Raw genomic sequence first — 247,447 nt, 5'->3', positions numbered from 1 at the left:
ATCCATCCATCCATTTTCTGTACCGCTTCTCCTCATTAGGGTCACGGGGGTATGCTGGAGCCTATCCCAGCTAACTTCGGGTGACAGGCGGGGTACACCCTGGACTGGTCGCCAGCCAATCGGCACATAGAGACAAACAACCATTCACACTCACATTCATACCTATGGACAATTTAGAGTCACCAATTAACCTCACCTGCATGTTTTTGGGAGGAAGCCGGAGTACCCGGAGAAAACCCACGCGCACACGGGGAGAACATGCAAACTACACACAGAAATGCCCAAGGGAGAATCGAACCCAGGTCTTCCCGATCTCCAGGCTGTTACTGTGTTGGCCAACGTGCTAACCACTAGACCACCGTCATCATCATTCTTAATATTATTACTACTACTACTATTATGAATACTGTTACTCTCACTATCATTATTTCTCTTTGTCGTAGTTGCTTAAAGTTGCACTAGCACTAGCAAGTGAAGATGCTATTGCAACAGTTGCTGCTAGGGCTGTCCGCCCTCATCTCTCTCCATGTCCATCCCCAGGTTAAACAGCCAGGTTCTCCAATCAGACTCCATGACTAGATCCCTGCTTTTCCTTCACCCGTTGCTTATCAATGCTTATGTGGCCCGTCCAGTACCAAACAAAGGTCCTGTCCACACGTCAACGCTCCTGGAATTTTTTTTTTTTCGGTGGGTTTAAAAAAGAAACAACGGTGTCCACATGTTGGATTCGTAAATAGTCTCATCCAGACAGGAACGCCTCACTGGGTGATAAGGATGAAAGAACATAAGGCACACCTATGTGTGATGCTGTTAACATACACACAGACTGAACCACGTGACACCAAAACTATTGAAGAAGAAAGGACGCATGTGCATAAAGTCCATTGTCTTGCACTTGGCCGTCTTGCTATCCTTATGAAGATGTAGCATTTCTTCTGTGAGGCATTTTGGAGAAGAAGACAACAAAACGTCAGGAGAATGATGATTGGGGTGAGTCATGCCAGTCCACATATTCAAATATGATGTTGGCTTGTCGGGGGCAGTCACTTCTGGTTACGTGACGGCAACGGGGTGGGGTGGGGATGACGTCATTGTTTTCAGAAAGTAGTGCTTGACTTATCGACACGGCAACGACACAACCAGGTTCTTTTTTGCTCTGGAAGCCGTTTAAACAAAATACTGCTTCACCGGCACGCAGAACGCCGTTTCTGTGTGGACAAAAGGATGAAACTATAAAATACTTTGCTGTTGCAACCTGAAAACTGAAAACTTGTGTGGATGGCCCCAACGAGGCAATGAAATGGACGCTCTCACCGTTCTCCCCCTCCGATACCCAACCCGCTGCTATTGTCTGTCCCGTCTTAAAGCACACACTGTTTGGTAGCTTTAAAATGAAACGGCAACACAACTTGAACAGGAAGAGTTATACCAGACTCACCATCAGCAACATCAGAACAAACATGCAGTCCATTCCAAAAAGAACTCCTAAATCAAATTGAGTTGAATAGAATTATCTCAAGGATTTCATGCAAACAAGACACAATGTTCAGCTCAATCCATCCAAGTCCTTTATGATGTCGCCACCTGTGTTGGAGGTGCTGGAACAGGAACATTTGTTGAGGGGAGAAATGTTCAATCTAGATCATCACCCTGTTTTTCCTGAAGCGTCACCCCAACAAACACTTTGCGGACATAGCAAATGTCGCACCTCCCCCTTTCTGGTGGAGGCAAAAGGCAGCAAAAAGACCATCTTCTCTTACCTTCTGGACGATGGAGATGTTGTCAGCTGGCGCTGGTGTGGAGAAATGATGCTCATCATAGCTGATATGGAGAGAGATTTTGAAAGAAGGCATGCCACCAAACTGGTCTGGCTGACCTGCAACATTCCAGCACTGCCAAACATCTCATTTCATCTTGTGAAGGAGCCCACGCATTTTGGAGATGCTTGATGAACGCTCTTCGGATGGCTCCCATCACTTACAGACTTGAAGCCTCCATGAAGTCAAAGGGGAGAAGACAAGTGTAACCTTTTGACGTGGAATGTATTGTATGTGGGAAGACGTGAGACTGGGCGGCCCATGGAGATGGATTTCACTATTATTATATATTTGTGATAAATAAATATGAATTATAGGCTATCAGTGATACAATTAAGCATTGGAATGACACATTGTTGGCTACATGAGCAATGGCTGACATCAGCATGGAGATGAGTGAAGGCTTTATGAGACAAAAGAGACAAGACGGCTGGAGGACATGTCAAAGAAACATCATCTCATTAAAAAAGTCTTTTGGAATGTGGTTCAACAGAAAAGTCTTCTGTGCGTTTAAAGTGTTTTTGCCTTCAAACAACCTCCTGTCACGCCACTGTCAGGGGGCGTGGCTTCCGTGGAGACAAGATGTACCCACCGCAGGCGGGGACACCTAACCCCAAATCTGACTAGGCCCTAAAACGGAGGAGTAAGAGCATATCTTCATCCTTCCTGGTGACTAATTGGTTCCCGCAAGGTGGAATATTGTCACCTGTTCTTTTCACTTTGTATATGCATGATCTTTCCAAAAAATGGAAATGGATGCATGGTGGGGGAGGGTCTCGCTAACCACCTGTTATATGCTGATGACGTAGTCACGGCCCTTGCAGCAACTGCTCAAGTTATGCTATGCAGTACGACATTCAATCGAAGACAAAAAAAGAATGATTGCTAAAACCAAGGGTGATCATAAGCTACGTTTTCCTTCATTTTTCATGGCTAACCAAGTGCTAAATGTGGTGAAGAAAGTCAATTATGGTCTGATTCATGCGATTCAAGCCAATATGCAAATTTCCCATGTGTTCAGATGATGTTAAAATAGCCCTTTTTTCGAGCTCACTGTGCTCCACACTATACAGACCACTCGTGGTGCCGTTACAGTGGAGCCAAAATTAGTTAGTAAGTAATAGTAAGTAATACATAGTAATATTTGCTCATCCCTCCTTGTTGAAACAAATCCTCATTCTCTGCTTCAACTTATTCACTAACGTAGGAATGTTCAACCCCCCCAAGCTAATTGCTGGGTTGCAAGCACGTGAGCTGGAGGCAGTCCGCATCACTTCTGGTATAAGACGTGAATGTGGCCACGTACACATTCAGTATCTTTGTGCAATGTACGGCGTTGCTTGAACACTGCACACTACCCATGCATAAAGCAAAGTAACACAACTCCTTACCATCAACACAAAGTAACACTTTATGTATGTGCTTGTGTCCCTTTTTTTCAGGAGCACTTCAAATATCAAACCATATCAAATAACAAATTTACATTTTACAGGTTTTTTTTACTGAATAAGACACCCGGAATGTTCATGAACAGAGGATTTGATATACAATATGAACTACGAATGCTAAAACATGGACGATTAAAGAGTATGTGAATGTCCCTCGTTTTTACTTCCCAGACGGAGCAGTGGATAGGTTACAGTAAGTTGTGTTTGAGACCGTGGGTGAGGTACAGTAGTTGTCTGGATTGCTACTTAAACCATCAGAAGGTTGTCTCAGATTAACTCTGACTACTTGCAAGTCATGTTGCCAGCTTGTATGTTAAAGGTTTAATTACTTTGGAAGCAACTGGCGGGCCGGATTCAAATGCTTGGCGGCCCGCATGTGGCCCCCGGGCCGTAGTTTGCCCACCCCTGGTCTAAGCTGTACTTATGTGTCTTGTGTGTTTGCAAGAAGCATCATTCCACATGACATGAGAGCAACTTTGGTGGACCGTGACACAAAACTATGAGGGAAGACGGGCAGAGAGTCCATTATCCTCCATAATAAGGACATTCTGACTGGAAAACAACTCGGAACTTTCAACTCAAACTGTATGTACAGTATTTACAGTGCTGCACCACATGGCATTACTGTGTCACATGTGCTCTGTTGCGTGAGTGGTAGTTTTGTGATAACGTGTTGAGCGTAGGGTTTCTCCCATTAGGGTTTGTGCTGCCGATTCCGATACCGATCATCCACGAGTGAAATCGGCCGATACTAATACTGATCATATGGATTAGCTGTAAATTTTTCAATGTATTTGTTTGTGATGAGTGCTATAGGCCAGGGGTGCCGTGTGAGGGGGAAAACTTAAGACGATCCCAACGGCTCCTGACTGCCAGGCCCCAAAAATAGGTAATTATTACAAAAATGAGGGGGCCCCAGTGTGATTTGTTTCTCATGGGACCCAGAATTCCTGGCTGCACCCTTGCTGTTGGCTGATGGTCTGAAAAAGGGAACCATAAACTCGCCTATGTAGTTTTTCAAGAGAACATGTATCATTTGTGAGGATTAGATACCTTCTTTAAGGAGACTTTGGATGTGAGAGCACATCGGTGGCGTTCTAGCAGGACTTCCAGGTAGCACATAGGTGGGTTCCAAGTGAGAGAGCAGTTGATGACCCCGGTGTTTTCCCTGCAGCAACAGATGAGCTTGCCTTCCTAAGCGGCCTGGATGCCACAGACGTGGCATGGACCATCCCATTCTCTGCTCCCTGGTTCATGTTCGTGCTGCAGCCAGCGAGGATTACATTCTTCGAGGGGCATTACTGAATGCTTGATCGTGACAATTGTGTTGAATGACTTTTTAAAATCTCGGCGACTGGATTTCTTGGCCTTGGAAGCGGTGAGTTTGTTCCGTTCTCTGAGCTTCTTCCTCCGGATTGCTCCTTTTTAAACTCTCCTCGATCGTCAGGTAGATTTGGAGGATTAGCCACGACGTTCAAAAGTCGTTTTTGTTGTCAACAATCACTGCACTTTTGTTCTTTTACTAGTTTTGAACCCCAGATGTTTGAGCTGCACCTGAGCATTCCTGTTTACGCATAAATGACACACTTGGCACGCAATTCGTGATCACAAATGGTGTGCGATGGTTCGAAATGACCACGCTCCCGCATGACTTGTTTACACTTTGTCAAGTAGGGGTTGAGTCTAGTGCGCGTCAGGACTACACGTCACGGGCTTGTTCCCTCATAGGTACACTGCAAATACAGCCAGACTTGAAAGAAGCCCAGATGATATTAAAATGAGACAACTTTTCTTATTTCAAGCTAAATATTCTGCCAAAGGGGAAAGCGAAATTTGCTTGGCTAGAATTCTTATAACTAAAATATTTATCTCGTGACTTTTAAGAATATCATGAGTCCTGAAATAAGCAAGTTGTTCTTAATCACACAGCTAGATGTGATTCAAATGTTCTTATTACGAGGTAAGAAGTTAGCCAAATGCTCTTATAAGATTCCTAAATTGAGATGAAAAATGCTTTATGAGGCTAGATTTAAGCAAAATGTTTTGCCATATTCCAGATGTATGAGTATTATTCTATTTTCCTACAGTTTCTGTAGTCTCCAATGAAGCTATCATGCGTACGGAAGGAAGCCAGTACACTGCGGGCAGCGTGTCAGCTCCACACATTGTGTTCCAATGGGGATTTCAACCCGGGTTGCCTGATTGTGGGGCTAACATACTCACCACTCGGCCACCGTGCAGCTAACATCTTTGCTTGTCGGCATGTTAGCTACTATATGTTGGTTACTTCATTTCAACAAACAGGAAGCAAATGATACGGACGGAACTTTTTTATTTCAAAAGAGTGTGATTGTATGGAAAATTCACTTCATTTAGGAAAACCTATTGTCATAAACACAATTCTTTTTTGCCATGATTTGCATGTAAATTCACTAGTTTTTACATTTAGGAACTAGAGAAAATGAGAGTCATATTTTCTTGAATCAAGATGAATCATTTTACACATTTACACAGATTTTATGACTAGATTTAATTAATAAATGTCGGTACGCCCTATTAAAATTTGCAGTGCAGCTTTCACATTGGTCCCAAATCAGCAAATCTTAACATTTATTTTATGTGTGTGAGTCCGTTCTTAAATTTAGAAACTTTACAAACCAGTTTTATTCTTCATTTAAGACAAATATTCGTAATCTGCTGTGGATCCAAATAAGGTTTTTAGCTTGTTATTTGAAAAAAGAACTAATTTCTGTCATAAAATCCTTTCATAAGAATTGGCTAGGTATACTTTTTTAATATAAGATTATTTTTCTTCAATAAAAATTGCAGTGAAATCAGCAAATTTGAGATTTTCATCTGATATTCATCTGTTGCTGAAGAGTAATGACACACATGCATGATTGATGGGCTACAACTATCAACTTGTTGGCAATACAATAGTAATAGTAATCGCAGTATAGTAACAGTGTGCCAAAAACAAATATAGAGTATAAAGTTGAATCAAGTTTGATAATGTGGTGGCCATAATGTTTACATTTTTTATTTATCTGACTTTCTGACCATCCAGACTGAATGCTGAATACAGTAAACATATCTCACCATGACAGTCGTTGGTGACTAGGGTGGCTATAATTCACAGCAAACAGACGTCACCATGTGCTGCGTTACATGAATGATTAGATTAGACAACGCCAACGTTGCTGACACTCTGGAGCGGGGCTAGCCTAGCCACCTGCCATGACCGGGCGAGGTGCGTTGTAGGTGGACATACAGTATGTCCAGGCAGCCTCTGTGCTTCGGCGGTGCTCGGGGGAACCAGAGCATAGAGCGGGGGATAGCCACCCGCCGTGGCTGAAAAGGGGGCGCTTTAGTCAGACACAAACATGGCAGTCTCTGGGCCAGTTCAGTTACGTACATTCTCCTAGCTCACGAGCGATTTTAAAATACAACTTACAATTAACAGGCTATCTGTAACTAATCATCGAATCATTTATGGAATGCAGTAGATTGCAGTGAAGGTGAAGTTAGATATCGGTGTGAGGTGGCTCGTGACAACTAGCCAAAACAAACAATTCAAAACATGGCGACTATTTACATGGAGTAGCAAATGATTGAATTTATAATAAAACATGAGTGACGTTACTGTGAAACTCAATAGTTATGTGTAAATACTTACATGTACAGACCCTTTCCAAAAAATTAGAATATCATGGAAAAGTTGTTTAATTTCCATAATTCCATTCAAAAAGTTAAACTTTCATAGATTTTAGATTCAGGGCCCACAATTTAAAGGATTTCAAGTATTTACAGGTATTTTTTTATTTTTACATAATTTGGGCTTCCAGCTCATTAAACCCACGAAAACAGGAATTCAATAAATTAGAATACTGTCAAGAAATCAGCCCAAATTTTGCAGGGCATGAATGTTTTAAACTGAGTGTCACACACTAATCATCTACTAAACTCAAATCACCTGCACAGGCTTCCCCAGGTGTCATTAAATTGTCTCAGTTGGGTTCAATATGGGGAAGACTACAGACATGCCAACTGGCCAGAAGACCATCATTGATACCCTCCATAGGATGGGTAAGCCACAAAAGTTCATAGCTAAGGAGGCTGGTTGTTCACAGAGTGCTGTGTCCAAGCATATCAATGGAAAGTCTAGAGGAAGGGCAAAATGTGGCAGGAGAAGATGCACCAGCAAAGGAGATGACCGTGGGCTTCAACGGATTATCAAACAGGGAAGATTCAAGAATCTGGCAGAGATCCAGAAAGAGTGGAATGAGGCGGGAGTCACAGCTTCAAAAACCACCACATTCAGACGCCTCCGGGAGATGGGCTACAACTGTCGGGTTCCTCGGGTCAAGCCACTTGTGAACCTGAGCCAACGTAGGAAGCGTCTCCACTGGGCCAAGGAGAAGAAGGACTGGACTGTTGGCCAGTGGTCCAAGGTCCTCTTTTCCGATGAAAGTAAAGTGTGCCTTTCATTTGGGAACCAAGGTCCAAGGGTTTGGAGGAAGACGGGTGAGGAACAGAACCCAAGCTGCCTGAGGTCCAGTGTGAAATATCCACAGTCCGTCATGATTTGGGGTGCAATGTCCGGTGCAGGTGTTGGTAAACTCTGCTTTCTTAAATCCAAGGTCACCGCAACAGTCTACCAGAATGTTTAGAGGACTTCATGATTCCTTCTGCTGAGGATCTGTATGGAGATGCAGATTTCATCTTCCAGCAGGACCTGGCCCCTGCCCATACCGCCAGAAGCACCAAAACCTGGTTTGATGCCCATGCCATCACAGTGCCTGACTGGCCAGCCAACTCACCGGACCTAAACCCCATTGAGAATCTATGGGGTATTCTCAAGAGGAACCTGAGGGGCACCAGACCCAACAACAAAGAAGAGCTGACAGCAAGCATCAAGGAAATCTGGGCTTCCATAACTCGCAGGCAATGCCACAGGCTGATTGCTTCAATGCCACGTGGCATCGAGGCAGTGATTAAGGCAAAGGGATTCCCAACCAAGGATTGAAGATTGACATATCGTTTTGAAAGTACCATATTTTGATTGATTTGATGTGATCCTAATTTCTTTCTTTTTTTTTCCTGCAAAAACTGAGAAGTAAATGGTGATTTCTTCACAGTATTCAAATTTTTTGAATTCCTGTTTTCGTGGGTTTTATGAGCTGGAAGCCCAAATTACGTAAAAATAAACAAACACTTGAAATCGTTTAAATTGTGGGCCCTGAATCTATAATCTATGAAAGTTTAACTTTTTGAATGGATTCTAGTTTTTTGCAAAGGGTCTGTATGTGTTTATTTCTGTCTCCGTGCTTCCGTCTTCTCAGCTGGTGTCGTAGCTCCACCTTCCCCTTCGTTTCAAGTGTGGTAGCCGACCGCACTCGTTTTCAAGGGGTGTGTACCCCCTTACTTACTTACACTTACCCCTTTCCCCCCGGTTTAAGAAGAATAGGGACACCGCTTGATTCTCCTGAATGCGCAAAACCTAGGGGTAAGGGGTAGAATTGTGATTCAGGGTGGGGTAATGAATGATTGACACGAGCTCAGTGAGGAAGAGGAAGATGAAGCTGGTTGTTGTGTAAACAGTGTGTTATAACAAGGGGAGGGGCTACATGTGGGGTGTGATTGACAGTCACAGCCTCTGCCTCCTTTTGGTCAGTTGTGGTTTAGCCACGCCTCCGTTTTCCTCCCCACTTCCTGTTTGTCTCACAGTGTGATCAAGTCCATCCATTGGTCAATTGAGTGGTGATTGTGTTTGTGTGCAGGGGGGTTGCTTGTAGGTTGGTTGGCATGGCCTGGGGATGGAGGGGGGGTGTCCCATGATGCCTTGTGCCTGTCCAAGCAGCCAATGAGGTGTCTCTAGGGGAGTGATAGTGTAGCCCCCCCCCCAGTATAAGAAGGTGGCACCCCGTGTGGCCCCCCCTGAGCTGTTGGAGCATTCCCAGCCTCACCTTGGCTGGAGGGACTGCGAGGAGGGAAGACAGAACTACACTGGGTGTAGTTTTGTTTGTTTGGGGGGCCTTCCTTGGGGGTCTTTGTGGACAAACTTAGAGGATAAGGAAGTGCCTTTGCTTCATCGGGGGCTCCGTCCCAACGCCGCCAGGCAGCCTCTCACGTGAGTACCAACCCCCTCCCAACTTGTTGACAAATAGGGGAAGGTTTTTGGGATTTTGTGCTCAGTCTGCATGCACCAACGTGCACTTTGACAAAAACCCAAAATAGCCCAGCAGGTGGGGCTGGGGGGCTCAGCTGGGTCTGATGGCTTTTTAAGGGAATGGTCACTTGACCGTCGCTATGTGCCACATGGGGCTGTCAGTCAAGCTGCAGGGGGTGGGGGATATTTTTAGCAGCAATGTGCACGAGTCAGCTGAGTGACGCAAACTTTTATTCAAGATGGACGACTTTTATTTTTTTAACTTCTGGGCTCAGGAAGGTCCTACTGAACCCGGAGCAAGGAACCTTCCACAAGTGCTCAAGTAGAAGCGAGGGGGCGGAGCTTATAATAACCATTATCACTGATGAATGAGTGAATGATTGTTTAATGGTGTTGACGCTGCAAACTCCAAACCTTTGCAGGAAATGAAAATGTCCAAAACTACAAAAACATCATTTCAAAAGCAATCAGAGCATCTATTGATTCATTCCAACTTGAAATGTAAAAACATTTCATGGATGTTTTTCTATCACGTGGTCCACTTTCCCAAATCTTCTTCTCTCTCGGCTCCAGCTGTCCCGTCCATCACAGCCCCAACAGGCCCCCACCCCCTGCTATTTATAGCAGCCTCCTTTCGCCTGTCCTCTCCTTCTGCCTCCACTCTTCTATATGCAACATCAACCTGGAGGAAAGAAACCATCCTAACAGTAGACTTTCACCTCGTTCTTTACTGAAAAACATTAATTCCTAACAAGTCCAACAATAATCCTACTCACAACTAATAAGTCATGTAGTTAAGTATTTACGACTAACATATTCATTATTAATAGTTTCTAAGAATAGCAGTCAAACGATAAGCCAAGTAATTCCTAACAATAACAACAATAGTCCAACAATAATGAGCGGAACTATTAACCACATATTCATTGCTTATAATGGTACATCAATCAGATAAGAGTAATTACCAATGACTAATGGTCAAAATAGTAGGTAGTGACCATAGTAGCAGCAAGGCCTCGTGCGTGTGTTGGAGAGTGGAGCCACCTGCTGGTCAGCCACAGTAAAAGGCTGAAAAAAAGAAAGCCCAAATCAATCCAACTACAACATGCACGTGTACATAACTGACCATTTTTTGTGCAATTATTTTTGGACATTTGCTGTTCAGTTTGTTTTGTACATTTTACTGCTGAACTGCTTTCAGTTTTCCTTGCTTTGATGAGCTTTTATCTGCCATTGGTCAAATTGGTTGTACGCATACACGTACTGTAGCAATATGACATTTTTGTAAAGTTTTGAAGAGTTTTTCAGTTGATTGCAAGATGTCAGTTATAATCAGGGATGTCATAAATGTGAAATATAAAACAAAGCTTTCAGGGTCTATCAGTAGGCTTACTGTACTGTACGTGCGGGGCCCAGAATTTGGTGCAGTGCCCCAGGCCCTTGGCACCGGGGTACTTCAGGGCCAAGAGTTACTAATAATTATTATTGTTAAAAAAATGACATGCCACTTATTGTGTTGGGTTTCCCACAAACTAAAGACAAATCAATGTGAAAAGTGCAACATTAGCACCAAGCTCATTAGCAAGAACAATATTAAAGCTGAAAGTCGTCATTGAACAATGCTAATGCTAATGCTTTGCATTGATTTGGAACGTGGGGAGAAGGTTACTTTGGAGTTGTTGGCATTTTTACCAAATTCCATTTGATTTTTTCCCCCAAATTCCCTCTTTTCTGGTTTTAATTTTTTAGAATTGCATTTTTTACCTTTTATACTTCTTTTACCAACATAGAGTGTGTGCTCTGCTAAATGAAGCTAACCTCGCTAGCTTCCAGTCTGTACGAGAAGAGTTTCCAAGGTTTTTTGGCAACTTTCGCTGGTGTTTTAGGTCGTCGTTTTGACATGTTTAATTCGGGAGGGCGCGGGTTTGAGTTTGGGATGAGATTCCGCCACAATTGAGCAGTCCGCCAGGGAAATACTTCCCCACACAAACGTTCCTTCTCCTCACGATGACATCATTTCGTTCACATTATGTTACTTTCCGCAAAATTCCGCAGTTAATAGTATTTTAACAAAATGATAAGGACGTGCAGTAATGTGTAACAGTAATTAACGCTTTGTAGATCACCATTACAGCAACATAAATAAATTGCCATGTTCCACTTTTGGGGTTGGTTTTCCTTTGATCGGCTTCATTTTCTGTTGTGTGCTTTTATTTTGTACTTGTTTCCTGTTTTGCCACACGGGAAGCTGTGCCTTTACTTTCCTTGTGAGTGCTATTAGTGCAGCTAGGTGTGAAGTGGAATCAGCATTAGTATTTTGCAGGTTGACTGTGCTTCCAGTGCTTTGGTTGCTCTTTATACGCCTGGACCCCAACTATAACCTTATGGTGAATCTTCACTCACTCCCTGTGACGACCTGTCACTCTATGACTTGCATGTCTTCCTGAACACAGGTCTGGTTATGTAGTCGTAGTCGCTATTCTTCTAGCTCTTTTGTGTGTTGGTGCTACTTAGCATCACTACCTGAGCACTTTTCTATTTTTCCTTGGTGCCTTACTTCATTAGTCCTTTGTTTATTTTTGTACATTGCTGCTCTTTGTGAGTAGACTCATTGCCATTAAAGCCGACAACCAACACATAATAGCAAAGCATGACATAAATGACGTTTATAAATAGACATCTCATAAATATGTATGCAGTGTTCCCTCGTTCATTGCGGGGGATATGTTCCCAAAATAGCCCGCAATAAGTGAAATTGGAGAAATAGGCAACTTTATTAATTAATAATGATTGTATATGTTTTAAGGCTGTAAAAGCCCTCACCATACACTTTTCTCAGACAGGCATTAACATGTTATCACATTTTAAATACTCTCAAAGTTAAAATTTTGTTTGAATTTTAATGATCAGTCTAGGTTGGACACAAGAAATGAGGAAGTGACTCACGAGTATTTCACTCCCTGGACCGCGCCTCTTCGTCCTGGTGCTGTTGGGCTGTAGCGTTTTTGTATCCTTGTTAAAACATATTGATCCTGCCATCGTCCTCCTCCTCGTCCTACTCCTTGAACCGAAGATTCATTTAGCCGGTTAGCTTCTTCTATTGTTTATTGGCGGTTAGCAAGCAGCTCACGCAGTTAGCTAGCGACGGCACAAAGGAGATCGATTGACAATGTTCTACGGCCAATCAGGACGCAGAAGACAATGGGCGGGTTCCCCCTTAGCCAATAAGGACTGTTGTGGCTCTATAGTTAGCCGGCTATTATCTACTACGGGTTCCTAATATGCTGATATAGGAACGTAAACACATACTGAGACATGAGTATACAGCACCCTCTACTGCTAGCAGAAGTAAATGCAATAACAGACTCATACAACACAGCACCCATAGATGGCTCTAATACACCACAAGGACGCACAACACAATGCACGTTCATATGCTGTTGAAAAAAATATGCAAAATTTCACTTTAAAAAATCAGCGAAAGGTGAACCGTGATGTAACGAGGGAACGCTGCAACAAATAAGTGATTAAAAAGTTGTAATTTGAGGGAAGTGTATATATATATATAGTATGGAAGTAAAGTACAGAATGTATCATACTTTGAGAAGGAAGAATCTGGCCTAGCGTGCTTCAGGATCCCTATTGCATGTACTTTGTAGCGTTACTTGAAATGGGATATTTCTCTTCTTTTCTTGTGTAGCAGCTTGTTATTGATGTGATATCGTTTGATATCATATAATTTCTCCACACAATCATGCAAATATGATAACACCAGGATGATCAGAAGGTTTTGCTTGGTTTAGTATTGAAGGATGTTGTTATGTAACATTTCCACATCATTTTGTCGTCTACTATAAACATCTTGTCAACATTCTCTTATTGTCTTTGCTAGCCAATGACATTATTTTAGTTCAATTATAGCGTTTTTGTCCAATCGGTGCTTGGAATCAATAGTAAGGGCCAGTGGCGGTTCTGGCTCTGGCACTGTGGCAACCCCCAACACCCACACCCCAACGCCATTTTATTTTTAGCTATAAAAACTGTAACACTTATACATTGCCACAAAAGATACAAAATATAATACGTTAGCCCAAAAATAGGAAATACAACACAAATACAATGAAATTCTATTTTTTGCAGGGCACAAATACTTAAAGTATTTGTTTTACCTGGTAATTAACCTGAAGGCTGGAACCCAGTGGCACGACTCTCTTGGCTTTGATCCACAGCACGTTGATGACAAGCAGCATGGGGGCACGAGTATTTTACCTGTAGAGGGCGCCCATCAGCCACATATCCTGACTTGATGAGCAAATGAGTGCTAAATAGTAATGAATGGGATAGTAAGTGGGATGAGTGCTGAATAGTAATGAATGAGAATGCCCATGTGGCCCCTCGCTAGAACCGCCACTGGTACCAGCTTTCATAGTCATACTTTTATGATCATCCAAAAGCTGATTATGAAGTTTCTGAAAGTCACTGAAGGTTTGTATGCTACTAAAAGAAAGGAAATGAAAAAGTAGAGGTGACCCTAAATAGTCCCGTCTCTCTGAGGCTAAGGGACATGGCAAGTGTGTGGAGAACCCGATGCAAGTTGACAAGTGTGCGTTTCCCTGCAGGCTGCCAAGTAACATGTCGACACAGGCGCCAACATTCACGCAGCCGCTGCAGAGCGTCGTGGCACTGGAGGGTAGTGCCGCCACGTTCCAGGCTCAAGTTAATGGTAAGAAACTGGTACCAATCCATTCTTTCAAAAGGTCTGGGTCTTGTTCTCTGGTGGAGCAGAACAGCAGTTGCAATCCCGTCTCCCCTGCAGGTTGCCCAGTTCCTGAGGTGAGCTGGTTCCGTGATGGCCAGGTTCTTTCCGCTGCTGCTTTGCCCGGCGTTCAGATCTCGTTCAGCGACGGCCACGCTGTTCTGAAGATCCCTGCCGTGACCGCCGCACACAGTGGAAGATTTTCTGTCCGAGCCACCAATGGAGCCGGACAAGCCACCAGCACCGCCGAACTTCTCGTGACAGGTGAGACCCCAGCTGGACATAACCTCTTTGGACTTTGCTCCTCAGGCCTATTTGACGTCTCCTCAGGTAGACAAACTTGTGAAACACCATACAGACACAGTGATTCTCTCCAGCATTGAAGCAAAGCCTCTTTATCCTCTGTGGGACTTGAACTTTGAATTTTCTTCATCATGTCCAGCGGAGACAGCGCCTCCTAGTTTCCTTCAGAGACTTCAGAGCTCCACAGTGAGACAAGGGAGTCAGGTGAGACTTAATGTCCGAGTCACTGGCATCCCGGCACCGACGGTCAAGTTCTATCGGGAAGGAGCTGAGATCCAGAGCTCGGTCGACTTCAAGATCCTTCAGGAAGGAGACCAGTACAGTCTGTTGATTGCTGAGGTTTTTCCAGAGGACTCCGGGACCTATTCTGTGACCGCTAGCAACAGCAGTGGTCGAGCCACTTCCACTGCTGAGCTGCTGGTTCAGGGTGAGTGTTTGCAATGTGCTGGCTGTTTTCAAGTAAAAGTATGCTAATGCTAGTGTTTGAGTGTATTTGGAACATGCAATGTACAGAGTAGTCCATCACGTTTCGTAGATAGAAGAAAAAGTAGATGAATAGTAAATAAATCATAGAACATATAAACAGAATAAAACAATCAAATGAGGGAGAGGGAACAAAAGTCAACTCTTCTCGAGTGGCCTCTACAATGTTCTCCTCAAACTCAAACCCCATCCCGACTCGCTTGCTCAAGAATGCTCTTCCATTGGTTAGCACAGCTCTTCTCAAGTTAATCAATATGTGACAGGCTATCACTTAAAGTGGCTTTCATCAATGTTGATTCTTGAAAAACCTACCCCCCGTCACATCCTATCCTTCTGTATACATTCAAGGCCACACCCCCATCTCTGTGATCTCCTCAACATTGCCACCTCCTCCCATTCCCTCAGATCCTCCTCCTCCATTCACGTCACCGTCCCACCTGCTCACCTCAGCACCATGGGCTGCAGAGCTTTCAGCCACTCTGCTCCCAAACTTCGGAAGTCTCTCCCACCAGACATCCATATAATAGATTCTCTTCCTCTTTTCAAATCCACACTCCAAACCCACTTACTCAGGATCTTACTCTCTATAGCTTACCATGCCATTTTTATTTTATATTATTTTATCCTAATTTATGTGTGTGTCGGTGTCCTTGTGTTCCTTACAAATAAAATGCATTATTATTATTATTCAAGAATGTCAGTCATGGCAGCCCACAGGGTTCCGTGCTAGAACCTTCTACTGTTCAGCCATAATATGTCCCCTGAAGGCAATATCATTAGAAAACACTTCCACTGCTATGCAGATGACACACAACTGTACTTATCAATGAAACCTAACCAAACTAGTCAGCTGTCCAAACTCCAGGCGTGTCTTAACCACATAAAGAGCTGGATGACCTCAAACTTTTTACTAGGAAACTCAGATAAGACTGAAATCATAGCCCTTGGTTCCCAGCACCTCAGAGACAAGATTGCAGATGATATTACTGCCCTAGATGGTCTTGCACCCCCCCCCAGAGTACAGTCAGAAACCTTGGTGGAATCTTCCGTCAGGACCTTTCCTTTAGTCCCCAAGTACGACAAGTGTCAACAACAGCATTTTTCCATTTACCAAACACAAAGAAAATCAGAAAATTTCTGCCACTACGAGGCGCAGAAAAACTTGTTCATGCTTTTGTGAACTCCAGGTTGGATTATTATAACTCCCTGTTAATAGGTTATCCTAAGAAATCTTAAAAGCCCCTTTAGTTAGTCCAAAATATTGCCGCATGAATCTTAACCGGAACCAGAAGAAGAGATCATATCTCTATTAGCCTCACTACACTGGCTACCTGTACTATTTAGAACTGAGTTTAAAATTCTCCTTCTTGCATATAAAGCACTACACGGTCTGGCACCAGTATATCTTAAAGAGCTCCTAGAACCCTATAAACCCAGGAGAACACCAAGCTCCCACAATCTACAATTACTTGCCACTCCTAGAATTTTTAGAAGTAGAATGGGAGGTAGAGCATTCAGTTAACAGGATCTTCTGTTATGGAACCATCTTCCCTTCTCAATCCAGGGGGCAGACACCCTCTCTCTACTTCAAAGTAAACTCAAAACCCACCTTTTTGCTTATTGCTAGTTAGAACTCCTCTATGTTCCTTGGACTATGATAAAGACTCTCCCATTTTCTGGAAAATATCCCCACTAACTCGAGGACATTTTGTGGAGATTTAGGTGAGGAGGCTGTGCCAGCCAAGAAGACCAAGACGGTGGTTTCCAGCTCACAGACTCATCAGACCCGAGTGGAAAAGGTGCAAAAACTAATGGAATGCTCCATCTGAGTGCTTCTGTGCTTTTAAAAACTATTAGCAACTTTATCCCCCATGTGCTTCCTCATCAGAGGATGGAGGCCAGTTTTCAGACCACCGCCATGATGGAGATGCAGGTGGAAGGCGCCGAGCTGACAGACTTGCTGGTCCACAAAACCCCACCCAGAGTCGCTCCCAAACCTGCATCCTTGTCGCCAACACAGCTGTCATTGGTCACCAAGGTGACTGGAGGACGGCAGCAATCGCCATCTCCTGTGAGACACGTGAAGGCGCCGACATCCACGCCTGTCAGGTAGGTCGATATTCATCAGGTCATCAGAGGCTGACTCTCACTTCACATCCCCACTTCAGGCCCGTCATTTCCCCAATCAGCACACACAAGCAGGTCGGCTCTGGTTCTGATGTCCTGCCCCCCTGGAAGCAAACAGGCTACATGACCGAGACCGGCTACAGCAGCAGCGTTACGCAGCTGGACGAGGAGCGGCAGGTCACCTGCATCACACAGGTGAGGGCATGTCCTTGAACCGCTTCTTGAGTAACAGACCTTGACAAAGATTCCTTGAGGTCTGACTGTTTGTGCCGGTGACAAAACACCAACACATGTTGTTGGCTTTTGGGAGACTACCAAAAGATGTTGTAACCCTGACAACTGTTATGTCTTTCTCCTGCCAGTAAAAGAAGTGTGGGCTTTCCGTTGTTGCTTTATGTCACCTTTATCCTTCATCCTCTTTTAAGTCGTCATTTCAATCTGAACTTTCCCATTGCCATGCTATTTTGTTGTTGGTGTAAAAATGTCACAGTGATGTTCATGAAACACTCACATGTTCTTCAGCATTTGGGTGTTGACAGAAGCAGGCAGGTGTGAGTGTACAACTTTACCAAATAAATCTAAAAAGTCTTTCTAAGTCTACTCGAGACTGTGATAAATGCGGGTGGATTAGTGCACGTTTGCCATGATTGGACTCCTGGAAACAAAGCAACACCTGCCTGATTCAGTCCTGAGATTCTGAGCTGTGCTGCTGGTTTGTCTCCAGGCTGGGGGAGGGAAAAGGTCTGGGGCGGTGGCCACGGTGGTGGCTGCTGTAGATCTGGCACGTGTCTGTCAGCCTGTGCATGATGAGGGCGGTCCAGGGCAGGGCAACAGTTGGGCTTTCGAGGCAAAGTTGAGGTCACAGGTCGAGGCTGGCTGGACAACTTCTCAGGAGGTTCTGCCTGACTCCACAACGTCTCAGGTCAGACCACCATTCCGGCACAAAGACGTTTGCAATAGTTCTCGGTCCAGACCAGCGCTAAAAAAAATAATCATTTTATTGGTTCCTATATGTTAGCAGTAATGGTCTAGAGAGGACCAATCTCGGTAACCACATGAAGGTTTCTCTGTGTTACTTGTCAATAGTCCAGTTGTGGTAATCAAAAAGGTTTAACCAAAGTATGAAGTTCTTCTTGGGGTGAACTTTATTCCACATCTTTCTCCACGTCCACAATCCGTTCAAATTCTTTGCAGGTCTTCACCTCTTGAGACTCCCCCCCATCACCTCACATGACCGTAATCGTTCATCTAAGTTGTTGTTGTTGGATTTGTTATCTGTATTGCAGGACTTACGTTAACATAAAGTTTGTACGTTTTATGTATTTGTGCTCACAATCCTATGCCTGTCTAGGTGGTGGAGGAAGCTGCTGCAACTCCTGCCGGTGACAGCGTAGTCCCGCCCACTTTGCTTTCTGTGAGTCATACAGTTGTGTGCCAACCACAGTCAGTGAATGCAGACTGATCAAAGATTTGGTTTACAGGATTTGAAGAACACAAATGTGACTGAAGGCGAATCAGTGACCCTGCAGTGCCAGATCAGTGGTCAGCCCGTCCCTGTCATCTTGTGGTTCAGAGAGGACTACAAGATCGAGAGCTCCATTGATTTCCAAATTACCTATGATGATGGATTTGCCCGCTTGATGATCCGTGAGGCCTTTGCTGAGGACAGTGGACGCTTCACTTGCACCGCCACTAATGAGGCTGGAATTATCAGCACTTCCTGCTACCTTCTCGTCCAGGGTCAGTTTAGCCAAGGTCTAGTCATGTCCAGCTGAATGTGTGACCTGCAGAAAAACATTGACATCAGCATATACATGCATCCCTATTGAATGTACATGATCCCAGTAATTCAGTTATGCCTGCTTCAAAAGGCATTTTTCACATGGAAAACATAATGAACTATACAGTATATAGTATATACACTATATGTAATATAGTAAAAGATGGTGTGTGCATGCATGATCCATTGAAGTTCCTGTCAGTTCTCACAGAGACTTTGGCTTTCAGTGTCTGAGGACATCGAGAGCCGAGAGGAGGTCGCTGAGGAACTTGAAGAGAATCTGTGAGTTGATTATCAGAACGTTTCTGTATATTTTTCTGAGTTACAGCTGAGGGTGTTCTACCCTGCTGACCTGTTATGAAATCTTTTTGCAGAGTAACTGAAGAAGAAACCATGTCCCAAGTGAGCGCAGTTGAGTCAAAGTCGTCCACTATCACCGCCCCTTTCTTTGTCAGTACTCCCAGCTCACAGAAGCTGGTGGAAGGAGGAAGTGTTATCTTTGAATGCCAAGTCGGAGGAAGCCCCAAACCACACATTATATGGAAGAAGAACGGCATCCCGCTCACGACTGGTTACAGGTTTGCCATGTCTTTATCCAGCACAGCGTAAAATTATGGCGATGAGAGTATCATTTATTAGAGAACAGCAAGGTGAGGGCTATGACCAGTCTCTGAAGTGTCCTTTCTCATCCATCAGATACAAAGTTGCTTACAATAAGGAGACCGGAGAATGCCGACTGGAGATCTCCATGACTTTTGCTGATGATGCTGGAGAATATTCCATATTTGCCAGGAACCAGCTAGGAGAGGTGTCTGCCGCCACCAGCCTGCTGGAGGAAGGCATGTCGAACACAGACAAATATTGAATGTGTTTATTAAAATAAACCAAGATTAGAATTGAAGGTGTTGTAATGTTTCACCATCAGATGAATACGAAGCCTACTTGAAGAAACAGGAGGTGACGTTGAAGACAGAAGTAGAAGCCGTAGTGCAGGAGCCCAAGGTTGGAGACATTCCTCCTACCATGATGATATCAGACAAGATGACCACCACTATTATCTCTGGACAGGTAGCAGTATCCTTTTCCCAGTTTCCCAGTCACAATTAACACAGAGTTGTTTTTGAAAGAGTCACAGTGATGTTGATTATCTGTCAAAGTCTAAATGATTTCAACCCTGTCTCGGCTCATTTGCAGGACTTTCACCTCTCAGTCATGGAGCAACGAATCATCCAGGAAATTGAACTTCCCATCATGCGGATTAGCTACAGAGAACTGGTGACAGAAGATAGGGAACTGATGGTGACCGCCACTGACGACGAAGCGATGCAGCCAACCTTTGACACGCCGGTTAAAAACTACCGGATCATGGAGGGAATGAGTGTCACTTTCCACTGCAGGATGGCTGGAATGCCACTGCCAAAGGTTTTTTTCTTGGTGTATAAATTCTGAAACCATACACGGTGATGCATGACAAAATGTTTTTTTAATAGATTGCTTGGTACAAAGATGGTCAACGTATCCAGCCTGGTGGACGATACCAGGTGGAGGTTCTTCAGGACGGACGTTCCAGCCTGCGTCTGCCAGTGGTTCTCCCAGAGGACGAGGGTGTGTACACAGCCTTGGGTGCCAATATGAAGGGGAATGCTGTCAGCTCTGGGAAGCTCTACGTTGAGCCCTCTGGAGCAGTGTCGCCTCAGAGATACACGCCACAGCCAGCCATGCAGAGGATCCGGTATGTTAGATGACCCTTCATAAGTCCAATGATACGGCAATTTGTCATTTTAATGAGCATTGTGGTAAATCTGTCTTAGGTCCACGTCTCCACGCTCTCTGAGCCGCTCACCAGGCCGTTCTCCCAGTCGTTCTCCTGCTCGACGGCTTGACGATACAGATGAGGCTCAACTGGAGAGACTCTACAAGCCCGTCTTCGTTGTGAAGCCAAGCTCATGTAAATGCTCCGAGGGGCAAACTGCCAGATTTGACCTGAAGGTTGTAGGCAGACCCATGCCTGACACATACTGGTTCCACAATGGTATGGAGAAAATACTGATTGTTTGTAAAATGAAAGCTCTCAAGAAGCACATGACACTTTTTACCCTGTTCTAATGAGGTCATCTGCCTGATGGCTTTTTCAATTCCTCAGGACAACAAGTGGTCAGTGACTACACTCACAAGATTGTCATTAAGGAGGATGGTACTCAGTCTTTGATCATCGTCCCAGCCATGCCACATGACTCTGGCGAGTGGACGGTCGTGGCTCAGAACAGAGCTGGACGCTCATCAATCTCTGTCACTCTCACTGTTGATGGTAATGTTGGCAACTACCTCGATGACACCTACCACAACTCATCTGTCGTTAGTTGTTGAATTATCTTGGATGTTTTCTTCCAGCCAAAGAAACCTTGGTGCGTCCGCAGTTCACGGATAAGCTGAGGAACATCAGTGTAAAGCAGGGGACGCTGGTTGAACTGGCAGTCAAAGCCATTGGGAACCCGTTGCCTGACATCGTCTGGCTTAAAAACAGTGACATCATCACCCCTCACAAGCACCCACATATCAAGTACGTTATATACAGTATTAACTGTTTACCCTTAAAAATGTACATGTAAATGAAAAAAGATGCTTGGATACAAGCATCCCACTGCTACCTTGTATCTGAATTTGGGTTTTACTACTGAAAAAAACCCAACAGTGAATTTAGGTAACATGTCAAAACTGTGTTTCAGGATTGAAGGAACCAGAGGAGAAGCAACATTCCAGATCCCGTCTGCGTCAGGTTCAGACAGCGCTTGGTACACAGCTACAGCCATCAACAAGGCTGGCAGAGACACCACCCGCTGCCGAGTCAACGTGGAGGTGGACTATGCTGAACCAGAACCAGAGAGGAAGCTCATTATTCCCAAAGGAACCTACAAGGCCAAAGAGATTGCTGCTCCTGAGCTGGAGCCTCTTCATCTCCGCTATGGCCAAGAGCAGTGGGAGGAAGGAGACCTTTATGATAAAGAGATGCAACAGAAACCACAATTTAAGAAGAAACTGACCTCCATTCGAATGAAGAAGTTTGGCCCTGCCCATTTTGAGTGCAGATTAACGCCTATTGGTGACCCCACTATGGTGGTGGAGTGGCTTCATGACGGCAAACCCCTGGCAGCTGCTAACAGACTACGCATGGTAAATGAATTTGGCTACTGCAGTCTTGACTATGACGTAGCTTACGCCAGAGACAGCGGCGTCATCACGTGTAGAGCCACTAACAAGTTTGGAGTGGACCAGACCTCAGCCACCCTGATTGTCAAGGATGAAAAAGGACTTGTCGAGGAAAGCCAGCTTCCTGAAGGAAGGAAGGGAGCTCACAGAATCGATGAGATGGAGCGTATGGCTCACGAGGGAGGACCTGCTGGAGTCACTGCAGACGACGAGACTGACAAAATGAAACCTGAGATTGTCCTTTTGCCCGAACCTGTCAGGGTTTTGGAGGGTGACACAGCCAGATTTCGCTGCAGAGTGACTGGCTACCCTTCTCCCAAAGTTAACTGGTACCTCAATGGACAACTTATCCGCAAGAGCAAGCGATACAGACTTCGTTATGATGGTATTTACTACTTGGAAATTGTTGATATCAAGTCTTACGATTCAGGGGAGGTCAGGGTCGTTGCGGACAACAACCTGGGCTCTGCTGAGCACACTGTTAAGCTGGAGATTCAGCAGAAGGAGGACTTCAGGATGCATCTTCGAAGGGTTCCTGAGGCCAAAGCAGCTGAGACTGCACCTGAACCTGGAAGAACTCCCTTTGAGGTGGTGAAGGTGGAGAAACCCTCAGAAGACAGTCAGCTGAAGGAGGTGATCAAGCTCAAGAAAGCTCAGAGGATAGTTCATGAAAAATCCACTGAGGAATCGGAGGAGTTGAGGAGCAAATTCAAGCGCAGAACAGAGGAGGGCTATTATGAGTCTATTACTGCTGTGGAACTCAAGTCTCGGAAGAGGGATGAGTCTTATGAGGATCTGCTGAGAAAGACAAAGGAAGAGCTCCTTCATCGTGCCAAGGAGAAGGAGGAGGCGGAGAGGAAAAAAGAGGAAGAGCGACGAGCAACTGCCAAAACACTCAAACCAGAGAGGGTGAAGCTATCAGCTAGCATGGAAGCTCCTAAAATCCTGGATCGTATCTCAAGTCAGACGGTGGCACAAGGGGATGAAGTAAAGTTCAGAGTTCAAGTTGTTGGCAGACCAGAACCCGAGTGCCAGTGGTTCAAGAATGGTGTTCAAATGGAAAAGACTGAGCGGGTTTACTGGTTCTGGCCAGAGGACCATGTTTGTGAGTTGGTTATCAGAGAGGTCAGAGCTGAGGATTCCGCTAGCATCATGGTCAAAGCCGTCAACTCTGCCGGAGAGACCTCAAGTCACGCTTTCCTTCTGGTGCAAGGTAAGGTCATCTTTGGGAGTCTTTGAGAGATGGCCCCCTGTTTGAATTTTGCAGCAGCTTAGCTAGCATCGAAAAGAAAAATGCTACATCACCAGGACTTATCACAATGATAGAATGTACAGTAGATCTTTAATGGAACACACACCCTGCTTTACCCCGACACATTAATTGCTTGTTTACTGAAGTAAATGAATTGGACCACCTTTTGAAGGCTATATCATGTCTACAGCCACCCATTATGTACTGTATGTGTGTGAGCCCTGGGTACCAACTGTCCTGTGAAAGGCAGAATCATCTTTCGCGTTGCGTATTTAGCTGTTAAGGGACGCGCTTAGTTCCGTATATTTATTGCTGTGGGAATCAAAAATGGTCGTTAAAATGTCAGAGGATTCAATTGACAACAGCTTTGCAGCAGATGCCACAGGCTAAGCCAATCCACGCCAATGTGTCTGATCACCGATCAAAGTCATTGCTGTTCGACTTTGGTGTACACACTTTGCTGTCACACTACCTAAGCTTGGGGGCAGCTTGCTGGCTAGCATTATATTTCTTTGGACTCCAAATGTGATTTATGTCTTTATAAAAAAAGTTCTATGTTTAGGACAGTTATTTGGTTCCAGACTGAACGCAATAAATGAATTTCCATTATGTAGGAATGAATGTTAATAAATGGAATATTTTCAGATTTAGAGCATAGAAAACCTGCTTATGGCTTTCTAAATACAATTTTTAACATCATTAGAGCCCCATAGACAAGCTAGAGAGCTAACAAGCTAATGAGCTAACAAGCTAGCGAGCTAACCAGTTAGCCTCAAATTTATTTCTTCGAAACTTAAGAAGCCAAAAATGTACCACGTCACCACGGAATGGGAGGATAACTTTTTTTCAGTCTATCATGTGGGACATGCCATGGCTGACTTCTTGACTTCATGCAGTCTTAAGGTAATGACATGTAAACTAATGTCTCAATGTTTTGTGTCATTACTGCCACCTAGTGGCCACAATACTACACATCAGTTGTATTTCCATATGTTTGGACTAACAATAGACCATAGTCTACCACCAAACAGCCGTCATTTAATCATTCATTCATGAATTTCTGAAAAACCACAATATAGCGAGGGAGCAACAATCGAACTGCGATATTGCTAAGGACGACTGCAATGGAATTTGGAGGTCAGAGCTCGTTTTTATCAGACAGGGAAGCTACAAGCAGCTATCACGTCCACAGGTTACGTGCTCACATAGCAGTGTTGGTATTTTGTTTGATGGTTTTAGGTACTTTGCCTTTGCACACCCAGAATGTTTTTTAAATAAATCAATGAATACATGTATAACAATAATTGTAGACTTTCAGCTTGCATTTCAGAGTTTTGACAAAAATATGGCATTTTAGCATTTTAGGAATGAAAATTACAGGTACAGTTAAGCACTGCATTTGTGTAAACACACACAGTGAATATAAACATAATTTTAATAGTTACAACTATGTCGGTTAAGACACTACGTAATTGTAGCTTCAGCTTTAATTCCTAAATGTTAAATGCCATATTTTCACTTCAATAACATGCTGGTTTATTTATTGAATGATTTATTTGTAAGCCACTGTGGTGGTGTATACTGTAAAAACATCACCATGAAAAACTCTCACTGTCCAAGTACTTTTCGTCCTTACAAACAGGTTTACAACAGCAACATTGATTGCTGATTTGTGAAAATTGTGTCTAAATCTACAGTAGCAGTCAAATTGGACGTACTTACTCACTGCTCAAAGTGAACTGTGTCCAAACCTTTGACTGGTAATGTCTGGTCTGTCTCCTGAACACCAGCTGAGTTTTTATGTAACATAAAAAGGCAGTGTGTCCAGCTTTAAGATTGTGCCATCGACTATCATAAAGCTACACAATGAATTCATGCTGTTTTCAGTCAAGCAGGATAGATTTGTTAAAGAGATATTAACTTTTATTCTGTTAAGTTAACAAGGAAACCTTTCTATTTAAATAAGATTTAATTTTGTTTTGTTGTTATTTCATATTAAGGTATTTTTCAGGGAGTTGGCAACTTTAGCCGTGAGTAGATGTTAAGCTAAGCTTTTGTGCAGACATTAGACGTGTTGACACATTTGTTTTGACTGCTGCAGCAAAGCAAGTCATCACCTTCACACAGACGCTGGAAGACATTAGCGCTAAGGAGAAGGACACCATGGCCACCTTTGAGTGTGAAACCAACGAACCCTTTGTCAAGGTCAAATGGTTGAAGAACAACATGGACATCTTCTCTGGTGACAAGTTCAGGATGCACTCGGACAGGAAAGTTCACTTCCTGTCTGTACTGATGCTTGAAATGAGGGATGATGCTGAATATTCCTGCGTGGTCGTAGAGGACGACCGCATCAGGACGAGCGCCAAGCTGAACGTTGAAGGTGGGTAAATGTATTCCTAAATAAACAGAACACATCGTGATGTGCTGTCTACCATGTGGGACCAACAGGAGCACCACTGGAGATCCTGACACCTCTGGAGAGCACTGAGGTGCCAGAGACCTACTCTGGAGAGTTTGAGGTTGAGTTGTCTCGTGAAGATGCTGAGGGCGTGTGGTTCTTTGGAGACAAGCAGCTGTCCCCCAGTAGCAAGCATGTCATCTCTTCACGGCGTGGACGCCATAGCCTGTCCATCAAGGACGTCAAGAAGGAAGACCAGGGCCAGTACTCCTTCACAGTGGGCGAAATGAAGACAAGTGCTTCCCTCAAGATGAAATGTGAGTCCCAAAAATGCTTGGTCAGTGCAGAGCACATTTTCTTCAGATGGTTTTATCCAGAGCATGTCGTCCCAATATGGATCTCAATCTGATCATCGTTTTGCAATCACATTTATGTCCACTTGAGGTGGATTCAGTTATGATGACCACATACGGCATGAAGGAAAGCTAAACACAGTAAACTCTACTCTCAAATGTGCGTACTTATCAGCGTACGGGATAAGGAAACGGTAAACTCTACTCTCAAAAGTATGCTACTGCTACTGCTACTGCTCCCACGACGGTAATACGCTGTGAAATAATTCCTTCCAGAAGAGACTTCATGACTCCCAGGTCCCCTCAAATCTGCGGGGCCGCGTCATGGGGAGAAAAAAAAATTCCGCTCACTCCTCTGGTTGCTGTCAGTCAAAATCAAGGACCGCTCTGCTCCACAGACCCCCTGTGAAGCTCAGCTTCCCTAGGACGTGACGTTCTTTGCCGTTTATCCAATCAGGGTGTTGCTTTCTTGCTGTGAGCTTCCATGTCCTGAAGCTGGAGCTTCAATGGAGATTTACGGTAGCTTCTGCGCTGTTGCCCAGCTTCGTGAGATGGCGTCAGAGAGCAAACGCACTCAACAGCGGATTAATGCTCAACATACTCAACAAATGAAGCGCATTCTAGCGCACCTTTGATGCAGTTTTAAGTCTACACATTCACATGCATTCTTTTCATTGAGTGCGACCAACTCGAAATAAGCCTCAGTGAGTCCAAAGGTTGCGATTGATATCAATGTAACAAAGGGGGTGAAGATGGCGTTCACGTGGCCGATCTCACCAGGATGTACCCTCATCAACAATACCATCATCAACAAGACATCAACAAGTACCATCCTGAAGAATATGATGAAAATGATCAAGTGAGCTAATGTTGCCAAAGGAGTAATGGTGTTAAAGTAAATTTAAATACAGTTAAATGTAAATGTAATGTAATGCAACTGAATCTAAATGTGATGTCGTCTAAATGTAAAAAAAACATTTCGATGTAACTGACATAACTGTTAAAAAAATAATATATAAAAAAAATTATTGTTATTGGTTTCAGTCTTGAGAAGCAAGAAGTTATCAGCTAGAAAAAAATATATCGTTCATCCCTTTTAGAACTGCTATTTTGGTGGGGGTGGGGGAGGGCGCACGGTTTTGGCCACACAGTCAGGAGATCGGGAAGATCTGGTTTGAAATCTCTGTTTGGGCATCTCTGTGTAGCTGATGTTCTCCCCGTATGTGTGTGGTTTTCATCCGGGTACTCCGGTTTCCTCCCACGTTCCAAAAACATGCATGTTAGCTTCACTGGAGACTCTAAATTGTCCATAGGTATGAATGTGAGTGTGAATGGTTATTTGTCTATATGTGCCCTGCCATTGGCTGGCCACCAGTCCAGGGTGTACCAAAGTCAGCTGGGATAGGCTCCAGCATACTCACACAACCCTAGTGAGGATAAGCGGCATAGAAGATGAATGATCTAGATGGAGACTATTTTGTTTATTTATGTTTTGTTGTTTCGAAATAAGAAGAAAAAAGAGCGTGACTCATAACGTGTTTCCTGTTTCAGTCCGCCCAGTGACGCTGATGCAGCCTTTAGCTGACCTCACCCTCTGTGAGGGTGACATTGCTCAGATGGAGGTCAAGTTCTCTCAGGAGAACATTGAAGGAACCTGGATGAAAAATGGACAAGGGGTAACGTCCTCGGACCGGGTGCACATTGTAATCGACAAACAGATCCACAAACTTCTAATTGAGGACACCAGAAAGGATGACGTTGGCGTTTATTCATTTGTGGTTCCTGATCAAGAGATCTCCACTGCTGCAAAGCTGAATATTCGAAGTAAGTCAGCACGTGTAGAAATGTCCCTTCAGATTCCAACATGAACCTCATCAAGCCGTTTCTCACGTTCTTCGTGTGTTTTGACAAATGAACCCATTTTGTCTTGCTTTGTAGCTATCGGCATCGTGAGCCCATTGAAGGACACAAGCACGATTGAAGGCACCAAGACTGTTCTGGAGGCTAAGATTTCTGCTCAAGACATCAGTTCAGTCAAGTGGTACCACAATGACAAACTAATGACCCCCAGTGACAGGGTCCAAATGGTGGCAAAGGGAGCCAAGCAGCGCCTCGTCTTCAGCAGGACCTTCGCCTCAGATGAAGGACGCTACAAACTGGTGGTTGGACGAGCCGACACAGGGTGCACGTTGTCTGTGCAGAGTAAGTTGGACATCAGAGTGTCTAAAACATCCCCATCATTTTAGGAACAAATATTGCGGAGGAGAGAAAATGCTACCTGATTTTGCTTGTTGTTGCTGCTAAGGTGCATCCCTTTCATGTGATGGTTTATTCATTCATGAATTAAGTGTCTATCTACTCTTTGGTCTCTCCAGCCATCCAAATCATGGTTCCAATGATGGACAAAGAGTGTGCTGAGTCAGAGAACGTCATTTTTGAAGTGGAAGTTTCTCACCCAGGCATTGATGCCTTTTGGACTTTTAAGAGGCAGTCACTCAAAGCCGGAAGCAAATACAAGATGGAATCCAAAAACAAGAGGCACAGTCTGACGATTTTCAACGCCATGAAGGACGAAGAGGGCGAATACATGTTTGCTGCTGGCGAAAAGACATCCAGCGCTTCGCTCACCGTCTCAGGTATGCAGGCCTAGACATGTTTGAAGTTCATGTAGTAGAGCTGACTTAATCTCCTGTCACCAGGCGGCGCTATCAAGAAGCCGCTTCAGGACTTGGTGGTGGCGGACTCGCAGACCGCCGAGCTGGTGTGTGAGGTTGCCAACCCATCCGTGGAAGGAAAGTGGCTGAAAGACGGCGAGCCCGTGGACTTCAATGACAACGTGCTGAGCGAGGTGAATGGCGCCATCAGGCGCCTCGTTATTCTCATCACTAAAGCCGCTGACATTGGAGAGTACACCTATCAGATTGCCAGCTCCAAGACTACGGCCAGTCTAAAAGTCGAAGGTAGGTCCAAGTTCATGTGTCTTTCTGGGGAATTGTTGGCCTGCATGTCACTGTGAAAGAAATGTTATAAATTAATATCGGCAAGTGTTAGAAAACCCACTCATGGACAGTTACATTACACGGAGGTATATTATGTAACACGCTTTCATGGTGCAGAGCTTTGACCTGTGAAGCACTGGAAGAAAAGAAACAAGTCTGGTCCGCATGTGCTGGTCAAAGCACAAGTAGCTCACAAGCAACCTCCATGTTTTCTTCCCCAGCCGTGAAGGTGAGGAAGACAATGAAGAATGCCAACGTGGTCCAGACACAAGACGCTGTGTTCAGTCTGGAGCTGACTCACGAGAATGTGAGGGGCGCACAGTGGATCAAGAATGGGATCGAGATCAAGCAAAGTGACAAATACGAAGTCACTGTCAGCGGCACTGTGCATACCTTGAAGATCAGGAACTGTAGCACACAAGACGAATCGGTCTATTCTTTCAAGCTGGGGAAACTGTCGGCCAACGCCCGCTTGAACGTTGAAAGTAAGCACTTTTGGATGTAAGCCTATGTTTAAGAAGCAACTGCTGCATATTGCATCACATCCACCTGTTCCTCACAGCCATCAAGATCCTGAAGAAACCCAAGGATGTAACCTCACTGCTGGGAGCGACTGCCGCGTTCGAGTTGGGCATCTCGGAGGACAACATACCCGTAAAGTGGCTGTTCAATAACACGGAGCTGAAGGCCAGCGAGCACTACAGGATGACCTCAGAGAAGAAGATGCACAAACTGGTAGTGCAGGATGTGAACGCCAGCAAAGAGGGGGAGTACACGGCCGTAGTGGGTCATCTACGCTGCAGCGCTCGTCTTACTGTCGAGTGTAAGCGAACATGTGGTGACACCTTGTCAGCCTTCTGACTAGTTTGGCAGTCAATGTGTCAAAATTGCAATGAATAGCATTTTGCCCATAGTTAACTCATAATTAATCACAATTAATTGCAGACGGAAGTTTTTATCTGTAATAAGTAGGGATGCAAATCTCTTTGTGGTAAACAATTCGATACACGGGTTAAGATACGATTAAAAAAACAGAACAATTCGATACAGTGTACAAATGAACGACTCAATTCAATACCCTTCAACGGTTCCATTTGTCCATGCAGACATCAATCTTACATGATAAAATAAAGAAGCCAATTGAATAAAAGTGGCAGTCTTACAGTATTTCAAATGTGTAGAAGAGCACATCATGTCCCCAGTAAGGCAGGGGTCCACAACCACCGGGCCGCAGGAAACGTTCAGGCACAATGATAACAAAAAAAAAACACTTAAAAATAATAATTAGTAAATAACTACATGAAATTTTATGTAAAGGATATGAATTTTGGAAATATGGGACATTATTTTATTTAAAAATAATTAACAGTTTTTGCGTGTTTAATGCGAGCACCGACTTGTCCCATAATGCTGGATGGTCCTTGAACGCACCATGTAACTACTATACTGTATTTTTAGCCTTTTTCTTTCACCTCATATTTGCTCCCAAATGCCGATACTATGTGGGAATGCATAAAGGTAAGATTTGATGACCTTATTGGGTGCTAATGTGCTAATGTGAAAAACAAAGTCCAGGCTGGTACTGGTGGATGGTGGCTCTGTATTCATTTAGTGCTTTTAATATGATGTTGTTCCTGTCTTACTTTTACTCAATACCTCATAAATAAGATCAATTAACTGGCTATAGTGTACATACAATATGTTTTGCTAATGCTACAGTATTTACAAATTATTCTGATCTTCCGTCATGGTCACATTGACACAAGCCCCCAAAAAGCTGTCCTCAGCTATGCCTGCCAGTAACTAGCAGCTCGTAATCCAAATTTGATCTCGCAGTTCAGAGCAAAAAATTAGCAGGGAGATGGTAAAAAAACACATCTTGTATAAATGACACAAAAAAAATACCGGCAGTGCCTTCTCACTTGTCTCTGGCGGTGGACGTAGTCCGTGACAAAACAACTCACAGTGACAGCTGTGCGAAATTTGAAGCTAAATTTGCCATTTTCTTTCTCCGTCTGTCATCAATGTTTGTTCCTGCTTGTGGCTCCACAGTTACCATTGCGTTTCCTCACACTACGGTCATTTTGTGCCTTTAATTTCATGTTATTCATGTCTTAGTTTTACACAATACATCATAAATAAGATAAATTAGATTCTAGATTTAAATGTGCGCATGTCAAACAGGACATGCGCACATTAATCACGCGTCAAAAAAATATTGCCGTTAAAGTTTGACAGCCCTTGTCAAAAGAACAGTGAGATATGTTCTGTTTGGATACAACACCTCCATTAGTTCTGCCAGTAAAGTACCAACACACACATTTATTCCTCAGCTCTTCGTGTGACCAGACCCTTGAAGAGTGTGGAGGTGGCTGAGACACAGGTGGCCACCTTCGAGTGTGAAGTGTCGCACTTCAGTGTCCCCTGCTCCTGGTTGAAGGATGGCGTGGAGATCGAGATGAGCGAGAAGTTTAGGATGGTGGTCCAGGGAAAAGTCCACCAACTGAAGATCATAAACACCAGTAGGGAGGACTCTGCCGAGTACACCTTTGTGTGCGGGAATGACCGAGTGTCTGCCACACTCACCGTCAACCGTAAGTTCTCATTCATCTGTAGGTTTGTAGCTCCATTGTTTGGGAATCCTGAATGCTGGAAGTGAAAAAAAGTGTTGTGATATATGCAAATGAATGTGTTTTCTTTTTCAGCCGTCCTCATCACGGCCATCCTGCAAGACATAAACGCTCAGGAGAAGGACACGGTCACATTGGAGGTCAACGTAAACTACGAAGGAATCTGCTACAAATGGTTGAAGAATGGCGTCGTGATCCGCTCGACAGACAGATGCCAAGCGCGCTGCAAACAGCTGACTCACACGCTGAGCATCAGGAATGTTCATTTTGGAGACAGCGCCGAATACGCCTTCACAGCTGGGTCTTCTGTAACCAGCGCCAAGCTTTACGTGGAGGGTAAGAAGCATTGTGCAAACTTTTTGCACAATGACATTCTAATTAAAGACAACCACAGTAAATCAAGTGAATCTCTTTGGTTTTAACACACAACCTCTAAACAGGATTGGTAAATCATTTTTATGTTGCTGATGTGTTTTCTTATGTGTCTTAAGTAAGGTCTATTGGACTCGTTGCAATGTTAATTTTTAAGGATTAGAAATACTGAGTAACTTTTATCTATTCTTGAGCACATTCAATCGATATAGACTATTTACATTTTACTTATTTGAGCTGTAAAACCAGTAACAAAGATTTTTGATTGCAACTTCAAGTGATAGTACACTATTGTACCAGTCCACCATACCCCACCTCTCACCCAAGGACAGCTGGGATGGGCTCCAGCATACCTAGTGAGAACAAGTGGTACAGAAAATGGAGTATTCCATTCTTCATAAGGAACATGACCGTCAGAACAGAAGGAAGATAACTGCACACAACACAAACCATAGTCATGGTGTCAGATGAATAAACAGAAAAAGGAACTTACCAATACTACATGATATTAAGCACGTAATATTAACAACTATTTACAGAGCAGTGCAGCAAAGCATGATGGGAAGCAGCATGCACCGATTCAAACTTCATCTTTGACTTTTTGGAATAAAATGTACTCGCATTTTTAGAATTGGGTACAATCAATATGGAAAAAAACACATTCATAGTCAAATTCGAATACTTGCTGCACTTGTTATACAATTCTTTATGTTATGATTAAATTGCGTATTAATACAGAAACTTAGATAACAAAAGTTAGTAAACACCGAATCTTGATTTTACAATGTAGAAGTGATGTAGTTTTAGAAAAATAAAATTCACTGCACTCAAAAGTCACTTTTTTCCGTATCTGATCTTTTCTTTTTTTTTTTGTAAGCACGGGTGGTCTCTGAATCCAAAATCCCTTCAGACAATGGATGCTGATCCCTTACGAGGCTCTAGCGCAGGGGTGGGGAACTTATGGCTCGGGAGTGTCTCGAGCCAGATGTGGTCATCAAAAGAGACACATATCTGGCTGGCAGACATTTCTTAACACCATAACATTTATTTATGCATTCCAGTGACATTTAAAGTAAAACATTACAGAAATCACAATGTTCAAAATATCGTCAAAATGTAAAACTTTCTCATGCATTTGAATCCATCCATCCATTTTATGCTGTCGTGCGGGTGCCAGCTGTCCACTCCATATTTTCTGGGTCAGACACCAAAACTTGATTATTATTGGATAATGCGGTAGCCTACCCGGGTCGTTGAGAGGTCAAGAAGTAAACACCTCTCTTTTTATCAAACATTCAGCTAGCTAACTCTGCAGAGCAAACCCTTTTGATGAAGAAGATTGCGAAAAGAAAGAAAGATATGAAATATGTGGTAGGAACCAAGCAGCATCAGAATTCACATTAATGGTAAGAAGTATGTGGGGTCGTACGTTATAGCGATCTAATTTATCTTATTTATGATGTATTGTGTAAAACTAAGACATAAATAACATCAAATTAAAAGAACAAAATGAATGCCGACCCACCATCCACCAGTTCAAGCCAGGAGTTTTTCCAGAGAGATTATTACATTGCTGTTTGACGTGTGTGGTAAAAGGCAGTGTGCTAGCGTGAATTAACTTGAGACAAATATGCACATTAGCACTCAATAAGTCATCAACACTTAGCTTTATGCATTCCCACATAGTATCAGCATTTGACACCAAATATGAGGTGAAAGAAAAATGGTAAAAATACAGTATAGTAGTCTATCTGTGCAGCATGAGATAAAGTTAGCACACGCACAATGGGCATGCATCAAGTGAGACAGATGTAACAGAGAGAATCCGGCCACTTTAAAAAAAAAAAAAAGGAAATTATTTTTTCTTTCTGTGCGACCCGGTACCAAATAACCCGCAGCCCGGTACCGGGGGTTGGGGATCACTGTTGTACGGCATCGATGAGTTCCAGCTGCAGTAACAATCCCCTTTTCTCTTCATTACTACCATTCACTGGTGACGATGGACGCTAACAAGCTAAATAGTCAATGAGAGCTGTAGTTGCTCACAGTTGAGCAGGGGTGTCCAAAGTGATGCCATGGGCCATTTGTGGCCCTTGGATCAATTTTTTTGGCCCGCGGCAAATTAAACAAAACAAAACAAAAAAACTATCAAAAATGGGAAAAATTTTGTAAAAGGAATAATGGTGAGAAAGTTGATACATTTTGGTAAATAGCACAAATCTTTGTGTTGAAATATTGTATATACAAAGGTTTGCAGGTCTGTAAGAAGTCTCTTCTTGGTACTTAGGATGTTGTGACTTGTCGCAGGACAAGCTTTACAAACATGTAGGGCAGCTTAAGAAGGTCGATATGTGATGTGCATTTGACTCTTGATTGTAGGGGTTTTGATGTAACATAGAACCGGGGCATGAGAGAGCTGTCGACCGAACAGAAAATGAATCATTAAGAGCTCAGGAGGGAGCCTAACACTCCTTTTTAAGACAACTTTTTATTTTCTTCTTTTTAGCTCGTGTTGTTGAATTCACCAAACATTTGAAGGACTTAAAGATCACAGAAAAGAAGAGAGCAACTTTTGAGTGTGAAGTTTCAGAACCAAACATCCAGGTGATGTGGATGAAGGACGGTCAGGAGCTGGAGACGTCTGACAGGTGGCTTATTTAGCTTCTTCCAGTCAAACACCCGTCAAAGAACAAAGCAGAATTGAGAATTGAACTAAACTGTCCATGAATTTTCCTGCAGATACAAGATGACCGCAGAGAAGTTTGTGCACCGCCTAATTTTGCCCTCTGTCCGACTCTCGGACGTTGGAGAATACACCGCTGTGGCCGGGTCCAGCATGTCCAAGGGCAACCTTGCAGTGGAGGGACGGGACATCAAGATCTCAGAGCCCACCGACAGGAACATTGCTGTGAGTGCTTCAGAACTGATGTCGTCTCTGTCGCGTTCCTGGTCTGTTTCCACCACAATAAGCAACGTTCCACCTGTCATGTGGAAGCCCTACAAACATTTTGTCATTTCCATCAATCAACGCTCGTCTGAAACGGATTACATTTTTGATTTTCATTTTTTAGGTTGTTGAGAGACAAAGAGCGACTTTTGAATTTGAAGTGAGTGAGGACGATGTGGAAGGCCGGTGGATGAGGAACGACGTGGAGATCCAATTCTCTGTAGAGGAGCGTTTCAGCTACATCACCATCAGGAAACTCCACCGTCTTACCATCGCTGAGACCTACAGAAGCGACGCCGGAGAGTACACGTTTGTTGCCGGAAAGAACAAAAACTCCATGAACCTTCATGTGAGACGTAAGTGCTTCAAAGTTTCTGACCTCAGTCCACAGTCGTGTCAAATATGACCTGCTTTTTGCCATTACTTCATCCAGTTCCATGCTCCATGTTCCATGGTTTTTTAAGTTTGCTTTTACACAAATTCTCTTTAACGCCACTATTTTTTAACACTTGCATGGAAACATTAAAGACAGCTCTGTTTAAAGCCATCCTGACGTATGTCAATATGTGTGACACAGATGTGTGACACAGATGTCGGTTAATGCTAAATGTGCCAAAGGTTGTGACAACAGAAGAATGCAAGGCCAGAAACGAGCTGATACAAATACAGCAATCAGACAGTCTGCTCTAGTCACGCTATCTAACATGTGCCAAAAGAAGCCTATATGTAACTATAGTACATCGAACAAGTTTCTGAAACCAGAGGATGTTTATTTGGACATTATTTGATGTCAGAATTACTCCGGTCAACATCTGTTGTTTCAGGATATCTTTTAATGCGCTAGCTTACCGTTTTAAGTATTGTGGAGAACATTCTGGAGAACGTTTGTTATTCCCCTGGACAACTTTGTATTTAAAGCAAGCGTGACTGTCTGATCCTGCACTATGATAAACGTGAAAAATATCTCTTAATGCAGGGGTCACCAACGTGGTGCCCGCGGGCACCAGGTAGCCCCCTACGACCACATGAGGTGCCCGCAAGCCTGCTTTTCATTCAGGTTTTCAGTTAATAATGAAGGAACAGTAGAAAGAAATGCATTCTGAAATACAAAATGTGAGTTGTGGACACCAGCATTTTGTTCATGTTCTGGTAAAACAAGCATATTCGCTTTGTTTGGGTTTAAAATAAGCTCTGAAAATAAATGTTACAAAAATGAGTAGCTCTTGGCCATTTTCATTTTGTAAAAGTAGCTCTCACAAGGAAGAACGTTGGTGACCCCTGTCTTAATGTATTAAAAAAGTGATTAATCACCAGCTTTGTGACATCCATCCATCCATTTTCTATACCGCTTCTTCCTCATTAGGGTTGCGGGGGCATGCTGGAGCCTATCCCAGCTGACTTCGGGCGACAGGCGGGGTACACCCTGGACTGGTCGCCAGCCAATGGCAGGGCACATATAGACAAACAACCATTCACACTCACATTCATACCTATGGACAATTTAGAGTCGTCAATTAACCTAACATGCATGTTTTTGGAATGTGGGAGGAAGCCGGAGTACCTGGAGAAAACCCACACACGCACGGGGAGAACACGCAAACTCCACACAGAAATGCCCAGGGGAGAATCGAACCCAGGTCTTCCCGATCTCCAAGCTGTTACTGTGTTGGCCAACGTGCTAACCACTAGACCACCGTGCGGCCTAATCACCAGCTAAATATGAAAAATAGTGATTAATCGTCAGCCTGACGTCTTTTCTATTTTCTGTCCCCAGTCCCCGAACCTCCCCAGGTGGTCCGCCCCATGCAGCCCCAGACCGTGATGTCAGGCAAATCGGTTCGCTTCTCAGTGCAAGTGAGCGGCCTCCCGCAGCCTCAAGTGACCTGGTTCAGAGACTCGCAGGCTCTATGCACCAGCTACATGTGCAAGTTCCTTCACGACGATGACGAGCACACGTTGCTGCTGCTGGAAGTCTTTCCCGAGGATGCCGCTGTCTATAGCTGTGAGGTCAAGAATGACTATGGAGAGGCAACAAGCTCCGCCCCTCTCACTGTGGAAGGTTGGTAGATGTGATGGATGATGCTCCTGACTCTGAACATAATCTGTATGTGGATTATAATCACAGAGAGCTGAATTTGTTTTCTGTTTTTTTTCCCGTCTTCTAGTTGCTGAAGAAGTTACGGCCCAAGTCTCTGCTCCAGTCCTCGTTTCTCCCATGAGAGACATCCTGGTGACATCAGGCCATTCCGCCCAGTTAGAGTGCACTGTTTCTGGGGAAGGTAATGTTGTCCGCATACGCTTTCAGTGCCCATCTCATCTCATTTATTCATATAATCTTGACTGTGAACCACCACTCCTGGTCCAGATCTGCAGATATGCTGGTTCTGGAACGACAGAGAGATCAGGCAGTCGGACATCTTTAAGATGTCTCGTATTGGCAACATCTGCCGGTTGAACATTTCCAGAGTGATCTTTGACCATGAAGGAGAATACTCATGTGTTGCCAGGAACGCGGCAGGAATGGTCACATGTGCCGCCAGTCTGAATATTGATGGTGAGTTCTTTGCATTCGTATGGGTCAGGGACATGAAGACAAAGCTGTCTCTGTTCCGCTGGTGGCTGGTCAGATCAGACGCTCATCCAATGAGTGAAACAATATTGTCTTGTCATGTGCATGCTGTTTTGGTACCTAGTTAAAGGTGCACTTTGTAGCCTGTATGAGCAGGGTAGCATGCTATTCAAAGTATTGCCTCTATTAGTCAAGCAGAAATGTTAAATCACTGACGTCCCTGACACAAGTCACCTGAGGCCAAAAGTACATGTTGGCATAGCTCATAGAGGCCAGATTAGCCTCACACAGGGGCTATGTACATCATGAAAAGGTAATATTATTTCTACAGCAGCCGCTCCTTCAGCTAATGTTGAACTAAACACACACGATTTGAAGCACCATGTCAGTTTTCTGTGTTCAGAGTTCTACTAGAAATTGCAAGATCAACACATCCTTCAAAAAATGTCAGATAAATGCACCATGATTGGAAAGACCAGTCTGACATGGTCTGTTAGGCACCTATGTTTCTTTTTTTTCCGTATTATTTGCCACCAGTCAAGTCTGCATGATTGAAAGTGCAACCAAAGGTGTTACTTACATTCATTCACTGATCCAGACTGCTCCTCAGTGCTGCACTAAAGACGTCTTCAGAATCATGTGTTGACCTAATGCTTCTACTCTTTCTTACTGCCCAGATGATAAAACCTTAGCTAGCATGGCAAGCACTGGGGCTGAGGCTAAGCTAAGTCAGACACTCGAGGCTCAGGCACTTACTGAGTTTACCGAGTGCTTCTCTGAGAGCTCCTCCACGTCTTGGCGGACAGTAGACGTTGAAATGGAGAGCGCAGAAAACAACATTCAAATAGAATTGTACCCAAGGCCCAAACTGCTGATGGAACTGCGGGATGTCCGGGTCAAAAGCGGTGAAATGGCTGAGTTCAGCTGCTCCTTTGACGGGCAGCCATTCATCGGGGTGGTATGGGATCATGATGGCCAGAAACTGGTCACGGAGCGGGTGAGGAGCTCTCAGAGTGGCGGACTCTTATCCCTGGTCATCCAGGGTGTTGGTCTGGCCGACCAGGGCATGTACCGCTGTACCGCCACCAACCAACACGGCCAGAACAGCTCCTCTGCTCGGCTCACTGTGGAAGGTGGTTTACCTTTCTTGTTTGTCAATGTCTCTCTAGCTAGTCCATCCTAGTCCTCCACTTGCTTTCTCGCAGCCTCTGTGAAGTATTCCAAATTGATCTCCATCCCACCGCTGTACCTCGCTAACCTCATTCATCCACCTTACTGACCCCTTTAGTGTTCTAGAGGCTGTTCACACCTGATATTGACAGGTTGACATTTGCTATTTAACAGGACAGCATGTCATGTCTTTACGTGTTAATAGGGTTAAAAACAGCATTCAGTCGTCTGGACTTGTTAATAGCAGGTGTGAATGTGTCGTAAAAAAGTCTGTGTTGCTATCTGGTGTGAACATGTCACCAACATGAGTATACAAGTTATTTGCAGGTGTGAAAGTGTCACTGTCATGTCTTATAATGTTATTAGCAGGAATGAATGTGTCACTAACATGTGGATATATGTTAATAGCAGTTGGTAGCAGGTGTGAGCAGCCTACTATGACCCCTAATGACTCTTCCTAACTATTATTCTCACCCAGCTAAAGAGGCAAATGTCAAATCCGAGTGCGCCATCGCGACTGATTCAGTGCATGCGGCATCACAGGCGGACATGGAGAACACACAAGATTCTCCTGAGATTCCAGACCAGGAAAAGATGGGGGAGAAGCCGGGATCGGTGCCTCCCTGCTCCCAGAGACCTTATGGCCTTGTCAGCCAACTTTATTTCCTGGACACGTTTCCCAATGCTGATCTCTGCGCCCGCCCCGACTTCCTGATCCAGCTCCCCCGAGAGCTGTTGGTCCAGAACTGCAGCCCCGGGCTGTGTTGTGTTATGAAGGGACTTCCCACTCTGTCTGCCATTTGGCTTTATGGCTGCTTGAATGTTGTGGACTCTGTATCATACTCTCTCAAACGTGATGGCCCCCTGTGCTGTATGGGTGTTAAGAAAGGGGGACCTGGACAAGGGGGCGCTTTCTCTTGCAAAACCTCAGCCGAGGATGCTGAGTGCAGCTTGGTGACCAAAGGTTGGCATCTGCATGCTTTTGTTGGCACTCTTCCACACTCTTTTCCACCTACACAGAACTTCTTCTTCAAGGTTTAGGAGAGGTCACTGGTCTTTGTGTCCAACATTTAGTGCCACTCACACCATTGGTCTCTAGCCAGTCAAAAGAGAACTGAACTGATATGGATGCACGACTTTTCACTTTTGCTTAGTCTTGCACCATATGAGAGCATTTGGCATTCCGAGGGCGTTTTTAATTTCGTATATTTGTGTTACAGTCACTGGAGACCAGAGGACACCTGGGTTCCACGTCCAGGAGGAAGTGTCAGGTAAAACTGTCCCATGTGAAGTACTTTTTGAATGCATAAGACCATGAATGTGAAGTTTTATACACAATTATACTAAAAATCAGATATTTAATATATAGATAAATAGTATTTAGTCTGCTAAAGGAGTATACTTGGAATAAAACAATTTACAGCTAAACAATTCATTTCTTGCTCATTTGCATACAAATAGACAAACATTAAACTTTTGTGAAACACAGTTTTTATTTACGGTTTATTCTATCTTGTGTTCAGTTGCTTCTTTGTTGTCTGTGGTTTAATTGTCATTATTCCACGCAGCTTTCTCTAGCTCGACCATCACAGTGGAAGAGGAAACCCAGCAATCCTACTACTCTGATGTTAAATTACCACACCAAACACAAACATCTGAACTCCAGCCAGAGTCCAGATTGTACTCCAGCACTTTGGAGAAGACAAAACAAAAGCCAGTTTTCCTCAACAAACTTTCTCCATCAGTTGTCACTGTGGGAGAAAATGCTTTTCTTACCGTCACAGTATCTGGTTTTCCTGAACCCGCTGTTCAGTGGGCCCACAATGGGCAGACCATAAGCACGTCGTCAATCTACACCTTTGTTCGTAAGCAAAACGAGTACAGCCTGATCATTAACAGAGTTGCAGCGGAATTAGAAGGAGAGTACTCTTGCACTGTCAGCAATCGATTTGGAGAGGAAACGTGCACTTCTTATCTGCACATTCAGGTAAAGGAACCACAGAAGGCAGAGAGCCTTGAGAGGATTTTTGTGCCAATGGGCAACCCTCCAGTATTTTCTAAAACTATCGAGTCTGTTCAGCTGCGTGAGGGAGGTCATGCGTACTTCCAGTACATTGTGATTGGGGATCCGAGGCCCGAGGTGCAGTGGCTAAAAGGCAGCCTTCAGATTCAGCCTAGCAGCTTATGCATCATTGTGAACAGCCCAGATGGCTCAGGCTTCCTCACACTTAAGAGCGTCAAACAGGAGGACGTAGCCGTCTACACCTGTAAGGCTTCCAACCAGTTTGGAGAAGCCACTTGCACCGCTGAGCTGTTGGTGTTTACTGAGAATGTTGAAGAGGAATTGCTTAGGAAAACAAATGCTTTGACCCTGTCCATAACGGAAGAAAGTACAGAATCCAGTTTCAACCAGAAAAGTAGTCGGTCTGATCAGATGATTTACACCATTAGTACTGAAAACCGGAAGGTTATTCCGAGCGAGGAAGTGGGAACCCTTGGAGAACCAGACATCTCTGTGGCCACCCGCCATTGTGAGCAGGTCACCCACAAGGCAGCAGTACTACAGTCTCACGAGATTCAAGAGAGCCTTTGTATGGTCCCCAGACAGCCACCTCATGCTTCAACTGTTCCTGTGAAAACACTCCACACGGCAGCATTCTTATCGTCAGTTCAGGAGAGACAAAAGATCACCGAGCAGCATTCTGAACGCATTCTCAGCCCTCAGATGGTTGAACTTGACTTTGCCAGAGAGCACAGCTTGAATCTCCAGTCAGCCACAACTGATGAACCCCTCTCACTTAGCACAGTGAGAGCCCAGACTATGGCAGACCACATAAAAGAGCATGTTGAGACTCTGGCTGAGCCCAGGCAGCTTGTTAGCAGCCATACAGTCGAGCCTTCTCTATTGGCCATTGATGGAACATTATCTGTGACTCACAGACCAGAGGAAGAGAAAGGTTTTAATGTCACCGAGGGGCTTAAAATTGTATACAGTGCTCAGTCAACAAAGCAGCTGCCAGTAACTGAAAGACATTGTTTGCCTCTGCCAGTTGTAGACGCAGAGACCAAACCATTGATAGAGAAAGAGCCACATAAGGCATTGGTTGCACCAATGAATGAGTCAATGCTGTCTTTGAGCAAAGAACATTCATTTAAAAATAATGTACCAGCACAGGAGACAGTCAGTCCAAGCAATGGCCGGGTCTACAGGTCAGCTGTTACCACTGAAGATAAATATTTACTCCATAGTGATCAGTTAGGACATATATCAGGAATAGTGTCTTCTCAGAGTCTGCAGCCTCTGCAACAGGGAGAAGTACTCTTGAACCTTCAGCTTATCAACAATCAGGACATTTTGCAGTCAGAAAGTAGATTCAGCAGTGGAAAGCCTTCAACAGAGCAGGCATGTGTGAGGATGAGTCCCATTTTGCTCCACACTGTAACTCAGGAAGAGCAGAGGCCTGTTGTGTGTGACCTCATTTCAGAGGTCTCAACCAAGGTTGACGCTGAGTCTCTGAAGCCCAATATAGAGCTTCCACCAACACAGTACCTACAATCAATCGATTCTTTGTCAATTCTACCTAAAGAAGGTACACTTACCATTAGCAAACCGACCCAGCAGATGGCGTCACAAAAACGGGAAAAGGCTCGAAGGTATGCGGCACTCTCGCAGGAAAGTCAGGAGCTTACAGCTGACTTCCACAAAGATTTGGAGGTGTCTTTTTCAGGGATTGAGTCCCAATCTGGTACTGAGTCAAGGATTTCAAGCATCCTGGCAGTCACATCCCAGTCTGTACAGCTGCCAAAAGAGATGCCTTTCCCAGCAGATTTGAAGCAGAAAAGAGCATTGGTCCAAAAAGAGGGTTGCTGGAATATTGTACATTCTGTAAATGTTACAGACATTCACGCTCTGGAGGAGGGTCATATCACTTACTTTAAAATTGAAAAAAAAATCCACAATAAGATAAAATCGGAGCCCAAGATTCCTAGAAAATCGGTTTGCATAGAAGAGAAGGCAGCTGCAACTGAAAGCTGTGCTGTCTTAAAATGTGCTGACCAGGAGTTTGCAGTCCCAATCCAGGAAGGCCAATCGGTGCGACACTCATTGTTGCTCCAGGAAAAACAGATTCTTACTAGAGAGGAGTCAAGTGAGATTCAAACATGTAAGGGCTTAACCGCAAGCCTCTCAACCCAACCTAAAAAAGTTCTGTTTGTCTCTGACAGTCAAGAATCCCAAACTCTACCTAAAGAACTTAACTTTATTATTCAGATGCCCAAAGAGTCGCATTTGACTATTCAGCATCAGCTCAGAGATGCGCTTCAGTCTGCTGTATCCAGTCAGCATCCAGTGTTGCTTGCTGATGTTGTTAGCCACTTTAAGTCACTAGACATTCAAGAGATAAAAGTGAAAAAGGAGCCCAAAGGCATAGTGCATACATACATGATTACACCCCCTGGTACTCTCATTGAGCTCACACTGCTTTTTGAGGGTGAATACCCCCACAGAGCTGACCTGAGGTCAGAACTCGAGCTCGCTCTTCATGCGCTGGTTTTGCAGGAGCAGCAAAGTCTGGTGTCGGAGCAACCGGGTTTCATGCAGATCAACAAGCCTCAGAAGGCGCTGATCTGCTCCCAACTTTCCAAAGAGCATTTCTCATCAGTGGTTGACACAGTAGTGGTGGCAGAGAGTGCTAGTGGGGTTCCTCCAGTTGTTCCTCAATCTGCTGCCCTAAACACAGAAACACTATTTCAGAAGGCAACAGTTAAGAGTCTGAGGGAAGCCCACAAATCAAACCAGGAGACTGATTGTGTCTCTGTCCATCGGACTACCGACATTCCAGTCAGTCAGACTTCTCATTCACAGAATGTAGACTTGTTTGTCAACCGAGAGGCCGAGGAAGAATTTATTTCAGAGGCCATCATCAGAGCACAGTCCTCAGATAGCTTGACTGGTTTTCCACTTGTCATTGCGTCTTTGGACGAAGTTTGTGCTGAGGAAAACAACAAGGTTGTCATTGCTTCCACCATCAAGTATGCCACGATTATTAATTGGTTTGTCAATGGACACTTGGTCAAATCTGGCAAAGAGTTCGAATGTTCTAGAGATCAGGACACATACACACTGACCATCAACAGAGTTGGGAAGGAGAAACATGAAGGTGAATATGCCTGTGTAGCGGAGAATCAAGCTGGGAAGACCACAACACGGACAAGACTCAAAGTTGTCTCACGAGGTTTGATGATGGCCAATTTTTTGAAATCATCATCAACTAACCTCAAACATTTTGCTGCTTGCAAACCTCAAGCAGAACCTGTGAAGGTTTTTTGCTTTTCATATGCTGAACTAAAGCTGTTTGAGGTTTTCAACAGATGTCCTCACTTTCCTCTCATTCATGTCATTCACCTCTCCAACAAGTCACCCTTCACCACTCCTGGTCCGTTCTTCTACTGCATGTGTTCTCTATACCATCATCTATATCATCTATAGATCCATTTTCTTCCTCGTGTGTAATACCTCAGGTTTACCACATTCCCCACCAACTCATCCACATTCCTCTTGCCTGAAGAATTGTTGAATTACATATTGTTGAATTTGTGTCTTTCTTTCCTTCTCTCCAAACAGTGAAGCCTGTGTTTAAGCACACAATAGTCCCTCTGGAGATCAACGCTGGCAACACAGCCAGGTTTGAGTGCGAAACTGAGGATGCTCCTGAGGTCAACTTCAAGTGGTTCAAAGATGGACAGCGCATCAAAGAAGGTGATAGGTTCAGGATTATCAGCCGTGTTACCACTTCCTTTCTGGAGCTCCTGAGTGCCACCAGGGATGATGCCGGTGAATACAACTGCAAGGCGTCCAACAAGCACGGCAGTGACGAATGCTCCGCCACACTCAGCGTGACAGGTATGCAACCAGTAGCCATCATTGGTGTGGACTGAATATTCTCTTTTGTCCTCTGCTGTCAGACAGACAGATAATTGCTTGATTTTTATCTGCTCAGTTAGTATAAAAGTTGTGTTCATATATTTCTGTTTTTTTATTTTTTTAGACAAACAATTCCCTCCCACCTTTATAACTACACCCAGCTCTTGCACTGTTTATGTTGGGAAGAGCATAATGACTGAGTGTTTAATATCAGGATCAGCTCCTCTGAATGTCATGTGGTTTAAGGACCAGCAGGCCATACTCCACATGCCCAGACACTACAGAACCTTCAGTGACAAGAATAAGATTGGGCTTGAGATCCCCACAATTCAGCCAGGTGACCAGGGCCTTTACCTGTGCCAGGTGTCTAATAATGTTGGCACGACTGAGTGCAGCTTTAAGCTGCAGGTTGTTGATAAGCCCAGCTTTGTGAAGCTCCTGAGCCAAGTGGCTGCTGTGGTTGGCACTCCTCTGCACCTGGAGTGCCAGGTGGATGAAGATACAGGCGTAAGTGTGAACTGGACCAGAGATGGTAGAAAGGTCCACCAGTCCCCTGACTGCAAACTGTCATTTGAGGACAAAATACTTGCTCTTGACATCCCAAAGACCATGCTGAAAGATTGTGGCTCTTATGTGTGCACGGTGACAAATGAAGCTGGGAGTGCAACTTGCACCACCTTAGTGAAGGTTCAAGGTAGGACATAGTTTACTGACAATAAGCATCACTTCTGTATGCTGTGTACTTTTCTCTTTCTACACTCCTGGTTTGGTTTTGTCATTGGCTCATCCTCAGAGCCGCCAGCCTTTGAAAAGAGACTGGAAATAGCCGCACTTTGGAGGAAAGGTGTCACTGCCCGCCTGCAGTGCACCATCAAAGGATCTTCTGAACTTCACACCACATGGTTTTTTAATAACAGCGAGCTGCTTCCTAGCAGCAGGTACGACATCAGTTTGAAGGACAACGTGGCCTCTCTTGAGATTCAGGACGTCACGTTGAATGACAGTGGCAGCTACACCTGTGAAGTTCTCAATGAGTGTGGCTGCGAAAGCTGCAGCACAAAAGTAAAAGTTAAAGGTTTGTACAGTTCGACAGTTTGGTATAGCATACTTAATAAGAAAACCTCTTCTGAAGAAACTCTGATCTACTTTAGAGCCACCATCTTTCAGAAGGGCACTACCATCTGTAGAGGTGGTAAGAGGTGCAGTTGCCGTACTGGACTGTGACATTGAGGGATCGGCACCGTTTGAGGTGTCCTGGAAAAAGAATAAGAAACATGTGAGCACAGATAAGAAGTACAGAATTATGTCACAGGGTTCCTTGACCTGTCTGGAGATTCTCTCTTTTGAGAGTGCCGACGCCGGAGAATATGAATGTGTTGTATCCAATGAAGTTGGCTCTGTTACTTCAAAGTCTGTGGCTAAATTAAAAGGTTAGTGCTGCATAAATGACATTTGGGGCTCCAAATTGACAACATTTATCTTCACATCATCTAAATGTATTTTTGTTGTTTCTCTGCTTTTGATCCAGTTCAGAATTGTCCAGGTTTTTAAGAACGCTTAAAATGTGTTGAGATGTTGAGATGTCTTGCCTCACACAATATTGACATAATGCGTTAAATTTGACGTCTGGACAATGTTGTGATGACTGTATCTGGGTTGGGTCTACCATTACAGAGTCTCCGATGTTCACAAAGAGGATTGAGAGTGCTGCAGCAGTCCTGGGCAGCAGCGTTAAAATGCAGGGAATGATAAAAGGCTCATCTCCCATCACTGTCAAATGGATGAAAGACTCTGAGTTGCTCAGAGATGAAGATCCAAATGTGAATTTTTTGTTTGAGAACAACATTGCCAGTATTTCATTCTCTTCCGTTCAAATAAAGCATGGTGGCAAGTATACTTGCCTGGTGGAGAACGAGGCAGGCCTGCAAAAATGTGAAGCCAACCTAACTGTTCAAGGTTAAAACGTGATTGTGTTGATCAGAAGCATTTCACTTGTTAGGTGATCCCACAATCTAAAACAAGTGTTGTGTTTTAGAACCTGCGAGGATCTTAGAGAAAACCGAGTCCATCAGTGTGACTGCAGGGGATACAGCCACACTGGAGAATACCATCTCTGGAAGCCCAGAACTGAAAGTCAAGTGGTTTCGGGATGGCAAGGAGATGATCAGTGGACGTAAATATCGGATGAGTGTGAAGGAAAACACTGCCGTCCTAAAGATTCTGACAGCAGAAAAGGGCGACACCTCAGAGTACAAGATGGAGGTGTCCAATAAAGTTGGAAATGACCAATGCACGTGCTCAGTGACCGTTATCGGTTGGTTTCACCCATAAATATGTCTTATAAGCATAAGCATGTGCACGTGGAAGCAGTGATGATACTTATATGTGTGGCAAATGTATTCATGTTACAGACCGGACAGTTCCCCCCTCCTTCACCAAACCTCTAAAGAAAGTGAATGCAAACACAGGCAGTACCGTTACCCTAGAGTGCAGACTTGCTGGTTCACAGCCAATGGGGGTTTCTTGGTACAAAGACAATAGAGAACTCCACAATGATGATAATTATAAGATTGATTGGAGTGACAACAAAGCCTCTGTGATGATCAGCAATGTTCGGCTAACACATTCTGGGGTTTATACTTGCCGGGCCTCAAATGATGCTGGTGAGCGAGAGACCAGTGGTACTTTGTCCATCAAAGGTTAGACTTGTTTTCTTTGCTTTCCCCGAAACTGGCTGACTTGTCATTGGTGGTTGATTCATCGCATGTGCTGTTTTTTGTTTTTTTTGTATAACACCAGAACCTCCAGCATTCACAGAGGAACCGGAGGCTCAAGACTCCTTACCAGGATCCAACATTGTCTTCAAAGCAGCCTTCACGGGATCAACACCTCTGGTTGTTAAATGGTTCAGAGAGGAGAAAGAAATGTTCACCGGGGGGAGATGTTTCATTAAGAGAGGAAATTCTTCAAGCTCCTTGGAGCTTCACTCAGTCAATCCCAGTGATTCCGCTCACTACACGTGCCAAGTATGCAACAATGCCGGGAAAGTGGATTGCACTGCAGTCCTCTTTGTTAAAGGTGCTTCTTCTTTCTATCTTGTGCAAAAGTCTCAAATATGTTTTTCCTTCTTTACTTACCATCTTGTCCTCACTACAGAACCTCCAACATTTGCAATTAAGCTTGAGCCTTCACGGCTGCTGAAAACTATGCAGCCTCTCAAGTTATCCTGCAAAGTGCATGGCACGCCTGTTATCACAGTCACATGGCTTAAGGATGGCAAGGACATATGTTGTGACGACAGATGCAAAGCATCCTTCGATGGCTCCATAGCAGACTTGCAGGTGGACAGGTGCTCTGTAGATGATAGCGGTGAATATGTCTGTGTAGCATCCAGTGAGGCTGGCAAAGACGAGTGCAGCAGCTCAGTTAAAGTCAAAGGTTTGTGCTCTTGGTTTGAGTTCACCAAGTCTCTGTCTGGTCCACATTGTTCCTCCTGCAAATTCAATTTCTCAGTATCCTGCCTTCATTGAACATTGAGAATAATGACTGACAAGGACCATGTGGACTAGATGGACAGTGTCCTCAAATATGATTGTGAATTTACAATGGAATATCATTTTGTTGTGTCTAGACCTCCCCTCGTTTGTGAGACCTTTTGAATCGGTCGAGCTTGTAAAAGGATCTGACATAGTCATGGAAGGAACCATTTCAGGCTCTCCTCCATTTGAAATGTCTTTCTTCCACAATGATAAGTTGATTAGGAACACTAAAAGACATAAGATCAGAATTGAGAATGAGACTGTCTCACTTCAAATCTCAAACTGTGAGGACGGAGAGTCTGGCACGTACCAGTGCACTGTGGCTAACGATGTTGGAGAGACGTCCTGCTCCTTCAACATTTCCCTGACAGGTCAGTGACTGTCAATGCTTCAGCATTTCGGAATTAGACTGCAAGCTCTGCTACAAGTATAAACATGGTGGCAATAATCTGGTTGAAATGTTGGGAGACATTTGTCTCACATTTGGCGTTTTCTCACCAGAACCGCCATCATTTGTTCAGAAACTCAAAGACATTTTGTGCGTGGTACACTCAGACGTGTCTATGAGATGCACCGTCTCTGGATCGTTTCCCATGGCACTGTCCTGGTTCAAGGATGATCAGGAGCTCACAGAAAACGAGCATGTCAGGATGTTTTTTGAAGCCAAATGTGCAGTGCTGACTCTGGAAAACACACAAGTATTTCATGGTGGGAAGTACACGTGTCAGGCTCAGAATGCAGCCGGTCATAAAAGATGCACCGCCATCCTCACAGTGTCAGGTTTGTCTTTGTGTCCTCTACACGCCTGATGCTTGGTCTTTTGTTGTGTTTTAACTTGTGTTGGCAGCTAATTTAGTCTCTCCTGGTATCGCAGAGCCGCCAAGTATTCTAGAACATTCAAAGTCCATCAGTGTGACACAGGGTGATCCGGCTACGCTTGAATGCCGATTCTCAGGCACAAAGCCACTCAAGTCAAGATGGATGAAGGCCGGGAAAGAACTGAAGTCCAGTCTGAGATACAAAGTGCTCAGTGCAGACTTGGCATCTGTGCTCACAATCTTAAAAACAGAGCAAAGCGATGGCGGCGACTACACATGCCAAGTTGAAAACAATGCTGGCACAACTTTTTGTGAGGCTGCGGTCACAGTTTTAGGTCAGGTCAACCGTACAGTCCTTTGTTTTTCTTTTACTCTGACAGGGAGTTTAACACGCTTTCATACTCTGCAACAGATGAGATTATTAAACCAACTTTTACAAGGAAACTGAAGGAGACAGAGGCCATCAAAGGATCACCTGCTCATCTGGAAGCTCTTGTATCAGGTTCACTGCCGATGACCATCCAGTGGTTGAAAGACAACAACAACATCCAGACGGATGAGAAATACAAGTGCTCCTTCTCTGAAAATGTTGCATTGCTGGAAGTCAGTCTTCTCGATACTCAAGACAGTGGCTGCTACACCTGCGTGGCCCAAAACAAAGCAGGATCGTCTAAATGTTCGGCCGTCTTGCATGTCCAAGGTTAGAACATCTCCTCTTGCATTTTATTGCATAGTTCTAGTGATTTATAACATATGGGCTTTGTCTTTCAACAGAACCGCCGACTATTACTGAAAGGCCCGAATCAATGAATGTTTTACCAGGGTCAAAAGTGAAGTTTTTTGTTAACGTGTCTGGCACACTGCCGCTGACCATGAGATGGTATAAAAACATGACAGAGATCCACTCAAGTGCCGACTGTTCTGTAATCACACACAACGGCTCAAGTTCTCTGCAGTTCTTTTCTGTGACAACTTCTGATTCTGGAATTTACATCTGCAAAATACATAACAACATTGGCGCCACCTTCTGCAAAGCCACACTCTTTGTTCAAGGTCATTATTGGGCCACATCACTTTACTTCTCTTGTCCAGGCACATTTCGTAAGTCATCTGTGTTCTTTACAGAACCCCCTGTTTTTGTGGAGAAACCAGACAGCTTTTCGGTGGTAAAAGCAGGGGCTAAACTTGTCTTGGAGTGCAAGGTTTCTGGAACTCCAGAGATCTCTGTGCGATGGTTCAGAGGCGGAGTGCCCATTGAACCAAGTACAAAACACAAGATGTCCTTCCTCAACTCTGTGGCAACGTTAGAGATTCAGCAGGCCGCTGAAAGTGACATTGGGAAATACATCTGTGAAGCGCACAATGATGCAGGCACAGAGAGTTGCAGTGTCCAAGTGGAAGTGAAAGGTTGGTTTGGACAACCTCTCCCCTTCCTTCCAACTTAAAATTTGTCCAGAAAAATCTGATCAACAACACATGTTCTTCGACATAACTGCGACAATTTTAATCTTTCTTTGTATGTTATTTCAGAACCCCCTGCATTTGTTGATAAGCTGCCATCTCTTGAAGTCATTAAAGGTTGCACTGCAATGTTTGCCTGCAAAGTGACAGGAAGTGCTCCCTTTAGACTCACATGGCTCAAAGATAAAAAGCCGATCGAATCCAGCCACAAGTATTTAATTGTTGACGATGAGAACATGGCCTTGAAAGTCTTTGACTGTCAAGTACGAGATGTTGGTTCTTATGAGTGTGTGGTTGCTAATGAGGTGGGAAGCTGTTCTTGCATCGCATCTCTTTCCATGAAAGGTTAGTTTGTTGGATTGTTGATTATTTGTAGGGGTGTCCCGATCCGGTATTGATATTGGATATCGGGCCGTTTGGATTATAACGGCCGGCCTGCATCTAAAATCTCGTGCCCAGCATGATTATCCAGCAGTATCCCTCGTGATCACAACAACAGCGTGTGCTAACATATTTAGCATGGAGTAGGAGTGAAGTTGGCTGTGTGTATTTTTTGATAAAGTCCCAAAAAGATCTTACAGCTGAGTTTAAAACTTGTCATGCACAAGTTTCCCCTGATGGCACAGAACCGGGGAAGTTTAATACGACCAAACTCATCGCACATTTGAAGCAGTGTTATTTTATGCCTACCTGCCACTACATTGTGGATAAACCTATAGCCCACATGCTTAAAGAAGCAAATGAGTCTTATACCTCATACCTACTGTTGTGGATTATTGTTCTCTGAGTAATATCATTTGATCAAGCCTTTTCTAACAGTCCACACTACAAAATGATATTCAAGGCTGCAATATTGGTATCGGATCAGAAGTGAAAAAGTAGCATCGGGACACCCTTATTATTTTTCACCCTGAGGGCAGAAATGTGTTTAGTTTTACAAACATGACATTTCTCTTTATTAGTTCCACCAAGATTTGTTGAAAGGATTCAAAATATCTCAACAATTTTGGGAGATGCTGCCATCTTTTGTTGCACCGTTGAAGGTTCTCCACCTCTTTGCATAAATTGGCAAAAAGACGACAAATGGATCCCAGAAGATCCCAAAGTCAAGAGAACATTTGAAAACTTGGTTGCCACTCTCCAGATTCCTTTTTGTGAGACAAGTCACGGTGGGAAATACACCTGCCAAGTTGTAAACGAGGCTGGACAGGAAACCTGCTTTGCAGCCCTCATTGTGGAAGGTATCTTTACTTCATGCACCATACTTGCCATCTTGACCTAACAGGAAAAAAAGACCAGTGACCTTTTTGCTTGGTGTTGTAGAGCCTCCTTCCATCCAAGACAAGCCAGGAACAGTCAAAGTCACTTGTGGAGATCCAGTTAAACTTGAGTGCAGAGTAGTTGGAAGTCCAGAAATCATTGTAAGTTGGAGCAAAGATGGCAAAGAACTCCACTCCAGTAGGAAATATCATTTGTTCCACGAAAAGGACCTCAGCAGTTTAAATATTCAGTCTTGCGAGCTGCAAGATGGTGGAGATTATCTTGTGGAGGCCACAAATTCTGTCGGAAAGTGTCGCTGTAAAGTCACACTGCTCGTTTTAGGTTTGTCACACAGATATTGCTCTCAACTCTCTGTGCTCTTTGTTTTTTCTGCTCTAATCATCTTTCAAATGTTACACAGAGGAAGAAATCACACCCGCTTTCACAAAGAAGTTAACAAACATTCAAGCAGTTCTGGGTTCAGTGGTCACGATGGAGTGCAAAGTGGTCGGTTCTCTTCCAATATCTGTTGGCTGGAGCAAAGGGAAAGAACACATCAGTGAGGTCTCCAAGTATAAAATGTGGCAGGATGACAACACAGTCAGGCTGCAGTTTAGGCTCAGTGACAGCTTGGACACAGGAGAGTACTCATGTCACGTTAGCAACAAGGCGGGCCACTGCACGTGCAGCGCTGTTGTCACTGCTAAAGGTTTGCATAAGCATGTCCAAATTTGCTCTTTTCAAGGCAAGTTGAAAACCTATTCTTATTTTAAACATTTTTTCTGTGTGGGTTTTAGTGCCACCGCGGTTCACAGTGGAACTTGAGTCCCAGGCTGTTGTTCCAAAGACCACAGTGGTTTTCCGAAGCGTCTTTGAAGGAACGCCACCTTTCACAGTGAAATGGGTCAAAGACGATGTGGAACTGGTGGCTGGTCCATCATGTCGGATCAGACAGGATGAATACTCTTCTTCCCTGCAACTGGACTCCGTTGGGAACCTACAGAGTGGAAATTATTCTTGCCAAGTTAGCAATGAAGCGGGTGCAATAAGAAGTGCAGTTCCATTGTTGGTGAAAGGTTGGACTTTTTTTCATCACAATGTCCACCACTTAATCACAGCAAGCATTTGTGCTTTCAGATCTACTCTTTCTTCACCCTCCTCTTCCTCACCAGACTACTGCACCATCACAACGTTGCATGCGGAAACTCAACTGACTGTCTCTTGCTTTTTTTTTTTAACTTTGCAGAACCACCACAGTTTGCCCAGAAACTTCTTCCCAAAACCTTTGTGAAGCTGTGTGACGCACTCCATTTGGAATGTAAACTGTCCACTGCACAGCCAGTCAATGTGTGCTGGTTCAAAAACGACGAACAGATCACAGACGGAGACAACTTTAAAACCACGTTTGTGGACTCGACAGCGCGTCTCCAGCTATGCTCTGCGAGGCTAGATGACAACGGTGTATACACATGTGAGGCTCAAAATGATGCTGGCAGTGTGAGCTGCAGCACCGTGCTCACTGTACAAGGTCAGCTATCCAATTACTTATTTATGTTGCTGTAAATTTGTGTCGCATGAACAGGAGGAATGCAGAATTTCAGCATTTTTGTTTTTTGCTCCAAGACTGAATCTTTGTTGGACTCACAATCGTCTGATTCTTCCTCAAGCAATGATGGAGACAGAATTGACTAGTAGTAAAAAAAAATAAATAAATAAAAAAACTCAACCATGACTGCATGGCGATATAGCATCGAGAAGTTTCCAATACCAATAAGTCGTATCATGGAATCCCGCATGAATCAGGAATCCCACAGCATGAGTCCTATTTTGAGGAGTGGAATGGTCGGCCCTCTTTCTGACAGAATAAGCCGCAGTTTTCCTTCCTGTTGTCATGTGAAATGTTCCCATTCTCATAGTGTGCTCTGAGCCGTCTTTGAATAGGAACACAGATTTGCTTGTTGATTCATTCCAATGGTTTTTTTCAGAGGCACCCTCCTTTACCAAAGTTCCTTCCCCAGTGGAGGCCATTAAAGGGAAAGACGCAAGTCTGCACTGTGAGATGTACGGCACGCCACATTTGCAGGTCTGCTGGTACAAAGACAAAAGGCCGCTGAAAGAGAGCAGGAAGTACAAGATGATCAGTGAGGGCAGCTCTGCCACACTTCACATCATGAGACTGGAGCAAGCTGACATTGGTCTCTATGAGTGCAGGGTTTCAAACAGTGTGGGAAGTGAATCCTGCCGTACTACCATTAGCTTAAAAGGTTGGTTCACAATAACTGTCCATTTCATTCAAGCCCGCTGCTCATCTTCTAACTGTCCGTCACAATTTAGAACCCCCAGCATTCACCAACAAGCTGGTCAACCAGTCTGTGAAAACAGGCGAGCAGCTGACTCTGACGGCGGCAGTCAAAGGCTCAGAGCCCATGACTGTGTCTTGGATTCAGGACGAAGATCACATTCTGAGAGATGGCGACAACAGGAAGATTACCTTTGAGCACAGTGTGGTCACACTTGTGGTTCCCAAAGTAGATTCCACCACAGCGGGCAAGTACACCTGCCAGCTAAGGAATGACTCTGGAGTTGTGGAGTGCATTTCCCATGTGACAGTTTTAGGTTAGTTGAATTCTAAACTATGACATCACAACCAGCAATTGTCTACATTTGTGTTGCTCAGCACGTCCCTCTCCAACCCCTAGAACCAGCTGCCATTGTGGAAAGCCCAGAGTCTTTGAACATGCAGGCAGGAGAAAATGCAGCTCTTGAGATCACTGTGTCAGGGTCACCTGAGTTGAAAATCAAGTGGTTTAAGGACAACAAAGAACTTTTTTCTGGTGCCAAATACCAGATGTCCTTCTCAAAGAAGGTTGCACACCTGAAATTCCGGTCTGCTGATAAAGCTGATGCTGGAGAGTACAAGCTTGAGGTTGCAAACCACGTTGGTTCAGCCTCATGCAAAATTAAACTCTCTGTCTCAGGTTGGTGGTCGCTCAAGCAGTCTTATGAATCTGTCTGAGCAAATCAGAGAAAAACTTTTCTAACCCATCTTGTTTTTTTGGTAATAGAAAAGATGATTCCTCCTAGCTTCATTAGAAAGCTGAGAGATACCCACCTTGTTGTGGGAAAACCCGGTGAGATGGAGTGTAAAGTCACTGGTTCAGCTCCTTTAACAACGTCCTGGTTCCACAATGGCCAGGAAATCACAAGTGGGTTCGACTACGATATTAGCAGCTCTAATAACAACTGTAAACTGAGAGTTCCAACGATCAAGGTGTCGGATTCCGGAAAATATACTTGCAAAGCTGTGAATGCTGTGGGAACCAGTGAGACCAGTGCTTCCATGCACGTGACAGGTCAGTTGGTCCTTGGCGCCGCTTCAGAATGCATATGAAAAGATTATCTTACAAACCATCTATGTGATTTGAACCTAGAACCCCCATCTTTTGTGGAAATGCCTGAAACTCAAGAGACACTGCTTGGAAAGAGTGTCTCTTTCTCTGCTAAGGTGAAAGGCAGCTCCCCGCTCAAAGTCAAATGGTTCCGGGGCACAAAGGAAATGCAGCACGGGAGAGGGTGTGAGATCTTCCTCAAGGAAGATATTGCTAGATTGATTCTTCACAGAGTGGAACTGTCCCATGCGGGAGAGTACACCTGTCAGGTCATTAACGATGCAGGGAAGGAAAGTTGCACAGTTTACCTCTGTGTGAAAGGTAGGACATGTTTGCTGTTTGCTGAGCTACCTTTTAGACGCACATGACTCATGATGGAATTGCTTCTTGCAGAGCCAGTTCACTTTGTGAAAAAGCTGAAGGATGTTTTAACAGAGAAGGGTAAGCCTCTGAGGCTTGAGGTCACATTTGCTGGAACCCCCAGAGTGAATGTGACATGGAAGAAGGATGGCATCTTCATCTGGGCCTCATATCAGTACAACGTCATCACTACGTCCACCTCTTGCATTCTTGAGGTTCTTAACTCTGACAAGGTGGAAGCAGCAGGACGATACTCTTGCGAAATCGACAACGGAGTCGGAAGTGACAGATGCGATGCACAAGTGTCCATTCTAGGTATAAATATGCATGTGATAGAATGTATTAGCGTCTCTCGGTATTTTGTTTGCTCTTGTCACACTAAACCATTCTTATTGTCACCTTAGAGCAACCATATTTTATTGAAAAGATGGAACCGGTTGAGGTTGCTCTGGGTGATCCTGTCACCCTGCGGTGCCAGATTGCCGGAACTCCTGATATCTCTGTAGCTTGGTTCAAAGCGGACGGGAAGCTGCGCCGGTCCGACAAGTGTTTGATGGACTTCGCCAATGGTTTTGCCACTTTGAAACTGCTTGAAACCACCAAGTTTGATCACAGCGAGTTCATCTGCAAGGCTGAGAACCGGGTGGGCTCAGCCTCCACCAGCTGTAATGTGAGAGTGAAAGGTGATGCTTCAGACTTTCCTTCTCTGTGTTGTTTCATTTGGTATAAGAAAGCTCATTGACCTCCGAGGTATCATGTCCGTGGATCATTCTGAGCTTTGGACTCGAGCTGGTGAAATGTAAAGCTCTCTTAAATGCTTTTTTTAAGCTATGCTAATAACATTAGCGCTGACATAGAAGTAGCTGTAGAAGTTGTAGAAGTGCATGAACACATAACACTTGTCTAACATCCGCATTGCTTCTCTCAGAACCTGTGCGCTTCATCAGAAAGTTGGAAGACACAACATTTACAGTTGGTCAACCACTCAAGCTAGCCTGCAAGTACGTTGGAAGCCAGAGGGTCTTTGTCACGTGGAAAAAGGATAGCAAACTCATTTGGGCATCCTATCAGTACAACGTAAAAACTACTGACTCAACCTGCATCCTGGAGGTCCTCAACAGCGACAGGCCAGAAGCAGCTGGACTGTACTCTTGCGAAATTTCTAATGGAGCTGGAAGTGATGTCTGCCAAGCTTGTGTCAGTTTAGGTAAAGGAACTCCTTCACCTTGTTCGATCAACCAACTGCAAAAACAACAACCTTGCACTTTCTGCTGTATTGCCATCAGTGGCCGAGGTTTTTTTCAGCTAAAACTCCTGAATCATTCCTCTAATAACTGCATGGCCTGCTAGCATAACATGACTGACACTAACTCCAGCATTAATTCTCTGGTGCATGCTTTGTGAAACACCGGCAAAATGATTATTTCTGACTCCGGGAGTCTTGAATGTGCCTAAACCGATTCTTTGTGAGTCTAGAAGAAGACCGGAAAACCCATTTAGGCATCTTGTCAGCATTATGTCAAGACTGTGGACGGCAGCCACTGCCTGGACGTTCTCAAGAGTAACATAGAATAAGCCGAAACCCAGCAGGGCCTGTGCTAATGTCAAGCTCGGTAATGATAGCAAAGACATCGGGGCAAGCGAGTCCTCAAGTGTTGTAGAATTCGTGAGTAATGACAGACAAGAGACTGCTGGCAAATATATCCAACAGTTACGTAGTAGTAGTTACGTAGTTGTAGTTAGGTAGAAGTAGTTACGCAGTAGTGCTTACATAGTCGTACTTATGTAGTAAATGTTACGTAGTAGCAGCTACATAATTATAGTTACGCAGTAATGCTTACATAGTATTATTTACGTAGTAGTAATTGTTACATAGTATTAGCTACATAGTTGTAGTTACTTATGTGCTTATGTAGTAGTGCGTATGTACTAATTGTTATGTAGTAGTAGTTGAGTTATAGTTACTCAAGAATTGTTGTATTTACTATGTAGTAGTAAATGCATAGTATAACTTAGTAGTAGTAAGTAGTAGTAATGAAGTAGTACTTATGTAGTAGTAATTACTGTATGTAGTAGTCGCTACATAGTAGTTGTTATGTAGTCGTTACCATCGTTTCCACTCCAGCTTCTGCTGATTGGCTGTCAGTCACTAACAGCTTCTGTCAGAACCAGTATGCTTTGTGAAAAGGCTCGAAGACACCTTGTGCAGCATTGCAGATCCACCGAGGCTGACGTGCACTCACACACTGCTAGCCAGAGCACCGTGAGCTGAATGAAAACATGCAAGAAATGTGGGTTCCAAATACAACATCAAGACAAGCGCCCAAAGAGGATCTTGTTCAGATCTGCTCACCTTTCTAACAATGTAATGTTCGACCTTACGTCCTTGGTAGAAGAAAAGAAAAGAAAAGTAGCTCCCATGTTCTGAGCCCACATGCCTCCCAGAAACTTTTATTGGAATCCAGTCCAGCTTCTCTTTGGGCTTTGGATTTAGATTTTTTTGTTGGTGTCAGTCATTTTAGGGGTGACTGTACTTGTTTCTTGAGAGTTAAATTCTGAATTCAGTTAAGACTAATCAATGACCTATTTCACGTCAGTAAACTTTAATGTGAGATTTATGTTGAAGTTGTAATGACACCACCTGGCTTGTTAGCAGCCATCAGTGTATCTCATAGTACTCTACACCAGGAAGCTGCAAAACACCATGCTCAAAGTTGACCAAAAGCTGTTACAGAATGCACGTGAGCTAGGTAACACGGAAGGCTGATTTTTGCCTTTTACAGTAGTATGTTATTGAGGCCACCACCTGCAGTTGCAGGCAGGAAGCTCTCAACAGTGACCGAAAAGAAGCCTGTGGAAAATACACACCCTGAAGGCCGTGAAGGCCTCATTATTCATTCATCCAAACTACTCCACAGTGCACAACCAGAAGCCTTCACTCTCTCAACCCGTCTCAACTGCAGATTCGTCAGGATACCTGATCAGCTTGTCGAGGTTTCTCGCTTCCGTACTGTTCACAGAAGCATTTGCGATTTGCCGAGAAAATGGAGGATGTCTCTTACGAACTGAGTCAAACCTTGAGGCTTGATTGCAGCCAGAGGCTCTACGTGACTGGGAGGAAGGACAACAAGCTGATCTGGTCTTCTTTATCATGATATTGTGAAAACCGCAGACTCGTTTTGCATTGTCCAGGTCCTCATCAGCAAAAACACAGTGAAGTGTCAGAAATGTGCACTGCTGAAGGCACAGACAGATGTTATGCTTTTGTTTAAATAGGTTACACACTAACAAGCATTTCATCCCTGCCTTGGATTGTAGATACTAAACCTCCTGGGACTGTTTTTGCTGCTTGATGGTGATACTTTGGATGGACTTTGGCTCTCCTGAAAAGCTTTGTATTATGTTGCCAGGATGGGGTCATTAAGTTTATTTCATGTTTGAATGTAAAACCATCACTTTATGACTTCGTCTTCACCTTCTTCCTCCATGACAGAGCGTACACTTCCGCCAAGCTTCAGCAAGCGCCTGCCAGAGTCCATGATGGATTCAGTGGGTAAGACGGTCACCATGGAGACTCGGCTTTCTGGCTCCCAACCGCTGCACGTCACCTGGCACAAGGACAACACAACACTCAGTGCGTCAGACAAATATGATGTCACCTTTAAGAACAACATGGCCGTGTTGTGTGTGCGAGACTCCAACACCTCTGACTGCGGAACCTATACCTGTGAAGCCTCCAATGAGGCCGGTAAAGCTTCCTGTCAGGTTTCTCTCACCATCTCAGGTACGAGTTACCGTTCATTATGTTTACATGTTATGTCACCAAATGTGTGTTAGGACGCCTAACCCTAGCTGCCACAGTCCTACATGTTTCTTCACTTCTACATGTAACAGCCACCATATGCTATTTTAGAAACTTGACTTTTCTTGAACAGGCACTCATTTTAAGGTCAGATGAGTAGAACACCCACCTGACAGAAGAAGAGGAATCTGAGCTAGAAAGTTTTTAGCTGGTGTTTTTTTAGCTAAGGTTCCTGGTTGGTCCTTCTCCGTGAAGCCAAACCACTTGATGTTCAGTTTTGTTCATCTGTCTGAACGTCTATACTACTTTTTTCAGAAAGCAGCAAGCCTCCTAATTTTGATGTTCCTCTGCAACCGGTGACACTGCGCGAAGGTGAAAATCTCAGCCTGAAATGTCATGTTGCCGGCTCTTCTCCACTCACCATCCACTGGATGAAGGACAGGAGGGAGATCAAGTCTAGTTCAAGCACAGAGATCACATTTGTGAGTGGTACAGCTTGTTTGGAAATCAGCCAGGTGACTAAACCCGCCGCAGGCGATTATCTGTGTAAGGCCAGCAATGCTGCAGGGACCGACTTCTGCAAGGCCAGAGTTACCATCAAAGGTACTTTCATGGATGGATGGATGGAAGGATGGACTGTTTCGGCACTCATCTCAATTAATTGTTCTAGAAAAAGAAGCCAAGTCGGCTACCACCACCACGGCTCCTGTCCCCGCTGTCACTGCTCCTGCCCCCGTGAAAGTCCTTGACAACCTTTTCTTCATTGAGGAACCAAAGAATGTTTCTGTCACAGAGAGTAAGTAAGCATGGGTTCCCACGCTAAAAATATATATATATATATATATATATATATATATATATATATATACTGCTCAAAAGAATTTGAGGAACACTTCAAAAACACATCAGATCTAAACTGGGGGAAAAATGATCTTGAATATCTGTCCTGGTAACAAAATGATGCCATTTGATAGAAATGAAAATGATCACCCTATAGAGGGGGGAAATCAAAGACACCCCAAAATGAAAGTGAAAAAATGATGCAGCACACTGGTCCATTTAGCTAAAATGTCATTGTAGCAACTCAAAATGACTCTCAGTAGTTTGTGTGGCCCCCACGTGCTTGTACGCATGCCTGACAACGTGGGGGCATGCTCCTAATGACACTACGGATGGTGTCTTGGGGGATCTCCTCCCAGATCTGGACCAGGGCATCAATGAGCTCCTGGACAGTCTGAGGAGCAGAGATGACCAAACAAGCCACCAAGGAGAATTTGATGAAGGCATAACATAATAATGCCACCCTCAGGAGTGAGTTCAATGCAAAGATGATGTTTGGCTGTATAGTACAGTACAGGCCAAAGGTTTGGACACACCTTCTCGTTCAATGCGTTTTTTTATTTCTTTATTTTCATGACTAATTTACTTCCTTACTTAACAAAACCATGAATGAACACGTGGAATTATGTACAAAAAAAAAGTGAAATAACTCTAAGTACTGTATGTGTTCTATTTTAGACATATATTTTATGTTCAATGTAGATTATTTTGATAGCGCTGCAAGCCCTTAGTGTTCTCTCATTGAGCTTCATGAGGTAGTCACCTGAAATGGTTTTCACTTCACAGGCGTGCCTTGTCAGAGGGGGTTGGGACCATGGCGTTGTATTGTGTGTGTTCAAACTCTTGCCCAGTGCTGTATGCATTTGATCTTGTAAAAACATGAATACATTTTCAGAGGTTAAAGAGTCCATGATAAAATGTCTAAACAAAAGACAGTTCTAAACATCTCATAATATGTAGCACGTTTCATTGCTTCATCTTGTAGAGGGCACGGCCACCTTCATTGCTAAGATTGGAGGTGAGCCCATCCCCAGCGTGAAGTGGATGAAGGGCAAGTGGAGGCAGATCACACCTGGTGGTCGCATCTCGATGGAGCACAAAGGCCAGGATGCCAAACTGGAGATCCGAGACGTGACCAAGTCAGATTCAGGTCATTACAGATGCGTGGCCACCAACAAACATGGCGAGATTGAGTGCAGTGCTGAGATGGCGGTCACCAAAAAAGAGGAAGCAGCAGGACTTGAGGACATAAGGATTAGGCTGAAGAAGTAAGTTGTGGCCCACAGGGACCAGAGAATTGTCGGATCAGAAATTGCATAGTTCTTCCAGCTGCCCACTAGATCTTTCCGCTTGTTTGTGCATTTATCAGCTTCTGTGTCTCTGCAAACATGTCTCCTTGAAAGAACTTGCTCTGGAAATATTAAGACAAATTGGGGATGAAATGTATGTTTCCTCCTGTGCAAGGACCCCCTCGAAGCAGAAGAGTCCCAAAAAAGAAGAAGAGACCAACATAGTAGAGTTGCTCCGAGGTCAAGAGCCAAAAGACTACGAGAGGGTTCTGAGGGAGCACCAGATCCATGACTACCGTGCCATCCTCCAGGCAGTGGAACTCCTGAAGAGAGAAAAAGAGATGGAGGCTGTAACAGCGGTGAGCAATTTTGTGTCAGATCCTATGAGTATTGCTGTTAAGTTATTATCACACATAGAGTCCATTTTATGCATGACTTGACCAGACTGATTCATTTATTCTTGGCTTTCATGTGTAATCAACCGAGGGAAGGCTTGTTCAAATCACGTATTATGCTTGGCTGTTGAATGAAGGCTTCTATGTGAACTGTAGTGTATACATGCTCTTCTATGTTTTCTACTATGTCGTGTGTATTTAGTCTATTTAGCTGTATTGATGTCATGTCATGGATGTGTTCCGCTGCAGGAGGCGCAGCATGGCGGTCGGGTTGATGAAGAAGACATGGCCCGACTCATCCAGCAGCTCGAGGGACGAGTGGACACAGAGGTAAAACGACAAGCATTTTAGTCTGATGATATGATGTACTTTTAAATCATTGATGGCGTCATTTTTCCGTTGGACAATTGACAACACAAAGTCTAAATAGAGTGCTGTGCTGATCTCCTGCTCCATGAATTGATTCAAAGTGATTTTGAACCCACAGCCTGTCACTGTCATGGAGGACATCAGTGATCAGGCAGTGTCTGAAAACAAGAGCGCCACCTTTCAGTGCCAAATCAGGATCAACTACCCAGAGATCACACTGACCTGGTACAAAGGAACCCAGAGACTGGAGAACGGGGACAAATATGCAATCAGCAGTGATGGTGAACGCCACTGCTTGAACATCCACAACTGCCAGTCCAAAGACCAGGGAAACTACCGGGTGGTCTGCGGTCCTCACATCTCCAATGCCAAGCTGACTGTCTCAGGTAAGAGCGGGACCACCTGACCATCACACTAGGCCAGTTGGACTGTGCTTGACCCCACTTCACAATCAAACTCCGACACGTTTGGCTAGAGTGCTCTGATCCATGCTCCGGTTTGGTTCCCCTCCCCTGGAATGACCGGAAGTCACGCTCACTCAACGGCAAGTACAAGATGTGTAATTTAATAAGTCGGAGGAACACACACAAGTAGTGTAGAAGTAGTAGCAGTTGTAGTGAATGGGTTGTAACATGAATGCTCAGTATGAGTGCAGGCCAGGGAGGGGAAATCAGCCCAAGTCCAGCACGGCACGAATGGCCTAGTGTGATAACATCCTTCAGCATGTCTGCCTCCTTCCTTATCGTTCAGAGGTCAGCTTGACCTGCTTCTTCTTGGTCTTTTGTTCAGGTCTTCTTTTTCGCTTGTTCTTTGACATTCTTGAGGCCTGAGGAAGATAAATTAAGCTGCTTTGAAATGTACACGTAGTTATTCAAAAGTTCCTTTCTTGCCGCAGCTTTGACCAATTTTGACTCAGTTGATGTTGAAGATCTAATCTAATGGCTAGCTATGACTCTACACTAAGCTCTTATAGGACTTTGGAGCAGGAAGTAGATTAGAAAACTACACTTGGCCATTGTAGCTTTAACATGAACATTCTTGATCTTTCAAGTTCCTGAGGTTTACAGGACATCAGAGGAGAAACCCTCTGCACCTGAAGCTCCGTCCCCTGCTTCACCTACAGGTATTTGTAAATACCTGCTTCCATTTGTCTTTGTTTGCCTTCAGCATGTTTTTGTTCCTTATCTTAATAAGTTGTGGTCAGACAAGTCAAAAGAGTGAATATTTTTAAGAAGCTGACACCAAGAAGCCGGAGATGATGGTTGCTGTGCTGCCTGGACAAGAGGAACAGGTGCTCCCTGAAGGTAACAATATAATGTCAACTTCAGAGCCTCCACTTGTCTGTGTGTGAAGGTGTGGCGTGTCTGCAGTCTTCTTAACATTCGTGTCCAATTGCTGTCTGGGTTTTCTTGGTCTGTCATTATGACCCCATATATTTGCTTTGCCATGATTTGGGACAAATCATTGTCTCTGTCTCTGTTAACCTTGAAGCATTGAAAACATACACCAGAGCAGAACCAAGACCTGAACCAGAACCAGAACCAGAACCTGAACCTGAACCAGAACTACAACCAGAAGCTGAACCAGAACCACAACCACAACCAGAAGCTGAACCAGAACTACAACCAGAAGATGAACCAGAAGGTGAACCAGAACCAAAACCGGAAGCTGAACCAGAAGTAGAACCAGAAGCCAAACCAGAACTAGAACCAGGAGCTGAACCAGAACAACAAGCTAAAGTTGAACTAGAACCAGAAGCTGAACCAGAACTAAAACCAGAAGCTGACCCAGAACCAGTAGCTGAACCTCAACCAGAACCAGAATCCGAAAGTGAACTTGAAGAGGTAGTGACCACAAATGCCATTCAACAGCCTCAAGCGGCTCCAGTAAAGATGGCGGAGTCCAAGGTAGCTCCAGTGTTAAAGAAGGTGGAAACAGAAGCAAACAAGCTTGAGGCTTCCAAAAAACAAAAAGACTCTTCCAAAGTGCGAGGTAACATCAGTCACTCTTAATGTCTTGGCTACCATCTTCATTCTTGGTTGTTTTACGTACAAACTAGAACATCTCAGATGATGTGGTAAAGACTTCTTTAATTGCGCTTTTACAACACTTCAACGAACCTGACCTTCAACTTTTCACTTGAAAAGTTATCTTGAATTAAGTGATCAACTGTTGTTTAAACCACATGTAATTCTTCTCTTAAGTGGAAGAAACCCCTCCACCAGAAGAACCATGTCTCTTAAAGGTTAAAACCCCTCCAGCTGAAGCTGCTCCTGCACAAGGTACTGCCTAAAAAAAGCTTACTCTTCATGAGCAGAGGGGTGGGGATCTACTTGAAATGTGTCTGCATGTTGTGCACTCGATAGAGTATGATTTGTCAGATGTTTGTCAAATTAATCACTTAAAAAATCTTTTTGAAGTTGTACCAGAAATAAGACAATCTAGGGCCACAAAAACAAAAGCCTCCCTATGAGCCCCAAGAACCAAAGCTTCTACCAGAAAAAACAAAAAACATTCCTTGAGAAGCCACAAAGGTTCCAGAAGCACCTGCAGAAAAAGAACCACCGACAAAACAAGCTATGCCAGCATGTCATCATGAATCCTCACTCTTACCTTACTGTCTTTTGTGACTAAACAGCTTTTCCAAGTTCTGTGGTCCTCAGTGTCGTTGTTGCCTTTGTCTCCTGTCACCATGAACATTGGGAAGCTCTACACAGTGCAAGTTGTTTAGCTAACAGCAATTAGCTAAACAAAGTTTTCAAAAGATAGTTTTTGTGTGTGTGTGTTTTGTGTCCGTACTGTTCGACGTGACGTGTCATCCGAGTACATTTTTGGCCAAAGTTGCCAAAGCTTTTGGCCATGGCTGTATAAATTAGGCTGATTTGGTTGTAGTCTATACAGGCATGGCCAACAACATTGGCAGCCTTAGCCAAAAACACTGGCATCTTTGAGTGCCAATATTTTTGGGCCACGGCTGTATGTGACCACACTAAAATGTTATACTTTTCCTGTCTGTGTCACTTTCCACTTGGCCGCTGCTCTATGGTGCAAATCTTCCATCTTGATGATTCAAACTTGTTTTGAGGCTGAGCAGAGACATGGCTGAAGAAGTCATTACACTGAAGGTGACTCAAGAAGAAAGAATTTCTTAGCTACTTGCCACAAAAGAGAAAGGCAGAACATTTGAAAAAGCAACAGGACGGACAGACAAAGACAAAAAACACAACACTCTTGCAAAGGAAGTGGGGTATGCTTCTGAATGGTCTCTTTAAGACCTAAATGTACAGCCATGAGCCCCTGTAGCGAAAACTGAGTTGACTTGCAAGGACAATGGTGATGAAAAACTGGTGGAATCTTTTGACTGTAAACACACAAACAGACAGAAACGTTAGATATTTCAAAGCGGGAGACAAAAGACCTCCAACAGCAGAGGCAAAGACACAAAAAAACAAACTCAGACTGACAAACATCATTTGCAAAGAGGATAGCTGAAGGAGGCTGAAACACAAATGACAGTATGTACGTCTAAATACTTTACTACACCAAGTTGGCAAGCCATCCTCCCTCAGGCGAGGCGATGGCATCTCCATGCAACGAAGTCAAAGACGTGTCTTTTGAGGCTCTTGCACAAAAATCATCTCTTCTTTTGGCCAAATTTTTCACTCATGGAGAATTGCCGGTCTAAAAGAGCATTTGCTGAGACTTCATACATGGTCTTAACCTATTACCACAATGAAACACTTTTAATATTCCCTTTGCTGACTTGACTGCCACTCACCTTCACTCCTGACTTTGTGTTTGTTGAGTGTAGACCTCAGTACATGTTTTGTATTGACATAATTGTGTTTGGTGTGGTGTTTGGACTGAGCTTGTTCTTTCCTGGCCATGATCCTGGCATCTCTTGTTCCTCAAGCGTCTCCTTCAGAGGAGCAAACATCTATGGCAGCATCTTCACCTCCCGTAGAAAAAGTCACTCCACCTTCAGGTAATGACTTCTGGTCCGTTAACAGTTCTTCTGGTTTGAGGTGTCCTGGGCCATGTTCATTCTGAGTGTGTCGTCTTTTCTTCATGGCTGACTTGTCTTGGTATCCTTTATGTCAAAGTGTCTCCTTCAGAGAAGAAAACAAGGAAAGCCTCGGCTCCCTTCACGCTAGACCACAAAGTACCTCTTCCTACAGGTAGTTCTTTTATATCGTCCCCTTTGAGGATATTTGCCTCAGTGGCCAGTTTTCTTCTTCCTGTCTGTGTGTCTGCCTGCTGATTTTCTGGTATTTGTTCTTGTGTTGTTTCCTGGATGTGACCTCGGTTTTCTTCTACCTTTAAGTGTCTCCTCCAGAGGAAAAGAAAATATCTCCACCCACACCAAAGCCTCCAGCTAAAGTCATTCCTTCTCCAGGTAGTGGTATCTGCTAACCATACGCTTTCACTTCCTCGTTGTCCTGCCATGAAAATACCTTGTTTGCGTTGAGTCTTAACATGTGTTTCATGTCATCGCCATTCTTTTGATCATCTTGCTTTGGCAGAGGAAAAACCTTCTGAGCCATCTTCTGTCATGGAGGACATCTCTCCACCTGGAGGTAACATTTGTCACCCGTGTGGTGACCAAACATATGCAATATGCAGTTTTATGCACTCAACCTTTCCCAGTCTTCCCGGGTAAAACTCCCATTTCAACGCCTTGAAAATCTGTTTTATTGCAATGAGTATACTAATTTTGATTGTATTCAACCTCTTGCAGACAAGGAACCAGTTACAGCTCCTGGACCAACTAAAGGTATACTGATACTTGCTTTGTTTTAATAAGAAAGAAACAAAGATATTTGTTGTAATTCTTGCACTTCTTAGATTTGTGTTGTCTTGTGTACTATTGTACATCTATTATCTGTTGTACATGTGACCAATCAAACAATCCATGTGTTTGCTGCTGCAAACACAGCATCAGCTGTATGGAAAGTTAAGATTCCGCTGCAAGAGACAACAACAACATCAACACAGAAGATGAAGCGCGCAGCTACCCCAAAAACCAAGGAAAAGGACGTAGAAGTGGAGGTCGTCAGGTTGAAAAAAGTTCCAGAAAAACCTGCAGCAGCTGAGAAACAAGTAGAAAGTCATCAGGCAGAAGTGACCAAGCATCTTGACCAAGAACTCAGCGTTCATGCTTTCCACTACAGAGAAGATCGTGAGGTAATAACACTCAGAAGATCTGAACGACTCTTCACTGCAGAAGAGCAAACAAGTCGACTTGAACATTGTGAAGAACATCAAGAACATGACGAGGTTGTTCAGAAAACGGAGGAAGAAAAACAGAAACAAATTGCAGGAAAAAAAGAGGCAAAAGTGCCTAGCACTGATCAAAAATACACTCAAGTGCGAAATGCAGATGAGCACAATGAATCAGTTCAATCAAAATTATTTGAAAAAATCCAAAAGGGAGATGGAGAAACACGTATCAAACAGAAAGGAGGTGAAGAGACACGTCTCAAACCAAAAGGAGGTGAAGAAACACGTATCAAACCAAAAGGAGGTGAAGAGACACGTCTCAAATCAAAAGGAGGTGAAGAAACACGTATCAAACAGAAAGGAGGTGAAGAGACACATCTCAAACAAAAAGGAGGTGAAGAAACACGTATCAAACAGAAAGGAGGTGAAGAGACACATCTCAAACCAAAAGGAGGTGAAGAAACACGTATCAAACAGAAAGGAGGTGAAGAGACACATCTCAAACCAAAAGGAGGTGAAGAAACACGTATCAAACAGAAAGGAGGTGAAGAGACACATCTCAAACCAAAAGGAGGTGAAGAAACACGTATCAAACAAAAAGGAGGTGAAGAGACACATCTCAAACCAAAAGGAGGTGAGGAAACACGTATCAAACAGAAAGGAGGTGAAGAAACACGTATCAAACCAAAAGGAGGTGAAGAAACACATCTCAAAACAAAAGGAGGTGAAGAAACACGTATCAAACCAAAAGGAGGTGAAGAAACACATCTCAAAACAAAAGGAGGTGAAGAAACACGTATCAAACCAAAAGGAGGTGAAGAAACACATCCCAAAACAAAAGGAGGTGAAGAAACACGTATCAAACCAAAAGGAGGTGAAGAAACACATCTCAAACAAAAAGGAGGTGAAAAGATACATGTTATACAAAAAGGAGGTGAAGAAATACGTATCAAGCAAAAAGGAGGTCCCACCTATCCACAAGATCAACAGACACAAAAAGAGGAAGATAAGAGTGAAATGACAGTCGGACTTCCTGATGGTGAGCACAGTGATGAACAAATCTTCATGTCGAATAAGGAGGCGCCTGAGCCAAATGCGTCTAAAAAGACAAAAGAGGCAGATGACCATGAAAAAGTACGAGTTAAAGATTCTGAAAAGGAAGCGGAACCTGAAAGTGGACACAGTCCAGACAAGAGAGATCAACTCACCGTGGACACGAAAGCCACAAAGCCCAAACACGCTACTTCCATGCGTCCAGATTCATCTCCTGGTGTTTATAAAAAGTTGACAAAGAAGGCTCAACGTGAGCTTCACGAGGAGGAACATGTAAAAACCCAACTAATGACTCCATCAGATGAAGACAAGGTGCAAGTGAAACTGAAGTCTGAAGTTGAAATGGAAGCAAACGTGTCAGGGCAAGAGAACAAGCTTGTGGATGCAAAGGCACTCAGTCACACAAGAGATGAAAGATCTAAAGAGCTGAAGCAAGACCAGCAAAGACAAGACCAGTATCAGGATCCAGCTATTGTGCCCAAGAAAGCCAATGTGAAAATAACGGCAGGTGTTATTCCACAAACAGAAGATGAACGCACTGAAATAGATACCTTCAAGAAGCTCAAGAGGACCTATTCACCTGGAGCAGGTATAAAAGATGCTGAATGCGAGCAGGCCTTCAAGGCCATGGAAAAATATGAAAGAAGAAGGGAGAAGGTTCAACTCAAAAACACTTTGTCACCAACGGTTTATGAGCCAAAACCGAGGGAACAAGTCCTCATTGAAAAAACTGATGCTGAGAAAGTAAAAAGGTTTTCAAAAAACACTTCACCAAACATTGCAGAAGTTTTGGAGAAACCTTCCCTGGAGGAGGCATCTCACTCAGAAAAATCTGATAACATGAGGCATCCCCTCGTGAAGATGGTCTCCCCAAGAGCTGTGCAGGTGAAGAAAGTTCCCACCCAGCCAGAGGAGGAGGTATTCAGAGATGAACCAGAAGAAGGCGAGGACCTGGCGGATGAGGAAGCCTGGGGCTGGGAGCTGGTCCCCCCTGAGAGCTGGCAAGGTGAAGGGATGGATGGGTCGCTGGAGACTCCAGGCATGCCTGACAGCAAACGAGGTGAGGCCATGTCCAGACAATTCCCACCCAATGACATTGGAGACACAACCAGCACCGCCCCATGCTGTCCACCACGACTCGTCTCATCCTCATTGCACACTTTCAAGTCATTTCTTTTGTCATCTTCATCTGAGTCACTGCCATCAGCATCATCGTTACCGTTTGTTTTCAGAGGTCATCAAACATTTTGTTGTCCTCATCTATGTCTTCTTTCCGTCTTCAGTGTGTTGTTTTTGTTGCGTGTCACGTGTTGAAAAAGATGAAATTGTAACAGTAAATCTTTCCATGACTTATCCAGATGGCAAACCAGCAGAGGAACCTCCCAAAGGACGAGGACGAGGATTTGGGGGTGAGAACTATTGTCTTCATGCTGGTAGTTAGACATCATTTGATTTTACTGTTGTTCTTCTACCTTTTGTGGTTATTGCTTTCATGTTTTACAAACATTTCTGTCTTTTTTATGAAACATTTAAACATGGCTCGTGATGCTTTTTGAGCTGCAGGGTATTTTTGTCTTTCACATTAACTTTCTTCTTCCACAAGACTTTCTTTCTTCTAAATTCTTGATGTTTACCAGTCGGCATGAATTGAAATATTACTTTTTGTTGCCTCACGTCCTACTTCCTCTACTTGAAAGTAACCCACTACGTTTTTATTTCGGTTATTGCAGCGAGACAAACGCCGTCTCCTGGTGATGGTGGCCGGGGGCGGGGCCTGAGGCCAGGTGGGAAAGGCCCATCGCCTCCGGAGGAACCTTTTGGAGGATTCAAGCTCAAAGCTGTCCCACTGAAGTTCATCAAGAAACTTGAGGACATCGTGCTGCTGGAAGCGGAGTCTATCGGCTCGTCAGCTGTGTTCGAGTGCGTGGTGTCGCCGTCCACCGCTGTCACGTCGTGGATGAAAGATGGCAGCAACCTGCGTGAGGGCCCCAAGTACAAGTTTACATCTGATGGCAAAGATCGCAAGTTGAACATCAAAGATGTCCAGCTGTCAGACACTGGCGAATACACCTGTGTTGCCAAGAACGCTGGCAAGGAAGTCTCCTGCACAGCTAAGCTGATTGTTGAAGGTTAGCTCACTGATCTTCTTACTAAATCAGTTGTGGAGTCCATGTATTCCAAGATTTACCTCATGAACATTGTGCTTGTGTGCAGAGCTGCCGGTGAGGTGGATCAAAGAGTTGGACGCAGAGACGTCATGTACAAAGGGTCAACCCATGTACCTCACCTGTGAGCTCAACAAGGAGAGAGACACCATCTGGAAGCGTGACGGAGTTGTACTGAAGACAAAGGCAGGAAAGTTGGCCATCAATGTGATTGGCATGCAGCACGCTGTGACCATTCAGAATGCCACGGAGGAAGACGGCGGCCTCTACTCATGTGAGGTGGCTGCACAGGAGAGTATCAAGACAAGCACCAACGTCAAAGTGACTGGTAAGGAACACACACGGCTTGAGACCACTCGGGCTTCCTGTCTCAGAAGAAACGCCAACACTGATGACTTTTACCGTTTTAAAAGGTGTCCAAGTTATTTGGATGAGAAGAACTTAGACTATGTCAGCACCTACCCCCATGAAATCTCTGGAGTTCATCTCCAAGAGAAAGTCTCATTGCTTTTGCTTTCTTTAATTGCGATTAGCCGCATGTTGTCCATAGTTAACTCATAATTAATTGTAAATCATCGCTGATGGAAATACGTTTTTATGTACAATAAGTGTACCTTTCAAAGATACTTTTAAAGTTTCTAAGACACCTAGCAACATGAGGCTGGATAGTAGGTTGTTTTCTTTCAAATTTTTGTTTATTAAAAATTCTGTTTTTTAAACGGCTCAGCAAAATGGAGCTGTGTTTCTAAAAAACAAACAGAATGTACAACACGTAGAGAATAGTAAGGTAAACTGTCCATCACTCAAATATCATTCTCTTCAAGCAAATCATCCCACTAGATATCATTGGGACTAACATTAAAAATAAAGCTTGGCAAAAACACCCAACAACTAAGTGAAATGAAAACAGGGTATTAGAAAAATAAATATTGACAACTTGCAAAAACTAAAATGCAGAAGAAGAGTTAGCATACAGAAGTAGGACTGTACCCATATAGGCTGTAGCTTATACTTCACTTCCATACACATACATACACACACACACACACACACTCTTTTACACACACTTTATCACTGTCATCTTTCACAAACATTGCAGTTCAAGTCCCAATGCTAATAAATAATAATAGTAATGCTAATAAATTGCCTCACCAGCCTTTAGTGCCATCTCATTGAGCGCTGTGTAACTAGCAGCTCCTTGACCAAATTTTAGCTTGCAGTTCAAAGCATTAAGTCACCCCAGAGATGGCTCGCATCTAAAAAACACTCATATGCCAAGGTACCACTTTATAAATGACAATAAAAAACATCTGCAGTGCCCCACGTCAACACATACTGTATTGTGATTTTTTTCAGAGGTCATCAAAGACTGGTTGGTGAAGCCTCTGAGGGACCAGCACGTGAAACCCAAGGCCAAGGCTACCTTCAAATGTCAACTCTTCAAGGACACGCCCAACTGGAAGTGGCTCAAAGGTGACAGTGCGCTGGAACCTTCTGACAAGGTGGAGATCAACAAAGATGGAGTCAACATGACGCTCAGCATCAATAACTGCCAGCCTGACGATGTGGCAGAATATACCTTTGAGGTGGAGGACCGTAAATACATGGCCAAGCTGACTCTTGGAGGTGCGTGTAGCATGGTAGACCGGTCGCTTTTCAACCTGGGTGTGGGTGCCAATCCCATTTGCTTCTTTATGCATGTGAATAAGTGCTGTGGCAGTGACAAGCATAAAAAAAAGACATTTCATTGATGCTGTTTTCGCTCTTGTGCGATCAGAGCGTGAGGCAGAGATCCTGAAGCCGCTCACCAGCTTGGAAGTGGTTGAAAAGGAAGAAGCCAACTTTAACACAGAAATTTCAGAGGAGGATGTTGTCGGGGAATGGAAACTTCAGGGACAAGTGCTGACAAGGTCTCCGGTAAGTTCTGCAGCTTCATGTGGCAGAAGATGGCAAGACCTTAATCTACGAGGCCAAGTGGGCATGTGCACAGATATTTCGGGGGGCCAAATGTTCCTGAAATTATGACTACGATTATTAAATAAATATTTGTATATAAATACATAAATCAAATAATAACAGATAAACTCCTGATCAAAATGTTAAGAGCAGGTGACAAATGTAAAGAATGTATATTTTTTGCACTGTTGGATTTAAGGAGCTTCTAAATAGAACTTCAAAATGCAAAAGAAATGGGAGCGAGACAAAAAAACAGCATTCAGGTGACATAGGCTGTTAATCGGCTGATGAAAAGTTTAAGACCATAGCTCAAACCCCCTAAAATAGAAATAAAATGTATTTAAAAAAAGGAGTGAGTAATGAGTAGCTGTGCCATTCTTGTTCATGAGGTGAAAAATGGCTTGGCATGCTTGATGCCAGTCTTTCCAGGAGGCTAGTGGGAATGTTGCTCCATATGACTTCACTGTCTGGGACTCATGTCCATTTTTGTAAATCCATCCCCAAATGTTCTCCATTGGATTTAGATGAGGGGAACAAAAGGATGGTCCAAAAGAGGGACCTTATTCCTCTTTGTGAAGTGCAGCATTGTCCTGTTGAAAAAGCCAGCCATTACCACACAGACCAGGGCCAAGAGGGATGCCCCCTGCGACATCTCCACATACCCGCCTGCCATTTGACGCCCCTGCACACCCTGAAGCTCCATTGGTCCATTGAAGGACCACTGTGCCATGTGGAAAGCATCTCAGGTGGGATCTCCTTGTCATGCCAGTAACATTGGAAGCCATCAGGACCGTCAAGGGAAAATAAAACTTTGTTTGGGGCCTCTCCTGCAAATTCTCCTTGAAGGAGACTAGGCCTTCAAAGATGTTGTTTCTTCTTCCCGTGTCTTGACTGACAGCCAATGGGATCATCCGGCTTATTTTTTTTTGAGTGTACCACTTTACTGTTTTGCTCCATGAGCCTCAGGATGTTTTTTCAGAAGTTTCAAATGACTGTCTTACTGCGTCCAACCTCAGCAGCGATGGCACGCTATGTGAGAGAGGTGTTGCTTCTGCAGCTCAACAATCCCACCGCCTTCAAAGAGTGAAAGCTTTTTTGCTTTTGCCATCAAGAGATCATGCCAGTGAATACCTGACACTAAATCACATTAAATCCACATTTTTGCCAACATTTTGCCTTTTAAAGGCCGTGCTCTGATCAACAGCTTATTTCACTTTAAGAAATTGCTCACTCCCATGTCTTCTTTTGCATTTTGAAGCTCTACATAGACCTGCCTAAGATCCAACCTTACAAAATGTATGTTCTTGCCTTTTTTCAACTGCTCTTAACATTTTGATCAGGAGTGTGTGATATACTGTAGTTTTCTGACAGTTAAAGGCTTAGGCAGCATCACACTAATACACAATATACCTCACCACACTGCCATGTAGCGCAGCTTGACACCACCTTGTATCTCAATCATTACCATTTGAAATTAAACAAAACTAGTGAACTTGTCTAATTTGTAAAACAGTCTTGAAATTCTCTGCCAGCCTGCCTCCCTCTCTCCCTTTGTTAAACATCAGTGGCACTAATGCTGTGGTTAATTTAACAGTAAACCACATAAGGGGATTGCACAAGCACCATTGTCATTGTACTGTCGGTCTGATGCTGCAAGTCAGAGGAGACGTATAGGCTGCAGCCCGTCAGCAATCAGCACTGCATGAGGAGGGGCGGGGCTTGTGAGCGCCACCAAGCAGGTCGGGGAAGAAGTACCACAAATATCTCAAATAAATGCAAATCAAAATATATTTTGGGGAAATTGATGACATAAAAAGTATCTTTTATTGTTAATTGAGTGAAAATGCTCCAGCACAAAGGGCACTTTTCTCATGTAGGGCAATAAGGGCCCGTGCATGAGCACCACTAGTGGTCTGTCTGTGCATGTGCCTGAAGCCAAGGGTGTTTAATGACATTATTGGTGAACAGTTCCAGCTTTAAAATGTTGTTGGTTGCTACCAGGTTCTGATTCAGCATTTGAAAGCTCCTTGATTCAAATTGCATAAAATTATGTTTTGAAAGCGGCACGTCTTTTTCAGACTTGTGACATTAAAGTCGACGGGACAAAACGTTTCCTGGCCATAAAGAACGTCCAGCTGGACCAGGCGGGCGAAGTGTCTTATCAGGCTTTAAATGCCATCACCAGCGCCATGCTGACCGTTAAAGGTAAGACCACAAAGAATGCCCCTCTGTGTGTGTGTGTGTGGGTGGGTGTGGGTGTGTGCATGTGTGTGTTCAATCAATAACCCACCAAATGATTTGGCAGAGATCGAAATGGGCTTTGTCGAGCCTTTGAAGGACATTTCTGTGCCTGAAAAGAAACAAGCTAAGTTTGAATGCACCATCACCAAGGAAGTGTCAAAAGTCATGTGGTTCAGGGGGTCAGACATTGTCGCCTCGAGCCCCAAATATGAAATTATTGATGATGGAAAGAAACACATGCTGATCATTAACAGCTGTGAGTTTGACGATGAGTCTGAATACACGATAGAAGTGTTGGATCACAAGTCAACTGCTCGGCTGTCTGTGGAAGGTAAGTGCTGTGTGCTCACCTTTGTGGTTTCTCCCGCTCAAAGAGCTCGCTCAGGCGAGGCTCCTCTTTAACGAGCGTGGCGACTCCTGCTGTATTCCAGGCATGAGGCTTAAAGTCGTGAGGCCGCTTGAGGACCAGACAGTCAAAGAAGGTAAAACGGCTCACTTTGAGCTGGAGGTGACTCACGACAATGTACCAGTGGTTTGGTATCGCAATGAAGTCAAACTACATGTGAGTCGAACGGTGCTCACACATGTGGAAGGAAAGAAACATGTTCTAGAAATGAAGATGTTGACGCTCGATGATACCTGCCAGATTAAGGCAGAGGCTAAAGGAATATGCTCAATGGCAAAGCTGACGGTCATAGGTAATGCTACTCTTTATTGTTCTCTCTGCATGCCAACTTTTATCAGTTATCTTACAAGATCCACCAGACCAGACCAATCAGTGGGAGGGAGGATCCTTCACAACGACCCAATTTGACTCTCCTATTCAACTGATAGTTGACTGGACTGTGTCGTTCCAGAGGGTGATGCCGTGTTTGTGGTGAAACTCCAAGACTACACGGCCACTGAAAAAGACCAGGTCTCTCTGGACTGTGAGCTCAGCAAAGACGTGCCAGTTGTTTGGTATCATGAAGAGAAGGAGATGATTGCCTCCAAGATGGTGGTCATGAGGTCAGAGGGCACTCGAAGGTCTTTGGTCTTGAAGAAAGTGGAGCAAAGCAGTAAAGGAAAGTACACCTGCGACTGCGGAACCGACAAGACGGTGGCTAACATCATCATTGAAGGTAAAACTTGCGTTGTCACGTTTAAGTTTGTCTTTCCACAGCATTCTCACATTTGCTTTTTTTGGTAGCTCGCGATATCAAGTTGGTTCGACCAATTTATGGCGTGGAGCTTTTTGATGGAGAAACGGCCCGTTTCGAGGTGGAGATCTCCGAAGATGATGTGCACGGCCAGTGGAAACTGAACGGAGAAGTTCTGAGTCCTTCCTCTGTGAGTCCCTCCTGGCTGAATGCGCTTGTTTCTTCTTTCAAGTATCGTCCAGTCAGTGATGCTTTTTTGAAATGAGCAGGATGTGGACATCATCGAAGAGGGAGGCAAACACACGCTGATCCTGTACAACTGTAAAGTGCCCATGACAGGGGAGTTGGTCTACACGGCTGCCAATGCCAAGTGTGCTGCCAACCTAAAGGTCAAAGGTGAATCACCTATTGTCAGAAGAGTCTGTTTTGAGTAAATCGGCTTACAATGTTTCGCATTCATTTTTAAGAACATAGTCCAATCAGTCTTCTGACCCTGGTTCATGTTACCCAGCTGTCCCAGGACAACAACTTCAGTCCAATAACTTTCTTTTTTTTGTCCATCAGAACTTCCTCTCAACTTCCTGTCGCCACTGAGTGACGTGCAGGTGTACGAGAAGGATGTCGCAAGGTTTGAGGTGGAAGTGTCGAGAGCCCCAAAGAGTTTCCGTTGGCTGAAGGGTTCGGAGGAGCTGCAGAGTGACGGCAAGTACGAGATGATCCAGGACGGGAACACGTACGTGCTGCTGATCCAATCGGCTGCCTACGAAGATGAGGCCAAGTACATGTTTGAGGCTGAAGACAAGAGGACGACCGGCAAGCTGGTCATCCAAGGTAACGTGTTGCTTCACTCGCATGCTTTTCATCCATGAGAAAGCAAAACTGTGAAATGTAGAAACACATTTGCTGCTGCACTGTACTTGGTTCCACACAGTCTCACTTTTCACTACAGAACCGTGTCTGATACTGGCAGTGTGAAACACAGCAGACTTTAATACGTTTACAAGCAGTAAGGAGGAGAGTACAAGCTTTATTTGAGTGTTCTAGTGTTCTCAACAATTTCAATGCTTAAGGCATATACAATATCACAATCGCGTCGTCATTCACGGCACGACACCAACTGTTAACTTTACACTCTTCGGAGACGATGACCACGCTGGCATGTAAAGCCGGGTTTGAAGGGATAGTTGGGGTGTTTTGACATGAAGTTCTATGGCATCCCCATCAGCAATGTAGTGTATCAACAGCGATTCACCCCCCACTTGGTCCCCAAAGTCCAGTTCTGGTGATGACGATTGTAGTTCCAGGTAGTCGCTGGGTTTCACAAGTAAGGAGTTTGGCTTCTCAAAACTATATGCGTTCAAAAGAGTAATACATTTTCATCATAAAAATGCCTACCTGTAAAATCAGACCTCACAAATGGCTTGGCATTATATTTGTCACCCGCCGTATCCCTGCCCACTGTCGCCCCTCCATTCTTGTGTATGTGATGAAGACGCTCGCATCTGCTTCCGCGACGGAGCGCTGCGGCCATCTTGTTCACGTGTGTGTTCCACAGCGGAAGACGCCGTCTTCGTCACATACACAAGAATGGAGAGGCGACACTGCGCAGGGATGCGGCGTGAGACAAATATAGCGCAGAGACATTTGTCAGGTCTGATTTATGTAGAGTAGGCATTTTTGTGATGCAAATGTGTTACTCTTTTGAACGCATATTGTTTTGAGAAGCCAAAATCCTCACTTGTGCAACCCCAGCGACTACCTGGAACTACGCTCCTCATCACCAAACTCAGACCACAACTGGACTCATGGGACCAATCGGGGGGTATGTTGCTGTTGATGCACTACACTGCTGATGGGGATGTCATACAACTTCATGTCAAAACATCCCAACTATCCCTTTAAAATGGCGCAGTATGATGACGCAGTCAAGCGGATGCTCAGCTCACGTACAAAGTGCAGACATCAAACTGCACGTGAATCTTTAATTTGTGCAAATGGGTCAAGTCAAACCAGACTCAATAATATTTGCCATGATTTTGGTGTTTTTGTCGTGATGTTTGTGGCACATTTGGTGTGCTTTTGGGCGAAAGGAGAGGGAGCTGCTGTCAAATATGAAGTATCTGCAAGCAATGAAACATGACACACTACCTTCCTGTTGGTGGAAAAGCTCCACACCAACCAACTGAAGCTTTATTTTGGTTGCTGAGGGGCAGGGAAGGGTAAGTAAACACTGCCGCCATGTGGACAACAGATGTGGAGACTCTTTCCCTTGGCTGCCCTTGATGTTTCTACATGTTATATATACGGATGTCCGATATTGGCTCATTCTGCTGATATGCCGATATTGTCCAACTGTCAATTTCCGATCCCAATATCAACCTATACCGATATGTGTAACATCACATATCTCCTGTCGTGGAGTTAACGCAGTGTGGTGACCCACAATATTGTTTTAGACATTCACCAAGCGTGCTTGCGTTTCCGGGTCATGAGGTTGTTTTTAGCCACACAGCCAACTGTTGCTTGTTGTTGAGTTGAGTGGAGAGTAAATTGATTGGTGCCACCTGGTCTCGTTGCGAATTGCATCTCCACATTTGGTGACCCGCGACGTGGGTGAAAATGTCCACTGACGAGGCTGCACCGGCTAACAAGTTGGCTAACATCGGTGCTATCTGCACCACAACGTTTAATTTGCCCGACTTTTGGCAACACAACCTAAGCCCGTTGTTTCAACACATCAAAGCCCACTTCCGACTGCGAGGAACAACACAGGACGTGACAAAGTATTTCCACTTGTTGGCGCCGCCGGATGCCTCGATGAGGGCCAGTAGGGGAGCCCATAGGCCTATATACACAGCGTTTTTGTTTTTTTTTAAATTATCATGATAGGGAAAAACCTGTTACCGATATTTGGCGATATTACATTTTTATGCCAAGATTGGGCTGATAATATTGGTGGGCTGACATTATCAGACATCCCTAGTTATATATCTATAATGAGGCAGGCAAAAACATGTTTTTTGGAATGGAGCACATTATTTGTTGTGTACGTAGCTAGCACATTTTAACTACCTGAGGTTTCACCTGCCTCTGAAGGTAAATAACTGTATTTCACTACATTTAACATTGTTGCTTGATGCATTCATTTCTCAATACATTTTTATGAAGGACACATTTTATATTTGCAATGTAACTTAGCTATAAGAATAATGGATTGGATTTATATAGCGCCTTTCGAGATACCCAAGATAAGAAGAGTGCAATACATGTTAGAGTTTCACAGTTTTTGGTATTGTGTTAATACCAGTGTGGTGCATTTGGTACCGGGCATTCATTGAGGACCCAACAGGCCACAATATTTTTCAGCAGACACTGTGATGGCCATTATCATTTAAAAACAAAAACAAACAAAAACTGTCCGAGGCAAAGGCTGTCTCCTCTGGTCTCCAGTCCGACCTAGGGCACTCTCGTAGGTGCTGGTTACAAGACCTCAGACTGACGTGAGCAAAACAAGCACTTCTGATAAATAAGGTGGAGTCAGCCCATGAAGAGATTTAAACACATATGAAGAACTTAAACTGGATTCTAAAAACAACAGGCAGCCAGTGGAGAAAAGCGAGCGCAGGAGTGACGTGCTCATGCCTTTTAGTTCCTGTACCAGTTGAAAGCGGCGGGTGGAGAACAGAGAGTTGCAATAGTCCAGGTGAGACGTAATCCAAGACTGAACAACTGTTTCCATCTGGTTTAGGCGCAGGTGTGTCTTAACCTTCCGAAGAAGTCTAAGCTGAAAAAAGGCAGTTTTCACCACTGAGCTTATCTGCTTGTCAAATTTCAAAGAACTATCAATAAAAACACCAAGGCTTTTTACAGAGGGGCCGCAGTGGGACCAAAGCGGGCCAACAGCACTGTCAAGGCCAGACAACGATGACATTCTGGTAGTATTTGATACAACCTAAGTAGACAATGGAAAAAGGCCAATAGAGTGTGAGAGTTGCCAACTTTCTTTGCAAAATCCTCCCACATTTCCAAACAAAAGTATGCATCCTGTATTGAGTTGAAAAGGGACAACATTTGTCCCAATTCATTGTGACAATCAACCATAGTTTGTGAAGTGACAATGCAATTAATGAAGGACGGGGCGCTGTATATGAAATATTACAGCACAGGACACTTTGGAGCAGAAAAAATATGCTTACATCACTGTTTTCACTTTTCTCTTCCTAACAGGGATCCGCCTGGAGTTTGTCAAACCCATCAAGGACGTGACGGTGAAGGAACGTGAAACGGCCGAGTTCAGCGTGGAACTCTCTCATGAAAATATCCCGGTGGTTTGGTACAAGAACGATGTGCGCCTTCACCCCAGCAAGGTGGTGCACATGTTGGATCAAGGAACAGTCCACACACTGGCCTTTAAGGAGGTCGCTATTGATGACACGTCCATGATCAAGGTGGAGGCCATGGACAAGACTGTCAGCGCCATGCTCACTGTCATCGGTCAGTCTTCCAGAATCCACAATGTTCATTTTCTTCTTTTGCCATCCTCCACCATGCAGCGTCACAACAGAGCACGTCTTCACCTTCTGTACTTACACTGTACTAAGTGTACTGTGTACACCGTGTACTACAGATACATTTTTGTTATCGTCCACTTACTGGAAGTGAACGTCACAAAATTTGCCTTCTTCTTCTCTCCTTCTTAATTGTAAATTTCAACCACTCGAGTTAGTCGCGCCTCTTCCGCTAGATAGCCAAGATGGCAACTGTTCAGGTCGCTGACTCACCAACATCCAGGTTTTGCCATGCTTCATAGTGTGAATGCTCTTCTACACTCAAAAGTGTAAATACACAAATGGACCGATTGAAACACAGCCATGCTTTATGTAGAAGCGCCTATCTCATGTTGTGTAGCCCAATCTTGCCGGCTTGGGGCTGAAACATGTTTTTCCACAGAGGGCGACTTATACTTCACCACCAAACTGCAAAACTACACGGCTGTGGAGAAGGACGAGGTGAAGCTGGTGTGCGAACTGAGCAAAGCCGTGGCAGACGTCAAGTGGTTCAAGGATGGGAAGGAGCTCACGCCCTCCAAGAACATTGCCATCAGCACAGACGGCAAGAAACGTATCCTGACGGTCCGCAAGGCTGAGAAGAGCAACATTGGCGAGTACACCTGTGACTGCAGCTCCGACAAAACCACCGCCAATCTCAACATTGAAGGTAAAATGCAAGCTAACATTGGTCACTAATGGAAAACTGTTTTCTTTTTAATCTCGAGATTTTTCTGGTGAAATAAAGGATAAAATCATTGCCAATATGAAAAACAGGTACATGTAAAGTAGGCTAGCATTGCGCTAACAAGAGCGTGGTACCATCCAGGGCCTGAAGGAACTCTGGGCGGATGTCAACAAATCCCGTGTGACAATTTGATCCATGTTTCCTTTTATGCCTTAGTTCTGGTTTTACGCTCTTATTTTGGTACTGTAGTTCTTCCTGATCTATGTCTGCCTGCTTTGCTTCTCCTTTATCACTCGCACCCGCTGATTACTTGAGTCGTCCTTCTAGATGTGTGCTTCTTAGTTTGTTGTTGCATTGTTTGTTTGTGGAAGCGTGACACACTACTGCAAGCCTGTCTTTACTGAATCCTTTCCGCTGCTACATCTTTCCTGCATTTGGGTCCTGCTCTCTGCATTCTGGGGTCATCGCCACAACGCCAAGATGTGACCACTTTAGCAACCTCAGCCCCAGAGATAGAAGAGCCCACCACGGAGTACCCAGGCAATGCTTCCTCATTGGAAGACGTGTCGGTGGGATTGAGGAGGAGTTGAGGAATGCTAGCTCGCGCTTCTTAAATAAGTGACCATGTCTTGGTCTTCGCCTTTCAGAGCGTGATATCAAGGTGGTGCGTCCGCTGTACAGCGTCGAGGTCACCGAGACGGAGACAGCCAAATTTGAGACTGAGATTTCTGAGGAGGATGTCCATGGAAACTGGAAGCTAAAAGGAGAAGCTTTACATCCGTCAACTGTGAGTGCTACTTTATGTTCCATCTTCATTCATGAGTGACACCTGTGAAGTTGAACACAATATGTTTCGTGTTGCTGCATGACTTCCAGGTTGTTTTAGAGCGCAGTGTCCGTGGGCACCATGTAGACCAGGGGTGTCAAACTCGTTTTCATTGAGGGCCACATCGCAGTTATGGCTGCCTTCATAGGGACACTTGTAACTTAATATATGGATATTTATATGTAATATAAATATAACCTCATGATATTATTACACAATCGCCCATGCATTTGATATAATAATATAATAGTTTTACTAACAAAGTGATGGATAACTTGCCTTGAATTGAGAGGTGAAGTGAACATGTCAAGGTGACAAGCAGACGTTCAGGGATTTCTATTTGATAACAAAAAATGCTGGGAATATCTGATCAGATAATATTAAAGTTTAGAAAAACTGCACGCAGTACAATTTTTCCGTCAAAATGAAAGAATAAATACATTTAAAAGGAAAAAGATGAAGCACATTATTGACACACATTATTCCCAGGCTTTTGCGGGCCACATAAAATGATGTGGGGGGCCACATCTGGCCGCCGGGCCTTGAGTTTGACACATGTGATGTAGACCCTCATGATTACATGAGGCTGCACATGGACATTTTTTGTTGTTTTAATACAAAATATGAGTTTGTTAATGTTCTGGTAAAACATGCATACTCAATTTGTTTGGGTTGAAATAAAATATGAAAATAAGTGTTCCAAAAATGAGTCGCTGTAGGCCATTTTCACTTTGTAAGAGTAGCTCTCACAAGAAAAAACATTGGAGACCACGTTTTAAAACACAGTTTTCCATGTTCACATCTTGTGATTGATGTTCGCAATACTTTGGTCGACATTCAAAGCCATCATATTAACTTGATTAAGTGCAATAAACATTTCTGTCATACAAGTGTGAAACTCCTGTCATAGTAATATACAGTATTTTTCAAACTGTCACCTTTCAGCTACGCCGAGTTCTGGATTCCAGAATTCAGAGTGAAACACTAAGCGCGTGATATAAAAAGGTTTATTACCAAAAAAGGTAATAAATCAAAACATGAGCAAAAATACAAAAAGGGCAACAAAAAGTCTCAGGGCTAAAGCCAGGTACAAACACGAAAGACTGCCAAACTATAAAGGAAGGAAAAAACACTTAAGAAAACTGAGAGAGCTGCAATACAAAAAGGTAGCAGAAATACCTTAGCGTAAGCAGGGATAGGTACTCAGGTAACAACAGGCAAAAGGCACACCAGTTAGAAGCCGTCAGAGGAGCAGGAATGGCTCTAGGTTCACAGGTAGGCGAAGGAATAACTGGCGCTGCTCTGTTGTCTGGCAGCAGCAGATAAAGGTCTCAGTAATTGGTCACAGGTGTGTCTCATCAGCTCAGTCAGGGACAGCAGCATGCGCTGAAACACAAGGCAGACAGGGGGCAGCAGAGCGACATACACAGGACATGACACAAACCATCCAATAAAATGACAAAGAAATTCAGGATTCAAAGGTACAAGACACACGAGCCAAATCAAGAAAAATATGTTCAATATGTGTGATGTTATATGTATGCCTGTGTTACATACAGTGGTGTGAAAGAATGTTTGTCCCCTTCCTGATTTCTTATTTTTTTTTTACATGTTTGTCACACTTAAATGTTTCAGATCATCAAACAAATGTAAATATTAGCCAATGACAACACAACTCAACACTTTATGCACTTTTTAAATTAAACTTTTTATTATTAAATCCAAAGCTGTGTGAAAAAGTGATGGCCCCCTAAAGCTAATAACTGATTGGACCACCCTTAGCAGCAACAGATGCAATCAACTTGCAATGAGTCTCTTACAGCGCTGGGGAGGAATTTTGCAGAATTGTTGTCATTCAGCCACATTGGAGGCTTTTCCAGAATGAAGCACCTTTTTAAGGTCATGCCACAGCATCTCAATAGGATTCAGGTCAGGACTTGGACTAGGCCGCTCCGAAGTCTTCATCAGTTCAGAGGTGGACTTGCTGGTGTGTTTTGGATCATTGTCCTGCTGCAGAACCCAAGTTGCTTTCAGCCTGAGGTCACCAACAGATGGCCGGACATTCTCCTTCAGCAGAATTCATGCTTCCATTTATCACAGCAAGTCTTTCAGGTCCTGAAGACCACCACACTACCAACACCATATTTTACTGTTTTTCTGAAATGCCAGATGTAATGGGACACACACCTTCCAAAAAGTTCAACATTTGAGTATTTCCCCAAAGGTCTTGGGGACGATCAAGATGTTTTCTGGCCTTAATGTTGTTTTTGTTCAGCAGTGGTTTTGGTCTTGGAACTCTGCCATGCAGGCCGTTTGTGCCCAGTGTCTTTCTTATGGTGGAGTCATGAACACTGACCTTAACTGAGGCAAGTGAGGCCTGCAGTTCTTTGGATTTTGTTGTGTGGTCTTTTGTGACCTCTCGGATGAGTCGTGGCTGTGCTCTCGAGGTCATTTTGGTTAGCCAGCCACTCCTGGGAAGGTTCACCACTGTTCCATGTTTTGGCCATTTGTGGATAATGGCTCTCACTGTGGTTGGCTTGAGTCCCGAAGCTTTAGAAATGGCTTTATAACTAGCGGAACTGAACTCAGGTGTGATAAACCACAGCTAGATTATGCTTTAACAGGGGGGAAATCACTTTTTCACACGGGGCCATGTAGCTTTGGATTTTTTTCTCCCTTCATAATAAAAACTTTGATTTAAAAAGTGAATAAAGTGTTGAGTTATTTAAAAAGTGAATAAAGTGTTGAGTTGTCATTGACTAATATTTACATTTGTTTGATGATCTGAAACGTAAGTGTGACAAACATGCAGAAAAATCAGTCAGGTAGGGGGCTTTTTCACACCACTGTAGATCGGATGTGTAGTGTCCACACAGAGTCACACAGAGTCTGCCGCTATGTTATAACTTTATTCTGCCCTGAACCCATCAACAGCAGTGCGATTACAACATCATATACTGTATGTATCTCCTACTCACAAACACGGCTCTCGTCCTCCTCAGAACCACACTTTGTCACAAGACTACAGCGGGGTGCATTCACGGACACTCCGAACATCACAACATCTGTACTAAGTGTGTATGTGTGGTCTAAATGAACACAAAGACAAAAACAGCAAGTGAATATTCTTATCTCTCACTAACATACTGTAGCTCTTACAAGTTGCTGCATTTAAGTATGCTTGGAAATCCCACAAAATACATCAGCACTCGAAACATGTCAATTCAACTTAAATTACTTGGTGTCTTTGAATGCAACTCTTCAAGGCTCGCATTAATGTGATTAAAGTGTGTATCAAATGTTATGCTGCTATTAAAGAGACTAGCGTTAGGTAAATAGATTATCAGATGTGTGTGCTATCCTTCAGCTTGATTGCAACTTTCAGTTCATTTGGAGGTATCAATACATACAAATATATACTGTATATCCTTATGTATGTCCTCTCTTTGTTCATAAACTACAGTCAAAATGGGCATATTTCACACATGGTGATTAATCAGGGATTAATTAGATTCAAATGTTTCATCATTTGACTGCCCTAATTTAAAGTGTTGTATTGAAACATGTGACCTTTGATTTGGTAAGGACGTGGAGATAAAGGAGGAGGGAAGCAGACATCTTCTGATCCTCTACAACGTGCGCATGGACATGGCGGGAGGCGTTGACTTCTCCGCGGCAAACGCCAAGTCAAACGCTCATTTACGAGTGAAAGGTGAGGGGAGAGGAGGAGCCTAACAGACAGCCAATGAGAGCAGGCGCTTATTTTGGACATGTAAAGAGCGAGAGCCCTCTTTGATTGCGCATGAATCTGTCCTTTCTCTCAGCGCGAGCCATCAGTCTCCTGCAGCCCCTGAAGGACGTGACGGTGACGGCCGGAGAGACCGCCACGTTTGAGTGCGAGCTGTCGTACGAAGACATCGCTGTCCACTGGTTCCTGGCAGGACAAAAGATGGAGGCCAGCGAGCGCGTGAGCCGTCTTACCCTTTTCATAGTTTATTTTTTCTCTCTTTTTTTCTTTTTTAATCAATCTTTTAAAGGTTTTTATTCTTTGAATTGATCATTTTTAGCACTGGAATGTAATGATGATAACATTGTATTCGTTTCTGTGTGCTGTGCTCAAGTTAAATTTAACAAACTCTTATCTCTCTGCCACCCAACGCTGCCTTATATGGGGCTTTAGCCTCCAGGAAGTCACCTTCCACAGTAAAAGTCTTTTTGTTACCTTTTCCAGTCAATCCTTGCAATGTATCTGTTTTCTTTAATATTCATTTCAGTCTAAAACTAACAACTTTAACTTTTTCATCTAAAACTATCGCTGGCCAACTTTAACATCAACTTTAATCTGAAACTCGTAAACTTTAATGCAAACTTCAATTTAGATAGCTTTGACCCAAAACTATTGCACTATCACCAACAGCAAAAAGAATCTGTTTATTAACAATTTATCAAGTCTGTTTATAACACTTTATTAACACTGTTTATCTCTTTATTAACTGTTTATGAAGACTGACCACTAACTCTGTTTATGAACAGTTGATTTACACTGTCTGATTAATTGTTTATTCACTGTTTATTTCCCCTGTTTACTAAGACTTTATTAACAGTTGTTCATTAACAGTTTAATATCACCATTTGGTAACTGATTATTTACATTCTTTATTATCTACAGTATTCAATAAGAGTGTATTCACATTGTTATGTGTTTATTAACACAGTTTATTATTAATGCTGTTTATTTACCCTTCATTAGCCTTTTGTTAATAGTATGACATCACAGCTAGTTCCTTCCAGTCAGGTGACCTGTTGTTGTCCAACGGTCCGTGCAGCACATCAGCCACAAACTTGAAGATTTGGAAGCCAACAGGAAATGGGTGTGACACTGTTTGTTTGGGTCGGGCAGGTGAAGACTCGAGTGGCTGGCCGAACGCACAGTCTGATGGTGCGAGATGTGCAACTGTCCGAAGTGGGACAGGTCAGATTGAGTGCCAAGGACTTCCAGACTCAGGCTCAGCTCATTGTCAGAGGTAAAACCAGCAGATTAATCTTTTGCCGCTTGCCTCTAACATCTTGTTTTTTTTACTCAACTTTCATGTCTGGCTTGCGCTCAGAACCGCCAGTGGAGTTCACCAAGCCTCTGGAGGACCAGACGGTGGAGGAGGAAGCCACTGCCACGCTGGAGTGCGAGCTCTCCAGAGAAAATGCAGATGTGCGATGGTTCAAGGAAGGGCAAGAGATCCGCAAGACCAAGAAATACGACATGTTTGTCGATGGCGTAAAGAGGGTGCTGGTCATTCACGACTGCAACCCCGATGACATTAAGACATACACGTGTGATGCCAAGGACTTCAAGACTTCCTGCTTCCTTGATGTCATTCGTAAGAACGCAATCCTTTTGACCTTCTCAGGATGAAAACCTTTGGCTAACTTTTAGTCATTATGTGCCCTCAGCGCCTCACGTGGAGTTTGTGAAGCCTCTGCAGGACGTTGAGGTCAGAGAGAAAGAATCTGCCAAATTTGAATGTGAAGTGTCCCGCGAGTCCGCCAAGGTGTGAATCTTCATGAGATATTTTCTGATCACGACTTTCACCTGCTGAACAATATTTGCCCAAACGTGATCTTGCAGGTTCGCTGGTTTAAGGATGGGAGCGAGATAAGAAAAGGAAAGAAGTACGAGATCATGGCCAAGGGGCTTCAGAGGATCCTGATTATACACAAGTCTACAATGGACGATGAGGCAGAATACGAGTGTGACGCCCGGACATCCAAGAGCTCTGGCATGCTGACCGTCATTGGTGAGGCTTCCTTTCACTCGGCTAATGTAAGCTAGCTTGAGTTCAGCTCCATCCTCAGTTTACTGGATGACGACGTCAAGACACTTTGTCATCGCTTGATTTGTTACCTGAATTAGTCGGGGTTGCTTACAGATATTGATTCATTCTAGCTCAGTGTTAGCTTGCAGATTGCTCAATTTCACCCCAACGTGAAGTCAATAGGAGTGTAGTGGTACACGTCATCCTATTCAGCTTCAGTTTTTCACGCACAGGAGATGGCCAACGCTTTAACTGTACATTAAGAACAATACATTCCACAAGACAGCAAGTGTTTCTTACGTCATGCATTTATTCGCTCATCAAATACCTGGCGGTCTCGAAAGGAAAAGTATTCGCTGGGGGAACGAGGATCCGAATATTAGAATAGCTACAAAATAAGCAATATATTATATCAAACTTATACACTCCTAATCAAAATCTTAAGACCAGTCGAAAAGTTGCTAGAATTTGCATTTTGCACATTTGGATCTTAATGAGGTTTTAAGTAGAGCTACAATATGCAAAAACAAGAAGGGGGAGTGAGACAAAAAGCACTTTGAAAAAGTCATTTATTGAAAACAACAATTAAACTGAAATAGGCTGTTTATCAGCTGATCAAAAGTTTAAGACCATCGCTCAAAAAATAATAAAAAAAATTCTCCAAAACAGAACAAAAATGTTCTCAGTAGGACTCAGTAATGAGTAGCTCCACCGTTCTTGTTCATCACTTCAAAAATGGCTTTGGGCGTGCTTGATGCGAGTGTTTCCAGGAGGCTAGTGGGAACATTGCTCCAAGTGGTGAAGATGGCTTCACCAAGGGCATCAACTGTCTGGAACTGATGGCCATTTTTATAAACTTCCCTTGCCATCCATCCCCAAATGTTCTCTATGGGATTTAAATGAGGGGAACATGCAGGATGGTCCAAAAGAGTGATGTTATTCTCCCTGAAGAAGTCCTTGGTCAAGCGAGCATTGTAAACAGCCTGTTTCAGTTTAATTCTTGTTTTCAATAAATTACTTTTTCAAAATGCTTTTTGACTCACTCCCCCTTCTTGTTTTTGTATATTGTAGCTCTACTTAAAACCTCATTAAGATCCAAATGTGCAAAATGCAAATTCTAGCAACTTTTCAACTGGTCTTAAGATTTTGATCAGGAGTGTATCAAATATCTGATATACAGTATATCAAATAAACTACAGTCAAACCTGTCTATAGCGGCGACTAAAGGAAAACGGCAAAAGTGGCCGCTATAGGCAGGTGGCCGTTATAGACAGGTTGGCGGCTATTTTGAATTTGTGCGCGCACATATTAACATGTCTGTGATTAGAAGCTTGATGTGCTTGCAGATACATATAATTATACTGTTACATGTTGACCAGTCGAGGGCACTGTGGGACTGCGGATAAAAGCTGTAAAGACAACTAGGCTTGTTATTCTACATCACCCACAGAACAAAGCTGTGCTACTGTATATACAGCAGAGTGTCATTATGGCTTTAGTTCATCAGGAAGTGACGGGAAGTGACGGTGCGACGTCCCGAGCAGGAGAGCTAGGCTCAGTGCTAGCTGTGAGTGTCGAGAGAGTTGGGACGTGTGTTTATGTTGGCGTGGATGTAAAGTCCTGCAGTGTTCTCCGCTGTTAATAAAGCCATTAAAGTGCATCGGCGACGTGAGTCTCTCCTTCCCCACAACAAGCGGCATTACAGTATTGACCAGTGCACACCAGGAAATAAACGGTGTCACTGTCTGCAACAAGCTCCAAAGAAGACAGCGTTTTTTTTATGTGGAACAACTGACAGTTTGTGTGGATCTTGTGAATGATTGTGACTGAGCTAGGACTCAGTAATTAAAGTCTACACACGACGGCGTCATTGATTAAAAAACGAAACTTTTTCGTGCATGAAGCTTCTGCTTGAGTCGGTATTTTGGCCGCAATGCGGTCAGATATTGACCAAGGGAGACAAAATGGGTGGCTGCTGGCCGCATTAGACAGGTGGCCGCTACACACAGGGTCGAAAACACGCAAATTTTCTGCGGGGGGATTTTTCAGTGGCCGCTATAGGCAGGCGGCCGTTATATACAGGCGGTCGTTATATACAGGTGGCCGCTAAGACAGGTCTGACTGTATATCATATAAAATGTATTATTCAAGAATAGTATTTATTAGTAAGTCAGTACTTTTATGGTTTGTACTTTTTTACTATCACTGTACCAAAGACGTACGCACCGGACCTTGACGATGCTGTACCGTTACAACCCTACTGAGCACCCGGTAGCCATAGCCACCTGCCTCCTCATGTAGCAGCTAATGGGAACGCTTGGATCACCTTAAGCACTGTATTTGCTTATGTTCTGTTTTGCTAACGGTGAACCTTTGCAGCACAGTGTTTGGCATACCCCGTACTGCTTTTTGGCATCACATGACTGCTTTAAGATTGCTGTCACAGATATACGACATCTGTTTTTTTGTCAAACCGATGCCGATAACTTTCTGCTTCTCAAGACCGAAATGATACCGATAACCCCTAACTTTTTTTTAATCTACATTTTTAGTTTAGGTGTAAGTGTAGTTTGTGCACACCTGGAGATAAAGACTGGAACAAATTAGGATTTGACCAACTTTGCCTGTTGATTTGATTTGTCCTAATCAGATATCACCCCCACTTATTTTTTTATTTTTTATGTATTTATTTATTTTCACCCCCACTTCTGGAGGACCACTTTATTTTGATTTACACAAACTAAAAAGTCAGACAACTTGAGAAAAAAATCAAACAGAAAGTAAGTATTTACATAGTGATATACCAGATTATTTGATAATACACAAGTGAGGGCAGGGTTATTGTATGGGCATACTATCTCAACCAACAGACAAACATCCTACAAATGGAGAGGTAGAGTATGTGTGTGTGTGTAGGTGTGTGTGGGTGTGTGTGTGCAGTGTTCATAGGTGCTATCAGAGTTATTTTTAATGTTGTTGGATTTGTTGGTATGACGTCATAGTTTCCTCATAATTATCATTCTGATAATTATCGTGCACACTTACTGTCTACCTCAGCCACAAAAAACTTTTCTTCACAGAGGAGGCTGCCAGGTTCACCAAGAACCTGTCTAACGTGGAAGGTACAGAGACAGACAGCGTGAAGATGATCTGCGAGGTGTCAAAGGCTGGGGCAGAAGTGACCTGGTACCAAGGAGAGAGCGAGCTGCCAGAGGGTGGCCGTTACGAGCAGATCACGGACGGACGCAAGAGGATCTTGATCATCCAAGACTTGAGGATGGAGGATGCTGGGGAATATAACTGCAGACTCAGCTCCAGTGTCAAAACATTCGCCATCCTGAAACTAAACGGTACAAATCTCTCCTGATTGTAGACTGAGAAAAAGTCCCATATAGAAAGGGTTTTCAAAGTGTGAGGTATAGCTCCCCTGGGGAGACTTTGAAAATGCAGTTGTAGGGCCAACAGTGACATTTGTCATCTTCTGCCAACCAGAACTTGCAGCCGAGTTCATCGCCAGACCTCAGAACCAGGAGGTTGTGGAAGGTGAGAAGGCCGAGTTTGTCTGCTCAGTCTCCAAAGAAACCTACGAGGTGAAATGGTTCAGAGGGGACAAGGAAGTGGAAACTGGGGACAAGTACACAATTGTCAGTGATGGAAAGAGACGGGCTCTTACGGTGAAAAACTGCGGCCTGGAGGATGAGGGAGGTTACGTGGCCCACATCGGCAGCGTTAGAGCGTCCGCTGATCTCTTCGTGATTGGTGAGAATCATTTGATTCCCTTATGAAGCTTTGCTCACTGACTTTGGTTGTGACTGGAGCATCTGTACTCCATTGCAGAAAAACTGAAGATTGTAACACCCATCAGAGACACAGAGGTGAAAGAGGGAAGCGAGATCATTTTTAACTGTGAGACGAACGTGGAGGGAGCAAAGGCCAAATGGCTTAAGAACCAGGAGACCATATTTGAGAGCAGCAAGTACCTAATGGCTCAAAGGGACAATGTCTTCTCCCTGAGGATCCGGGATGCTTGCAAGGCTGATGAGGCCAACTACACCATCGGCCTGACCAATCAGAGAGGAGAGCAGGTCAAGTGCTCGGCCCATGCTAGAGTTGCAGGTAAACCATCCTTTTCACTTAACTCATTCAATACCGAAGACGTAGTTACACCTTTTTATAAACCCGAACGTCCAATACCAGCAACGTATTTCAGGGTTTCCCCAAGGATTTTTTGAAGCTGTGGTGGTGGGCTGCATGGGAAGCGGGCTGCCACCGCTGTGTAAAATATTTCTGTTGGTAATAACGTCAACATTAGGGTTGTTTTCACAGACTTGAACAACAAATGCATTAATTTACTGGAAATGCCTTTCTCTCTGCCTTGTCTTTCACTCCTTATCTGTCAAGTGGCAACAGGGTGAGAGGTGATTCCAGTGCATGTTTTTCAAAATAAAGTGTAGTGAAACGTTTTTCTGATATTTGATAGATATTTTATTTCAAATTAAATGTGGTCAATGTAGCGCGGGGGTGCTCACACTTTTTAAACCTGTGCGCTACTTTGTCCGAAAGACCTACCTCCTACTATAAATATAGAGAATACATATTTACTTATGCCATTTATAAATATGAGTATTTGTACATGTATATCAGGAGTGCACACAATCAAAATGATCTACTTCTTGCTATAAAACATATAGCATATATTAAATCTAAGCGGTAAACTTTGCAGCTACTATACTAAATACGAATGATTAGTATTTCACATTCACAGCTTCAAAGTTCACAGGTCATCAACATAGTTGATATCATAATTCAAAGCAATACGGCAATAAAGATAATGACACATAACTCCTCAATAGTTGTGTTCATAAAGTGAGTAATATGCCAGTGAAAATAGATACTAGGGCGTTCATCCTGTATTACGTCCACGTACCATTTGCTATACAACATTACAGATACTGTATAGGAGAAATTAAAAGGATGATGCAAAAGGCCATGCAGCCGCAGTCAAGGCATCATATTCAAAAGCTTTCAGCAATGTGCACATGTTCCAATTCATGGTGAAATAGTAGTTTAACAAACCAACTTGGAGAAAACACATTTCTATAGTAGAATTCATGATGCTGAGCACAGCCATGAAACAACTGACATTTTTTTCTATATAAGTAGCTGTTACATGTTAATGCATAACTTTTGTTATAGATCTAGGCATCTTACCGCTCAGTTAGTTTATCTGTAATCGGAATAATAAAGATGAACGTTTTTTATCCCTGTGTGCCTGCCGACATCTCTTCTCCACTTTTTTATGCCGCGGCACAGAACGAATCAGGAGGGGGCATAATGCCAGCTGACTGATGTTCTGTGACATTACGAGTGGACGGTTATGATGCACGTGACACGCGACCAACACTAAAAACTAAGCCAAAACTATTAATGTGATGAACAAGGAGGAGCCGAAAGTGACGAAACATTGGCATGTGAATTAGAAAGGGAATTATACAGTAAATGTGTCATCCACATCCAGCTAAGGATACAGAGATGTTGGTCAGAAGAGAAATAAATGTAAATTTGGCACTTTTGATTTGAAATTGAAATCCATAGTCATGTACTGAGGATAGTGTGTTGCTGTTACTATTTACTGTATAACATAGTGCTATCAACTTTGAATCATTGGATCATTTCTGTGGATTCCTTGAAAGAATCTTCCCTCCAAGACACCAATCACATTGAAACACAAAATAACTTAGACGGCAGCAATTGGTGATCATGAAATTCTAAAAAGCATTCCATCCACAGAGGAGAAGCTGAAGTTCCTGGATCCCATCGAGGACATTGAGACTCAGGAAAAGCAGACCATCAGTTTTGCATGCAAGGTGAATCGAGCCCAGGCGACCGTGAGGTGGATGAAGGCTGGCCAGGAGGTGACCCTCAGCAAACGCGTGATCTACAGAACTGAAGGCCTCACCCACACGCTGACCATCAAAGACTGCATCATGGAGGATGAGGGCGAGTATAGCGCCTTGGTTGGAGAAGACAAGTGCGCTGCTGAACTGATCATCAGCGAGGCACCAACAGACTTCACCGCACAGGTCAAAGACCAGACTGTCACTGAGTTTGAGGAGGCGGAGTTCACCTGCAAATTGTCCAAAGACAAGGCCGCTGTCAAGTGGTACAGGAACGGCCGAGAGATCCGAGAAGGACCAAGGTACTGGACTACGGATAACTTTACTTTTTACTTCTTTGGAATTGCCTCATATAGTAAATTTACAAACAGCTAAAATGATGCATGAAGCAAACAATAACCTGCTACCCAAAATGTAAAACATCCTTCTCAAAAAGTGAGGAGAGATATGACCTTGGGAAAATTTAACTTAAAAAAATAAGTGCACAAAGAAGTCAAACAATGCACTAAAAGAAGAGTCCTGAACCACTATGTACATACAATACCATGTCTAACCACTACTACACTTATTACTAACCACTGTGTACATACAATACTATGTATAACTACCACTACACTTATTACTAACCACTGTGTACATACAATACTATGTATAACTACCACTACACTTATTACTAACCACTGTGTACATACAATACTATGTATAACTACCACTACACTTATTACTAACCACTGTGTACATACAATACTACTGTATGTATAACTACCACTACACTTATTACTAACCACTGTGTACATACAATACTATGTATAACTACCACTACACTTATTACTAACCACTGTGTATATACAATACTATGTATAACTACCACTACACTTATTACTAACCACTGTGTATATACAATACCACCCGTGGCTCCGGAGCCGCATGCAGCTCTACAGCCTCCTTGTTGCGGCTCCCTTTGCTGAGCTGGGTGATTTTCTTTTTAACACCGAAGAAGGGAAAGTGCATTTTCGAAAATAATTTGAAATATCCGACTCACCGCACGTCTGTGAATGCATCTAGACTGCGTTCTGACTGCTAATTGGATGGGCAAGGGAAGGGGAGTTAGGCTAGTGTATGCGGTGAGTCTCACCGGTGAGAAAAAAGTTGACCGATTTTGGAGTTGAGTCTGAAGCAAGTTACTGCACAGTAAATAAAACTATAGAATTAACGAGAGCATAGCAACATGTTTTATAACGAGAAGCGCGCTGTAGCTATGTGTTCGAAGTCCGTGACATGCTAATGGCCGAGGTAGTGACTTCGGGAGAGGCGGATAGTGTGCTGTGGTAGCTGAAGTGGGGCAGAACAATATGTTTCACTTTTCCATCTCCAAATACCAGTCCCTACATTTGTCGCCAGTCGCTTTTGGGAAAATAAATCACCAACAGGGTTTGGAAAGTCGCCAGATTTAGCAAGAAAATGGCCAAGTTGGCAACACTGGGCTGCACATGAGATCGTAAGGAAGAGAAAGCCGTTCACAGATGGAGGATACGTGGAAGAATCATTCATAAAAATATCAGCATCTATTCTTCAAATTAAAAAACAAATAAGAAATGACTGAGAAAATGAATGGCTCCCTCTGCAAAGACAGACAAGGACAGGATCAATAGAATAGTTATTTATGGCAATCCAGCACAGGCATAAACGCTATTGAGCAAACACATGTGAACTCTGATGAGCTTTTTCATGTTAAAGTTGGCTACATTTTGTTTTCATTTTTAACAAATACGGGAGCCACTGAAAAAGGCGTTTAAATGATTTCAGAGTAGGCCTACAGACACTTGCTGCACTTTTATTTGTTGAATTTTGTTGCTGTAATGGGTAACATTTAAAAAAGATTACAACTTTGACAAGTTAATAAGCTGGGTAATGTTTTGCGGCTCCAGACTATTTTTTTTTTTACTGGAAGAGGAGGCAAAATGGCTCTTTTGTTGCTGAAGGTTGCCGACCCCTTGTCTAACCACTACTACACTTATTACAAACCACTGTGTACATACAATACGATGTCTAACCACTACTACACTTATTACAAACCACTGTGTACATACAATACGATGTATAACTACCACTACACTTATAACTAACCACTGTGTACATACAATACTATCTTACCATGACCCTACTTCTTACAAATACTATGTCTAACCACGACTACACTTACTACTTAGTTCTCATTTCTTACCACTAATTGAACTATTACATTGTCTGTACTCACTCAGCAAGCAACTGTTTCTGTCAACTATTACCTTCTTCATTACTTATTCATTATATACTCATAATTGATCGATTGTGAACGTTTATATAATTTATTTATATTTATTTACAAACCTAAACTATGTTGTGATACATTGTTACACAACGTTATTTTTATCATTTCTATCATTCTTATGTTATTTAAAAATTGGTAAAAGGTATATGTTGAATACAGGACTAGGACTGAATAACTCCTTCTTGGACATGTGGAATCATGAGTTGTAACATGTAAAGTATTCCAATGTAACCTGCATGCATGTTTGAAATAAATTAAACCATAACCATATCAAGTTAGTTAAACAGTGCCTATATGTGTTTTTACAGGTATTGCATGGAGAGAGAAGGTAAGACATGCAGACTGGTCATCAAGGGGTGCAGACCAGATGATGAATGTGAATACGCCTGTGGCGTGGAAGACAGAAGGACCAGAGCAAGACTATTTGTTGAAGGTACATTTTGTTTCATGCATTCAAAAGGCCTTAGTGTTACACTGTTTTGAAATGATGAAAACCTGATGTATTTCTCCAACAGAAATCCCAGTGGAGATCATCAGACCACCTGAGGACACTTCTGAGCCTCCTGGCTCTGACGTGGTATTCGAGGTGGAGCTCAACAAGGACAGAGTGGAGGTCAGGTGGATGAGGAACAACATGATAATTGTACAGGGAGACAAGTACCAGATGATCAGCGAGGGTAAAGTCCACAGACTACAAGTGTGTGAGATCCGACCTCGAGACCAGGGCGAGTACAGGATTGTTGCCAAGGACAAAGATGCTCGAGCTAAGTTGGAGCTAGCAGGTGAGTCGCATGACATTCACAGTCACCCATATACATACTGTACGTGAAAAACACAAAACTTGACTTTCTGTTTCAGCTCCTCCAAAGATTAAAACCACAGACCAAAACCTGGTAACAGACGCTGGCAAGCCCTTCGTCATTACAGTGCCCTACGACGCCTATCCTCGTGCAGACGCCGAGTGGGTTTTCAATGGCATCAGTTTACCTGTCCAGAACATTGACACCTCAGTCGACAAGACAGAGTACCGCCTTAAAAGCCCCAGTAAGGAGGACCAGGGCAAGTACAAGGTGGTCATCAAGAACAAGCATGGGGAGGGAGAGGCTTTCATCAACCTGGATGTGATTGGTGAGATCCAATAGATTAGTTGTTTGTTTTACAATTAAAATATCATGCTGGAGTTTTACTGTGATGTCGGTACTTGGCAGATGTCCCCGGACCCGTCAAGAATCTGAGGGTGACTGACACTGTTGATGGTGAGGTTAGTTTGGCCTGGGAGGAACCAGAGAGTGATGGTGGAAGCAAAATCACATCGTATATGGTAGAGAGACGTGATGTGAAGCGTAAGACATGGACGGTGGCAACAGACCGTGCCGACGCTCCTGAGTACTGTGTCAGTGGCCTCCAAAAGGACTCCATGTACCTGTTCAGAGTCTGTGCCGCAAACCGTGTTGGGAGTGGACCAGCCGTTGTCACCGATGACGCTGTTCAGGCCAAGAATAAATTTGGTGAGCAAGAGTTATGAATGTCACATACTGTATGTAAAGTCATGTGATTTCAAGATGAAAACTCTTGTGTACCTCTTTTCTTCCATCAGATGTCCCTGATGCTCCGGAGAGTGTAGCCGTCAGTGTGGTGAACAGATTTGGTGCCACCATTATCTGGGAGCCTCCCAAGTTTGATGGTGGCTCAGAGATCACCGCCTACGTGATCGAGCTCCGTGACAGGACTTCTGTGAAGTGGGAGGCGGCCATGGTCTGCGATGCCAGCGACCGCTTAGCCAGTCTCAATGACGTGGTAGAGAACAAGGAGTACATTTTCAGAGTGCGGGCTGAGAACAAGGCTGGCATTGGCAAACCAAGCGCTGCCACCAAACCAGTCAAGATCATGGACCCCATTGGTGGGTAACCTTTGGCTCTGATAGTCATCTCAACCGTAGATGCCAATCCAATTTTACTCAAACCTTTTGTGTTGCAGAGAGGCCAAGCCCGCCCCTCAACCTGAATTTCAATGACCAAACCAAGGAGGCTGTCACACTCACCTGGGAGACGCCTGCCAGAAATGGCGGCAGTATGATCACTGGTTACATCATTGAGAAATGTGATGATGGTACAGACAAATGGCTTCGCTGCAATGCCAGACTGTGCCCAGACCTCTCCTATCGGGTACAGTGCTCCTCTTGGACTCCTGATTGTCTTTTAAATTTAGAATCTTAGAAAACTGATTATTTTATTATTCTTTTCATTTAGGTGTCTGCACTGAAACATGGCCATAAGTACCTTTATAGAGTTTGTGCTGAGAATGCTGCTGGCATCTCCGATCCAGCTGAGCAAGTCGGCCCACTGCTCGCTGACGATCCTCATGGTACGTAAAGTACAACCAAAGAGATTCTGCTTCAACTAGAATTGTGTAATGAAATCCATCTTCTGCTTGTCTTCTGACAGTGGGTCCAACCATTGATCTGAGTGCCTTTAGAAATGGCTTGGAGGTCATTGTCCCTCAGCCTGTCACCATCAGAGTTCCCATCACTGGATATCCTACCCCCACTGCCAAATGGACCTTTGAAGAGAAGGAGCTGACCTCAGAACAGGAGCGTGTTTCCACAGTCACAAAGCCCAAGTACACTGAGCTAACAGTTATGCCAAGTGTCCGTCCAGACAGAGGAACCTACACCCTACATCTGGAAAACGATGTGTCATCTGTCTCTGGAGAGATTGAAATCAACGTTATCGGTAGTGATTCTTTGTTAGTTAGCACAAAGTTATTCTTGATAGCCATTGTGCAGCCTGTTTGTCTTCTATTGAGGTGTGCTTTTAATTGTTTGATTAATTGTCCAGCATGCCCCAGTGCTCCTAAAGACTTCAAGGTGGCAGAGGTGTCCAGACACCACGTCCACCTGATGTGGGAGGCTCCTGAGCATGATGGAGGAAGTCCTGTCACACACTACCAAATCGAGAAGAGAGAAGTGTCCCGTAAAACGTGGGCCAAGGTATACAAGTGTTTTTGTACATTTGGCTCCACACCATTTGAGGAAATGTTATACGGTCCATGATCAAAATACGTGCAATGAACGTTAGTGAACACTGAACATCTGTTGTATTTCTTATTGGTGTCATGTGCCAGGTGGCTACAGGAGTCCTCGACCTGGAGCATACAGTGACGGATGTAATGGAAGGGAAGGAGTATCTCTTCAGTGTCACCGCCTGCAATAAATGCGGACCGGGAGAACCAACCTATATCGACGAGCCCGTCAACGTCTCTTCCCCTGCCAGTGAGTGCTTGTAAAGTCTACTTGATTCATTCCTTACATGAAAAAAGCATTATGATGGACTCATTGTCATACTTACACAATTTTCTCCACTCTAGCTGTACCTGATCCACCCGAGAACTTGAAATGGCGTGACAAGACCAGCAAAGGCATCTTCTTGTCCTGGGAACCTCCAAAGTATGATGGCGGTGCCCAAATTAAAGGTTACATAGTGGATAAGTGTCAACGTGGCAGCGACAAGTGGGAACCCTGTTCCGATGCTGTCCCTGAGCTGAAGTAGGTCTTGACATCCTTCCAGCACTTGCTTCTGATTTTTGTTGTGTTCTGTTGCAGTAATGTAATGTGATCTTTACACTACCAGGTTTCAAGTGACTGGTCTGATTGAGGGACAGTGGTATGCCTACAGAGTCAGAGCTGTCAACAAGCTGGGAGCCAGTCGACCTTGCAGGGCTACTGATGAGATCCAGGCTGTTGATGCTAAAGGTGGGTCTAACTGGATTTGAATGGGGTATTCACTTTAACGTCGAAGAGTCAACAAGAAGCTGTTTATCATGGTTGTCAGTCAACAATTATAAGAAATATTGAATATTGTTAAGTTTGTCAAAATGGCCAACAGAGCCTCCAGAGATTCAGCTGGATGTGAAGCTGCTAGCTGGTCTGACTGCCAGAGCTGGCAGCAAAATCGAACTCCCAGCTGATGTCAAAGGAAAGCCAGATCCCCGTGTTAAGTGGACCAAGGCCGACCTGGTCCTGCGGGCTGATGATCGCATCGGCATTGACACACAGCCGGGATACTCCAAGTTGTCAATTGCAGACACAACCAGAGGTGACACCGCCACCTACATCATCGAAGCCGTCAACACCTGTGGACGTGCAACTGCTACCATCGATGTCAACATTCTTGGTATGCATCGCTCGTCATAGACAGCCTAACATATTATGACTGTTGGCTGTCATAATATAACAATTGATAATTTAACAATTGATAAAAGTTGATAGTAGAAGTCCTGTCCGATGTTTGTCTTGGTTGTCTCCTCTTCAGACAAACCTGGCCCACCTGCTGCCTTAGACATCTCTGAAATCACCAACGAGTCTTGCATCCTGGCCTGGAACCCTCCAAGGGATGACGGTGGCTCGCCTGTTACCAACTACATCGTGGAGAGTCGGCAGACTGACATAGCTGACTGGACAAAGCTGTCAGCCACAGTGAAACACACCACCTTCAAGGCGTGCAAGCTCACCGCTCTTAAGGAGTATGTCTTCAGGATCAGTGCTGAAAACCAGTATGGTGTTGGAGAACCTGCTGAGCATGTGCCAATTATTGCAAAGTATTCATTTGGTGAGATTCAACTCTTTATTTTATCCTTCCATTTTCATTGAAAATTGTCCTTCCAAATACCACGGTGTTCTGTGTGTTTATTTGTAGATCCACCAGGCCCTCCAACCAGAGTCACTCCCTCAGACGTCGCCAAGGATGCTGTGACTCTGAACTGGTTTGAGCCAGACGAGGATGGTGGAAGTCCTATTACTGGTTATTGGGTTGAAAAGTTTGATCCTGACAGCGATAAATGGATCAGATGCAACAAGCTACCCGTCAAAGACACAACATTCAGGTTAACATCTATCCACTTTCTTCCGGGTCTAGTTCACAGGGGAAACAGTCTAGGTTGGGAAGCCCACACATCCCTGTCTCGGGACACCTCCTCCAGTTCCAATTTAGTAGTAGCTGAAGCAAAAACTTAGGGGTGTGAATCAAGTCAATCCCTTGGACATGAACATGAACATTACCTCTGAATTGATAGGCTGTGATGGTGGTTAACCTTTTTTTTGGAGGGGGGTGGGGCGAGGTCCATCACAAGTTATGTTTTTCTGTTGGAAAAGGATGGACTGTGCCTTGTGGTGGAGGAGTTCAATTTAGCTATCATTTCAGAACTATCATTTCAGGTTGTAGTCCATTCTATATATATTTTTTAATTCTGGACCGGTGCGTTTTGACAACAGGGTGAAAGGGTTACCCACCAAGAAAAAGTGCCAGTTCAGGGTTCTGGCTGAGAATCTGGCTGGACCTGGAAAACCGAGCACAGAAACTGACCCAGTTCTGATCAAAGACCCCATTGGTAAGACAGAAAAACTTCTAACCATGCATGTTTCAAACACTGAGTAAAATTATATAATTAATATAATTAACTTCCTCAGATCCTCCATGGGCTCCTGGCAAACCTGTAATCTGTGATATTGCCAAGACCTCTGCTCTGCTGGCATGGACGAGGCCCGAGCACGATGGTGGTGCTAAGATTGAAGGCTACACCATTGAGTTCCAGAAAACCGGAAGTGATGAGTGGATCCGCATTGCTGAGGACATTCCCCAAACTGAACATCAGCTACAGGGCTTGATGGAGAAGCAGGAGTACTTGTTCCGGATTAAGGCTGTCAACAAGGCTGGCGAAAGTGAACCCAGCGAGCCCTGTGACCCTGTAGTCTGCAAGGAGAGGCTGTGTAAGTGGTGGAAAGAGCACAGTCATGTTCATGTTCTATTCCCTCCTAAACATACCAGGATGTCGTTCAATGAGTTGCACCTTACAGGTCAGGAAACAGCAGCAAATCCATCTATGCTTCCTTAAATTTCCCATGACACCAAAAAATGTTTGAAAAAAGCAATTAAAAAGATAAAAGTACAGTGGTTCCAAACCACATTGCGGTTTGAATTATGCGGTTTAACTGCGTCAATTTTTCAAAACTATATCAATTAATAAATAATCCTGTGTCGTGGTTAAATATGGTCCATTATCAGCAAATGAAAAATAATGCATATTAAAGAAAAAAAATGGCCTAAAACTAAGAACTAACAAATGAACTAAAATATAAATATAAGGCATTCAGAAAATGCATTCAAATATGTGATTCTACACTGGTCAGTAGGTGTCAGTAATGTTACTGTAATGTTGGCTGAGACGCACATGCACCAGACTTTATCACCAGAACAACAGGCTTTTATTGCAGCTTTGAATGCTCTCAGACAGGCACAATAATAATGACCTAATAGTGATAATAATAATCATAATCATAGCATGAGATACTGTTCTGGCTGTAAACAATTCCAAGCTGAATGGCATGTGGAAAATGTGAACAGGCTTACTCCGTCTGCTCAAGTGTTTGAACAAAAGTTTTCCACCTGAGAAGGCATCATATAAAAACATGAAAAAAAACAGAAAATCAACAAAACAAGGCACCACAACAATATGGAAACACTGTATTCCATTCCATCCAGAGGGAGGGTTCTCGAAGTGACGTGACTTTGTCCTTCTCCAGTCTCGGCTGGGATTGTCTTTCAGTTTTTTGAAAAAGGGTAAATATGTCAACATTGGAGCACACATCGATCCATCCATCCATCCATTTTCTATACCGCTTCTTCCTCATTAGGGTCGCGGTGGAGCACACATCAAACAGAGGAAATATGCCTTTCACTGTTATTGGCAAAAATAACAAGATTAACATGTGTTTTGGTGTTGTGAGCAATTTAAGCCAATGAGATAAAAAAAAATACATTCATTGTTAAATTAGTTTAATCTTCTGTGACATACTGTATAATTCTCAAAGACGTATCTCACAAGTATAAACAAACACCACTTCCTGTTCCCATGTGACAGATCCGCCATCTGCACCACAATGGCTGGAGGTGGCTAACATCACCAAGGTCAGTGCTGAGCTCAAATGGCAGGCTCCGAGCAGTGACGGAGGCTCGCCAATCACCAACTATGTGGTGGAGAAGAGGGATGTGCGACGGAAGACTTGGCAGACAGTTGACACAACAGTCAAGGAGATCAAGTATACAGTGACACCTCTCAATGAAGGCTCGCTGTATGTGTTCCGTGTGGCTGCAGAAAATGCGGTTGGCATGGGCGAGTTCTGTGAGCTGGAAGACGCTGTGCTTGCCAAAGACACATTTAGTAAGTTCTTTAAATTCAGTGGCCATTCTTGCTCTGAACAAGTTCATGTTTGACCTATTATCCCACATTTAGTATATAAGAAATGTGATGACAGCTTTGAAAGGCAAAGGCGCTGTATAAATCCAAGTTGTTATTATTATTACTTTGCAGCCACTCCTGGACCTCCTTATGCTCTGACCGTGGTGGAGGTCACCAAGAGACATGTGGAGCTGAAATGGGAAGCTCCAAAGAGCAATGGTGGAAGACCCATCAATAAGTAAGATTGTAGGCCTTTTGTGTATGGTGATGTACAGTCTTGGCCAGACGTTTTGAGAATGCCACAAGTGTTGGTTTTCACCAAGTTTGCTGCTTCAGTGGTTTTAGATGTTTTTGTCACATGTTGCTATGTTGTTCCCCAAGCTACGCAGTTATCACTTTTGCCGTTAGAAAACGCATTGGTCGTCACTAAACTGTTCTTGGATGGTTGGGAGAAGTTGCTTTAGGATGATGTTTTGGTGCCATCCTTTATTCATGGCTGTGTTTTTAGGCATGCTTAATGAGTGAGCCCACTGCCTTGGCTGAGAAGTTAGTATGTCTCAGGACTGATGGTAGCGCTCACCTTTTCTTCTCTGAGCAAACTTTTTTCCAGATGCCCCAAACAATCAGAAAGGGGATTCATTAGAGGAAATGGTTTGACGCCAGTCTTCAGGAGTCCAATACCTGCATCAGGATGACAGTCATCTCCAGCCTTTGTTCTTGTCAACTCTCACCTATGCCTGTTAACCAGAGAATTACTAAGATGATGTTGCCTGCTCCTTTTGTGACAGACCTGAAATGAAGTAGAAATGTTTTAAGTTCATTTTCATGACAAAGAGGGACTTTGCAATTCATTTCCATTCAAGCTTCATAACATTCTGGAATATATGCAAATTTACATTATTAAAACCGAGGCAGCAGACGTGAAAATAACGTTTGTGTAATTATCAAAACTTGTGTCCATGACTGTAATTAACCTGATAGGCAAAAAATAAATTATATCAGTGAAAGAAATTCTATCAAAAATATGTTATGTTGTAAACCGTAAATTTATCAAATGTGTCGCCCTCAGGTACGTGATAGAGAAGAAGGAGAAACTGGGAACTCGTTGGTTGAAGTGCTGCAAGACTCCAGACAGGCAAACACTGTTCAAGGTGACTGATGTGGACGAGGGCTCAGAGGTGCAGTTCCAAGTACGGGCGGAGAATGAGGCGGGAGTAGGAGATCCAAGTGAACCCACTGAGATCCTTACCATCGAGGATTTAACGAGTATGTCACAATTGAATTAAAAGTAAATAGTTAGACATCACAATCCAGCATCGACTTCTGCAGATCCCTACCTCCTTACCTGCAATATTTAAAGTTGTTACAGTGTTATATTGTCTACTTGCTGCTCTGTGTGCCTTTAATTGCCTCCCCAGGGACAAATAAAGTTGTTTTCATTGATTTGAATCAACAAAAGAATCCATGAGACAAAATATATTCTATACGGCCTTTCTCTTCAGGTGCACCGTCTCCTCCCTTGGAAGTGGCTGTCCCTGATAGCAGCAGGGAGCACATCAATGTATCGTGGAAGCTGCCAGCCAAGGACGGCGGCGCTCCAATCATTGGCTACCATGTGGAGGTGGCTGAGGCTCGTCCGGAGCTGAAGTGGCTCAGGGTCAACAGCAGACCAATCAAAGAGCTTAAGTTCAAGATTGAAGACGGAATCAAACCAGAGAAGAAGTATGTCATCAGGGTTCGTGCCATTAACGCAATTGGCGTCAGCGACCCCTCTGAGATCTCTGACAAGGTGTCTACAAAGGATCCAGACTGTAAGTGTTAATTAAGACTTTCAGTAGGGAGTGTATGGATATAACTCAATTTATTGCTCACCTGATCATGTGATCTCAAGGTGCTCCAACAATGGAGCTGGACACACAGGATGTGGTGGTCATCGAGGGGCAGAAGCTGCACCTCAATGTTCCCTATAAGGGCATCCCGACACCACAGATGGTATGGCAGAAGGACACGGTGGAATGCAAGAAAGATGAGCGGCTCTCCATGACAGTGGAGATGAACAGTGCTCACCTGGAGCTGCTCAGATGCACACGTTCTGACACTGGCGTCTATAATGTAATCTTGGAAAACAGTCTTGGCACTGCCAGTGGGCTCATCAATGTCAAAGTCATTGGTATGTTGTTGTATGTTTCAGTTCTGACGGCATTCAGGTTTTTACATTTACGTCAACTTTTTTTCTGTTTGAAAAGCATGTGTTTCACCATAAAGATAATTCTGATGTGTGTCCGCCTCTTAATGATTGCCTGTAGGGCTCCCTGGTCAGTGCAAAGACATCAGCTCCAGTGATGTCACAAAGAACTCCTGCAAGATCAGCTGGGAAGCCCCAGAGGATGATGGCGGGACACCTGTTCTTAGTTACACACTGGAGCGCCGTGAAGCCTCCAAGAAGACCTACATGCCTGTCATGTCGGGAGACAATGTTCTATGCTGTATGGTCAAAGACTTGTATGTCAACTGCGAGTACTACTTCCGGGTCAAGGCTGTCAACAAGGTGGGTGCTGGAGCATATCTGGAGCTGCAAAACCCCGTCATCACAGAGGAGGTCAAGCGTAAGTTAACCTCCAGTTGGTTTACTTTGATATATGATGGCTGTAAAGTGTATAAACTAAAGAACCATCTGCTTCACAGAGAAACCAGACCCACCTATCCAAGTGGAGGCTCATGACCCAACATCCAAATCAATCACCATCACCTGGAAAGCTCCCGATTGCGATGGTGGCTGCCCCATTCAAGGTTACATCGTGGAGAAGATGGAGAAGGACGGTGACCGATATGAGAGGGTTACCCCAAGCTTGGTCCCTGGTTTCTCCCATGTGGTGACAGGTCTGAAGGAGGACACTGAATACCAGTTCAGGGTTCGAGCTGAGAACGCTGCTGGAGTCAGTGAGCCATCTCGAAGCACACAGCTCATCAAGGCTGCCGACCCAGTTGGTATGAATGAAAATCTCAAAGAGAACTTTTTCTTTATGTATGTGTTTATGAATGTTTATACAGGTTTTTTTTCTGTTTTTTTTTTCAGAAAAACCTACAGTCACCCTGCATGCCCACGTGCAGTCTGGTTTGTGCATTAAGAAGGGGGAAGAGATCCGCATTGATGCAAACATCTCAGGTTCGCCTTACCCCAAAGTCACCTGGTTGAGGAACAATGAGGATGTCACCAAAGAGCCTACCAAGACTGTTGTCCCACTAGTTAAGAGGAAGAAGACCAAGAGCAAGGTTGGTTTTGTGAGAATAAAATTACTACATTGCGACTTGTGCAGGTTATTCAGGCTTTGTTTTTTTTTGTATCTCCAGGTTCCTGAACCCAAGGAAGAGTTTGTGACGCCGCTGCGTGAGCGCCTCGGTTTGGACCAGACTAAGAAGGGTCACTCAGCACTAATGATCCGAGAGGCTGTCAGAGCAGACCACGGCAACTTCACCATCCAGGTGGAGAACACTCATGGCATTGCCACCGCCACTTGTGTTGTTAATGTCCTTGGTAAGTTTTACCTTCATACCGACACAGAGGTTTTGGTTTTCAGGTCAAAATTCACAGGCTAAAACAAACCATTTTTGGGAATACTTGTGTTACCCGTGGTGACCAAAATCTTTTGTGCTACAGACAAACCTGGCCCGCCTACCAACTTCACCTTTGATGAAATCAGGAACATCTCAGTGGTGTGTAACTGGGAGCCTCCTGAAGATGATGGTGGCAGTGAGATCCTGAACTATATACTTGAGAAAAAAGATAACAAGAGCGATGACATTGGCTGGATCACCATCACCTCCACCCTGAAGGGTACCAGCTTCCCCGTCACCAAGCTGATTGAAGGGAAAGAATACATCTTCAGAGTTACAGCGGAGAACAAATTTGGATGTGGACCATCATTCATCTCTGAACCCTTGGTTGCCAAGAACCAATTTGGTAAGACCATAAAATTGAATACTTTGTTTTTGTGGTGGGGTTGGTGGGGTGTAGTGGGGGTGCGCAATTGATTTTAGAGGATTTTTAATCAGACTGAGGCTTTCTCATCAGATCCTCCTGATGCTCCAAACACCCCAAGAGTTCATGAAGTGACAGCGAGCTCCGCCCACATCTCCTGGCACGAGCCAAAGGACAACGGGAGTCCAATTCTAGGCTACTGGATTGAGAGGAAGGAGGTGAACAGCAAACACTGGACTCGTGTCAACCGTGCTCTCCTCAACTCTCTGGAGGTGAAGGCGACTGGCCTTATGGAGGGACTCAGCTACATCTTCAGGGTGTGTGCCGAGAACCTGGCAGGGCCCGGACCTTTCAGTGAGCCCACGGACCGCATTGTTGCCATGGACGCCATCTGTAAGTAACCCAAAAGATGGAAATATCAGCCACAAGCAACTGATAACTGTTTTGGACTTTGTCGTGGATTGTTCATTTTTCCTTTTTCCTAAGCATGAAATAAAATGTTTTGTTTCATGGGGAGTGATAGTTATTCCATATCCTGAGAAAATATTCTACTCCAACCACTCCACTTCTCCCCAAATCCTCAGTACCTCCTGGACCACCCACACCATGGATTGTGGACACTGGAAAAGACTCAGTCATTGTGGCGTGGAAGCCACCTTTGTACAACGGAGGAGGGGACATCCTGGGATACCATGTTGAGAAGGTACTAATGTGGGATGTGCCCCCCGGTAATGTTTTTCACACAGCTGCTAAATGGCAGACTCCCACCTATTTTCAGTGACAATCAACACATTAGCACATGGCTGAATCCTCTTACTTTAACAGGTGGTGGCTGGGGAAAAGAACTGGACTCGCAGCACAGAGTTCAGGTGTAAGGAGCTGACATACACAGTCACAGCTCTGGCGGAAGGAACCGATTACTACATCCGAGTCATTGCCGTCAACGAAGCAGGTCCCGGAGCTCCTGGAGTGACAGAACCCGTCACCGTCAAAGAGCCGCAAGGTACAATCACAAAGCACAGTTTATGTATACTGCTGGAAATTCTTTCGGTTGTAAAAATGTAATTTCTTACTTTCTGGCCTTCAGAACCTCCTGCGGTTGATTTTGACCTCTCTGTGAAGAAAGGTGTGATCATCAAGGCTGGAGAGTCCCTGCGGCTTCCCGCTGTGGTCATTGGCCGGCCCCAGCCTGAGGTCAAATGGGCCAAAGATGATGTTGAAATAGACCAAGAGAGGATGATAGTGGAGACAGATGGCAAGAACAGCAGTCTCTTCATCAAGAAGGCAGTGAGGGCGGATCATGGAAAGTACCAGATTTCTGGTACCAACAGCAGCGGGACTAAGACCGCCGAAACCAGAGTGGACGTCATGGGTCAGTGTCGGCCAGTTTTAAGACATACAACATTGATTTGACGAGACGTATTTTAGGAAAGCGGTGGTCATTTTTGACATGTTCACTCCTACTGGATGTCTTGTCATCATTTACATATGTTCTTTTCAATTACCTTCTACTGCGTGCCTGCAGATGTCCCAGGGCCTGTGATTGACTTAAGGACTGTGACGGTGACCAAGAAGAACATCACTCTCACTTGGTCCGATCCTCTGGACAACGGTGGCAGTGACATCTTTGGCTACGAGGTTCTGAGGAAGGATGCCAAGATGAAGCTCTTCCGCCAGCCCATTGAGGTGGCGTCCTGCAAGTGTGACATCCAGGGGCTGTTGGCTGGCGAGGAATACGATTTCAGGGTCATTGCCCGAAACAAGTATGGAGATGGCACTCCAGCGGATCTTGGGCCCATCCTAGCTGAGGATCCCAAAGGTGCACCACTTTGCCCCTTTGAGGCTACTGAAATGGCTTGCAACAATTCTATGCTGATTAAAGGAACTTATCCTTTGACATTTCCCTGCAGGTACACCATCAGCTCCTGAGAAGCTGCATTACACTGACAGAAGCAAGAACACCATCACACTGGCCTGGCAGCCACCACGCAGCGATGGTGGTAGTCCTATCATAGGCTACTACGTCGAGAAGATGAGATCTGACAGCACTGAGTTTGACGTGGCTAACCGCAAGATCTTTACCAAGTGCTGTGGTACAATTGAGAACTTGTCAGAGAACCAGGAGTACCAGTTCCGCGTCAAAGCTGTAAATGACGTTGGTGATGGCGCTCCCTCCAAGCCAATCACAGCCAAGATTCAGGATGATGAAAGTATGACATCAGTGAATTTGTAACACGTTTGATAATAACAAAAAACTAATGCAATGATTTAAAAGTGTCACCTTATGATTTCACAGTTCCACCAGTTATTACAATGCTGAATTTCTTCAAGCGTAACGCTATCATTGTGAAGAAGGGCTCTGCCATTGACATTCCAGCTGAGGTAAAGGGACTACCTCTTCCAACGCTAACGTGGCTGAAGGATGATGAGGTGATAGACAAACCCAATGAAGAAAAGATGACAATGGAAACAGAGGAGGTGATTCATTTGTTATTAAAATCCAATGTCTTGCGATTTGCTCCACTGTGCACATCTTTTTGATTCATTGTAGGATGTCATCGATATTCATGTGGCATGACAGTGGACATATTGTTAGCATGTCTAGCTTGTACTTGACCTTGAACAGGATAATCTGTAGAAAATGAATGAATGAATGATATTCATTTTTCCCCATGGAATGTGAATTTGGTGACACTCGAGCTAGCTTAGCCACAATTTTGACAATTTTGACAATTACCAGGTGAATCGTACCACACTGAAGACAAAGCTTTCCATGCCAGAAGCCATCAGACAGGACAAAGGCAATTACAAGCTGCTAGCTGAAAACTGTTATGGCAAATCTCAGCACATTATCCACGTGGAGATCCTGGGTAAGAACATGATCAGAAGCATACAGTTCGCTGCAGTGTGAGTTGTCTAAGCTGAGCTCCTCTCGCCTGCAGACCGCCCTCTTCCACCGAGGAATATCGTTGTCTCTGACATCAAGGTGGATTCGTGCTACCTGACCTGGGATGCCCCGGAAGACAATGGCGGCAGTGAGCTCACTAACTATGTAGTTGAACGCAGAGATGCCAGCAAGAAGAAATCCGACTTTGAGGCACTGACCTCCAACCTCATTGATCGGCGATATGGGGTAAACTGAACTGCATGCATGAATACTGATGCTGCCATACAGTCGTCCCTCGCTACTTCACGATTCAAACATCACACCTCACTCTATCGCGTTTAAAAAAAAACAATTAATAAGTCATTGTTGTTTCGTGGTTGACTATGGCTTGTTGTTGGTCAAAAATATTGAAAGACAAGTTTGTTTGTTTTTTACTAATAATAGGCCAATAGGCCACAATACTACATAATATTGAAGGGCAAGTTATATGTACTGTAGTATTGTGGTCACTAAACTTACTGACATTATAAAATTTCCTCCTAAACTGGGCCCTCCTTATATTTTGATCTTTTATTATTAGCTGAGTATTTGAGCATAGCTAACGTTTGTTATTAAAAAAGGTTATATCTCACTTTTTGTGTATTTCAAAAAGAGAATGGCCTACTTTATTTTAAAGGCTATTTTTAGATAAGATTTTTTTGTATGTGCATCTTGCACGAAGCTTTAAAATTTCAAAAAGCTTCCTGATTAGTATTTATTTGAATAAAATCATATCATGCATATATGGTTTTGATTTTGTCTAAACTCACTTTGTGAGAATGCAGGAAGTGAACAACATGTACTGTACTAGATGTAGAATGGATGGGGGGTAGGATTAAATAAGCTTTGCTTCTTCCTACTCCTTTTGGACATGTGGAACAGTGAAAAAATAATTCATGTTCAAATAAACTAAACCAAACCAAACCAAACAAACTTTGTTTAAAAAATATCAGGATATAAATCATTTATCGATATTCATCATAAATATATTGGATATTTTGGTCCATATCGCTCAGCGCTACAAGGAATAATAGGAGTGTAAAGGTGGCTATATGGGTGTTATTTCATGTCTACGGGGCTCTAATAATGCTAACCATATTTAGAAAGTCATAAACAAGTTTTCTATGCTCTAACTATGAAAATATTCCATTTATTATTATCACATTGTATCGTACTTTGCAGAAATTTACTTATCGCGGTTGGGTCTGGAACCAATTAATCGGCATTAGCGAGGGCGCCTGCAATGTGATTATTTTCTATTGTACAAACACTTGTGGTCTTTCATCTGCCCGTTCAGGTCTACAAACTGGATATGAATGGATCCTACCAGTTCAGAATCAAGGCAGAGAACAAGTATGGTGTCAGTGATGGTTGTGACTCGGAAAAAGTACAACTAAGTGATCCATTTGGTCTCCCTGGACCACCACGCAACCCCAAGATCATTGCTGCCACATCAAACACGATGACTCTCACCTGGGATCCTCCGCTAGACAATGGTGGCTCCACCATTCAAGGCTACTGGCTGGAGAAAAGGGAACGTGGAGCAGTGTACTGGGGGCGTGTTAATCGTTGCTCCGTGACCAAACCAGCGGTGAAGGGTCTGCAGTACACAGTTCTTAAGCTCATTGAAGGAAAAGAGTACCAGTTCAGGGTGGCGGCAAGCAATGCTGCAGGAGTTGGACCACCTAGCGAGTCTACAGAGTGCCGCTTTGCTGTGGATCCATGCAGTGAGTCTTGACGTTTGCATGTTCTGAACAAACTGAAGCTCCCAAGCTGTTTTGCCAACTTCAACTTAGAATGTAAGGCAAGGCAAGTTTATTTGAAGAGCCCAGCTTTGCAGCTGCACACAATTACAAGAAGGCAGGCTCTACAAAACATAAAAATAATCATGAATCAATCCAATTAAAAGCGATTGCAGATAAAATACTAATAGAGTTGTCATATGCACAGCTCAGTAGAGCTGCCTGTGAATATTTTCATTTATTCAGGTCATTATCCACTCAAGGCATTGAATGGATGGGAACTGGATTGTTCGGGTTGTCTTAAAAGACGTTTCACCTCTCATCCGAGCAGGTTTCATCAGTTCATGCTCAATGACTAGATGGGACAGCTCTAGTCTGAGGAGTTATTGCTGGATCCAAAGTATTTATCCTCCGAAGCAGGAGTCGCCAACACTAAGATCGCGATCGACCAGTCAATCTTTGGGACTTTACCTTCCCCAACAGGCATGCATTTTGACCACTGAACAACCCTGTACGCTCTACTGCATTGCAGGCATGCAACATGCAAGCCTGAGCCCACAACCCAGTCCCAAAAACCTGGCCAAAGGTACCAGGGCACATCACACCTGCTCGGGCAAGCAGGCAGAGTGCAGAGAATGACAGACAGGGAAAGAGGGAGCGAGTGGTGTGCATGTGCAGTAATTATTACGTGTTGAAGTGGATAATTACAAACATGCAAATGTTTTATTGAGCACAAAATACATTTATGTTTGCTTAAACATTTTTTTTCACTTAATGTTTAATTTCTGTGCTCAAAAGCTGCCTTTGCCATCTCAAAATTAAGGCACAAATGTAACTCCATTCACACGCGTGCACCTCCAAAAAAATCTGAGGTGTAGCGATGCGGTTCCTGAGGGTTGACCGTTGTAACGCATTGACCAGCCCCTCTCTCCTCAACCACCATTGCTTGCCCGCAACACTAAGCCAACAAGCCAAATAGAGTTGAGGTTTGCTCACACAGTCCATGCCATATGCCCGACTTCAATGAAGAGTAGTGGTGCCCAAAGTGTGGCCCAAGGGCCATCCTTGGCCCGTAACCTATTTGTCATCGCATCACTGCAAAAACAGAATAACATTTAAAAAAAAACACCAAAAATTGTAAAGTAGAGCAAAAGGCAAATTTGAGAAAAGGCTAAAATGTTGACACCAACAACCAATAATTACACAAAGCTTTGTATTTAAATTAGGGCTGTCAAAAATAGCACCTTAACAGTAGTAACTAATTTAATTCATTATGTTATGTTTTTGGTGTATTTAATGCATGTGCACCATGTCAAGCCACAACCCTCTGTTAGGACGGCAAACAGAAGCATAGTGTAGCGTCCCCACACATTGTCACAGAGTCTGACGCTCTTTCATAACTTCATTGTGATCTGAACACATCAACAGTAGTGCAATTCCATATCCTGTATGTATCTCCATCTCGCAAACATGTCTCTGGTCCTCCTCGGAACCTCATTGTTGTTAAAGTGTCATTCAAATTCTGTGTTACTTTTGAAGAGACTAGTGTTAGGCAGATAGATTATAAATTATATAGTAGGGCTGTCAAATGATTAAGCATTTTAATAAAATTACATTAATGAATCATGATTAACTCATTCAGTCCCAGCTATTTTTCAAAAGACATCCCTCTTAGTACCGGGCATTTTTGACAATTTTGACAGATTTTTCAAGGCACACAGAATATTGTGTTCTAGGGCTACAGTATATAAACATGGTACCCACCTTTGTACTTTTTTATGTTCTTTAGTAATCAGCAGTATAACATAGGTAAAAATATCTAAAACAATTATGCCACAACATGAAAAACACAAGAACCGAAGATTAATTTACAGTATTCTGGGCGCCCTATGTGGACTGAAACGGAAATTGGATTTGTTCCACTCAATGGAAATTTACCTTTGTCCTGTCTGATCCTCAGACCCTCCGAGCTCACCTGGATCCCCAGAGATTAAAGACAAGACCAAGAACAGCATCACACTCGCCTGGAGTCCCCCAGAAAAGGATGGTGGCAGTCCTGTCAAGGGTTATATCATCGAGGTCCATGAGGAAGGCTCTCCTGATTGGAGAAGGGTGACTCCTGCAGACAAGCTCTACCAATCTACTGAGATGACCATCCCTGACCTTAAGGAGGGCAAGAATTGCAGGTTCAGGATCTACGCTGTAAATGCTGCTGGTAACTCTGAGCCTGCCAAGACTGCTGATATCCTGGTTCAGGACATCTTGAGTAAGAATCTTGTGGCTTGTTTAAACACTTCTACTTGAAGTACAGGAGTAGTCTATTTGAGACTGTGTCTGTCCTCCAGTTGAGCCAACGGTGTCTCTGGATGTGAGCGCTCATGACCTGCTGAACTGCAGGGCTGGCACCACCATCAAGATCCCTGCCACCATCACCGGGCGTCCGGTGCCTAAAGTCACCTGGAACTTTGACGGACCAGCCGAGACTGAGAAGAAATATGAACTTCACACACTTCCCATTGACTCAGAGGTTAGACTTTGTTTACAAAATACCAATACTGCAGGCTTAGGTTATTTGCATGGTCTCCTGCAGAATGAACATTCACCAAAGAACATCAAAAGTCAGAGGCATTGCTCGGCTCTTTTTGAAAATTCAAAGCATAAAATTCATCACTAGATTCACTCCACTGACACGACATCCCTGGTCGTCATCCCCGAGAGCAAACTGAACCACAGCGGCCGCTATATCATCAATGTAGAGAACCCTGCTGGACACAAAGTGGTCAAAGTGAGAGTCAATGTGCTTGGTGCGTAAACTCTGACATTCAACGAATACTACTACATTTGTAGTTGTAAAAGTAACAATAACCTAAAATGCCATGCCATTGCTTTTTGGGTCTGTAGACCTACCAGGACCTCCTCGAGACCTGAAGGTGAGCGACATGACAAGAGGTACTTGCAGACTCACCTGGAAACCTCCGGAGAGTGACGGAGGAGAGAGGGTAAAGAGCTACTTTATTGAGAAGAAGACAGTGGAAGGGAAAGCCTGGACAAAGGTAAAGCCCATCTAATTATTGTTGTCACGTTTTATGTTAACTGAGAGGGTTGAGTGGTGAATTGTCTGTTTTTTTTTACTCTGAGAGGAAAAATGTTCATTGTTTTTAATAATCCAAAACAAATGAGGTGTCAAAAATTAACAGGACACAACACAGCCAATTTACCCTAATCTCTTCCACACAGGTGAATCCATCCTGTGCTTCGCAGTCTCTTGTGGTTCCAGACCTGATTGAAGGTCAGGATTACTTGTTCCGCATCCGTGCCGAGAATCGATTTGGCTTTGGGGTATACGTGGAGACCACTGAGGGAGCCAAAGCCAAAGATCCCATCCGTACGTGAGCAATACATCCAAGCTGCTGTAGAATTTTGGAGTTACAATTGAAGTTTCTTTATGTTGCTGGTGGTGTCTTTAGGTCCTCCAGATCCTCCAACCAGACTAAAGATCCAGAGCGTGAGAAAGGGCACAGTGAACCTCACATGGAAGGCTCCCAAAAATGACGGTGGCTCACCTGTCACACACTACAGTGTTGACTTACTCTGCTGGGATCCCAGTGGCACTCAGAAGGAGTCTTGGAGGAGGTAAACCTTCATCCGAAAGACCCAATCCAGCTGCCTGACTGTTATACTGTATCTAGAGTGAGCAGTTTTAAACTCTGCACTGCTGCCTACAGGTGTAACAGGAGAGACATTGACATTACAAGCTTTAAGGTGGAGGACCTGACCGAGGGAGATGAGTACGAGTTCAGAGTGGTTGCATACAATGAGGCCGGACCCAGCCGACCATCTTCCACTGCCGGGCCCATTCTCATTCAGGACCAAACCTGTAAGAACTTTAACTGGTAGAAAAGTTCATTTTTCCTGTTTATGTGAAGCTGAAGTTGAAGCTGACAAATACACAAATGTAATGTGTTAATGTTTAGTTTCTAATGTTTGACATTGCACTGCATCTCCAGGCGCTCCATCCATCCAACTGAAGGAGTTCATGGAGGCCGAGCAGGGTACTGATATCAGTATTGTGGCCAAGATACGTGGCTGTCCATTCCCCACACTCACCTGGTACAAGGCCCCACCCCACAAGTCCGATAATAAGGTGGAGGTCTGCTATGATGAACACGTCAACAAGATTGTGTCGGACGACAGCTGCACACTACTGATCCAGCAGGGGAAACGCCCCGACACTGGCCTCTACACACTGGTGGCCTCCAACAGCCTTGGCAAAGCATCCAAGGAAATGAGGCTCAACGTGCTTGGTATGTTCACAGACATCACCATCAGCCTAAACAGATTTATTTCATGCTTGAACTTTAAATGAGATGGAAACAATGAGAACACAACTGTTAAGTCAACCGTGAAGTTTTGTCATTCTGACAAATTTTCTAGCAGACAAATGTCCAAAGTACTGTGAGATTAAATGTTTTTGTTTTTACAGGCCGACCCGGTCCTCCCTCTGCTCCTATTAAGTTTGAAGAGATTGGTGCTGAGAGGATCACTCTATCCTGGCTGCCACCAAAGGATGATGGCGGCTCCAAAGTCACCAATTATGTCATCTGGAGGCGTGTGGCCAACAGAAAGACCTGGGTCCCTGTCACCAGCGAACCCAAAGAACGCGTGTGGACAGTTGAAAACCTGATGGAGGGACACGAGTATGTTTTCCGCATTATGGCCCAGAACAAGTATGGAGTTGGCGAACCACTAGACAGCGATCCAGAGGTTGCCAGAAACCTGTACAGTAAGTCCGTTTACGTTATCATTGTCACATGAGGTCAAATCAAAAACAGTGACAAAGAAACCATTCATTCCTTACAGCTGTTCCTGGGCAGTGTGAGAAACCAACCACATCCAGTGTCACACTGGACTCTATGACCGTGAATTGGGAGGAGCCTGAGGACGATGGCGGAACCCCAATCACTGGTTACTGGTTGGAGCGCAAGGAGACCACGGGTAAACGCTGGACCCGTGTCACTCGTGACCCCATCCGCCCCATGGGTCTGGGTGAATCGTTTACCGTGAGCGGACTCATTGAGGGCTCTGAGTATCTGTTCAGAGTTATTGCTATCAATGCTGCGGGACCTGGACTCCCCAGTTCCCCGAGTGACCCCATCTTTGCCAGAGACCCCATTTGTATGTGCTCCCAGACATCCTGTGTAATCATAAAACCAAGAAGTAGGTTTATCTTTCAAATAACCGTGCTATCTATTTTCTCTAGCTCCCCCCTCTCCTCCAATACCAAAGGTTTCAGATTGGACAAGGTCCACTGTGGACCTGGAATGGATTCCCCCACTGAAGGATGGAGGCTCCAAAATTATCGGCTACTGGGTGGAGTATAAGGAGGAGGGCACTGAGGCCTGGATTAAGGTGACAAAAAAAATACCTGCTCATACAAAATACAATGACACGTTTCTTTCATGCCTTGCAGTGTCAACAGAAGTGGTCCACTGCTCCTGGTGGATGGGTTAAATTTTGTTGTCTCATTCAATGTCACTTACATGTGATTGATATACAGTTTCTGCTGAGTCCAAATGTGTCTACTTGCAACATACAATCAGATATTTTTTTGTTTCAGGCAAAAGACACTGAACTCCGCGGTACCCGCTTTGTGATTGTCGGTCTGAAAACTGGTGCTCAGTACAGGTTCAAAGTCACGGCTTTCAACCTTGCGGGTAATAGTGAGCCAGGCGAAGTGCCTGAGGCACTCGAGGTCAACGACAGAATAAGTAGGTCCATCATAAAAGGTTTTAATATTATGTTAAATAGATAAATACATATTGTGTGTTTCCATACTGATTTATGGGACCTTTCCCATCAGTTGCTCCTGAGGTTGATTTGGATGCCTCAGTGAAGGAAAGAATGGTGGTCCATGCTGGCGGGGTGATCCGGATCATCGCTTATGTGTCAGGTCAGCCATCACCAGAAGTCACATGGAGCAGGGATGCAGCAGCATTGCCCCCAGAGGCCAAGGTGGAGACGACCGCCATTAGCTCATCTTTGGTCATTAAAGCATGTGCCAGAAGGCATCTTGGCATCTACACACTGACTGCCAAGAATGCTGGAGGGGAGAAGAAGAAAAACGTTTCAGTGGAAGTGCTCGGTGAGACATTCAGTAATTTTATATAATTTTAAATTTAAAAACATAGTTTGTAGAAAAACCTTTTGTCAGCAAATCAATTCCCTATTCCCCGACAGACGTTCCTGGACCTGTTGGCATCCCCTTGACGACCGAGAACCTGAGCAGTGATTCCTGCAAACTCAACTGGTACTTCCCAGAGAATGATGGCGGTTCGCCCATCAGCAACTATGTGATAGAAAAGCGTGAAGCAGAGCGAAAGGCCTGGACGTCGCTCTCATTCTCCGCCAGCAGACAGAATGCCGTGGCTACTGGCCTCATTTCAGGCAAGGCCTACTTCTTCAGAGTTGCCGCTGAGAATGTCATTGGCATCGGACCCTTCATGGAGACGGCGGCCGAGATCGTTATCAGGGAACCGTTAAGTAAGTGATAGAAATTTGCATGTCAGAAGGAACAAAGTCATGCAAGATATAACCTTATGGGTCTCTGCCTGTTCAGGTGTGCCCGACCGACCTGAAGAGATTGAGGTCACCAAAGTAACCAAAGATTTGATTAACATTACCTGGAAAGCTCCTAAGTTTGACGGTGGCTCTGAGATAATTATGTACATCCTGGAGGCTCGTATGATTGGCAAAGACAAGTTCACTCGACTGACAAAGGAGAAGCTGATGGAGAGAAAGTATACCTTTGACGGGCTGAGGGAGGGTGACACCTACGAGTTCCGGGTTATTGCTGTCAACGAGGTCGGACCGAGCAAGCCGTCTTTCTGCACCAAACCAATCACCTGCAGAGATGAACTAGGTAAGCCGCATATCTGTGAACAGTCCCAGTAGTCCATTCTGAGAACTTACTGACTTGGTTGGTTCCAGAGCCACCAACCATTGAGCTGGACTTCCGTGACAAGATCATAGTACGTGTTGGTGAGAGCTTCCAGCTGCAAGGTCGATACACTGGCAAACCCTCCCCTTCCATTGTGTGGTACCGAGACGATGAGGAGCTTAAAGCCGACAAACACGTCATGTTCAAGAACACGCTGACATCCATGTCACTGGGAGTGATGAAGGCGCAGCGCCAACACAGTGGCCGTTACATGGTGGTGGTGGAGAATAGTACCGGGTCCAGGAAGGGAGTCTGCAACGTCACAGTTGTCGGTACAAAGCTGAACCTTATCCTGACCGTCATATTTCCAACTGACATCTGCCAATAGCCATTTGTTTTTCAGAAACTAACAGGAATTGAAAAGCAATAATTCAAATGAGCTATAAAAACAAAGAATGGTAGGCTGGGCAAATTATTTTATGGCAGAGAGGAACACAAAATGATGTGAAAATCATTAGCAGATGCTACTTAAGTGATCATTCTGATGAGATGCAGCACATTTGGGGCTAAGTGAGGTTACTTGCAGTTGATTGTCGTGAATCAGCATGCTTCTGTTGTCACACAGACCGACCAACTCCTCCTGTGGGTCCAGTTGTCTTTGAGGAGGTACACCGTGAATACATGGTCATCTCTTGGAAACCTCCTCTGGACAGCGGCGGAGTTGAGGTCTCCAATTACATTATTGAGAAGAGAGACACAAATCGAGACATGTGGACCACTGTCACCTCAGCCACCACCAAGACGACATGCAAGGTTAGTCCATATGGATCTGCCATCATATGTTTTTGCATGTGTCCTGCAAGTTTGAGTGCAGGGACCCAAAGCCTGAACTGTTTGTTAATTTCAGATACCCAAACTGACAGAGGGCAGGGAGTATATTTTACGGATCTCTGCTGAGAACATGTACGGTATCAGCGACCCACTGGAGTCTGATGAGATGAGAGCCAAAGATCTCTTCAGTAATTTCTTCACACAAGCCAAGTTTTTCAAAAACACAATGCAAATCCCTTTAGCTAGCCTTTTTTTTAATGTAAAACAGATTGAAACAAGTGTCATGGAATATTTCAGTTTTAATCTCGTAGGTACAGAATAACGACTTTTTGGTCTGTGACCCTTCTCCAGGAGTCCCAGAGGCCCCTGAGATGCCAACTGTCAGAGAGGTGTATGCCACCAACGCTCTGGTGCTGTGGAACCGGCCCCGTGATGGAGGCAAGCCCATCACCAACTATATCTTGGAGAAGAAAGAGACGACTGCCAAGAGGTGGTCAAGGGCCACAAGAGAGCCCTTATATCCTGCTACTCAGTTTAGAGTCCAAGACTTGGTCGAGGGCTGCGAGTACGAATTCCGTGTGATGGCTGAAAATGAGCTGGGGACCGGAGATCCTAGTGTCCCTTCAAAGCCCATCCTTGCCAAAGACCCCATCGGTTAGGATGACTCAAACAAATAGTCATCATCATACTACAGTGATAAATTCATACACATAATTAATTCCTTACAGTGCGGCCCAGTCCTCCAGTGACCCCCGAGGCCTATGACAAGACAAAAGACTCAGTCAGTCTCAAGTGGAAGATGCCCCGCCATGATGGAAAAGGACGGATATTTGGCTATCTTGTGGAGTACCAGAAGCCGGGCTCGGTGGAGTGGTTCCAGGCTAATGAGCGCCCAGAGCAGTGCCCTGACCTGCACTACGTAGTGACAGGCCTGACTGACGGCCAGGAGTATGCTTTTCGGATCTACACTGTTAATGCAGCAGGAAAATCTGATCCAGCCTATGTTAAAGAGACCATCAAGGTCCATGATAGACTGGGTATGACTGATCACCTCTTTGTTTATTTAATAATTACAATTTCTTTTGATCAAATTAACTTTGAGGTTAGTTTTCTGTCAAGTAGTGTAAAAAAGGCTTGAAAAAACCTTCCAAAAATGTGTTAGGAGAATTCTTTGAATTGTTCACAGTTCTTAAAATTGTCAATGTAAGTGCTGTTAAGCGTTCAAATTTCTGTGCCAATCAATAATTAATAATCATCGTAGTTCCTAAATTATGTTGATAATAGTCTTGGCATGTGAGCGAGTGAAACACTAACTAGCATGTTCATGACTACTCAATTCATTCCTCCTTCCCTTCACAGAGGTGCCAGAGTTGCTGTTGGATGCCAACATGGCGCGTGACCATCTGGCCATGCTGGGTTCTGACATCACCTTGAGTGCTACCATCAAGGGTGTGCCGACACCCACCGTCAGCTGGAAAAAAAATGATGGCGAAATGCCACCTCACATTACTGTCGCCGTCACCTCCACTGGCAGTAAAGTCTTCATCCCTAAGTGTGTCCGCCCCGACTCCGGCAAATACACTCTCATGGTGGAAAATGCTGCTGGGAAAAAAATGGCGACTGTTGACGTTCTGGTTCTGAGTACGTTGTTTTCTTTCTTTACAGTGTTATGTTAAGTTTAAGCAACACTCCTTAAACTCAAATCTGATTCATTTTTTTTACATCAGACAAGCCAACGCCTCCAAGAGATCTGGTCATCTCTGAGGTGACCAGCGAGTCTGCCTACCTGACATGGAAAGCTCCAGAGGACAACGGTGGTGCCATTATCTCCCATTATGTTGTGGAGAAAAAGGATGTGGCTGCTGAGCAGTGGGTCCCAGTCTCTGCAGCCAATAAGAAGCTTAGTTTGATGGCCATGTATCTGATGGAAGGAATCCAATACCTGTTCAGAGTAGCAGCGGAAAACCAGTTTGGCAGGAGCGACTATGTGACAACAAAGACGCCCATCAAGGCTGTTGATCCTCTCTGTGAGTTACAGTCAAATGTATCATGCCTTCTACAGCTACTTTTGCTTACCGTATTTTCACGACCGTAAGGCGCACCGCATTAAAAGGCGCCGTCTCAGTTACAGGTAATATTTCTGTATTTAACACATACAGTATACAAGGCGCACTGTATTATTGGGCGCAGGTATGCATGCTAAAACAAACGGTGTCGCTCAGAAGTCGGTGAGGAAGCAACAAGGGTTTATTCCTTTAGACAGATTAAGAGCAGTCTCAGTCATGGTGCATAACTAAAAACATCACACAGCAACGAAAAAACAGACAAGACACTACCGCTATTTTTGCATAACTAACAACTATGTAGCTCAAACATGTAACTTTAAGAGCATTTGCACCAAAACACTACTGCAAAGCACGCTGGGGAACAGGAAGTTCCCCAGCGTACTTAGCCAGCGACAATACGCTAGCATACATGCTATTGTATGTTTTTAAAAGGCCAGCGGGAGCAAAACTGAGTTCAGTTGTACTTTAATGAAGTATTTAACAATGTACTCACGTTATTTTTGGTCAATCCTCATCCACAAATCCATCAAAGTCCTCATTTTATGTATCCCAAATGAACAGGGGGCAAGTTCTCCATCAACCATCAGGTTCCCTGTCGTCATTGTCAGAGTCAGTCTCGTTGCCGTGCAGCGCCTCAGAAATGATGCTGGCTTTTGCGAAAGCTTGAACAACAGTGCATCAGACACATTAGCCCAAGCATCCACAATCCATTCACAAAATTGTGGCGTAACTCGCACGGTGCTCCCTCCCAGTCTCATTGAAGCTGTGTTCGCTAGCTGTCATCCATCGCTCCCACGCCACTCGCAACTTCACTTTAAACGCCGTGTTTATATCCATTCACAAATTGTAGCACAATTCCGACGGCGCTGCCTCCCAGTCTTAGTGAAGCTGTGTTCGCTAGCTGTCATCCATCACTCCCACGCAGCCCTCAACTTCACTTTAAACGCCGGGTTTACACCGATGTCCAGCAGTTGGAGTTTCTTCGTCAAGCCTCCCGGAATGATGTCAAGCTCCAAGTTAATTTGCTGCACTTGGTATTTCACAGCGGCTGTGGTGACGCATGGGAAAAAAACATCTGGTCTCTTACTGTCTACGTCATTCAGCCACTCAGCCATTTTCTCCTCGTCCTTCCAACCCCTTTGATTGGTCCGGCTGGAAACTTTTCTTTAGGCAGCATCTTCCTCTTAAAAATCACCATAGGTAGCAGTTTCTGTCCATTACCATGGCAACCAAGCACAACAGTAAAAGCCAACCTATCATGCCCCGTTGTGTGTATCGCTACCGTGCTGGTCCCCTTGTCTGCAGTGTGGTTGTATTGTATTGTATGTACTTTATTTATCCCACAGCGGGGAAATTTACTTGTTACAGCAGCAAGCAAGCAAGACAAGTAAAGAGAACAGTAAAGTAAAGTAAAGTAAAGCATCGTGACTACAACATGGTTCAGGTGGTGCAGGTGTTGTAGAGCCTGACAGCGGTCGGTATGAAGGACCTGCGGAACCTCTCCTTCTTACACCGTGGGTGTAACAGTCATCGGGTTCAGTAACCCGATGTACATGGTTACATGTAACCATGTAACAGTCATGGTTCATCGGGATGTCGAAAGTGAGCGGCACGTCGTCCATGTTGGTGATGTAGTTGGGCTGGATTTGTTTGTCTGCAATGTTTTTATTGCAGTAGGAGCGGAAGGTGGCCACGGTAGTCCTTGCCCGGATGGATATATGGCGCCATTCCATAAAATATATCTGTATAACTATTGGGGCATGCCTTTAGCGTCCTCAGTCACGTCCACCTTTCTTCTACTGTATATAAGCAACGTGTCGGCAGGAGACACTCCCAGTCAGTCGAGAGGAGCGCTCATAAAAGTCACACAGCAACACTTACAGATTTTGGAACCCGGTACACACACAAGGCACGCCGCATTATAAGACGCCCTGCACATTTTGGACAAAATGTAAGACTTTTAAGTGCGCCTTATGGTCATGAAAATACAGTACTTGTTGTAATACTCTTCTTCTTGTCTATAATGTTCATACAATCAACAACATCACAATCAAGAGACTTAAAGTTGTGTTACATTTTAGATCCACCTGGCCCACCGAAGAACCTACACCACACTGATGCAGACAAGACAGAGGTGTGGTTAGAGTGGGAGTGGCCTGATCGCACTGGTGGAAGTGAAATTACTGGATTCATCATTGAGCACCAGGAAGAAAATCAAGCGGACTGGGTCACCTTTAAGACTGTCTGTGGTGACCGTGCACATGTCACAGCTCTGGAGGAAGGCAAGACCTACCGCTTCCGGGTAATGGCTCAGAATGCCATTGGTGTGAGCCGTCCTGACACCAGCGTCCCTGTCACCTGTCAGGAGAAGACATGTAAGATGTCGTTAGTGTAGACGATAAAAAAGCTATGGTTTCAGAGAGGCGATCCTCATGAAGATGCTTTTTTTCTCTTTCAGTACCACCCACTATTGAAGTTGATGTGAAGCTTATTGAGGGTATTGTTGTGAAGGCGGGAAGCAGTATTGTCCTGCCTGCCAAGATGACTGGAATTCCCATGCCCACCGCTAAGTGGATGACAGATGGCAAGGAAATCACATCTGAAGGCCACTATAACATTGAGTCCTCTGGAGCCACCACCATCCTCAGCATCCCAGACTGCAAGAGAGGAGACACTGGGGAGTACATCCTCACTGTGTCCAACCCTGCAGGCAGCAAGACTGTCGCTCTGCATGTCACTGTGCTTGACCTTCCAGGTGCACCCGTTGGTCCCATCAACATCTTAGAGGTTACCCCTGACCACATGATGATACAATGGAGGCCACCCAAAGATGATGGCGGTACACCCATCTCCAACTATGTGGTTGAAAAGAAAGATGTGAAGAAGCCATGGGAGCCCTGGTCAGTAGTGAGCTCTAGCGGTATCAGCACCAAAGCTAAGGTGTCACGCCTCGAGCAGGGTCGTGAGTACATTGTTTGTATCCGCGCAGAGAACAAGATAGGCATTGGTGCTGGGCTCGAGAGCCCTCCCACTATAGCCAAACATCTGTTCAACCCTCCTGGTCCACCAGGCCTCCCAGTGTGCTCCGATATCACAGAGAATGCTGTGACAGTGGAGTGGTCCCTGCCTGACTATGATGGAGGTAGTCCCATCAGCGGCTACGTGGTTGAACGCAGAGAAATGACAGGGAAGTGGATCCGTGTCAACAAAACCCCTGTACTGGACCTCAGATACAGAGTTTCGGGTCTATTTGAAGGCAACAGTTATGAGTTCAGAGTTTTTGCTGAGAACATTGCTGGTATCAGTGAGCCATCCCTCACCTCTGACCCCATCAGGGCCACCCGAGCTATCACTAAGCCAGGACCTCCGGGAAATCCTAAACTGAAGGACTGGAGTAAGTCCTATGCTGATATCTGCTGGACCAAGCCGACAAGAGATGGAGGCAGTCCTATCTTGGGCTATGTCGTTGAGATTCAAAAGTCCGGATCTGCTCAGTGGGACAGGATTAACAAAGAACTCATCAAGATGTGTGCCTACAGAGTTCCAGGCCTCATTGAAGGTATGGAATACAGGGTCCGCATCAGAGCTACAAACAAAGTTGGAGATAGTGAACCCCGGGAGTTGAGCGAAACCATCTTGGCAAAGGACATTCTGGTACCTCCAGAGGTTGTTGTTGATGTATCGTGCCGCGACTCTCTGACTGTCAGGGCGGGTCAGATCATCAATTTGATCACCAGAGTTAAGGGCAGACCTGACCCAGAGATCACATGGACCAAAGATGCTAGAGCCTTGTCTCGGGACAAGCGTACTGAGCTGAATAACAACTATCCTTTGTGTGAATTGGTCATCAACGATTCAGTCAGATCTGACTATGGCAAATACTCCATTCTTGCTAAGAACAGCAGCGGACAGGCACAAGCCACTATTATTGTCAATGTCCTTGACACACCTGGAGCTTGCCAGAATATAAAGGTGGCTTATGTTACCAAGAACTCTTGCATGGTTTCATGGGAGAACCCAGAGGACAATGGAGGCACAGAAATCACACAGTATATTATTGAGTGTCGTCAGCCAAGCCAGAGGGGATGGACAGTTGTGTCCAGTGATTGTACAAAGCGCCTGATGAAGGCCCCTCTTTCAGAGAGCTGTGAGTACTTTTTCCGTGTTAGTGCCGAAAACAAGATCGGTGTTGGTCCACCCATTGAGACCAAGACGGCTGTGCTGGCAGTTGACCCAATTGAGAAACCTGGTGAACCAATCGACTTCCATATTTCTGAGATTGGCAAAACCTTCTGCTTCCTCAAGTGGAAGAAACCTGACTACGATGGAGGCAGCCGGAACCTGGGTTACCATGTGGAGAAGAAGCCAAAAGAGGCTGAGGAGTGGGAGAGACTTCATAAGGGTGCAATCAAGGAGACTTACTTTATGGCTGACCGGTGCATTGAAAACCAGGTCTACCAGTTCAGAGTTCAGACGAAGAATGATGGAGGCGAAAGCAACTGGGTGACCACAGCTGAAGTTTTGGTTAAAGAGCAGGTTGTAGAACCAGAGATCAAAATCAAATTGGATGGAACCCTTGTTGTGAAAGCAGGAGACTCAATTCCTATTGAGTCAATAGTCAAGGGCAAACCTCAACCTGATGTCAAATGGACTAGGGATGATAGCACTGAGGAAATAAAAAAGAGCCCCAGGCTTCAGATCGAAACTGGTGCTGACTTCTCAAAGTTGCTGCTGACCTCTGCTCGGCGTACAGACAGTGGCAAATATGTGGTCAGTGCCTCGAACAGTGCAGGAACGTGCTCTGCACACGCTAAAGTCAATGTATTGGACAGACCTGGCCCTATTAGTGAGCTCAAAGTGTCTGGCATCACCATTGACAGGTGCCATTTGGCTTGGAACATACCAGAGGACGATGGCGGCTGTGAGATCTACAACTACATAATAGAGAAATGTGACACCAAGAGGGGTGTCTGGTCTGTTCACTCGAATGCTGTCATCACAAACAAGGCCAATGTCACTCGTCTTATTGAGGGAAATGAATATATCTTCAGAGTTCGTGCCGAGAATAAGATGGGTCCTGGCCCTGCAGTAGAGAGTGAGGCCATTCTAGCTGGCACCAAGTTTAATGTCCCAGGAGCCCCTGAAACACCAGAGGTCACCAAGAGTTCCAAGGAGGAGATGACAGTGCAATGGTCAGAGCCTGAGAAAGATGGTGGAAAGCCAATCACTGGTTACCTCTTAGAAAAGAAGGAGGAGCATGCTGTTAGGTGGTCCCCTGTTAACAAGGAGGCCATCCCTGGAACTCGCTTGACAGTAACAGGACTTCTACCTCTCCATGAATACCAGTACAGAGTGAAAGCTGTTAATGAAATTGGCATCGGCAGTGCAAGCAAACCCTCACGTGCTGTCCCTGCTAAGGATGCAATTGGTATGTCAAGTAGTGGTGGTAGTTTTGTTATTAATTGCGTGTTATGACTTCATTTTTACAGAGTGTCATGTTTTCCTCCAGAACCTCCTGCGCCACCCACCCACATGAAGGTCCTGGACAGCACCAAGTCAACTGTAACTCTTGGCTGGACCAAACCTTTATCAGATGGCGGAGCTCCCATCATTGGTTATGTTGTTGAGATGAGGGTGAAAGGAAGTGGCAAGAAGGGAGATGACAGTTGGAAACGCTGCAATGTGGCTGCTCAGCTTGTTGTTTGTGAGTTCACCGTCACAAGTCTGGATGAAAAACTTCTGTATGAATTTAGAGTGTCAGCTCAGAACCAGGTGGGAATGAGCCTGCCCTGTGACCTGGAGGCAGCTGTGAATCCCAAGGAAATACTTGGTGAGGACATAGGTGTTCTTAGTTACCAATGTTTATCATTTGATGTTTCATATTGAAAATCTGTTTTGTTTTTAACAGAGGCACCAGAGATTGACTTGGATGCCAACCTGAAACAGGGACTAACCGTGAGAGCTGGTTGTCCCATCAGACTGTGTGCTACTATCAGAGGAAGACCACCTCCCAAAGTCACTTGGAGGAGGATGGGCATTGATAACGTAGTCAGGAAGGGCCATGTCGACATCATCGACACCATGACTTTCTTGGTCATTCCTGATAGCACACGTGATGACTCTGGAAAATACTGTCTGACTGTGCAGAGTCCTGCTGGAGAAAAGGCTGTGTTTGTCACTGTTAAAGTTCTTGGTATGTCTTTCCTTCTGCTTGTCACAGCTTTATGATGTGATCAAGTAAAATTTGGATAGTTTATTTTTTGTTTTATTGGCCTTAAAAAGTTCTGTTGCATGTTTTTCCCTAACAGACACTCCAGGATCTGTGATTAATCTGGAGGCTAGTGACATCAAACAGACATCAGCAATGCTTTCTTGGAGCCCTCCAGAGAATGATGGTGGCAGGGAAATTACTCACTACGTCGTTGAGAAGCGTGAAATTGATCGGAAGACTTGGGCAGTGGTCAAGGCTGAAGTTGAGAAGGATAAGATTCCCTTCAAGGTCAGCGGCCTCATGCCAGGCACAGAGTACTACTTCAGAGTGACTGCTGTCAATGAGTATGGCTCAGGAGTTCCCAGGGTGTCACCCACTTCCTACCTTGCCTCTGATCCTGTCAGTAAGTATGACTTCTCTGTCATATAGTGATACGTGAGTACTGAGATCTGTCTGTGTTTTGCTGCTTCTTTCCATGTTTATTGGTAATAAGGGCAAATCCGATGTTTTTTCCCAGGCAAACCTGATCCTTGTGAGAAAATTGAAATTCTGGAGATCACCAAAAATAGCGCCACAGTTGGCTGGGTGAAGCCTACAAGGGATGGCGGAGCCAAGATTGATGGTTATGTAATTGAGTACATAGAAGTTAAGCCTCCTCCTGAGCCGCAAGCACTCACAGAGGTTTGTAGAGCAATCTTGCTGCATTTTAACTTTCAGTTGACCACTTATTACCTTACATTTAAAGGTTGTGTGCAGATCTTGCTATATTCATTTTTATACCACGGTGATTTGATTCACAATTTATGTGCCAAAGTCTGGATCTGGCATTCATATTTCTTAACTGCAGGTTGTAGATGGAGAAGATGCTCCTCCACCACTTCCACGGCCTCCCGTAGTGGAAGAAGATGGTGAGGAGCCAGAGAAGGAGGTGTGGAATGCCTACACGACTGTAAAGGGGTTGAGCATCAGCATCAGTGGCCTGAGAGAGGGCAAGAGGTACAGGTTCAGAGTGGCTGCCAAGAATATGATGGGCTTGAGCTTGTTCACGGAGACTCGGGAGCCGGTCGAGATCAAGGAACAGATGTGTAAGTTCCAATATCAGATCATTATGATGAATTAATAATCGAGGCTTGATAAAGATGCATCATAATCATTGTCAGCTCTCATGGAAATCATTCAAATCTAATGTTTCCTCATAACTCCCCTGTCTGTCCCATAACCCCCTACAACACACACACACACAGTGGAGCCAAAGATTGTTATGCCAGAGACGGTCAGTGCCAGAGCCGGAGCAAAGCTAAGGGTAGAAGCACTTGTTTCTGGAAAACCTTCTCCAGCCTGCAAGTGGATGTGCGGTGAAGTCCCACTGGTCTCTTCAAGTCGTCTGGCAGTGCACCAGTCTGGCAACTTGTGTGTCTTGATCATAAAGGATGTCTCAAGGACAGACAGCGGAGAGTATAGCCTCATGGCTGAAAATAGCTCTGCAAAGGTGGTTCAGGCCCTGAAAATGATTATCAGAGGTTAGTGTCTGTGAGTCATTATTGGGACTTAGTAAATTCTGAATTTCATGTCTTAACAGCGATTCTCTCTGTTTTGTAGATATTCCCGGGCCTCCTGTGGGTCCTGTGGCAATCAGTGACATTGACTCGGATGCTTGCTCCCTGTCCTGGAACAAACCACTGGAGGACGGAGGCAGCAAAATCACAAATTACGTGGTGGAGAAATGTGATGTCAGTAGAGGTGACTGGGTGACTGCTGTTTCCTCCTGCCAGAAGACAAACTGTAGGCTGGGGAAACTCATTCCCGGGAAGGAGTATGTATTCCGCATCCGTGCTGAAAACCGCTACGGAGTGTCGGATCCCATGCAGTCTGACAGAATGATTGCCAAGTTCCCATTTGGTAGGTTTCATTATTCATGGCACAAAATAACATTCCCCTTGATTAGTTGCTGTAATAGATGATGCCACTCAAGCATCAATGACAGTTACTATACTATGTATTACCGTTAAGTCCTCTTATCACCACAGAATGTAAAGGTCATCCATTCTAGAAAAACAATATTTGGTTTGTATGTTTTCCTATTTACCAGATGTTCCCAGTGAACCTCTTAACTGCCGCATCAACAAGACCAATAAGGACTGCATGTTTGTGGCCTGGGACAAGCCAGAGAGTGATGGCGGAAGCCCCATTACAGGTTACTACATTGAGCGCAAAGAAAGAAACAGCCTACTATGGGTGAAGGCCAACGACACTGTGGTCCGGACCACTGAGTACCCCTGCGCCGGCCTAATTGAAGGCCTGGAGTACACATTTAGGGTGTCTGCCATTAACCGTGCTGGTCAGGGAAAGCCAAGCAAGAAGACAGACTTTGTAACTGCTAGAACACCTATTGGTGGGTTTCCGATACACATATGAACACTTTGAATGAATTAACTTCTAATACTATCTTATGTATGTCATTGTGTAACAGATACACCTGGGAAACCAGAAGTCCTGGATGTGACCAAGAACTCTGTAACTCTTGTTTGGGCCCGCCCCAAGAACGACGGTGGTAGCAAGATCATTGGATACTATGTAGAGGTCATGCGGGTGCCTGGGGACATCTGGGTGCGCTGCAACACCAGCAGCCAGAACGTCCCAAGAGAGGAGCACACTGTGACTGGTCTAGAACGAGACCTGCAGTACCAGTTCAGAGTCATTGCCAAAACAGCTGTCAACATTAGCAAACCCTCAGAGCCCACAGATGCTATCCTGGTCTGTGCTGAGAATGGTGAGAGGGTTTAACTGAGAAAAAAAATTAAATTACCTTTTTATTTTTAACGAGCTTGGAGATGCTAAAGTATTTTATTGTTTACTACAGTGCCTCCGAGGATAGAACTTAATTCTAGGATGCAGAAGGGTTTGAAGGTGAAGGCCGGAGCTACAATTCTCCTGGAGGCTGATGTGTTTGGTAAACCAATGCCTAGAGTCTCCTGGAAAAGAGGCGATGACAGCCTGAGATCAAGTGAAGGTCAGGTCATCACCCAGCAGAGACATCAGTTCCAGCTGGAGATTACAGCAGTCACCAAAGAGCACACTGGAATCTTCACCATCCATACAGAGAATGCCAGTGGATCCAAGACTGCTGACATTCAGGTTACAGTTTTGGGTGAGTACTTTTTTTCTGTAACTGATTGTGTTGGCTTTAATTACTGAAGTCCAATTATGGATTTGGAATTTTGTCACGCAGATGTGCCTGGTCCACCTGCGAGCGCCAAGTATCTTGAAGTCTTTGGCACCAACATTAAGTTATCATGGGAGCCACCACTGAATGATGGTGGCGCCCCTGTTCATAACTATATTTTGGACAAGCGTGAAACCAGCCGAGCGAACTGGGCACAGGTCTCCGCGAAGATCAAGGGTGAAAGTCTTGAATTTAATGTGGAGAAGCTAATTGAAGGCCACGAATACCAGTTCAGAATTCGGGCAGAGAATGCTTGGGGAGTTGGAGACAGTCTCATCACTAATCCTGTCATTGCCAAGAACCCATTCAGTGAGTACACCGTTTGCTTGCCTCAGCTGTTTTTCTAGTAAGCAGACACACAATAGTTAATTATTTAGAGACAGGTGATGTGTCAACATTAGGGCTGTCAAATGATTATAATTTTTAATCAGACTAATCAGTTTTTAATTGAATTAATCCATTAGTCACCCACAATTAGCAACTATGTCTAAAATATGCCCATTTTACTGTATTTAACAGAAAGATAAGTGACAGGACAGGATGATTTATATTTGTATGTATTAACAGCTGCAAATGAACTGAATGTGTCAATCAAGCTGAAGGATACCACACAAGTCTAAAAATCAATTTGTCTAGCACTCGTCTCTTTTCATAGTAGACGAACATTTGAATCACACTTTAAACCATGTTATTCTCAGCAATGAGGAGTTGCGTTCAAGACATCATGTAATTTAAGGTAAATGTACTTGTTTTCAGTGTAATTCCCAGCATACTTAAATGTATCAAATTGTACATCGAAATTAAGAGTTATGAAGTGAGTGATAAGAATATCCACTTCATGTTTTTCTTTATCTTCCTGTTTATTTACACACACCCATGCATTATAAAACTGTTTTGTGATGTTCCGAGTGTCCCCGAATGCATCTCGCATTCTTGTAATGTGAATGACAAAGTGTGGTTCCCAGGATAAACGGACTAGAGACGTGTGTGAGTTGGACATGCATACAGTATATGGTGTTGGAATTGTACTGCTATTGATGTGTTCAGGTCAGAATGAAGTTATAATAGAGTGTCAGACTCTGTGTGACTGTGTGGGGATGCTCCACTATGCGCCACTGTGCTTATTACGATGGATCGATCTGCCGTCATAACAGAGAGGCGTGATTGCTCTGGTGGTCATGCATTAATTACACAATAAAATTTAACGTAATTAATGAAATAAATTAGTTGCCACCCTTAACGCTGTATTTTTGACAGCCCTAATCAAAACAGTCAGTATATTTCAATAAAAAATATTTGGATGTCTCAACTGAAAGGGCTAATGTATGTTTTAGCGGTCCCTGGCCCATGTGAGGCACCCGTGATCACCAACGTCACCAAGGACGCTATGACAGTGAGCTGGAAGGAGCCCACTGATGATGGAAAGTCAGTCATTCTGGGTTACATGCTTGAGAAGAAGGAAACCAAGGAGATGAACTGGACTAAGATGAACAGGAAGCCCACAATGGAAAGGGTCTTCAATGTCTCAGGCCTCACTGAGGGGTCAGAGTACGAGTTCAGAGTTATTGCTGTCAATGTGGCAGGACTTGGCAAACCTAGTGATCCCTCGGCTAGTACAACTGCACAAAATCCTATCAGTGAGTTTCATGACCTCTGAACGCTGCATTCTTTCTCTGGTATGTGTTTCTAACCTGGGAAAACGTGCACTTCCATAGCTCCTCCTGGACCTGTGGTGAAACCCAATGTCAGTGACACCACGCACAGCACGCTAAGCCTCACCTGGAATGCCCCTGCCCACAATGGTGGAAGCCCGATCTTGGGATACCTGGTGGAGTGCAGGAGGGCAGACACCACAGACTGGATCCGCTGCAATGTTCCCAGGAACTTACAGGATACCAACTACACCATACAAAACCTCATACACAAGGCTGAGTACCAGTGCCGTGTCACTGCTGTCAACAAGGTTGGCTTCAGCGAGCCAGTCGAAGTACCCGGCAAGCACATTGTAAAGGACATCATTGGTATTTATTTTTTTCTAACCACATATATTTTATGTGTTGCTAAGTGTAATATAGAATAACAGTGATCATAACAAGACATACTGTAGATCAGAATTGTGCAGTTTTCGAAACCTTATTTTGGATTACGATGCTACAAAGTAAAGAAAATGTATAAAACAAATTTGGAATGATGGTATGGATTAGCTCAACAATTACGGAAATAAAACTGTTGATTTTTTAGTACCCCCGGAGGCGGAGCTGAATGCTGAGCTGAAAGAGGGCCTGGAGCTGCGTGCTGGTGCCACCATGAAACTTCAAGCTGCCATCAAGGGTCACCCCTCTCCCAAGATTACCTGGGCAAAAATGAACACCAATATCAAGGACCGCCAAGGCATTGTCATAAAGTCCACTAAAAGTGACACCACTGTGATGGTGGAGAATGTCAACAGATATGATGCAGGCAAATACGTTCTCAACCTGGAGAGTGTGGCAGGCATGAAGATGTACACTGTCATTGTGAAGGTTCTTGGTAAGAAACCTTTTTTGATTGCTGACCTCAGCCAAAGTTTGAATCAGCTGTTAAAGTGTAATGGTACAAAAGATTTGCAGTTTAGAGTTTCACTTGTTTTTAGACACTCCTGGCCCACCAGTCAATCTGATGGTGAAAGAGACCACTAAGGACAGCGCCTCCATCTACTGGGATGCTCCTCTCCTAGACGGTGGCTATAATGTCACCCACTATATTGTAGAGAAGCGTGACACTGAGAGGAAGGCCTGGTCTATTGTATCCAACAATTGCACCAAGACATCTTTGAAGGTGCCAGACCTGAATGCTGGACGGTCCTACTGCTTCAGAGTGTCAGCTGTCAACCAGCTTGGTGCTGGAGAGTTCTGCGAGACCGCCGACTCAGTCAAAGCATCCGGTGCGTGCGATGAGCGTATTTTGAGCATTATACGTTTTAATTTTACTGCTGATGTCAACATACCTTTTTAATCATACAGAGGAACCTGGTCCTGTAATGGATTTTAAGGCCTTGCTGGTTACCAAGGACTCTTGTACACTCAGCTGGAAGAAACCCCTAACTGATGGTGGCAGCCGCATTATTTGTTATGTGCTTGAGGTCCTCAACGGTGACGACAAGTACAAGGAGTTAATGAGGTCCAAGAACATGCAGTACAGCACCAAGGATCTGGTGGAGGGCAGAGAGTACAAGTACAGTGTCAAGGCTGTGAATGACACTGGAGAGAGTGCTGCCAAGGAGCTGACAGTAGTTGCCAAGGATCAAATCAGTAAGAAGAAACATTCACAAAACAGAATGTATACTGAAGTTGTTGTGTCAATGCCAAAAAATGTGTTTTCTTAATTGGATTCTGTGTACTATCAGTTTCAAGTATTGCACCACTGTCTTTCACAGTTCATCCAACCTGTGACTTGAGGGAGCTGCCCAACATGTGTTATGTTGCGAAAGAGGGCAGCACAGTGCGTCTGAAAATTCCAGTCGTTGGCAAACCATCGCCCAAGGTGTCCTGGAAGAAGGGGGATGATGAAGAATTGACAGACTCTGGACGTGTGTGTGCAGAGTCCTCTCCAGTTAACACCACCCTCCTGATTAGGGACTGCCAGAGGAGTGATGCTTCCAAGTACACCATCATTCTGAGGAACAGCGCTGGAAGCAAAGAATCCACCATTTTCATCAGGTTGGAACAAGTTGTACCACCAGTAGATAACAGCCCTTACAGAGGATCCATCCATGATCCGTATTTGACTGCGATTTTGAAACACTCTGACAAAAAGTTTTTCTTTCAGGGTGGTAGGTAAGCCTAGCATTCCCAGTGGATCAATCAAGTTCAAGGATGTAACTGCTGATGGTGCCACACTAAAATGGGGAGCACCGAAAGATGACGGTGGCTCAGAGATCACAAACTACATTCTAGAAAAGAGAGACTCTATCACTAACATGTGGGTGACCGTTTCTTCGACTGTGGACACAAATACCATGAGGGTAACTGGTCTCCACGAGGGCACAGAATATATTTTCAGAGTCAGTGCTGAGAACAAGTATGGTGTTGGAGAGGGACTCAAGTCAGAGCCTATCGTTGCAAAACATCCATTCAGTAAGTGTTTGCATCTTTTGCTGTTTTTTTGCTTTAACATCAAGGTTTCTCCTCCATACCATGTCTTAATTTTTCTCCAGACGTTCCAGATGCTCCTCCTCCACCTCAGATCATCAGTATGCGCCATGACTCTGCTTACCTGGCCTGGTCAGACCCCAGGAAGACAGGAGGCTCTCCTATCACAGGTATGGTAATGTGTGAGCTAAATACTATCATATGTACAATGGGACATATTTAATAAGGACTGTCTTCCCCACTCAAAACAATGCTCAGGGTATCACATTGAGTTCAAGGAGAGAAATAGTATGTTGTGGAAGCGATCAAGTCTGACTGCCCTGAGAATGAAGGAACACAAGGTGACAGGGCTGACTGAAGGTCTTGAGTATGAGTTCAGGGTTATGGCTATTAACCTGGCTGGCATTGGCAGACCAAGTTCTCCCACTGATCCACAAGTTGCACTCGATCCCATTGGTAAGTGAGACGTGCATCTCAGTGAAACATTGGATTGGAAATGATGGTTTTGCTGCATGAATGCTGTGTGTTCTCAGATGCTCCAGGTAAACCAGATGTAATTAGCATCACCAGAAGCACTGTGACCCTTCAGTGGACTGAGCCACAGTTTGATGGTGGCCACAGGCTGACTGGCTACATAATTGAGAGACGTGACCTTCCGTCTAAGATCTGGATGAAAGCCAACAGTGTCAATGTTGTGGACCCGGCATACACTGTCACTGATCTCCAGGAGGGCTGCAAATACGAGTTCAGAATAAGAGCAAAGAATGCAGCCGGTGCCCTGAGCCCACCATCTGACCAGACAGACACTATTATCTGCAGAGATGAATATGGTGATTTTGTTTATATCTTCTGACTTTATTACTGATTAAGTCACATTGGGATGGTTTGTAATTGTGTTTCTTTTTGTTTTCAAAAGCTTCACCAACCATTATCATCGATGCTCAGGTGATGGAGGGTGTGACTGTCCGAGCTGGGGAAACGATTGTTGTGACTGCAACAAGTATTCTTGGCAAACCAGCCCCGACATCTTGCTGGTCTAAGGGAGGAAAATACTTGAAGCCTTCAGACATTGTTACTATTGAGAAAACTGCGAGCTCATCCACGTTATCAATAAAATACGCCGGCAGGAAGGACACTGGGGATTATGTCATTACTGCGAGCAACCCCTTTGGTGTAAAGGAGGAAACCGTTAAAGTGAAAGTTCTGGATGTTCCTGCAGTTCCTGGTCCCATTGAATGCAGCGGTGTGTCATCTGAGAAGGTCACCCTGACCTGGGCAGCTCCTACTGAGGATGGAGGCTCTCCTATTAAGTACTACACTCTGGAGAAGAGGGAGACCAGTCGCCTTCTATGGACAATTCTGGAAGAGAAGGTTGTCGACTGTCACTATGTAGCCAACAAACTCATCCAGGCCAACGAGTACATCTTTAGAGTCTCTGCTGTGAACCAGTATGGCGCCGGAGAGCCAGCTCATTCTGAGCCTGTCAAGATGGTTGATAGATTTGGTATGTATCAGTTCATTCTCCTGAGACCCTAGGTTCTATGTCAAGCCAAATGTGTTTATATTATATCTAACTTTTATGCTTTTAGTACCTCCTGGCCCACCATCAAAACCAGAAGTTGAAAAAGTTGATGGACACTCAGCTACTGTGACATGGAGAAGACCAACTGAGGATGGTGGAAGTGATATTGTCGGTTACTGTGTTGAGAAGAAAGAGAAAAAGGCCATGAGATGGATCAGGGCCTCAAAGAAATCTATTGTTGAGCTAAGCTATGAAGTGACTGGACTTACTGAAGGCATAGAGTATGAGTTCCGTGTTCTTGCTGAGAACAGAGCTGGCTTTGGAGAGCCAAGTGAACCGTCTATGCCTGTCAGAACAATAGTTGCTGCCTGTGAGTAAAAACATTTACTATCAAAAGAAATAATTGTGCCACTGAATATGCCACTTCAAATTTTAATGTTTGTGTTAAAAGCGGACAGTGAATATTTATTCTGTTTTTTGCAGATGTTCCTGGACCTCCAGTAAACCCAAGGGTTACAGACACTACCAAAACCACTGCTACTCTTTGTTGGGGAAAACCACTTGATAATGGTGGGCTTGAAGTCACTGGCTATGTGATTGAGCACAGAAAGGAAGGAACCGAGGATTGGATTAAGGACACAACATCATCTCCACTGAGAATCACAGAGTTTGTCATTCCTGAACTGGAAAATGCTACCAAATACTTTTTTAGAATTAGCGCAGTAAATGCTAAGGGCACCGGTGAGCCAGCTGAAACTCTGGAACTGGTTGAAATAGTGGAGCGTGCGGCTGAACCTGATTTGGAGTTGGACATTGAGCTGAGGAGAACGCTTGTGGTCAGGGCTGGTTGTTCCATCCGCCTCTTTGTGCCCATCAAGGGACGTCCTACACCTGCAATAACCTGGACGAAGGAGGGCAGTCCTGTGCCACGTGCGGTCATTGACAGTACTGAGTCATTTACAATGCTAATCATTCCTGAAAGCTCAAGGATTGATGCAGGTCAATATGAGCTTGCCCTCGAAAATGCAGCTGGAAAGAAGACCGCAAACATTAATGTGAGAGTTCTTGATTCACCTGGACCTCCACTTAACCTAAAACCAGTTAATATAAATAAAGAATCAATTACCCTTCAGTGGGAGATGCCTCTCATTGATGGTGGAGCCAAGATCACAAATTATATTATTGAGAAGAGAGAATCAACACGAAAGGCCTTTGCCACAGTTGTTACAAACTGTCCAGCAACTACAGTCAAGATTACTGACCTGGGCGAAGGCTGCGAGTACTACTTCAGAGTGTCTGCTGAGAATGAGCTTGGTGTTGGTGAAGCAGTTGAAACTTCTGATCCAATTCGTGCGTCCCAGGCACCAACTCCTCCAGAAAGCATAATACCAACTGATATCACTAAGAACTCTGTGAGCCTGGCTTGGACCAAGCCCAAGCACGATGGCGGAAGTAGGCTTACAGGATATGTCCTTGAAGCCAAGAAGAGAGGAACTGATCAGTGGGCCCATGTAACAACTCTCAAGACCATGGATTTCACTGTCAAGAATCTCAATGAGAATGAAGAATACATTTTTCGTGTAATGGCGGTCAACCAATCTGGAAGAAGTGGAGCACGCGAGAGCAAGACCATTGTTGTGAAGGATTCTACTTCTCTGCCAGAGTTTGATCTGCGTGGCATATGTCAGTCAACAGTTATTGCTAAGGCTGGAGATGACATCAAGGTTGAAATTCCTGTAATGGGGCGTCCTAGGCCCGTGGTCTCTTGGCAGAAGGATGGAGCTGCCTTAAAGCTCACACAGAGGACTAATGTGGAGGCAGCCTCTGCGACTGTTATCCTCACAATCAATGAATGTACCAGAGCAGACAGTGGTGTATACACCATGACGGGAAAGAACATTGTTGGTTCTGTGAGCGATAGCATCATTGTCAAAGTGCACGATGTTCCTGGACCACCCAAAGGACCAATCAAAATTACAGAAATCTCTCGCACCTACTGTATTTTTGCATGGGACACTCCCGAGAACGATGGTGGCGTTCCCATCAACAATTATGTGATTGAGATTAGAGACACCACCTCTCAGACTTGGACAGAGCTTACTTCCACTGCCATTCGCACCATGTTTAAAGCCACACGTTTAATGACTGGATCAGAATACCAGTTCAGAGTTAAAGCTAAGAACCGACATGGTGTAGGACCTCCCATAACATCAGAAGCAGTAGTGGCTGCCTATCCATTCAAAGTTCCTGGACCGCCAGGCACACCCCATGTTGTTGCATTTACCAAAGACTCTATAACAATTGGCTGGAATGAACCTGTGTCTGACGGTGGAAATGAAGTCATTGGCTACCATGTTGAGAGAAAAGAACGAAGCAGCATCATGTGGCATAAAATAAGCAAGGGTCTAGTGATAGGAAACGTGCTGAAATCTACAGGGCTTGAAGATGGAGTCGCTTATGAGTTCCGTGTTATGGCAGAAAACATGGCTGGAATTGGCAAGCCCAGCAAAGCCTCTGAAGCAATACTAGCCTTGGACCCTGTGGACCCCCCTGGTCAGCCTGTGTCAACTTTTGTTAATAAAAATGTCATCACCATTCAGTGGACAAAACCTGAGTATGATGGCGGATTTAAAATTACGGGCTACACTGTGGAGAAGAAAGAACTTCCAACTGGCCGCTGGATCAGAGCCAACTTTACCAACATAATTGAGACAACATTCACCGTCAGTGGATTGACTCAGGATGTATCTTATGAGTTCCGTGTCATAGCTCGAAATTCAGCAGGAGCAGTTAGTGTGCCATCTGAACCCTCTGAGCCAATTACATGCAAAGATAACATCATTGAGCCACGCATCATGGTAGACGCCATCTTTAAGGATGTTGTTCTACTGAAGGCAGGGGAGTCCTTCAAGCTTGATGCTGACATTGCTGGCCAGCCACCCCCATCCATGGTTTGGACCAAGGATGGAAAAGAGGTTGAGAACACAATGAAAATGGAAGTTAAGTGCTCTGAACTGACAACTACACTGAGCAACAAAGACTCTGTCAGATCAGATGGAGGAACCTTTGTTTTGACCGCCACTAATGTTGGTGGCTTTTCCAAACACATTTTCAGAGTGAAAGTACTTGACAGACCTGGACCACCAGTTGGACCTCTTATGGTTTTAAATGTCACAGCTGACAACTGTTTACTGACGTGGGCCCCACCTACAGATGATGGTGGTGCGAAGATTGAAGGATACACCATTGAGAAGCGTGAATCAAGCAGGCTTGTTTGGACCAATGTGGCTTTAGACCTGCAGGTTACAGAATATATGGTGACCAAGCTTCTCAAAGGAAATGAATATATTTTCAGAGTTATGGCAGTGAACAAATATGGGAATGGCGACCCTCTTGATTCAGAGCCCATTATTGCAGACAATCCATACATGGTTCCGGATGCGCCAGAGAATCCTGAGGTCACAGCTGTCACCAAAGATGCAATGGTCATTATGTGGCAGACACCAAAGAGTGACGGTGGAACACCTATCACAAACTACAACATTGAAAGGAAGGACAGGATAGGCCTCCGCTGGGTCAAATGCAACAAGAGGAAGGTCAAGGATTTGCAATTCAAGGCAATAGGTCTTGTTGTTGGACACGAATATGAATTCAGAATTATTGCAGAGAATGCTGCCGGTATTAGTGTGCCCAGTGTCTCCAGTGCATTCTACAAGGCCAGTGATGCTTTGTACAAGCCAGGGCCTCCATGCAACCCCAGAATCCTGGACACATCCAAGTCATCCATTACTATTGCCTGGAACAAACCGGCCTATGATGGTGGTTCTGACATCACTGGTTACATTGTTGAGACCTGCATCCCCTCTGGCAAGGAAGAGGAGGAAGAGTGGACAATCGTGACCCCCAAAGAAGGACTACTTGCCACCTCATTTACCATTATCAATCTGACAGAGAGCCAGGAGTATAAAATCAACATCTCTGCTCTTAACAGCGAAGGAATTGGGGAGGCTGTTTCTGTGCCTGGCAATCCTAAGGCTGAGGACAGACTCCTGCCTCCTGAACTAGATTTGGATGCAGAACTCTGCAAAGTTGTCACTCTTCGAGCTTGCTGCACACTAAGACTGTTTGTTCCCATCAGAGGCAGACCCGCTCCCGAGGCTAAATGGACCAAAGAGGATGCTGACCCCATTGAGAGGGCCACTATTGACACCACAGCATCATACACATCTCTTGTCATTGAAAATCTCAACAGATTTGACACTGGAAAGTATAACCTCACCATTGAGAACAGCTCTGGCTCTAAGACGGTCACAGTCCAAGTTAGGGTACTTGATACGCCAAGTGCTCCATTGAATTTGAAGATTACCAGTGTAACACATGAGTCTGTCACTCTGACTTGGGATCCACCAGCAAACGATGGAGGAGTTAAGATTAAGAACTATATTGTTGAAAAGCGAGAGTCCACAAGAAAAGCTTATGCCACAGTGAGTGCTACATGCCATTACAACACCTTCACTGTTGAGCAGCTCCTTGAGGGATGCAACTATTACTTCAGAGTTTTGGCGGAGAATGAATATGGCATTGGTCTGCCCATTGAGACCAACGAATCAGTTAAAGTATCTGAGAAACCACAACCTCCAGGGAAAATCAGTCTTAAGGACGTTACAAAGAATAGTGTCACACTCTCATGGGAAAAGCCAGAGCATGACGGCGGAAGCAGAGTAGGCTGTTATGTTGTTGAAATCCAACCCAAAGGTGTTGAAAAGTGGACACAGGCTATGATTGTGAAAGAAACAGAGGCTACTATTGGTGGCCTTAACGCAGGCGAAGAATACATGTTCCGTGTGTCAGCCAGAAACGAGAAGGGAACAAGTGACCCTCGTCAAATTGGTGTACCTGTCATCGTAAAAGATCTTGTTATTTCACCAGTTGTCAAAATGTTGTTCAACACATTCAGTGTGTTGGCAGGTGAAGACCTGACAGTTGAGCTGCCTTATGTTGCCCGTCCCAAAGCAGCCATCTCCTGGGTCAAAGACGGTCAGGCACTTAAGAGAACAACCAGAGTAAACTTTGGCGCAACAGAAACAGTGTTGAACCTCTGCATAAAAGAGGCTTCTAAAGATGATTTTGGACACTATCGTGTTACCATTAGTAATACAGCAGGAGAGGCAACAGCAGATATCACCATTGTTGTACTAGACAAACCTGGTCAGCCAGGTGGTCCAGTTCAGGTGGAGGAGGTCACTTCTGAGAGTGTAACCATTTCTTGGAGTCCACCGGAGTACGATGGCGGGTGCACGATCAAAAACTACATTGTGGAGAAGAGAGACACTTCCACAACTAATTGGATAACTGTGTCTCCAAATCTTGCAAGGACCAAAGTAAAAGCAGGCAGACTGAAAACTGGTTCAGAATACCAGTTTAAAATCACAGCAGAAAACAGATATGGGAAAGGTCCAGTTCTTCTGTCAGAGTGTATTGTGGCTCAATATCCATACAAGCTCCCAGGACCACCAGGAACTCCCTCAATTGCAATGTGCACAAAGGATAGCATGGTGGTAGTATGGAATGAACCTGTAAATGATGGCGGTAGCGCTATTTTGGGCTACCATCTTGAGCGCAAGGAAAGAACTAGCATCCTCTGGGTGAAACTGAATAAGTCCCTTATTACAGACCAAACCTTTAAGACCACTGGCCTGGAACCAGGAATGGAATATGAGTATAGAGTCTATGCTGAAAACATTGTGGGCATTGGCAAAGTCAGCAAAGTGTCAGAAGGTCATGTTGCTAGAGATCCTTGTGATCCTCCAGGTACACCAGAGGCAACCAAGATTACAAAGGATTCCGTTACCATCGTTTGGACAAAGCCTGAGTATGATGGTGGAGCCAAAATTACAGGCTACATTGTGGAAAAGAAGGAGCTTCCTGAAGGCCGTTGGCTGAAGGCTAATTTCACTAATGTCATCGAGACAGAGTATGTTGCAACTGGACTACTGCAAGAAAATCAGTACGAGTTCCGTGTCATTGCCAGAAATGCTTCTGGTGTTTTCAGCTTACCCTCTTACAGCACTGGCCCTATTATTGCCAGGGATGAGATTGAGCCACCGCGCATCAGTATCGACCCAGAGTACACACAGACCATTATAGTAAATGCAGGAGACAATTTTAAGATTGATGCAGATGTCCATGGCAAACCATTGCCCTCTATCCACTGGCTGAAAGGTGAGCAGGAAATAGGGAACACAATCCATAGAGAGATTAAAAACACAGCAACCCACACCTGTGTCACTGTAAAGGAAGCTAAACTCTCAGATGGAGGTGTTTATAATCTGCTGCTGAAAAATCCAGGAGGGGAAAAGGCTGTACAGGTGAATGTTGTAATTTTGGATAAGCCCGGTGAACCACAAGGACCTCTTACTGTAACAGGAATAACTAAAGACCAGTGCTCTCTTGCATGGAGAGCACCAATTCAAGATGGAGGGAGCAAAATATCTCACTATATTGTGGAGCGGAGAGAAACAAGTAGATTAGTCTGGACTGTTGTGGATCCAAAAGTGCAGAACATCTTCCATAAGATTACGAAGCTCCTGGAAGGCAATGAGTACATTTTCCGAGTCTGTGCTGTAAATGAGTTTGGAATTGGTGCAACCATTGAGTCAGAGCCAGTGATTATCAAAGATCCCTATGTAGCCCCTGGATCCCCCAAGGGCTTAGAGATTTCAGATATTAAAAAAGATTCAATGGTGCTCATATGGGAGGCTCCCAGCGAGGATGGAGGCACTCCTATCACATCATATATTATTGAAAGACATGACAAAGAAGGTGTAAGGTGGACTAGATGCAACAGGCAGACTGTGTTGGATTTGACATTCAAAGTCACCGGACTCTTGGAAAGCCATAATTATGAATTCCGCGTTGCAGCAGAGAATGTTGTGGGTGTTGGTGAGCCTAGTTCTCCAACAGTATACTACAAAGCTCTTGACCCTGTCTTCAGGCCTGGTCCACCACAGAATCCCAGGATTACAGACACCAGCAAAACCTCAGTATTCTTGTCATGGAGCAAGCCAATTTGTGATGGTGGCTCTGAGATTCAGGGATACATCATTGAGTGCTGCACTACCACAGAGCAAGTTACACCTGGCGAGGCACAGACTGAAACCTCATCACCTGAGCTACCTCCCACAGATGGACTTGCTGAGGACTGGATAATGTGCACGCCAGCAACAGGTGTGAAGAAGACCAAGTTTGAGGTTACCAACCTGAAGGAAAATCAGGCTTACAGGTTTAGAGTGTGTGCAATCAACAAAGTTGGGGTTGGCGATAATGCCACTATTCTTGGAGCTGTGGTTGCCCAGGACAGAGCAGAAGAAGCCGACCTTGACATTGACCCAGAATTGAGAAAGATTGTGACTATTAAGGCTGGACTTCCGCTTAGACTGTTCATTCCAATCAAGGGAAGACCTGCTCCAAGCATCAAGTGGGAGAAAGATGATACTGCGCTTAAGGAGAAAGCTCAAGTTGAAGTGACCAGCAGTTACACTGCCCTCTTGATTGACAAGATGGGCAGAACAGATAGTGGGAAATACACTATCACTGCAGAGAACTCTAGTGGATCCAAATCGGCATTTGTGGTCGTTCGTGTTCTTGATACACCGAGTGCTCCCATGAGTCTGGCAGTGAAGGAAATTACTAACCAGTCAGTGACACTTGCTTGGGAAGCCCCTCTGTTAGATGGTGGGTCCAAAATCAGAAATTATATAGTGGAAAAGAGAGAGAGTACGCGCAAAACGTATGCAGCTGTGGTAACCAATTGCCATGCTCTTTCATGGAAGATTGAGCCACTTCAAGAGGGCTGCAGTTATTACTTCAGAGTCCTTGCTGAGAATGCACATGGTGTTGGTATACCTGCAATAACTGTTGACCCACTTAAGGTTTCAGAGGTGCCGCAGGCTCCCAAGAACTTGATTGTTACAGATCAAACAAAGACAAGCATCTCTTTGGCCTGGGAAAAGCCAGAATATGATGGCGGCAGCAGAGTCATCCAGTACTTGGTGGAAGTACAGCTTAAGGGCCAAGAAAAGTGGTCTGGCGTTAACACGTATAAGACAATGGAGACGACCGTTTCCAATTTGAATCCTGGGGAAGAGTACCTGTTTAGAGTTACAGCAATCAATGATAAAGGGAAAAGTGATCCCAAAGTACTTTCTGGCCATGTCATGACCAAGAACTTAGTGTTTGAGCCTGATGTGAGACCTACTTTTAGCAGCTACAGTGTCCATGTAGGTAAAGATCTAAACATTGACGTGCCAATCTTTGGACGGCCCAAACCAACAATAGTTTGGACCAAGGATGGTGCACCTCTGAAGTTCACTTCCAGAGTAAACATTCACAACACCCTGACTTATACAAGCCTGAGCATAAAGGAGGCAGCGGGTGACGATGGTGGCATGTACAGCATAAATGCAGCTAACTCTGCTGGAAAGAAAGACGCCACAGTTGAATTAATAGTACTTGACAAGCCTGGGCCCCCATCTGGCCCTGTGAGATTTGATGAAATCACAACGCAGAGTGTGACTATTTCATGGGACCCACCAAAACAAAATGGTGGTTGCCCGATTTCAAACTACATTGTGCAGAAAAGAGATACAACAGCAACAACATGGGAAAATGTCAGTATTAACTGTGCCAGAACCAGAATCAAAGTGCCCAGACTGAAAACCGGAGCGGAGTACCAATTCAGGATCATTGCCCAGAACCGGTACGGAAAGAGTCATGGCCTGGATTCATCTGCTGTGGTTGCTCAGTACCCATATAGAGAACCTGGCCCACCGGGCACGCCATTCATCTCGTCACTCTCCAGAGACCACCAGATTGTCGAGTGGCACGAGCCCGTTTCGGACGGAGGCAGTCCTGTTCTTGGATACCACATAGAAAGAAAAGAAAGGAATAGTATTTTGTGGCTCAAAATAAACAAGACACTCATTCACGAGACAAAGTACAAGAGCCACCCGTTGGAGGAGGGTATTGAATATGAATACCGGGTATATGCTGAAAATATTGTAGGTATAGGAAGATGCAGTAAAGTCTCAGAGGGTTGTGTTGCTCGTGACCCATGCGATCCTCCTGGTCAGCCAGAAGCTATCCATGTGACCAAAGATTCCATCGTCATTCAGTGGACAAAACCAGAGTATGATGGCGGCAGTAGTATAACCGGCTACCTTGTAGAAAAGCGTGATTTGCCAGAAGGCCGGTGGGTAAGGGCAAATTTCACTAATGTTATTGAGACCCAGTTCACAGCCACTGGGCTGACGGAAAATTCACAGTATGACTTTAGAGTCATAGCAAAAAATGCTGTAGGCACCATCAGCAAGCCATCATACAACAGTGGCTCAATCACTGCAAGCGACAGGGTCGAAGCACCTAACTTCTCCATTGATCCTGCATTCACCAAGACCATTGTCATAAACGCTGGAGAAACGTTCAAGTTGGATGCAGATGTTCGTGGCAAGCCGCTGCCTGCAATGCAGTGGTTCAAAGATGACATCCCAATAGAAAATACACTCAGGCTGGATGTAAAAAATGCAGAAAATCATGCAATGATCGTCATTAAGGACTCTGCTAGAATTGACAGTGGACTGTACTTGCTCCAGCTAACAAATGAGGCAGGGAGTGAAACTGTGCCATTCAAAGTGGTTGTCCTGGACCGGCCGAGCCCTTGTGATGGACCCCTTCTTGTAACTGGGGTAGCTGAGGATAGATGCACATTGGTGTGGCATTCTCCTTTACACGATGGAGGAAATCCCATCACGCATTACATTATTGAAAGAAGGGAAACTAGCCGTCTAGCTTGGACTGTTGTTTCTACTGACTGTAACACCACATGCTACAAAGTCACCAACTTGTTGGAAGGAAATGAGTATATGTTCCGTGTCATGGCAGTCAATAATTACGGCACCAGCGACCCACTGGAGTCTGGTGGAGTAATCATGAAGACTCCATTTGTTCCTCCTGGTCCACCTCACATTGAGGATATAGCCAACATTACTCATGATAGCATGACTGTCACTTGGTCTGCCCCAGAGACTGATGGTGGCAGTAAAATTTCAAATTACATTGTTGAAAAAAAAGATAGAGCAGGAATTAAATGGACCAAATGCAACAGGCAGAAAGTCACTGACCTCTCTTTCAGAGTAACTGGCCTCACCACTGGCCATGAGTATGAGTTCCGAGTAGCTGCTGAAAATGTTGTTGGATTCGGAGAGCCCAGTCTACCAAGCTCTTACTACAAGGCCTGTGATCCTAAGTACAAACCCGGGTCCCCAGCATATGTACACCTCATTGACTCTACACAAAGCTCAATTACAGTGTCATGGGGCAAGCCTTTGTCTGACGGTGGCAGTGCAATTCAGGGATACATTGTTGAAGTGTGCAAGGCTGAGGAGGAAGAATGGACTATGGTTACTCCGCCCACTGGCTTGCGTGTTAACAAATATGAAATCCCGAAACTGATAGAGGGTCAGGAGTATAAGATCCAGGTGTGTGCTCTCAACAAACTTGGAGTTGGTGAGCCAGCCATCCTCTCAGGAACAGCTAAACCAGAAGAAAGGCTTGATCCACCACAGATCCACTTGGATTCTGAGCTGAGGAAGGGCATATGTGTGAAGGCTGGTGGATCTGTTAGGATCCACATTCCATTCAAGGGCAGACCAACTCCTGAGATTAAGTGGTTTAAAGATGAGGCAGACCTAACTGAAAAGGCGGTTGTTGAAAAGACTCCTACCTTCACACAACTGTCCATTGACTCCTGTGACAGATGTGACTCTGGAAAATATACCCTGAGCCTGACAAATCGCAGTGGGTCTGTGTCCGAGTTAGTTACTGTTAAAGTTCTTGACACACCCGGAGCCCCACAGAACCTGGTAGTCAAAGATGTTAAGAAGGACTCGGTCACTCTTGTTTGGGATGCACCACTGATTGATGGAGGCTCCAAAATTAAGAACTATGTTATTGACAAGCGTGAATCAACCAGGAAGGCTTATGCAAATGTGTCAACCAAGTGCACAAAGACCACTTTTATAGTTGACAACCTGATAGAGGGTGCTATGTACTACTTCAGAGTCATGGCTGAGAATGAATATGGTATTGGCCAGGCGATTGAAACAAAGACAGCTTCAAAGGCTTCTGAGGTACCACTTCCAGTTGGAAACGTTTCCCTTGTAGATGTCACCAAGGTCAGCGTGTCACTGGCCTGGGAGAAACCTGAGCATGATGGAGGCAGCAGGATTGGTGGCTACCTCATTGAGATGCAGCCCAAGGGGACAGATAAGTGGGGGGTTGCCACAAATACAAAGACATGTCAGGGCACTGTCACAGGTCTAACAAGTGGAACGGAATATCTATTCCGTATTATTGCCTATAACGAAAAGGGAAAGAGTGAGCCAAAGGCACTTGCTGCACCCGTTGTTGCTAGTGACATGACCTTGGAGCCAAGCATTAAGACACAGTTTAACACTTACAGTGTCTTAGCTGGAAAAGATTTGACATTAACATTTCCTGTACTTGGCAGGCCCAAACCTCGAGTCACCTGGACCAAGGATGGTCAGCCCCTGAAGGTGACCTCCAGAGTCAATGTGATAAACACTCTTACAACAACTGCAATTCAGATAACCGAAGCATGCAAGGAGGACTTTGGAAAGTACTTGATTACAGCAATCAATACTGCAGGCACATTTACTGATAATGTGGCTATTATTATTCTTGACAAACCAGGTCCACCAAGTGGTCCACTTAAAGTTGTTGAGGTGAGTAACACCTTTGTCCACCTTTCATGGGAACCTCCAGAGTACACAGGTGGATGTCAGGTGAAGCATTATATAGTAGAAAAGCGAGAGACCACAAGCAATACATGGCAGTCCGTCACCACACAGCTTGCTAGAACAGCTTTCAAAGTGACCAAGCTGAAGACTGGTGTAGAATACCAGTTCAGGGTAATTGCTGAAAACAGATATGGAAAAGGTGTTCCTCTGGAGTCAAAGGCTATTGTTGTGCAGTACCCATACAAACCACCGGGCCCCCCTGGAACACCATATGTCAAATCTGCAACAAAGGAGATGATGATCATTGAATGGAATGAACCAGTCAACGATGGTGGAAGTGCTGTCATTGGTTACCATCTAGAGAGCAAAGAGAGAAACAGTATCCTGTGGAGCAAACTTAACAAGACTTTAATTGCCGATACTCAGTTCAAGATCTGTAATCTTGAAGAAGGAATTGGATATGAGTTCAGAGTGTTTGCTGAAAATATTGTTGGCGTTGGCAGATGCAGTAAAGTCTCTGAGTCCTTTGTTGCTCGTGATCCATGTGATCCTCCTGGTGCTCCAGAGGCTGTAAAAATTTCTAAAGACCTCATCAAGATTAGCTGGACCAAGCCTCAGTATGATGGTGGCAGCAAAGTAAATGGCTATATTGTTGAAAGGAAAGACCTCTCTTCCCCTGATGGCCGCTGGGTCAGAGTGAACTTCACTAATATAATGGAGACTGAATATAATGTCAGCGGTTTAACAGAAAATGAACAGTATGAATTTAGGGTTATAGCCAGAAATGCAGCTGGTGTCTTCAGCGAGCCTTCTGAAAGCTCTGGACCTATAACTGCTACTGATGAAATTGAGCCGCCGCGAGCATCCATGGACCCCAAGTACAAGGATGTTATTGTTGTTACTGCTGGGGAACATTTAACTCTTCATGCTGACATCCACGGAAAACCACTTCCTGACATTGTCTGGCTAAAGGAAGGCAAAGAAATTGATACATCTCTGCGCACTGAAGTGAAAAACACTCATAAATGTGCTGTGGTGACTATCAAGGATGTAACAAAAACGGACACAGGGCACTATGAACTTGTTCTCAAAAACCTGGGTGGTATGAAGACCTTCCCAATTTCTGTCAAAGTCCTTGACAAACCAAGTAAACCAATGGGACCCTTGAGAGTAACAGAAATCATGGCTGACAGGTGTATCCTTGCCTGGTCTGAGCCAGCCCTGGACGGTGGTGCTAATATCACTCATTACACCTTGGAGAAGAGAGAGACCAGCAGCTTATCATGGACAGTGGCTGCTGCCAATATCCAGAGTCTGTACTACAAACTAACAAACATGCTTGCCGGGAATGAATATATTTTCAGAGTAAGGGCTGTTAACAAATATGGAGTTGGTGATTATCTTCAAAGTGAACCCATCATGGCACGGAATCCATACAAGCCCCCGAGTGCTCCTGGAACACCAGAAGCAAGTCAGATCACAAAAGATTCCATGGTTCTGTCATGGACAGTTCCAGAACAGACTGGGGGAGCCGATATTGCTGGCTATCACCTTGAAAAACGTGACAAAGATAGTGTCAGGTGGACAAAGTGTAACAGACAAAAATTGGCAGACACTCATTTCAAAGTGACAGGATTGATGACAGATCACTTTTATGAATTCCGAGTTGCGGCTGAGAATGAGGCTGGAATTGGAGACCTCAGTGAACTATCTCTATTTTATAGAGCATGTGATGCTACAACACCACCAGGACCCCCTCACCATCCCAAGGTGACAGACTACACAAAGTCATCTGTATCTCTTTCCTGGAACAAACCTGACTGGGACGGTGGTGCCTATATCAAGGGCTACATTGTTGAAATGCGGGAGTATATACCAGTGCCAGAATCAACAGAGGAGGTAGAAGTAGCCCCAGCAGTAGACGAACCAGTCGAAAAAGACTGGCTCATGTGCACGCCCCCAGCTGGCATTCAGGCTACTAAAATCGTGATCTCCAACTTAAAACAAGGTGAAGAATATCAGTTCCGTGTCTGTGCCATCAACTCGGAAGGAGTGGGAGAGGCTGCTTATGTCCACGGCACTGTGGTTGCTCATGACAGGATTGAAGCACCGGAAATAGAGCTTGACGCTGACCTCAGAAAGGTGGTATCTGTCCGCGCTGGTGGTACACTGCGTTTGTTTGTCACCATTAGAGGAAAGCCCGAACCTGCTGTAAAATGGGAAAAGATTGATGGTGCTGTCACAGATCGTGCTGTGATTGACACCACCACCTCATACACTATGCTTGTAATTGACAATGTTAACCGCTGGGACAGTGGCAAATACTCACTTACTCTGGAGAACAACAGTGGTTCAAAGTCTGCTATTGTAGCAGTTAGAATTTTGGATACACCGAGTGCTCCGCAGAACTTCACTATGCAGGAGCTCAGAAAAGATTCAGTGACACTTGTCTGGGATACGCCCCTCACTGATGGTGGGTCTAAAATCACAAACTACATTGTGGAGAAGAGGGAGTCTGTCCGGAAGGCCTACACTACTGTAACCAACAACTGTACAGCCAACACATTCAAAATTGAGGAGCTTCCCGAAGGTGGCATTTTCTACTTCAGAGTTTGCGCTGTTAACGAGTATGGCCAAGGCCAGATGGTTGAAACCAAAGAAATTAAAGTGTCGGAAGTACCCCTGCAACCGAGTAAAGTAACTGTTGTGGATGTGACCAAAACCAGCGTTTCACTTTCATGGGACAAACCTGCTCATGACGGTGGTAGTAAAGTAATCTGTTACAATGTGGAATTTAAGCCCAAGAGTGGTGAAAAATGGGGCACTGCTTGCACAGTCAAGGTGCCGGAGGCAACTATTCCTAACTTGACTCCCAATGAAACCTATCTATTTAGAGTTGTAGCAATCAACGAGAAGGGAAAAAGCGATCCCAAGGATCTTGGGCTGCCTGTGGTAGCAAAGGATATTGCAGTAGAGCCGTCTGTCAAATTACTTTTCACAACATACAGCGTGAAGGCCAGAGATGACCTGACTGTTGAGGTCCCAGTGAGAGGCAGACCTAAGCCTGTCGTCTCATGGAAGAAGGACAATCTTCCTCTGAAGCAAACTTCTTCGGTTACAATTTTAAACACAGCAACCTCATCCAAGATCCTCATTAAAGAGGCTAGCAGGGAGCATGTTGGAAAGTATGAGATCACCCTGGCCAACACAGCAGGAACAGTAACAACACATCTAGATGTAGTTGTCCTAGATAGACCAAGTTCACCTAAAAGCATTAAGGTGGATTCTGTGACTTCTGATAGCATCACACTTTCCTGGTCTCCCCCAGATTATAATGGTGGCTGCTGCATAAGTAACTATATTGTTGAGAAGAGAGATACCAACACACAAGAGTGGCAAATGGTTGCAAGCAACGTGGCAAGAACGTCTTACAAGGCCGGCCGCCTAATGCATGGGGCAGAATACCAATTCCGCATCTATGCAGTCAACCGTTATGGAAAAAGCACATATCTAGATTCTCCTGCAATTACCGCTCAGTACAACTTTAAGCAACCTGGACCACCCTCTACACCAACTGTAAAGGTAGCTACTAAGTCTTATATGGTGGTGACCTGGAATGAGCCTGTCAATGATGGGGGAAGTCCTGTTCTAGGCTATCATCTAGAGCAGAAAGAGCGTGCTAGCATTCTCTGGACCAAGATCAACAGAGGAATGATCAAGGACTCTGAATACAAAGTCAGTGGAGTCGAAGAGGGAATGATGTATGAATATCGTGTCTACGCTGAAAATATTGCTGGAATCGGTAAATGCAGCAAGTCCTCTGAAGCTGTTGCCGCAAGAGATCCATGTGATCCTCCAGGTACCCCCATTGTCACCTCCATTAGCAGGTCATCTGTGTCCTTGTCTTGGGCTAAACCAGAATATGATGGTGGTGCCAAGGTTTCTGGCTACATTGTTGAACGCAGAGATCTCCCAGAAGGACGTTGGACAAGGTGCAACTTCACCAATGTGCCTGAGACTCACTATCATGTGACTGGTCTTACAGAGGACAGCCAGTATGACTTCCGTGTCACTGCTAAGAATGCAGTGGGATTGTTCAGTGAACCATCTGATAACACTGGGCCCATCACTGTAAAAGATGATGTAGAACCGCCACGCATCATGATGGATGTCAAATTCAGGGAGACAATGTTTGTGAAAGCAGGTGAAACTTTAAAGATTAATGCTGACCTTGCCGGCCGCCCTGCACCTGTCATTTCCTGGAGCAAAGACGGCAAAGAAATTGAGCTCAGAGCAAGAATCCAGATTGTTTCAACAGACACCAACACATTGGTAATTGTGAAAGATTGCATCAGACGTGATTCTGGACAATATGTACTCACTCTACAGAATATTGCTGGTACAGTTAGTCTACCAATAAACTGTGTGGTCATGGATAAATGTGGACCTCCTGCAGGACCTTTGCAGATTTCAGGTCTCACTTCTGAGGAATGCACTCTGTCGTGGGGTCCACCTCAAGAGACCGGCGGTGCTGAGATCACACACTATGTTATTGAGAAGCGCGAGACCAGCCGTTTGGCCTGGACACTAGTAAAGGAAATCACTAAGACTTACTTTAAAGTTACAGGACTCCTGAAGGGCAATGAATATATCTTCAGGGTTTTGGCTGTTAACAAGCATGGAAGTGGTGAGGCTTTGGAGAGTGATGCTGTAAAGATTACAGATCCATACACTTTTGCCTCTGCCCCACTTGGAATTGATGTCACTGACATTACTGGAGATTCAATGACCCTCATATGGTGCAAACCAATGAGTGATGGAGGCAGTCCAATCACTGGATATGTGATTGAGCGGCGGGAAAAGACAGGCATGCGTTGGCTCCGTGTAAATAAAGATCCAGTGGTTGAATGTACCACAAAGGCAACCAAACTGCGCAAAGGTTGTGAGTACGACTTCAGGGTCTATGCTGAAAATGCTGCTGGACTGAGCCCTCCAAGTGAACCATCCGCTTCATTTAGGGCAGTAGATCCTCTGGCAGTTCCTAGTCCTCCAGCCAAGCCAAAGATTGTCAGTTCAACCAAAGACAGTGTTTCCATTGTCTGGAAACCACCTACAGATAATGGAGGTGCTCCTATCCTTGGATACAGTGTAGAATACAGAGACTACAATCGCAAACCGGAAGCAGGGGTCGACAAAGATGAGGAGGAATATGAAGAAGATGAGGAAGAACCAGAGTCACTTGAAGAACTACAAAGATGGGCTGAGGCTGTCTCTCTTACCAAAAGTTTGGAGTTCACGATCACTGAACTAAAAACCGACACTGAGTATGAATTCTGTGTCAGGGCAATTAACAAAGTTGGAAGCAGTGAGCGCAGCCGCTATTCCGATGTCGCTGTGGCAGTAGAAAGAACTGCAGAGCCATCATTTGATGTGGACATAGAGATGCGCAAAGTCCTTGTTGTTAAGCACGGCATAGCATTTACCCTCAATATTCCATTTAAAGGTAAACCTGTTCCGGTAGTGGAATGGGCCAAGGAGGGCACTGATCTAAAGGTGAGAGGAACAATTGATTCAACAAGCTCCAGCACTTCACTGACCATTGAGAAGTCAACAAGAAATGACTCTGGAGAGTATAGCGTCACTATTGAATCATCATTAGGAAAAGCAACATTAGCCATGGTTGTCAAGGTGCTTGACTCTCCTGGGCCTCCCATCAATGTCAGTGTTTCAGCAGTAACCAGGGACTCTGCAACCCTTACTTGGGAAGCCCCTGAAAATGACGGTGGCGATGCAGTGAAAGCTTACCATGTTGAAAAACGTGAGGCCAGCAAAAAGGCCTGGGTTTCTGTGACAACAAACTGTCATGCATTGACATACAAAGTGGAAGATCTGCAGGAGGGAGCCATGTATTACTTCAGAGTTATTGGGGAAAATGAATATGGAGTGGGCGTCCCCCAGGAGGCAAAGGCTGGAACAAAGATTACAGGTAAAATTTAGTCGTATGCCTTTTAACTTCTTTATCATGTCCACAAAATTAACCAGTTCAAATGTTCACTTTGTGTTACAGAGGTACCAAGTGCCCCTACAAAACTAGGAATAGCGAATGTCACAAAAGACACCGTAACAATTGTTTGGACACGACCTGACTATGATGGAGGTAGCAGAGTCACTGGTTACCTCATTGATGCTCTGGAGAAGGGGCAGACAAAATGGGTTAAATGTGCCACAGTGAGGCTCATGAGCCATAGCATTAAAGGCTTAAGGGAAGGGACAGAGTATTTCTTCAGAGTGCGAGCTGAGAACCATGCTGGACTAAGTGAACCTAAAGAGATGATTGTTCCGGTTATTGTCAAGGAGCTTCAAGGTAACCTGTCTTGCATCCACTGTGTATTATAAGGTGTGAATTTTTTTGACAGCAAAGCAAGATGCAGTGCAATAAAAATATAGTAACCCAACCACAAAGCATTGTAAAAGTTGTTCCTAATTCTTCAGAGTAATATACTACTTTAAATAAAACTGTATATTTCTTGTAAAAAGACCATGTGCACTTGTCACTTTCAGTATGTGAAATTTATTTTTGGAATGCTTAAACAATTTTGCAATTTCTATTGTATTGCTCATCAGATTTTTGCTTTGGTTTAAACAGAGGCTCCAGAGTTTGATTTGAAGAACTACCCCAAGAATACAGTTTATGTGAGAGCTGGATCCAACCTGACTTTTGATATCCCACTTACTGGCAAGCCAATGCCTAAAGTGAATGTGTCCAAGAACAATGTTGTCATCAAGGGATCCAAGCGACTATTGACAGAAGTCACTCCAGACAGCTTAACCATCACCCTGAATGAAAGCATGGCTAGTGATGCTGGCAAATATGAGATAACAGCCTCAAACCCCGGTGGTGCCACCAAGATCTTCATGAACATTGTTGTATTGGATAGACCTGGACCCCCTATTGGACCTGTGGAGACAGGAGAAGTCGGAGAGACTACAGTGTACCTAAAATGGGCTCCTCCAGAGTATGATGGTGGAAGTCCTGTTACCAACTACATTGTCCTGAAACGGGAAACTAGCACTCCTACCTGGACAGAGGTGTCAACTAGCATAGCAAGAAACCAAATTAAGGCAACAAAGCTGACCAAGGGGGAGGAGTATCAGTTCAGGATTAAGGCTCAAAATCGCTATGGTGTTAGCGACCACATTGACAGCAAGCCGGTTATGATCAAGCTTCCATACAGTAAGCCAATACAATTGAACCAATGTAGTTTTATAGTATTATTAAATGTGAATGACTAACTGCGTCATTAACTCACATATGCTTATTTTTTATTCTAGCTTTCCCTGGACCTCCATCCACCCCATGGATTAGTTACGTATCTAGAGACAGCCTGACTGTCTGCTGGAATGAGCCAGTCAATGACGGTGGAAATCCTGTGATTGGATATCATCTTCAAATGAAGGAGAGAGGCAGTATCCTCTGGCAAAAAATCAATAAAACAGCAATACCAGGAAACCAGTGGAGGGTCACCAACATCTGCCCAGGTCTCATCTATGAGTTCAAGGTGGCTGCTGAAAATGCTGCTGGTATTGGAAAGATGAGTAAGACATCTGAAGAGGTGCTGGCTATTGACGCTTGCGGTAAGTAACATTCCATTTAGATCCTGACAAAGGTATAGACGTTGTTCCTCTTTATCCAGAAAAGAATTTGTCACACTTCTACCCTTTCTACTGCAGACCCTCCAGCAAACGTTCATGTCACTGAAGTGACCAAGAACTCTGTCAGCTTGTCCTGGCAGAGGCCACCGTATGATGGCGGCAGTAAGATTACTGGCTACAGTGTGGAGAGGAGGGAAGCTGCCAGTGGCAGATGGGTGAAGGCTAACTTCACAAACATTCTTGAGATGGGCTTCACAGTTTCTGGGTTGAACCAGGATGAGTCTTACGAGTTCAGGGTGTATGCAAAGAATGCTGTCGGCTCTGTCAGCAATCCTTCTCTTATTGCTGGCCCAGTCACGTGCATTGATGCATGTGGTGAGTACTCATTTGATTCCTGTCTGTATAGGATTGTGTATGGTGTAAAAGACACAATGTATTTAAATTGTCATACATATTTCTTTCTTCAGGCACTCCAGCCATTGACCTGCCTCCTGAGTATTTGGATGTGGTTCAGTACAAGGCTGGAACTTCAATTAAACTCAGAGTTGGAATTTTTGGCCAACCTCAGCCAAGCATAGAGTGGCTGAAGAATGAAAAGGAGCTTGTAGCGTCTTCATCACTGTGTGTGGAAAACACAACTGACTCGTGTGCCATCCTGATCAAGGATGCAACTCGCTTCCACACTGGCTCATATGATATCAAGATCAAGAATATTTTGGGCTCAGCATCTGCAACGATCAGGATTGAAATCCTCGGTATTTAGACAACTATGTGTTTTCTCACATTTACATATCTCACGATTTCCTCTCGTCTAGTGCTGCCATCGTCCCTCTTTTGTTTTTTGTTAACACGTGGATCCTTCCTATGTCTCGTTAGATAAACCAGGACCCCCGGCTGGCAGCATTCATTTTAACTCCATTACAGCAGACAAAATCACCTTCAGCTGGGAGCCTGTATGTGCAGCCGACCATGGAGGTTCCAAGGTGACCCACTACATTGTCGAAAGGCGTGAGACCAGCAGGGTAGTCTGGTCAACCGTTTCAGAGCGACATGAGAAGACCTACATCACTGTCGGCAAACTGGTGCAAGGAAATGAATATGTGTTTCGTGTAATGGCTGTTAACAAGTATGGCGTTGGAGAACCACTGGAGTCGGAAGCTGTCTTTGCGAAGAATGCCTTTGGTAAGCTTTAGGCTGCAGGTTAGAAGTGCAGACGCTGAAAGGTTTCATAATCAGCCAATATGCACCTCTAAAATTACTTCCTGTCCCAGTCATTAAAACACAAATGCAATGATTCAGCATAAGATATATATTTTTTCATCTATGTTTCCATAGTAACTCCAGGGCAGCCACATACTCCTGAGGTGAACACCATCACCAAAACTACAATGGTGGTGGAATGGGACAAACCAGGTGTGGACGGGGGGAGCACGGTTACTGGCTACTACCTGGAGAGACGTGACAAGAAGAGTTTGCGCTGGATTCGAGTTTACAAAGATCCTGTTGCTAACATCAAACAAACTGTCTACCATCTAACTGAAGGAAATGAATACCAATATCGTGTCTGTGCCATTAACAAGGCTGGAGAAGGACCATTTTCAGATGTATCCGACTACTACAAGGCTGCAGATCCAGTTGGTAAGTCACCAGGCTCACTGGCTCAAAAATTAGGACCTCACGTGCCTATATATTAATTTTACTTACAGATCCACCAGATGAGCCTAGTAAGCTGAAGGTGATCGATTCCACAAAGACCTCTATCACATTGGGGTGGTCTAAGCCAGAGTGGGATGGAGGCAGTGAAGTGACCAGCTACATGGTGGAGAAACTTACTGAGGGAGAGGAAGACTGGGAAATGGTTACTTTGAAGGGGGAGGTCAAGATGTCGGAATACACTGTACACGACCTAAAACCAAATGTTAACTATTGCTTCAGAGTTTCTGCTGTCAACAGCGCAGGCCGTGGGGAGCCATTGGAGATGACTGAGCCTGTACAGGCTAAGGATATTCTCGGTGAGTGAATTTGAAGACTAGAGATTAGAGACACAACCAGAGTACAACACTGTTTTCATGTTTAAATGATAAAATATCATATTCACAGAGGAAGCCCAGATTGACTCAGATGTGGCCATGAGAACTCACTACATTGTGAAGGCTGGCAAGGATGTGGAGCTCTCTGTTCCTCTGAAGGGTCGGCCGGCTCCCTCAGCATCTTGGAGCAAAGGAGACAAATGCATTGACAGCGACCCCTCATATGAATTCCACCACTCAGATATGACCACAGTCCTTGTTATGCGTGAAGTGACCAAGCATGACACTGCAAAGTACACAGTGAAAATTGAGAATGGTGTGGGAGATCCCAAAACACTGACTTTGTCCGTGAAGGTCCAGGACTCTCCAGCTCCATGCAGAAACCTGACATTGAAAGAAGTAACTCGTGGAAAAATCACTCTTTGCTGGGAACCTCCACTCCTTGATGGTGGCGCTGAAGTCACCAACTACATTGTTGAGAAGAGGGACTCTTCCAAGAGATCCTACTCTGCAGTGACAAGCAAATGCACTGACACATCCTACACCATTGAAGATCTCTCTGAAAAGGCATCCTTCTTTTTCCGTGTTCTAGCAGAGAATGAAAATGGTGTTGGTGAACCATGCGAAACGCTTGAACCAGTAAAGGCTACAGAGACCCCTGGACCGGTTAAAGAAGTTTCTATGAAGGATTCGTCCAAGACCTCTGTCACGCTTCAGTGGCTAAAGCCTGATTATGATGGCGGCAGCATCATATCTGACTACATAATTGAAAAGAAAGCCCTAGATGAGGAATGGACTCTGGGAGGCACCAGCCGACAGTGTGAATTTGAGGTCAAGAAGCTAAAAGAGCACTCAAATATGTTCTTCAGAGTTGCTGCTCGAAATGAGAAGGGTCAGAGTGACTTTGTGGAGATAGGGCCTATTAAGGTGATTGACTATGTTATTGCACCTGAAGCAAGCCTTACAGACTACCCAAATGGAAGAATCTGTGTCCGCTTAGGTCATAATGTCCATATTGAGCTGCCATACAGAGGTAAACCTAAGCCATCGGTCATGTGGCTAAAGGACAACCTTCCTTTGAAGGAGAGCGAGCAAATTCGCTTTAGAAAGACAGACAACAAAGCCACTCTAATGATAAAGAATGTGAAGAAGGAGAATGAGGGTAAATTTACACTAACTCTTGACAACAAAATCAACAGGAAGTCCTTCCATATCTACGTCATTACACTTGGACCCCCATCAAAGCCTGTTGGACCCATCCGTCTAGATGAAGTAAGAGCAGAAAGCATCATGATGTCCTGGGATGAGCCCAATGACGATGGTGGTGGAGACATCAACTGTTACACTGTCGAGAAGCGTGACACCTCTCAGCCTACTTGGAAGATGGCTTGTTCCAATGTGGTGGGAACTCAGTTCAAAGTACCCAACCTGATCAAGGGTGTCCAGTATCAGTTCAGAGTCTGTGCTGAGAACAGATATGGTGTCAGTGAGCCTCTGGTTTCACAGATGGTAATTGCCAAGCATCAGTTCAGACCTCCAGGGCCACCAGGCAAGCCTGTTGTGTATAATATTACCAATGATGGCATGACAATCCAGTGGGAACAGCCTATCTACGATGGTGGTACACCCATCCAGGGTTTCCATGTGGAGAAGAGGGAAAAGAACAGCATCATGTGGCAAAAAGTGAACGCTGTGCTGATCAAAGAAACAGAATACAGAATTCTGGGATTGATTGAAGGCCTAGAGTATTCGTTCAGAGTGTATGCACAGAATGATGCTGGCTGCAGCCGACTGAGTGATAATAGCAAGCCAGCAATGGCCGTCAGTCCTGTTGGTGAGTTGTGACATTGTCCATACACTTATATCATTTTGTGGAACTTCTTCTCATATCAACAATGGAAGCTCTTTTGCAAGACAAATGTAATTTTTAATTTAATTCAATTGAATTCTACTTCTGTCTTTCAGATCCTCCCGGCCAGCCGGACTACACTGATGTGACAAGTGATTCAATAACGCTAAAGTGGGATGCACCCAAACGTGATGGAGGTAGCAAGATTACTGGCTACAACATTGAGAAACGACAAGGACAGGGACGCTGGTTCAAGGCTAACTTGACTGATGTCCATGACTGCCAATACACTGTGACTGGTTTGGCTATGAATGAGCGTTATGAGTTCAGAGTGATCGCCAGAAATGCTATTGGTGTTGTCAGCCCACCGTCCAACTCATCGGGTTTGATTGTGGTCAGGAGTGAGAATGGTAAGTGAAGATCAGTCAGTGTGAGTCAAGAGTAAGACAGGAAATGAAAACTTACCTTGTGAACTTCCCTGTATTCTTTCCTCCTGAAGCTGCTCCTCAGATTGAATTTGGCGCAGAGTATTTTGAGGGTTTGACTGTTAAAGCGGGAGACAACATCAGAGTGAAGGTGGCCATAACTGGACGACCTGTTCCTAAGGTAGTCTGGTACAAAGATGGTGTGAAAATCACCAAAAAGATGATGGATACTGTCACCGTAGCCGGATACAGCACTCTTTTTGTCAGAGATGCTGACCGCACTCACCGCGGCCTCTACACTGTTGAAGCTATCAATGGATCTGGCAGCAAAAAGCAGGATCTCCTGGTTCAAGTTCAAGGTGGACTGCTTTGTCTGTTCTCTGTTTTGTCAGTATACAGATTTATTAGTAAAGTTTAGTTTTTTTTTTAACTTTAAACCAAATCTCTATTATGTGATACAGACACACCTGGGGAGCCAGTAGGACCCATCACTTTCAGCAACATCTCAGAGGGCCGATGCACACTGTCCTGGAAGCCACCAGAGAATGATGGCTGCTCCGAAATTTCACATTATATCATTGAGAAACGTGAAACATCCAAGATCTCCTGGGCATTAGTCTCTGATGAATGTCAGGAGTGCAGTTACACAACAACCAAACTCATCAAAACAAATGAGTACCAGTTCAGGGTCTCAGCTGTGAACAAATTTGGTGTTGGCAGACCCTTGGAATCCTGCCCTATTATTGCACAGTTACAATACAGTGAGTCACAAGATTGAAAATTTAGTTGTTTTTTTAAAAAGTTTGTTTTTGTCTTCACCTGTTCCGCTTAACAATTTCTCCCCAGCTACCCCCGATTCCCCGGGCACTCCTGACTCCACTGAGATAACAGGAGAGAGCATAACCCTGGCCTGGACTCCTCCAACATCTGATGGAGGAAACCCCATTCAGTACTACATTCTGGAAAAACGAGAGAAGAAGACTGTCCGGTTCTACAAGGTGCTTTCAAAGAAACCCATCGTTGAATGTGCTCACAAGGTTCTCCATCTCACTGAGGACATGGAATATGAGTTCCGGGTCATGGCTGTCAATGATGCTGGTGTTGGAGCTCCCAGCAATATCTCCATGCCCATTAAAGCTGTTGACCCAAAGGATATCCCCTGTGCTCCATCTGTGATCTGCGTGTCAGACTCCACTAATACATCCATCAGTCTGGAATGGACAAAGCCTGTAGATGACGGAGGTTCTGAGATCCTAGGCTACATCATTGAAATGGTTAGGTGCAATGAAATTGACTGGAATAGAGTAAATGAAGAGCTGGTAGCAGAAACAAAGTATATGGTGACCGGTTTACATACTGAGGCTGAGTATAAGTTCCGTGTTGCAGCTGTAAATCTTGTCGGAAGAGGTGAGGACATGGAAACTCTGGAACCTGCTCAGGCTGTTGATAGACTAGCACCACCTGAGGTGGATATTGATGCCACCTTCAAGCAGACGCACATTGTAAAGGCAGGAGGTTCAGTGATACTAGGTGTCCAATTCAGGGGGAAGCCAGTTCCCACCGCCACTTGGGTGAAAGAAGAGGGACAACTAGGTGTCATGTCAGAGGTTACAACTGCAGAGGGCAGCAGTACTTTACTTATAGAAAACTGCACCAGGAATGATACAGGTAAATACACCGTTAACCTGGAGAACAGCAGTGGTAGCAAAGCCATTACTTTTACTGTAAAAGTCATGGATACACCTGGAGCTCCTCAGGCTGTAGCCTTCCAGGAGGTGTCCAGAGGCTCAGTCACACTTATATGGGATCCGCCACTTAATGATGGAGGAGCACGAATCCACCACTATGTTGTTGAGAGGCGCGAGGCAAGCCGTCGTACCTGGCAGCAGTCGGGGGGCAAGTGCACTCAGAATGTCATGAAGATTCAGGACCTCCTGGAGGGAGTACCATACTTCTTCAGGGTCTCTGCAGAGAACCAGCATGGTGTTGGTGAGGCTTTTGAGATAACAGAGCCTGTCATTGCCACTGCTGAGCCAGCATCTCCAAAGAGAATAGACATTGTAGACACCACAGACAGTTCTGTGTCACTCAGCTGGCTAAAACCAGAGCACGATGGTGGTAGCCGTATCCAGTGTTATATCATTGAGGCCAAGCCGAAGGGGACAGATAAATGGGTGGTAGTTGGCAACACCATGAATATCTCCTATGTGATTGAAAAACTTAACAAGGGAGATGAGTATCACTTCCGTGTGAAGGCCAAGAATGAGTCCGGCCTCAGCACACCTAGGGAAACTCTGACACCAGTCTTGGTCAAAGAGCCTCATATTGATCCCGCAGCTGATATCAGTGAGATTCCAAACCAGCTGATCACATGCAGATCTGGCAGCACTTTTACCATTAATGTTCCAATTAGTGGGAGACCTGCTCCCAAAGTAGCCTGGAGGCTGGAGGAGATGAGACTGAAGAACTCAGAAAGAGTTTCTATTCAAGTAACTAAAGGAAGAACAAGCATATCAGTCAAGGATGCCATGAGGGGTGATGGTGGTAAATACTACTTGACACTGGAAAATGTCGTTGGAAGGAAGACCTTCGCTATTGAAGTAAATGTTACAGGTAGACCGAGTCCTCCAATGGGGCCTGTTGAAATCTCAAATATTACCTCTGAGTCCTGTGTTGTTAACTGGGAAGCCCCGGAGGACGATGGTGGCACTGACATTACCAACTATATTGTGGAGAAGCGTGAATCTGGTTCGTCTGCCTGGGTCCTTATCAACTCCAGTGTGAAACGCACATCTCTCCATGTTAGTCATCTGACCAAGTACATGCAGTACACCTTCAGGGTCTCTGCTGAAAATAGATTCGGCGTGAGCAAACCTACTGAATCTGAAACCATCGTTGCAGAGCATCCTTACAGTAAGTACAATTTCCAAACCTGAACAGAAAATAACCTCTTGAATCCGACCGTTCTAGAGTCACTAATGAAATCTAATTTTGCCATTGTAGCACCTCCTGGACCCCCAACAAGGCCATCTGTCATTAATGTCTCTGCCAACACAATGACCTTGAAGTGGGAGGAGCCTTACCATGATGGTGGCAGCAAGGTGACAGGTTATTGGATTGAGAAGAAGGAGAGAAATAATATTCTCTGGGTGAGGGAGAACAAGATCCCATGCTTTGAGTGTTTTTACAAGGTAGAGGGCCTTGTTGAAAGTCTCGAGTACCAGTTCCGAGTTTATGCCATGAACAGTGCTGGTCTGAGCAAAGCCAGTGAAGCATCTAAAGGAGCTGTTGCTCAAAACCCTGTTGGTGAGTACCCTTTGCCCCAACAAATTGATCACACTGATCGATCAGTTCCATGCTATGACTAAAATAACTGTCTCTGTCTAGATCCACCATGTAAGCCGGAAGTGACAAAAGTAACAAGAACTACTGTGTCACTCAAATGGTTGGCTCCACTGAATGACGGTGGCAGTCCGATTGTAGGATACATTATTGAACGTAAACCATACACTTCAACTGGCGAGGGCCGCTGGCTGAAGTGTAACTACACTAATGTGATAGACACTTCCTACACTGTTACTGCCCTGGGAGAAGGAGAACCCTACGAGTTCCGAATCATTGCAAAGAATGCCAACCAGGTCTTCAGTACCCCATCAGAGTCCACCGGCTCTGTGCAGTGCAAGACAGACTTTGGTAAGATTTTTTTTTTTTCGCATCATATATAAAACACTTTCATAAGCCAAAAATGTTGCAGATGTCACATTGTGGCAAACATCCATACTTATACAGTATATGCAGTCACTATATATACAGTATATATATATACACAGTATATATATATATATATATATATATATATATATATATATATATATATATATATATATATATATATATATATATATATATACACACACACACAGTATATATATATATATATATATATTCCACCCGAGGTCAGCTGGAATAGGCTCCTTCCAGCATACCCCAGTGACCCTAGTGAGGATAAAGCGGCATAGAAAATGAATGAATTAATATATTGTGTGAAAAAGTGATTTCCCCTTTGTTAAAACATAACTTCACTCAGATTAATTGAACTCTATCAGTCTGGAAAAGGTTATAAAGCCATTTCTAAAACTTTGGGACTCCAGCCAACCACAGTGAGAGCCATTCTCTACAACTGCCAAACACTCAGAACAGTGGTAAACCATACCAGGAGTGGCCGGCCAACCAAAATTATCCCAAGAGTGCAGTGACTACTTATCCAAGAGGTCACAAAAGACCCCACAACAATATCCAAAGAACTACAGGCCTCACTTGCTTCAGTTAAGGTCAGTGTTAATGACTCCACCATAAGAAAGACACTGAGCAAAAACGTCCTACATGGCAGAGTTCCAAGACCAAAACCACTGCTGAACAAAAAGAACATTAAAAACACTCTGTGGTCTGACGAGACAAAAGTTTGACTTTTTGTAAGGTGTGTGTCCATTACGTCTGCCGTAAAAGTAACGCCACATTTCAGAAAAAAACATCATAGCAACAGTAAAATATGGTGGTGGTAGTGTGATGGTCTGGGGCTGTTTTGCTGCTTCAGGACCTTGAAGACTTGCTATGATAAATGGAACCATCACTTCTGCAGTCTACCAAAAAATCCTGAAGGAGAATGTCCGGCCGTCTGTTGGTGACCTGAAGCTGAAGCCAACAATGATACATTTAAATTTGGTTGATGATCTGAAACATTTAAAATTGACAAACATGCAAAAAATAAGAAATCCCAAAGGGGCCAAACACTTTTTCATAACGTTGAATATGTGTCTGTGTGTGTGTGTGTGTGTGTGTGTGTGTGTGTGTGTGTGTGTGTATGTGTGTGTGTGTGTGTGTGTGTGTGTGTGTATATATATATATATATATATATATATATATATATATATAATGTCTCTTCTGTTGTTGTTGCTTAATTTATTGGTATATATGTTTCTGAAGTTCTTACTGTTTTTCTTGTGTTTTCTTTCTTTTCTTCTTTTTCTATAACTGCCTGTTTTACGATGCATATGACAATAAAGTCTTGAATCTTGAATGTATATGTATGTGTATATATGGATGGATATATATATATATATATATATATATATATCCATCCATCTTCTATACCGCTTCATCCTCATTAGGGTCGCGGGGGCATGCTGGAGCCTATCCCAGCTGACTTCGGGCGACAGGCGGGGTACACCCTGGACTGGTCGCCAGCCAATGGCAGGGCACATATAGACAAACAACCGTTCACACTCACAGTTATACCTATGGGCAATTTAGAGTCGCCAATTAACCTCACCTGCATTTTTTGGGGAATGTGGAGGAAGCCGGAGTGCTTATATATATATATATATATATATATATATATATATATAGTCAAACCTGTCTATAGCGGCCACCAAAGGGAAACGGCAAAAGTGGCCGCAATAGGCAGGTGGCCGTTATAGACAGGTCGGTGGCCATTTTGAATTTGTGCGCGCACATATTAACATGTCTGTGATTAGAAGCTTGTGTTTGCAGATACATATATTTATACTAATTATACATGTTGACCAGTAGAGGGCACTGTGGGACTGCTGATAAAAGTTGTAAAGAACTACTAGGTTAATAAACCGCTGTTAATAAAGCGATTAAAGTGCATCGGCGACTTGAGTCTCTCCTTCCCCACAGCAAGGGGCATTACAGTATTGACCAGTGCACATTCTCTCACACCAGGAAATAACGGTTTCACTGTCTACAACAAGCTCCAAAGAAGACGGCTTTTTTATGTCGAACAACTGACAGTTTGTGTGGCTCTTGTGAATGATTGTGACTGAGCTACGACTCAGTAATTAAAGTCTACACACGACGGCTTCATTGCTTAAAAAAATTCAACTTTTTCGTGCATGAAGCTTCTGCTTAAGTCGGCATTTTGGCCGCTATATGCGGTCAGATATTGACCAAGGGATACAAAATGGCTAACCGCTATACACAGGGTCTACAACACGTAAATTTTCTGCAGGGGATTTTTCAGTGGCCGCTATAGGCAGGTGGTTGGTCTATACAGGTGGCCGCTAAGACAGGTTTGACTGTATATATATGTGTGTGTGTATATATATATATATATATATATATATATATATATATATATATATATATATATATATATACAGTATATGATTAACACATACATATACTGTAACATAAAGAACATTTGCCCTTTGGAATCCAACAGAACCTCCAAAGGCTCAGTTGGACAGCAAACTCCTGTCTGAAGTTGTTGTGGTGAGAGCTGGGTCAGATCTGGTTCTGGATGCTGCAGTGGGGGGTAGGCCTGATCCCAAGGCTTCCTGGTCCAAGGGAAACAGGGATCTGGAGTTGTGTGAAAAGTACCATCTGCAATACACATCTAACCGGGCAATGGCCATCATCAAGTTCTGTGACAGAGATGATACCGGAAAGTACACTCTTACTGTCAAGAATGTGAGTGGAACCAAGACTGCTGAGGTCAATGTGAAAGTGCTTGGTAAGTGAGAATATTTTTTTTTTTGGTCAATTTGTTGACGAGCAGACAAAATGGCTAACCTCATTCAATGCTTGCAGACACTCCAGGAAAATGTGAAGGCAGTGTTGAGATCAGCAAAATAACTGAAGAGTCGTGTACTCTTAGCTGGAAATCTCCTATGGAGGATGGTGGTGATGAAGTCTCTCATTACCTGGTGGAGAGGAGAGATACCAACAGACTCAACTGGGTTATCATGCATGCCGAGTGCAAGCAACTGACCTGCAACATCACTGGACTGTTCAAGAACACAGAATACCTATTCAGAGTCCGAGGAGTCAACAAGTACGGTGATGGAGTCCCCCTCCAGTCAGCGCCCATGGTCGCCAAGAACACTTTCAGTGAGTGCCTCCTTGTAAAACCTTTGTAATATGTATTTATCCTTTGAGGTACAGCAATTTATTACTGCAAAGCATGACATTACTGCAACTCTGCATTCAGTATGCCATTTACCATTGCAAAAATAACCACGTCCAGTTATAATGTCCAACATCTCACATCTTTGTATGTTAGTTGTAGATTCAAATCTTAAGGATGTCTTTTTACAGCTGTTCCAACTCCACCGGGTGCACCTGAGATACTGGTGTCCGGAAAAGATTTTGCAACCATTGAGTGGCTGAAGCCTGAGAGTGATGGCGGCAGTCCATTGATCCACTATCTTGTTGAGAGGCGAGAGAGGAAGAGTGCCCGCTGGGTGAAGGTGAACAGGAGTGGAGCACACCTCAACACAACATTGAAGGTGTCTGGTTTGACCGAAGGCAACATATACCAATTCAGGGTGATAGCCATCAATAAGGCTGGAGAGAGTGAACCCAGTGAGGTTTCACTGTATGTTGTCTGCAGAGTGCCAACATGTAAGTCAAGTTTGCTTTGGTCCAAATACCCCAACAAACATTACATGCAGCAAATTGTAGATTGGTGACAGACCACATTCACACCTAACCACCCTTGGCCACCAGTGACTGAATTTAAGGCCTATAATCCCCCATTTTAGGTACCCCTACACCCCCTTCTGCACCTCGCATCACTGACACCCATGCTGACAGCATTAGCCTGGCCTGGTCTCGACCTGTGGAGGATGGGGGAGCTGATGTTATTGGCTACTTACTGGAAATGCAGGAAGCTGGAACAGAGGAGTGGAAGAAGGCCCACGAGAAGACACTGCGTGCTACGGAATATGTGGTGGTAGGACTATACTCAAGCAAGAAGTACCGCTTCAGAGTGGCCGGCATCAACTTCAATGGTACTGGAGACTTTAGTGAGCCTTGTGCTGAGACTGAGCCCGTGGAGAGAATTGGTACGTTGCATATTCGATAAAGTAAAAATAAGTTTTTCTCTACTGCTAAGAAGAATTGGATTTTGAACCTTGCCACCTTATTATATCTGCAAACTTGTGACATTTGGAATGACGCTATTTAATGTGGCTCAACTACTTATTTTATCATTACTCACACCCAACAGAAACACCTGACTTTGAGGTCCACGATGACCTTAAGAAGACCATATGCCTACGTGCTGGCGGTTCTCTGCGCCTTTTTGTAAATGTTAGTGGCCGTCCTGCTCCGGCAATCACTTGGAGCAAACCAGGTGTTGACCTCAACAACCGAGGCTTTATAGAGGTCACCCACAAGTCAACTACACTCATCATTGATAAGGTTCATCGCTATGATGCTGGAAAATACACGCTGGTCGCTGAAAACTCTGCTGGAAAACAAGAAGTCCAAATTCTGGTCAAAATCTATGGTAAGGTGATGACCATGACATTAGTTCCATTTAAAATACTTTACCTTATTGATATTACAGTGACACCGTCTGACCTTTTGGGCAAGTCATATTTCACTCACACACTGTTTATAATCCTAGACACACCAGGACCAACAGGACCCATCAAGATTAAGGAACTCACCAAAGAATCGGCCATCATCTCTTGGGATGCTCCAATCGTGGATGGTGGTGCTCCTGTCAACAATTATATTATTGAGAGGCGTGAAGCCTCCATGAGAGCATACAAAACGGTCACTTCCAAGTGCAGCAAGACATCCTTCAAGATTGATGGCCTGATAGAGGGCATGCTGTACTACTTCAGAGTCCTTCCTGAGAACATTTACGGTGTTGGTGAGCCTCGTGAAACTCCAGATGTCATCCTGGCTTGTGAGGTGCCTCAGCCACCGCACAAACTGGAGGTGATAGACGTCACCAGGAGTACAGTCTCGTTAGGCTGGGAGAAGCCAGAGCATGATGGGGGTAGTAGACTGACAGGCTACATTGTAGAGGCCTGCAAATTTGGTACTGACAAATGGCTGAAGGTGGCCTCGTTGAAGCTAACTGACTTTGAGCACACGGTTGAAAAGCTGAATGAGAATGAGCAGTACTTGTTCCGAATCAAAGCCATCAACAGTCGTGGTGCCAGTGAAGCAAAGGAGCTTGTCACACCCGTAACTGTGCAAGAACAAAGAGGTAATGACACAGTCATGACAAATGCATGAAGATAAAGTGTGAAACATTTGTGTCACAAAAATATTTATATCAGAGTCCTGTGTTTTCAGCCATTTGTATTAATTAATTTATTTTTGTCTGCAGTGATGCCTGCAGTGGATTTCTCCAGTCTTCCCCAGAAAGCTGTTAACGTTCTGGCTGGTAGAACCCTGGAGCTAGACCTGCCGATCATTGGCAGGCCACCTCCTGCCTGCTTTTGGTACTTTGGTGACAACAGGTTAAAAATCACTGACCGTGTCAAGATCCAGAGCACTGGCAAATTTTCTAAACTGACCGTGTCAGACACAACTATTGATGACACTGGCAGCTACACCATGGAGGTGAAGAACACTGTTGGAGTAGTCACTGAGGTTATCAAGGTCATCGTTCTATGTAAGGAAACACTTGAATTTGTACATGACCTATGAACTCAAAAATCATGTATTCCTTTTCAATATAGCTTTACATTGTAATATCAAAGACATGATGAGACTTAATATCAGTTACATTATATACAACAAAGGCTAAAACACTCTCACCTTCTGTTAGCCAAACCTGACGAACCAAAGGGACCGATCAGATTCGATGAGATTGATGCCACCACAGTCACCTGCAGCTGGGATCCTCCACCCAGAGATGGTGGAGCTCCCATCAGTGGATATGTGGTGGAGCAACGAGATGCCCACAGACCAGGTTGGGTGCCGGTCTGTGACTCCATCAGCCGACCCACATTTAAATTTGCGAACCTGATTGAGGGAGATGAATATGTCTTCCGTGCGGCTGCTGTGAATCGTTATGGCACCGGAGAATTTTTGCAGTCGGAGATTGTCACCTGCAGGAGCTTGAAAAGTAACTTTTGATGGTCATAAAAATCTGCTGTTGCTCCTGACAGAATGCTAAGATATTCTCCACCCTTCACAGATGTGTCTGGACCTCCTGGCCGACCAACCATTTTTGATGTTTCACGTGATGGTATGACAATAGCCTGGAATCCACCAGAAGAGGATGGTGGCCTTGAGGTTTCTGGTTACATCATTGAGCGCAAAGAAGTTAGGTCTGACAGATGGGTGCGTGCCAACAAGAACCCCGTCACCATGACTAGATACAGGTCAACAGAGCTGATTGAAGGTCTGGAGTACGAGCACAGAATCATCAGCATCAATTCCCGTGGAATGAGCAAACCAAGTCTGCCTTCTAAACCAGCTGTGGCATCAGATCCCATTGGTGAGAGACCAACACAAATGAAGATTTATTCCCTTTCTCTCTCTTACCGACTGTCAAGTTGAAACAAATGTTTTAATTCATAAAATTTTTTATCAGAATATTAAAGTTCCTATAGTTGGATCTTAAATGCATTTCTTTTCTGGTCAGATCCACCTGGTTGCCCTCAGAACCCACGGATCACGGAAACCACCAAGTCATCGGTGTCACTGGCTTGGAGTCCCCCAGATGATGAAGGAGATGCCAGGGTAGATGGGTACCTAATTGAGATGCAGAAGGTGGGCACCATGGCTTGGCTTAAGTGTAACACCACACCCTCTCTGATCTGTGAGTACACACTGACCAACATGCCACAAGGAGAGGATTTCAAATTCAGAATAATGGCCTGCAATGCTGGTGGCTCTGGCGAGCCTGCTGAAGTTCCTCAAACTGTCACTATCACAGAGATGTTTGGTAAGAATAAAAACACACTAAAAGCATTTTCATAGAAGTAAAATAAAATTGAATTAAGCATTTTTGCATGTCTGTTCTACAGAATCTCCCGATTATGAACTTGATCTGAAATACAAAGATGTGTATGTGGTCCGTCATGGTGGAGTTGTCCGACTCTCTGTCCCAATTAAGGGTAAACCTTACCCGACTTGTTTGTGGTCGAAGGACAATGGAACAGTGTCAACTAAGGCCATGGTTGCCTCCACTGAAGACACCAGTGAACTGGTGATCAAAGGAGCAGAGAGGAGTGACTCTGGTCTGTATGAGCTCCTTCTAGAAAACAAAGTTGGCAAGAAGAAGGCGCAAATCAAGGTGAATGTTGTCGGCCGTCCAAGTGCTCCAAAAGGACCATTAATGTTTGAGGAAATCCAGGCCAACTCTGTTAAGGTGTTCTGGGGCATTCCCACTGATGATGGTGGTGCAGAAATCCTTGGTTACATCATCGAAAGAAGAGAAGTTACCAGAAATGCGTGGTACACCGTGGACAGCAGAGTGACTGATAACCACTTGGTCGTTAAGGGCCTAAATGAAGGAACGGAATACCATTTTAAGGTTACTGCTGAGAACTCTTTTGGTATCGGCCCATCTCTGAAGTCAGAGCAGCCATTGGTGCCCAAGACTGTGCTTAGTAAGTATTTTTGTTTTTCCATGCTGAACCAAAAATGACAAATTTAGAGGCTGCTGTATGAAGAAACTGTCATTTGCAAAACAGGACCACCTGAGCCTTCAACCATGCCACCAGAAATCATGGACATTACAAAAAATTCTGTCGCACTGGCCTGGTCCAGACCAAAAGACGATGGGGGTTCTTTCATCACTGGCTATTTCATTGAGTACAAAGAAGTGTCCTCGGAGCAATGGTGCCGCCACCCCACTAAGATTCCCTCCACCATGTTTACTCTATCTGGACTCACGGCAGATGCAGAATATCTCTTCTGTGTTGTTGCTGTCAACGACATTGGCGAGAGTGAGGCTGGACCTGTGTCAGACCCAGTCACCTGCAAAGATCCATTTGGTGAATCATTTTCGTCTTCACAATTAATTGATGGCAGTGATGAGGATAGATAAAAAGATTAACCATTCATCACCTTGCTTTCAAAGAAATATCCGATATACAGTATAATATATCTTTAGAGTTAGTACGTTGTGGTGAGAGATAAACAAAGACATATGATTTGATTTTGCTTTTATTTGTTTTACTTTTCAGATAAACCTAGTCAGCCAGGCGAAATTGATACGACAAATGTGACGAATACCTTGATCACCATTCGCTGGCAAGCCCCAGAGTGTGATGGTGGAAAAGAGGTCCTGGGCTACTGGGTGGAATACAGGAAGTCCACTGAGAGCAGCTGGAAGAAATGCAACAAGCAGAGGATGAAAGAGAGGGAGTTCACCATGCATGGACTGGCTGAAGCTACCGAATATGAGTTCAGAGTATTTGCTGAGAACGAGACTGGAACGAGCAGACCTAGTCGGACTGCCACTTGTATAAAAACTAAACTCAGCGGTGAGTATACTGATGGCTAATGTGAATGTATTAAGTACAGGAGGTAGAAGAGTTTGAGAAGAGTTTTGTGCATTTGTTACATTGCTTTGTATTTACAGCTGAAACAAAACCAAGCCTGAGAAAGGAAATGGATGAAGTGACAGCCAAGCTGGGACAGCCTGCTGTCATGAAATGCCAGATTATTGGCAGGCCCGTTCCTGACATCAAGTGGTACCACGCAGGCAAAGAGATAGTTGAGTCCCGTAAATACGAGATGAGCTCTGACGGGCGTAACCACTCCCTGTCCATCATGACTGACCAACAAGAAGATGAGGGAGAGTACACCTGTAAGGCTACCAATGATGCCGGAGATGCAGAAACTAAAGGTATCCTTGTATTGGAAGCTTCTCCATCCTTCCACTCCGATTACCCGTTGAAGAGCACATATTACGCTGGCCTGGGAACAACCCTGCGCATCCATGCGGTGTATATTGGACGTCCTATGCCAAAGATCTTGTGGCTCCATGAAGCAAAGACCCTGGAGAACGCAGATGATATTTGTATAGAAACCACAGAGCATTATACCCACCTCATTATCAAAAATGTGCAACGTAGAATCCACGGAGGCAAATACAGGATCAGACTGCACAACCACTTTGGCAGGGCGGACATTGCATTCAATGTTGAAATCTATGGTATGTTTGTGTCATCACAAGTCAGTGAGTTCAAGACTTATGCTTCTAAAAATATTTTTTTATTTCTAAATACGTCATTCATATGTTTCCAGACAAACCTGACATGCCTCAGGGTCCCATTGTTCTGGAGGCCCTTCTGAAGAACTCTGTCATCATCACCTGGAAACCCCCCAAGGACGATGGAGGCTGCATGATTACCAACTACATTGTGGAGAAGCGAGAGGACAAGGAAGGGAATGAGTGGGAACTGGTATCATCATCCATCAATGGTACATCTTGTCGTGTTCCCAACCTCACTGACAGCGCTGGTTACTACTTCCGTGTGTACGCTCAGAATCGCTATGGCAACAGCGAGCCACTTGAGCTCACCTCACCTATCCTCATTAAGAGTCAACTGGGTATGTTTAAGCAACTACTTTTCATGATATCATGTCTAACAAAAACTGTCTAAAAAAATCATGTCTAAACAAAAAACGTCATACAATGTCAGGTGTGGAAATATCCTTATTTTCTGACATAACTATTACTCTCCACAGAGAAACCATCACCCCCTCAGGCAATAGTTGTTTCTGGAATCACCAAGGACTCCTGTGTGGTTTCTTGGAAGCCTCCACTCAGTGATGGTGGCTCCAAAATCAAGGGCTATTGCCTTGAGAAAAAGCAAAAGCATAAGAAGGAGTGGGGCGAATGGAGTCCTGTGACAATGGATGAGATCAAACAGACAGTCTTCTCGGTCAAGCGTTTGTCTGAGGGTATAGAATATGTCTTCCGGGTGAAGTGCGAGAACCTTGGGGGACAAAGTGACTACAGTGAGGAAAGTGCTTGTATTGTTCCAGTCACAGCTGTTGACGTTCGGGCTCCTGCCTTCAAGGAAGAGCTGAGGAACTTGAGTGTTAAATACAAGAGCAATGCTACACTTGTCTGCAAGATCACAGGTCAGCCCAAACCAGTAATTAAATGGTTCAGACGAGGAAAGGAGATCCATTCGGATGGAAAGAAGATAAAGATTCAAGAATTCAAAGGAGGTTACCATCAACTAGTGATCACAGAGGCAGATGAGGAAGACTCCACCGTGTACCAGATCAGGGCCACCAATCAAGGAGGTTCCATCTGTGCTACAGTCTCTCTGGATGTTGAAAGTAAGAATAGTACAAATATATTATGCTTTCTGCTAAACCATTCTCTTAACAAACTTGTTCTCTGTTATCAGTTCCTGCAAAGATCCATCTTCCCAAGAACCTGAAGGACAAAGAAGCAATTCCTGCCCTTCGTGGAGAAATGGTCAATATTAAGATCCCGTTTGGCGGAAAACCAGATCCTGTCATCACATGGCAGAAGGGACAAGATCTTATTGACAGCAATGGCCACTACCAGGTCATTGTCACCAGATCATTCACTTCTTTGGTTTTCCCCAACGGGGTGGAGAAGAAGGATGCTGGCTTCTACATTGTCTGTGCTAAAAACCGATTTGGCATTGATCAGCAGACGGTTGAGCTGGATGTGGCTGATGTGCCTGATCCTCCACGCGGTGTTAAAGCTAACGATGTCTCTCGAGACTCTGTCACCCTTAACTGGGTTGCTCCTGCAAATGATGGTGGCAGCAAGGTTATCAGTTACATTATTGAAAAGTGTCCCACCACCGCTGAGAGATGGGAGCGTGTTGCTCAGTCTCGTGACACTCACTACACTGTTATCAATCTCTTTGGGGGGACTAGTTATCAGTTTAGAGTCATAGCTGAGAATAAGTTTGGAAAGAGTGCCCCATCTGAGACCAGTGGACCTGTCATGACAAAGGAGGACAAATCCAGAATCCTTCTCTATGACATCGAGGTAGATGATACAGGGCGCATCCCTAAAGGAAAATGTCAACACTCAGATGCAAAGAATATGCATAACAAATTTGCTATTGCAGAGGAGCTGGGAAGAGGTCAGTTTGGTATTGTCCACCGCTGTGTAGACATCAGCTCTGACAAGACCTACATGGCTAAATTTGTCAAAGTGAGAGGTGCAGATCAGATAATCGTCAAGAAGGAAATTGCCACGCTGAACCTGGCTAAACACACAAACTTCCTCCTCCTCCACGAGTCATTTGACAGCCAAGAGGAGCTGGTGCTCATATATGACTTTATCTCAGGTGTCGACATTTTTGAGCGTCTCAATACAGCAGAATTTGAGCTCAATGAACGTGAGATTGTAAATTACATTCGGCAGATCTGCTCAGCTCTTGAGTTCTTGCACAATCAGAGCTATGGACATTTTGATATCAGGCCTGAGAACATAGTGTACACAACAAGAACTGGCACAAACATTAAGATTATCGAGTTGGGACAGTCCCGGCACCTGACACCTGGGGAGCAAGTTAAGATCCAGTATAGCACTGCAGAGTATGCTGCCCCTGAGATCCACCAGTGTGACATGATTAGCACTGTGACTGACATGTGGTCAGTGGGTGTCCTCACTTACGTCCTCCTCTGTGGACTCAACCCATTTTCAGCAGAAACCAACCAACAGATGATTGACAACATTTCAAATGCAGCCTATAGCTATGATGATGACTCCTTCAAGGATGTCAGTGTTGAAGCATTAGACTTCACGGACCGCTTGATGACAAAGGAACGTAAACATCGTATGACTGCTGCTGAAGCACTGGTGCATCCATGGCTTTCCAAGCCTGCAGAGGATCTGAACACCAGAACGATCCAGACCAGCAGACACAAGAGATACTACCAGACAATGGTGAAGAAGGAATGGAATACTGTGGTGTCTGCAGCACGCGTGGCCAGTGGTGGCTCAATCAGGTCGCAGCGTGGTGTTTTCATTGCCAAGGTTAAGATTGCTCCTTTTGAACATGGACCAATCGGTGGTCAGATTGGCCACTCAGTGGCCAACGAGGGTGAGAGTGTGAAGTTTATCTGCAACATTGACAACTATGACAGCACCACTGAAGTGACTTGGTATTGTGGTGTCAGGCAACTGGAAGCTTGCGACAAGTATGAAGTAGATTATGAGGACGGCCTGGCTGTGATCACAATCACCAAGGTGACAAGAGCTGACGATGGCACTTATAGATGCAAGGTTGTCAATGAGTATGGTGAGGACAGTGCCTATGCAGAGTTGTTTGTTAATGGTGTCAGGTCCTACCGTGACTTCTTCACTACTCGTGTGGTCAAGAGGACAAAACGTAGAATTGACACTGCCAGAATGCTTCAGAAGCCTCCAGAGTTCACTCTTCCTCTAGTGAACCATACAGCATACATTGGAGAGAATGTTCGCTTTGGGGTCACCATCACAGTCCACCCCGAGCCCCGTGTCATGTGGCACAAATCTGGACAAAAGCTCATTCCTGGACAGGATGACAAAAAATACACCTTCCTCAGTGACAAAGGCTTGTACCAACTGATTATCCACAACGCTGAGGACAAGGATGATGCTGAATACAGCGTTGTGGCTCGCAACAGGTATGGTGACGACAGCTGCAAGGCTCGTCTTACTGTGATTCCTCGACCAAAGCCAGCAGATCTCACCCTGAGGCCCATGTTCAAACGTCTTCTTGCCAACGTTGAGTGCAGGGAGGGCCAGAACGTTCGCTTTGAGATCCGAGTTTCAGGCCATCCTACACTGAAGTGGGAAAAGGATGGTATGCCAATAGCCTTTGGGCCATCAATTGAACTTGTCCACGAAGGCTTGGATTATTTCATTCTTCATGTGAGAGAGACATTGTCAGAAGACTCGGGCGTCTACAGAGTGACTGCTACGAACTCTGCTGGGTCAGCCAGTTGCCAGGCAACGCTGAAAGTGGAACGTGTCGCCCATGTAAAGAAAGATTATGAGAGCATCCAAAAGGATAAGAAAAGTGTGTCTCAAAAGGAGGAATTAGACAAAAAGGTGAGGCTGTCTCAAATTTTGTCAGACACGGTTGTCATGCCATTACCACCTGCTGCAATCCAGGCGGTTAGGGAAGCAGCCACCATGTTTAAACCTGCGGTGACAACTAAAAAGGCTGAAAAGCCTGAGGCTGAAATACAGAAAGAACAAGAAGAGAGGAAAAAGCGTGCAGATGAGAAGAGGCTGCGTATGCCATACGTTGTCCCACCCCCTCGGGTCACGAACCCGGCTGTGCTTGAAGAAGACATGGAAATTAAATACTTTAAGCCACTCTCGGACATGAAGTGGTACAAGAAGCTTAGAGATCAGTATGAATTCCCAGAGCCCATGGAGAAAATTAAGCAGAAGAGAATGAAACGTATTCGTCTCTCCAGGTGGGAGCAGTTTTATGAGGTGCCTATCAGGATCAAAGACCAGTACAAACCAAAGTGGCATATCCCATCCATGACTCAAGATGATTTGGAGATAGTGAGGCCTGCAAGGTACCGCACTACTTCCCCAGAAATGGAGGCCTACCACAGGATTAGGAGAAGGTCTCTGGGTGACTTGGCAGATGAGGAACTGCTGCTGCCAGTCAATGAGTATTTGTCCATGAAAAGAACTGAGGAGGAGCGGCTGCACTTGGAGCAAGAGTTGGAGCTTGGTTACTCTGCTTCTCCACCCAGCCTCAGCCCTGTTCGCTTTGAGCTTTCAGCATTGCGCCCCTCATCACCCAGAAGAGTCTACAGTGATGATGATGATGAGGCAGAAGCCATGCAAAGATATGATTCGTACCGAATTCCATCCAAGTATGAAGCCGGCCCAAGTTTTGTTGAGTTACGGCAGCGTCACGACAAAGCCACATATAAACCTCCCAGACAGAAGCAAAGAGTGTACGAAGAGAGAGAAGATCAAGAGTTGCTGCGGCCACACACAACAACTCAGAGAATCTCCTCCTACAAGAGTGAAATCAAACGTATGGAGTTTGAAGAGAAGACTCGAAGTACGAAAAAGGAAACGGCGGTCACCGTTGTAAAAGTCTCAGAGGGAATTGAATCAGAGCATCTGACAGCTTTTGCTTCTGAATATATTCCAAAACCCATCATGAAGCTCCCAATGCCTGAACTGGAGAGGAAAGCCCCTTCCCCAGAAAAGGTTGACAAGACAGAGACAGTTTTGCCCAAAGTAGATTTTCTGTCTAGGTATGAGGAAAGGAAGACAACTCTAAGATCAGAGAGGAGATCTGTGGAAAGGAAACCAGAGGCGATGATGCAGACTCCTTTTAGCCTCGACCACATCCCTCGCATTACAATCCGCATGCGATCTCATCGTGTTCCCTATGGTTCCAACACAAGGTTCACCCTGAATGTACAGGCCAAACCTGAGCCCAAAGTAAAATGGTTCCACAATGGAAAAGAGATTTATGCAAGTAGCAAACATCACATGACCAACATTAGTGGCCTTCTTACACTGCAGATCAACAACTGTGTGACTGAAGATGCAGGAGCATATTCTGTGGTCTGCAAGAACGTCAAAGGAGAGATTTCAGATAGTGCTACGTTAGACATAGCAGCAGAATACGCTGCCTTCTCTTCCATCCGGAGGGATGAGGAACCTCCATCCTCCCATCCTCCAGACATGACTGAAATAGAGATATATCACATCTCATCAGCAGCGGTGAAGGAAACTGTGACTGAAACAAAAACCGTCACTGTTGTTGCAGAGGAAAAGGCAAAGCCTACTGTTCCAGCAAAGATCCTGACCAAACCACATTCTTTGACTGTTGAAGTGGGAGAGCTCGCCAGATTCTCATGTGATGTGGATGGTGACCCATCACCTACGATATTGTGGCTTCAGGAGGGAGAACCTCTGGCTTCCTCTGCCCGTCACCACATTGTGTCTACACAGTTCAGCTCCTCTTTGGAGATTTCTGCTGTTCAGGCATCTGATGAAGGAAACTATACGCTATTTGTGGAAAATGCTGGTGGCAAACAAGAAGCTTATTTTACTCTGACCATTCGCAAGTCAGAGCCCAAGCAGAAAGTCGTGGCCCCTCCAAGAGTAACCTCTCCAGAAGCCAAGTCCCCTGAACCTGTCAAATCCCCACAAAGAATCAAGTCCCCTGAGCCAGTCAAGTCGCCTCTGAGAGTCAAGTCACCAGCCTCATCGAAGGAAGTTGGCAATCAAATCAAATCACAGAAGAGAGTGACGTCACCAGCTGTTGTAAAGAAGTCAACTTCTTCTGTGGACTTAAAGCAGCTCGGCTGTGGAGCGACACCTCACTTCCTGTTGCAACCCCGATCCCAAAATGTGGACGAGGGACAAACTGTCATATTTACCTGTGAGATTGCAGGTGAGCCTTTCCCAGATGTGGAGTGGTTGAAAGACAACTTGGCTGTGAGTATTTCTTGTTATCTCGGCTTGAACTTATTTCAATTTGACCTTCACTCCGTGTTTTCTCCCACAGCTCTCGGCCACATCTAACATGAGAATGAGCTGCACCAATGGTGTGTACACTCTGGAGATATGTGATGCCAGACCTACAGACAGTGGCAAATACACCATCAATGCAAAAAACAAGTTTGGGCAGTGCTCAGCCACATCCTCTCTCAACATCCTCAGTAAGTAATTTGTGTTTTGACAATAAAGACTAGTGGTAGAAATTGGTGAAAGCAAGATTTCCAAAGTCAAGTATACTGTTGGAATTGCATTTTTGCTTATGGTGTTGAGTATGCAACCCAAAAAATGATCAGTCCGTTCACTTGAAGATAACTTCTATGCAGGCCGTTACTTTCAGTTCCATTGATAGCGTATATAAGACAAGTAATAAAATTATGGAAATGTGGGCTCAGTTGCATGTGGAAGACGCTTCCTCCTTACTGAGGAACCTTGTGGCAGTGATGAGAATAGGTGAAGATGATGTACAGAGATCTGAGCACATCAGTTCTTCTTGTGTTTGCTCCTCAGTCCCTAATGGAAGGAATTGTGATGTAACAGGTATTTCTGAACTGCCCTTTCCAGGCACCCAGCCAAAGATCATAGCTCTCCTAGAGAACACTGACATTGACAAATCGCTGATGGAAACAGGGGCCCTTTTTGGAGACCCTGTGCAGTGGCTCCACTCAGGTCGGACTCTTCCCAGCAGTGATGAGCATTACCACATTGACAACACAGCCAGTGTTTCCACACTTGTGATTGCTGCGGTGAAGAAGAAGGAAGCCAGAGCGTACACCCTCTGCCTTTCCAATGAACTTGGTTCTGACACATCGACCGTCAACATTCACGTCCGATCCATGTAAAAAAAAAAAAATGTTGCTTTAAAAATTGAAAATGATATTCCATCCTCCCCCATGTTTCCCTCATTGATGATCTTTGGTTTAGTGAATCAGCAACAAATGACAGATTTTTCTTCTTGTAAATATGAAATATTTTTGTACCAAACATGACATTCATTGATGCCAAACTCAAGTCTCAACTTGTTATAAGATGTGATGACACTTTTGCAGTGACATGTACATAATGTATATAGCCGGATTTCACGGTTATGAGAAATGTATGCATTGTTATTTATGACAAAAATATGAAGTTAAAGAAGCAAAGCAAATATGGTTTAATAGGAGAAAGTTCTACGTGGAACGATTACCCTGCGGAGAAAATGGAGAAACTAAACTTGTGCCTCAACGCAATGTTGAAGTCTAAGATTGCCTCAGCAGGTAGAGCTGCTCCCTGCTGATGTTTACTCAACACGAAAACGAAACTTGTTTACTGCGAGCGTAAGGCCCTAACTGCTGTTTGTGTCACCCTCACATAAGCAGCACGATGCAGCCTTGTGCTTCAACTGACTGAGTCATACCAACACTTTTTTTTGATGACAAGAGTGCGAGTGGCCTGCACTCTCAGCTTTGATCAAGGAGCGCTGCTTCTGGCACAGAACGGTCCCTTTGGCTTTCTGTACTTAACATCTCCTGGCCGGAAGAAGGTAAAGTCTGGGCTGACTCTGCTGTGCAGAAGCAGCGCCATCTCTTGGAGGAATGTGCATTAGTGTGTTTGTGTTTATTGTAGCGTATAGTGGGTTCACTCTGTTCATTGTTGACTTCTGTGCCACAGTGACTCCATCTGCTGTGTGAAATGTTTTCTTTCATTCACCCTCCTTGAGTTTTCTGTTTTAATAAAGCATGATTTCAGCACCAAACCCTTGTCATTTTTCTCAGTCATCTGTATGAAGACATCCCGCAAGACTGGATTGAACACAGATTTAATGTCTACATCAGGGGTTGGCAACCTTTACGGGCCAAAGAGCCAATTTGCAGATCCTTCCACTAAAGAAAAATAGTCTGAAGACGCAAAACATAACACAGCCAACAAATGAATGCGGCAACGGCAGAATACAACAAACAGTGCATTGTGCATGTATAACAGATGGGTAAAACCTCACTACTCACCTTCAGAACTGAGTTGCACAATGAGTTGACATCTTTTACCTCACTGGCAAATGCTGATCCATTTACCTCTCAATCACTGACATTATGCCAATTTCCGCGAGATTCCACGTATAACAGTAGATTGATTTATTATTGGCCAATTTTGAAAACTATAAAGACTTACATGTCTCACCAAACACAGGCAGGCACATGCCAGCTCTTTATATTTACTTAGATTTATTCAGCTTTTTATATATGCTAAGTCTGAAGAAGCCAGCCTGCTCTTAACTCGTTTTATCTTGGAAATAGTCACTGGGAGGAATGAACTTAGATATCCCGCCAATATGAGTGTGAATTATTCTGAAATATTGATTATAACCTTATTCGACATGGGTGGATTACATTTTAAAGTCGTCGATTCGGTTCCCATCTTTCGTTCATGTTAACGAGCCGTTCAAACGAACCGGTTCGTTCGTGAACGTCTCAACACTACCAAAGACTCGACTCGTTCACGAACGACACATCTGGAGAAACGACACAACAGCTGCAGTCAGCAGAAACGTCGCGTCTTGCTCTGGGTCTTTTCCAGCTACGACCAGTCGTAGAAGAAGAAATCGAAGTCGATGGCGGACGCGGCCCAGGCTGGCTTGTGCGGGGTGAAGGTGATGTGTCGCTTCCGGCCTCTTAACGACGCGGAGCGGAGCCGAGGAGACAAATCCATCCCCAAATTTAACGGGGATGACACCGTGGTGGTGTCGGTGAGTAGACAATAGCACCGGAAGTTACAATACCTCACAGCATACGTCACATTTGACGGATTTATTATTTTTTATTGCTTAATTTGACAGGGACTGTGTACGGTAATTGGCATTGCTGCAAACGAATCTAAATTAGCCAAAAGGCAATTCCTCATCCATTGGACTAATGGGCGGACAAACACACCCATTTGCGCTTGTTACTATGACGACGGCACATAAGTGGTTCGGTTGGAGCTGTTTGTGATCGACTTGTGGAACCTCCTCCATAGTCTCCAATTCAAGCTCGACCCGGACAAAATAAGTCATCCGAAATGTTACTTCTGTTTCTTTCTTCCTTGAACAGGTGTGTGTGGAGTAAAAATTAATATTATCAAGGATGATGTGATATTTTCATATATCAAAAAAAATTGAGAAAACGTATCTCTTATCTGGTGGCTTTATTGCACAGAGGGCAGCACATCTTTCTAGCACAGCGACAGCTCAACTGAACACTCCCCCATATGACAGACATACTCCACGAACACACAGTGCCATCTCGGAGCAGTGAAGTGTAACAACATGACAAATATGCTAAACAGACGATTTGCATGTGTAGGCTTTTAAGAGCAGGCCTCGGTTGATTTGATTGAATAAGCAGCTGCTGAAGTCAGAACGAACATAATTGGCTCTCATCAGGAATAGCAACTAGCTGTCGAGGTAGCTGTTAATGCTGTTGTCCCTCGCTCTATCTATCGCTCCCTCACCCTATTGCTTTTCAATCATGAATGATTTAATTATTGCTGTTTGGTGGTCACTAGGTAGGCATCAGTCATGGTATGAGACATGACGTTAGAGTACCTTTCATACTGCATGGAGACTGGTTACTGAACCGGCTGAACCCAGCCCACATGCCATGGCTGAGCTCAAATAAAAAAATAGGCTCTCCTTATTCCATGTGGAAGTGGTAAGTTTTTGGCCTCTTTGTCCTTCTTCCGCACGCCGTTTGAAACACAGTTTAGAATAAGTAAACTGGAGAGGCTCACTATACTTGCTATGCTAGCGACAGTTGTCTGTTATGTCCCTGCAGTGATCCCATAGTCTGTGATGTAAACATGTGATATTTCATGTCTACAGTAGAAGGCTCTAAGAATGTTAACAACTGTATTTAGAAAGTCCTAAACAGGTTTTCTATGCTCTAACTGCAAATATATTCCGTTTATTAATATTGAATCCTACTTTGTGGAAATTCAACTATCGAGTGTGGAACCAATGAACCGCGATAAACGAGGGATTACGGTATACTTAAACGCCAATAAATTAACAAAGACAAAAACACATTTGTTTTAACCTGATAATTTGCGTAACTGAGCATTGGTAACAAATTTATTTCAATAATTACGTTATTTTTTTAGCATACGCATCTGGCAAGCCATGCCTCTCTGCACAGTGTAGCTCCCCGCAGAGTCACACAGAGTCTTCTGTTCTTGAATAACTTCATCTGCTGTCACACCGACAGCAGTGCAATTCCAACAGCATACAGTATATGTATCTCCTGCTCACGACACGTCTCTCGTCCGTTCACACGTCCTCACTGTCACTAGACTACCGTGAGATGCATTCATGGACACTCCGAATATCACAACAATGTGTTTGTTATGTGTGTATGTGTGGTCTAAATAAACAGAAAGACGAAAGAAAAAAAATACGTGGATATTCTTATCACTCACTAACGTAACTCTTACTGCGGAAGTACAATTTTCTGCATTTAAATGTGCTCGGAAATCCCGGAAAATTCACTCAAAACATGTAATTTGTGGTGTCTTTGAATGCAATCCCCATTGCTCACAAAAACAAGGCTAAAGTGTGATTCAAATGTTATTACAGAAACTAGTGTTAGGACAATAGGTTTTCAGTCATGTATGCTATCTTTTAGTCTGATTTACATTTTCAGTTCATCTGGAGCTGTTAATACATACAAATATATATAATCCTCTCCTGTATTTTATCTTTCTTTCCATAAAATACAGTAAAAACGGGCATTCTTCTTAATTGCAAATGGTGATTCATCATTAATGAATTAATTTGAAAACTGTGTTTAATCTGATTAAAAATTGAAACCTTTTGACTGCCTTAAAGAAAAGTGGAAGAGCAATAGGTTTGATAATGGAGTGATCAAACACACTGGCACACTATGAAAACTGAATGTCAAGAAAGTAAAAGTTCAATTTTCTGTAGCATTTCTTATTTTTTTCCAAAAAGAAAAAAATATCTTGTCTAGCAATTTTCACTTGAGAAAAATAATCTTATATTAAGAAAGTATATAGCTAACCAATTCTTATGAAGATAGTTCTTAGGTTTGTATTTTAGTTCATTTCATCATTTTTTATACTTAATGCTTAACTGGGGCTTAAAAAATATGTCAAATTTCATGTTAAAGGACCTATTCATCCGTGAAATGATAACTTATTAATTCATATGTTTCAAAAAACATGAGATAGTGATGCGCGACGTGGCGAGGGACAACTGGACTTTCTCTTTTCCATGATGTTTAGTTGACACGTAATCATCATCTCCCACCATCAACACTTCAACTAGCAGTGAAGACTAAACCAACTCACAGCGACTCCCCATTTGCCCTTTTTTGTTATTTCATATTTTCCTAGTGAAATAAGAAATTGGTGGCCTGCAATAGTCAATATTACACAATAATAAAATCAAGTTTGTTTCATTCTCTCGGAGGTTTGTTTTTTTGTACGCGTCTTTTTATTACATTTTTGAACATAGAAAAAGACCAGCATATAGTCTCAAGGTACAAAAAAATATGTCCAACAGACATTCACAACAATTGCTGGGTAAAATGGGTCATGTCTGAGTTTAGCATCTTAATTGCAGAAGGGATAAAAGAGTGGTTACTTTTTGTTTGCGGGACGCAATAGCGCCTCCCTGAGGGCATCAGATTGGAATTCTGTGGCCAGAATGTGCTCTAGTTGGCTCATAATTCTCTTGGCTTTATCTGTCACTCAAGTCCTTCTGCTGAACTCCAATCATCTTGGAGCAGACCTTGACAATGCTGTCAAGACCAGTTTTGTTTTTCACAGACAACCCATTGAAGCAGGTCATAAAAGAACAGGTTCAAAGGCTTTCAATAAAAGAACGGTAAAGGTTGCATAAGATGGTGTCACAAACATGAAAAGAACTGAGCTTTCTCATGAAGTGGATTCTCTGTTGACCCCTTTTGATGACTGCATCTGTGTTTGTCTCAAACTTCAGCCTAGAGTCAAATGTGGTGCCCAAGTATTTGTAAGAGTCAACCATCTCTACGTTGTTATTACACTGTGTCTTTGTCGAGCCTAAAATCTAGGATTATCTCTTTAGTTTTGGAGACATTAAGTTTTCATCACACCTTTCAACAAAAGCATCCAGGGCCTGTCCATGGCCCGAACAGGCCCCTGGAGGAAAGTTAGAAGAAGCTTGACAGTATATCGGCCTTCCTGTGATGCTCTGCATCTGTGTTCTTATACTTGTACACACTCCTGATCAAAATCTTAAGACCAGTTGAAAAATTGCTAGTTTGCATTTTGCACATTTGGATCTTAATGAGGTTTTAAGTAGAGCTACAATATGCAAAAACAAGAAGGGGGAGTGAGACAAAAAGCATTTTGAAAAAGTCATTCATTGAAAACAACAATTAAACTGAAATAGGCTGTTTATCAGCTGATCAAAAGACTATCGCACAAAAAAATACCAAAAAACTCTCCAAACCAGAACAAAAATGTTCTCAGTAGGACTCAGTAATGAGGAGCTCCACTGTTCTTGTTCATCACTTCAAAAATGGCTTTGGGTGTGCTTGATGCGAGTGTTTCCAGGAGGCTAGTGCGAACATTGCTCCAAGTGGTGAAGATGGCTTCACCAAGGGCATCAACTGTCTGAAACTGATGGCCATTTTGATAAACTTCCCTTGCCATCCATCCCCAAATGTTCTCTATGGGATTTAAATGAGGGGAACATGCAGGATGGTCCAAAATGCAGGATGTTATTTTCCCTGAAGAAGTCCTTGGTCAAGCGAGCATTGTGACCTGCAGCGTTGTCCTGTTGAAGAACCCAGCTGTTACCACACAGACGAGGGCCCTCAGTCATGAGGGATGCCCGCCGCAACATCTGCACGTAAGCGGCCACCGTTTGACGACCCTGCACCACCTGAAGCTCCGGTGTTCCACTGAATGAAAAAGCACCACAGATCATGATGGACCCCCCTCCACTGTGCAGGTAGAAAACATCTCAGGTGGGATCTCCTTGTCATGCCAGTAACGTTGGAAGCCATCTGGACCGTCAAGGTTACATTTTTTCTCATCAGAGAATAAAACCTTTTTCCACCTTTCAATGTCCCATGTTTGATGCTCCCTGGCAAAGTCTAAACGGGCACTTTTGTGGCGTTGAAGGAGACGAGGTCTTTGAATTCCTTTTTTGTTTTTTAAACCCTTTTCCCGCAGATGGCGTCTGATGGTTATTGCACTGCAGTCGGCACCAGTAAGGACCTTAGTATGGGTGGAAGACCGCCCTGTGTCTTCATGGACAGTCAATCAGATCCTCCAGCTCAGCGCAGGTGTGATTTTTTTTGGGTGTACCACTTGACTTTTTTGTTCCATAATGCTCAGGATCTTTCAAAAAAAGTAGAATGACTGATTTACTGCGCTCAACCTCAGCAGCAATGGCACGCTGCGAGAGGCCTTGCTTATGCAGCTCCACAATCCCACCACGTTGAAAAAGAGAAAGCTTCTTAGCTTTAGCCATCAGGAGGGCATGACAGTGAGAATGCCTGACCGAAAATGGACATTTTGAGCAGATTTTGGCTTTTATAGCCTGTGGTCTTAAACTTTTGATCAGCCTATTTCAGTTTAATTGTCATGTTTCGCAGGACAGGAGCGAGTGTTTCCTGTCCTGCGCCCTTATTTTGGTGAGGTGTACTTCCGGTGTGGTAGAAGTTACAGCCGCTTCATGCCTGGTGTCCGCACAGCTGCGGACAATTTGTATTAGCGGCAGTTAAAAGGCCAGCGCCATCGTATGTGCGGCGCTGGTTCATTGTTTATGTCATGGTTGATGACCCTCGTTGCTCTGCCAGTGCTGTCACCTAGACTTATCATCTCAGTTACTTTTGAATTGTTTTTCCACAGAGTTTTTCCTTTGTCACTTTTAGTTTTGTTCCTGTTGCCTTGTGCAAATAAAATTATTTTTATTTCTGCACCTTGCCGCCTCGTCTCTGCATACCGGGGGTCAAGTCTTCTACAGCAGCAACCCCCTTCGTGACATTAATTGTTGTTTTCAGTAAATTACTTTTTCAAAATGCTTTTTGTCTCACTCCTCCTTCTCTTTTTTGCATATTGTAGCTGTACTTAAAACCTCATTAAGATCTAAATGTGCAAAATGCAAATTCTAGCAGGTTTTTCAATTGGTTTTAAGATTTTGATCAGGAGTGTAAAGAGAGATAGAGTGGGGGTGCAGGACACACCCATGAGGTGAGCCTCTATATGAAGTCTTCCATCAGGCATGTGTCCATTTACCAAGACCTGCTGCACTCCATTTGTAAGAAAGCCTAAGAACAGTGCTAGAAAATTCAAACAAGATGAAGGATGGTTCAATAAAATCCGAGGTTGCATCGCATTCAAAGCTGAAGACAAACAGCAAATAGAATCCTTGCATGAGATGGAGGTTTCTTTAGATGCTCGTACATTGTATCCAAAATAAAGGGTTTGGCATCATCCGCACCTTTGCCATACCTTTGACATGCAAACCGTAAGGGATCTAATTTGCCATCTATAAAATGAGTCAAGAGATTTTGCAGGACTTTTTCAAATACGTAAAATAAGTAAGACAAAAGAAATAAGGAAAATGGGGAAAAATATACATTTCTGTTGTAATTGACTTGTTTGCACTCCTAAGTAACCGTAGGGCTGAAGCCTAGCGGCGACCTCACCCTCACCACCACTTGTTTTGAGCCGCTTCATGTGAGCAGTACGGGGGCTCCAGTGTCCCGCCTGTAGAGGGTGCCCATCTGACACAAATATCCTGACATGAAGCGTGAATAAACTCTGAATCTTTTTATTGTGCTCATCTTCTCAACACTTCCAGTACAGAGGGGGCCTTGGCCCATTCAAATATTAACACTCAATGGATAATCTTAGTCTGGATTGGATCAGTATTCAATAATATACCTAAACTACTTACACTTTAACAAGTCTAAACATAGTCCAAGTCTTTGTCCTTTCTTTGAAGGACATTTGTAATGTCAAATGATGAGTACAGTCATGTGTGACTACTATCAAATAAATAATAAAAAGCAGCCATATATGTTGATTGTCTTATTCGTTGGCGTGTTTTCTGTGTTTCAGGGGAAGCCGTACATCTTTGACAGAGTTCTTCCACCTAACAGTGAGCAGCCTCAGGTGTACGAAACATGCGCCCGCCACATCGTCAAAGGTGATGCACTGAACTAGGAATGGGGCTTAAGGCTTAGGGTGCAAGTGTTTTTATTACTCTCTCGGCATGCTTCATTTTTTAAATATGCATTTTTAAGGACTTGGTTGCATGTATTTGAACTCTAATTAAGTAAACAGTGGTGTGCGAAAGGTTGGACACCCCTGACAATTTCATTCATTTTCATTTTTTTGAGAGATAAGAAAATAGAATAAGAATAAATAAATAGATGAATATGGAACCGATCACATTAAATTTGTAGCGCAACCTTACATAATAAATAATAATGCATATATCTTTAAAATTCAAGGCTTTTTGAGCTCACCAAACCCACTTAGTGTTCCAATAAACCGGTGTTAGGTAGACAGAGGTATTCAAATCAACAAATTGACAGGGGTGCCTAAATGTCTGCACCTGTCTAATTTTTTTTGATGCATGTTTCACCTCTAGTGTTACTCCCATAATACTTGAAATACTATTGTGTCCGTCAGTTATGTACATCACATTGAAATAATCCACTGATTTATGCATGAAAATGATGGAAATTGTCTGGGTTGCCCAAACGTTTGCATACAACGGTATTGTTGAAGAAAAACAATAAATACAATAAGATTTTGTCAATAGTAAATATATCATTAATGATCTTTAAATATGTTTTCATATATTTTAGAATGTATTGCAAAAACATTGAGCTTAAACAAGATTTTTTTGAAACACAGTCAGCACACTCTATCTTCAACCAGAACAATACATCAGCCAACTGCTATGTGTGGCTGAAATTTGGATTTTTATGTTCATTATTTTAACGGTGGATGTGATTTAGTTGCTTCATTTAAAAAAAAAATATTGTTATTCGACTCTTCATTGTCTTGTTCCGCTTTAAAGAAACTTCCAATGGGCTTTCTGTGGTTCTTAATGGGAGGTCCCGGAACGACTGTTGACTGGGGGCTTCCTGTTCATAAAAATGGACACTCACAGAAAGTGTTTTTTTTATTTATTTTTTTTAGATGTGTTGGGCGGTTACAATGGAACCATCTTTGCATACGGGCAGACCTCATCAGGAAAGACACACACGATGGAGGTGAGTTGGACGTCAGTATTGGGGTTTTTTGTCTCACGAAAAACCAGTTGTGTGCCGTCAGTGCCAGTAAAGCCTTTTCTGCTAGCCTAAACCCTTATCAGAGCCACTGACCTACATTTTCACAAGTCATTTTTCTGGGCATGTGTGTATGTTATATGAAGAAATAACTGAGTTTATACAGTATTTTATATAAGCCAGCCTGGGATGGGGTTTGTTGGCCTTCCACTCCAGAACATTGCTTACCAGGTAGTGGTGAGCGTGATGTATTTGATTGGATTTGTTATGTTTTTTGGTTTGGTTAAGTTTATTTGAACATGAAGGTTCCAATGGAATACATCTCATGAATCATTTCACACGTCCACATGTCCAAAAGGAGTAGGAAGAAGCAAAGATGATTTAATCCTACCCCCCATCTATTCCACATCTAGTACAGTACCTGTTGTTCACTTCCTGCATTCCATCTCACATTTTATATGATAATCATTGTAATAATAAATAACGGAAAAAAAAACAAAAAAACAAAAACCAAGCATGACAGAACAATCATCGTAATGATCAAGACTCTTCTGCTTTGTATTTAGCAAACATCAACTGCTTGTGTTGTTTTTTGAATGTGCTCATCTCTGTACATTGTTTGAGTTCCTTACTCAATCCGTTCCATAATTTAATTCCACATACAGAAATGCTGTGGGTTTTCAGTGTAGTTCTCACGTATAAATGTTTTAAGTTTAATTTTCCTCTAAGATCATATTTCTCCTCTCTGATTGAAAAATACTGTATGAGGTTTTTGGGTAACAAATTATTATTAACTTTATGCATTATTCTAGCAGCTTGAAAGTTTACTAAATCTGCAAATTTTAATATGTGATTTTAAAAATAATTGCTTTTGTAATTATTACCCATATCTCCACACAATACGTTAGATATGCTAATACTAAGGAACAGCACAGAGTGTGGAGTGATTTTTGAGCAAGAACATATTTTGCTTTATTCAATATAGAAATATTTCTCGCCACCTTTTGTTGTATGTATTTAATATGACATTTCCAACTCATTTTTCCGTCTTGTTATGATCCCCAGGGATATTTGTCAAGTTATTAGATAGATGTTGATTGTGAACTGCTCCAGATGATGTTGTAGTGAAGTAATTTGGAGTTGAGAGATGATGTGAAGTGACAGTGTTGGTATTACGAGTTGGATTGGGTTTTTTGACATGAAGTTGTATGCCATCCCCATCAGCATTGTAGTCCAATAACAGCGACTTAGACTTAGTTCTCCTAAGTCCAGTTCTGGTCAGATTTCTGTGATGAAGAACGTAGTTCCACTTAGTTGCTGGGGACAATTAAGTAAAGAGTCTGGCTTCTTAAGACAATATGCGTTCAAACGATTAATACATTTGCATCACAAAAACGCCTTCTCAAGATACTCAAACCTCACAAAACTGTCAGCATTATATATCTCTCTCCTGCCGTATCCCTGCGCACTATCGCCTGTGCGTTCATGTGAATGTGATGAAGACACTCGCATCTTCTTCCGCTGTGGAACACATACGTAAACAAGATGGCCCCGGCACTCTGTCGAGGAAGTAGACGATATATAAGAGAGAGAAAGCTGTGCCTAGCATAAAATATCCCTCGATGACTTCAGTTTTCAATAGATGAGGAAAAGCAGCCACTTCTCGTCTCAGCTTGAGAAACTGAATCCAAAAGCCCACCGGGACCTTTGACATCAACACCTAAGGCTCAACCAAGTCAAAGTGCTGTTGAAAATCCAAACAGATGTAGAGTGAGTTAAAGCAGTGTTTCCAGTTGTAAAATGTTGGTTAAATGAAATAATTTTGTAAATGGTCTTTCACTTGGATTGCCCTTTTCCACATCCAAGGCACTCCAAGTGCTTTTACACTGTTAGCACATTTACATACCGATGACACAGCAACTGGGGGTTCAGTGTCTTGCCCAAGGACACTTCAGCATGATCAAGGGAGGACAACCATCAGGTTGGGAGACAACCACTCTACCACCTGAGCCATGCCACCCCCATTTGGTAGCTGAATAGTCTGTAACTGTTTACATTTTTGACAAAATAGTCTCTGAAGAACCTCTACCTCTAACTCACATAAAAAGCATTATTTTTCAAATGCAAATGTGAATACTTGATGAATGTATGCATGAACGTATGAATAAATGCATCTGTATCAGTAGGGCATTTCTAATGCTTTGTAAATGGCGAGCGGCTCTGCTCGTGGCATTTAGGAGGACTTATGTTTGGTAAAATGTGAACCCTTAGGGACACTAATAACCAACCTGGCAACATCTTCATTGCCAATATCATTGATTGGGAACAAATACACCTGATGTTATTATATTATATCAAGCCTGAACAGACACAACTCTGTCACAAGGCAACACACGACTGCAGCAGCCCCCCTCCTCCTATGACATCAGAGCTCTGCACCACGTTGATGAAAAACACCAAGTTTGGAATGAAATTGCTCAAGATCCACGCAGCATACAACATTTTGGAACCTCTTTACATACGTGTGGGGAGGTACTCTTCATGTCCCCTGTATTTGTACCAAATGCATCACTTGCCATCCTAAACACCTTTCCTTGCTCAAGGGTCAGCTACACGACTGCCGGCTGATGGGAATCATTCCTCGCATTGCCAGAGACATCTTTGACCATATCTACTCCATGGACGAGAACCTGGAATTCCATATCAAGGTGACTTTAACAGCAAGCCAATGGTTATTTATTGGAACCTCCTAAGTTGATTGGAATCCATTCTCCTGCTTCCAGGTTTTCCCATGCATTATTAACTGTATAGGCAATGTTTTCATGAACTTGTTAACATTGTAAATCTGTATACAAGTACACTGTGTAGTATGACAGAGTGAAACTACTCACCTGTAAGGACAAGTACATGTTTTCAACACGTAAAAAAAACCAAATAATAATAATATTCTGAACAAGTGTCACTGTCGCATCTACAGGTCTCTTATTTTGAAATCTATTTGGATAAAATCAGAGACTTGCTGGATGGTGAGCAAAATATACTTTGAAACATATCTGCATGAAGTGCAAAATATACTTTGAAACATACACACTGAAATGTTTATGCATGAAGTACAAAATATACTTTTTGGAGTTGTGTCCATAATCGTTACGTGAGACAAGAACACAAGTCTTTCTGTTTTCTGTGCAATCTAGATGTAGAAAAACTGTTAGCACGAGCTAATAATGAACGTAATGGGATTCACCTATTAAGCTCTCTAAAAAAAACATCCAACAGCATTCCATTTACATAACTGAGATACACCAGCATTGTTGTTGTAGGTGCGAACACAGAGGAACTACTGTTTGTCATGTTTCACAGGACAGGTGCGAGTGCTTTGTCCTGCGCTCTTATTTTGGCAATGTATACTTACTGCCAAGTGAAAGAGGCAGCCGCTTCACACCTGGTGGACGCGCAGCTGTTGCCAATTATCAGTAGTAGCGGTTAAAAGACCAGCGTCGTACATCTGACGACGCTGGTTCATTGTCGTTGTCATTGTTACCCGTGTTCCTTGTTTCCTAGTTAGTGCTCTTACCTGAGATATTTACTCACCTGGACTTTCTGTACCCGTTAGCGCAGAGCCTTTTTCTCTGTCGCCTTTTGTTTACTCCTTTTACACACCATTAAGGAATCTTTATTTTTTTGCACTCCATCACCTCGTCTCTGCATACCAAGGGTCACGCACTCGACAGCTCTACTCGTGCCTGATGGGTCGTGACACTTTTCTGGCGTAGATAGACTGTGTGTTTGGAATCCATATCATGGTGACTTCCTCCGGCTGGCCTGGGGTGTCTTTTCCAGAAGATTTCTACTACTGTTGGTTTTGTTAGCGCTAACAAATCTTCGTTTGATGTGATGCAGTTTTTTGGAGCAGTGTCCTTCTCGCCAGACACACCATGTCCTTCCATTGATGGTAAGTTACCATCAATGGAAGGACATAGTGTGTGTCAACACTGTGTTGACACTGTGTTGCTGAATGCTGACACCTGGTGGACTTAAAAAATCCCTGCAGGAAACATAGTTGACAGACTCAACTGACACTGATATGATGACATATTGTATCCAATACCGTCATTTACGTATTTGCATTCACATTTTCTTGTTCCATATATGTAATTTAATTAAAAATCCTCTTTGATGTTTGAGACACAGTTGATAAATTAAGTGAACATCTGTCAAAACCTCAGTGAAGGTGCTGTGAATGACAATGACAATGGACAACGGAAAAGATTTTTATTCCAAAAAATGTGTTTTCCCAGTGTTTTGTAATTCAGTCTATTTAGTTTCTTTGACGCAGTTTCTCCTGCTTTGGAGAAGATGCGTTCGCATGGCTCAGAAGATGCTGGTGTGCATAGAAACTGCCGCACAAATGTGACATTTCACCTGCAAAAAATAATATGAATAATAAACTAAGAGTTATTTTGAAAATAATTTAACTAGAACAGAATATTTGGAAAATATGACAAGGAGTGGGTAAAATGAGGAGATCGCCATAAATACAGTCAAACCTGTCTTAGCGGCCACCTTTTATAGAACGGCCACCTGCCTATAGCGGCCACTAAAAAATCCCCCGCAGCAAATTTACATGTTATAGACCCTGTGTATAGCAGTCACCTGTCCAACGCGGCCAGCGGCCACCCATTTTGTCTCCCTTGGTCAATATCTGACTGCATATAGCGGCCAAATTACCGACTCAAGTAGAAGCTTCATGCACGAAAAAGTTTGGTTTTTCAATCAATGAAGCCGTCGTGTGTAGACTTTAATTACTGAGTCCTAGCTCAGTCACAATCATTCACAAGATCCACACAAACTGTCAGTTGTTCTACATAAAAAAGCCGTCTTCTTTTGAGCTTGCTATTTCCTGGTCAAACATGTAACTTTAAGAGCATTTGCACCAAAACATTACCGCAAAGTAGGCTGGGAACAGGACGTGCTCCCAGCGACGCTACAATAAAAAAAAACATACGCTAGCATGCATGCGGCAGCGGGAGCAAAACTGAGTTCGGTTGTACTTAATTGAAGTATTTTAGAATGTACACACGTTATTTTTCATCAATCCTCATCCACAAATCCATCAAAGTCCTCATCTTCTGTATTCGACACAAACAAAGCCGTCTTCTTTTCCGTTCGCTACTAGTCTGTTAACTTGTCAGTGTTATTCAGCTCCGAAGCAAAGAAGGAAACTTCTCCTGTTGCTTCTGCCAACTTTATTTATTGAACGCGGCCACCAGACAGCAGCTCAGAACACACACACATCTCTCAGCATCGTCTCTCCTTCCTGCTTGCCCACAAGGCAAAGGTTAAACAAGCCCCACTACATAGCTGTCCAGCCAATGCCTGTAAGAAATGACACCGTTTATTTCCTGGTGTGCACTGGTCAATACTGTAATGCCGCTTGTTGTGGGGAAGGAGAGACTCACGTCGCCGATGCACTTTAATGGCTTTATTAACAGCGGAGAACACTGCAGGACTTTACATCCACGCCAACATAAACACACTTCCCAACTCTCTCGAAACTCACAGCTAGCACTGAGCCTAGCTCTCCTGCTCGGGACGCCCGCCGTCACTTCCCCTCACTTCCTGATGAACTAAAGCTGTATTGACACTCTGCCATATAAAAAGTAAAATATTAAAAACAAGCGTAGGACATTACTAGCACAGCTTTGTTCTGTGGGTCGTGGATAATAACAAGCCTAGTAGTGCTGTACAACTTTTATCCGCTGTCCCACAGTGCCCTCTACTGGTCAACATTGTTATTATAATTTTTTCCCTTTTTTTTTGCTTTTTTTTCCTCTACTGGTCAACATTCAAACTGGCCAACCTGTCTATAGAGGCCATCTGTCTATATCGGCCACTTTTGTAGTCTCCCTCTAGGGGCTGCTATAGACAAGTTTGACTGTACCTTATTTTCCCGCAGGTCAAAATGATCCCACACGGCAGAAAATTTACATTTTCCATGGAGGTCCTCCATCTTTGACCACAATATTCTCCCAGCAATGAACGCGTCAATAACTCGATGCTCGTTTTGCGCTTCCATCCTATTGACAGATGCGCTTCCTTATAAACACAGTTTGGCGCGCGACTACCGTGTCGACACAGTTCCGGCATTGGTCACGTGACTATTTTAAAGCGGTACGCGCACCGACACGGGGTTTGCCCTGGGAGCTCGGCGCACGCATCGGCGCATCTGTGTCGCTGGACCCATCACTAACGGTAACAGCAACAATCCTCCATTTCTGTCAGTATGCCTTCTGGATCCCCATTTGTCCCAAAATAGTTGGTGGCGGCTCTCACGAGTCTGTGTTTGTACATGTCAATGTGCACTACATTACCCAGAAGGCTGAGCCCTCTCGGGAAAAAATACGTTTTTGAAACTAGGAGGGGGTAAGGGTGTTGTGCTAATAAAGCAATAAAGAGATATTGCTGCACACGGCTGTTCCTGGTTTGTTAATAAGTAACAAACATGGCTGTGTGCCATGATTAGCGGCAGCAAACACAGAACACGCTCTCTGTGCTGTTGTTGTTGGCGGAAGTAACGGTAGTCACTAAGCGCTCTGTGAAATCAATGCGCCCATGACAGAAATCATGGGCGCATTGATTTGACCTATTAAGACATGATTACAGCAGGTATATAACATGTTGTTGGAGGTTTTATGAGAGGGCTTATTAGCAGGTGAAATATGTCAATCCCCTGACGTGCATTATTAGCTGCCTTGTGCTAGCAGTTGTTCTATATCTAAAACGCTTAGGAAAGGGACTTGTATTCTTATCTCACATAAGGATTGTGGATGATGGGCAAAATTCCAAAACACGTGCACTTTTCCTTTAATATATGCATGATATTATTGAAAATACACTGTGAATATATGCATGATTTACAAAATATACGTTGAAACATATGCATGATATACAAAATGTACTTTGAAGTGGTACATTTTTACAACCTATTTGCATGAAATACAAAATGCATTGAAAAATATTATTCTTCCTATTTGAATGAAATACAGTAAATCATATCTGTGGTTCTTTTTTATATGTACAGTACTTGTATTTGGTGTGTTATTTTAGTGTCAAAGACCAACCTGGCTGTTCATGAGGATAAAAACAGGGTTCCATTCGTGAAGGTAGGATTTCCCCTCAGTCCTGTCCTTTTTGTTCCCATGCTTCTTCTTGTGTTGGCGCTCATCCCTTTCGTTTCTCCTCGTCAGGGCTGCACAGAGCGTTTTGTTTCCAGTCCAGAGGAGGTCATGGATGTCATAGACGAGGGCAAATCCAATCGACACGTCGCTGTTACAAGTGAAACATAAATTCACAAATCATTGCTTACAAAATTGAAAGACTAAGACCTTTGAGGGTGTCAGACATTGTGCTGCTTCTTCTGTGTTTGCAGACATGAACGAGCACAGCTCACGCAGCCACAGCATTTTCCTGATCAACATCAAGCAGGAGAACGTGGAGACAGAGACCAAGCTGTCAGGAAAACTTTACCTGGTGGACCTGGCAGGCAGCGAGAAGGTGCCCTTTTCTCCACTTGGTCGTTTCCCATGTTGATATCCTCACCAAATGAGATTCTCATCCTTCAGGTGAGTAAGACCGGAGCTGAGGGAGCTGTTCTGGATGAAGCCAAGAACATCAATAAGTCTCTGTCTGCCCTTGGCAACGTCATTTCTGCTCTTAGCGAGGGAACGGTAAGTCACTTACTGTTATCATTCTCCCTAATGGCATTGTTAAAAATGGATATACTACGAAGTTTAGATGTACGAAGTGTTATACAAATGCTGTATATTATAATAAAGCACACATGAAAAGGCCGTTTGCCAAGAAATGTGTTCCTTCTTGGTGATGAATAAAATAGCATGCAATCCCTGGTTGAATAGAATTGTGGTCATGAATGAGTGTCTGTGTGCTTTTGTACTAAAGTAGTAGTAAAGGCACATGAGATGAGTATATTTACAGTTTTTTCTTCAGATGCGGTGTCAGTACATAATTATTTGTATGTAGTGCAGTCATGGATGGGGGGGTGTTAGGAGGAAAGGGATAAGATGTACAGTCCTGAGACGGGTTGAACAAGCACAGCCTCTGACTGAAAGATGTGAACGAGAAAACACACAAAGTTCTTTTGCACATTTGTCCAGGATATATTACTAGAAGTGTCAGTTGTTGTTTTTTTTCCTTTGTAGAAAAGTCATGTTCCCTACAGGGACAGTAAAATGACCAGAATCCTGCAAGACTCCCTGGGAGGAAACTGCCGAACAACCATCATCATCTGCTGCTCGCCATCTGTTTATAACGAGGCAGAAACCAAGTCCACCCTCATGTTTGGACAGAGGTACCTGCTAGAACTTCAGTAAACCTGTGTCTCAAACAGGACTCAGGCGCATCTCGACTTCTGTTTCAGGGCAAAAACCATCAAGAACACGGTGTCTGTCAACCTGGAACTGACTGCTGAAGAGTGGAAGAAGAAGTATGAGAAAGAGAAAGAGAAGACTCGGAGTCTCACCATCACAATCCAGAAACAGGAGAGTGAGTTGAAACGCTGGAGGAAAGGTGAGGAAACTCAAAGCAATTACCTTTTGCTCGAACTTCACGACTTGAGGCTTTTATTTGTCATATCATTTCATAGTGGTAGCTCACACTTTTCCACGACCTTTTGTTTGCAGGTCATGTGATTGTTTTTAGCAACAGATACGTTGTTAAGTGGTTGTTGCTTGTTAAGTGGAGAATAAACGCTTTTTCACTTATCCTCCACTCCTGTTGCATTCTCAATCACATCTCCACATTTGGTGACCCCCCACGTCCACCCACGTATTTTACATTTACACAGTGGTGTGAAGAAGTGTTCTCCCCCTTCCTGATTTCTTATTTGTTTGCATGTTTGTCACACTTCAATGTTTCAGATCATCAGACTAATGTAAATATTAGTCAATGACAACACAACTCAACCCTTTATGCACTTTTTAAATGAAACATTTTATTATTAAGGGACAAAACAATCCAAAGCTTCATTGTCCTGTGTGAAAAAGTGATCGCCCCCTAAAGCTCATAACTAGTTGGGCCACCCTTAGCAGCAACAACTGCAATCAAGCGTTTGTGATAACTTGCAATGAGTCTCATTTGTGTGATGTTGTTTCTGTGAAATGCAGCTGGGACACACACCTTCCAAAAAGTTAATTTTTGAGTATTTTCCCAAAGGTCTTGGGGATCATTAAGATGTTTTCCAGTCTAATGTTTTTGTTCACCAGTGGTTTTGGTCTTGGAACTCTGCCATGCAGGCCGTTATCCATCCATTTTCTATTCCGCTTCTCCTCATTACGGTCGCGAGCATGCCGGAGTCTATCCCAGCTGACTTCGGGCGACAGGCGGGGTACACCCTGCACTGGTCGCCAGCCAATCGCAGGGTGTATGTACGTATGTGTATATATGTTTGTGTGCGTGTATATATATATATATACAGTATATAGCCTGGACAGCTATGTAGTGGGGCTTGTTTAACCTTTGCCTTGTGGGCAAGCAGGAAGGAGAGACGATGCTGAGAGATGTGTGTGTGTGCTGAACTGCTCTCTGGTGGCCGCGTTCAATAAATAAAGTTGGCAGAAGCAACAGGAGAAGTTTCCTTCTTTGCTTCGGAGCTGAATAACACTGACAAGTTAACAGACTAGTAGCGAACGGAAAAGAAGACGCCTTTTTTTTGTGTCGAATGCAGAAGATGAGGACTTTGATGGATTTGTGGATGAGGATTGATCAAAAATAACGTGAGTGCATTCTAAAATACTTGAATTAAGTACAACCGAACTCAGTTTTGCTCCCGATGCCGCATGCATGCTAGCGTATGTTTTTTTTTATTGTAGCGTCGCTGGGAGCACGTCCTGTTCCCAGTCTACTTTGCAGTAATGTTTTGGTGCAAATTCTCTTAAAGTTACATGTTTGACCAGGAAATAGCAAGCTCAAAAGAAGACGGCTTTTTTATGTGGAACAACTGACAGTTTGTGTGGATCTTGTGAATGATTGTGACTGAGCTAGGACTCAGTAATTAAAGTCTACACACGACGGCTTCATTGATTGAAAAACCAAACTTTTTCGTGCATGAAGCTTCTACTTGAGTCGGTAATTTGGCCGCTATATGCGGTCAGATATTGACCAAAGGAGACAAAATGGGTGGCTGCTGGCCGCGTTGGACAGGTGACTGCTATACACAGGGTCTATAACATGTAAATTTGCTGGGGGGAATTTTTCAGTGGCCGCTATAGGCAGGTGGCCGTTCTATAAAGGTGGCTGCTAAGACAGGTTTGACTGTATATACATATAAAGTGGGGCAAACAAGTATTTAGTCAGCCACCAATTGCACACATTCTCCCACCTAAAAGATGAGTGAGGTCTCCAATTTTCATCATAGGTATACCTCAACTATGAGAGACAAAATGAGAAAAAAACAATCCAGAAAATCACATTGTCTGTCTGATTTTTAAAGAATTTATTTGCAAATTATGGTGGAAAATAAGTATTTGGTCAATAAGAAAAGTTCATGTCAATACTTTGTAATATACGCTTTGTTGGCAATGTTTTTTCAAGGTTTTCCACACACTGTTGCTGATGTGTTGGCCCATTCCTCCATGCAGATCTCCTCTAGAGCAGTGATGTTTTGCGGCTGTGGCTGGGCAACATAGACTTTCAGACTCCCTCCAAAGATTTTCTATGGGGTTGAGATCTGGAGACTGGCTAGGCCACTCCAGGACCTTGAAATGCTTCTTACGAGGCCACTCCTTCGTTGCCCGGGATCATTGTTATGCTGAAAGACCAGCCACGTTTCATCTTCAATGCCCTTGCTGATGGAATGAGGTTTTCACTCAAAATCACACGATACATGGCCCAATTCATACTTTCCTTCACACGGATCAGTCTTCCTGGTCCCTTTGCAGAAAAATAGCCCCAAAGTATGATGTTTCCACCCCCATGCTTCACAGTAGGTATGGTGTTCTTTGGATTCAACTCAGCATTGGTTTTCCTCTAAAGACAAGTTGAGTTTCTACCAAAAAGTTCTATTTTGGTTTCATCTGACCATATCACATTCTCCCAATCCTCTTCTGGATCATCCAAACGCTCTCTAGCAAACTTCAGACCAGCCAGGACATGTACTGGCTTAAGCTGGGGGACACGTCTGGCACTGCAGGATTTGAGTCCCTGGCGGCGTAGTGTGTTACTGATGGTAGCCTTTTTACTTTGGTCCCAGCTCCCTGCAGGTCATTCACTAGGTCCTCCCGTCTGGGATTTTTGCTCACCGTTCTCGTGATTGTTTTGACCCCACGGGGTGAGATCTTGCGTGGAGCCCCAGATCGAGGGAGATTATCCGTGGTCTTGTATGTCCTCCACTTTCTAATAATTACTCCCAAAGTTGATTTCTTCACACCAAACTGCTTACCTATTGCAGATTCAGTCTTCCCAGCCTGGTGCAGGTCTACAGTTTTGTTTCTGGTGTCCTTTGACAGCTCTTTGATCTTGGCAATCGTGGAGTTTTGAGTCTGACTGTTTCAGGTTGTGGACAGGTGTCTTTTATACTAATGAGTTCAAATATGTGCCATTAATGCAGGTAACGAGTGGAGGACAGAGGAGCCTCTTAAAGAAGAAGTTACAGCTCTGTGAGAGCCAGAAATCTTATCTGTGAGGAAGTCCAACTGTCTGCTGCTCAGTCCCAGTTTTTTGAGTGGACCTACTGTGGTGTAGTTCACCTTGTCCTAATTCACATGACCAAGTGGTGTATATGAAAACTGCAGTTGCTAGGTCCAGCAGCTTTGCTCATGTATTACGTCTTATAGTAGCTGATGTCCCCCATTATTTTTTATGCTTGTTTTCAAGCCCAATCTTTTTTGGTTATTAAAAGTCCTGGTGGTGACAGACTGAACAATCTGGTTGGCTAACACAGCTCAGTGCTACATCTGTAAACTATAATGCTGGCTGAGCTGACCTGTGCTGTTGCAGTCTGTCATACACGGAGTCCTGCAGCATGGCTTTTGAGTTGATGGACCAACACTTTACCTCTTCACTTGGGTTCCTTGAGTCTTTGTTCAAATTCCAAAAGCAAGAAAGTTGCAAATTGGACATCCATTTCCAGAGCAGTCTGGTTTCCCTTTTTCAGAAACTCCAACACAATTTGTTTTGGCTGTCCAGGTGATTCAGTACCTGTGGAGGAGCAGAACAGAAGCAAGAAGAACAGCAGTGACGAAGGGATTGACAGCTTGGCCCCAGCCATCATTCCTCTATCAAATGAGGAGAAGATGCAATATGAGGCACTTATCACTCAGCTGTACAATCAACTGGATGAAAAAGTGAGTTTCTTTTATAAGTTTAATTGGTGAGCAAAATCACTTTAACCGTTCCAAACTTGTGGTGCAGGATGAAGAACTCAACCATCAGAGTCAGACACTAGAGAATCTGAAGCAGCAGCTCCTGGATCAAGATGAAGTGAGTATTTCCCGGTGTTCCTGACATCCATCCTGTACAAAGAATACACATGAGTCAACTTGGCACTCTCCTTCTAGCTGTTGGCATCAAAACATCAGGGCTACCAGCGTCTGCAGGAGGAAATGTCTCGGTTGCAGAAGGACAATGACTCTGCTAAAGAGGAAGTAAAGGAGGTTCTTCAGGCATTGGAGGAACTTGCGGTCAACTATGACCAGAAAAGCCAGGAAGTGGAGAACAAGAGTAGCTGCAACCAACAACTGAATGAGGAACTTGCCCACAAAACTGTAAGTCAGACTGCTGAAGAACATCAACACATTTCACAGCTCAACTAGAACAGTTGGATCTTCTCACTGAACCACAGTTGCCTTATCTTTGTTACCAAGTGACAGACATGCTGTGTGTGCTTCAGGTCTGTCTGGAGGCAGTCCAAAGGGACCTTGTTGCTCTGCAGGATCTCAGCTGCCATCACAAGAAGAGATCAGCCGATATGCTCAGTGTGTTGCTCAGAGATCTCAGCGACATTGGCGCTGCTCTTGGCACCACTGAGCTCAAAGCTGTAAGTCTCAAAGCGGCAACAAAAATAACATTAAGGTTGCTTCATACTGTAAAATCACGTTTTCATTATATCTCACAAGAGGAATGTCGGGCATGCTAAGCATTCAGAGTTGACTTTTTTGTGCATAGAAAACAGGTCACAGTTGGATTTGGCTTGCATTCATATTTTTAATATGTTAATATATTCATATTGACATTTTGTGTTAGTAACCCAGTAATTAAGATGTCAACACTGGCAAAACTGGTTTGTCAATTTTGATGTTATGATGGGTTTTTAAAAATACAGATTTTAAGGAATAGAAAAGGCAGTTTCTCAAATACCTAATATTCACTGTACTGCCAAAAATATTCACTCGCCTATTTAAATAATTGAATTCAGGGGTTCCAATCACTTCTGTAGTATAAAAATCAAGCAGCTCGGCATGCAGATCGCTTCTACAAACATTTCTGAAAAAATGGGTCGTTTGTAGGAGCTCATTGGATTCCTGCTCATTGGATCCTATCCTACTGTGATAGGATGCCACCTGTGCAACAAGTGGTAGTGGTAGCAGGAACAACAGCAACTCAGCCACAAAGTGGTAGGCCATATGTCAGAGCAGGGTCAGCAGATGCTGAGGAAGTACGCTGAGGTGGCCAACTTCCTGCAGAGTCAATCACGACAGATCTCCAACCTGTGGCTTTCAGATTAGCTCAAGAACAGTGTGTAGAGAGCTTCATGGAATGGGTTTCCATGGCCGAGCAGTTGCATCCAATCACTACGTGTGTGTGTTTAGTAGTTTGACTGTCAGGGGGAAGAATCTGTTTCTGTGTCTGATTGTTTTTGCAAACAACGCTCTGTATCACCTACCGTATTGCTTACCGGAGGGAAGGATTTGGAACAGTTTGCGTGTGTGTACCATGTGTGTACCGTGTGTGAGGTGTCTGCAGAGATGTTGTGCTTTCTTCTTGGTCCTAGACCGGCACAGCTGAACTATGCAGGGCAGGCCGGTCCTGATGATTTTTCTCTCTGGACCTGATTGTTGAAGTCTGCTCTTGTCCACTTTGGTAGCATAGCCAAACCAGCCTGCAGAGCAGCCAACTCTGCTGCATTCTGCAGAAGACTTTCGGATATTACCTCTGATTTCCTGGATTGTAATGTTTTTGTGTGGATATAAAATACTCATGTTTGTCAGTCACATTGTGGAAAGAAGAAAAACTGTGCATATTCTGTGAATGTGTCTCGTTAGCTCGGCACCATTACAGTGTGCCAACATCAGACTGAGGTTTTACCGTATACAGTCGTCACAAGAAAATCATGACATCCACCCAAAAAAATATTACCAGAAGTAAAAGTGAATGGCCGTGTGTTGGTAACTCTATCAAAAGTGAATAGCACTCGGTCACTCGCATCTTCAACCACTGTGGAACACATAAGGTAAACAAGATGTGATCTTTATCACACACACAAAAATGGACAGGCGTGAGAAAGTAACGCCGAGCGATTTGTGAGGTCTGATCTTTTTGTCGAGGAGGCATTTTTGTGATGCAAATGTATTACTCTTTGAACGCAGACAAACTCTTTACTTTGCCCCAGCAACTAAGTGGAACTACTTTCCTCTTCACTGAAATCTGACCGTAACTGGGCTCTCGGGACCAAGTGGGGAGTAAGTCTCTGATGATGTACTACACGGCTGATGGGGATGTTATACAAGTTCATGTCAAAAAATTTCAACTATCTCTTTAAGGACATAAACCTTTGTTTGCGTATTTATGAGAGGCCAAAACAAATGCAAAAATATACATTTTTAAAAGATCTGTACTCATGTGCACAGAGCCTAAAATTAGCCTAACATGCATGTTTTGGGGATATGGGAGGAAGCCAGGGTACCCGGAAAACTTATCTATGCTAAAGATTCCACTGATCTCTGTCCAAGTGTCCAAGTTCAAAGTGAACAAGCTTGAAACTTTCCAACTGTGGGTTCCAGGAGAAAAGTCATTTGGTCCTCATTTTAATGAGCTCATTCTGTGTGGGATACAGAAAGTGGCTATTGAAAGTGTGGATATTACATCATCAAGACTGTGAGTTTCATTAAAAGCCACTAAGCCAGAAAGCCGTGGTTTGAAATTCCACAAAGGACTATTTATTATTTCTTTTTTTATTTCAAAGATGACAGAGACAAGTGGAATGATGGAGGATGAGTTCACCACAGCTCGTCTGTACATCACAAAAACAAAGTCAGAAGTGAAATCGCTGGTGAGTCGCACGAAACAGATGGAGGTCAGCCTGGCACAGAACATCAGCAAAATGGAGACCAGTGACAAAGAGCTCAATGCTAGCCAATTCACCATCTCACAGGTAAAATATTAATTTTACATAATTTAGAGGTCTTGAAATGCAACTTTGATTTTGAGGAGGTGTCTTGAATAGTACATTACATACTGTATGCTGTTAAAGTCAAACACTGACAATGAGAAATAGGAAATAAGCCTCTCGTAAAGCAGCAACAGATGCAACCTATTTTAGATGAAAATGTGATTTTAGACACTTTCCACGCAGGTCCTTTCATAGCACTGAATCTGCTCTTTTAAAGGTTTCTAATGACCTGTTTTTAATGTCTGATTCTGGTGGTTCAACCATTTTAGTGCTTTTAGACGTGCACAGTGGACCATACTATTCTTTTATCTTACTTGTCAGGGAGATGCCTTACTGTGCGACTTGGGGAATCCACGTCAGCTACCGCCTCCCTTGAATGTGGAGTCCCCGAGGGATCAATTCTGGGGTCCATCCTATTTGCTCTATACCTGATCCCACTTAGTACAATAGTTGGAAAGCATGGCATCTCCTATTACTTTTATGCAGATGACTGCCAGGTTTACTTATAGCCTTACAAGAAATGTCCATGCCGCCCTGACACCCCTTCTCGAGTGCTTAAGCGACGTCAAGGTCTGGAGGTCTGGTTGCCTCAACATTTCTTAAAGCTCATTGAGGGGAAGACAGAAATTATCCTTCTTATTAATTGCGACCCCCTCTTGGACTTCATCCAAGGGGGGCCCATCAAGAACCAAGTCAGTCCCACAGCCACCAGCCTTGGCGTCATAATGGACGGTCATTTTAAACTTAATCAACAAATCAACGCCGTTGTAAAATCCTGTTTTTATCATCTTCGGCTTCAATCCAAAGTTAAACCGATTATCATTGCGATGTAATGCAGTTTTCTCTGGAATAAGCCACTAATTACTCTCTCGCTGACAGTTAGTCCAGAACTCTGCAGCACAGTGTTTAAACAGGAACCAAAAAGAGGGAGCACATCACCCCAATTCTAGCCTCCCTGCACTGGTAGCCTGTGCATTTTAGAATTGATTTGAAGATTTTATTTATTTTATTTTATATTGCTTGCTCAAATCCTCCCTCCCCCTTCTGCTTCTGCTTTTCACACTTTGACCAATCAAGTGTGGCTTTAACAGAAAAAAGACAAGAAAAAAATGACTGTTCGCGTCATTCACTTGGAAGAGCCGTCTCAAAGAGCCGTTGTGTTCACAATCGACACACCACTATCACAATAGGGTTGTTATTTTTATTGCCCGGCGAGGCTGGTGAACAACTGTCCTGCATGCTCATAGGTTGATCGCCTGCCTGGTGGCAAAACAACTTATTAGTGGCCACTTGTCGCATTAACTGAACTCCACTCCAAAAATAACTTCAAGAAAAGCCCAGTAGCCTCCATTCATCTGTAGTATTTTTCCACAAAAGTTTGGTGGAATTCCTAATTATGCATATGGGATGTTCGAACTAGTACTGCTATTTTGGTCCCTCAATGAATATGAGAATTTGTGTTATTGCTGTGATGGCTGTATTGTCCCGTTGTGGTTTGTTTGTAGCTTGAGGTGAAGATGTCGTTGCTAATAGAAGACCTCCACAAGATGGAGCTAACCAAACGAAAGCTGGAGGAGAGTCAAGACGCTCTCATGGAGGAAGTTGCTAAGCTTCAGGCTCAAGGTCAGAAGTCATCACCACTCTGCCGTATGATTGGCTGACAGTACTGATAAGTTGTGTTGCTGTGCAGATAAATTGCAGCAGGTGAGTGTGATGGACAAAGAGAAAGAACACATGAGTCGACTGAAAGACGCTGTGGACATGAAGGTAACACGGTGTCTATGCTTCATGACATTTCTGGAACACCTTTGTCTATGCTACATTTTTCAAGAATGCTGTTCTAGTCTATGCTTCATGTCATTTTTACAACATTATTCTTGTCTATTCTAAATGTGTTTTCTTGAACAACATTGGTGTCTATGCTACATGACTTTTCAAGAACGCTGTTCTAGGCTATGCTTCATGACATTTCTGGAACACCTTTGTCTATGCCACATGACTTTTCAAGAACTCCGTTCTAGTCTATTATGCATGAATGTCTTACATTATTCTTGCCTGTTCGAAATGTGTTTTCTTGAACAACATTGGTGTCTATGCCACATGACTTTTCTGGAGCAACATTTTTGTCAATGCTACATCACGCTGCTTCAGCACTTACAGTATCTGTGATCTACAATGTGATTGTCTATGCTACAACAACTAATTTATTTTTGGGCTTTTTGAGTATTAACATGCTTAAGGGATATTTTGATCATTGCCAGCAGTGACGAATGCTGTCCACATATCATGAGAGATCAAATAAAAACCTATGTAGCTGTTTAAGGGGAAACAGCTCCACATTTGGTTAATACATTTGATTAAGCCCAATACTTTAGTCTATGTTGTTTTACTGTTATACAGTATGAACAAGTAGAACTAATTGGTATTTAAAAAGTGATTCTACAGTTAATGATGTGTTATCTCCAGAAAACATTGGAGGAACAGATGGAGAACCACAGAGAGGTGCATCAAAAACAGTTGTCCCGCCTCCGAGATGAGATTGAGCAGAAGCAAAGAATCAACGACCAACTCAGAGAGTACAGACTGATCCATGAACAAATGAGAGTGCATCATTTTGTTTTTGGCAAGAGCATCATGATCCAACGCTAAAAAAGTAAATACTGAACTATTTATTTCAGTTTGATTGAGGAGCTGCAGTTAGACATCAAGAAACTTCAAGCTGATGTGGACAAAGTGAGAGGTGAAGAGCGCAGCAAAGACGAGAAGCTTCAAAAACTGCTGTAAGTTTTGTTTTTTTTGTCTCCTCATCTCCTCTGCTTTGTTTGCTAAGCTTTTCTGTCATACAGATCACTTCAGGAAAAAAGACAACAAGCCAAAGAGGACCTTCATGGTCTCGAAGAGACTGTGGTTTGTAGAGGAAATGACTTTTTCTCAAACCTCCAGTTGAATTTCTGGCGTTCACATTTCATTTGTTTACAGCTCAAAGAGCTACAGACGCTTACCAACCTGAGAAAGCTTTTCATCCAGGATATCAGCAGCCGCACGAGCGTGAGTCACATGCATACGTCCACGCCACACCCATGTCCCATCCACAGCGTGTCTAATTCCCAACTGATTCCTTGTGCAGTTGCTTTGCTTTATTGCTTGTTATTAGGGCTGTCAAATGATTAGAATATTTAATCCGTTTACAAATGAATTCCATCCATCCATCTTCTTCCTCCTATGCGTGGCTGTGTCGTGGTTTATCCGAGAACCCCGTTGGTGCACATTAACAATGAGGGATGCTGTCAAGCTGAAGGAGGAGTCCTACCAGTTCTTTTTGGGCCAAGGGACTCCTGAGGCAGCTGGCAGGTACCGGCAGGCCAAGTGGCTTCTGGCTTTGGCAGCGCCCGAGGCAAAAACGCAGGCTTGAGAGGAGTTCACGGAAGCCATAGAAATGAAAACATCATGATTAATCATTTGCCTCTATGTCTGAAATATGCCCATTTCCACTGTATTTTATGAACAGAAAGATAAATGACACAACAGGATTATATCCAGTAGCAGGCGGTGCATTCGGTACCTGGGCCTTCAGCGGGGACTTAACCGGCCACGATTTCTTTTGCCAGACATAGTGAGAGCCATTATAACAAAAAAAATAAAAAAATATGATAATAAATATACGCTAAGGCGGGATTTGTACTATGGTCTTCCATAGTGCCATCAACGCACTTAGCGCTTACTGCTAATAAGTTAGTGACTCATTTCCACCGGTGCTGTTAAACATTTAAACTTTTTTTTTTTTCATGGGGCCCATAATTCCTGGCTGCATCCCCGCTATTGGCTATATGATATGAAAGAAGGAAGCATAAAATCACCCTCATTTAGACCAAAACATATTTGACGATTTTTCAAGAGAACATATATCACTGGTGAAACTTCCAGAGGATGAGTTGCACTTTTTCTCAATTGTTTACGCGCTATTTTGAAAACATGACTCCTTTCTTCAAAATATTCACATAATTAACCAAACACCCCACTCAATTTGCACAACTCCTAGATAGTTTTCAAAATGACACACATCTGTCAAAACATATAGAGGTTTATAAAAATGCTTTTTTGTTTTCTTCTCACTAACAAATGATCAAACACTATTGCAGTCAGTTACACACGACCGTGATCAATACAAACACCTCCTTTATAAAATAAAATAGCTTATTTTTATATATTCAGAAAAAGACAAAGCCACAACATTCTTCGTGATTACTTACAGAAAAAGTATACACTGCACAATACTGATACTGCACAATGAACATATTTTATTCTTACCATACTTGCTTACAGTACCAATGAAAATCAGAAGAAAATAGTACTTTTTCTTACTCCTGTAGAGTGTAGGAAAGTCAAGTCTGTAGGCAAGAACTGTCAAAAATAAACTGCATGATGTACATACTTTCTCGGCCCGATACAACTTTTCACTTCCATCCTGTTCCGATATTGCAATTTTGACTATTTGACTAATGCTAGCAATGATCAGTGATATTGTGATCATTTGGGTGCTGCATGCCGAATACAAGTGCTGCTGCTGGATACAAGCGCTGTTTGTATCGGCGTGCCAATATCGGAGATTTCAGATGCAGGCTGATATGGTTTGTTTGGCTGATATCGGACCAATATCGGATATCGATATCAACTTGGGACACCTACAGCAAAGATCTCCTGGCTTGTATAGTGCCTACCTGAGTGCTGTATATTCAGTGAAGCACGTGCTTGCACACCTGCTGGATGTGATTATCCCATTGGTTCATTAGTGCGCATTGGCAAGGTTGCTTTGTAATGACAAGGAAGTAACATCGCAATCCTTATCCATGCCTAAGGTGTAAAAATGTGTGTAGAGTTTTGCAAATAGTGTGAAGCAGAGTTTCTGCTTATTATTGTGAAACTCTGGACATGTGTTTTGCTTTTTGAGTGGAAAGACCTGGGAACTGCGTGAACATTTTCACCTGGAGAAAGGTGTCATCTATGAGTTTATTATAATTGTTATAAGTTGAGTAGGCATGGTTCTGTTAGCGGTTTCAAGGTATACCATCCATCCATCTTTTTACACTTATCCGAGGTGGGGTTGCGGGGGCAGCGGCCTAAGCAGGGAAGGCCAGACTTGCCTCTCCCCGGCTACTTCATTCAGCTCCTCCCGGTGGATCCCGAGGCGTTTCCAGGCCAGTCGAGAGACATAGTCTCTCCAATGTGTCCTGGGTCTTCCCTGACCTAACCTTCCCTGGCCTACTACCGGTCAGACGTGCCCTGAACACCTCCCCAGGGAGGTGTCCTGACCAGATGCATGAGCCACCTCATCTGGCTCCTCTCCTCTCCAGCGCTTCTAGTCCAAGTTTCTCCCGGATGACAGTGCTTCTCACCTTATCTCGAAGGGAGAGTCAAGGTGTACCACGGTATGAAAAAGTCACGCTTTCAAAACCACTAAAATTGGCCGTCATAGTGTTTCTACCGTATGAGAGAAAGTGGAGGTCCAGCACGGCAACTATGTGGAAATACTTGTCACGTCCTGTGTTATTCCTCGCAGCTGGAACTGGGCTTCCATGTATTGAAACCACAGGCGTGTGCTGTGTTGCCAAAAGTCGAGCATAGCTAGCACTGGTGTTAGCTGCCTCGTTAGCATTAAGCATGTGTTGTCACCATTGTGGGTGGACATATTACTCACATGGAGGGTCACCAAATGTGGAGATGTGATTGATAAGGAGACAGGAGTGGAGGATAAGTGCTATAAAGCGTTTATTCTCCACTCAACAACAAGCAACCACTACTTAACAATGCAACAATAACATGGCCCGAAAATGCAAGTTTGTGGAGGTTTGTGTGTGACCTGTCACTATGAAATAACAATACACTAAGTCCCCAACTTACAAACACAATTGTTTGCAGACGACTGTTCGCAAGTCCATTTGTTCGTAAGTCGGAGAAAAGGTAATATTACCAATGATATAGTTAGTACATGTACGTGTATACATATACAGTATATGTGTATGTATGTAAATATGAGTTTGGACGTACTAGTAATATTAAACGAGGATAATTAATGAAAAAAACTAATAAAAATGATATAATAATACGTAATGATAAATGTTATTTACCTTTGAAGAGGAGTGGTCGAGCATACGTCGTTGGTAGTGGTGAAGGAGGAGGAGTTAATGAAAAAGGACGAATCGTCGTCGTTGTTAGACTCTTCTAAAAGAGGTAGTGTTCTGTGGGTGGTGTAGAATTAAGCATAAACTTCATAACTTCATAAACTTTAATCACACGCTCTGTCCGGGTTGCATTGTACAGCTACAATTTAGCTTTCTCTCCCCAGCGTCTTTACGCGATTACTCGACCTGTTGGTCCCATTAGCAGTGTCACAGTGCCCTCTACTGGTCAAGCATGTAGCAGTATAAATACTGATGGAGCGACTACAAGGCAAAATAAAATAAAATATAAATAACAATATAAATGACAATAAGCTCATTAGTAGCAATACATGGAGCACCCGGCCAAACATCCTGATGGTTAATGATTAGCACTTTGAGCGGGAAGTATGCACTGTGTGTCTGTCTGCAAATATTTCTATGCATGTGAACAATGTGAAACATTTTCTACATACATTAAGGCCGGGCACACAAAAGTACTTTTCTTTGTGTCTTTGGTTAGATTAAGTATTATTAATAATAATAATAGTAATGCTAATGAATGAAGTTTGGATCTTGTTATATGTACTTTTGGATGCAGTGCTTCATTTAGCAGGACGACATGGGTGCAGTTTGGGTGTGTGCTTTTGTGTATTATGTTAAGTATTGTGATAAAATGAGCCTAGTTTGCAAAATTGTGTTTTGATAGCTATATGATATATTCCTATATTCCTGATATATTCTGTGCATTGTTCTGCTTGGTTATTACTCTTTCCGTCACCACTGTGGACGTTTTCACATTTTCTAACTGCAACAAATGAAGTGTGCTCTTTTGTTTTTTTGCGTGCGTGTGGGAGAGCAGTGTCCAGATCGCGATGGTGACGAGGGAGGTGGCAGTCTGGCCCAGAGGCAAAGAATCATCTTTTTAGAGAACACTTTGGAGCAGCTGAGTAAAGTCCATAAACAGGTGAACCAATCACATTGAACATCTCCCCCTCGTCTAATTCACTGAGTAGTCCAAAAGCATTTTGGCTTTTCTGTGGCAAATGAACATACAGTTATCCCTCACTACATGGTGGTTCAAACATTGATGCCTCACTCTGTCATGGTTTGTCAAAATTCATTCATTAATCATGGCAGTTTCCTGGTTGAATGCAGCCAATTGTTAATAAAAAAATGATGCATATTCCAGCAACTTTTACATATTTTTTGCTGGTTATGAATCCATCCATTTTCTATGCCACTTATCCTCATTAGGATCGTGGGGGCATGGTGGAGCCTATCCCAGCTGACTTCGGGCGAGGGGGGGGGTACACCCTGGACTGGTCGCCAGCCAATGGCAGGGCACATATAGACAAACAACCATTCACACTCACATTCATACCTATGAACAACTTAGAGTCCCCAATTAACCTAACATGCATGTTTTTGGAATGTGGGAGGAAACCGGAGTACCCGGAGAAAACCCCCACACACACGGGGAGAACATGCACACAGAGATGCCCAGCGAAGATTTAAACCCAGATCTTCCCGATCTCCTGACTGTGTGGCTTGTGTGACTGTGTGCTAACCACTCGGCCACCGTGCGACCCTACAAGTGGCTAAATGAATTAAAATACAAACACACGGCAGAAGATGCCTTCAACGTATGAATGTAATATTCTACGTTGGTCACTAGGTGTTGAATTGAATTGTTCAGTGAGAGAAACACCAGACTTAATCGCTGGATCAACAGACTTCTATTGCAGGTTTAAATAATCTCACAACAGGCACAATAATAATAATCATAAAGAGAATAATACCACAGGCTACTGTGGTGGCCACAACCCATGACAAGCTCTAAACCCACTTCGTCACTTCCTGTCCTCCACTCATCTGTTTGTTCGCCACTAAGTTCTCCTCGGGAGAACATTTACTGTGACACACATGAGCATGAGTTTTATATGTCATGTACTGTATTTTCTCTTGTGTCTACTATATTGGGTAACAGGAGGTTAAAGGTGACTATAGGGGTGTTATTTCATTTCTAGAGGGCCCTAATGTTAAAAAGTGTATTTAGAAGGTATAAACAGGTTGTCTATGTTTTATTTTCTCTTCTTATATCTACTATATTGGATAACAGGAGTGCAAAGGTGACTATAAGGGGGTTGTGTCATGTCAAGAGGGCTCTAATCATGTTAAAAAGTGTATTTAGAAGGTGGTAAACAGGTTCTCTATACCATAACTATAAAAATATTCCATTTATAAATAAGGAATCCTACATTGCAGAAATTCACTTATCACAGACCAATTAACCGCTTCACAGCAGGGATTACTGTACCAGTTAATATGAAATACATCATTAAATGTAAATGGGTTAATATGTACATTAAATCACTAAAATGCCAACTATAATATAGCCTGAAAGTATTTTTTTCATGGCAGAAAGGTCTGTTTGCACATTTAACCATGAATGAGCCTTAAGAATGGCAAGAACCTAACAACTAAAGTCAACAGTTGAGTCCAAGTCTTACTATAATAACTATACTAATAATGCTCATGATTAGTGCTGCCACTCATTCTGTAAAGACAAATCATTTTTTCAAATACTTGACAAACATATAATAATATATAATAGATAATAATATATCATAAATAAGATAACTAACTTTCAATGTTAGCAAATAAAACATGTGGAGAGCCCATTCCATATATGCTGCCTTGAGGTTTTACATCAATATCAGTCTACTTTTGTTCGAAACTCAATAAGTTCCAAAGCATTCTGTATGCAATCAGCTTCTGCAGCGACTGGACGAGCCAGCTACTTAAATCAAAGCGCTTAGCTCTGCCTGGTAACCAATTGTGTTGTTACACACTCTTTACATCCAAAGATAGTCAACTTCAACAATTTCTTCAAAGCAAACGTGCACCTTTTTGTGCGTGTTTTGCCCATCATCCACAATCATTACGTGAGATATGAACACACACACACACACGTCTTTCTCTTTTCTGTGCCTTCTAAAGATATAAAAACAGATAAAAAATAGACAGCCAAGAATGCACGCCATGGGATGCACCTACTCCACCTCCAAAAAGCGCCAACAAGGCTCCATTTCCATAACGTGAGCTGCATTTGAAGCACATTGTTGTTGTTATTATTATTATTATTATTATTATTATTATTAACGTTGTTGCGCCCAAGAACTACCTTACTGGCGTAGTGACACCTCGCCACACCACAGCGGCTAGCTACTAGCCGGCTGCCGACTACAAGTAGGTTCACCACACACTTGCCAAAGGTAATGCTACATATTGGAGCTGTGTTTTTTTTTGGGGGGGGGGGGTTACGCTAGGTGTAGTGCTCCTTTCTATGTTGCTATGTGAAATCAAAGTTCCCAAAATACTGCAAGTATGACATGTTATCATGAATGTACCTGTTACTACGTGCTCACAGCATGGATAGAAAACCACTAAACCTTGTTGGAGCTTTTTGGAGGTCTTCTAATAGGTGCGTCCCATTACGTGCATTATTTGCTGTCTCTTTTTACCTGTTTTATATCTTTAGAAGGCACAGAAAAGAGAAAGACGTGTGTTCATGTCTCACACAAGGACGATGGGCACAATTAAAAACAAATAATAATAATAATAAAGTGTGCTTTTCAAACTTACTTACAGGACATTGTCTTTTTTTCTGTGAGCACATCTTCAACAGCTGCTGTGTGTTTGCGTTTTAGGTGCTCGTGCATCGTGGTTGTGCTCCTGTGATAAGCCAGTGAAGTTTTACGTGTACGCCCATACTCGCAAGGCTTTTGGTCTTATTCTAAGACTCGTCCCAGTCAACGCCGCACATGATTACAACTCACCTGCCGCCCTATTTTTTATATCAAAACAGTGAAGGTGTGATGGGGGGAGAAAGAACATAGCAGATGAAACAGCACACAGACTGGCGTGGGTGTGAATTACAATCACACGTTTAAAACGGGAGACCAAAAACACGATTAAACGACGTGTCACCCAAACAAATTACTGTCTCCTAATGTTCATGCTCTGTTACATTGACTTAGTGGACTAATCGTGGCAGCACTACAAATGATACTACGACTACTACTGCTATAAGTATGCAAATATTTATGGTTTATTTGTTTTGAATATGCTTAACAAGTTACATGAAGGAAGATGACAAATCATAGCAATGACTGATAATTGCTTCTCAGCATGTGCTTAATATGTTGACACTTTCATTTGTCAGTAAAATTTGTTCACGTTGTGTTTAAATGTCACCATTTTCTAGCATGTAGTAGGAAGAGTAGGAAATATGCAGCAACAGATATTATGCTTAGACTGTGATAAATTGAAAATAAATCAAGTTGAATAACGAGAATAAACCCTGGCCTTAATCTGCAACAAGTTAAGAAAACATGTATACATGTATGTGTGGACAGTGGTGTGAAAAAGTGTTGGCCCCCTTCCTGATGTCTTATTTTTTGCCTGTTTGCCACACTTAAATGTTTCAGATCACCAAACAAATGTAAATATTAGCCAATGACAACACAACTCAATACTTTATGCACTTTTTAAATAAAGGTTTTTATTATTCAATCCGAAGCTACGTGAAAAAGTGATTGCCCCCTAAAGCTAATAAGTGGTTGGGCCCCCCTTAGCAGCAACAACTGCAATCAAGCATTTGTGATAACTTGCAATGAGTGGAGGAATTTTGCAGAATTGTTGTCATTCAGCCACATTGGAGGCTTTCCAGCATGAAGCGCCTTTTTAAGGTCATGCCACAGCATCTCAATAGGATTCAGGTCAGGACTTGGACTAGGCCACTCCAAAGTCTTCATGCATTCAGAGGTGGACTTGCTGGTGTGTTTTGGATCGTTGTCCTGCTGCAGAACCCAAGTTGCTTTCAGCTTGAGGTCACCGCCAGATGGCCGGACAGTCTCCTTCAGCAGAATTCATGCTTCCATTTATCACAGCAAGTCTTCCAGGTCCCCAAGCAGCAAAACAGCTCCACACCATCACACTACCACCACCATATTTTACTGTTTTACTGAAATGTGGTGTTACTTTTACGCCAGATGTAATGGGACACACACCTTCCAAAAGGTTAAACGTTTTTGTATTTCCCCAAAGGTCTTGGGCATCATCAAGATGTTTTCTGGCCTTAATGTTGTTTTTGTTCAGCAGTGGTTTTGGCCATGCAGGCCGTGCCCAGTGTCTTTCTTATGGTGGAGTCATGAACACTGACCTTAACTGAGGCAAGTGAGGACTGCAGTTCTTTGGATGTTGTTGTGGGATCTTTTGTGACATCTCGGATATGTAATTTTGGTTGACCGGACGCTCCTGGGAAGGTTCATCACTGTTCCATGTTTTGGCCATTTGTGGTTGGCTGGAGCCCCAAAGCTTTACAAATGGCTTTAAAACCTTTTCCACACTGATAGACCACTTTTTCACACAGTGCCATGTAGCTTTGGATTTGATAATAAAAGGTTTCATTTAAAAAGTGTTGAGTTGTGTCATCATTCACTAATCTTTCCATTTGGTTGATCTGAAACATTTAAGTGTGACAAACATGCAAGAAAATATAATAATCAGGATAGGGACAAACACTTTTTCACCCCGCTCTATGTGCCTTGCCACCTTTTGTAGCTCGTTGGAGACAATGCTGACCTTCGCTGTGAGCTGCCCAAGCTAGAAAAACGTTTTCGTGCAACGGCTGAAAGGGTAAAAGCTCTGGAGTGTGCCCTGAGGGGCGCCAAGGAAGCGGCAGTAAGAGACCGTAAGCGTTATCAACAGGAAGTGGAGCGCATCAAAGAGGTGGTCCGCATCAAGACGACAGCCAGGAGGGGGCACTCTGCTCAAATAGGTGACTTTATTGATCATCGCCGACAACACTGGACCTCTGCTGTGATCTAACAGGCAAATGTCTTGTGTCCATGCAGCCAAACCAATCAGACCTGGGCATCAGAACCAGCAGTCCCTTTCTGTCAGAGGAGGCGGGACCACCTTCAGTCCACGTCTCCATTCGCTGCGCCAAGCACAAGCAGGACAAAGTCAGCATAGTCCAGCAGGTAGACTGGACCTGGACAAAGACAGACCAGGGGGGTACACCATGAAGGGAGTTTAGTGTCTTAGTGAAGTTTGTGGAGTGTAAAGCTGGGCTTGCCTGTACAGTGAAAGTGGCTCTCTTTTAAAGCAACTATACCACCAGGGTACCTTGGTCCTGACCAGGTTATGTCCAGACTTCCAGCTTAAAATGGGCTATGAAAGCGCCACTGCTCTTTCAAGATTGTGCTGAACTGCTAGCATTCCCCGATGAAATGACCCATGTGTCAGCCAGACAGATTTTACACCGGTGTTGCTTTTGGCAGCCATTTTATTTCTAGTCTTAGTCTTTTGGATGAAGATGATTCCTATTTTAGTCACTTCTACATGTGATAGCTTTAGTCTACAAAAACTAGAAAAGTTTTAGTCTAGCTTTAGTCCTTTCAGTTTTTGTAAAAAGAAAAAAAAAAGAAAAAGAAGTCATTTATGTGTAAGTGTTGGAAATTGAATGAAGAAAAAAACAAAAAGGGGATACAATGACTATCTCTGTATACAAAGTACACTTCCTGTCAACAGGTCAAAACAATGTTTTTATGTTTTATATATACACGTGTGTGTTATATGTATGTTATATATAGGCCTGTCACGATACGTTTTGCTGGTTGATAATTGTGCTACAAATTATCGCTATTTGATTATATTGACATTTTTTAGACCATTTTTTTCAGTCAAGAGAGGTGTAATTCACATTTGAACCACTAGATGGTTCTCAAGTATAGTGTAGCTGTGTGAGCCTCAGTCACAATTACCATTTTTTAATGAAATACTGTATATGGCATAATAATGCAAGTACATCGTTCAAGTAATAAACTTGAATTACTTAAGAAAATTTAACATTATAATCCGAATGTAAGTACAATACGTTAAACAAACAACATAATAAACAAAAAAAGAACCAAAAAAACCCGAGACGTTTCAAGGTTTTGATGTCCTTCAACACATCTTCTTTCACTGGCTTATGTAGTTCAGGAATTGCGGTTTGTGACATGAATGTTCTCCCAGGCAATTTGTGCTGTCTGTCAAACATTTCAAACATTTTGTGAAATGTTGGCTTTTCTACTGTATGGTTGCGTTTCTTTTGCAATGTAGCAAGCGTCACTGTCTGTGAGCACGCACCATTTTGTTAATATTTACTTTGCCTAGCAAATGCCTGAGGAAGTGTTGGCTGTCGGGATGAAGGCTCTGCTGCACCTCCAGTGGTAGTTTAAAAAGGACAAGTTTCTTGTTCATTTTAATATGTTTCTATGTTCCTGTCTGTGTGGCTCACTCGTAGCCCCGCCTCCACAAAGAGGCTGAATGACCGACAGGAGGGTTCACTCTCTCTGTTCATTCCTATAGAACCAATGCATGCAGACACATGCAGAGTGAACCCTCTTGTCATCCAGCCTGTGTGCTACAGAGAAACAGGCAGATGAAACACACACGGATACATGCACATGTCAATTTATGCAGGGTTCGTAATGTTTCTTTTTTTATTGTTCGATTAATCAATTTATCTAGTATCATGACAGGCCTAATTATAGATATTACACACATGTACAGTATATATGTACTCTGGATTTTTATTCAAATAAATTGTTACGTTCCGCAAGACAGGAGCAAGCGCCTCCTGTCGTGCGCTCTTATTTTGGCCGCCTGAACTTCCTGCTGGGAGGAAGCGGCAGCCGCTTTCCTCCTGGTTGCCACGCCGCTGCGGACAATTACCAGTGGCTGTTAAAAGGCCGATGCCGTCGTACGTGCGGCGCTGGTTCATTGTTGCTATTGTTCCTAGTCTCCTCACAGGTGCTGTCACCTAAAGTGTGAACTTACCTGACGATACTTCCGAGTTTTTTTCCCTCTGTCGTCTTTTGTTTGTACTTATTCCTGCACGTGTACAATTAAAGGTCATTTGTTTGCACGCCACCGCCTCATCTCTGCATACTGGGGGTCAAGCGTCCAACAACTCTGTACCGTAACATAAATACTAAACATGAGGATGTTTTTATGAAATGTTAAAGCTTCATGCAAGATGCACATTAAAAAAGTCTGATGTAAAGATAGCTTCTAAAATAGAGTAGGCCATTCTCTTTTTGAAATAAATATAGAAGAGTCAAATAGAATCTTTTTTATAACAAACCTTTAAATATGCTCAAATTCTCAGCTAATAACAAAGAACAAAATATGAAGGAGTGACTGGTCTAAGAGGAAAGTTTAAAATGTCAGCAGCTCAAAAATACTTGAAATTGAACAGTAGTATTTTTTAGGTAACCATTGTTAGAAGACACATGTCCTTATTTTGTGGCAGGAACACCAACCTGTCAAGTGCATCAGGCTTAGCAAGTGTCTGTCTGACGTCCTTGTACGTTTGTGGTAGAGCTAAATCATTGTGACTGGGAAGCTCGCTGGACGTGGCGAGTCCATCGTCTTCAGCAGGTTCTTAAAGCCGTTTTTTTCCACAGTTGCAACGGGGACCATATCTTAGTAATGTGATAGGATACCTCTTCATGATAGCACACCACTCTGCTTTTCCTTTCATGAGGAACACAACAGGAGCACGCAACTTCACACTTTCCTGGTATTGGACTTGGTGCCAAGCTTTAAGGTGGTGAAAAAGATTTTTATGCTCTGAATTGGAAGTACCTCCACATCACTGAGCCACCGCTTATTCCTTGCGGACTCATTCTTCCATCGCAGACGCTGTCGCTGTCCGCCCCTCCTCCCTCATGCAGGGATGCGGGAGATACAGCGCAAATCCAATCTATATCGATGTCAACCATACGGTTGGTTTTGATATGGTGCTTATTTTTTAAAATGTCAATATATCGCCCAGCCCTAGTCCCGCAGGATCTCAATCCATCACAGCAAAGTGTCGAATGCTTTTCATGCTGATTGTGCTCCCAACTCCCTTGATTCAAGATTCAAGAGTTTTGTCATATGCACAGTAAAACAGGTAGTTCTGCTATGCAATGAAATTCTTGTTCTGTTCATTCTCCCAACACAAAGAAAGAAAAACACAAGAAAATGAATGAGAACAGGAGAAACATTAATAACAATAAATTAAGCAACAACAACAGTAGAGACACTAGCTTTTCCAAAATGGGGACTTGGAACAGCCTTCAAAGCACCTTTCATGTTGCTGTAGACTTAGTACAAGGTGCTATTTGCCCTCGGACAAACAAAACACAAATATACTTAATAATCCTTATTACTATTTTTTAATTTTTATAAAAATTCAACCTTCGTGGGGATCTGCACTCTACTGAATGACCTTCTGGTTTTATATGGTCATTAAAGTATTGCTAAAACAACACATCTAATGATGGCCAAAGACTTTTGCACAACCTACATATCCAACTCAGAACAGCAGCATCTCCCTTATTATGTATTTGCTGGTAACATTCGGAACAGTCCCGAGGCTCTGTGTCCACAAGACGCCGAAGTCCGATCTCCCCGGCAAGCGGCAAATGTCCCCCACCGGACCGCCGAGTCCGGTATATCCTCCGTCCAGCCAGGCCTCCGCGAACACACAGCACTCTCCAATCTCAGCTGCAATCCTTGCTCGCAGCTCGTCCATCCTGTCCTCGAGAGAGCGGACGCTGGCCAGCAGCAGGCTCGGCAGCGGTGGCCCAGTCGCTACAGCCTTTAGCCTAGCATGCAGGTCGCCCCTCCTGCCTCGGCTCTGGGCATTCAGCTCACCAGGCCCGCAGGCTGCTGCGTCCTCCCGACGCTGAAGAAATCCATTCCGAGAACCTGATAGAAAGCTTATGGAGAACCCCGCCGATGTTCAACCGTTGTTACTATGCTGCAATGCAACGCAGCACGTTGAATGTCCAACATGAACAACAAAATAGCAAAAAAATTGAAAAAAAACGGGAGAGTGAAACAGAGACGTCTGCCACAGAGGGCGCCATCTTGCTGTTTTTGACATCATCAACCAGCTCCTGCCTTGTCATGGTGGGCTGCTCCCTCACCTTTCTCGCCGCCATCCTTACCCCATCAGGTTCAATCTTGACTTTTCAAGTGTAACCTTCAAACAATGTTTTATTTTGAACAAAGCACATCATCATGAAAATACCTTTCATTTAGCACAGTCATTCATCACACTTCTTAGCTCTTCCACCTGTCACGTTCTGTGCGCTGTGTTGCTGCCCCCTCTCTGCTTTTTGTTGCAGCGCACCTCTCCTGCCAATCTTGAGCTAATTGACGCGCCTGCATCTCATCTTTCAAATGGAGTCTTGCAGATTGTTTGGGATAATGTGCATGCTGATTATGATTAGGACAGCAACTGATTTGAACGCCAGCACTGACGTCTTTGAAGGAGCAGCCAGATCACACAGCAGAGACCATCCCCTTCATTTCTGACAAATAAATCCTTGGGCGTAATGGCATTCCAGATCATGGAGTCCATTTGTGAAGAAATGGGGTAAAAAAGTTACAAGACGAAGGGTTGTTAAAATCTTCATAGATCATGAATGCATGTCTGCAGTCTTTGCCGAAAAGATGCTGACCTTTTTTCTTGAGACCTACTTTTACAACATCTTCATAGATGAGTTCAACTAATTAGTTTTACTACAAGATAGGTATACACAAGCCACGTGTTCTACTAAAAAACAGCATGTCTTAATCAACGTGTGATTATTCAATCACCCACGTCTTTGTAGCCCCCAACCCAAGTACAGTCAAACTTGTCTATAGCGGCCACGAGAGGGAGTCTGCAAAAGTGGCTGCTATAGACAGGTGGCCTCTATAGACAGGTTGGTGTCCAGTTTGAATGTTGACCAGGAGAGGAAAAAAAAGAAAAAAAAGGGAAAAAAATAATAATAATAATGTTGACCAGTAGAGGGCACTGCGGACTGCGGATAAAAGTTGTACAGCACTACTAGGCTTGTTATTATCATGGTTCATGGTTTTAATCCTGAACATGCATGAGTCAAACAGTAGCACATCACATAGTACAATTCACAATTTTGCATGTCCAAAAAGGAGTAGGAAGAAGCAAAGCTTATTTAATCCTACCCCTCATCAGTTTCACATCAGTTGCAATACATTTATTCACCTCTTGTTCTTCCAAGTGTACTTTGTAGGTCTACATGACAATGTAGTGCAATCATAGCCAAGGTTTTTACTTACTAAACGGAAGCTAGAGGCTTAATAATAACTGATAACTGATAAAATACTTCAATTAAGTACAACCGAACTCAGTTTTGCTCCCACTGCCGCATGCATGCTAGCATATGTTTTTTTTTTTTTTTTTTTTTATTGTAGCGTCGCTGGGAGCACGTCCTGTTCCCAGCCTACTTTGCGGTAATGTTTTGGTGCAAATGCTCTTAAAGTTACATGTTTGACCAGGAAATAGCAAGCTCAAAAGAAGACGGCTTTTTTATGTGGAACAACTGACAGTTTGTGTGGATCTTGTGAATGATTGTGACTGAGCTAGGACTCAGTAATTAAAGTCTACACACGACGACTTCATTGATTGAAAAACAAAACTTTTTTGTGCATGAAGCTTCTAATTGAGTTGGTAATTTGGCTGCTATATGCAGTCAGATATTGACCAAGGGAGAAAAAATGGGTGGCTGCTGGCTGCGTTGGACAGGTGACTGCTATACACAGGGTCTATAACATGTAAATTTGCTGGGGGGGATTTTTCAGTGGCTGCTATAGGCAGGTGGCCCTTCTATAAAGGTGGCCGCTAAGACAGGTTTGACTGTATCATGTCCACCAACCAATCCGTAGTGGAAGCTATACATGGCTTTGATGTGAACTGAGGGCAAGTGTCCACCATTGGCTAGGCAGTACTTCTGAACAGGCCAAAGAGGACAGCATAAGATTGGCATGTACAAGTGTGGCTGTAGGCAAAGTCCTGATGGCGTTTTCTGAAATCCACAAGATGGCGATAGCTGCATTCGAGGTAGCATCCAGCAGCTTTATCCAGCTCTGCATGCGCTTTCAAATGGAATATGTGTTCCACCTGTCGCGCACGTGTGTACAATTCACTCATTAGTAGGGGGATCATGAGTTCCAGCCAGATGAAAAGGTGAGGAGACTTGTGGTTTGGAGAAAAGCCTTGTGGTGAGAACAGGGCAGCCAGAATATTGCCAAGTATGGCATGGCTGCTATGGAAGTGGCATTATTGGAAGCGTACAGGAAGTGCTTTATGAACACCATAGGCCCTGCAATCCAAGCTGGCTGGGGGAGTGACGTGTGGATGTTTTCCACGTCCTCATAATGTCATGTTACTCTTGTAAAAATAAGACTTTCTTGTTTGATTACAACGTTTAATATTTTGCCTTTATATCCATTTTTAGAATGTTACGTGTGCCACTTAAAAAAAAACAAACAAACAGCTGCGTGCTGCAAATGGCCCCCGGGCTGCGCTTCGGACACCTCTTCCTAAAGTCCAGGGTGGGTGCCACTCATGTGGTTCAATATTTTTATTTTGTCCAAATTAAAATATAATGACTCAAGTTGGACAAACTATCACATAGAGAGCGAGAGAACAAATGATTCAAATTTGCCTAAAACTGGTCCAAAAGACTAAGACTTCTACATAAAAACAACACTGGTAGTCACTTGGTTTAAACGTAATTCTGGACTGAATGCTTTACTTGATGCAGCCCAGTCATACAGATGACCCCCAGCAGCCCACATTAAGTTGTTTGTTCTAGCTTGTTTTCATCACTTTGAAATGAAAACATGCACTTATCCAGCATACACGCCATGTTCCCAAATTGGGGTACAAATTGTCTTAGGACAGAGGTGACCAAAGTGCGGCCCGCAGCACATTGTCAAAACATAACTTAACAAGAAAACTTAAAATAAACAATGAGGGATGCTCCATTTGATCACCTGCCGATCAATATTGGCAGATTTCTGTTAAAAAAAAAAAAAAAATCACGTGATCAGGATGTGCCAATAAATGCCTTTCAATGCTGATCAATCACCTGTGGCTAGCACTATTGCACCCACAGTGACCCTTCCATGCAGTGTAGTGTCTTGACCCAACTAACGTCTTTGGCAGTGTCATCTTCCCACTTCCTTCAAAACAAAAACAATCATGTCTGCCGTGTGGCGCCTAACCGCTAACTAACACATGCCACAAAAATACCCGGCGGGAGTAGCACCTTAAAAAGCTTTAATTTAATACGGCATTAGAAGAACAAACAATTGATGGAGTATGGTGAGTTTCGGAGGCCCAATTAATTTATAATTTTATGAGTTATTACCTATTTTTGGGGCGCCCTGGCAGTCAAGAGACCATGCCATTGCCCTGACTTTCCCCCTTTATACGGCACCCCTGGCCCATAACACTCATAAGTGTTAGGAAACGGCTAGGCCGTGAACTGGATTCCAAAGCAGAGACTAGCAGTTAGTAACCAAAAGTTTATTATAACAAAGGGTTCCAAGTTATGGAAAAATATACAACAAAAAACACAAAGTACAACTGAAAACACCTGGAGCTAATCACAGGGAAAAACGAGAAAACTGAGGGTGCTGCGGAAAAACTAGCAGAGAGGAAAACAAAACACAAAAAGCTGCACAAAGCAATAGGCAGAGCAAGAACTGAAAACGCTGAACAATCAAGCAGGAACTAGTATATGAAAACTCACCGCTGCAGGGAACCACACAACTGCAGGGAGGAAAAGGCATACGAGGAAAAGTACGGTCAGAGAGTAACAATACGGGATACGAGATGCTGGAAGGAGCGAGTAGCTGGCACAGGCTTGGCAACAATCTGGCACTGGCTTGGAGTCTGGCTGCAGCTTATGTAGGCAGCTCCTAATCGTCTGCAGGTGTGCTTAATCAATCCCACCTGCAACCTCAGAGGTGTGCTGTAACGAGAGACAGCCAGAGGGCAGCAGAGCAGCACACAGAACCTGACAATAAGTACATTAAAAAATGTATAATTAATCCGTGTGATCAGCATCGGCCGATGTTAGTCCTGGATGATAGGCAGCATAAAACCCTGATTGGAGCATCCCTGGAAACAACAGCAAAAATGAAAAAAATCTGTCATTTTACAAGAATAAAGTCATAATTTTAAAGTTCAAATAATAAAGGTTGTTGGAAAATTTTTAAAAATAGCAGAAATGGAAAAAACAGCTGCAATTTTACAAGAACAAAGTCAAAATAACAAAAGTCGTATTCCAATGAGAAAAAAATCACAATTTTACAAAGTATTTTTTTAGTATGAGAACCTAAACAAAACTGTTTTTATAAAATTGCATTATTTTTATTTTATTGCAAGTTTTATGATGGTCACTTGCTGTTGCGCCCTGTTCTCTCGCTCTCTTTCTCTCTTCCACAGCAGGGCGTGCAGCAGGAGCCGGGACAACTGGACAAACCTGCAACTAATTAGTTCTTCCCCCTACTTAACACGGAGTACAGGCAGCTGTGAGACACCGGTTCCTTCCATGACAACTCAGACACTGCACTTGCGGTTCGTGCTGCTCAAGCGCTTCAAGATTCGCCATGTCCACAGCTGGGGTGTTCCAGTTGTCCCTTGTCCTATCCTTTTTCAATGAGAGATGGTGAGTGATGGTGAGATGAAGCCTCATGAGGCATCGAACCACGTGAGCCAAATGGTTCGAGAAAGGGTTCATTTCTCGAAGCTTCATGTGCACACGAACCCCCCTGCTGGCCAGGTGTATAATCACAGGCAGCTGTATCTGAACCACATTGTGTAGGATTCATTGAATTGTTGTGTCCATGAATAACAAAAACTGTATGACCAAATCATGTCTCTACATAAATGACCACATGTATGTAGAATGAAATATTTTTTGAATATACAGTCAAACTTGTCTATAGCGGCCACTAGAGGGAGTCTGCAAAAGTCGCCGCTATAGACAGGTGGCCTCTATAGACAGGTTGGCGTCCAGTTTGAATGTTGACCAGTAGAGGAAAAAAAAGAAAAAAAGGGGGAAAAAAATTAATAATAATGTTAACCAGTAGAGGGCACTGCGGACTGCGGATAAAAGTTGTACAGCACTACTAGGCTTGTTATTATCATGGTTCATGGTTTTAATCCTGAACATGCATATGAGTCAAACAGTAGCACATCACATAGTACAATTCACAATTTTGCAAGTCCAAAAAGGAGTAGGAAGAAGCAAAGCTTATTTAATCCTACCCCTCATCAGTTTCACATCAGTTTCAATACATGTATTCACCTCTTGTTCTTCCAAGTGTACTTTGTAGGTCTACATGACAATGTAGTGCAATCATAGCCAAGGTTTTTACTTACTAAAAGGAAGCTGCAGGCTTAATAATAACTGATAGAATATATCCACCACCCACAGAACAAAGCTGTGCTAGTAATGTCTTACGCTTGTTTTTAATATTTTACTTTTTATACGGCAGAGTGTCATTACAGCTTTATTTCATCAGGAAGTGACGGGGAGTGGAGCAGGAGAGCTAGGCTCAGTGCTAGCTGTGAGTTTGGAGAGAGTTGGGAAGTGTGTTTATGTTGGCGTGGATGTAAAGTCCTGCAGTGTTCTCCGCTGTTAATAAAGCCATTAAAGTGCATCGGCGACGTGAGTCTCTCCTTCCCCACAACAAGCGGCATTACAGTATTGACCAGTGCACACCAGGAAATAAACGGTGTCATTTCTTACAGGCATTGCCGGGACAGCTATGTAGTGGGGCTTGTTTAACCTTTGCCTTGTGGGCAAGCAGGAAGGAGAGACGATGCTGAGAGATGTGTGTGTGTTCTGAGCTGTGTCTGGTGGCCGCGTTCAGTAAATAAAGTTGGCAGAAGCAACAGGAGAAGTTTCCTTCTTTGCTTCGAAGCCGAATAACACTGACAAGTTAACAGACTAGTAGCGAACGGAAAAGAAGGCGGCTTTTTTGTGTCAAATACAGAAGATGAGGACTTTGATGGATTTGTGGATGAGGACTGATCAAAAATAACGTGAGTACATTCTAAAATACTTCAATTAAGTACAACCAAATTCAGTTTTGCTCCCGCTGCCGCATGCATGCTAGCGTATGTTTTTTTTTATTGTAGCGTCGCCGGGAGCACGTCCTGTTCCCAGCCTAATTTGCAGTAATGTTTTGGTGCAAATGCTCTTAAAGTTACATGTTTGACCAGGAAATAGCAAGCTCAAAAAAGACGGCTTTTTTATGAGGAACAACTGACAGTTTGTGTGGATCTTGTGAATGATTGTGATTAATTAATTAATTAAAGTCTACACACGATGGCTTCATTGATTGAAAAACGAAACTTTTTCCTGCATGAAGCTTCTACTTGAGTCGGTAATTTGGCCGCTATATGCAGTCAAGGGAGACAAAATGGGTGGCCGCTGGCCGCGTTAGACAGGTGACTGCTATACACAGGGTCTATAACATGTAAATTTGCTGCGGGGGATTTTTCAGTGGCTGCTATAGGAAGGTGGCCTTTCTATAAAGGTGGCCGCTAAGACAGGTTTGACTGTATTGTGTTTGTGTACATTTTCCCCAAATGGTACTATCATTCGACATGGCGGGTTGTGTAATAATGTTTCTTGTCACTTTAGAAAGATGGCAGGCAGAGGACAGTGGAAGTGCTTGTGGAACCATGAAGGTATTGAATATGCTTGTGTAGCTAGGACAATGATGTACGGGACAGGGTAGATTTTATTCATTTTTATTCAGAAATAACACTTTCGCAACAGTTTTTGGTTTAAACGATTTTTTTAAAACAACTTCTCCAGCCTTTGAAAACACCCTTTCACAGGGGACAGAAGACGCTGGCGTACACAAAAATGTAATTGCCAGTTCATATAAATGAATATTTAGTTTCCATGTAACCAGCCCGCGCTGGGGCTCGAATACAGACCTTCGCAATGGGAGCCGAGAGCGCTGACCACATGACTAAAAGCCTGCACTCTCGACAACATGTCTATCGAAGGTCTTAAGGTAGAGGGAGTGAGGTTTACCAACGTACACTTTCACAGCCTCACAGGCTGGCATCCGTTACACCCACACAGGGGAAATCCTCCTCTTCCTTACTGGCTCCATCCTCTCTCCAAACTATCTCCTCCAAACTATCTCCAAACTATGCTCTCCAAACTCTAGTATCCAAACTCTATAACCTCTATCCAAACGCTGAAATGACTGCAACTCCTCATCAAAAAGCCACATTTTGAATGGAGCCTGAGGGGTTTATATTGCTGTCAAACCTCGCGCCAAAATGAACCACTGCCCGAAGCAGTCACGTGGTACAGCCGGGCAGCGAGGCTTCAGACGTCATCATTTCAGGTCCTCCCCTAAATGAACCAAGCCTCGAAACGCGCTTCGCGGAAACGCCCCCTCCATTACTTGACACAAGCTTCGAAGCCTCGGCACATCTCGTAACATCACTACCTTTTTGTAAGTTTTGTGTTAAGGACCTTTTTTCCTGCGGCACTGCAGGCTGCGGACCCCAGCGCTTTCTGTTCATGCCTGTGATTACCTCCACGCTGAAAGCCTATTAAAGAACTGTCATTTGCTCACCCTGCCTCCGCATTCTGTGGTCCTCCGTACATGCAAGCGTAACAGAAGGAACCGGCCAGTAAGATGGACCACGCGGAACAAGACCCAGTAAAGAAGGCACTGCGCAGCCAAGCGCAGAGTTTGGGCAAGCAAGAGGAACAGCTCAGCACCTTGGGAACGTGCTTCCAGGAATTGTCGGCGCGCCAGGAGGCGATGATGGACAGTCTGGGCTCCCGCCTCAACACGCTGCTCATGGTGCTTCCCCCAGGCCACGACTCCGCACCTACCAGCCTGCCCGCACTGCCAGCCCAAGCCACCCTCACCTCCGGAACGCCGCTATCAAGATGGGAGAGGTTTTCGAGAGACTCGGGCGACGTCCGCCATGCACTTCGAGGTGCCACCTTCCCCACTGAACCTGCCAAGGTGGCCTTCGTCGTTTCCCACCTCACGGGCCGAGCCAGTGCATGGGCTACAGCGGAGTGGAATCACCGCGCCCCCTCCAGCATGACCTATCCCGCCTTGGCTAAGGCACTGCAACAAGTGTTCCAGCGCAGCCCGCCAGGCAGAAAGGCAGCTCGGGCTCTTCTCATTGTACGCCAGGGGTAACGCCGAGTCTCTGACTACGCCATAGAGTTCCGCAGCCTGGCCTCGGAAAGTGACTGGAACGCGGCCGCATCCTGGACCCATTCTTCCTCGGGCTATCGGAGCACATCAGGGTTCACATGATCCCACTGGCAAAACCCTCAAACTTGGACAACCTAATCGAACTGGCAACACGGATCGACAAGCAACTCAGCCACCACGGGGAGGAGCTCGACCAGCGCCGTAGACTCTCCGAGATCACCTGTCAGAGGACCACGCCAGGGAGCCACAGCAACCACGCCAGCCCGTGCGCCGTGAACGACGCCACGCCGACCTGGACAACAGAGGAACCCATGCAGTTGGGAGGAGGGAGACTCACCGTGGCGGAGTGTGTCCCTCTGTTGGTACACTGACCTCCTCTTGACAGCAAGTGGTACACTGTGAGCACTGCAGTCCCTACTGGGTGTGTGAACTGGAAGTAAGGTGTAAAAAACATCATTTTCTTCTTTAGGAGCTTCTTTACCGTGAAGCTGAGCATGCTGCGTAACGTAGTCAGCAGTTCTCTTTGATGTAGTGTCTTGGAGGTTCTAAAGGTTCAGCTCTGTTAAGTAATTAGAAGTCTCATACGTGCAGCAGCAGTCTCTAATGCAGTGGCTTCTGCATTCTGCATGCACTTCAGCTTCTCGCTGTTGATTAATGTAGTCAATTCTGGCTTGGAGCTTGGCTTGCTCAATTTTGAGTTCACTCTCCTTTTCTGCAAAAGCCAGTCTGGTTCTAACTGCCTCTGCTTTGGCACGGGCTTTTGCTGCTTCTAAGCTCACTCTAGAGCTTGTTGATGAACATGAAGAGCTTGATTTTCTAGACTCAAGATTCAAGAGTTTTATTGTCATATGCATCGTAAAACAGGTGGTTCTGCTATGCAATGAAATTCTTATTCTGTTCATTCTCCCAAGAAAAGAAAGAAAACACAAGAAAAGAATAAGAACATAAGAAATATAAATAACAATAAATTAAGCAACAACAACAGAAGAGACATTAATACAGATAAATAATACAAATAAATAAATACAAATAAATAAATAAAAGTGCTATGAGTGTGTGCGTGTGGTGTGTGTCAGTGTTTCGTTGAGAAGCCTGATGGCCTGTGGGTAAAAGCTGTTCGCCAGCCTTGTGGTCCTGGACTTCAAACTCCTGTAGCGTCTGCCTGACAGTAGGAGTGTGAATAATGAGTGTTGTGGATGTGTGCTGTCCTTGATGAGGTTGTGTGTTCTTCGTAGGACTCTAGTTTTATAAATGTCTTGCAGTGAGGGGAGGGCTGCCCCAACAATGTTCTGTGAGGTCTTGATCACCCGCTGGAGTGCCTTCCTATCATGTGTTGTACAGTTACCGTACCAAACAGTGATGGAGGCGGTAAGGACACTTTCCATAGTGCATCTGTAGAAGCAACTCAAGATTTTGGTGGACATGCCAAATTTCCTCAGTCTTCTCAGGAAGTACAATGTCCTTTGGGACTTCTTCATAATTTGTTGGGTGTTGTGAGACCAGGTGAGGTCCTCGCTGATGTGTGTGCCAAGGAACTTGAAGGTTTTCACCCTCTCCACCTCAGTCTCATCAATAAACAGGGGTTTATGCGGCTCCTTTTCCCTTGTTCTTGGGTCGATGATCATCTCTTTAGTCTTATCTGTATTGAGAAGGAGATTGTTATCACGACACCAAGCTATGAGGTCCGCCACCTCTCTTCTGTATGATGTTTCAACACCACCAGTGATCAGGCCGATGACTGTAGTGTCATCCGCAAATGTAATGATGCTGGTGTTGTTCTAGAATGATTGTAAGAAGAATGGACTGAATCGGATGGATTCAATGCCATCTTGAGAGCCTTCGCAATTTTCTTCATTTATTTTGTCTTGGTTTTCATGGCGATAAATTGCAGTTGGTGCTTCTTTTCCTCTTCTTGAATTCCCACAGTGTGTGGTCATCCTTTTACTATGCCGTCCTAGCTAAATGTTGTTGCAGGTAATGTGCTCTTCAGCAATACAGCTAGCTACCATGAACATTTTCCCTCATTGCATCCCCCAAGGAACAGGCAGGTTGTTGTATTCGGCAGGATTTAATTCAAGAAATATCCTGAGTTGTAAAACTGAGAAAGACACAAATACACACAATAAGTACTTACAATACTAAATACCTTCACATATACTGTATTTTCATTTCCCAAAAACTAATTATGATACATCAAAAATAGTGACATAAAAATGTTACTATAACTGCGAACTGAAGAGACAATTTACGGATGAAGCCGTTTTGTGGACTTACTTTACAACAAAGGATGGAGCAGTCGCTGCAGTGAGCACTGATCTGTATTATATATCTGGATACACCATACGTCGTACCCGCCCGTGCAAGCCACTGAAGCCACAGAGAGGCCATCTTAGCACTCACATCCCGTACGTAGCAGACTACATTGGTACAGCGTACATAGTGTACAAAGCAGATGAAGAGGCTAGCAGAACATCTAGATTTTACATTAAAAAGCGGAGAGATTCTCCCATTCCTTCAAGTAACGCAACCTTCGTCCCTTAAAAACGGTTTGATACGTTATTCTCTATCTTTTGGCTATATTAAATGTACTTTTTCCCCTTCCAATTCTCACAGCCTTTGGGACAAAATTCTACTGTGCCCCCTGGCTCAGCACTCCCCTATAGCAATGATAGTTTTAATTTCAACTGCATATCCCATCCCTTTTTTCCACTAAAATCCATGGTCATTATCCTTTACTTTTTTTTTCTTACTTTCATACAATTCACAATGCTCTCGTCTGTACAAAATATGTGTCATGTTTTGTGTGCTGCGTTGCTGCCCTCTTCTGGTTATGTCTTGCAGCACACGCCGGAGGTCAGCAGGTGGGACTGATTAGGCGTACCTGCAATTCATTACTGGCTGCACTCTTAAGCAGCAGCCAGGGACACTATCCTTTGCCAGGTTGTTGCCAACTTCTCGGCAACACCGGCCTCTCACAGCAATCCTCTGTGCAGTATTGTTACGTTGTTCCTAGCCTTTTTGCTAGTACCCTGCTCGGCTTTCTCCTGCAGCGGTGAGTTACTTTATTGTTGTGTGTTTTCTCCTGCTTGGTTTTCAGCAGTGATTTTGTGTTGTACTTTGTGTTTTCATCTCAGCTCTTATTTTTGGCTGCTCTCTTAGTTCTCGTTAGTTTTTCCCCGTGAGTGTTTCCGGAGGCAGTTTTTGTGTTTCCTTTTTCCACCTCAGTTGTACTTTGTATTTTTGTGTTTTGGACATTTTGTATTACACGTTGTGTAATATTGTTTGCTCAAAAATTTTTGGCTCTCGCATTCTGGGATCCAGTATCCGTCTGTCGCCGTATCTTAACGGAACAATCTGGCCAGTCATGGATCCCCACGGGGCTAGAGCACTTCCGTTCTGCTTTGTCTCACCAAGAACAATTAGTAGGCGATCATGAACGGTCTCTGAAGGAGATTATAGGCGTTCTCGCCACGCTGTCTACTAACCTGCAGACATTAGATCAGCGGGTGGCGCAAGCCTTTTCTCCGGACCTCACAGCTAATTCCCCACCTGATGGGGAATTAATCAATCCGATGCTGCCATCTGGATTACCCCTCGCGGCACACTGCGAACCTAACATTCCTCACCTGGCACGATTTACGGGCGAGTCTGACTCTTGAGAACAATTCCTGCACCAGTGCTCTCTGGTCTTTGACCAGCAGCCCGGCACATATGCCACCGACCAGGCTAAAGTAGCTTTTATTATGAGCTTACTCTCTGATAGAGCTGCCGCATGGGCGATGGCGGTTAGCAAAGCCAAACTGGCTAGTCGTTCCGTTTTTTTTTTTTTTCCTAGAGATGAGATGTTTTTGATCACCCCATCAGAGACAGAGAGGCCAGGAGCCGTTTACTGGACTTAAAGCAAGGAGAAAGGTTTGTGGTGGCTTTTTCCATTGAGTTTCATGTGCTGGCAGCAGAGAGCGGCTATGGTGATGCAGCGCTAAGAGGAATATTCCGCAAGGTGCTCCATGACCACATGAAGGACGAGCTCGCCGTAAGGGATGATACCACCTCTATTGAGCAGTTGATCTCGCCATTCAACTGGACAATCGTCTGAGGGAGCGAGACCGCGAACACACGGAGGAAGCTAATCGCTGATTGTTTTTTGTACTCGGAGTTTGTTGAAAAATATGGACTGGCTAAGATTAAACTACAGGCTCCGAAAGAGGTACATTCCTTAGATGGACAAATGTTGGCCACAGTTACCCATCAGACCGACTCATTACGCCTCCACAACCCTACTATTGACTGGGTCCACAGTAAAATAGTTAATTGGGGAAGTAGTTCTTATGCTCGATCCCTATGTTCCGTGGTAAATTAATTTATCAGGGGTTCCAGAAGTGTATCATGACTTACAGGCCGTGTTTAGCAAGGATTCTGCTTTGAGCTTACCTCCGCATTGCCCGTACGACTATCAAGTTACTTACTGACTCACCATTGCCCAATGCTAAACTGTACAATATTTCAGGACCACAACAGCAGGTGTTAAAGGATTACATTTCTTCGGCTCTCGCCTCAGGTCTCATTCGCCCCTCTTCCTCTCCTCTTGGGGCAGGTTTCTTTTTTTGTAGGTAAGGATGGCTCCCTTCGCCCTTGTATTGATTATCGTGGGCTTAACGCTATAACTGAAGAATAGATACCCCTTGCAGCTGATGGACTCAGCCTTTTCATCCTTACATGCTGCCACCATATTTACTAAGCTAGACCTCAAACGCTTATCACCTTGTACGCATTCGGCAAGGAGATGAGTGGAAGACGGCATTCAATACCCCCTTAGGTCATTACAAATACCTGGTTATGCCGTTTGGGCTCACTAATGCTCCTGCCGTATTCCAGTGTCTGATTAATGATATGCTTGGTCAATTTTGCTTCGTCTACCTCGACGACATATTAATATTCTCTAATTCTGTCCAGGAACACATCAAACACGTGCGGCAAGTACTCCAAAGGCTGCTGGAGAATCGATTATTCGTCAAATCAGAAGTGCGAATTCCGCTCCGCCTCCATATCATTCCTGGGTTACATAGTGGAGAAGGACAAGCTGAGAGCCGATCCCGCTAAGATTCAGGAGGTGGTCAATTGGCCTTCTCCCACATCAAGAAAGCACTTGCAGAGGTTTCTGGGGTTTGCCAATTTCTATCGTAGATTCATCCGCGATTTCAGCACAAAGGAAGAACCTTTGACAAGGCTAACCTCCACAAAAGTACCATTTCTTTGGTCCCCGGAGGCGGAGAGAGCGTTAAACTTAGAGTTATCCACTTCCGCACCTACACTCACTCACCCTGATCCCTCTTTACAGTTCCTGGTCGAGGTGGATGCGTCGGATACAGGGGTAGGCGCCGTCCTATCCCAAAGATCCCCAGTTGACCAGAGGCTGCACTCGTGTGCGTTCTTCTCGCATCGCCTCACACCAGCAGAGGGGAACTATGACGTGGGTAATCGTGAGCTGCTGGCCATCGTGCTCGCGTTGCAGGAGTGGAGACATTGGTTGGAGGGTGCTGCTCAGCCATCAGTCATCACAGATCATAAGAATGTCATACATCCGTTCTGCACGTCTCAACTCCCATCAAGCCCGATGGCCCGAAGATTCAATTTCTCCATAACATACAGACCCAGATCCAAGAGCATCAAACCAGACGCCCTGTCAAGAATGTTCGGCCCGGCGGAGGTCAACAAGAGCACAGCCCTGCCCAAGTTACCATCCTCCTTAGAGACAGCTCGCCTTCTGGTCAGGCACGTCTTCCGTCTGCACGGCATCCCCTCAGACGTGTCAGACAGGGGTCCTCAGTTTGTGTCACAGGTTTGGAGGAGTTTTTGCAAGGCTTTGGGGGCCAAGGTGAGCTTAACTTCCGGCTACCACCCCCAATCTAATGGCCAGACAGAGCGGGCCAACCAGGACCTGGAAGCGGCTCTACGTTGTCATCGGCACCCCTCCTCATGGTCACCTCCCCTGGATAGAATACGCCCATAATTCATCTGTTTGGCCACAGGTATGTCCCCATTTAAAGTCTCTTTTGGGTATCAGCCACTGCTCTTTCCCTCCCAGGAGGCTGAGGTTGTCATCCCTTCAGTCCACCTACATCTCCGCCGGGCCCACCGCATTTGGCGAGACACCCGGGTGGCCCTATCCCGGACTGGTATGCAATCGGAAGCTGGCTGATCGACACTGGAGACCAGCACCTTCCTACCAGCCCGGACAAGAGGTGTGGCTTTCATCTCGAGACCTCTCACTTGCTGGAACCTGCAGAAAGTTGGCCCCGAGGTTCGTGAGTCCATACGAAGTGGAGGCAATCATTAACCCATCCGCTGTCAGACTCAAGCTACCCTCATCACTCAAAGTCCATCCAGTCTTCCACGTGTCCCATCTAAAACCCATTGACTCCAGTCCACTGTGCCCTCCGGCCGAGGCTCCTCCTCCGCATCAATGATGGTCAGCCATCATATACGGTGAGGGCCATTTTGGACTTGAAGAGAAGGGGTAGAGACGTGCAGTACCTGGTGGACTGGGAGGGATATGGACCAGAGAAATGTTCTTGGGTAGCCAGCTCCTGTATCCTTGATCCAGCCTTCATCTGTGACTTCCACTCTTTCCATCCCGTTTATAAGGTGGTGGGGGGGGATTAATGTCATGTTTTGTGTGCTGTGTTGCTGCCCTCTTCTGGTTATGTCTTGCAGCACATGCCGGAGGTCAGCAGGTGGGACTGATTAGGCGCACCTGCAATTCATTGCTGGCTGCACTCTTAAGCAGCAGCCAGGGACACTATCCTTTGCCAGATTGTTGCCAACACTGGCCTCTCACAGCTGTCCTCGGTGCAGTATTGTTACCTTGTTCCTAGCCTTTTCGCTAGTACCCTGCTAGGCTTTCTCCTGCAGCGGTGAGTTACTTTGTTGTGTTTTCTCCTGCTTGGTTTTCAGCAGTGATTTGTGTTGTACTTTGTGTTTTCATCTCAGCTCTTATTTTTGGCTGCTTTCTTAGTTCTTGTTAGTTTTTTACCGTGAGTGTTTCCGGGAGGTAGTTTTTGTTTCCTTTTTCCAACTCAGTTGTACTTTGTATTGTGTTTTGGACATTTTGTATTACATGTTGTGTAATATTGTTTGCTCAAAACCTTTTGGCTCTCACATTCTGGGATCCAGCATCCTGCTGTCGCCGTATCTTAACAATATAAATCATAAGAGTGACTTTGGAAGTTGTAAAATCATTTAACATTTTTCTGATTTTTTTTTTTTTGTGTTATGAAATAGAAATAAAATATATTTCTATATCAGAAAAGAGGTTAACAAAATCCACAGGAATAATATGTAGTAATAAACTGTCTCCAATTTTAAATTCGGGTAAACAAAAATAAACTTTTTTTTTGTATTTGCAAGCAACCGCAAATTATTTAGTAGTCTAGTCGCGATTGTTTCCATATCCCCCACGGCCCCCTATGTAAAGCCCTTACGACTCAGGTATGGTATGATATCGACAGAATTTTTAAAAATGATCATACCCAAGTCCTTATGACTAAGCTCAAGCACACCTGTTGTGGGAGGTTAGTCTGTATTTAGTGTGAGTGGCTAACAAACTAACAGACTTAACAACTCCCAAGTTCTCACATAAGTCATTGTCCGAGACGTGTTTCTTGTGAGTGGTAATAAGGCGGCCGCGTGGCTTCACAAGTCATTGACCAATGGTGTATCCAGATATATAATACAGATCAGTGGCACTGAGATGTTCACTCTGTCATGTATGCAGAAAAGAGGACTTCCTGGTCTGCGCTTCCTGTTATTGCATGCTATTTGCAACCCACCACCAGATGTTGCCAAAACACTTTGAAACACACTACCTTAATTCCAACACATACAGCATAATTGTCGGACATAAATGTGATTGAACAGACGTAATCGTAGTTAAACCGTAGCTCTGTCGACCACTGCTGGACGAATTGAACATTACACTTCGCAGGCAAGCTTCACCGCGAGAATAACTTGATTACAACACGGTCACGAATAATAAAATGCAGAACAATACACAACTTTGCTATGTTTTACTTGCAAAGACCTGACCACATTTAGTCATGAATCTCGTGTCTGATATGTCTGTCACTCAAAAAGGTCCGACTAGAACCAATGACTGAACTACGAAGGGCGGAACAGCTTATGTAAAATCTTACCTGGAAACGTCATACGTGAATTAATGTAATAAAACCACTGATCTGTATAATATATCTGGATAGCTCATTGGCGATGACTTGTGAAGGCAAACGGCTGCCATATTGCTACTCGCAAGAAACACTTCTCGGGCAAGCTTTTGCATTCGTGGTGAACTTATTTTATTAATTTGGATTGGACATAAATTTCGACTTAAGATGCCTGCATGTGCAGCTATTGACTGCACAAATCGCCAGTTCAAAGGCTGTGGACGAACATTTCACCTGTAAGTATGATTGAAATGTAGATTTATGATTGATCACTTAAGGGTTTTTGCACAATCTCATATTTTCGATTGTGTAAAATTCCTCTGATTAAATGTATGTCCAGAATTGATACGTTTATATAGCTCTATAATAGCTAAGAGGAAATTTACGTACTTTTTGTGATATCATGATGTATGTATTTTTTTAAGGGACGAAGGTTGCGTTACTTGAAGGAATGGGAGAATCTCCTCGCTTTTTAATGTCAAATCTAGATGTTCTGCGAGCCTCTTCATCTGCTTTGTACACTATGTACGCTGTGCCAATGTAGTCATGATGTGAGTAGTAAGATGGCGTCTATTTGGCTTCAGTGGCTTGCACTCCGGCATGCGACGTATGAGCCATCCAGACTTATTAGTACAGATCAGTGAATAAAACACATAAAATGCAGTGCTATATGAATGGAAACAACCATAAGCAGACTGCAATGATGCATTAATGCAGACAATTCAGCTATTTTTTTTCTAAATGGAGAAATACCAGGGCCGCACGGTGGTCTAGTGGTTAGCACGTTGGCCAACACAGTAACAGCCTGGAGATCGGGAAGACCTGGGTTCGACTCTCCCTTGGGCATTTCTGTGTGTAGTTTGCATGTTCTCCCCGTGTGCGCGTGGGTTTTCTCCGGGTACTCCGGCTTCCGCCCACATTCCCAAAAACATGCATGTTAGGTTAATTGGAGACTCTAAATTGTCCATAGGTATGAATGTGAGTGTGAATGGTTGTTTGTCTATATGTGCCCTGCCATTGGGTGTACCCCACCTGTCGCCCGAATTCAGCTGGGATAGGCTCCAGCATGCCCCCGCATCCCTAATGAGAAGCTGTATAGAGGATGGATGGAGAAATACCATCCATCCAAACATATCTTGCTAGCAAATGCTTTTTCTGTATTTTTTCAGTGGCAAAATTAAACTAATTTATCCACTTTTATGATGGATGTGATATAAGAAAAAAAAAACATTGATTATGTTGTAACTGCTCAACTCTTTGAAATCAATGTACAAAAAAGACTGTTGTAGTAGTGCCCATTCTCTTGTGTTCCTTTAAGTTAACATCTGATTGAACGTGTGCCTCTTGTCCCTCACACTTTGTGGTGACTTTGCGTGTCAAAACATTGCAGTCTGTGGACTTATCCTTCCTCAAAGAGCAACATTTGTGTTTTTTCTAGGCTAACACACCTCAGCCATGTCTGTTTGTTGACATGGCGACAGCTGATGTGTGCGCGTGCATTTTAGAGCGCAAGACGCGGACACACACTAACACAAAGGCACAAAGGTCGGTAAGGAAGTACTCATAGGGGTTGGCTGCATATTGTGTTCTTGGTGGAAATGTTTCTTGGCAGTGACGCCAATGGCCACGAGCAACATTACTGCTCTTGCCGCAACCAGTCTGTGCAAAATTCAAGTATGAGTGCAGCCATTGTTTAAGTCTACATTGCTTCTATTGTACAATTCTAGTCAATTCAGACTCATTTTCCACAAATTAAAACTACTGTTTTGTCATAACATTACAGCTTAAAGGAAAAGTCGATTTTCTTTCTGATTTTAACTTAATGCTACTAAAATGAGGTAGGTTATTTTCTCTCATATTACGATATTCTTGTAAAATTACTGATTTGGCCAGTTTTCTTGATAAAATTAAGCTTGTAGAATGCTCTGCGGGCTGCAAATTGCTACCGAGCCGCACAATGGACACCCCCGTTTACTCCGGTTAGTCGGCTGCCAACCACGCTGCGAGGTTTATTCTTGTAAAATTGCTCCTCTTTTTCTTGTTTGAATACAGAAACATTTACTTTATATTTTGACTTTACTCTTGTAAAATTGCAGATTTTTGTGTTTTTACTTTTCTTATATTTGTAGAATGACCATCGGCCAATAAAAAACAGCCGCTGGACACAAATGGCCCTTGGACTGCACCTTAAACACCCCAGACCTGAAGGTCATCCATCAAATAGCGGATTTATTTTCATGAATTGCAAGTTTTTCGGTTTGACCTCGAGGTCACTTCTGTCTCTTTGATCTTCCAAACACGCAGTCTTGAACCTAAAAATGTGACATTTGACCTCTTGAGTCATGAATCAAATTAGAACTAAATAAAGCTACTAAAGCGGTGTAACATTTTCATGTAATTAAATCGTGTACTCGCATTTTGTAAAGATGAAAATGTACATTGTTCCTGTTTCATGAGTCAGTCGCTACCCGATTCCCTTGAGTGACTGACTCGTCAGAGCTGGAGTCCGTAAAAGGAGTCACCCCACACTCTTTTGGACAGCTTTGTGTTTTTATCATTTATTTTTAATTGAAGAAAAGTAGTCATGCACAACAAATACGGCATCATTATCCAATAACCTGAAATTAAACAGCAAACAATAAGTAGAAATGCAAAATTACTTGAAATGTAGGGAGTTTCCTAGAAGATTCATTTGGGTTTTTTGAACAAGAGATGACGGATGGATTGTCTTCTCTTTCCAGCAACACAGAAATCCTAAATGAATCAAAAACAATCCAATCCAATCCAATCCAATCCACTTTATTTATATAGCACATTTTATAAACACCGTTTCCAAAGTGCTGCACAGATTAGCAAAACCATAAATGATAAGTAAATAAAGGAATGTAAATGTAAATAAAAAGTAAAAATTACGACAATAAAAACTAAAAGATCAAATAGAAACAAAGAAACCTACTACAATAAAATATTTAAAACAAGAAATCGAAACAATAAAAGCCAAAAGTCCAAGAAGTAGGTAAAAAATAAATAGGTCAATTTAATTTAAAAAACTAAAATAAATAGAACCAATAAAAACTTAAAAAATAATAAAAGACACAGAGGACCACACGACTCACACCGAGTTAAAAGCCAGAGAATAAAAGTGAGTTTTAAGACGAGACTTAAAGCTTTCAATAGTGGGGGCCGTTTTTACATGAGGGGGGAGAGTGTTCCACAGCTTTGGGCTGACAACAGAAAAGGCCCGGTCTCCCCTGGTCTTAAATCTGGTCTTAGGCACCACCAGTTGGAGCTGGCCTTCTGACCTCAAGAGGGGGGCAAAAAAAAAAAAGGAGAGACAAGAGACAAGGACAACAGCAGCAACAACAACAATCGTGACAACAAGAACAGAACAACAGAAACATACAGAACGACATCAGCAAATCAATGTCTGTGACAACTATAAAGACGAACAAGGACATAAGGACAACACAATATCAACAACCACAATGACAAAGCTGTCAATGACAATCACACATAATAGTAGTCATGAAATGATGAACTATGACAGTGATCACAATGATAATACTGCATTGAAACAGTCACACATAATAGCAGTCATGAAATGATGAACTATGATAGTGATCACAATGATAATACTGCATTGAAACAGTCACACATAATTGTAGTAATGACATGATTATCCATGATAGTGAACAGAATGATAATTACTGTAATGCACATCATTGTAAAAAGAAAAAAAATCGCTGTAATAAAACCAACAACACCCTGGTTAACTCAGTGAGTAATGTGGGGAAGTACATATATACTGTGAGTGTGCATATGTACAGGTATCTCTGTATGTGAGGAAGACTTCATATATATAAAGGTGCAAGAATGTGTGGGCGTGTAATTGTCACTGAGAATGCATGAAAGGAAAGGGGCCGCCTTTCACCTCCCAGAGAGCCCCGCCCCAAATAGCCAGGCCGGGCCCCGGCCTCCAGAAGGCCACCAGGCCCACAGGGGCAGGCAGCACAAAGATCAGCCAGCCAGAGAGGTAATCCCAGCCAAGGACAGGGCGCCGGCGGGCTGGATGACTGCCAACCCCTGAGACCAGCAAGAGATCACACCCCACAAAGGCAGACGGGTAGCGGGGGCCACAAACCGGCAGGCCCAGAGACGCCTCCACAGCCGGAAAGAAGCCCGCCCGCGCCGGAAGCGCCAAATCCCGCCCACCGCCACCCCCACCCCCAGGGAGCGGAGCCCGGCCCGCCCAGGGCCAACCCCCGCCCGACCCCCGACACAGGGCCGCCCCGCCCAGGGATGCAGGAGGCACACCCTCCACCCACCCGGCGGAGGCACGGGCGGCAGAGATGTATCACCCAGCATCCGACCCCACGGAGCAAACCCCTGTATGCCCCCCTCCCAAAAATAAATAACTAAAATAAATAAATAAATAAATAAAAGTATACACACGCACGCACATACACACTCCTACGCACCCACACACTCCTACGCACATACACACCCCTACGCGCACGCACATACACACTCCTAAGCACTCAAGCGCGCATACACACGCACACGCACGCATGCACACACAGTGGTCCACTGCCCGACAACCGGAAGCCCCACCCTATCCCCCGTTGGTAACCCAAGGAGCAGCGGAGCCAGGGACCCCGGGGTCCCAGACATAAGATCCAGAACCCAGGCATGGAGAGCACGGACCGCCGGGGAAGACACCAGGCCACACCCTCCCAACGGTAGGACGCCGCCAGCAAGGCAGACAGGGGAGCCAGCGAGGAGGAAAGCGGGAAACTGAGCAAGCAGGCGGGAAAACGGGCGAGCAGCCAGGCGAACCACCACACAGCGCCAACCGACACCCGCGGGCCAGCAAACCCCGAAGAGGGAGCGGGAACACCACACCCCAAGCCGCAGGGAGGCCAAGCACCAGAGCCGAGAAGGCGAGACCAGCAGCAGACCAGCCGACGGCCCCCACAAAGCACCAGAAGCCAGACCAGCCACATGCCACCAGAGCCGACAGCGCACCACCCACGCACCGGAGCCCCACCCCCAACAAGCCCACAGACAGACCGGGGGAAGGCGAGGACACAGTCAGCGGCCCGGCAGAGCACAAAGCGCAACGGCGACAAATGCCCAAGCGCCCGGCAGAGCACAACCCCCCCCAGCGGGCCCGGCCCCAGGGCACCCGCCCCCCCACCCCCACCCCGCCACCCAGGCCCACAGTACCCGCAAGCATGACCAAGCCCCAACCCACCAGCTGGCCCGGCGCCCCAGCAGCCGCCACAGCGCAGCAACCACCAGCCGCCGCCGCGGCACACAGGCCAGCCCCGGAGACCGCCGAACCGCCCCAAGAGCGCAGAGGCGCCCGCAGCACGTGTCAGTCCAGGGGAAGCACCGCAAGCCGCCCCCCCCGGCGCAAGCCCCGGCATCAACAGGCCCCAGAGGGCCACCCCAGGGAAGGGCAGGCGAACCAGACAAGGGCACCCCACAGGCCAGGCCGCCCCGGGCGAACCACCGTGACGGCCAGTCCCCCGGCCACACCGCCGAACCTGGCGGGCAGGCGCCGAGGTGCACGAGGCACCCCAATCCAGCCCGCCCTACCCGTGTATGTGATAAGGTGTGATTGTGTCTATAATGCAATTAAAAAAATAATAAATAAAATCAAATAAAAGAGGACAGCTACGAAAAGCTGGTCTCTGTGTCCCTGAGGGGTGTATCTGTGTGCATGTATATGGGGTGTATGTGGATGATAGCTAATGATGCAATTAAAATCGGAGGACAGCTGCCGCTCGGAGGGCCCCTCACCTGACCAGCCCCCCCAAACCCTAAGTGTCTACTCTGCGATTAAAATTGGGGGGCAACAGGTCAGTGGCACGGCAGGAGCAAAGGAGCCCCGCAAGGCAGCTTCCCTCCCCAATCACGCCCGACTGTAGGCCACCCCCCAAGGTCCTATATATATGTGAGGTGGTGCAGTGGCACAGGAAGGACGGGGGCCCCACACCCCAACGCCGCCCAAACCGAGCAGGGGGGGGACCAAGGACACATGACCGACCGGCCGCCCACCACAGCCCAGGCTCGGGCGAGCCACAGGCCGCAGGACACACCACAGGCCCTACCCGGCCCGCCAGGATGCCCAGTCCGGCCCATCCAACCCCCCAGAAGCAATACCCCCAGCGCCCCCCAACACCGGAGCCCCACCGGCGGTAGCGTCCACAGCGCCACCCCCAAACTGCCAAACACCACGAACCAGCCACACGCCCCAAGGCAGATCCGACCGCCACCAGGACAGCGGGAACCGCGCGCACGCGCCCCCCGCATACCACCACGGCCGGCAAGGGAGCAACACCACGACGACCACAAGAGCACCGGACCCCACATAGAGCGGAGCACGGCCACACCCACGAAGCACCAGGGGCGACAGGGAGGGACAGAGAAGCAAGCACCGCACGACCGGGCCCACGAGAGGAGCGGCACCCCCGCCCGGCGCCCAAGCAGATGCCCCCGCCCGCCCTGCCCCCCGCCACGCCGCAGACCGGCCACCGCCCCACCCCCCGCCCATCCACCAACATGCCAAGGGAGAAACCCCGGAGGGAGGGAGACAACCGCCGGCCTGGAAGCAGGGACCAGCCAGACACCAGCAGGCAGCAGGGACCGCCCGCCAGCACCCCGCCAGCCCCACCCCCAAGCCCCCGGCCAAAGCCACCCCCCGACCGCCCCACCCCGGAGCAAGCATCCCCCCGCCGATCCCGGGAAGCACCACGCAGATGGACACCACGCCGCCCGCTTCCACGCGCAACCCACGGCCCCCACACCCCCCGCTCACCAAGCCACAGCGGCCCCGTCCCTGAAGGGAGAAAGCAAGGGATCCCCCCCCACCCCAGCACCACGCACCCCCCACCCCGAGCCCAAACCGCACATCCGCGACCCCCACCTCCGCGCCCCCAGTCACCCGGGGGACAGCCACAGGCGCGGGAGGATAACAGGCAGCTCCCACCTATCATACATACACCACACACATAAATCGGTAAAATAAAATAAAATAAATAAATAAAATAAAATAATTAAAAAATATTAATTAATAAATAAAAAGGGGCAACCCAAACCACCCTCCCACCCAGGGGAGATATCTCCACGGGGGCAGCTGGGCCCAGGCACCCGCGCCCCCACCAGGGGGAGAGGCCGGCCCCCACACCACACACCGGACGGCCCACGCGGTAGCCGAGCAGGAGGGCCCAGGGCAGACCCCGCCCCACCCCCAGAGGCAAAGGAGGCGAGGGAGAGCCAGCGCCACCAGCCGCACACGAGCCCCCCCAGCAGCAGTAGGCGCCCGGCACCCGCAGGATGCAGCACCCCGCCCACCAACCACCCCGGAGGTCAACCAACGCCGCCCCCTGGACGGCCCCCCCGACCCCGCCCCATCACCCGACCCGGACCCCTCCCCACCCCCACCCACCAGCCCCCCCAGGCAGGCAGCCCAGCAAAGAAGACCCGGGACACCAAGCCCGCCCCCGCCCGCCCCTGAGGTACAAGGCCCACCCAGCGACCAGGACCACACCCCATGCCAGATGAACGAGATCCCCAGGGGCAGAGACAGATGCCCTCACCCCCCTGAGAGTCAGGTCAGGGAATTAATTATTGGTGCCCATATAGACTGAAATTCTGACATTTGTTCTTTCGATTCAGCAGACATTCTCTCCATAGCTATATGATCTAACAAAAGATTTTTGTAAAGAGCTATGTTCAGTTTCTTCCTTGATTTCCAATTGATGAGAATGGTTTTCTTGGCGATGCTTAATGCTGTGATGAGAAGCTGTGTTTGGTTTGTTTCTACATCAATTGTGGAAAGATCGCCCAGCAGGCATAGTAAAGGGGAGGTAGGAATGGAGAACCCAAGTGCCAAAGATAGGTAGTCACACACTCCGTGCCAAAAAGTTTTAATGGGAGCACAGGTCCACATGGAGTGTAAGTAGTCATCTATTCTATGGTCTGAGCAGTGTGTACAGATGTTAGAGTCAGTTAAGCCCATTCTAAACATTCTATGTCCTGTGTAGTGTACTCTATGAAGGATTTTAAACTGAATCAGATGTAGGTTGGGATTATTGATTAACCGGGAAGCATTAAGACATATTTGCTTCCAGAATTCAGGGTCACAGCTTGTAGATAAATCTGAGCTCCATTTGGAGATTGGTACTCCGATTGTATTGTCATTTTTTGAAAGTAGAATATATAATTTAGATAATGTTTTAGGGGCAGATATTTTTAAAAATTAGTCAATAGTGGTATTGCTTTCCCATGATATAGTCCTGAAACTTGCTTTAATTATAGATTTAGTTTGTATGTATTCAAGAAATTTGTTAGGATTTATTCCATACTGTGTAACAAGGTCGTTAAATGAGATAAAGTTGTTTCCTATAATTATATTTTTTCATACAACTTATTCCTTTTTCGTGCCATGTTGGGAAATTTAATGGTTTCTTTTTAAGCAAGATGTCAGGGTTATTCCAGACGGGAGTGTATTGGCAAGGAGTGAGCGAGAATTTTGTTATTTTTAAAAATTCCCACCAAGCTGTCAGAGTGGTGCTTATATTTATACTTTTAAAACAATTATTTTTCCGGAGGATTTGGCGAATGAAGGGCAGGTTACAAATTGGGATTTCGTGGCTAAGTGATTGTTCGATGTCTAGCCATAAATAATCCAATGGGTTAGGGTTGATCCATTTTAAGATATACTGTAACCTGTTTGCAAGGAAGTAGTTGGAGAAGTTTGGGAGTTCTAAGCCCCCATATTCTTTAGATTTTTGTAACGTTTTGAGACTTATTCGTGCTGGCTTATTTTTCCAAAGAAATTTATTTATATATGAGTCTAATGACTTGAACCAAATTATAGATGGTTTGGTGGGGATCATGGAAAATAGATAATTAACCTTTGGTAAAATCATCATTTTCACGGTGGATACTCTGCCTGTAAGTGAGATGGGTAAGGTTCTCCAACGTGCAAGATCATCCTCTATTGACTTCAATAGTGGAGTATAATTCAAGCGGATTAGGTCTGACAGGTTGGAGGAAATGTTAATACCCAAATACTTGATGTTCCGTGAACACAGTGGTATAGAGGGCGTGGTCTGGAAACCAAAGTTAATGGGCAGTACTGTGGATTTAGACCAGTTAATGGAGTAATCTGAGAAGGTGCTATAATTGTTAATGAGTGAGATAGATTCGTGAAGTGAAGACTGTGAATTATCTAGGAAGAGTAATACATCATCAGCATAAAGGCTTATCTTATGATGAACATTTGTGGTGTGGATCCCTTTAATATTTATATGTTGTCGAATTGCCGCTGCAAGAG

General features: G+C 44.2%; 2 protein-coding genes across 19 annotated transcripts; both read left to right on the top strand.

Annotated features, from left to right (window-relative positions):
• The first annotated feature begins 9,226 nt into the window (after positions 1-9,226).
• Positions 9,227-181,847, top strand: LOC129187574 (titin-like). 16 transcript variants are annotated; one of them, XM_054787066.1, is made up of 230 exons: positions 9,227-9,395; positions 14,054-14,157; positions 14,251-14,454; positions 14,633-14,920; positions 16,699-16,775; positions 16,865-17,085; positions 17,145-17,298; positions 17,828-18,025; positions 18,455-18,517; positions 18,585-18,843; positions 19,111-19,165; positions 19,258-19,461; positions 19,580-19,722; positions 19,809-19,951; positions 20,078-20,305; positions 20,374-20,615; positions 20,695-20,915; positions 21,027-21,191; positions 21,275-21,443; positions 21,610-23,303; positions 25,444-25,725; positions 25,794-26,060; positions 27,648-27,920; positions 28,035-28,298; positions 28,472-28,732; positions 28,796-29,056; positions 29,317-29,580; positions 29,658-29,918; positions 31,429-31,689; positions 31,801-32,061; positions 34,604-34,745; positions 34,837-35,005; positions 35,169-35,400; positions 36,819-37,103; positions 37,210-37,323; positions 37,410-37,598; positions 38,291-38,746; positions 39,262-39,747; positions 40,004-40,054; positions 40,352-44,017; positions 44,407-44,685; positions 44,831-45,400; positions 45,500-45,781; positions 45,858-46,136; positions 46,381-46,662; positions 46,742-47,020; positions 47,118-47,405; positions 47,506-47,784; positions 47,863-48,144; positions 48,338-48,616; positions 48,747-49,025; positions 49,120-49,398; positions 49,476-49,763; positions 49,838-50,116; positions 50,189-50,470; positions 50,594-50,869; positions 51,487-51,765; positions 51,848-52,126; positions 52,206-52,493; positions 52,582-52,860; positions 53,031-53,312; positions 53,770-54,048; positions 54,119-54,400; positions 54,484-54,762; positions 54,850-55,137; positions 55,216-55,494; positions 55,567-55,848; positions 55,938-56,216; positions 56,462-56,740; positions 59,027-59,317; positions 59,651-59,938; positions 60,006-60,131; positions 61,161-61,443; positions 61,640-61,823; positions 62,109-62,189; positions 62,347-62,614; positions 63,280-63,351; positions 63,461-63,532; positions 63,720-64,220; positions 64,433-64,510; positions 66,142-66,213; positions 66,332-66,406; positions 66,553-66,627; positions 66,752-66,805; positions 66,967-67,002; positions 67,165-69,561; positions 69,860-69,910; positions 70,232-70,630; positions 70,716-70,994; positions 72,023-72,292; positions 72,444-72,583; positions 74,701-74,827; positions 74,928-75,194; positions 75,295-75,561; positions 75,721-75,984; positions 76,053-76,192; positions 76,272-76,398; positions 76,567-76,833; positions 80,230-80,496; positions 80,953-81,219; positions 81,885-82,024; positions 85,649-85,775; positions 85,888-86,030; positions 86,964-87,087; positions 87,172-87,438; positions 87,512-87,609; positions 87,687-87,855; positions 90,954-91,223; positions 91,366-91,632; positions 91,711-91,989; positions 93,664-94,072; positions 96,390-96,514; positions 96,597-96,863; positions 96,940-97,209; positions 97,290-97,589; positions 97,679-97,981; positions 98,059-98,246; positions 98,331-98,445; positions 98,526-98,813; positions 98,919-99,070; positions 99,205-99,352; positions 99,448-99,625; positions 99,711-99,832; positions 99,966-100,253; positions 100,392-100,688; positions 100,776-100,962; positions 101,351-101,466; positions 101,546-101,845; positions 102,997-103,296; positions 103,447-103,552; positions 104,384-104,580; positions 104,817-105,125; positions 105,206-105,484; positions 105,621-105,920; positions 106,000-106,302; positions 106,391-106,587; positions 106,666-106,849; positions 106,973-107,275; positions 107,387-107,686; positions 107,878-107,996; positions 108,119-108,296; positions 108,381-108,665; positions 108,819-109,112; positions 109,204-109,503; positions 109,590-109,771; positions 110,034-110,163; positions 110,236-110,426; positions 111,517-111,946; positions 113,922-114,227; positions 114,307-114,488; positions 114,636-114,765; positions 114,863-115,014; positions 115,199-115,346; positions 115,429-115,594; positions 115,687-115,838; positions 115,969-116,265; positions 116,445-116,744; positions 116,822-117,136; positions 117,222-117,370; positions 117,579-117,729; positions 117,822-118,103; positions 118,199-118,501; positions 118,578-118,880; positions 118,949-119,230; positions 119,524-119,711; positions 119,806-119,917; positions 120,081-120,383; positions 120,458-120,766; positions 121,089-121,370; positions 121,457-121,756; positions 123,877-124,170; positions 124,254-127,223; positions 127,305-127,625; positions 127,704-127,988; positions 128,104-128,409; positions 128,524-128,687; positions 128,854-129,091; positions 129,251-129,526; positions 129,606-129,905; positions 130,096-130,398; positions 130,477-130,776; positions 130,867-131,154; positions 131,236-131,538; positions 132,564-132,866; positions 132,945-133,250; positions 133,471-133,758; positions 133,862-134,152; positions 134,232-134,519; positions 134,645-134,927; positions 135,037-135,344; positions 135,425-135,529; positions 135,618-135,815; positions 135,893-136,189; positions 136,276-136,863; positions 136,949-137,251; positions 137,365-154,683; positions 154,765-155,061; positions 155,344-155,931; positions 156,030-156,332; positions 156,429-156,725; positions 156,818-157,105; positions 157,227-157,532; positions 157,686-157,988; positions 158,057-158,362; positions 158,451-160,214; positions 160,346-160,639; positions 160,729-161,013; positions 161,116-161,415; positions 161,501-163,567; positions 163,658-163,960; positions 164,042-164,347; positions 166,899-167,189; positions 167,267-167,566; positions 167,774-168,079; positions 168,220-168,522; positions 168,687-168,968; positions 169,089-169,682; positions 169,806-170,093; positions 170,250-170,549; positions 170,622-170,924; positions 171,072-171,374; positions 171,457-172,041; positions 172,126-172,428; positions 172,621-172,920; positions 173,019-173,594; positions 173,687-173,992; positions 174,131-174,733; positions 174,805-179,855; positions 179,926-180,079; positions 180,480-181,847. In XM_054787066.1, the coding sequence occupies exons 2-230, from the start codon at positions 14,067-14,069 to the stop codon at positions 180,755-180,757; spliced, it is 92,379 nt and encodes a 30,792-aa protein (XP_054643041.1). In that variant the 5' UTR covers positions 9,227-9,395; positions 14,054-14,066; the 3' UTR covers positions 180,758-181,847. The 16 variants fall into 16 exon arrangements, with proteins under 16 accessions (XP_054643041.1, XP_054643030.1, XP_054643028.1 ...); XM_054787055.1 differs by having other exon boundaries at positions 16,693-16,775; XM_054787053.1 differs by having other exon boundaries at positions 106,391-106,849.
• A 533-nt stretch (positions 181,848-182,380) lies between these two features.
• On the top strand, positions 182,381-219,722 carry LOC129187842 (kinesin heavy chain-like). 3 transcript variants are annotated; one of them, XM_054787584.1, is made up of 25 exons: positions 182,381-182,637; positions 189,003-189,090; positions 190,095-190,168; positions 192,787-192,891; positions 193,161-193,209; positions 197,291-197,346; positions 197,431-197,518; positions 197,613-197,737; positions 197,806-197,910; positions 198,403-198,551; positions 198,621-198,769; positions 202,385-202,542; positions 202,610-202,678; positions 202,756-202,962; positions 203,088-203,234; positions 205,380-205,568; positions 207,092-207,209; positions 207,277-207,353; positions 208,053-208,162; positions 208,265-208,366; positions 208,433-208,493; positions 208,566-208,634; positions 212,604-212,708; positions 217,370-217,586; positions 217,663-219,722. In XM_054787584.1, the coding sequence occupies exons 1-25, from the start codon at positions 182,503-182,505 to the stop codon at positions 217,845-217,847; spliced, it is 2,937 nt and encodes a 978-aa protein (XP_054643559.1). In that variant the 5' UTR covers positions 182,381-182,502; the 3' UTR covers positions 217,848-219,722. The 3 variants fall into 3 exon arrangements, with proteins under 3 accessions (XP_054643559.1, XP_054643558.1, XP_054643560.1); XM_054787583.1 differs by having other exon boundaries at positions 208,433-208,634; XM_054787585.1 differs by lacking the exons at positions 182,381-182,637; positions 189,003-189,090; positions 190,095-190,168; positions 193,161-193,209 and having other exon boundaries at positions 192,812-192,891; positions 208,433-208,634.
• Positions 219,723-247,447: the final 27,725 nt, after the last annotated feature.

The sequence above is a fragment of the Dunckerocampus dactyliophorus genome, chromosome 9 (genome assembly GCF_027744805.1).
Source record: "Dunckerocampus dactyliophorus isolate RoL2022-P2 chromosome 9, RoL_Ddac_1.1, whole genome shotgun sequence".
Taxonomy (NCBI): domain Eukaryota; kingdom Metazoa; phylum Chordata; class Actinopteri; order Syngnathiformes; family Syngnathidae; genus Dunckerocampus; species Dunckerocampus dactyliophorus.
Note: the sequence above shows the minus strand (reverse complement) of the source record. Positions and strands in the feature narration are given on the sequence as shown.

Bases quoted from the DNA above. Each gene is read 5' to 3' on its own strand.
- LOC129187574 (XM_054787049.1), top strand. From the start codon at position 14,067: ATGTCGACACAGGCGCCAACATTCACGCAGCCGCTGCAGAGCGTCGTG. The intron at 39,748-40,003 runs GTTGGCATCTGC...TTTGTGTTACAG, and splicing joins GTGCAGCTTGGTGACCAAAG to TCACTGGAGACCAGAGGACA. The intron at 87,610-87,686 runs GTGTGAATCTTC...GTGATCTTGCAG, and splicing joins TGTCCCGCGAGTCCGCCAAG to GTTCGCTGGTTTAAGGATGG.
- LOC129187842 (XM_054787583.1), top strand. From the start codon at position 182,503: ATGGCGGACGCGGCCCAGGCTGGCTTGTGCGGGGTGAAGGTGATGTGT. The intron at 182,638-189,002 runs GTGAGTAGACAA...TCTGTGTTTCAG, and splicing joins ATGACACCGTGGTGGTGTCG to GGGAAGCCGTACATCTTTGA. The intron at 207,210-207,276 runs GTCAGAAGTCAT...GTTGCTGTGCAG, and splicing joins TGCTAAGCTTCAGGCTCAAG to ATAAATTGCAGCAGGTGAGT.